The sequence below is a fragment of the Staurois parvus genome, unplaced genomic scaffold, assembly GCF_062004578.1.
Source record: "Staurois parvus isolate SC_StPar_1 unplaced genomic scaffold, SC_StPar_1.0 ptg000191l, whole genome shotgun sequence".
Taxonomy (NCBI): Eukaryota; Metazoa; Chordata; class Amphibia; order Anura; family Ranidae; genus Staurois; species Staurois parvus.
In genome coordinates, this window is record NW_028317987.1 from 4449879 (window position 1) to 4738236 (window position 288358).

At 45.2% G+C, this 288358-nt stretch overlaps 3 protein-coding genes and 3 pseudogenes across 3 annotated transcripts; 1 reads left to right on the forward strand and 5 right to left on the reverse strand.

Annotated features, from left to right (window-relative positions):
- The window catches only part of LOC149461897 (uncharacterized), an 18217-nt pseudogene extending 7780 nt beyond the window's left edge, over window positions 1–10437 (reverse strand).
- A 17998-nt stretch (window positions 10438–28435) lies between these two features.
- On the reverse strand, window positions 28436–29877 carry LOC149461898 (uncharacterized). The gene has a single exon (XM_089677668.1). It carries the CDS (start codon window positions 29714–29716, stop codon window positions 28568–28570), a length of 1149 nt encoding a protein of 382 aa, XP_089533794.1. The 5' UTR covers window positions 29717–29877; the 3' UTR covers window positions 28436–28567.
- Window positions 29878–55105: 25228 nt separating this feature from the next.
- On the forward strand, window positions 55106–159582 carry LOC149461899 (uncharacterized). The gene is made up of 3 exons (XM_089677739.1): window positions 55106–56314; window positions 105466–106434; window positions 157999–159582. Exons 1-3 carry the CDS (start codon window positions 55106–55108, stop codon window positions 159139–159141), a joined length of 3321 nt encoding a protein of 1106 aa, XP_089533865.1. The 3' UTR covers window positions 159142–159582.
- LOC149461900 (uncharacterized) lies at window positions 115708–119170 on the reverse strand (annotated as a pseudogene).
- Window positions 159583–170703: 11121 nt separating the features above from the next.
- LOC149461901 (uncharacterized) lies at window positions 170704–208789 on the reverse strand (annotated as a pseudogene).
- Window positions 208790–221175: 12386 nt separating this feature from the next.
- Window positions 221176–258708, reverse strand: LOC149461902 (uncharacterized). The gene is made up of 2 exons (XM_089677740.1): window positions 258083–258708; window positions 221176–222323 (listed from the first exon to the last, which is right to left on the reverse strand). The coding sequence occupies exons 1-2, from the start codon at window positions 258706–258708 to the stop codon at window positions 221381–221383; spliced, it is 1569 nt and encodes a 522-aa protein (XP_089533866.1). The 3' UTR covers window positions 221176–221380.
- Window positions 258709–288358: the final 29650 nt, after the last annotated feature.

A 288358-nucleotide genomic window follows, 5' to 3' on the forward strand; every position in this document is an offset into this window, starting at 1 on the left:
GGTATGTAATGCACAACAGAGTATATAATGTAGGAGTCAGGAGTATGTAATGTACAACATAAAGTATATAGTGCAGGGGTCAGGAGTATGTAATGCACAACAGAGTATATAGTGCAGGGGTCAGGAGTATGTAATGTACAACATAGAGTATATAGTGCAGGGGTCAGGAGTATGTAATGTACAACATAGAGTACATAGTGCAGGGGTCAGGAGTATGTATTATAAAAAACTAGACTATATATTGCATCAGTCAGGAGTATGTAATTTACAACAGAGTATATAGTGCAGGGGTCAGGAGTATGTAATGTACAACACAGAGTATATAGTGCAGGGGTCAGGAGTATGTAATGTACACACAACATAGAGTATATAGTGCAGGGGTCAGGAGTATGTAATGTACAACATAGAGTATATAGTGCAGGGGTCAGGAGTATGTAATGTACAACATAGAGTATATAGTGCAGGGGTCAGGAGTATGGAATGTACAACATAGAGTATATAGTGCAGGGGTCAGGAGTATGGAATGTACAACATAGAGTATATAGTGCAGGGGTCAGGAGTATGGAATGTACAACATAGAGTATATAGTGCAGGGGTCAGGAGTATGTAATGTACAATATAAATGATAGAGTGTAAGGGTCAGGACTCATAATATTGGTATCCAGTAATCAGTGGAAGATTAAATGTTTACTGTAGACAAGTTGCAGAGATCCCACACCGCTGCCTCCCATCTCCTGAGACTGCACTCAGTGACTTGGGTCTGAGACACTACAGACATATCCCTCCACCCGGCACAGCTAGCAGACCACAGAGCAAGGAACCCTGGGAGAATTGTTCTGTCAGAGATCTTACTAGACCCGGTGATGGGGCAGAAGACCCAAAGCACACACCCCAGGGGCCTAGGTCTAGTAACATCTATGGTGAAAATGAACATTTTGCTGCCAGCTGAACCCCAGAACCTCCATAAATCCAGTCTAGAGACATAAATTGTGTCTGCAGCACAGAGAAGGAAGATTATCCGAGAGAAATCCAGGAATACAGGACGGGGAACACAGCTCAGGAAAGTGACCAGGGGATTACAGGCTGATATCACCCAGTCCCCGCCCTACTCTGGACCAATCAGTGAGCAGTATGGGTGGAGGAATGGATTTAGTGTTCATGACCCACCTGTGCTGATCTCTGTAGGAGTGTCCTCCTCTATAAATGTCCCCGTTATTCCATCCTCCTCCATAGACTGCTGATCATCCCTCACATACGCCTCTTCTTCTTCTGCTTTCACCTCAAATTCTATATCGATTGGATCTCCACTCTAAATCAAGGAAATGAGAGAAAATATCATCTGTAAAATGTAAGGTCACATAAAAACTCCACACATTGTCTTTACAAGTCCATGTTCTAGATGCTCCATCCCACCAACCTTGTAATAGTGAGGGATGGTGTGACCTTCCTGTGTGGAATCCCGGGAATACAGAGGACGGGGACATCTCTCTGGTGGGTTCCCATGACTGGATCCATCTGTAGGAAACACACACACTGACTGAATCCATTGTTTCTATGTGTTTATCAGATGATGGGGGATCTAGGTGGATCCTCCGTACTGCTCTCTCCTTTACAATAAAGTCTCCTCTTACCCGGTGATGTGAGGGGCGGCTGATTGTCCATCATGACGTCCTTGTAGAGATCCTTGTGTCCTTCTAAATACTCCCACTCCTCCATGGAGAAATAGACAGTGACACCCTGACACCTTATAGGAACCTGACACACACAATGATACAGTCACCATCCAGACACATCCCTTGTCTGTTACTGGAGAATGTCCCAGAATTCCCGGCACCGCTCACCTCTCCTGTCAGCAGCTCAGTGATCTCTCTGGTGACTTCTAGAATCTTCTTCTTCTTTCTCTCTTCTATCAGGGAGGGAGGTGGAGGCAATGTGATGTCATATGATCTCCAGACTTCACAGGAGGAAAACTCTACATCTGAACACAAATAGTCACATCAAATGATATTCCCAGAATCCTCCTCACCTCTCCATTCAGGTCTCCATTTTATTAAAGCCCCACTTCAGACTGAGATATATAGCGTATCCAAGAGACCAAGCCGGGGTCACTACACAGAAAATCAATCCAAGGAAACAACAGGCAGGACGAGGAATAGCAAGAAGGAGCTGAGAGACAAATGAGAATATTGCTCAGCCAATGGGAGATGATCTCAGCATGACTTCCATCATGAAGGAGATGAGGGGGAGGGGAAGAAGTCACTGAAGGTGACCATAGATCCATGGAAATTCAGCTGGTTCAGCAGGGATCGCTCACATTTCCATCCATGTGTGGCCACTGCCGGATAAAAGCCACTCCCCCAGCAGCCAATAGCTTCAGTGCTGATCTGTGTATTCTGAGAGCGGAGGAGTCCCCCCATTGTCAGAATACAAGGGTGCAGCGGGGAGGATTCCCCCATCCACCTCCAATGTGTGGATCGGGGAATCACTTCAGTTTTTATGATCATCCCGCTGGCTGAACGATAAAACTGAACCATGTAGGCCAGCTTTGGGAGCAAATATATTATCATCAACTCCTCCCCCTGAAGGGGTTCATCTACATATTACCTCCTCTGCTGCCACATCCAGGAATGTCAACTCTCCGCTTCCTCATTCATGGATCTCCCTGCCTGTACCTGACATCACTTCCTGCCTTTACCTGACATCACTTCCTGTCTGTACCTGACATCACCTCCTGTCTTCCATAGAGGCTTGATTTTGCAGTAACATTGATTGCAGATTTAGTCCTGTAGAACATCTGCTATATGGATACAAAGCCCCCCAGCGGAGAGTAAAGAGTGGAGAGTGATTGAAGTAGATGCAAAGTGGAAGCAGAGGAGGTAATCTGTATATGAATCCCTTCAGGGGGATCAGTTGATCTTTGCCCTAACACAATGGACACCGTCCTCCACTCACTCTGACGGACGCCGTCCTCCACTCACTCTGATGGGAATACATTAGACCTTGTTTTCTCCCATCTTTGCACTCCCTACAACCTCACAAACACCCCCTTTCCTCTCTCTGATCACAATCTCATCACCTTCACAGTCTCCTCGTCTTCAAACACCTATCCCTCCAAGCAGCCAACAATTACCCGCAGAAACCTTCACAACTTGAACCCGGCTCCTTTCCACTCTGCAACTGACCAACTCTATGACAGAATCTCTCCCCTGTCCTGCCCTGACCTGGCCACTGCTGTCTACAACAGTTCACTGTCATCTGCATTAGACTCACTTGGTCCTCTAACCACACGAAGCATCAGGCCCCGACCATTACAACCTTGGCAAACTGACCACACTGGACATCTTAAGTGACATAGTCGTGCGCTGGAGCGATTGTGGTGTAAAACCAAATCCCAGCAAGCATTCACCCGATATAAATCTGCTTTCTTCACATACAATTCCTCCCTCCATGCTGCCAAACAAGACGACTTTGTCACTCTCATCAATACCTTGTCATCCAGTCCTTGTCGTCTCTTCTCTACTTATAACTCTCTACTTTCTCCACCTCCACCCAGTACCTCACTCACTGCTTATGAGATTGCAAATAATTTCAAAAACAAAATTGCGCAATTCGTAGGGGCATCACCACTGCACAGACATCCATCCCACTTAGCATACCTTATACTAAACCTCCCTCAACACTTTCCTCTTCTGACCTCGCTACTACCGAAGAGGTCACTAAGGTTTCTCAGAAGCCCGTCTCACCACCTGCCCCCTGGATCCTGTCCCCTCACAACTACTACGGTCACCCTCTTCTTCCATCCTATGCTCCCTCACTCACATCTTCAATCTCTCCCTCTCTACTGGTGCCTTCCCCTCCCCTATAAAGCATGCGCACATCACTCCCATACTTAACAAGCCCTCCCTGGACCCCACCAACCTGAACAACTTAAGACCCATCTCCCTGCTGCCATTTACCTCTAAACTCCTAGAACACTTAGTCTACAATCGCCTGAGCTCCCACCTCACCGACAACAACCTTCTTCACCCTTTACAGTCTGGCTTTCACTCACTACACTCCACTGAAACTGTCCTACTAAAACTCACTAATGATCTACTAACTGCTAAAACCAATGGCCACTATGTACTCATCCCAACCAATGGCCACTACTCCATACTAATCCCAACCAATGACCACTACTCCGTACTCTTACTACTTGACCTCTCCATGGCCTTTGATACTGTTGACCATCCTCTCCTCCTCAAAAAACTCCTCTTTTGGCCTCCAAGACTCTGCTTTCTCCTTGTTCTCCTCCTACCTATTGCAGCGCTCCTCCAGCATTACCTATAACTCCTCATATATATATATACAGTCATGGCCGAAATTGTTGGCACCCTTGATATTTTTCCTGAAAATCAAGTATTTCACACAAAAAAGGTATTGCATTAACACATGTTTTGCTATACACATGTTTATTCCCTTTGTATGTATTGGAACAAATATAAAACAGAGGCAGAAAAGCAAATATGACATAATGTCACACAAAACCCCAAAAATGGGCTGGACAAAAGTATTGGCACCCTTAACTTAATATTTGGTTGCACACCCTTTGGAAAACATAACTGAAATCAGTCGCTTCCTATAACCATCAATAAGCTTCTGACACCTCTCACCCGGAATTTTGGACCACTCTTCCTTTGCAAACAGCTCCAGGTCTCTCTTATTGGAAGGACACCTTTTCCCAACAGCAATTTTAAGATCTCTCCACAGGTGTTCAATGGGATTTAGATCTGGGCTCATTGCTGGCCACTTCAGAACTCTCCAGCGCTTCTTTGCCATCCATTTCTGAGTGCTTTTTGACGTATGTTTGGGGTCATTGTCCTGCTGGAAGACCCAGGATCTTGGACGCAAACCCAGCTTTCTGACACTGGGCCCTACAGTGCGACCCAAAATCCTTTGGTAATCCTCAGATTTCATGATGCCTTGCACACAGTCAAGGCACCCAGTGCCAGAGGCAGCAAAACAACCCCAAAACATCATTGAACCTCCACCATATTTTACCGTAGGTACTGTGTTTTGTTCTTTGTAGGCCTCATTCCGTTTTCGGTAAACAGTAGAATGATGTGCTTTACCGAAAAGCTCTATCTTGGTCTCATCTGTCCACAAGACGTTTTCCCAGAAGGCTTTTGGCTTACTCAAGTACATTTTGGCAAACTGTAGTCTTGCTTTTTTATGTCTCTGTGTCAGCAGTGGGGTCCTCCTGGGTCTCCTGCCATAGCGTTTCATTTCATTTAAATGTCGACGGATAGTTCGCGCTGACACTGATGCTCCCTGAGCCTGCAGGACAGCTTGAATGTCTTTGGAACATGTTTGGGGCTGCTTATCCACCATCCGGACTATTCTGCGTTGCAATCTTTCATCAATTTTCCTCATCCGTCCACGACCAGGGAGATTAGCTACAGTGCCATGGGTTGCAAACTTCTTGATAATGTTGCGCACTGTGGACAAAGGCAAATCTAGTTCTCTGGAGATGGACTTGTAACCTTGAGATTGTTGATATTTTGCCACAATTTTGGTTCTCAGGTCCTCAGACAGTTCTCGTCTCCTCTTTCTGTTGTCCATGCTTAGTGTGGCACAGACAGACACACAATGCAAAGGTTAAGTGAACGTCTCTCCTTTTTATCTGCTTTCAGGTGTGATTTCTATATTGCCCACACCTGTTACTTGCCCCAGGTGAGTTTACAGGAGCATCACATGCTTGTAACATTCTTATTTATCCGCAGTTGTGAAAGGGTGCCAATACTTTTGTCCAGCCCATTTTTGGAGGTTTGTGTGACATTATGTCGAATTTGCTTTCTTTCCTCCCTTTTTTTGTTTTGTCCCAATACACACAAAGGGAATAAACATGTGTATAGCAAAACATGTGTTAATGCAATACGTTTCGTGAGAAATACATGATTTCCTGGAGAAATATCAAGGGTGCCAACAATTTCGGCCATGACTGTATATATATATATATATATATATATCCTCCTTTCTACTCCCTCTCTCTGTAGGGGTCCCTCAAGGTTCTGTCCTTGGACCCCTTCTCTTCTCCATCTACACCTCCTCCCTTGGTCACTTGAAAAACTCCATGACTTTAAGTACCATCTCTATGCTGATGACACACAAATTTATCTTTCTACCCCTCACCCCACCCCTTCAGTCTCCTCCTCACCTCACCCCTTCAGTCTCCTCTCCACCTCACCCCTTCAGTCTCCTCCTCACCTCACCCCTTCAGTCTCCTCTCCACCTCACCCCTTCAGTCTCCTCCTCACCTCACCCCTTCAGTCTCCTCCTCACCTCACCCCTTCAGTCTCCTCCTCACCTCACCCCTTCAGTCTCCTCCTCACCTCTCCCCTTCAGTCTCCTCTCGCATTACTAACCTACTAAGTGACATATTGGCATGAAAATTATAATACAATTGGTGCTGCGCTCCCACACTTGTACTTATATAAATAATTACATCAAAATGAGGTTTCAGTGACACCCCTAGTGAATCCTCCTGAGTGTAATTATCACAAACCCAATTCTTCATATTATTATACAATCTTATACAGTGATGTTTGATAAACCATATGAAATAAAATATAAATGTGCAAAACACATAAAAACTCAATACATAAACCCACTTGTGTCCCTAAACAGGATGAAATCACAAACCGGTACTAAACCACACGTGATAAAACACTTGGCATAAGTGAATGCCCAAAGGTGCAGTGGAAATAGACTGACAAATGGCACTATTGTGCCTATAGAAACAACCAATAGGACGGTCAGGATAAATTTTCCCTGACTATGGGACAATCTACAAGGACTATAATGAATCCTTCAACATAAATGTTTGACCACCACTCAACAAGTGCCCACACTTACCAAAGTGTAAATTGCCGTGCTCCAGTCCCCAAACTTGGGACTATACTGCTATATAAATAGATAGAGATGTGGTGACATCACTTCTGCCAGAAGGGCCATCTTGATACACCCATAGGAGTACACCCAGGAGTTCATATGAGGATCTGTGAGCATTGTTTTCTCATAACACATGTGAGTGAGCATTTATAGAATTCTTTTACATCAATAAATGAAACAATATCACATGATGGAAGGATTCTTCTTGTTTTATAAACACCGATGAGGAAGCTGAGGTACAATTAGATCATATGAAAACCATCCGGATATCAGGAGAGGTGATACCTGTAAGTTCTGAGGGGGACACCATCACTGTTTGTGATACCGAATCTGACGTGGAGGATTGAGCGGTTGGCTGTGCTTAATAGCAGAAAAGCATTTTGACCCTGTGGGGTCGCTTCATGAAGGTGAGGGGGGCAATCTTACCGGTGAAGGATTACACTTTTTGTTCACCTGCCAGATTTCTATTGATGGCTGGAGGTTTCTATATATCCAGCCTTATTGAAGATCACACACGTGGACAATTTTGTTTTTGTTTATTAATAATTGGTGGCACGTGTTTTGTGGACTTTTTTATAAATTTATTTAAGTTATGTGTTTTCTTTTTTGCTATTTATATAGCAGTATAGTCCCAAGTTTGGGGACTGGAGCACGGCAATTTACACTTTGGTACATGTGGGCACTTGTTGAGTGGTGGTCACACATTAATGTTGAAGGATTCATTATAATCCTTGTAGATTGTCCTATAGTCAGTCCATTTATCCTGACCGTCCTATTGGTTGTTTCTATAGGCACAATAGTGCCATTTGTCATTCCACTGAACCTTTGGGCATTCACTTCTGCCAAGTGTTTTATCACGTGTGGTTTAGTACATGTTTGTGATTTCACCCTGTTTAGGGACACAAGTGGGTTTATGTATTGAGTTTTTATGTGTTTTGCACATTTATATTTTATTTCATATGGTTTATCAAACATCACTGTATAAGATTGTATAATAATATGAAGAATTGGGTTTGTGATAATTACACTCAGGAGGAGTCACTAGGGGTGTCACTGAAACCTCATTTTGATGTAATTATTTATATAAGTACAAGTGTGGGAGAGCAGCACCAATTGTATTATAATTTTGATCCCATTCTATCCAGGTGTATAGCCAGGTAGCAGCAACCCATTCCTAGAACAATAGTTTATTCCGGGTAGCGCAGATGGTTCACCATTGTTTTTCATCAGACATTTCGGCATGGATGTCACTCCACTTCCTCAAACTCAATCTTTCCAAAACTGAGCTCTTAGTATTCCCTCCAGCCTGTGCCCCCCCCGACTTCTCCATCAAGATCAATAATACAACCATCAGTCCCTCCCCTCATGCCAGGGTACTAGGTGTAATCCTAGACTCCAATCTGTCCTTTCACCCCCAAATCCAATCACTGTCCAAATCTTGTAGACTTCACCTCCACAACATCTCCAAGATATGCCCGTAAACCACTCGGAAACCACTAAGCAACTTATTCACTCCCTGGTTATATCTCGCCTTGACTATTGTAGCTCCCTCCTCATTGGCTGACCTCATCGCAGGCTATCCCCTCTTCAGTCTATCATGAATGCTGCTGCCAGACTCATCCACCTTACTAACCGTTCTGTATCTGACACCCCTCTCTACCAATCCCTCCACTGGCCTCCACTCAGTGTCCTCCACTCCTCTCTACCAATCCCTCCACTGGCCTCCATTCAGTGTCCTCCACCCCTCTCTTCCAATCCCTCCACTGGTCTCCATTCAGTGTCCTCCACCCCTCTCTGCCAATCCCTCCACTGGCCTCCATTCAGTGTCTTCCACCCCTCTCTACCAATCCCTCCACTGGCCTCCACTCAGTGTCCTCCACCCCTCTCTGCCAATCCCTCCACTGGCCTCCACTCACTGTCCTCCACCCCTCTCTGCCAATCCCTCCACTGGCTTCCCATTGGCCAACAAATAAAATTCAAAACATTAACAATAACATATAAAGCCATTTATAACTCTGCCCCAAATTACATCACCGATCTTGTCTCCAAATATCACCCAAACTGTCCTCTTGACCTCCTGCTGTCTAGATCCCTTGTCTCCTCCTCCCATGCTTGTCCCCAGGACTTCTCCAGAGCCTTCCCAATCCTCTGGAATTCTCTACCCCAATCTATCTGACTATCGCCTACTCTGTTCACTTTTAGGCGATCCCTGAAAACCAATCTCTTCAGGGAAGCCTATCCTGCCCTCAGCTAATAATGGAATCTTCTATTCCTCCTACCAGTCCACCCCCCACAGTTATTACCTTTTGTATCACTAGCCCCTCCCTCCTAGATTGTAAGCTCCTGGAAGCAGGGCCCTCCTAACCCTCTTGTATTGAACTGTATTGTTGCTGTATTGTCTCCCGTTATATTGTAAAGTGCTGAGCAAACTGTTGGTGCCATAAATCCTGTATAATAATATAAAATAATCATTTCTAATACAGTGAGGAACAGAAGTATTTGAACAGCCTGCGGTTTTGCAAGTTCTCCCACTTCTCCATCATGGAGGGGTCTGAAATTCACATTGTAGGTGCATTCCCACTCTGAGAGACAGAATAAAAAAAAATTCAGGAAATCACATTGTATGATTTGTAAAGAATGTATTTGTCTCGCACGGCTGAACAGAAGTATTTGAACCCCTGAGAAGATCAGTGTTAATATTTGGTGCAGAAGCCTTTGTCTGCAATTACAGAGGTCAGACGTTTCCTGTAGTCCTTGACCAGGTTTGCACTACAACAGGGATTTTGACCCACTCCTCCACACCGATCTCCTCTAGATCTGTCAGGTTTTGGGGCTGTTGCTGAGCAACACAGAGTTTCAGCTCCCTCCAAAGATGTTCTATTGGATTTAGGTGTGGAGACTGACTAGGCCACTCCAGAACCTCGATACGCTTCTTACGGAGCCACTCCTTGGTTCTCCTGGCTGTGTGCTTCAGGTCGTTGTCATGTTGGAAGACCCAGCCACGACCCATCTTCAATGCTCTGACTGAGGGAAGGAGGTTGTTGCTCAAAATCTCACAATAAATGGTCCCATTCATCCTCTCCTTAATACAGTGCAGTCGTCCTGTCCCCTTCGCAGAAAAGCACCCCCAAAGCATGATGTTACCACCCCCATGCTTCACAGTAGGGATGGTGTTCTTGGGATGCAACTCATCCTTCTTTTTCCTCCAAACACGACGAGTGAAGTTTAGACCAAAAAGTTCTACTTTGGTCTCATCTGACCACATGACTTTCTCCCATGCCTCCTCTGGATCATTCAGATGGTCATTGGCAACCTTCAGACAGGCCTGGACATGTGATGACTTGAGCAGGGGAACCTTCTGTGCAATGCATGATTGGAAACCATGACGGCGTAGTGTTCTACCGACAGTGACCTGTGAAACTGTGCTCCCACCTTTCTTATCATCAGTGATACCTCACGAGGGGACATCTTGGATGGAGCCCCAGTCCGAAGGAGACTGACAGTCATCTTTAGACTCTTCCACTTTCTAACAATTGCTCCAACAGTTGATCTATTTTCACCAAGCTGCTTGGCAATTGCCCCGTAGCCCTTTCCAGCCTTGTAGAGGTCCACAATTTTGTTTCTGGTGTCTTTTGATAGCTCTTTGGTCTTGCCCATGGTAGTAGTTGGCGTCTGACTGACTGTGGGGTGGACAGGTGTCTTTAAAGAGCTCAGACAGGTGCTACTAAGTTAGATGAATGAGTAGAGTAGAGGTGGACTTTATAAAGGCACAGTAACAGGTCTTTGAGAGCCAGAATTCTTGCTGTTTCTTAGGTGTTCAAATACTTCTGTTCAGCAGTGCAAGACAAATACATTCTTTACAAATCATACAATGGGATCTCCTGAATTTTTTTTTTCAGTTCTGTCTCTCAGAGTGGGAATGTACCTACAATGTGAATTTCAGACCCCTCCATGATGGAGAAGTGGGAGAACTTGTAAAATGGCAGGGGGTTCAAATACTTCTGTTCCTCACTGTATATCTTGCTCCCAAAGCTGGCCTACATGGTTCAGTTTTATCATTCAGCCAGCAGGATGAGTGAACATACTGAAGTGATTCCTCCATCCACACATTGTAGGTAGTTGGGGGAATCCTCCCCGCTGCACTCTTGTATTCTGACAATGGGGGGACTCCTCCGCTCTCAGAATACACAGATCAGCACTGACGCTATTGGCTGCAGCCGCTGGGGGAGTGGCTTTTATCCGGCAGTGGCCACACATGGATGGATATGTGAGCGATCCCTGCTGAACCAGCTGAATTTCCATGGATCTATGGTCACCTTCAGTGACTTCCTCCCCTCCCCCTCATCTCCTTCATGATGGAAGTCATGCTGAGATCATCTCCCATTGGCTGGGCAATATTCTCATTTGTCTCTCAGCTCCTTCTTGCTATTCCTCGTCCTGCCTGTTGTTTCCTTGGATTGATTTTCTGTGTAGTGACCCCGGCTTGGTCTCTTGGATGCGCTATATATCTCAGCCTGAAGTGGGGCTTCAATAAAATGGAGACCTGAATGGAGAGGTGAGGAGGATTCTGGGAATATCATTTGATGTGACTATTTGTGTTCAGATGTAGAGTTTTCCTCCTGTGAAGTCTGGAGATCATATGACATCACATTGCCTCCACCTCCCTCCCTGATAGAAGAGAGAAAGAAGAAGAAGATTCTAGAAGTCACCAGAGAGATCACTGAGCTGCTGACAGGAGAGGTGAGCGGTGCCGGGAATTCTGGGACATTCTCCAGTAACAGACAAGGGATGTGTCTGGATGGTGACTGTATCATTGTGTGTGTCAGGTTCCTATAAGGTGTCAGGGTGTCACTGTCTATTTCTCCATGGAGGAGTGGGAGTATTTAGAAGGACACAAGGATCTCTACAAGGACGTCATGATGGACAATCAGCCGCCCCTCACATCACCGGGTAAGAGGAGACTTTATTGTAAAGGAGAGAGCAGTACGGAGGATCCACCTAGATCCCCCATCATCTGATAAACACATAGAAACAATGGATTCAGTCAGTGTGTGTGTTTCCTACAGATGGATCCAGTCATGGGAACCCACCAGAGAGATGTCCCCGTCCTCTGTATTCCCGGGATTCCACACAGGAAGGTCACACCATCCCTCACCATCATCAGGTAGATGATGACAATTATTGGTAGTTGTGATTTATACACAGCATGTTTGTTACAATGAATGTTTTATTATATCTTTCAGAGTGGAATCCTCGGGGATGATAATATTGATGTTAAAGAAGAGTATAAAGAGGAGGATGAGGAGTATGGAGTGATGGAGGAGTTTTCAGAAGGACACAAGGATATGATGGAGCCACCTAATACCAGGAACCCACCAGAGAGATGTCCCCGTCCTCTGTATTCCCGGGATTCCACACAGGAAGGTCACACCATCCCTCACTGTTACAAGGTTGGTGGGATGGAGAATCTAGAACATGGACTCATAGAGACAATGTGTGGAGTTTTTATGTGATGTAACAATATTAACGCTTATGTCTTACAGATGATATTTTCTTTCCTTCTCTTGGTTTAGGTTGAAGATCTGATAGATATAAAAGTTGAGGTGAAAGCAGAAGAAGAAGAGGCGTATGTGAGGGATGATCAGCAGTCTATGGAGGAGGATGGAATAACGGGGACATTTATAGAGGAGGACACTCCTACAGAGATCAGCACAGGTGGGTCATGAACACTAAATCCATTCCTCCACCCATACTGCTCACTGATTGGTCCAGAGTAGGGCGGGGACTGGGTGATATCAGCCTGTAATCCCCTGGTCACTTTCCTGAGCTGTGTTCCCCGTCCTGTATTCCTGGATTTCTCTCGGATAATCTTCCTTCTCTGTGCTGCAGACACAATTTATGTCTCTAGACTGGATTTATGGAGGTTCTGGGGTTCAGCTGGCAGTAAAATGTTGATTTTTCCTATAAGCATTGCATAATGTAGGCACCCAGAACATGTGACTGGGGTCTCCTGCCTTGTGCCTGACTCTTCCAGGGGACCTTCTATGTTATTTCCTGGCTGTGCCGGGTGGAGGGATATGTCTGTAGTGTCTCAGACCCAAGTCACTGAGTGCAGTCTCAGGAGATGGGAGACAAGCAACCGTTTAAGGACCTTTCATTACTGAATAACAATATTATAATTCCTGACCATTATACTATACAGGTGAAACTCGAACAATGAGAATATGGTGCAAAAGTTCATTTATTTCAGTGCAGCAACTTAAAAGGTGAAACTAATATATGAGACTCATTCCATGCAAAGCAAGATAGTTCAAGCCGTGATTTGTCATCATTGTGATGATTATGGCTTACAGCTCATGAAAACCCCAAATCCACAATCTCAGAAAATGAGAATATTCCATGTAATCAATAAAACACGGATTGTACATAGAACAATATCGCACCTCTGAAAAGTAGAAGCATGCATATGTACTCAGGACTTGGTTTGGGCCCCTTTTGCAGCAATTACTGCCTCAATGCGGCGTGGCATGGAAGCTATCAGCCTGTGGCACTGCTGAGGTGTTATGGAAGACCAGGATGCTTCAATAGCGGCCTTCAGCTCTTCTGCATTGTTCAGTCTCATGTCTCTCATCTTTCTCTTGGCAATGCCCCATAGATTCTCTATGGGGTTCAGGTCAGGCGAGTTTGCTAGCCAATCAAGCACAGTAACCCCACGGTCATTGAACCAGTTTTTGGTGCTTTTGGCAGTGTGGGCGGAGCCAAGTCCTGCTGGAAAATGAAGTCAGCATCCCCATAAAGCTTGTCTGCGGAAGGAAGCATGAAGTGCTCCAAAATCTCCTGGTAGACGGCTGCGGTGACCTTGGACCTAATGAAGCACAGTGGACCAACACCAGCAGATGACATGGCTCCCCAAATCAACACAGACTGTGGAAACTTCACACTGGACTTCAAGCATCTTGCAGTGTGTGCCTCTCCATTCTTCCTCCATACTCGGGGTCCTTGGGCCTCTCCATTCTTCCTCCATACTCGGGGTCCTTGGGCCTCTCCATTCTTCCTCCATACTCTGGGTCCTTGGGCCTCTCCATTCCTCCTCCATACTCGGGGTCCTTGGGCCTCTCCATTCTTCTTCCATACTTTGGGTCCTTGGGCCTCTCCATTCTTCCTCCATACTCGGGGGTCCTTGGGCCTCTCCATTCTTCCTCCATACTCGGGGTCCTTGGGCCTCTCTATTCTTCCTCCATACTTGGGGTCCTTGGGCCTCTCCATTCTTCCTCCATACTCGGGATCATTGGGCCTCCATTCTTCCTCCATACTCGGGGTCCTTGGGCCTCTTCCTCCATACTCGGGGTCCTTGGTTTCCAAATGAGATGCAAAAGTTGCTCTCATCAGAAAAGAGGACTTTGGACCACTGAGCAACAGACCAATATATACTCTGTTGTACATTACATACTCCTGACCCCTGCACTATATACTCCATTTTGTACATTACATACTCCTGACCCCTTGCACTATATACTCCATGTTGCACATTACATACTCCTGACCCCTGCACTATATACTCCATGTTGTACATTACATACTCCTGACCCCTGCAGTATATACTCTACAGTGGATATAAAAAAGTCTACACACGCCTGTGTCAGGTTTCTGTGATGTAAAAAAATTAGACAAAGAAAAATGATTTCAGAACTTTTCCACCTTTAATGCGACCTATAAACTGTACAACTCAAATGAAATATAAATTGAAATCTTTTAGGGGGGAAGTAAACAAAAAAATACTAAAATAATGTGGTTGCATAAGTGTGCACACCCTCTTTATAACTGGGGATGTAGCTGTGTTTAGAATTAAGCAATCACAATCATGGTAAATAGGAGTCAGTACACACCCGCCATCATTTAAAGTGCCTCTGAATAACCCCAAATAAAGTTCAGCTTTTCTAGTCTGTCTTTCCTGACATTTTCTTAGTCGCATCCTACAGCAAAAGCCATGGTCTGCAGAGAGCTTCCAAAGCATCATAGGGATCTCATTGTTAAAAGGTATCAGTCAGGAGAAGGTTACAAAAGAATTCCCAAGGCATTAGATGTACAATGGAACACAGTGAAGACAGTCATCATCATGTGGAGAGAATATGGCAAAACAGTGACATCACCAACAGTGACATCACCAAGAACTGGACGTCCCTCCAAAATGGATGAAAAGACGAGAAGAAAACTGGTGTGGGAGGCGGCCAAGAGGCCTACAGCAACATGAAATGAGCTGCAGGAATATGTGGCAAGTCCTGGCTGTGTGGTCCATGTAACAACAATCTCCGTGTTCTTCATATGTCTGGTCTATGGGGTAGAGTGGAAGACAGAAGCCTTTTCTTAGGAAGAAAACCATCCAAGCTCGGCTACATTCTACAAAAACACATCTGAAGTCTCCCAGAAGCAAGTGGGGAGATGTGTTCTGGTCTGATAAAACCAAGGTTGAACTTTTTGGCCATAATTCCAAAAGATATGTTTGGCACAAAAACACTGCACATCACCAAAGGAACACCATACCCACTGTGAAGCATGGTGGTGGCAGCATCATGCTTTGGGGCTGTTTTTCTTCAGCTGGAACTGGGGCCTTAGTCAAGGTAGAGGGAATTATGAACAGTTCCAAATACCAGTCAATATCGGCACAAAATCTTCCAGCTTCTGCTAGAAAGCTGAACAAAGAGGAGCTTCACCTTTCAGCATTGCGACCACCCAAAGCATCCATCCAAATCCACAAAGGAATGGCTTCACCAGAAGAAGATGGAAGATTTGGAATGTCCCAGCCAGAGCCCAGACCTGAATCCGATGGACAATCTGTGGGGTGATCTGAAGAGGGCTGTGCGCAGGAGATGACACGCAATCTGACAGATTTGGAGTGTTTTTTTCAAGGAAAAGCGGGCAAATATTGCCAAGTCAGGATGTGCCGTGCTGATAGACTCCTCCCCAAAAAGACTGAGTGCTGGAATCACATCAAAAGGGGCTTCAACAAAGGATTAGTGTAAGGGTGTGTACACTTATGCAACAAGATTATTTTAGTTTTTTATTTTTACTTCCCCCAACTAAGCGATTTCAGTTTGTTGTTTAACCGAGTTGTACAGTTTATAGGTCACATAAAAGGTGGAAAAAGTTCTTAAATTATTTATCTTTGTCTCATTTTTTTTTACATCACAGAAACCTGACATTTTAACAGGGGTGTGTAGACTTTTTAAATCCACTGTATGTTGTACATTCCATACTCCTGACCCCTGCACTATATACTCTATGTTGTACATTACATATTCCTGACCCCTGCACTATATACTCTATGTTGTACATTACATACTCCTGACCCCTGCACTATATACTCTATGTTGTACATTACATACTCCTGACCCCTGCACTATATACTCTATGTTGTACATTACATACTCCTGACCCCTGCACTATATACTCTATGTTGTACATTACATACTCCTGACCCCTGCACTATATACTCTATGTTGTACATTACATACTCCTGACCCCTGCACTATATACTCTATGTTGTACATTACATACTCCTGACCATTACACTATATACTCTATGTTGTACATTACATCCTCCTGACCCCTGCACTATATACTCTATGTTGTACATTACATCCTCCTGACCCCTGCACTATATACTCCATGTTGTACATTACATACTCCTGACCCCTGCACTATATACTCTATGTTGTACATTACATACTCCTGACCCCTGCACTATATACTCTATGTTGTACATTACATACTCCTGACCCCTGCACTATATACTCTATGTTGTACATTACATACTCCTGACATCTGCTCTCCCCCCACTGCTATATATACACATAATATGGATTCTCTTTTGTTACACCCATCTCCTACCAGCTGGACATTTTATATCGAATGATGTGATTGGAGCACAGACTTTTACATGGTGATAATAATGTGATAACATCCTCCAACTTTGGACCCTTAAACAGAAAGTGATAATGAGGGCGGAGTCAATACCCCAATGATGGTGGTCTTCAGGATCAGTCCAGTCTTCATCTTGGCTGTTCTCCCCCATCCTCACTCTCTGACCTCTGGTGGGGCTCAGCCCCGCTGTTCTTCATGACTAAATCATGGACTAAATAAGGAAGTGCAGTACTTCTTGTGTTGGGAAGATGGTGATGAGTGATAGAGGGGGTGGGGACCCTCGTCCTATAATCCCCTCATCACTGTCCCTCCTATAAAAGACAGTTCTGGTTGTTTCTTCACTCTCTGACTAAGGTCCATGAATAAAGAAATGACCTGGTAGGAGATCAGAGGAGCCATTTCCTAGTTCCCTTGAGGGTGGAATTGTAAGCTCCTCAGAGACCAAGTTGCCTGATGTGGGCGGAGTCCTGGTTTGGGGGAACCAATCAGCTCCTGTCTAGTAATCCTCTTTGTATTTTAGTCCATGGCCGGGAGATGGGGAAAACCTCCGAGGATTGTCTCACTTTGTCTCCAGACTGGAAAGTAGAAGATGAGGACATCACACAGTATAGTCCAGGAGAAAACCCGGCTCCCTCCAATGTCCATCCGGCACCACCCAGTGTAGATGGTCCATCGGATTCCTTGTATCCTGAGGAACCTCAGACTGTGCGGGACTGGGCCGGACTTCCAACAGGGAAGAAGTTCTCCTGTACTAAGTGTGGGAAGGGTTTCCATTATAGATCCCGTCTTAATGAGCATAATAGATCTCACACGGGGGAGAAGCCGTATTCCTGTCCAGAGTGTGGGAAATGTTTTTCAGTGAAGTTTCATCTTTACAGACATGAAAGATCTCACACAGGGGAGAAGCCATATTCCTGTCCTGAGTGTGGGAAATGTTTCCCCTATAAATCAAATCTTAATGTGCATAAAAGTACTCACACAGGGGAGAAGCCGTATTCCTGTCCTGAGTGTGGGAAATGTTTTGCACAAAAATCAGACCTTGTCAAACATGAAAGGTCTCACACAGGTGAGAAGCCGCATTCCTGTCCTGAGTGCGGGAAATGTTTTTCACAGAAGTCCAATCTTTACAAACATCAGAGATCTCACACAGGGGAGAAGCCATATTCCTGTTCTGAGTGTGGAAAGTGTTTTTCAGTGAAGTCCAGTCTTTACACACATCAAAGATCTCACGCGGGAGAAGCCGTATTCCTGTTTTGAGTGCAGGATATTATTTCAATGAAGTCCAGTCTTTACCAGCATCTGAGATCTCATAGAGGTGAGAAGCCTTATTCCTGTCCTTAGTGTGGGAAAAGTTTTTCACAGAAGTCCAGTCCTTACACACATCAGAGATCTCACACGGTGGAAAAGCCGTATTCCTATCCTGAGTGTGGGAAATGTTTTTCACTGAAGTCCGATTATTATATACATCAGAGAACTCACACGGGGGAGAAGCCATATTCCTGTCCTGAGTGCCGGAAACGTTTTTCAGATACGTCCAGTCTTCATAGACACAAGAGATCTCACATGAGGGAGAAGCCGTATTCCTGTCCTCAGTGCGGGAAATGTTTTTCACAGAAGACTAATCTTCGCAGACATCAGAAATTTCACACAGCGGAGAAGCTGTATTCCTGTCCAGAGTGCGAGAAATGTTTTTTATACAAGGTCAGGCTTCACACACATCAGAGATCTCACACTGGGGAGAAGCCGTATTCCTGTCCTGAATGCGGGAAATGTTTTTCACAGAAGTCCAATCTTTACAAACATCAGAGATCTCACACAGGGGAGAAGCCGTATTCTTGTCCTAAGTGAGGGAAATGTTCCTCACTGAAGTCCTGTCTTCCTGTACATCAGGGGTCCCACACAACCCTGGAGGTGTATTAGTGCCTTGAGTGCGGGAAATGTCTTCTAGATGAATGTTGCTGGACATCCCAGCTCTCATGTGGGGAAGAAGCACACCCTGATATACACCTCAGATATACTCCATGGCTGATCTTCATCATGGAAGGAACAGTTGATAAGGAGATGAGAGGCCCCCAAAGACATGGATGAAGTGCAGTAAATGTCAGGGTGCAGAGTGGTCAGTAGATCCTGGAAATGAAGGACACAGCTTCAGCCCTTCTTGGGTGTCGGAGTTGCGTTTCCTGATAATGATATAGCGGGTTACAGAGCTAGAAGCCGGGAGAGCCCAGATCTCGTTATCGGGGAACTTTACACAGACAACAAGAACTTCTGAAGTTGATGTCCTTCATTTCAAGGCTCTACAGAACAGTGGTGACCCCGAAGCGTCTCTCTGTCTTCAGTCCATCCTTCTCCCATCCCCCAACAGGAGGGAAGGAGAACTCCGCCCCAAACTAGGGGGGAACTTTCCTCTCATTATTTCCCTTGGCTTCTGTGTGAGTTTGGGTGGTTGGAGGAGTGCGGCACGAGAGGGAACACAGCTTGTTGTTCTATGTCTACATATGGGGTCTGGGTAGAGGGGATCCACCAGAAAATATTTCTACTCTTTGATTTTGTGCAAATCGTTTCTGTTTTCACTTTGAAGGGCGATATTATGTGGTTTGTAAAAAGGATTGGCCCAATAGATACCACCCCACTTAGAGAATAGATGAACTAATATGACCAGCATTCATTCAGCCATGTCACATGTTGGGATCTTTTCTACAATACTTTGTTATAATAATGGAACACGTTATGTATTGTATTGTACACCAATAATAATGACTCCGCCCCCACATTCCAGACAAGGGATCTTCCTGACCAATCTGATTCCTTCCTTTGTTATTTCCTGATTCTATGATTACAATCTTGTTAGAAGTAAAACTATAATAAAGAATTTATTGAGTGAAAAGAATTGTGTGTGTCGGGGCCACGATGGGGATCTTTGGGGCCCAAACATTTCTCACAGAAGACACTTTACAAGCCTTTACAGGTCATCCAGTTTCTGGTTCACCATGAATAATGGCCCAGAGTGCAGGAGTCAGGAGACTACTTCATACAGCCCTTCAAACAACGTGCAGTGGTCAGGTGTTACATCCCAGAGTACAGAGTGTAGTGGTCAGGAGTATGTGATTTCCATCCCAGAGTACAGAGTGCAGTGGTCAGGAGTATGTGATTTCCATCCCAGAGTACAGAGTGTAGTGGTCAGGAGTATGTGATTTACATCCCAGAGTACAGAGTGTAGTGGTCAGGAGTATGTGATTTCCATCCCAGAGTACAGAGTGCAGTGGTCAGGAGTATGTGATTTCCATCCCAGAGTACAGAGTGTAGTGGTCAGGAGTATGTGATTTACATCCCATATTACAGAGTGTAGTGGTTAGGAGTATGTGATTTCCATCCCAGAGTACAGAGTGTTGTGGTCAGGATTATATGATTTACATCCCAGAGTACAGAGTGTAGTGGTCAGGAGTATGTGATTTCCATCCCAGAGTATAGAGTGTAGTGGTCAGGAGTATGTGATTTCCATCCCAGAGTACAGAGTGTAGTGGTCAGGAGTATGTGATTTCCATCCCAGAGTATAGAGTGTAGTGGTCAGGAGTATGTGATTTACATCCCAGAGTACAGAATGTAGTGGTCAGGAGTATGTGATTTCCATCCCAGAGTATAGAGTGTAGTGGTCAGGAGTATGTGATTTCCATCCCAGAGTGCAGGGGTCAGGAGTATGTGATTTCCATCCCAGAGTACAGAGTGTAGTGGTCAGAAGTATGTGATTTCCATCCCAGAATACAGAATGTAGTGGTCAGGAGTATATGATATACAGAGTGAAGTAGTCAGATGTAGTATGTGATGTACAGCGCACAGTGGGTAAGATCATGTCTTATACAGCCTCAGCAAAAAGAGTGCATTGGTCAGGAACATGTCGCATACAGCCCATCATACAGAGTGCAGTGGGCAGGAGCATATAATATACAGCTCTGTGTACAGAGTGCAGTGGTCATGAGTATATCTTAGGTCTTTGTACAGAGTACACTGGTCAGGAACAGGTCATATACAGCTCTGTGTAGAGTGCAGTGGTAAGGAGTATATCATATACAGCTCTGTGTACAGAGTGTAGTGGTCAGGTTTATATCTTAGGCCTGTGTACAGAGTGCAGTATTCAGGAGTATATCATATACAGTCCTATGTACAGAGTGCAGTGGTCAGGATTATATCTTAGGCCTGTGTACAGAGCGAAGTGGTCAGGAGTATGTCATATACTGCCCAGCATGCATAGTACATTGGTCAGGATTTTGTGATATACAGTCCTCTGTGCAGCAACCCCCCCCGATACTCCCTTGAGCCCCACCCTGATCCAGCGATGTGCACAAGATCCTTGGCAGTCTGGGGATTCTCCCTCCTCATTGGCTGAGACAGAAGCAGGGGCCATTGTTTGTTTTAAAAGAAACACAATGTTGTCTTTACAATAGCTTTAAGTCTCATTTACTAATGGACACGACACCCTCTGACACCCACAGACCGTAGACAAAGCAAAAGTGACAAATAAATGTGACAGCAAATAACCAACCCAACAACCTGACTATAATACACTGTGTACAAATGGAGGGAAGCTGACATACACCGGGCAGACCCAGGACTGGGACTGGGAATCAGGGGAGCAGAGATGGGGGAACAGGATGCAGGAAACCAGAATCAGGGAAAAGTATACAAGATACAGGATCCAGCAGGGAAGAGGCTCACAGGCAGACCACTGAGGCACTGATGAAAACTACGGGGGGATTATATACCTTCCCAGCAGCCAGCATCAGGTGGCAATGTCTCCTCTCTACTTCCTCCCAACTCACCTCTCACCCAGAGCTTCCTGTCTGTACCTGACATCCCTTCCCATCTGTACCTGACATCACTTCCCGTCTGTACCTGACATCACTTCCCGTCTGTACCTGACATCACTTCCTGTCTGGATAGAAGGGAGATCACCACCTGGTGGAACTCAGAGGAACTGCAGCTCTAAGAAATGTCTCATAGTTTGAACCTTGTTGTTGTTTCCAAGTGTTCTCCAATGTTCATGTCCATGTCTGGCAGGTTCCAGGACTCTTCAGAGTGGCAGTGAGGTGATGACTCCGGAACACTCTCTGGGTTCCATCACCAGGCACTGCAATTATACCCGACTGCTGGGAGCCGGCATCTCCTTTCCTACAGTGAAAGTATAATTCTGACATCAGCAGAGAGGCAGCGGGAGGGTGGTACCACCACTGACCACCAATGCTGGGCTGGGGGTACACTTTGTTCTCACGGACACCAACAATGGGGCTTATTTTATCTCACTGACACCAACAATGGGGCTTATTTTATCTCACTGACACCAACAATGGGGCTTATTTTATCTCACTGACACCAACAATGGGGCTTATTTTATCTCACTGACACCAACAATGGGGCTTATTTTTATCTCACTGACACCAATGATGGATGTCAAGGAAATCATGCCCATGGTGACTGGCTAACTGGAGTGAGATCCTTGATTGGTGGAGAAGGAATGAGGGTGGAGCTTTCTCTGAATTCTCATCTGTTGACAATTGATGGACTGATCTGAATTCTGTGTGAAATATATCTGGTTGTTAATGATTGGCTGGAAATCAGGCGGTCACACCCCTAACCGATGACTCCTCATCTGTCGACAGGTTTCCCCCCTGACAGCTGAATGTCCACAAAAGAATTGTCAGCAATTACAAATTGTGGAAAACCCCTCAGAATGTCTCTGAGAAGAAATGATATTTTATCTTCTCTCCAACTCAGACTATATTTGTCTTAGACATAAGAGGCCCAAAATCCCGAGTCCCTGTCAGGTCTGAGCTCCAGCCGGATACAATCACCTTCTCCACTCACAAAGTTTGCTTTTGTAAATGAAGTGAGTACAGAATTGAGGAAAGCGAGGACACCCGGCAACAATGGGATTCTGTCCTATCTCCTGCACCCGGAGCAAATGAACAACATGTACCAGCCTTCCCAGCCCCATCAATGTACACTGTGGAGGCATCTTGTATGTAGACTCTGGATTCAACAAACCAGCAGCCTGGCCATTCAGGAACATACCATTGTTCAGCTCTGGGGGGGAAACAAACATCTCTCATGGAAAGGAGCTCTGGGGAGTCAACAGACCAATCTTTCATCTATACGTATGTTTCCATCTCTCCACATCACTCCATTCTTTTTCTGGACAAAACCATTATAAATATCAGCGACAGATTTACAAATCTAGGATTTTACAATGAGAACACAATGTCACAAGGGATCTATAAAAGATTTTATCCGGACACAAGATCCCATTGTAAGAAAGGAATTCTGAATATGAACAGCGACTGTTATGTGGGATCCCATTATATTCAGTGCGGGGAAATGTATCTTTTATATTTTACTGAAACCTTAGATAATAAATGACATTTATATCCCAGAAATTAACTTTACTGTATTTTTAACTGAAATTGTACCTTTCATAAATCATTGCACTAATATTGTGTAAAATAATAAAACTCATAAAACATCAGAACTGCTAACAATTTATCCTCTAGTGTGTCTAGAGAAGTCCTGGAGGCTGGCATGGGAGGAGGAGACCAGGGAACTAGAGAGAAGGAGGTCTTGTGAGGAGCGGAGTGTGCGTGTTGGGCGGTACTTGGATATTAGGTCAGTGATGTAGTTCGGGGCAGTATGGTGGACAGCTTTGTATGTCAGTGTAAGAATTTTGAATTTCATCCGTTGTGCAATCAGAAGCCAGTGGAGGGATTGGCAGAGGGGGGTGGCGTAAATGGAGCCGTTGGAAAGGTGAATGAGTCTGGCTGCCGTATTCAGGATGGACTGAAGCAGGGATAGCCAGTGGCAAGGCAGGCCAGTGAGGAGGGAGTTGCAGTAGTCGAGTCGTGATATGATGAGGGAGTGGATGAGCTGTTTAGTGGTTTCTGGGGTTAGGAACGTGCGGATTTTGGCGATGTTGCGGAGGTGGAGTCTGCACGAGTTTGTTAAAGATTGGACTTGGGGCTGGAAGGATAGGTTGGAGTCCAGAATGACACCAAGTACTCTGGCCTGCGGGGTGGGTTTGATGGTGGAGTTGTTAGATGTGATAGAGAAGTCAATGGGGGGTGGTGTCCGGGCTGGGAAACACGGTTTTGGAGAGGTTCAGTTTAAGGAAGTGGAGCGACATCCAGTCTGATATGTCGCTCAGTAGGTGTGTGATTCGGGCGGAGACCGAGGGGGTGAGTTGGGGGGTTGAGAGATAGATTTGTGTGTCGTCGGCATAGAGGTGGTAGTTGGAGCCGTGAGAGTGTATGAGTTGGACCCCTTCTCTTCTCCATCTACACCTCCTCCCTTGGCCGAGGATGGAGCCTTAAGGGACCCCCAACAGAGAGGGGGAGTGAGGGGGAGGTGGTAGCATTATTCTTTATGCTTCGTCTGATCAGGATGGCGGTCATTTCTCCCTGAACACGGAGCGCCCTAAACACGAGGTAAACGTGGTGCAGCATTGAGCCCCGTCCAGCTGTAGTGTAGACTTTGACAGGCTGCAGGCAGCGGGGCTGGACGCTGTACCTGTGCCTACCAGGTGTATTATAATGCCATCATTGAACCCACAGGGGCTGGACCCCCCCATGTACAAGGGGCCTAAGAGACACAATCAGCTGGTGTCCCATTCCACCAGACCCCTATAACTGGAAGAGGACATTTTTGGGGGGAAGTGTTGTAGAAGAAACCATACCACGGTATTGTGTGATGAAATTATAATTCAACTTAAAGTGTCAATATATGTGACACTTTAACAACAGAAGAAAAGAGATAGATTGTTTACATTTCAAGGATCTCAGCTATGCTAATAAACTGATTAACATATGACATGCCCTTCATTAATATCAGCCCCGCCCACTTATGTGACCCTCTAAACATCCAAATCCCTGGAAATTCCCAGAAGACACTTTCATCTTTTATCCATAACAAGCTGATTGGGTACAAGAGAACCCCGAGCCCCTCCTACTCATTCCCACACAACAAGTCCATGTCACCATCTACAAGGTAAGAGGACCTGAAGGAGAACAAGACCATGACCACCAGGACCATCGCCTGACTGAAGCCATGCTCACATTTCTTTCTAATGCTGCTTCTATGGTCTCCTCAGATACAGATTTGGCAGATGTACATTAGTGGAACCCTTTCACTCCGGCCAACGTAAGGTTTCCATCAGCAGCAGCACGGCCTTATAGCTACAGCACCCGGGGGTTGTCTACATTTGTTAGGCCAACTGTCAGATTTCTGGTAGAAGTGGTTCAGCCGCACTGAAGGTCCTCCCCCCACCAGGTATACTGGGCTCAGCTGTCCCTCCTGCAAGCCCAAGACAGACATGGTGGGTGTCAGCGATGAGAGCAGAAGGAGATCAGCAAACATCTGATCTCTCCTTCAGTGAATGAATGTGGGAGGTGGGAGATTATGTCATTTCTGGGTTCATCGCTGTCATTCTCCAGTCACTATGGTTTGGGAAGAAGCTGATTAGGCATGATCTGTTCTTGACCATCTTTTTTGGGGTACAGAGGTGACATTAGGGTTCTAATAATGTTCAGACGTCTCTTTAAAGAGGACCTGTGACCAGAAATATGTATCAACCCCCTATCTGACAGAAGCCATGTTAAGTGAAAAAAGAGTTGAAAAAAATTTAAGTAACACTATAAAAATAAAAAAAAACACAAAACAAATCACACGACACATTTTATATATCATTGCACAAGTGAGAGTGAGAACAATCATTCTGAGGCCATCGTTCACGGGTAACTATCTGAACTGATAACCTATAAAGGCTCTTAAAGCGTCAACTTTGAACAATTTTTGGTTCTGAAGTTTGTCACCATTTCACAAGTACGCAGTTTGTAAAGTTTGACATGTTTGGGATCTATATACTTGATGACAACCCCATATTTTATATTTCACCAAACAAATTGGGTCATATATTGTGTTCTTTGTGCACTAACATTATCTTTTTTTTACAGAAAATATGTAGTTGATAAACAGCTGTACTAATATTCTGTGACATGAAAAATGGCAACTACCACCATTATATTCTCCAGTCTCTGCTTTCAGATAATAAAAAGAAATGTTTGGGCTTTAACTAATCATATGGCCTAAAATATGAATTTAACTAAAAACAAAAGCAAAATAAACTCTGGCAGTGAAAGAAAATACATCAATATATAACATTTCAAAATCAAAACTATGGTAGCAACTAATGGCTTAAGAAGCAAACCCACCATATTACTCAACCAGGTTCCAACTAAACCCACCCAAAACATTGGATCCCACCTCCTCCCACCCAGGTTCCTGTTGGAACTCCTTTATCTTGTGTAGATATCCCCTTCTGAGATCCTCATGATCTAATATAAACGTACAACACTCTCCATCTGACACCATTTGTAGACTCCACCTTGGTCTTCCAAAAGATAGTAAGCTGTTAAGCAGTTCTGTGACACCATCTTAGGTGGTGGAGCCACTTCTGCTGTCAGCTCTGATATAACATCAATGGTGTCATTGGTTATCTGATCCATGACTCCAGTTCATCTTACTTATCTTAGATTCCCCATCCCGTCTATGAAGGGCTCACTGCATAAAGCATCTCCAATCCATAGAAAATGTTTCTTCTCAATGGAAGGCCAGTAGAGTATTGGGAGAAATTGAGGCTTTCCCTTACAGATACGGGGGGGGGGGGGGGCAAAATAACCTAATGTACATCTATGGGTGCAATTGAAGGGAAGCCATTTTAGGGTGCTCCTTCCACACAGGAAGCAAATGTTATCTGGAAGGACTAGGAATCCATTGGACCAATGGGGATTAAACATTCTGCAATTACATTGAGAAACCATGAAATGTTACTGGCCTGTGATTGGCTCTCCTATTGTTAGTGAAGTAAGTGAGACTCCCCTTGTTGGTGTCATTAATGGAATTTCAGAAACCATGTGAAATGTTTCTTCCAAATCCAAAAAGGTGATCCCCTTGGGTAAGTACCCATCCTACTATTCCTGATATGAGTTTGTAGTCCCTGCTACTACAGGAAACATGTGGGCAATCATTTACACCTTTTACAGCAGGACAGCAAATATCAGAACTCAATTCAAACAGAAGACCAACAGCAGGAAGTCTGCTAACTGAATGTGTAATGCAATCTGTCATTAGCATTCCCAGAGTTCCCTCTGCAACATAGTTGTATCAGCTGTTGGTCCTGTCTGTAGATCTGTTATTTCCCACCTTCTGTAACAGGGTGACAACCCTGCTCATTCTGTAGAAACATTAAACAGCAGCGTTGTCACCCTGTACAGGGAAGTCTTAGATAGATTATAAGTAAAGTCCAACTTCAGCTAACACTTCTACAGCAGTTACTACAACAGGTATTCTATAAGGATCAACCCACCATATGAATGGAAGTTGACAGTTGTAATCACCCCCAGCAGTCTTATATGGTGTTTCCCAACCACCCAAATTTAATTTTTGCCAAAAAGCTTGGCCTTCTACAGGAAGCAGAAAAAACAGATCTACTGGGAGGGTCAACAGGTAATAAAAATGTTACAAGGGGAGACTTGGAAAAACATAAAACGTTTATGCTAATGACAGATTGCACCATTTATGTAATTATTGATTTTGCCCATTGTTACACTTTAGTGTCGATGTCTTAGCATTTCCAGGACTAATTAGTGCTCTTTGCACACTTTGCCCCAAAAAGGGACCCGTTCATTCAGAGTCAGTCATTAAGGTGAACCCCAATAAGAGGAATTTCAGTCTCCCAGAAGAAGTGGTAGGAATATGACCGCACACTTAGCACTTTGTAAGTTCAGATCTCTTGCAGTTGTACCGTGTGAATAGTTTATGGAGATGAGCAATAGCTGGACAGAAAAAAAAGATAACAAGGACATCCAATCTTCACCTGATAGGATCACTTTTGAAAACCAGATGAAACATAAGTGGCCAGCTGGGATTAGGTGATACTGTTGAATATGTCCCCTAAAACAGCATTAACTCCGTGTTGGAAGGCCTACACCAAGCTTGAGAAGTTACACTCTAACCAAACAGAGACCTCTATCTGGCTGGTATCTCAGCTACAGATCTGCCTGGAAAGATGTCATCCATGAGAGGAGATGGAACATGGAAAGGAGGCATTGATCATGGGAGAGGAGGTGAAACATGTAATGGGAGGTGTGGACAAGGTGGGCTTAGCTGGAGCCCTCAAGCCTAGCTTATGGTGTATCAATTCTCAAAAGAACCTGGAATGGACTCTCCTAATGAGTTTTCAGAGGCTTGGCAAGAAGCCATTGGACCCCATCCTAGACTCTGGTACTGAGGCATTGTTGGTCAGATTCTGGCAATGAAGAAAACACATGGGAACATAGCTCAGTTAGTGAATGATGAAAATGCATTACATGTTCAGTCAATGCTCCATAAAAAAGGATAAAGATGAGAATGATGAGGAATACAGTTCAGTCATTGCTGCTTGTCTGAAAAAAATGTCCAAAGGTAAAATATCCACAGGCCTTCTAGATGTGTTCCTGATGGACATAAGCACTAAACCCAATGAATCCGAACATTAAATTCCTGATTGTTCACAGATTTTTTTTTCTAAGCAGCATTTTGTCTTTTTATGTCTTCCGTCATTTGTGGGAAGACATTGGGCCTGTGAACCTAATGAGACAGCTTCAACTTCTTTAATATTGCCCCTTCTTCTGGATTTTCATTTATGCAGCTCAAGCTTGTGAATCCTTTGGTGACAGATAAGCTTGGCATTACATGTAAAAGCTTTGTCACATTCTGAACATTGATATGGCTTCTCTCGAGTGTGGGTCCTCTGGTGTGTGATAAGATGTGCCATCCGTGTAAAAGCTTTTTCACATTCTGAACATTGATATGGCTTCTCTCCAGTGTGGATCCTTTGGTGTGTGATAAGATGTGACTTCCATGTAAAATCTTTTTCACATTCTGAACATTGATATGGCTTCTCTCCAGTGTGGATCCTTTGGTGTATGATAAGATGTGACATCCGTGTAAAAGCTGTCTCACATTCTGAACATTGATATGGCTTCTCTCCAGTGTGGACCCTCTTGTGTATGATAAGCTCTGCCTTGGTTGTAAAACATTTGTCACATTCAGAACACTGGTATGGTTTCTCTCCAGTGTGAATCCTCTGGTGTCTGATAACATTTGACTTCTGCATAAAACCTTTGTGACATTCAGAGCACTGATATGACTTCTCTCCAGTGTGAATCCTCTGGTGTCTGATAAGATGTGACTTCTGTGTAAAAGCATTGTCACATTCTGTACACTGATATGGCTTCTCTCCAGTGTGAGCCCTCTGGTGTGCTTTAAGGCTTGACTTGTGTGTAAAAGCTTTGTCACATTCTGAACATTGATATGGCTTCTCTCCAGTATGAACCCTCTCATGTAAGACAAGGTAATCCCTCCGTTTAAAAGTTTGATCACATTTAGAACATTGATATAGCTTCTCTCCAGTGTGGACCCTCTGGTGTGCTATGAGATCTGACTTCTGTGTAAAAGCTTTGTCACATTCAGAACACTGATGTGGCTTCTCTCCAGTGTGGATCCTCTGATGTCTGATAAGGCGTGACTTCCATATAAAAGCTTTGTTACATTCAGAACACTGATATGACTTCTCTCCAGTGTGAACCCCCTGGTGTGCTATAAGATGTGACTTCTGTGTAAAAGCTTTGTCACATTCAGAACACTGATATGACTTCTCTCCAGTGTGAATCCTCTGGTGTGTGATAAGCTGTGATTTCCATGTAAAAGCTTTGTCACATTCAGAACACTGATATGGCTTCCCTCCAGTGTAAACCTTCTGGTGTGTGATATGTGTTGCCTCCATTGTAAAATCTTTGTCACGTTCCAAACAAGAAATAGCTTGAAATGACTCCTCTTATGTATACATGGGTTGGACTTTACTGTAAAGCAATTGTCACTTCCAGAACACTGAAATGACTTTTCTCATGTTGTCCTCTGAGGTTGGATCAGTGTTGAAGAGGACCCAAAGCCCTTATGACATTTAGAACACTGATATGACTTGCGTCCTGTGACTCCTCCAATGAACTGCAATAAAACCTTTCAGTCAATTAAGACACCTAGATGTTTGGTTTGTATTCACGAAGACCAGCATGACCGAAAACGTGGTTCATCAATCCACCTGTACAGACAAAAAATAAAAATCAGAATTCTATATAAAGGGCTAAAGTTGTTTTTAATTTTTAATGATTATTATTATATATATCTTATATATCATCGCAGGCTGTGTCAGCATTATGGTTGTCATCAAAGGGCCAGTTGTAATTGTAAGAGTAGATGTCCAGAGCACCTCACCCCCCCCATTACATCAGTCAAGAACCCCACACCCTCAGGTGAGAAAAATGTAAATGAGCAGCTGAGAGAAGAGCTAAAAACACTAATACCACCACAGATCTATCCTAGACATTTGATCTAAAATGTAACAATTGCAACAAGAAAACACTCAACTGAGGGAAGAGATAATGACACCAAAGATACAAATGGAGCTCAACAATCAGGAAAGAGAATCAAAGAGGATGATTTATACAAAGTACCCATCAAGGAACAACAGACCGGTGAGACCAATCAGCTTCCGAAATGTAACAAGACAAAGACCAGCAATAGCCAAGACAACTCTACTAATCCTGAGACCACAAATAGTGATGGCCGAACACCCCCCTGTTCAGGTCGCGGTCAAACATCCGAACCTACAGAATGTTCTACAGTGAATGTCGAACACGAAGGACTGAGAGATGTCTTACCGCATCTGAGTATGAAGATACCGCTCAGTTACTAATATCCGGCATGAGTTATGTGATGGAGTCACGCGGTATTTTAGTAGTGAGACATTCATTCATGTTCCTGGTGTCAGTGGGGTTTCCTGCCGACAGCTGAATGTCAAAAGAATTGTCAGCATAGCCCAACAATTAAAAAAAACATCTTGTTGTCCCCCCCTCTCATCCATACCAAGCCCTTCGGGTCTGGTATGGATTTTGAGAGGAACCCTCCATGCCATTGTCCCCACAAAATTCATATCAGACCCTTATCCAAGAAAGCAGCTGGGCAGGTCAGGAAAGGGGGGGCAACTGCCCCCCTTCCTGAACCATACCAGGCCACATGCTCTCAACATGGGGGGGTGCTTTTGGCCAGGAGCCCCCCAAAGCTCCTTGTCCACATATTGATGGGAACAAAGGCCTCTTTCCCACAACTTTAGCCTGTGGTTGTGGGGGTCTGCAGCCTGGGGGGCTTATTGGAATCCGGAAGCCCCCTTTAACAAGGGGACCCTAAGAACCTGGCCCCCCCACCTATGTGAATGAGTAGGCGGTATATGGTACTGCTACCCATTCACAAAAAAAAGTATAAAAAGTGATAGGAGTCAGTCTTTGAAAAGTCCTTTATTAAAAATAAACATTGTAAAAAATGTCCCCCAAAGTAGATCCAACGTCAATCACGATGCTGCCACCACCATCGCTACCCAAAAAAGGGGAAAAAAAGCTCTGCTTGCTATGTTGGCTCCTAACTGTCTGACAGCTGGTGCCGCGACAACAGTTTTTATATACCCCGCCCCCTTGTGACATCACCACACACTGTGATTGGTCAAAGTATTACACCTGACTTGTGGTTAGGTGCATTGCTTTGTCCAATCACAATGCATTGTCAGGGCGCAGTGCATTGTGGGGCATGGTGAGCAAACAGCCCACTGAACACCCGTACTATTTATGTTTGCTGAACACACGAACGGCCATGTTCAAATCAAACTTAGGATCAACTCGAACATGAAGCCCATCCCTACAAACAATCATCAAACCACAAGAACAGCCAACAATCTCCGGATTCTTTTTGTTAATAATAGACTCCAATGGGAAATATCTAAACACCAAACGGCTCTTCCCAGGAACAAGACAACAAAATTCAAGTCCAACAACTGAACAAGCGATAGGAGTCATCAATGATCCGTATTTCACCAACCCCAAACATATCATCATACACACCGACCCAAACATATCATCATACACACCGACCCAAACATATCATCATACCGACCCAAACATATCATCATACACACCGACCCAAACATATCATCATACACACCGACCCAAACATATCATCATACACACCGACCCAAACGTATCATCATACACACCGACCCAAACGTATCATCATACACACCGACCCAAACATATCATCATACACACCGACCCAAACATATCATCATACACACCGACCCAAACATATCATCATACACACCGACCCAAACGTATCATCATACACACCGACCCAAACGTATCATCATACACACCGACCCAAACGTATCATCATACACACCGACCCAAACTTATCATCATACACACAGACCCAAACATATCATCATACACACCGACCCAAACTTATCATCATACACACAGACCCAAACATATCATCATACACACCGACCCAAACATATCATCATACACACCGACCCAAACTTATCATCATACACACCGACCCCAAACGTATCATCATACACACCGACCCAAACGTATCATCATACACACAGACCCAAACGTATCATCATACACACCGACCCAAACATATCATCATACACACCGACCCAAACATATCATCATACACACAGACCCAAACATTCTCCAGGGACAAAAGGAAGCCTCTGAGAATAAACTATTACAACTAACAGAGACCACACAACAAAAATGTCCTCACTCCAACATCATACTGTCCTCCCTAATTCCAAGGATGGACATAACAAACAATAGAAAACTCAGCGAATCAACACAGAGCTGGCAGATAAAACCAGGTCAGAGCCTACCATTCACCTGACACAACATCATTCCATCATGACCCAACACCTCTATGACTACAAACACCTCAACTAACAAGGGGGCAGTCAACTAGCAAGAGAACCCAAAGACATTGTACTGAATGGAACTCACAACCCGGGATCTGCCACAAACCATCTCAGATGGACACAATGGGGCTGATTTACTAAAACTGGAGTGTGCAAAATCTGGGGCAGCTGTGCATGGGAGCCAATCAGGTTCTGACTTCAGCTTGTTCAATTAAGCTTTGACCATAAACCTGGAAGCTGATTGGTTCCTATGCAGAGCTGCACCGGACTTTGCACTCTCCAGTGTCTCATTGTCATCACATGCTGTGTCAATAATGACCACCCATCCCCCCTTATCAGCTGGATTCAGTGTTATATCTCCCCTTGCTGCTAATGATGGCAATGCACCTTTCTCCTCAATGGTCCCATTATTAGGATATGACCCCAGAGTTCCTGATTATAGACTGTCATACTTTACCATCTATATCATCCAAATGAAGGAACATTTCTGCTGCTGCATATGTAGTGGGTGGTGGAAACTTCCATTTTGTCTGTAAACCTCAGACAGACCTACTCAGTGGTGTGACTACAGATGATCCCTCAATATCGCCTCTCCAAGAATAATGTCCCTTCAATCTAATATTCCTGAGACATCTATACAAGTCCTGTGCCAACAACAACTTCTTCATGATACCTTTAGGGCTAAAGCCCAACCTTTCCCCAGAAGGTCCATCTTACCCGATGTCAGTCCAGCTGAGGAGAAGGTGACAAATCCGTCTATTTCTGTTGATGAATCATCTGTTGGGATGGTTGGATGAGTGGGAGATCCCTTGTTGCAGTATTGATGTTTCCTAGCTCCCCTGTGGCCGGATCTCTGCTGTTTCCTTGATTCTGATGGACAATACGAGGCCAGTGTTGTCCCTCTATAGATCCTAATAAAGTGCCTCCAGCAGAGGAGGGAAGTGATGGGTCAGAGGCTGTAGAAGAAGCTCTAGTGAGCAGTCTAGATGGACGAGGTGAGTCTTGTGTAGGTGGTGCTCCAAGAGTACGCCTGATTAGTAGACATTTAGATGTTGGACTCCTTCAGCTGCTCGGCTGACAATGCAGACTGCAGTGTAGACTCCACCTGTGTGATCTGTACAGCCAGACCAGGTTCTTCCTTCTGGAGAAATGAAACTGGAGAACAATGGAGCTTTTGTTTAGGACTTGTGTAAACAGACCACTGGACTCCTCCCTGTCCACAAACAGACCACTGGACTCCTCCCTGTCCACAAACAGACCACTGGACTCCTCCCTGTCCACAAACAGACCATTAGACTCCTCCCTGTCCACAAACAGACCACTGGACTCCTCCCTGTCCACAAACAGACCACTGGACTCCTCCCTGTCCACAAACAGACCACTGGACTCCTCCCTGTCCACAAACAGACCACTGGACTCCTCCCTGTCCACAAACAAAGCTGGGGTCAGTTTACCTCCTAGCCCCCTCAGAATACGCCGTGCTTTCTAATGTTCAGCTAAAGCTATCTTTTTACAAAGACAAGACAGTTGTTTTTTTAGGAACTTCTCAGGAGGATTTTGAGCTGGTGTCATTTGCCCAAAAAACCTTCCCCTCCTCCACTAAGAATACCCCCTTTCTCCTCCCATAGAGGACACCCCTCCCCCACTAAAGACACCCTCTCCACTGAGGATACTCCATTACCCTCTTTTCCTCCTCTGAAGACACCCCTCCCCCTCCTTTCCTGCACTGGGGACACCCTTCCCCCTCCCCTTCTGAGGACACCCCTCTCCCTTAGTGTTGATGCCCCTCCCCCACTCAAGATACTCTTTCCACTGAGGTCACCCCTCCTTTCCTGAACTGAGGTCCCCCCTCCCCCTCTTGCATGGAGCTGCAGCCAGAGACAAACAAGAAGCTGAAGGAGAAATGTCTGGGGAGGTCAGGATGTGAGGAGCCATAGAGGGAGACTACTGGGGTGACAGCAGCTATTGAAGGGAGAGAGGGGAACCATGGGGGGCAATGTGGTGTCACTCAGAGGTGAGGAGACAGGAATCATGGGGACAATGTGGAGTCACTCAGAGGTGAGGAGACAGGAACCACGGGGGGCAATGTGGAGTCACTCAGAGGTGAGGAGACAGGAAACATGGGGGGCAATGTGGTGTCACTCAGAGGGGAGGAAACAGGAACTATGGGGGGCAATGTGGTGTCACTAAAAAGGGAGGAGAGAGGAACCATGGGGGGCAATGTGGATTCACTCAGAGGGGAGGAGAGAGGAACCATGGGGGGCAATGTGGTGTCACTAAGAAGGGAGGAGAGAGGAACCATGTGGGGCAATGTGGTGTCACTAAGAGGGGAGGAGAGAGAAACCATGGGGGAAATGTGGAGTCACTAAGAGGGGAGGAGAGAGGAACCATGGGGGGAAATGTGGTGTCACTAAGAGGGGAGGAGAGAGGAACCATGGGGGGAAATGTGGTGTCACTAAGAAGGGAGGAGAGAGGAACCATGGGGGGCAATGTGGTGTCACTAAGAAGGGAGGAGAGAGGAACCATGTGGGGCAATGTGGTGTCACTAAGAGGGGAGGAGAGAGGAACCATGGGGGGCAATGTGGTGTCACTAAGAGGGGAGGAGAGAGAAACCATGGGGGAAATGTGGTGTCACTAAGAGGGGAGGAGAGATGAACCATGGAGGGCACTGTGGTGTCACTAAGAAGGGAGGAGAGAGGAACCATGGGGGAAAGGTGGTGTCACTAAGAGGGGAGGAGAGAGGAACCATGGGGGGCAATGTGGTGTCACTAAGAGGGGAGGAGAGAGGAACCATGGGGGGCAATGTGGTGTCACTAAGAGAGGAGGAGAGAGGAACCATGGGGGAAATGTGGTGTCACTAAGAGGGGAGGAGAGAGGAACCATGGGGGGTGTTGTGCTTTGAAAAATTATTAATAATTAATCTAGCAATACCACCAAAAATAGTATGTTCTGCCAGGTAATGCCTGGGCAAATATTTCAGTCAGCTAAAGGTGCTAGCACATCTAATAATAATTTATAAAATAATTTATCTGACTTAATTGATAATTCTGAGTAATTTAGAGCCAACCAAAATCCTTTAAAAACACAGATTAGATCAGTGGACATATGGCCTACGGGTTATGAAAGATTATTTATCGATTGTGATGCACATAGACACCAAGATCATTTGCATAAATGTTGCAAAATGTTTCCATAGCAATAGTTTTTACGTATAGATATATATATATATATAGGATGGATAAAGTCAATTAATTAACCCCTCGCCCTCCTGAGGATTTCCCCCTCCTTCCTAACCAGGCTATGTTTTGTGTTACAGCGCTGTGTTACATTAACTGACAATTGCGCGGTCATGCAACGCTGCACCCAAATGAAATTTATGTCATTTTTCCCCACAAATATAGCTTTCTTTCTGTGGTATTTGTGCATTTTATTTCGCTATAAAAAAAACCTGACAATTTTGAGAAAAAACAATATTTTGGACTTTTTGCTATTAACCACTTGCCGACCGCAGATAGCCGAATGATGGCTACACTGCAGCCGGCCAGTTCTGGGAGAGTGTCATATGACATCCTCAAAGAACACGCTCTCCTGCGTGCCCCCGGGGGCGCGCACCCGGTGGTCTCCGTGATCACTGTGTCCTACGGACACAGCTGATCATGTGCTGAGGTAAAAGGCCAATCACAGCGGCCTTTTACCATGTGATCAGCCATGTCCAATGACACGCTGATCACAGGGAAATGCAATTGCCGTTCTTGGCTGCACTTTCCTCACACTGTCAGAGCAATAGGAAAGTACTGCCGAGAACCGGCAGTTGTCAGAGCGGGGATCGGCACCGATCATCAGGGCACTGATTGGAGCCCAGCAGTGCCACCCACTATATCTGCCCACCTGTGCCCAGCAGTGCACCCACCTGTGTCCAGCAGTGCTCCCACCTGTGCCACCCAGCAGTGCCACACACCTGTGCCCTGAAGTGCCACCTACCTGTGCCCAGCAGTGCACCCACCTGTGCCCATCAGTGCAGCCCAGCAGTGCTGCCAGTCAGTGCCACCAGTAAGTGCCCATTGGTTGTGCCAGTCAGTGCCCATTGGTTGTGCCAGTCAGTGCCTAGCAGTGCCTCCAGTCAGTGCCCAGCAGTGATGCCAGTCAGTGCCACCTATCAGTGCCACCTCACTGGTGCCGCCTATCAGTGCCCATCAGTGCTGCTTCATCAACGCACATCAGTGAAGGAGAAAAATTACCTGTTTTAAAAATTTTATAATAGAAACAAAAACTTTTTTTTTCAAATTTTTTGCACTTTTTTTGTTTATAGCGCAAAAAGTAAAGTGCCCAGCGGTGATTAAATACCACCAAAAGAAAGCTCTATTTGTGAGAAACAAATTATAAAAAATTCATATGGGTACAATCTTGCATAACCGCGCAATTGTCAAAGTGCAACAGCACTGAAAGCTGAAAATTGGCCTGGTAAGGAAGGGGGTAGAAGTGCCCGGTAGGCAGGAAGGGGGTAGAAGTGCCCTGTAGGCAGGAAGGGGGTAGAAGTGTCCTGTAGGCAGGAAGGGGGTAGAAGTGCCCTGTAGGCAGGAAGGGGGTAGAAGTGCCCTGTAGGCAGGAAGGGGGTAGAAGTGCCCTGTAGGCAGGAAGGGGGTAGAAGTGTCCTGTAGGCAGGAAGGGGGTAGAAGTGCCCGGTAGGCAGGAAGGGGGTAGAAGTGCCCGGTAGGCAGGAAGGGGGTAGAAGTGTCCTGTAGGCAGGAAGGGGGTAGAAGTGTCCTGTAGGCAGGAAGGGGGTAGAAGTGTCCTGTAGGCAGGAAGGGGGTAGAAGTGTCCTGTAGGCAGGGAGGGGGTAGAAGTGTCCTGTAGGCAGGGAGGGGGTAGAAGTGTCCTGTAGGCAGGGAGGGGGTAGAAGTGTCCTGTAGGCAGGGAGGGGGTAGAAGTGCCCGGTAGGCAGGAAGGGGGTAGAAGTGCCCTGTAGGCAAGAAGGGGGTAGAAGTGTTCTGTAGGCAGGAAGGGGGTAGAAGTGCCCGGTAGGCAGGGAGGGGGTAGAAGTGTCCTGTAGGCAGGGAGGGGGTAGAAGTGCCGGTAGGCAGGAAGGGGGTAGAAGTGCCCGGTAGGCAGGAAGGGGGTAGAAGTGCCCTGTAGGCAAGAAGGGGGTAGAAGTGTCCTGTAGGCAGGAAGGGGGTAGAAGTGTCCTGTAGGCAGGAAGGGGGTAGAAGTGCCCTGTAGGCAGGAAGGGGGTAGAAGTGCCCTGTAGGCAGGAAGGGGGTAGAAGTGCCCTGTAGGCAGGAAGGGGGTAGAAGTGTCCTGTAGGCAGGAAGGGGGTAGAAGTGCCCTGTAGGCAGGAAGGGGGTAGAAGTGCCCTGTAGGCAGGAAGGGGGTAGAAGTGCCCTGTAGGCAGGAAGGGGGTAGAAGTGCCCTGTAGGCAGGAAGGGGGTAGAAGTGTCCTGTAGGCAGGAAGGGGGTAGAAGTGCCCTGTAGGCAGGAAGGGGGTAGAAGTGCCCTGTAGGCAGGAAGGGGGTAGAAGTGTCCTGTAGGCAGGAAGGGGGTAGAAGTGTCCTGTAGGCAGGAAGGGGGTAGAAGTGCCCGGTAGGCAGGAAGGGGGTAGAAGTGCCCGGTAGGCAGGAAGGGGGTAGAAGTGCCCGGTAGGCAGGAAGGGGGTAGAAGTGCCCTGTAGGCAGGAAGGGGGTAGAAGTGCCCTGTAGGCAGGAAGGGGGTAGAAGTGCTCTGTAGGCAGGAAGGGGGTAGAAGTGTCCTGTAGGCAGGAAGGGGGTAGAAGTGTTCTGTAGGCAGGAAGGGGGTAGAAGTGTTCTGTAGGCAGGAAGGGGGTAGAAGTGTCCTGTAGGCAGGAAGGGGGTAGAAGTGCCCTGTAGGCAGGAAGGGGGTAGAAGTGCCCTGTAGGCAGGAAGGGGGTAGAAGTGCCCGGTAGGCAGGAAGGGGGTAGAAGTGTCCTGTAGGCAGGAAGGAGGTAGAAGTGTCCGGTAGGCAGGAAGGGGGTAGAAGTGCCCGTTAGGCAGGAAGGGGGTAGAAGTGCCCGTTAGGCAGGAAGGGGGTAGAAGTGCCCGGTAGGCAGGAAGGGGGTAGAAGTGTCCTGTAGGCAGGAAGGGGGTAGAAGTGCCCTGTAGGCAGGAAGGGGGTAGAAGTGTCCTGTAGGCAGGAAGGGGGTAGAAGTGCCTGGTAGGCGAGGGGTTAAACGTGCAGTAAAAACAAAAATTTTGAAAATCAAATTTCGTCGTCAAATTTCATCATAAATGTACAAAAAAAGTATTCTGGGACAGGTCTTTGCTACAAAATTCTAATATGTGTAAATTAATTGCTTTACGTGAAAGTTATGTTTACAAATGGCGGTATAGATAATGGGGTTTTTTCTACTAGTATTGGCAGCGATCAGCAACTTATTGCAGGACTGCAAGACTGAGGCAGACATTCTGACACTGGGGGGGGGGGGGCTGACTTGGTGTCACTGACATCCCCAGTGACACCAATACAGTTATCAGTACTAAAAAAAAGCACTGACACTGTACTAATGGCACTGGGCAGGAAGGGGTTAACATGAAGGGCGATCAAAGGGTTAACTGTGTGCTAGGAGTGTTTTACTAGGGGGTAGGGGGGTGCATCATAGTAAGTGCACTGTTCTGGATGGCTGTGCTGTGCAGTGTGCCCGAGCTGACAGGGAGGAGGATTGTTAGTAAACAAAACAGTCCTCCTCCCCATCGGAGATACTCGGTAATCACTGGGCACCGGCGGGTAATTACTGGCCAGGATCCGGTGATTGACATCACACACACGCTATTTCTATCATTTCTGATTGGTGGGAGATATGACATCACACACACACTATTTCTATCGCTCCTGATTGGTGGAGATATGACATCACACGCACACTATTTCTATCCCTCCTGATTGGTGAGAGATATGACATCACACGCACACTATTTCTATCACTCCTGATTGGTGGGAGATATGACATCACACACACACTATTTCTATCACTCCTGATTGGTGGAGATATGACATCACACACACACTATTTCTTTCACTCCTGATTGGTGGAGATATGACATCACACACACACACTATTTCTATCACTCCTGATTGGTGGAGATATGACATCACACGCACACTATTTCTATCACTCCTGATTGGTGGGAGATATGACATCACACGCACACTATTTCTATCACTCCTGATTGGTGGGAGATATGACATCACACGCACACTATTTCTATCACTCCTGATTGGTGGGAGATATGACATCACACGCACAGACTATTTCTATCACTCCTGATTGGTGGAGATATGACATCACACACACACTATTTCTATCACTCCTGATTGGTGGGAGATATGACATCACACGCACACTATTTCTATCACTCCTGATTGGTGGGAGATATGACATCACACGCACACTATTTCTATCACTCCTGATTGGTGGGAGATATGACATCACACGCACACTATTTCTATCACTCCTGATTGGTGGGAGATATGACATCACACGCACACACTATTTCTATCACTCCTGATTGGTGGGAGATATGACATCACACACACTATTTCTACAATCAGATACATTTCCCCGCACTGAATATAATGGGATCCCACATAGCAGTCGCTGTTCATATTCAGAATTCCTTTCTTACAATGGGATCTTGTGTCCGGATAAAATCTTTTATAGATCCCTTGTGACATTGTGTTCTCATTGTAAAATCCTAGATTTGTAAATCTGTCGCTGATATTTATAATGGTTTTGTCCAGAAAAAGAATGGAGTGATGTGGATAGATGGAAACATATATATAGATGAAAGATTGGTCTGTTGACTCCCCAGAGCTCCTTTCCATGAGAGATGTTTGTTCCCCCCCAGAGCTGAACAATGGTACGTTCCTGAATGGCCAGGCTGCTGGTTTGTTGAATCCAGAGTCTACATACAAGATGCCTCCACAGTGTACATTGATGGGGCTGGGAAGGCTGGTACATGTTGTTCATTTGCTCCGGGTGCAGGAGATAGGACAGAATCCCATTGTTCCTGCACTGAGGTGTCCTCGCTTTCCTCAATTCTGTACTTGTGAAATAGATACTATATACATGACAATCAGAGGACAATCTCCTAGACTTCATGTGGGGAGAGATCCATTGTTCTAGATGAGCTCCATAAAATAGCTTTGTTTGCAAAAAAACAAAAACAAACAATGTAACTCTGACTTATGGGAAGGAGATTGTATCCGGCTGGAACTGACACCTGGAAGTCACTTTGGATTTTTGGGCCTTTTCAGTGTAACCACTAGGGGACGGCCCACTGTGGTAAATTTACTGTGGCAAAGCGGCCCCTGTAGGCAGGTTCATGTTTCTAAATCTCATCCTGTTTACATGGTAGGGGGCGTGCGCTAGGCAAACGACTGCCCTGCCTGGGGCACCGATCACGGCCGTGGGTGTCAATCATCAGGTCCCGGCCGGTGATTACCCACCAGGTCCCACTGATTGCTGGCAAACAGTGACACAGAGCACAGCTGCATTGTTTTCAATTCAGCTCTCCTCCCTGTCAGTTTCCAGCACACTGTCCCAGAGAGCAGAGCTTAGCTTTCTGGCACAGCATGCAACAGTGAAGCACACACCCCCGCCCTCTAGTAAAACACTCCCCTCACACAGTTAACCCTTTGATTTCCTAAAAATGTTAACCCCCTCCCTCCCCAGTGCCATTAGTACAGTGTCAGTGCTTTTTTTTGCACCGATCACTATATTGGTGTCACTGGGGATGTCAGTGACCCTAAGTCAGTTCCCTCCAGTGTCAGAATGTCCACCGCAGTCCCGCCATAAGTCGCTGATTGCTGCCATTACTAGTAGAAATAAAATACAAATCCCAGTATCTATGCCGCCATTTGCAAACACTATAACTTTCACGTAAACCAATTAATTTACACGTATTGGGATTTTTTTTTAGCAAAGAAATGTCACAGAATACATTTTGGCCTAAATTTATGACAAAATTTTATTTTTAATTTTTTTTACTGGACATGTTTTATAGCAAAAATCCATAATATTGTTTTTTTTCTCAAAATTGTAGATTTTTTTTTATAGCGCAAAAAATAAGAACTGCACAGGTGATCAAATACCACTGAAAGAAAGCTAATTTGTGGGAAAAAAAGGATGTAAATTTCATTTTGGTGCAGCGTTGCATGACCGCGCAATTATCAGTGAAAGTAACGCAGCACCGTATCACAAACCGCTTCCTGACCGCCCTATAGCAGAAATACTGCTACAGGGCGGCATGGGTGCACAAAATCACATATATATACGCAATTCCCACTCCGGTGGTATTCACGCCCCTCCCAGGTGGTGGCAGATTGCCTGTCAGTGCACCAGTCATCACATTTAACCCCTTGATTGCCAGGAACACGCTTATGCATAATAAACCTCCATTGCTAGTATAGTGTCTGAACGGGTCAATATCTTTGATCAGATCAGCACTATACCAGCGTTCACATTAGTATAGTGTCCCCAAAAACGCAGCATTAGCGGGATCAGCCCCAGCACCTGCCAACACCTGTGTTTAGCCCCTACGCTTACCCCCCCTTCTCCCCCAGCAAGTGCAGTGTCAGTAGGTCACTGTCACAGGATACATTGCACACAAAACCGCAGTGTTGGCAGAATCAGCACCCGTACTTCCCCCATTCACTACCCAACCCGGAACTAAGGTGAAAACACCAAATTTAACTCCTCCCCTTGATTTTTTTGGAGCTGTTTTTCATGGAATATCTGTATGCATTTATTGTGGATCAAAGCAGTTTATATGCAGAACAATTTATCACCACCAACCCAAATTCAATCCTTGCCAGACCATTCGCATGGAAACTCATTACAGTTTCCAAATTTAAATTTTTTTGGGGCCTAACCCTCAACATGGACATTACTAAAAGAAATGATTTGTGGTTGTATTGGTCCACAGACCCGATTCATCATATGCCGTGTTCTCTGCTGCCATGGCCAGGCATAGATATGAGAGTATAATGTGTTTTATGCATTTCAATGACAATACACTCTGTCATCCTCGGGGTGACCCTGAATTTGACCGGCTCCACAAAATTCAGCCCCTCGCAAATCACCTTAACCAAAAATTTGCAGATGTCTATACTCCCCAGCAAAACATCTGCATTGATGAGTCCCTCATTCATTTTTCTGGCCACCTTGCATTCAAACAATTTCTTCCCAGCAAGCGTGCCAGATATGGGGTCAAGATGTAGAAGACCTGTGAGAGGGCAACAGGCTATACTTATAAGTTTCAGATTTATGAGGGAAAAGATAGTCACGTGGAGCCCCTGGATGCCCAGACTACATGGGGAGCAGTGACAAGATAGTTTGGGACTTGGTGTCATCATTTCTCCATATGGGGTACCACTTATACGTGGACAATTTTTATTCAAGCGTGCCACTATTTAGACATTTGTACAATCTTGGAATTGGCACATGTGGCACCATGTGACCTAATGTGTGCCCACCATTAGAAGTGGGTGGATGCAGGGTGGTATATTCTAATGGTGGGCATACCACACACTTTTTCTGCCAGAGATTTCTTCTCATTTTTTCATTCAGTCCACAGGCTGCATAACTAAAAAAAGAACATAGTATATATACCCAACAAGGACCAGCAACGTACTGGTACATCCCTGGACTTTGAATGGTTATACCAGGATGATGCCTACAGCTGCAGGATTGCTTTTACAAGCAGCAGAAGATGATGTCCCCCCTCCCCCGCTGCCTTCCATGGCCTTCTTGGGCAGTACCGTGCCATCCATTTAAAATCGCTGCATGAGTACTATATGACATAAAAATTGTAGTACCCACCATTTTATTCACTAGGGTGTCTGCTTTAAAAAAAAATATAATGTTTGTGGCTTTAAATTAATTTCCTAGCAAAAAATACTGATTAGTTTCATGTGAGCAAAAAGTGTCAGAAAAGGCTTGGTCTTCAGGTGGTTAGAACAGTGAATGATGTGTGGCATAAACTTCTACTGCTGGGAATAAAACGCCCCCAACCCCCAAAATGACCCCTTTTTGGAAAGTAGACACCCCAAACTATTTGCTGAGGGGCATCTTGAGTCAATAGACAAAATTATTTTTTGTCTCCTTAATGATTTACTGCTCACACATGCCATGGGTATATGTGGAATTACTCCCCAAAATACATTCTGCTACTTCTCCCGAGTATGGGGGTACCACATGTGAGAGACGTTTTGGCAGTCTAGCCAAGTACAGGACCCCAAAATCCAATAAGCACCTTCATGCTTTTAAAGGGCTTTATTTCCTCATTACACTTCCTCACTACCTATCACAGTTTTGGAGGCCATGAAATGCCAGGATAGAACCTAACCCCCCAAATGACCCCTTTTTGGAAAGTAGACACCCCAAGGAATTTGATAAGAAGCATGGTGAGTATTTTGCAGATCTCATTTGTTGCCACAAGTTTTTGGAAAATGAAGAAAGAAAACAAAAACATATTTTTCCTTTTATTTTTTTATATTGCTAAACCTTGTGAGAAAAAATGAGATCTGCAAAATACTCACCATCAGTGGCATCCCGAGGCAGGTGTGGGGAGTGCGGCCCGCACCAGGTGACACTGACCGCATGGGGTGACACTGGACCCGCTCCACAAAAAGGTAAGTTGTAAAGCAAGCCAGTGATCCCCGCAGGATGGATCGGATCTGCGAATTGAGCATAATGGATCAGAGTCCGATCCATTATGCTCAATCCGCAGATCCGATCCATTCTGCGGGGATCGTTGGAGGGGTGTCATCAAGTGTTACCGCACTGGGTGACACCAACCCAAGGGATGCCTCTGCTCACCATGCCTCTTTTTAAATTCCTTGGAGTGTCTGCTTTCCAAAAAGGGGTCATTTGGGTGGGGGGTTGGTTCTATCCTGGTATTTCAGGGCCTCTGAAACTGTGATAGGTAGTGAGGAAGTGAAATGAGGAAGTTACGCACCTTCAGGCTTTCAAAGTGGTCATTGGATTTCAGGATCCTGTATGTGGCTAGGCTCCCAAAAAGTCTCTCACATGTGGTACCCCCATACTCGGTAGAAGTAGCAGAATGTATTTTGGGGTGTATTTCCACATATACCCATGGCTTGTGTGAGCAATAAATCATTTAAATTACAACTTTGTGTAAAAAAAAAAAAGTTATTTTCCAAAAACTTGGGGGGGGGGGGGGGGATCTCAATATGCCTCTCAGCAGATAGCTTAGGGTGTCTACTTTCCGAAAAAAGGGGTCATTTGGAGGTGTTTGTACTGTTCTGGTATTTTAGCACCTCAAGAAATGTGATGGGCAGTCAGAAAGTAAGAGCTGTAAATTGCATTATCTCTCCCATAGTTTGTAGACTCTATAACTATCACACAAAGCAATCAATATACAATTATTGGGATTATTAACCAAAAACATGGAGCAGAATACATTTTGGCTTAAATGTATGATAAAAGTTTAGTTTTTTGGATATTTTTTGACAGAAATGAGAAAATATAATTTTTTTTTTTTTCGTTTATGGCGCCAAAAATAAAAAGCGCAGAGGTGATCAAATACCACTAAAATAAAGCTCTATTTGTGTGAAAAAAGGACATCAATTTCATTTATATATTACATGACCGCACAATTGTCAGGTAAACTAGCGCAGCGCTGTATAGCAAAAAAATGGCGTAAATTCCATGATCTCTCCCATAGTTTGTAGACGCTATAACTGTCACACAAAGCAATCAATATACACTTATTGGGATTTTTTTTTACCAAAAACATGGAGCAGAATACATTTTGGCCTAACTTTGAGTTTACAATATATATTTTTTATAGCCGAAAGTAAAAAATATACATTTTTATTCAATATTTTGGGTCTTTTTTTGTTTATAGCGCAAAATATAAAAAGCAGAAAGAAAGCTCTATTTGTGTGGCAAAAAAGGATGTAAATTTATTTTGCGTACAGTATTGCATGATCGTGCAACTGATAACAGCTGAAATAGTGCAGCACTGAATAGCAAAAAGAGACCTGGTCATTAAGGGGGGTAAATCCTCTGGAGGGCAAGGGGTTCATCTGGGTTCCCATACTATATATGTCACAGTGACTATGGAGGAAGAGGACGGACGTGACTATGGAGGAAGGGGACGGACGTGACTATGGAGGAAGGGGACGGACGTGACTATGGAGGAAGAGGACGGACGTGACTATGGAGGAAGAGGACGGACGTGACTATAAAGGAAGAGGACGGACGTGACTATGGAGGAAGAGGACGGACGTGACTATGGAGGAAGAGGACGGACGTGACTATGGAGGAAGAGGACGGACGTGACTATGGAGGAAGGGGACGGACGTGACTATGGAGGAAGGGGACGGACGTGACTATGGAGGAAGGGGACGGACGTGACTATGGAGGAAGGGGACGGACGTGACTATGGAGGAAGGGGACGGACGTGACTATGGAGGAAGGGGACGGACGAGACTATGGAGGAAGGGGACGGACGTGACTATGGAGGAAGGGGACAGACATGATGGGGGATTACTGGATGTAAATAGAACATAACATCTTATTACCTCCTCTGCTGCCACTTCCACCAATGTCTCTTCTTTGTGCCACATGGAACTTTCTGTCTTTATTCCAGGTCACTTCCTGTCTGTCCCTGACATCACTTCCTGTCTGTCCCTGACATCATTTCCTGTCTGTCCCTGACATCATTTCCTGTCTGTCCCTGACATCACTTCTTGTCTTCCATAGATACTTCCTGTCTGGGTAGAAGTGAGATCACCACCTTGTGGAGCTCAGAGGAACTGCAGCCCCGAGATCCATCTCATAGTGTGACCCCGGCCCTGTGCTGTGTATGGACTATACATTGATCAGCCATAACATTATGATCACTGACAGGTGAAGTGAATAACACTGACTATCTCATTACAATGACATCTGAGAGTGGGTGGGATATATTAGGCAGTAAGTGAACATGTTGTCCCTGAAGTTGATGTGTTGAAAACAAAAAAAAGGTCAGTTTGTTGTATATGGGGCCGTGTAGCAGCACACCAATCAGGGTGCCCATACTGACCCGTGTCTACAGCCAAAAGAACCTGCATTGGGTATGTGAGCATCAGAAGTGGTCCAAGGAGCCATGGAAGGAGGTGGCCTGATCTGATGAATGACGTTTTCTGTTCCATCATGTGGATGGTGGGGGGGGGTGTCACTTACCTGGGGAAGAGATGACACCGGGATGCAGTATGGGATGAAGACAAGCCAGGGGAGGCCATGTTATGGTTTGTCTAGTGGAGTCCAGGCCTTGATGGCAGCAGAAGAGGGACCTACCCAATATTAGAGGGGTGATCAGAGTGCTCTGGTGGGCGGTCCTAATATTCCGGGGGGCTGTTCTCATGGTCTGGTGGTTAGTACATGAACACACAACTTAGTAAGAAAAATAAAATGAAATAAAGGGAGAAAAAATCCATCACCATTTTATTCTCAGCAGAGGAAATAGATGCTAATAGGATGCAGGAGATCTTCTGAAAAAAGGAGCGGCAGGTGCAAATGAGCTGGAGGAGGTCTGCATCTATTCATCCCCCCTCCTTTTTTCTTCTCAGATCTCTTGCATCCTATTAGCATTTGTTCCCTTTCTTTGTCTCAGCAGATCTATGTTGTCAGCTATCACCCATTTTTTTTTTGACCCAGCAGATTTATTGCATCCTATTAGCACCCATTTCCCATTTTCCCTTCAGCCAATCTCCTGTAACCTATTAGTATCCATTTCTACTTTCTTTCAGTCGGCAGATCTCCTGCATTCTATTAGCATCCATTTCCCTTTATCATGTCAGGAAGTGTAGATGATGAATGAAAACATGAATGGGGACTATTTCTTTCATGGATATCAGATCCTCCAGCCCCCCGAGGCACCCCACCCCCTTCCTGATCAACTTGACTCATTTGTGGAGTTCCTTGAAGTTCCTGGAGAGATTGTTGACACAATAACATTTCCCAGGAAGGTCTGGACTACAGAAGAAAAAAACATGTCAGCTGATTTCCTATCATGTCCCCACCAATCAGATCTGTCTGATTTCTGGAGATCACCCAATCCCAGGAGATCAATAGCATGTTGCTTTAGCTGGAAGAAGTGGGACTATATATTGGGGGAGGATCTTCAGAGACATGACATTCCCTATTCCTCATTCAGGAGGTCCAGTCCCCACCATCTGGGAATGCAAGTCATTCGGACTCTACTGGTAGACAACAAGGTCCCCCCAATCAGTCCCTCCTCACCAGAAAGTGAAATAAAAGTCAATCCAACGTGTCCTTTATACTTCAATACATGAGATCACCATCAAGAAATGTCTCCAAACCCTCAGGAGCTTCTTCCTCCAAATCTCAGTATATGCTCCAGCCAACCGTGCGTAGTGGACTACAAAACACCTCCTTCCCCAAACCCAGATCCCATGCTCTCACTCACATTGTGAGCTCACCACACCTCCATCACCCTACTAATAAGTGGCTTCACAATAGCTCAGATTGGCCCTGTCCTTCCAGGCAGCCTTCCAAGTCACCTCCTTCCAGCTTCTGATCCTCCAAATGCATTGTGTCCATCATGAAGAAACAAGAACATAGAAGTCACAGTGCAGTCATTGTTATTGGAATCGTGACAATAAATCCCTTCCAAGTGCGCACTCACATCAATAATACAAATGGCGGCATTCAGCTCTACTACATGGATCCAAGATGGCCACCGCTGACCCAGATGTAGGTGGAAATGGTGGGGCGGGGCTACTCATTGTGATGTCATCTCCGCCTACATCACTTCTGATCTATGGAACACACGCAGGAAGTAAACAGGAAGACCCCCAAATACATCGCAGACCCCTCATGTATGGTGGGGGAACTCTGGAGGGTCTATGTGATGTTTTCTGCTTTCATAAAAGAATCCGGAGGGAAATGTCATTTGCTGGAAATGTAAAAATGTTTTTAGATTTCGAAATGTCAGAGCTAAAATAATCACTGCTCCCGGCTGCATGGAATGTTTACAGATATTTAGCATTGGTCCATGTTCTCCAGGGCGCCCTCCCCTTCCCCATGATATGTTTGACACTCCCTTGCCTATTAGCCCAGAAAAAAGGAATTTATCATTTGACAGATTTGGCTTCTGTAGCTTTCAATGGGGTTAGGGTTCAACATCAAACCAAACCCAGGACAGTTCAGTCATCACTAGTTCCCATGGATTAGAGTTTGTCCTGCAGACAGATATCCATTTCCCGATGCCCTATGTTGTACACATTCCTCGTGTTCCCCGATACGAGCTCATACATTGGACTTGTTCAACTTTCCAACCACTTGGGAATGGGCTTGGCAAGATACTCTCTCCATGTTGAGGGTATGTAGGCTGGTATGGTTCAGGAGGGGAATGCTAACTCCCCATCCCCCACCCTATCCTGGGCAGCCAGGGTGCATTCTTGGATGGGCCTTGTATGAACTATTAAGGGTCCCTTGCATTTTTTTTACATTCACCTGTCAGTTGGGATTCCCCAGTTGACAACTAAATAGGAGGGGGGTGGAGAGTGTTGTATATCACCCGGTCTTAGGGCACCTACAGCTCCTGACTCCCTATCAACCAGCCTGAGGGGGAAGCTGCCACATTTAGCAGTGATAGTAATACTGCAACTGGAGGTTCAACTTGGCTGAATATCCTTTAGTTCAGCAATTCTCCGACCCCCAAAAAAACAAATTCTGTACAAACATGGGTTCAGTCCAAATCCAGAGCTCATTCCAAGTGGTCTGTTTATTAATCCCTTACTGGTCACCAATGGGAGAAGGACCCCTTATATCAGTGGGAGAAGGACCCCTTATATCAGTGGTCAGTAGGGGAAGGACCCCCTTATATCAGTGATCAGTAGGAGAAGGACCCCTTATATCAGTGATCAGTAGGAGAAGGACCCCTTATATCAGTGATCAGTAGTAGAAGGACCCCCTTATATCAGTGATCAGTAGGAGAAGGACCCCTTATATCAGTGATCAGTAGTAGAAGGACTCCCTTATATCAGTGGTCAGTAGTAGAAGGACCCCTTTATATCAGTGATCAGTAGGAGAAGGACCCCTTATATCAGTGATCAGTAGTAGAAGGACCCCCTTATATCAGTGATCAGTAGTAGAAGGATCCCCTTATATCAGTGATCAGTAGTAGAAGGACCCCCTTATATCAGTGATCAGTAGGAGAAGGACCCCCTTATATCAGTGATCAGTAGGAGAAGGACCCCCCTTATATCAGGGGTCAGTAGGAGAAGTATTTCCTTATATCAGTTGTCAGTAGAAGGACCCCTTATATCAGTGATCAGTAGGAGAAGGACCCCTTATATCAGTGATCAGTAGGAGAAGGACCCCCTTATATCAGTGGTCAGTAGGAGAAGGATCCCCTTATATCAGTGATCAGTAGGACATTCTTAATGTTCATCAGTGGGAAGACTGCCCCTCTTACAGATCATTGATGTCAGTTGTTACTGAGAGACATAAATTGTTGACTTTCCAGGAGCCCCTAGAAACCACTAGAACATCTTTCCACTAGAACATCTAGTCCATCCATATTTAACAGATTGAGACAGGAATTGTTCATTGTTGAAGAAGCCCCTAGAAACTTTTGGAGGACCCATGGCTGAGAAAGGAAGGATTAGGCAGTTATATATTTCTGTCCCCCTTGGTGGGAGTGGAGGTGACCCCTCTATAAGGATCTACAGTCCATACACACCCAGCACAAGGCCGGGGTCACACTACCAGACGCTTATCAGGGCTGCAGTTCCTCTGAGCTCCACAAGGTGGGGATCTCACTTCTACCCAGACAGGAAGTCTCTATGGAAGACAGGAAGTGATGTCAGGTGCAGACAGGAAGTGATGTCAGATGCAGACAGGTAATTCTATGAATGAGGAAGTAAGGAGACATTCCTGGATGTGGCAGCAGAGGAGGTAATACGTAGATGAACCCCTTCAGGGGGAGGAGTTGATGATAATATATTTGCTCCCAAAACTGGCCTACATGGTTCAGTTTCATCGTTCAGCCAGCGGGATGACCATAAAAACTGAAGTGATTCCCCCATCCACACATTGGAGGTGGATGGGGGAATCCTCCCCGCTGCACTCTTGTATTCTGACAATGGGGGGACTCCTCCGCTCTCAGAATACACGGATCAGCACTGAAGCTATTGGCTGCAGCCACTGGGGGAGTGGCTTTTATCTGGCAGTGACCACAAATGGATGGAAATGTGAGCGATCCCTGCTGAACCAGCTGAATTTCCATGGATCTATGGTCACCTTCAGTGACTTCCTCCCCTCCCCCTCATCTCCTTCATGATGGAAGTCATGCTGAGATCATCTCCCATTGGCTGAGCAATATTCTCATTTGTCTCTCAGCTCCTTCTTGCTATTCCTCGTCCTGCCTGTTGTTTCCTTGGATTGATTTTCTGTGTAGTGACCCCGGCTTGGTCTCTTGGATGCGCTCGTCTGTTGCTTGCCCTGACCTTTCTCCTGATTCCTGGATCTCCTCCTCATCTCTCCTCCATATCCTCTTACACAGCTTTTCTCCACACCTGCAGTGACCCTGGGGGGAGGAAACTTGGCACCAGCACGCCGCCAAATCCATCCCCACCATTAGGGGCTCTGGAGACAATTGTCTGCTATTTACACTCCGTTCCTCCGCACGTCACCTGATCACATGACAGCTTGCTTCCACAGATTCCGGACAGATTTCTGGATGGTAAAGGTCAAAGGTCACTTCAGTTTAGGAGTGGTAGGACGCACCCAGGAACAAGGATTCGGTTTATACGGGAGCCTCATATAGAGGACCCCTCAAATCTCCCCATCCAAATGTCCCTCTATCAAGAGTCTATATGTCCTATGACATCACACTGACCACAGCTCCTCCCCCCAATGTCCCTCCATCCGGAGTCAGAGAATCCTATGACATCACACTGACCTCACAGCTCCTCCTCCCAATGTCCCTCCATCCAGAGTCAGAATCCTATGACATCACACTGACCTCACAGCTCCTCCTCCCAATGTCCCTCCATCCAGAGTCAGAGAATCCTATGACATCACACTGACCTCACAGCTCCTCCTCCCAATGTCCCTCCATCCGGAGTCAGAGAATCCTATGACATCACACTGACCTCACAGCCCCTCCCCCCAATGTCCCTCCATCTGTCTCTTTTATCTTTTTTTTCTATGCTCTTAGAATGTAGGCCCTTGGCATTGTTATGTGCAAAGCAGGGCCATTGATTCTGCAATGTATGCTATGATGCCAGAATGGCTGCAAAAAAAATTTAACCTTCAGAATGAGGGAGGGGGGGCTGTGTGCATAATTATACCTCAGCCTGAAGTGGGGCTTTAGTAAAACACAGACCTGACTGGAGAGGTGAGGAGGATTCTGGGAATATCATTTGATGTGACTATTTGTGTTCAGATGTAGAGTTTTCCTCCTGTGAAGTCTGGAGATCATATGACATCACATTGCCTCCACCTCCCTCCCTGATAGAAGAGAGAAAGAAGAAGAAGATTCTAGAAGTCACCAGAGAGATCACTGAGCTGCTGACAGGAGAGGTGAGCGGTGCCGGGAATTCTGGGACATTCTCCAGTAACAGACAAGGGATGTGTCTGGATGGTGACTGTATCATTGTGTGTGTCAGGTTCCTATAAGGTGTCAGGGTGTCACTGTCTATTTCTCCATGGAGGAGTGGGAGTATTTAGAAGGACACAAGGATCTCTACAAGGACGTCATGATGGACAATCAGCCGCCCCTCACATCACCGGGTAAGAGGAGACTTTATTGTAAAGGAGAGAGCAGTACGGAGGATCCACCTAGATCCCCCATCATCTGATAAACACATAGAAACAATGGATTCAGTCAGTGTGTGTGTTTCCTACAGATGGATCCAGTCATGGGAACCCACCAGAGAGATGTCCCCGTCCTCTGTATTCCCGGGATTCCACACAGGAAGGTCACACCATCCCTCACCATCATCAGGTAGATGATGACAATTATTGGTAGTTGTGATTTATACACAGCATGTTTGTTACAATGAATGTTTTATTATATCTTTCAGAGTGGAATCCTCGGGGATGATAATATTGATGTTAAAGAAGAGTATAAAGAGGAGTATGGAGTGATGGAGGAGTTTTCAGAAGGACACAAGGATATGATGGAGCCACCTAATACCAGGAACCCACCAGAGAGATGTCCCCGTCCTCTGTATTCAAGGAATTCCACACAGGAAGGTCACACCATCCCTCACCATTACCAGGTTGGTGGGATGGAGCATCTAGAACATGGATTCATAGAAGTGATTTTTTTTATGTGATGCAACAATATTGGAGTTTATGTTTTACAGATGAACTCTTCTATTATTATTTCATTTTAGGGTGAAGATCTGATAGATATAAAAGTTGAGATTAAATCAGAAGAAGAAGAGGCGTATGTGAGGGATGATCAGCAGTCTATGGAGGAGGATGGAATAACGGGGACATTTATAGAGGAGGACACTCCTACAGAGATCAGCACAGGTGGGTCATGAACACTAAATCCATTCCTCCACCCATACTGCTCACTGATTGGTCCAGAGTAGGGCGGGGACTGGGTGATATCAGCCTGTAATCCCCTGGTCACTTTCCTGAGCTGTGTTCCCCGTCCTGTATTCCTGGATTTCTCTCGGATAATCTTCCTTCTCTGTGCTGCAGACACAATTTATGTATCTAGACTGGATTTATGGAGGTTCTGGGGATCAGCTGGCAGCAAATACTCTATGTTCTAATATACTCTATGTTGTACATTACATACTCCTGACCCCTGCACTATATACTCTATGTTGTACATTACATACTCCTGACCCCTGCACTATATACTCTATGTTGTACATTACATACTCCTGACCCCTGCACTATATACTCTATGTTGTACATTACATAGTCCTGACCCCTGCACTATATACTCTATGTTGTACATTACATACTCCTCCTGACCCCTGCACTATATACTCTATGTTGTACATTACATACTCCTGACCCCTGCACTATATACTCTATGTTGTACATTACATACTCCTGACCCCTGCACTATATACTCTATGTTGTACATTACATACTCCTGACCCCTGCACTATATACTCTATGTTGTACATTACATACTCCTGACCCCTGCACTATATACTCTATGTTGTACATTACATACTCCTGACCCCTGCACTATATACTCTATGTTGTACATTACATACTCCTGACCCCTGCACTATATACTCTATGTTGTACATTACATAGTCCTGACCCCTGCACTATATACTCTATGTTGTACATTACATACTCCTCCTGACCCCTGCACTATATACTCTATGTTGTACATTACATACTCCTGACCCCTGCACTATATACTCTATGTTGTACATTACATACTCCTGACCCCTGCACTATATACTCTATGTTGTACATTACATACTCCTGACCCCTGCACTATATACTCTATGTTGTACATTACATACTCCTGACCCCGGCACTATATACTCTATGTTGTACATTACATACTCCTGACCCCTGCACTATATACTCTATGTTGTACATTACATACTCCTGACCCCTGCACTATATACTCTATGTTGTACATTACATACTCCTGACCCCTGCACTATATACTCTATGTTGTACATTACATACTCCTGACCCCTGCACTATATACTCTATGTTGTACATTCCATAGACCTGACTTCTGCTCCCCCCCTCCCCCCACTGCTATATATACACATAATATGGATTCTCTTTTGTTCCCCCCATTTCCTCCCAGCTGGACATTTTATATCGGATGATGTGATTGGAGCACAGACTTTTACATGGTGATAATAATGTGATAACATCCTCCAACTTTGGACCCTTAAACAGAAAGTGATAATGAGGGAGGAGTCAATACCCCAATGATGGTGGTCTTCAGGATCAGTCCAGTCTTCATCTTGGTTGTTCTCCCCCCATCCTCACTCTCTGACCTCTGGTGGGGCTCAGCCCCGCTGTTCTTCATGACTAAATCATGGACTAAATAAGGAAGTGCAGTACTTCTTGTGTTGGGAAGATGGTGATGAGTGATAGAGGGGGTGGGGACCCTTGTCCTATAATCCCCTCATCACTGTCCCTCCTATAAAAGACAGTTCTGGTTGTTTCCTCACTCTCTGACTAAGGTCCATGAATAAAGAAATGACCTGGTAGGAGATCAGAGGAGCCATTTCCTAGTTCCCTTGAGCGTGGAATTGTAAGCTCCTCAGAGACCAAGCTGCCTGATGTGGGCGGAGTCCTGGTTTGGGGGAACCAATCAGCTCCTGTCTAGTAATCCTCTTTGTCTTTGTATTTTAGTCCATGGCCGGGAGATGAGGAAAACCTCCGAGGATTGTCTCACTTTGTCTCCAGACTGGAAAGTAGAAGATGAGGACATCACACAGTATAGTCCAGGAGAAAACCCGGCTCCCTCCAATGTCCATCCGGCACCACCCAGTGTAGATGGACCATCGGATTCCTCGTATCCTGAGGAACCTCAGACTGTGCGGGACCGGGCCGGCCTTCTAACAGGGAAGAGGTTCTCCTGTACTGAGTGCGGGAAAGGTTTCCATTGTAAATCCAATCTTAATAGGCATAAAAGATCTCACATGGGGGAGAAGCCGTATTCCTGTCCTGAGTGCGGGAAATGTTTTTCACAAAAGTCCAATCTTTACATACATCAGAGATTGCACACAGGGGAGAAGCCATATTTCTGTCCTGAGTGCGGAAAATGTTTTTCAAAAACGTCCCATCTCTACAGACATCAGAGATCTCACACAGGGGAGAAGCCGTATTCCTGTCCTGAGTGCGGGAAATGTTTTTCAGACAAAACTAGTCTTCACACACATCAGAGATCTCACACAGGAGAGAAGCCTTATGCCTGTCCTGAGTGCGGGAAATGTTTTTCAGATAAGTCCAATCTTTACTCACATCAGAGATTGCACACAGGGGAGAAGCCGTATTCCTGTCCTGTGTGCGGAAAATGTTTTTCAGACAAGGCTAGTCTTCACACACATCATAGATCTCACACAGGGGAGAAGCCATATTCCTGTCCTGAGTGCGGGAAATGTTTTTCACAGAAGTCCAATCTTTACACACATCAGAGATCTCACACAGGGGAGAAGCCGTATTCCTGTCCTGAGTGCAGGAAATGTTTTTCAGACAAAACTAGTCTTCACAGACATCAGAGATCTCACACAGGAGAGAAGCCTTATGCCTGTCCTGCGTGTGGGAAATGTTTTTCAGATAAGTCCAATCTTTACTCACATCAGAGATCTCACACAGGGGAGAAGCCGTATTCCTGTTCTGTGTGTGGAAAATGTTTTTCAGACAAGGCTAGTCTTCACGCACATCATAGATCTCACACAGGGGAGAAGCCATATTCCTGTCCTGAGTGTGGGAAATGTTTTTCACGGAAGTCCAATCTTTACACACATCAGAGATCTCACACGGGGGAGAAACCGTATTCCTGTCCTGAGTGCGGGAAATGTTTTTCACAGAAGTCCAATCTTTACACACATCAGAGATCTCACACGGGGGAGAAGCCGTATTCCTGTCATGAGTGAGGGAAATGTTCCTCACTGAAGTCCTGTCTTCCTGTACATCAGGGGTCCCACACAACCCTGGAGGTGTATTAGCTCCTTGAGTGCGGGAAATGTCTTCTAGATGAATGTTGCTGGACATCCCAGCTCTCATGTGGGGAAGAAGCACACCCTGATATACACCTCAGATATACTCCATGGCTGATCTTCATCATGGAAGAAACAGTTCATAAGGAGATCAGAGGTCCTCAAAGACATGGATGAAGTGTGGGACCGGGTTGGCCATTGATGGCAGGAGAAGAATATAAATGGAGTCCTGTCCTGTTATTGGCTGAGTACATTTTGTGGTGGAAGATTTTGTAACCATTTAGGGGTCTAAAAAAAATAAATAAATCGAGGAACAAATGTGACCGACATTCTGCCCATATTTATTTTCTATGAACGTTGTCTCCATCTAGTGGCCATAGTGTAATTTCCTATAAATAGCCCCCTTATCTTCCTTGGTCAGACATGGCTTCATCCTCATCCCTGAGATCACACTCCGACACACATGAGTACTGTAGACTCTGCAGGACACAACAATAAAAATGGAGTCCTGCCCTGTGATTGGCTGAGTACATTTTGTGGTGGGAGATTTCACAAACACTTGGAGGTCTATGGAGAACAATGTTGAACGGATGTGACCCCCATTCTCCAGCTGGGAGGAGTTTTGGCCGTATTTTATTTCTTATGATCATTGGCTCCATCTAGTGGCCATAATATCATATTGGGCTAGTTTTACTGATGGAGAGATTTCAGAAAAATCACCTCATTGTGGCCACTAGATGGAGCCGGCGATCATAGGAAATCACTGTGTTACTTAACATATGGCCAGATGTTGTCACAGCTGGAGGAATGATTGTCTCATTGGTCCAATGAATGTTCTATAAATAGAGCCCTTGGTTTCCTTCATCAGACACGCCCCCATACTAATCCCTGAGGTCACACTCCCACACCCTGAGGTCACACTCCCGCACCCTGAGGTCACACTCCCGCACTCTGAGGTCACAATCCCGCACTCTGAGGTCACTCTCCCGCTCTCTGAGGTCACACTCCCGCTCTCTGAGGTCACACTCCCGCACTCTGAGGTCACACTCCCACACTCTGAGGTCACACTCCCGCACCCTGAGGTCACACTCCCGCACCCTGAGGTCACACTCCCGCACCCTGAGGTCACACTCCCGCACTCTGAGACCCATAAAACTTTATTTTGGTGGTATTTATTCACCGCTGGAATTTCTATTTTTTTTTGCTATATAAATGAAAATGTCCAAAAACTTTGAAAAAAAAGTGTTTGTCTTATAAAATGTTGCGAATAAATAATCTTTCTTCATAAATCTTGACTAAAATGTATTCAGATATCTTTTTAGTAAAAAAAAACCCAAATTATATATAACCAAAAATTATAATTTTTAAAAAAAAAATTTACATTTATATTTTTTTATATTATTATTTATGTTTTTTTACACCCATAAAGGCTGCAAAAGCAATAATTTCTCCTTCTCTCTGGCTCCATTCTTGCAGCCATTAAGAAATACTGTGAGAGCTGTGATTGGTCACAGCTTGTCACATGGTACAAGTCTGTTGGGAATAGCCCTGTACCATGTGACCTCGGTGATCATTCACAGATTTCACTAGTAGTAAGCAATGATATCAGGAAGTGACATCTTCCTTACTACTGCTCATGTGATCACTTGTCTTCAGTTCACTGGTCTTCCCAGTGAATGGCTGTGCTGGGAGGGGGTATGTCAGGACAAATCTGATGATTGGAGGAGAGCAGACCGAGCTCCCAACACAGCTACAGAACTGACCACGATGAGCTCTCATGCCTAGTGTGGTCAGTTTTTAATAGGAAATCAGAGGGACTGGCAGGATCACACAAAGGAAGCAATACAGAGAGGAGAGGAGACGTCTTCATACCAGGACATGGGACAGCCGGCACAGATCAGGAATAGGACATGTTGGAGGAACATATTCTTTGAAGGAGAAGTTCAGGCAAAGCTCTTTTGTCTGTACTTCTCCTGTGGATCAGAGGAGTTCAGTTCATTCTGATCTCCTGTGACCCATTTTCAGGTGAAGCCCGCTGTCAGCTGACGTCACTCAGCCGGCCCAGTCTGGGGAAAGATCCCGACATCAGAGTCTGGACCAGCTGCACCCTCCCCCTCCACAGCCCAGTGAGTGGGGGGGGGCAGGGCAGAGAGCGGTGACTGACATTCTCTGCTCAGAACGGCTGTGAGAACTCATGGTCAGCAATCACATGATCGCTGAGTTCTCACACTTGGAGCCAGCGGGGGATGGGTGCAGCATCCACCTAGGGGCAAGGATGATTTTACAAAGTCAATAAATAAATGCCATACTTTTCTGGCCTTTAGATGGCGCTAAGTATCATAGAAATTAGAACCATCTTATTGCCAAATGTGGTATTCTCCATTTTATATCCATGGAAACCATTCACCCCGCTCAGCACAGAGCCTACTCCCTCTACTCCCCCCATCCCATTCACACAGAGGGAATGACAGGCACATTCACCGGGTGTATTGCTGTGCAATTGTTTTATGAACAGACTCCTAGATGATTACAGCTACTTATATAGGGACATCAATTTACATATTACCCATCAGTCCCCGCCCCCGAGGAGCCGACAGTCTAAGGACCTAACTAACATTCATACATACACATACTAGGGGCCAATATAGACAGAAGCCAATTACCTTCCAGCATGTCTTTGGAGGGTGGAAGGAAACCGGAGTACCCAGAGGAAACCCTCGCAGGCACAGGGAGAACATGCATACTCCAGACAGTTAGGGAAGTGGTTTGAATTCAAATCAATGACATTAGAGCTGCTAGGAGGAAGTGCTAACCACTGAGCCACTGTGCTGCAGAATATGTTTCTATAAAGGTGGGAAGTATGTAGCAGTGAATAGACCTCCCAGCAATGTTATTACCAGGCTGCAGCTAGGGGGCGCTCTAATGTGTACAGTGTGACCCCAGCAGAGGGATCCCATCTAGCCCACATTAACCCTCTCACTGCCAGAGCTGTTTCTGCATTTTTCTTTTGCGTACATATTAAACCGCAGACTTTGGGCCTGAAGATTAGTTAAACCCCCAAACATATATATCATGACATCAGAGGCCCTGGAGAATAAAATGGTGATAGTTTTGAATTTTTGAGAATAGAAATACATTATTTTACCAATTTGTTAGTAAAATATAAAAGATGAGGTTGTGCCAAGTCAATAGATACCCAACATGTCCAGCCCTAAAATGGGGTGTGCCATGCAGCAGGTGAGTCCATTGTGCTGAAATTTAATTGCAGCAACTCAAAATGATACTCAATAGTTTGTATGGCCCCCACGTGCTTGTATGCATGCCTGACAACGTTGGGGGAGGCTCCTAATGAGACGATGGATGGTGTCCTGGGGGATATCCTCCCAGATCTGGACCAGGGAACCACTGAGCTCCTGGACAGTCTGAGGTGCAACCTGGCAGAGTTGGACGGACCAAAACATAACATCCCAGAGGTGTTCTATTGGATTTAGGTTTGGTGGCCATTCAATGGTATCAATTCCTTTATCCTCCAGGAACTGCCTGCATACTCTCCCCACATGAGGCCAGGCATTGTCTGCACCAGAAGGAACTCAGGACCCACTGCACCAGGAGGAAAACAAGGACCCACCGCACCAGCGTAGGGTCTGATAATGGCCTAATATCATTCAGGGTGCCATTGTCTAGCCTGTAGAGGTCTGTACGTCCCTCCATGGATATGCCCCCCCAGACCATCACTGACCCACCACCAAAACAGTTATGCTGAACCATGTTACAGGCAGCATAACATTCTCCACGGCTTCTCCAGACCATTGCATGTCTGTCACATGTGCTCAGGGTGAACCTGCCTCATCTGTGAAAAGCACAGGGTGCCCCGTGGTGGACCTGCCAATTCTGATGTTGAATGGCAAATGCCAATCCAGCTCTGTGGTGCAGAGCAGGGAGCATAGGACCCACTAGAGGACGTCAGGCCCTCAGTACACCCTCATGAAGTCTGTTTCTGATTGTTTGGTCAGAGACATTCACACCTGCTGGAGGTCATTTTGTAGGGCTCTGGCAGTGCTGTTCCTCCTTGCACTAAGGAGCAGATACCGGTCCTGCTGATGGGTTTAGGACCTTCTATGGCCCTGTCCAGCTCTCTTAGAGTAACTGTTCGTCTCCTGGAATCTCCTCCATGCTCTTGAGACTGTGCTGGGAGACACAGCAAACCTTCTGGCAATGGCACGTATTGATGTGCCATCCTGGAGGAGTTGGACTGCCTGTGCAACCTCTGTAGGGTCCAGGTATGGCCTCATGCTACCAGTGGTGATACCGACCCGAGCCAAATGCCAAACTAGTGAAAAACAGTCAGAAAAGATGATTAGGGAAAAAATGTCAGTGGCCTCTGTGACGATCGCGGCTTCAGACCCCAGCCCCTCTCACCAAATGACTAGCCAATCAAACCGTGCTGTCATGTGCGTAACAATGCCACACCCAGCACAACGATTTTCCAGCTAATGGACCGCAGATCGACATACCGGCAGCCTGAATGCGCTTGTTACTGGGTCAGGTTAATTATGCAATTAACCCTTCACACTGCCACCACCTCCTTTTTATACAGAGAAAGAGGAAACTCAGCAATACACTAGGATGATTGGTTAATTGACAGTATACCCCTATCTCTACAGACTGGTTATACAGAGGGTTAAACACTCATTTATTTATTTCAGGTACTTATATAGTGCTGTCAATTTACACAACGCTTTCAACATATATACCTATATTGAACATTCACATCAGTCCCTAACCCTCAACGGGGGTACAATCTAAGGTCCCTAACTTACATTCATACATACACATATTACGGTCAATTTAGACAGGATCCAATTCACCTACCAGCATGTCTTTGGAGTGTGGGAGGAAACCCACACAAGTAGAGGGAGAACATGCAAACTCCATGCAGGAGGCACCATGGTCAGGAATCGAACCCATGACCGGCGCTAACCACTAAGCCACTGTGCCACCCGCAGCAGGGACTCGTAAATTGCAATTAAGAGCTATAGAAACAATTCAACACTTTCAGAAAGTAAGATTTATTACTAAAAGGTCAAAAGGGTGCAGTAGAAATATTTACAGGAAGAAGATGTAACATATATATATATATATATATATAAATACACAGAGCAATACAGCACAGCAAACAGATAACAGAAAGAAGTTTAGGTAAGTACTTGCCAAATAAATTCCTGGGGTTAGCAGTTTCAAGTCTGATGAGCTAAAAAAGGGATTTCTGGTCTCTCATTGGGTTTCGTTGTTGCCGTGAGATTCTCCTTTGCTTTCTGTCCGATAGATGTTATATTGAACGGTCCTCACTTGTCTGACTCCTCACAAGAACTAACTGCGTCTTTTTCCTACACAAAACCTCTTCCCACGATGGACAAGCCAAGCCTTATTTGGCAAGAGGATTGTATAGACAGCCCCTTAGCAAGGTACGCTGAACGCATTCCTGAGGGAGGGGGGAAATCGGAGGAGAGAGACTGATTTGGGAGTTTAAGAGAAATACCAAAATGTAGTTGTTTGGAGCAGAATGGATGACCGCGCCCATCTCTGTGTGCATGATTGTGACAGCCTCCACCTGTAAAACCATGTCTGTTTTGGGGGTCGTCTCATTTTTGCCCATCTAGTGTACCTGTTGTTCATTTTATTAACACCAAAGCAGCTGAAACTGATGAACAACCCCCTCTGCTACTTACCTGAGCAGATCAATATCCCAGGAGGTTCATTGGCTTGGTGGTAGACTCTGATTAAAAAGTCTTCCTTTCATTTTTTTGAGCTATATATATATATCTATTCATATGTATGATTTGACTGTCTGAGTGTCAGCTCTTTATAATCCCATTTTTCTGACTGCTCTTCTTTAACAATGTCACACGTGAAGATCTCTTTGTATCATCTCAGCTTGAGTCTAGTAGGAACGTGTGGATTCTGTTCATTCCTTCCACCTTCCAGTGGCAGTTGCTGCATATTCTTCTCAGGAAATTGTTGGCCTCATGGATCTGTTGCTACTAGAAGGTTTGTTATGGAATGACTGAGGCTCTGTTTTCATCTAAAATATAAAATCTATAAAAGAGATAACATCAGCGCAGAGTTGGAGGAAACAGAACAGACCTCCCTGTTGGCCCCAAACTGATCCCCAAAAAACTGCCCATGAACCCCAATCCCTTCATCCTGGGGGGAGTAAAGATGATCAAACCTGATAAGGACACCCCGTCCTGGACTCATCTCCATCCCATCTCTTTCCTAAATGTCGATGTCTAAATCCTCATCCAATTTCTATCTAAATGGCTGAATTTATCCCCAAATCTCCTCATTTATAAAGTCTAAGTGGGCTTTGTTCCCTATAGACAAGCAGCCGGCAATGTCTGACACACAATCCTCCTGAACCATCGAGTCCATCAGAGATCAGAACAGATGCTGCTTTCTTTGGATATGTACAAAGCAGATGAGACACCATCATGGTCCTATCTACCCCCCACCCTAACTCACTGGGGTCTAGGTGATGTCTTCCTGAAATGGGTCATGGCTCTATACAGCCCCCATCTGTGATGAGTCAATGCCATGGAGTCCAGTCTTCCTGCTTTCTGATTTGTTATTGAACATGTCAGGGATGTCACCCCCCCTCCCCCATTCATTCTAGCACCAGAACCGCTGGCTGCGCAGATCAGATCCAACCTGTGCATTAACCCTTTCTCTGCCGGGCCCTGAGATCCCCTTTTAACCCCTTGCCTACCGTGCACTGTCACCCCCTTCCTGCCCAGGCCAGTTTTCAGCTTTCAGCGCTCTCACACTTTGAATGACACCAACTTTTCATCATTTTTGAGACAGATAGAGCTTTCTTTTCTTTTCTTTTGGTGGTATTTAATCACCACCGGGGGGCTTTTATTTTTTGCTAAACAAACTAAAAAATTACACAATTTTGAAAAAAGTTTCTGTTATAAAATGTAAATAAGTAATTTTTCTCCTTCACTGATGTGTGCTTATGAGGCTGCACTGATAGATGGTACTGATAGGTGACACTGATGGGTACTGACAGGCATCATTGATGGGCACTGAAAGGTAGCACTGATGGGCACTGAAAGGTAGCACTGATGGGCACTGATAGGTGACACTGACTGGCAGTGATAGGTGCCACTGACTGGCACTGATAGGCAGCACCAACTGGCACTGATAGGCAGCACTGATGGGTACTGATAGATTGCACATATGAGGAGGCATTGATGGGCATTGACAGGTATCAGTGATGGGCACTGAAAGGCAGCACTGATAGGCAGCAGTGATAGGCAGCACTGATCGGTACTGATAGACTGCACTGATGAGGAGGCACTGATGGACATTGACAGGCATCACTAGTGGACACTGAAAGGCTGCTCTGATGGGCACTGATATTTGGCATTGATGTACACTGATTGGAGGCAAAGGTGGGCACTGAAAGGCAGCACTGATGGAGCTGCACTGATGATCATTGCCCTAATTAAAAGTGTAGAGGAGAGGACTGCCGATAGCAGCATTTCCTGTTTACATGTGATCAGGTGTGATTGGACACAGCTGATCACATGGTAGAGCCTACATCATTGGCTCTTTACCATGATCAGTGATCCACTGTGTCCCCGGGGGTGTGCATGTGCAGATAGAGTGGGAGGATGTCATATGTCCTCCCAGAACAAGAGAGCTCCCCCCCATCCCTCATTTCTCTGTACGGTGGGCAGGAGGTGGTTAAACTCAGGTGGTCAGACCATTTTTGAAATGTTTCCATTTTTTTTTTTTTTTTTTACAAACAGCCTTGAAAATTGAGAAAATCAAATCTACACAAAACTGTCAAAGAGCAATTTTATTTAAAAATTATAATTTTTCACTTACAGTTTCCAAAACGTATAAAACCGTACATTTTATGAAAGCACAGGATGGGTAGAATGAAAAGAAGGTGACACCCCAAATCACACATTTTCTGAAAGCATAGGATTGGTAGAATGAAGAGAATTTGCCCCCCCCCACAAACTACATTTTATGAAAGCATAGTAGCGGCAGAATAAAAAGAAAGTGACCTCCCCCCAAACTGTACATTTTCTGAAAGCATAGAAGCGGGAGAATAAAAACGTGACCCCCCCTAAATCGTAAATTTTCTGAAAGCATAGAAGCGGGAGAATAAATAGGTGACCCCCCCTAAATCATACATTTTCTGAAAGCATAAGGCAGGTAGAATAAAAAGAAGGGGGGGTCCCTAACTGGGTACATTTTATGAAGGCTTAGGACAGTGATGACAAACCTTTTTGAGCCCGAATGCCCAAACTGCAACACAAAACCAACTTTTTTATTTCAAAGTGCCAACACTGGAATTAATCACTTGCCTACCGGGCACTTCTACCCCCTTCCTGCCCAGGACAATTTTCAGCTTTCAGTGCTGTTGCACTTAACAATGACAATTGTGCGGTCATGCAACACTGTAACCATATGCAATTTTTATCATTTTTTCACACAAATAGAGCTTTTTTTGGTGGTATTTAATCACCACTGGGTGTTTTATTTTTTGCACTATAAATGAAAAAAGAGCAAAAAATTAAAAACATAAAAGGTTTCCTTTGCTTCTATTCTAAAATTTTGCAAACAGGTAATATTTCTTCTTTGATGTGCGTTGGTGAGGCTGCACTGATAGGCAGCACTGATGGGCATTGATGAGGCGGCACAGATAGGTAGCACTGATGAGGCGGCACTGGTGAGCATTGATGAGGAGGCTCTGATGATGCACTGATATGCAGGAAATGATGGGCACTGATAAGAGGCACTGACAGCACCAACTGGAGGCACTGACAGACGGCACTGACCGGCGGCACTGCTGGGCATCATTGATGGGTGGCACTGATGGGCAGCACTAATGAGGTGTCACAGATAGGTGGCACTGATAGGCGACACTGATAATGGGTACTGATAGACAGCACTGATAGGTGGCATTGACTGACATCACTGCTGGGCACTGACTGGCACAACCGCTGGGCACTGACTGGTGGCACTGACTGGCAGCACTGCTGGGCTGCACTGATGGGCACTGGTGGGTGGCACTGGTGGGCACAGGTGGGCGGCACAGGTGGGCACTGGTGGGTGCATTGCTGGGCACAGGTGGGCGCACTGTTGCGCACAGGTGGGTGCATTGCTGGGCACAGGTGGGCGCACTGCTGGGCACACGTGGGTGCATTGCTGGGCACAGGTGGGCGCACTGCTGGGCACAGGTGGGCGCATTGCTGGGCACAAGTGGGCGGAACTTGTGTGTGGCACAGGTGGGCACCGATCATCAGGGCACTGATGATCAGTGACCCTGATGATCGGTGCCGATCCCTGTTCTGACAACTGCCGGTTTTCGGCAGTACTTTCCTCACGATCTGACAGCGTGAGAAAAGTGCAGCCGAGAACCGGCATTTGCATTTCCCGGTGATCAGCGTGTCATTGGACACGGCTGATCACGTGGTAAAAGGCCGCTGTGATTGGCCTTTTACCATGTCACGTGATCAGCTGTGTCCGCAGGACACAGCGATCACGGAGATCGCCCGGTGCGCGCCCCCGGAGGTGCGCAGGAGAGCGTGTTCTCTTCGTCTTCCTCTCTTCCTCCTGGCGTGCCCACTGAGATGGCTCTGCGTGCCATAGGTTCGCCATCACTGGCTTAGGACCAGTAGAATAAAAGAAGGTGCTAGTGATTTTTCAGGTCCCGTGATATTTGTGCAAATGTTAATAAAAATATATATATATTTTCACAAAAAAAATACATAAAAGTCATTGTTAGCCGAGACAAACAACAAAACTCACAAAATTCCCGCTAACTTCCCACTAAATCTAAAACTGGACTGCGGTAATCAATAAGAAATATTTGTACATTTTAGATTGCGCCTTTTTGGGAAATGGTGAAAATCAAATATTTGCAAAACTGTAAATGTGCAATTTAGTCTAAAAATCTGAAGGTTATAATTTTTCACTTAATATTTCCAGAATTTGTAAATGACCCCCAAACCAGACATTTTCTGGAAGCATAGAACCAGTGGAATAATAAAAAGTGCTACAGATATATTAGACCCGCAATAGTTGGGCAACGTTTATCCAATCTCTATTTTCACTAAAAATACACTAAAATCATTATTAGAGACATAAACACAACACAACGTACAACATTCCTGCTATAGTCCTACTAAGGCCTCGTTCACACAGGAAATCCTATAGTGTACGCCCTGCCAGGCCTCGGTTCCCCACACGGTGATGGACACGTGCTGTGCGGTCCCATTGGGGATTCAGAGACTGCATGGAGGACACAGCTGCTGCCCCCACCCTGACATCCATGAGGGTGCACAGCCCTGAATGCAGACAGTGTGACTTCTGGGACATGCATCCACATGGATGTCAGATTGAGATCAGCAGCTGTGTGTGTGCAGCCGCTGCGTGCCAATTGGCATCAATGGGACTGGTTGTACAGGGATACACAGAGCACCGCTGTATACACATGCGGGTGAACAAGGCCTGACATGGGCCTATGCTGTAATGTGCCCTGTAAGGATGAGGCCCCACTTTTTTATTATTTTAATTGTTTTTATAATTTTATTGTATTTATTTTTTTGTGGGGGAGGGGGGTGGTTAGATATCAGAGGACTAAAGAAACCCTCAGAGTCCTCAATGCAACCTCAGCTGCACTGTAGATGAATAAATAGGAGTCTACTGTACAGAAGCTTCTATTCATTCATGAAACTATAGCACAGAAAACACTCTTTACTATGCTTCAGTGATGAATGAACACAGGAGTGATCGATACTGATCACTCTTTGTGTTCATTCAGGAAGGGGCTGGTAAACATAACATGCCAACCCTCCACTCTCCATCCTGAACATGACACTGATCTCCCACTCCAGCAGCAGCTACAGCCATGGGCGGGGGTAGAGGGGAAGCCGGCAAAGCAGCACTGAAGGGAAGGTGCTTCAGGGGATCAGTAAGAGGTCTAAGGACAAGGGGGAGTCTGAGCGGCAGGGGGAAATATTTAGACATTTTGATTCCCCGTGGCTCCCCTGCAGCAGCTGAAGCTGGTGGGAGGGGAGAGGAGAAGAGGCCAGCAGCAGGGAAGCTAAAGGTAGATCTGTGCTGTGGGCGAGCAATGGGTGCTGCGTGGGGGGATCAATGCTGCGGGGGGGATGTTAGAGGTGCAGGGAACCATCCTAGAGGACAGGCAGAGGGTCTGTGGAGTGGAGGGAAGCTCAGGAGACCATGAGGTTATAGCAGAAGGGGAAAGCCATGGACATATGACGTACTGACCTGGCCAGCTGGAAGCAGTTCTATAGGTCAGTACAACACCCATCCATGGCAGCACAAGGGTTAATGATCACCTCGGGGGGGGTTTTAGGCGACCAACATTTTCCATCATTTCATCAGCACACACCATTCCAAGGATGGACATGTTGGGTGTCTATTTACTCGGCACAACCTCATATTTTACCCCAAAAAAAAAGTAAAATCTTACATTTGTGTTCTCTAATATAACATTTAGTGTATTTATTTACTGAAATTTAATCTTGATAAATCATTGAGCTTAATCATGTGAAATACAAAACTGGAACTACCACCATTGTATTCTCCAGGGCCTCTGATGTCACAGAATAGATGTTTGGGGGTTTATCTCATCTTCAGGACCAAAATCTGCATTTTCCCATGTGTGCAAAATCATGCAGAAACAGCTCTGGCAGTGAGAGGGTTAATGTGGGCTAGATGGGATCCCTCTGCTGGGGTGACATTAGAGCTCCCCCTAGCTGCAGCCTGGTAATAACATTGCTGGGAGGTCTATTCATTTCTCTGCTCCATACTTCCCGTCTTTATAGAAACGTCTCCTGACATTTGGGGGTCTATTCATAGAATGTTTGTATAGCAATTCCCTCAGTGAGAGTTCATGTCCATTCCTCCTGTGTGAATGGGGGAACCAATGTTATTAGGATCACATCTGAGCTGCTGGAATGTCTTCCATTGATGGAAAATACATTGAAAACTTCTTCTCCTGATATCAATGGCCGACCCGGTCCCACACTTCATCCATGTCTTTGGGGGCCTCTCATCTCCTTATGGACTGTTCCTTCCATGATGAAGATCAGCCATGGAGTATATCTGAGGTGTATATCAGGGTGTGCTTCTTCCCCACATGAGAGCTGGGATGTCCAGCAACATTCATCTAGAAGACATTTCCCACACTTAAAGCACTAATACACCTCCAGGGTTGTGTGGGATCCCTGATGTACAGGAAGACAGGACTTCTGTGCGGAACATTTCCCTCACTCAGGACAGGAATATGGCTTCTCCCCTGTGTGACATCTCTGATGTTTGTGCAGACTGGACTTCACTGAAAAACATTTCCCGCACTCAGGACAGGAAAGTGGCTTCTCCCCCCGTGTGAGATCTTTTATGTTTACAAAGACTGGACCTGTCTGAAAAACATTTCCCACACTCAGGACAGGCATACGGTTTCTCCCCCGTATGAGTTCTCTGATGTATGTAAAGATTAGACTTCAGTGTAAAACATTTCCCACACACAGTACAGGAATACGGCTTTTCACCAGTGTGAGATCTCTGATGTCTGGAAAGATCGGACTTCTGTGAAAAACGTTTCCAGCACTGAGAACAGGAATATGGCTTTTCCCCTGTGTGAGATCTCTGATGTTTATAAAGACTGTAATTTTGTGAAAAACATTTCCCACATTCAGAACAGAAATATGGCTTCTCCCCCGTGTGAGATCTCAGATGTTTGTACAGAGTGGACTTAGCTGAAAAACCTTTCCCGCACTCAGGACAGGAATACGGCTTTTCTCCCGTGTGAGATCTTTGATGCCTATTAAGATAGGATTTATAACGGAAACATTTCCCACACTCAGTACAGGAGAAGCTCTTCCCTGTTGGAAGGCCGGCCCGGTCCCGCACAGTCTGAGGTTCCTCAGGATAGAAGGAATCCGATGGTCCATCTACACTGGGTGGTGCCGGATGGACATTGGAGGGAGCCGGGTTTTCTCCTGGACTATACTGTGTGATGTTCTCATCTTCTACTTTCCAGTCTGGAGACAAAGTGAGACAATCCTCGGAGGTTTTCCTCATCTCCCGGCCATGGACTAAAATACAAAGACAAAGAGGATTACTAGACAGGAGCTGATTGGTTCCCCCAAACCAGGACTCCGCCCACATCAGGCAGCTTGGTCTCTGAGGAGCTTACAATTCCACCCTCAAAGGAACTAGAAAATGGCTCCTTTGATCTCCTACCAGGTCATTTCTTTATTCATGGACCTTAGTCAGAGAGTGAGGAAACAACCAAAACTGTCTTTTATAGGAGGGACAGTGATGAGGGGATTATAGGACGAGGGTCCCCACCCCCTCTATCACTCATCGCCATCTTCCCAACACAAGAAGTACTGCACTTCCTTATTTAGTCCATGATTTAGTCATGAAGAACAGCGGGGCTGAGCCCCACCAGAGGTCAGAGAGTGAGGATGGGGGGGAGAACAACCAAGATGAAGACTGGACTGATCCTGAAGACCACCATCATTGGGGTATTGACTCCTCCCTCATTATCACTTTCTGTTTAAGGGTCCAAAGTTGGAGGATGTTATCACATTATTATCACCATGTAAAAGTCTGTGCTCCAATCACATCATTCGATATAAAATGTCCAGCTGGGAGGAAATGGGTGTAACCAAAGAGAATCCATATTATGTGTATATATAGCAGTGGGGGGAGGGGGGAGAGCAGAAGTCAGGACTATGGAATGTACAACATAGAGTATATAGTGCAGGGGTCAGGAGGATGTAATGTACAACATAGAGTATATAGTGCAGGGGTCAGGAGTATGTAATGTACAATATAGAGTATATAGTGCAGGGGTCAGGAGTATGTAATGTACAACATAGAGTATATAGTGCAGGGGTCAGGAGTATGTAATGTACAACATAGAGTATATAGTGCAGGGGTCAGGAGTATGTAATGTACAACAGAGTATATAGTGCAGGGGTCAGGAGTATGTAATGTACAACATAGAGTATATAGTGCAGGGGTCAGGAGTATGTAATGTACAACATAGAGTATATAGTGCAGGGGTCAGGAGGATGTAATGTACAACATAGAGTATATAGTGCAGGGGTCAGGACTCATAATATTGTTATTCAGTAATCAGTGGAAGCTTAAATGTTTCCTGTAGACAAGTTGCAGAGATCCCACACCGCTGCCTCCCATCTCCTGAGACTGCACTCAGTGACTTGGGTCTGAGACACTACAGACATATCCCTCCACCCGGCACAGGTGACAAATACTGGGAGAATTGCTATGTCACCACCATGAGGAATAAGATCAAAATCACACACCCCAGGTGCCTAGGTCTAGTAACGTCTATAGTAAAAATGAACATTTTGCTGCCAGCTGAACCCCAGAACCTCCATAAATCCAGTCTAGAGACATAAATTGTGTCTCCAGCACAGAGAAGGAAGATTATCCGAGAGAAATCCAGGAATACAGGACGGGGAACACAGCTCAGGAAAGTGACCAGGGGATTACAGGCTGATATCACCCAGTCCCCGCCCTACTCTGGACCAATCAGTGAGCAGTATGGGTGGAGGAATGGATTTAGTGTTCATGACCCACCTGTGCTGATCTCTGTAGGAGTGTCCTCCTCTATAAATGTCCCCGTTATTCCATCCTCCTCCATAGACTGCTGATCATCCCTCACATACACCTCTTCTTCTTCTGCTTTCACCTCAAATTCTATATCGATTGGATCTCCACTCTAAATCAAGGAAATGAGAGAAAATATCATCTGTAAAATATAAGGTCACATAAAAAAACACCCACACATTGTCTCCACAAGTCCATGTTCTAGATGCTCCATCCCACCAACCTTGTAATAGTGAGGGATGGTGTGACCTTCCTGTGTGGAATCCCGGGAATACAGAGGACGGGGACATCTCTCTGGTGGGTTCCTGGTATTAGGTGGCTCCATCATATCCTTGTGTCCTTCTGAAAACTCCTCCATCACTCCATACTCCTCATCCTCCTCTTTATACTCTTCTTTAACATCAATATTCTCATCCCCGAGGATTCCACTCTGAAAGATATAATAAAACATTCATTGTAACAAACATGCTGTGTATAAATCACAACTACCAATAATTGTCATCATCTACCTGATGATGGTGAGGGATGATGTGACCTTCCTGTGTGGAATCCCGGGAATACAGAGGACGGGGACATCTCTCTGGTGGGTTCCTGTAGCTGGATGACTCCACCATGGTGTCCTTGTACAGATCTTTGTGTCCCTGTAGAAGCTCTGACTTCTCCATCCCCCCATCCTCATCCTCCTCCTCTTTTATCTCTTCTTTAACCTCAACTTTAGGACCTCTCAGGTTTCCACTCTGAATATATAATAAAAATGACATCAATGGTAACAATGCAGATAATGTACAGATCCTAATGATACTATCAGTGATTGTTCCTCATCTACCTGATGATGGTGAGGGATGGTGTGACCTTCCTGTGTGGAATCCCGGGAATACAGAGGACGGGGACATCTCTCTGGTGGGTTCCCATGACTGGATCCATCTGTAGGAAACACACACACTGACTGAATCCATTGTTTCTATGTGTTTATCAGATGATGGGGGATCTAGGTGGATCCTCCGTACTGCTCTCTCCTTTACAATAAAGTCTCCTCTTACCCGGTGATGTGAGGGGCGGCTGATTGTCCATCATGACGTCCTTGTAGAGATCCTTGTGTCCTTCTAAATACTCCCACTCCTCCATGGAGAAATAGACAGTGACACCCTGACACCTTATAGGAACCTGACACACACAATGATACAGTCACCATCCAGACACATCCCTTGTCTGTTACTGGAGAATGTCCCAGAATTCCCGGCACCGCTCACCTCTCCTGTCAGCAGCTCCATCATCTTCTTGGTGACTTCTAGAATCTTCTGCATGTTGTGTCTCTCAGGGTTTAGGGAGTCACATGGAGGCACTGTGATGGTCATATGATCACCTGACTTCAGAAGAGGAAATCTCTGTATTGAGGAACCAATAGGAATATCATGTTAGACTCCCAGAATCCTCCTCACCTCTCCGGTCAGGTCTGTGTTTTATTAATAGAAAGAAGAGTGATGTCATGTGACCTCCCAGAATCCTCCTCACCTCTCCGGTCAGGTCTGTGTTTTATTAATAGAGATAAGAGTGATGTCATGTGACCTCCCAGAATCCTCTTCACCTCTCAGGTCAGGTCTGTGTTTTATTAATAGAGATGAGAGTGATGTCATGTGACCTCCCAGAATCCTCCTCACCTCTCCGGTCAGCAGGTAGATGATCTCCAGGGTGAGGTTTAGTATCTTCTCAGTCATGTGACTCCGGTCCCCCTCCATCCTCATTGGTGCCATCATGTGATCTATACAGGTCTCCTTGTAGACGGATAACTTTGGGAAATGAAAGTAAGAATGATTTGGATGGTATTGGTCACACAATAATAGGATGTGGATGTGAGGGGGGAATAGAAGGGTTGCTGGACATTGAAGAACTACTCCCCCCATGGGAAGATATTCAGTCTGGACTGTTTAGGGTTTACAAAATTTTAATCTCTTGACCTGCTGCATCAGAAATCCCCTTTTTCTCTGTTGGGTTTGTTTGGTCCCTGAACTGGTTTTGATGAGTATTAGATCTGCAGACAAGGAATGATAAATACGATCCTTCCTATGACTTGTTTGCTCTGAGGCAGTGCTGTGAGGTCAATGTCGGGTCATCATGAGGTCCAGGAAGGGGAACTTGCTGGCCGGAATTGCTGGATAATCAGGATAATTGGCAGAACTCCGGCTGCAAGGCTCCAATCTCCAGCAGCCTGCTGACTGACAGGAGTGATGTCACTGTCACTCTCTGCAGTAAGAGAAGGGATTGGATTGGGTAGCAGGAGGATGGTGCTAGTGGAGTAGAGAGCTGTGTGGGAGGAGTCTGTTCTCATCTCTTCTATGTGTGGGTAGGAAGAGGACAGCAGGGGGAAGGGTTTAATCTCTTAGTTGCCAAGTATTCTGACATTTCCAGGACATTGTACAGAGTGGCAGTGGATTTTTCTGGCTCTGATTTCCAACACCGGGAACTGCCAGATTCTGTGGTATGGGAAGGTATTGGACTGTCTGCCCATTAAGCATTAATGCTATGCAAACAGACCTCCCCAAGGACCAAGTGTCCTTCTTTGTTCTATTTTGTGTCTTGCAATATAATTCTTGACCAGTGAGATGGTGAGGTGAAGACTTCCTACACGTGCCGGCAGGAGATCTTTAAGGAGGTCAGAAAAGTAAGTGAAGGTGGTCATTGTCCTTCAAAGGCAGGAAACCCTCAGAGGATCCAGTTCTTTAGTCCCACTACCTCCTCACAGCCCCTCAGCTCCTCTACTTCCCTCAGACCCCTCAGTATTTCCCTCCCTCTGACACCAATGATGGAACATATTCTTCATGGCCGGCTGGGGAATGTTTCCTTCCTCCTGAGCAGCAATGTAAGGGGCTCTATGCTCCATACTCCTGACCCCGGCACTCCATCATTGTGTTGGCTGCATAGTGTAATGATTGCCCATTGGCTGCCTGTGTAGTGTCATCATTGTCCTTTGTAGGCCATGTATGGTCAGGATGGTCCTTGTCTTGTCTATTTATTGTCAGTGCTGTTTGTTTAGAGGACCATATTACTAGAATTTATCTCCACAATGAGGAGAATGTTCCGGCCCCGGAAGTGGGGGAATGTTCTGCCCCTGAAGGGGTTCATCTGGGTTCCCACACTATATATGTGTGTATCATCATCTGCTGGAGATAAAAGACGCCACAGTGACTATGGAGGAAGAGGACAGACATGACTATGGAGGAAGAGGACGGACATGACTATGGAGGAAGAGGACGGACGTGACTATGGAGGAAGAGGACAGACGTGACTATGGAGGAAGAGGATGGATGTGACTATGGAGGAAGAGGATGGATGTGACTATGGAGGAAGAGGACGGACGTGACTATGGAGGAAGAGGATGGACATGACTATGGAGGAAGAGGATGGATGTGACTATGGAGGAAGAGGACGGACGTGACTATGGAGGAAGAGGACGGACGTGACTATGGAGGAAGAGGACGGACGTGACTATGGAGGAAGAGGACGGACGTGACTATGGAGGAAGAGGACGGACGTGACTAAGGAGGAAGAGGACGGACGTGACTATGGAGGAAGAGGACGGACGTGACTATGGAGGATGAGGACGGACGTGACTATGGAGGAAGAGGACGGACGTGACTATGGAGGAAGAGGACGGACATGACTATGGAGGAAGAGGACTGACGTGATTATGGAGGAAGAGGACGGACGTGACTAAGGAGGAAGAGGATGGGCATGATGGGGGTTACTGGGTGTAAATAGGAAATAACATCTTATTACCTCCTCTGCTGCCACTTCTGGTAACGTCTCTTTTCGACTTCAAAACCACTTCGAACTTTTTGTCTGACATCACTTCCTGTCTGTACCTGACATCACTTCCTGTCTGTACCTGACATCACTTCCTGTCTGTCTTCCATAGAGGCTTTTTGTCTGGACAGAAGTGAGATCACCACCTTGTGGAGCTCAGAGGAACTGCAGCCCAAGAAACATCTGTAAGGCTCCGTTCACACCTTGGCAGTTTGCTTTTTGTTTGTTTTGCAGTGCTTTTTAGCAGTTCATTTTGAGTTTTTGATATGTTTGTAAGGGAGAATGTCACCAGATAGCATATGAAGAACCTCTGCCCACCAGACCTCCTGTTCCCTGCCATGCTGCCTGGACTTCTGTTGACTGGTGAGTCCCTGAACATATGTTGTGTCTATTGCTGCTCATCCCTCATAGTGCCTGGACTCTGGACTAAGTGGCTGCTGGATCTGATTGCTGCAGTTTGCCAGTCTGTACCCTTGATGTGCCATACCATGCTGCCCTGGTCTCTGCCCTGTGCTTGAATCACCCCACTTGTCTGTCCAGTTCCCTATACTGTGCTGACTTAGTCCCTTGTCTGCCCAGATCCCTGCCCTGTGCTGGACTCAACCACTTGTCTGCCCAGATCCCTGCCCTGTGCTGGACTCAACCACTTGTCTGCTCAGATCCCTGCCCTGTGCTGGACTCAACCACTTGTCTGCCCAGATCCCTGCCCTGTGCTGGACTCAACCACTTGTCTGCCCAGATCCCTGCCCTGTGCTGGACTCAACCACTTGTCTGCCCAGATCCCTGCCCTGTGCTGGACTCAACCACTTGTCTGCCCAGATCCCTGCCCTGTGCTGGACTCAACCACTTGTCTGCCCAGATCCCTGCCCTGTGCTGGACTCAACCACTTGTCTGCCCAGATCCCTGCCCTGTGCTGGACTCAACCACTTGTCTGCCCAGATCCCTGCCCTCTGCTGGACTCAACCACTTGTCTGTCCAGATCGCTGCCCTGTGCTGGACTAAGCCACCTGTCTGCTCAGATCCCTGCCCTGTGCTGGACTCAACCACCTGTCTGCTCAGATCCCTGCCCTGTGCTGGACTCAACCACATGTCTGCCCAGATCCCTGCCTTGTTCTGGACTCAACCACTTGTCTGCCCGGTTCCCTGCCCTGTGCTGGACTAAACCACTTGTCTGCCCAGATCCCTGCCCTGTGCTGGACTCAACTACATGTCTGCCCGGATCCCTGCCCTGTGCTGGACTCAACTACATGTCTGCCCGGATCCCTGCCCTGTGCTGGACTCAACCACTTGTCTGCCCGGATCCCTGCCCTGTGCTGGACTCAACCACTTGTCTGCCCAGATCCCTGCCCTGTGCTGGACTCAACCACCTGTCTGCTCGGATCCCTGCCCTGTGCTGGACTCAACCACATGTCTGCCCAGATCCCTGCCTTGTTCTGGACTCAACCACTTGTCTGCCCGGATCCCTGCCCTGTGCTGGACTAAACCACTTGTCTGCCCGGATCCCTGCCCTGTGCTGGACTCAACCACATGTCTGCCCGGATCCCTGCCCTGTGCTGGACTCAACCACTTGTCTGCCCGGATCCCTGCCCTGTGCTGGACTCAACCACTTGTCTGCCCGGATCCCTGCTGTATCAGCTGGATTTGACCCTTGCTATATCCTACCCTGTTCCGCGTAGATCCCTGCCTAGTGTGCTGGACTTAACCACTGCTATGCTGTATTCACCCTGTGGGCTGGGTACATTCCCCTTGCCATACCGTCTGGTGGCCTGGTGTACTGGTTCTCCATTTTGCTTGGCCATCCTACATGGACTATCTATGTGGTATTACATTGCTACCTGGTGGACTATTTTGTTGTGCTTTGTCTTGTTATCCATACTGTGCCTCACATTCCCCAATATACCCCCATATGTTGGGTTTTGTGTGATCTGCTCTGTGTGCTCTCTCTCTGCACTTCTAGTGTATCACTAGTGATGGGCTGAACACCCCCCGGTTCAGTTCATGGTAGAACATTCGAACAGATCAAAGGTTTGCCGCCAACATCGAACCTATGGGACTCGAACTTGCAAATTCAAAAGTGCCCATTTAGAAGGATTATATGCTAGGTGTCAGCAATAAAAGTGGTATGGGGACTCGGGTGCTGCCCTGATGGACATGAATCAGTGGAAAATAAATTCTAATAGTACAGTTTTTAAAGGGGCAGTTATTTTTCATTGCTTAAAGCAGTGCTTCTCAATTATTTTCTGTCATGCCCCCCCTAGGAAGAAGAAAACATTTTGCGCCCCCCCGCGCGACTGTAAATAGTATCATTTGTCTATAAAATTGTTATAAGTAGGAATAGTGCCCCATCATTGGTGTCAGTGGGAGGAATAGTGCCCCAACATTAGTGTCAGTGGGAGGAATAGTGCCCCATCATTGGTGTCAGTGGGAGGAATAGTGCCCCATCATTAGTATCAGTGGGAGGAATAGTGCCCCATCATTGGTGTCAGTGGGAGGAATAATGCCCCATCATTGGTGTCAGTGGGAGGAATAGTGCCCCATCATTGGTGTCAGTGGGAGGAATAGTGCCCCATCATTGGTATCAGTGGGAGGAATAGTGCCCCATCATTGGTGTCAGTGGGAGGAATAGTGCCCCATCATTGGTGTCAGTGGGAGGAATAGTGCCCCATCATTGGTGTCAGTGGAATAGTGCCCCATCATTGGTGTCAGTGGGAGGAATAGTGCCCCATCATTGGTGTCAGTGGGAGGAATAGTGCCCCATCATTGGTGTCAGTGGGAGGAATAATGCCCCATCATTAGTATCAGTGGGAGGAATAGTGCCCCATCATTGGTGTCAGTGGGAGGAATAGTGTCCCATCATTGGTGTCAGTGGGAGGAATAGTGCCCCATCATTGGTGTCAGTGGAATAGTGCCCCATCATTGGTGTCAGTGGGAGGAATAGTGCCCCATCATTGGTGTAAGTGGGAGGAATAGTGCCCATCGTTGGTGTCAGTGGGAGGAATAATGCCCCATCATTAGTATCAGTGACACCAATGATGCGGCACTATTCCTCCCACTGACACCAATGACACTTGCTGACCCCTGTTGCAGTATGGTGCTGCTGCAGCCAGCATATGTGGTTGCAGCAGCACCTCTGCACTGCACACTTACCGGCTTTTCCCTCACTCGATTTTCGCGGGTCCGCTCGGCTCCGCCTCCTCGCCCGTGATTGGCCGCCTGTGTACCTTTCCTGAGCTACAGTTCTGGCGGCCAATCACCGGTGAGGAGGCGGAGCCAAGCGGCAGGAGTGAGGGAGTGGCCAGAGTGACGGAAGGAGCAGCGCTTCCTGGATGGATCATCGTGGGTGCCAGGTAAGAGACAGCAGCCCTCTGCCCACCCCTGTACGCGCCCCCCTTGATGGAGGGGGGGCGCGCCCCACTATTTGAGAAGCACTGGCTTAAAGTAAAAAAAAAAAAAAATTCATTTAAATATCATGCCTGGGGGTCCCTTAAACTACCTGCAAAGTTGCACATCTGTACAATGTATAGAACCTGCTGCAGCAGAACTGACACCGTAACCCTTCAGAGTTATTCTTGACAAGTGCAGGATTGGACCCGGCTCTAAAAATTCTAATTATATGTAATGCACCTCTCATACAGGTATAGAAAAATTTGGCCTTCAGTGTTGATGGTGCCTGAACACTGTGTCCCCTCACAGTTACTATTGCTGGGTGCAGTCATGGGCCCTGTAGTTAAGAACTGTTAAAAATTATAGAAAAATTATCCAGGATTGATTCATGTTGATAAATGTCAGTTGGTCAGCGGAGTCTGTGGACAGACGCACTCTTATCCATCACAAAACCTCCAGCAGCACTGAATGTCCGTTCGGAAAGCACGCTGGGTGCAGGACAGGCCAGTACCTTGATGGCATATTGAACAAGTTCTGGCCAGTGATCCATCCTCAAGACCCAGTAACCCAGTGGATGCTCAGTTGGAAAGGTCTCCAAGTCTACTCTTGCCCCTAGATAATCCTGCACCATATGATGCAGACCCTGCCGATGGGTGCTTAAACCTAACAGCCCTGGGTGCTGAGGACTAAAGAACTGTTTAATCGGTCAGCTGGCCGCCTTCTCCACCGCTCTTCCTTTGACAGAATGAAGCCTCAGAAACACGTTGTCCAGGAAATGGTGACCTCCCAGTATCTGGAAAGGTGTTACACAATTTCAAGGCATCCTCAGGATGTTTCATCCTCTGCTCCCTCTGGGAAGACTGGATGAGCTCTGCACCTTGACCCTTGTAACGTGGATCAAGAAGGGTTGCCAACCAGTAAAGATCTCGCAGACACTTTGAGGAAATCTTGAAAATGGAAGATGTACACACAGTGCGCTGGTTATGCAGCAAAGTCGAGGCCTTGCGTGCTTTTCTGCAACACTGGAAGACAGTAGGGAGCCATTCTGAGCAGATATCATCTGAGGGATCATGTGAATCTGCTAAAGTTAAAGGCATCCTGAAAGACCTGAAACAGATGAAGTTTGTGAAACTTTTGCATTTCCTATTCGATTTTTCTAGCAAGCTGAACCCTTTGTCAGAGGGTCTTCAGAACAAGGAACTTATGATCTGTCAGGTAAAAAACAAACTAGAACAAGCAGCTAAAACTCTTCAGGATCTTTCTGATGGGAAAGGAAAAAATGAACTTGAATTTCTTAGTAAGTTTACAGAAGATGGAAAACGACATGGGCTGCAGCTGACCAACCTTCAAGCTGGTGACAGAATTTCAGTCTATACACCAATCTGTATTGGCCAAAGCAGAAAGAGATTTCATTTTGAGGCTTTCCTCGTTCTCCTCAGATATTGTACAATCTGTCCATATATTGAACAGCGTGTCTTGGCCAGACAAAGCTCACATCCCCAACTTTGGATGGACTGAGCTGCACAGAATTGCAAAACATGTTTTTGATAATCAGTTTGAAGACAAAATTGAGCTGTTAGAAGCAGAGTGGGCTGACCTCAAACTCTCCATTCAAAATGGACTCTTTTAATGAGACTCTGAAAAGACTGAATCAGCAGAAAGATTCAGCAACATACTCCCTCTGATCAGTTTCTGTGCCGTACTTCCCCCAACAACCGCCTCATGTGAACGTGGCTATAGCTACCAAATCAGAATAAAGACGGTCTATCGTTCATCACTGACACGGGAGACTTTGGATGATCTTCTGATGATTGCTGTTAATGGACCACCACTAAAAGATTACAATCCACACACAGCCATTGGAGTGGTATTTTGTATCAGAAAGGGGACGTTACACAAGTCTTGGTCCTGCTGTACAATGAAAACCATAGCAAATCTTGATGTGAAACTGGCTTCCTACTGCTTTTTGGCATCCAAATAATTATTTTTTGGTGTTTTATTTTCTTAATTGAATAGAATACAATCCACACACAGCCACTGAAGTGGTATTTTGCATCAGAAAAAGGGTATTACACAAGTCTTGGTCCTGCTGTACAACACAAACCATGGCTGCTCTATGTTACAATGGTTACTATTGTTATGCCATGTTTTTTGGCATCTAAATAAGCACTTCTTTGTTTTTTCTTAATGCACTACTTCTCTAAGCTCTCTTTTAATAAGATGCTGAAGATAAAAAATGCAAAATGTTTACTATTGTTATTTATGTTTTTTGGCCATCAATAGAGGCACTTTTTTCTTTTTTCTTAATGCCGCACTTCTCTAAGGTCTCTGCTGGAGATAAAAAATACAACATGTTTACAGTAATTATTATTCCATGTTTTTTGGCATCAAAATAAGCACTTTTTCTTATGCTATACTTCTGTAAACTAAACTTACATCTTTTAAAAGAGACTTTACTGCAGTTACTAAAGATGCCGGAGATAAACAAAACAAATACAAAATGTTCACTGCAGGTTTAAAGCTGTAAAACTTGATATTTTGATTGCACCCGATTGCTATTAAGCTATTGCTGTGATGTTTAAATTGACATAATAAAGTTGTAATTGCAGTTTTTTATATTTTGGACTCTTTATTCTAAAGAAAAATGTAATTTCATAAGCTTTAAGGGGGTGTGGTTGGGGGCAGGGCTAGGGACAGGGTTGGGGGATGGGCTGGGGGTGGGGTTGGAGGTGGACCTGGGCAAGGTTGGGTGGGGCAACTGGTGGAGAGTAAGGTTTGTGCCTGGCTAGTAGGTCTAGACTCAAAATGGTTTATCCGGATGTATACAGTATATATATGACAAGGCAGACTACTTCATGTAACATTACATCTTCATCTCAGATTGTAAGCGGATTGGATTGGCCTGTGTATGGGATTCCAGATCAAGTCATGGCAAGGTACACGTTGAGCGTTGAATATCTGGTGTAGAGAGATCACGGGGGGGATTTGTATATCTGTTGTCACATGTTGCTGAGTTACTGATTTCTTACACGACATTTCCAGACAGTTGGATGTAATTCATTAATATTTGGAAGTAATTGCTGGCTTGTATTTCTCCCCATTATTGTGGATTAGATCATTGTACTGTTATCTTGTATTGTTTATTATTTATCATCACCTATTATATTTCATCCCCATTTTGTACTGATTTATATTATTAATAAATATATATTTTTGCACATTATTGCTTTTTATTTTGTCTTCCAATTATCACAAATACAGAACTGGGATGTCGGTTACTTTGTGAGAATTAGTAGGGAATCTCCTTCATTCCAGATCCCGCCTGTTTCCATGAATTGTATACGGATTATTTCCTCACAGATAAAGTTCTGACAATTTGTACCGTTCTGGTGTTTTTGGTCCTCAGAAATGAGATCTGCCGTCATCAGACATGATGGATTTTCAGACATCTATCCCATAGTTTGTAGACTCTATAACTCTCCTACACACTGAATCATAGACACTGATTGGGGTTATTGTACCCAAGAAATGGCGCAGAATACACCTTTGTCTACATTTATAAGGAAAGACGATTTATTTGTAAAAACAAGAAACAAGAAAAATGGTAAAAAGTGGTGTTTAATTACCACCAAAATAAATATTCGTGTGAAAAAATTACAAAAATATAATTTGGGTACAATGTTGCATGACTGTGTAATTGTCATTCAAAGTGTGAGAGCTGATAGTTACCAGTCAGCCTGGGCAGGAAGGGGGTGGAAGTGTCCGTTATACAGGAGGTAGAAATATTTATTTTTTAAAACAGACCTCCAAGTGTTTGTGAAATCTCCCACCACAAAATGTACTCAGCCAATCACAGGTCAGGACTCCATTTTTATTCTTCTCCTGCTATCAATGGCCAACCCGGTCCCACACTTCATCCATGTCTTTGGGGACCTCTGACCTCCTTATGGACTGTTTCTTCCATGATGAAGATCAGCCATGGAGTATATCTGAGGTGTATATCAGGGTGTGCTTCTTCCCCACATGAGAGCTGGGATGTCCAGCAACATTCATCTAGAAGACATTTCCTGCACTCAGGGCACTAATACACCTCCAGGGTTGTGTGGGATCCCTGATGTACAGGAAGACAGGACATCAGTGAGGAACATTTCCCTCACTCAGGACAGGAAAGTGGCTTCTCTCCCGTGTGAGATCTTTGATGTTTATGAAGACTGGACTTCTGTGAAAAACATTTCCCACACTAAGGACAGCAGTACAGCTTCTCCCCTGTGTGAGATCGCTGATGTGTGTAAAGATTGGAAGACTTTGAAAAACATTTCCCGCACTCAGGACAAGAATAAGGCTTCTCCCCTGTGTGAGATCTCTGATGTGTGTAAAGATGGGACTTCACTGAAAAACATTTCCCACACTCAGGACAAGAATACGGCTTCTCTCCTGCGTGAGATCTCTGATGTCTGTAAAGATTGGACTTATGTGAAAAAGATTTTCCACACTCAGGACAGAAATATGGCCTCTCCCCTGTGTGAGATCTCTGATGTCTGTAAAGATTGGACTTATCTGAAAAACACTTTCCACACTCAGGACAGGAATATGGCTTCTCCCCCGTGTGAGATCTTTGATGTGTGTAAAGACTGGACTTCTCTGAAAAACATTTGCCACACTCAGGACAGGAATGTGGCTTCTCCCCCGTGTGAGATCTCTGATGTGTGCAAAGACTGGACTTCTGTGAAAAACTTTTCCCACACTCAGGACAGGAATACGGCTTATCTCCCGTGTGAGATCTCTGATGTGTGTAAAGATTGGAATTCTGTGAAAAACTTTTCCCACACTCAGGACAGGAATGCAGCTTCTCTCCCGTGTGAGATCTCTGATGTGTGTAAAGATGGGTCTTCCTTGAAAAACATTTCCCACACTCAGGACAGGAATACGGCTTATCTCCCGTGTGAGATCTCTGATGTGTGTAAAGACTGGACTTCTGTGAAAAACTTTTCCCGCACTCAGGACAGGAATACAGCTTCTCCCCCGTGTGAGATCTTTTATGCACATTAAGTTTGGATTTAGAACAGAAACCCTTCCCACACTCAGTACAGGAGAAGCTTTTCCCTGTTGGAAGGCCGGCCCGGTCCCGCACAGTATGAGGTTCCTCAGGATACGAGGAATCCGATGGTCCATCTACACAGGGTGGTGCCGGATGGACATTGGAGGGAGCCGGGTTTTCTCCTGGACTATACTGTGTGATGTCCTCATCTTCTACTTTCCAGTCTGGAGCCAAAGTGAGACAATCCTCAGAGGTTTTCCTCATCTCCCGGCCATGGACTAAAATACAAAGACAAAGAGGATTACTAGACAGGAGCTGATTGGTTCCCCCAATCCAGGACTCCACCCACATCAGTCAGCTTGGTCTCTGAGGAGCTTACAATTCCACCCTCAAGGGAACTAGGAAATGGCTCCTCTGATCTCCTACCAGGTCATTTCTTTATTCATGGACCTTAGTCAGAGAGTGAGGAAACAACCAGAACTGTCTTTTATAGGAGGGACAGTGATGAGGGGATTATAGGACGAGGGTCCCCACCCCCTCTATCACTCATCATGACAGAGGCATGCCTGTGTTAGCAACATCACGGGAACATATGCCCAGCAATCATCTTTGCAGTCATGGATTTTCTCCTGTTGCCCCTTTACTACACTTTCCAGTTCGGAACATTTTTCTTGGTAGGCTATAGCGGCCTCCATGTTTGGGTCAGGCTCAGAGACCAGTAGTTATAGCAGAAGACCAACCAACAGGATAGATATACAGGCAGGTCACCATGACAGATGACATGGGCTCATCTGAGGTGCGGGGTCTAAGCACTAACCAGTATCACCGGAGCTCCAGATGGTGGGTATGGGTTTTGCTGCGTGTTAGTACCAGGTCACAGTAGTAGTAGTCAATAAACAAGCCAAGGGTCAGTAACAAGTAGTTCCAGGTCAGTAGTGAAGGTACAGAAGGTAGCAGGAGAGACAAGGGCAAGATATTGGATGGAGAAGACACAATAATCTGCCAAACAGGAAGTGCAAAGACATGGCTTAAATCAGGAAGTTCATGGGAGGAGCAAAGAGTTCAAGGCTCAGCAGAAAACAAAGCAATGGATTGAGCAAAGTGCCGTCTATTATATCAGGTAACTCAGTGAGAAGAGTTACTGCCAGACACAGTAGAGGTTCTGGGTTCAAGTCTAGGCTCTGACAGGTGTCTACGTTGAGCAGAGGCAATGAATTAATATTTAGCTTCCAGCTGAACCCCAGAACCTCCATAAATCCAGTCTAGATACATAAATTGTGTCTGCAGCACAGAGAAGGAAGATTATCCGAGAGAAATCCAGGAATACAGGACGGGGAACACAGCTCAGGAAAGTGACCAGGGGATTACAGGCTGATATCACCCAGTCCCCGCCCTACTCTGGACCAATCAGTGAGCAGTATGGGTGGAGGAATGGATTTAGTGTTCATGACCCACCTGTGCTGATCTCTGTAGGAGTGTCCTCCTCTATAAATGTCCCCGTTATTCCATCCTCCTCCATAGACTGCTGATCATCCCTCACATACGCCTCTTCTTCTTCTGCTTTCACCTCAAATTCTATATCGATTGGATCTCCACTCTAAATCAAGGAAATGGGAGAAAATATCATCTGTAAAATGTAAGATTTATGATTGTGACATCACACACAACATCCACACATTGTCTCCCTTCACAGAAGCAGATCACATGTGATATGTGGGTACATTTCCCCTAAATACCGCATGCCATCCTGAAACTGTCCATTTCCTATCCCGTGTTGCGGTATTGACCACAAACACTGAACACGCTCAGTAAATACCGCATGAACAGGCGTTACATTCACAGAAGGAAATAAAGAATGAAATGCATGCGGTCATTAATTAGTGGTGGAGACATGCGGCATTCAGGAAATGTGTACTGCTTGGTAAAGAGTGGGCGGCCGCTGGCATCCTTAACAACCAGTAAACAACATGGTTGTTAGGGAGCGAGCGGCCGCTGCGTCCTAACCAACCGATAAATCTGAAAAAAAGAATTACTGGCAATGAAATATTAAGAAAATGGTATGGGGTCCCCCCCTTTGGGGATCTAATATGGATTTTGAGGGGGACCCCTTGACAAAATGAAAGAAATACATACCAGACCCCTATCTGAGCATGCAGCTCAGGAAAGGGGGGACAAGCAAGTGACCCCCCCTCCTGAAACATACCAGGCCATGTGCCCTTATCAAGTATCATGATTGGATCATCGATGGATCTACATCAGGGGGATATTTTTCTTTATTTTTGTTTTGTCAATAATTACTTCCAGTGTTTGTTTACACGATATGTTTTTTGGTGAATGAATAGGGGTACTATGTACTCTAAACTCATTCACATTGTGGGGGGCTGGGATCTGGGGGCCTCCATGTTAAAGGTGGCTTCCAGATTCCAATAAGCCCCCCACCCAAAGACCCCACAACCACTGCCCAGGGTTGTGAAGAAGGGACCCTTGTCCCCATCGCCATGGGAACAAGGTGCTTTTGGGGGCGCAGAGTGCCCCTGTCCTGAAACACCCACCCAATGTTGAGGGTATGTGGCCTGGTATGGTTCAGGAGGAAGGTGGGCACTCACTAAGGGTCTGCTATTGATTTTGGAGGGGAACCCACGCCTTTAATTTTATTTATTTGGCATCGGGGTTCCCCTCAACATCCATACCAGACCTGTCACAGCTGTCAGCGGGGAACTTGGCGGCCGTCCGCTCCTTGTTTACTGGTTGTTGGGGACACTGACGGCTGCCCTCTCCTTAACAACAAGCTATTTACAAGTGTTGCTATGGACACCAGTGGTAAATTCCCCGCAGGATTCACTACTAAAAAAGAGAATGCAGCATCTTACTACATACTGGGATACGGGAAGATACCGCTTTGTGATTGGAGCCCATAGTCTCTACAAGTCCATGTTCTAGATTCTCCATCCCACCAACCTTGTAATAGTGAGGGATGGTGTGACCTTCCTGTGTGGAATCCCGGGAATACAGAGGACGGGGACATCTCTCTGGTGGGTTCCTGGTATTAGGTGGCTCCATCATATCCTTGTGTCCTTCTGAAAACTCCTCCATCACTCCATACTCCTCATCCTCCTCTTTATACTCTTCTTTAACATCAATATTATCATCCCCGAGGATTCCACTCTGAAAGATATAATAAAACATTCATTGTAACAAACATGCTGTGTATAAATCACAACTACCAATAATTGTCATCATCTACCTGATGATGGTGAGGGATGGTGTGACCTTCCTGTGTGGAATCCCGGGAATACAGAGGACGGGGACATCTCTCTGGTGGGTTCCCATGAGTGGATCCATCTGTAGGAAACACACACACTGACTGAATCCATTGTTTCTATGTGTTTATCAGATGATGGGGGATCTAGGTGGATCCTCCGTACTGCTCTCTCCTTTACAATAAAGTCTCCTCTTACCCGGTGATGTGAGGGGCGGCTGATTGTCCATCATGACGTCCTTGTAGAGATCCTTGTGTCCTTCTAAATACTCCCACTCCTCCATGGAGAAATAGACAGTGACACCCTGACACCTTATAGGAACCTGACACACACAATGATACAGTCACCATCCAGACACATCCCTTGTCTGTTACTGGAGAATGTCCCAGAATTCCCGGCACCGCTCACCTCTCCTGTCAGCAGCTCAGTGATCTCTCTGGTGACTTCTAGAATCTTCTTCTTTTTTCTCTCTTCTATCAGGGAGGGAGGTGGAGGCAATGTGATGTCATATGATCTCCAGACTTCACAGGAGGAAAACTCTACATCTGAACACAAATAGTAAAATCAAATGATATTCCCAGAATCCTCCTCACCTCTCCATTCAGGTCTCCATTTTATTAAAGCCCCACTTCAGGCTGAGGTATAATTCCCCCCACAGGACCCCCACACTACGCAGGGTATAGGCTTGTTGCAGCATTCTGATGTCATCACATACAACGCAGGACCAATAGAACAAAAGCCAGATGGAGGGACATTGGGAGGAGGAGCTGTGTGGTCAGTGTGATGTCATAGGATTCTCTGACTCTGAATGGAGGAACATTGGGAGGAGGAGCTGTGAGGTCAGTGTGATGTCATAGGATTCTCTGACTCTGGATGGAGGAACATTGGGAGGAGGAGCTGTGAGGTCAGTGTGATGTCATAGGATTCTCTGACTGTGGATGGAGGGACATTGGGAGGAGGAGCTGTGAGGTCAGTGTGATGTCATAGGATTCTCTGAGTCTGGATGGAGGGACATTGGGAGGAGGGGCTGTGAGGTCAGTGTGATGTCATAGGACATATAGACTCTGGATGGAGGGACATTTGGATGGGGAGATTTGAGGGTTCCTCTATATGGGGCTCCCATGCAAACCAAATCCTTGTTCCTGGGTGCGTCCTACCTCTCCTAAACTGAAGAGTGACCTTTGACCTTTACCATCCAGAAATCTGTCTGGAATCTGTGGAAGTAAGCTGTCATGTGATCAGGTGACGTGCGGAGGAACGGAGTGTAAATAGCAGACAATTGTCTCCAGAGCCCCTAATGGTGGGGATGGATTTGGCGGCGTGCTGGTGCCAAGTTTCCTCCCCCCAGGGTCACTGCAGGTGTGGAGAAAAGCTGTGTAAGAGGATATGGAGGAGAGATGAGGAGGAGATCCAGGAATCAGGAGAAAGGTCAGGGCAAGCAACAGACGAGCGCATCCAAGAGACCAAGCCGGGGTCACTACACAGAAAATCAATCCAAGGAAACAACAGGCAGGACGAGGAATAGCAAGAAGGAGCTGAGAGACAAATGAGAATATTGCTCAGCCAATGGGAGATGATCTCAGCATGACTTCCATCATGAAGGAGATGAGGGGGAGGGGAGGAAGTCACTGAAGGTGACCATAGATCCATGGAAATTCAGCTGGTTCAGCAGGGATCGCTCACATTTCCATCCATGTGTGGCCACTGCCGGATAAAAGCCACTCCCCCAGCGGCTGCAGCCAATAGCTTCAGTGCTGATCCGTGTATTCTGAGAGCGGAGGAGTCCCCCCATTGTCAGAATACAAGAGTGCAGTGGGGAGGATTCCCCCATCCACCTCCAATGTGTGGATGGGGGAATCACTTTAGTTTTTATGGTCATCCCGCTGGCTGAACGATAAAACTGAACCATGTAGGCCAGCTTTGGGAGCAAATATATTATCATCAACTCCTCCCCCTGAAGGGGTTCATCTACATATTACCTCCTCTGCTGCCAGATCCAGGAATGACTTCTCTTTACTTCCTCATTCATGGAACTTCCTGTCTGTTCCTGACATCACTTCCTGTCTGTTCCTGAGATCACTTCCTGTCTGTCTTCCATAGAGACTTCCTGTCTGGGTAGTAGTGAGATCCCCACCTTGTGGAGCTCAGAGGAACTGCAGCCCCGAGAAGCGTCTGGTAGTGTGACACCGGCCTTGTGCTGGGTGTGTATGGACTGTAGATCCTTATAGAGGGGTCACCTCCACTCCCACCAAGGGGGACAGAAATATATGACTCCTCGGGGGAGGGATTTTGGCCCCTTTGATTTTGCAGTAACATTGATTGCAGATTTAGTCCTGTAGAACATCTGGTATATGGATACAAAGCCCCCCAGCTGGGAGTAAAGGGTGGAAATGGCTGGTGACCCCCAGATTTGGGCAATGATGTCATCACTATAAATGGATAAAACCCGCGCTATGTGTAACAACTCCAAACCTACAAAAACCTTCTAGCGGACTGCTGCTGTAACAAAGGGAAGGATTCCCTGTCATCTAGAAGAGCATTATGTGTCACAGCGCTGTCCTATTGTGTGTGCACAGAAATCATCACAAATACACTACAAATATGTGGAGACATTCAGAGATAAAGAGCTCGGGGCTCCAAATCCTATTCTCTGCACATCCACTGCTTCCACTTTACACCCACTTCATTGGTCTTATGGGGTTTATCAATAAATGAAGGAAACTGAACCGTGTGCAAATCCATCCACAACATAAAGTGCTTTGTGCTCAAGATGCTGCTCCCTGCAGATCCACTGCTTCCACTTTACACCCACTTCATTCATCTCATCAGATTTGCTGCTATAGGAAATCATCTCAAATCCTGTGCAAATCCATGGAGACGGACAATATTGTGTGCTCAGTATAGTGTTCTCTGCAAGTCCACCGCTTCCACTTTGCATCTACTTCAATCCACTTATTTTACTCCAAAAATCCAGCAATCAGTGAAAAGTTGATAAGGTGTGAAAGTGCTCCGCCCTCCAAACTGTGTCAGCTGTAGTGTAGCCCCGCCTACTTCCACCTCTTGTACACGGGATGGTGAGGGCGCCCCCTAGTAGTGCTTCCCCCTCACCACACCAATAGGACTCCCAGCTTTTCACCTCCCAGAGTCACAAACATCCTTCACACTCTCCTCATCTCCGATGGTAAAGGAACCGGATCCTCCTCGCTCACTCCTGCAAGTCTGCTGCGGGTTCTGTCAGTCTCCCTCCTAGACTCCGCCTCTGACCGCCATTCCAGCAGGAGCTCCGCCTCTAAATACACACTCAGGGAAGAGAGAAAGGGGAACCCGACATCATGTGACACCTTTTATTACATGGAAATACGAAAATCAACGGGACTAAAGGAATCACATTTACTGCAAAATCAGAGGGGCCAAAATGTGTCCCCCGAGCAGTCAGGCTGCAGGAGATCTGCTGAGACATAGAAAGGGAAATGGGAGCTAATAGGCTGCAGGAGATCCGCTGAGACATAGAAAGGGAAATGGGTGCTAATAGGCTGCAGGAGATCCGCTGAGACATAGAAAGGGAAATGGGAGCTAATAGGCTGCAGGAGATCCGCTGAGACATAGAGAGGGAAATGGGAGCTAATAGGCTGCAGGAGATCCGCTGAGACATAGAGAGGGAAATGGGAGCTAATAGGCTGCAGGAGATCCGCTGAGACATAGAGAGGGAAATGGGAGCTAATAGGCTGCAGGAGATCCGCTGAGACATAGAGAGGGAAATGGGAGCTAATAGGCTGCAGGAGATCTGCTGAGACATAGAGAGGGAAATGGATGCTAATAGGCTGCAGGAGATCCGCTGAGACATAGAGAGGGAAATGGGAGCTAATAGGCTGCAGGAGATCTGCTGAGACATAGAGAGGGAAATGGATGCTAATAGGCTGCAGGAGATCTGCTGAGACATAGAGAGGGAAATGGGAGCTAATAGGCTGCAGGAGATCTGCTGAGACATAGAGAGGGAAATGGGAGCTAATAGGCTGCAGGAGATCTGCTGAGACAGAGAGAGGGAAATGGGAGCTAATAGGCTGCAGGAGATCTGCTGAGACATGAAATGTGTGTGAAATGGATGGATGTGCAGACACTCCCAGAAGATGATGTCATTATGAGTGGATTGATATATATTTTTGCATTGTCCCCCCCAGAAGGATCAGGTTTGGCGGGATCGCTCTCATTAGCTATACATTTGTATTTTGTGTTCTGTGTTTGTAAGACTTTTCTATATGTAATAAGAGATGTTTGTTGAACAGTTGGTTACATAAGAGTTACATTTATTTCTTCTTCCTTTATTCAGTAATGTTTCATCTCCCGTAGTATCCCTGTAAGGTACATATTATACAGGAAGGGGGATTATGGGATGGATCTCGGGGCTGCAGTTCCTCTGAACTCCACAAGGTGCTGATCTCACCTATACTCACACAGGAAGTCTCTATGGAATGCAGACAGGAAGGGATGTCAGGTGCAGACAGGAAGCAGAGAGGAGACATTGGTGGAAGTGGCAGCAGAGGAGGTAATAAGATGTTATGTTCTATTTACACACAGTAACCCCCCATCATGTCCATCCTCTTCCTCCTTAGTCAAGTCCGTCCTCTTCCTCCACAGTCACGTCCGTCCTCTCCCTCCACAGTCACGTCCGTTCTTTCCCTCCACAGTCACGTCCGTCCTCTTCCTCCATAGTCACGTCCGTCCTCTTCCTCCATAGTCACGTCCGTCCTCTTCCTCCATAGTCACGTCCGTCCTCTTCCTCCATAGTCACGTCCGGCCTCTTCCTCCATAGTCACGTCCGTCCTCTTCCTCCATAGTCACGTCCGTCCTCCTCCTCCATAGTCACGTCCGTCCTCTTTCTCCATAGTCACGTCCATCCTCTTCCTCCATAGTCACGTCCGTCCTCTTTCTCCATAGTCACGTCCGTCCTCTTCCTCCATAGTCACGTCCGTCCTCTTTCTCCATAGTCACGTCCATCCTCTTCCTCCATAGTCACGTCCATCCTCTTCCTCCATAGTCACGTCTGTCCTCTTCCTCCATAGTCACGTCCGTCCTCTTCCTCCATAGTCATGTCCGTCCTCTTCCTCCATAGTCATGTCCGTCCTCTTCCTCCATAGTCACTGTGACGTCTTTTATCTCCAGCAGATGATGATACACACATATATAATGTGGGAACCCAGATGAACCCCTTCAGGGGCAGAACATTCCCCCACTTCCGGGGCCGGAACATTCTCCTCATTGTGGAGATAAATTCTAGTAATATGGTCCTCTAAACAAACAGCACTGACAATAAATAGACAAGACAAGGACCATCCTGACCATACATGGCCTACAAAGGGCAATGATGACACTACACAGGCAGCCAATGGGCAATCATTACACTATGCAGCCAACACAATGATGGAGTGCCGGGGTCAGGAGTATGGAGCATAGAGCCCCTTACATTGCTGGGCAGGAGGAAGGAAACATTCCTTTGTAACAGAAAATGTATATAAATCTGAGGTGTTTATAGGAATGTCCGGGGGGGGTAAAGAATGAAAGGAGCTTTATAGGGACTAAAACATTTCATATGTGTAACTTTGTGCTGTTTATCTCCTCTTCCCCTCCCCCGCCGGTCTCCAGAACCGCACCCGGGGACTAGCAGGGAGGGGAGAGACCTTGCAGTGTAATGAGAACCGATTGGCTGCTCCTCAGGAAAGGGGAGTGTCCTGCTTATCCTTTCTGCCTTTCACTCCCAGAGCTGTTTTTGCATTTTTTGCACGTTTAAAAATCATTTTAGGCCTGAAGATGACACAAAACCCCCAAAATATTGATTTTCTGAAAGTAGAGACTTTAGAGAATAAAATAGCAGCAGTTCTAATTTTTTATGTCACAAAATATTATCACAAAGTCTAGGAAATGCCAAATTTCAGTAAAAAATACACTTAAGTTAATTTCAGGGCACAAAAAAGCAATAAATGACCCATTTACAGTCAGGTCCATAAATATTGGGACATCAACACAATTCTAACATTTTTGGCTCTATACACCACCACAATGGATTTGAAATGAAACAAACAAGATGTGCTTTAACTGCAGACTGTCAGCTTTAATTTGAGGGTATTTACATCCAAATCAGGTGAACGGTGTAGGAATTACAACAGTTTGCTTATGTGCCTCCCACTTATTAAGGGACCAAAAGTAATGGGACAATTGGCTTCTCAGCCGTTCCATGGCCAGGTGTGTGTTATTTCCTCATTATCCCAATTACAATGAGCAGATAAAAGGTCCAGAGTTCATTTCAAGTGTGCTATTTGCATTTGTAATCTGTTGCTGTCAACTCTCAAGATGAGATCCAAAGAGCTGTCACTATCAGTGAAGCCATCATTAGGCTGAAAAAACAAAACAAACCCATCAGAGAGATAGCAAAAACATTAGGCGTGGCCAAAACAACTGTTTGGAACATTCTTAAAAAGAAGGAACGCACCGGTGAGCTCAGCAACACCAAAAGACCCGGAAGACCACGGAAAACAACTGTGGTGGATGACCGAAGAATTCTTTCCCTGGTGAAGAAAACACCCTTCACAACAGTTGGCCAGATCAAGAACACTCTCCAGGAGGTAGGTGTATGTGTGTCAAAGTCACCAATCAAGAGAAGACTTCACCAGAGTGAATACAGAGGGTTCACCACAAGATGGAAACCATTGGTGAGCCTCAAAAACAGGAAGGCCAGATTAGAGTTTGCCAAACGACATCTAAAAAAGCCTTCACAGTTCTGGAACAACATCCTATGGACAGATGAGACCAAGATCAACTTGTACCAGAGTGATGGGAAGAGAAGAGTATGGAGAAGGAAAGGAACTGCTCATGATCCTAAGCATACCACCTCATCAGTGAAGCATGGTGGTGGTAGTGTCATGGCGTGGGCATGTATGGCTGCCAATGGAACTGGTTCTCTTGTATTTATTGATGATGTGACTGCTGACAAAAGCAGCAGGATGAATTCTGAAGTGTTTCGGGAATATTATCTGCTCATATTCAGCCAAATGCTTCAGAACTCATTGGACGCTTCACAGTGCAGATGGACAATGACCCAAAGCATACTGCAAAAGCAACCAAAAAGTTTTTTAAGGGAAAGAAGTGGAATGTTATGCAATGGCCAAGTCAATCACCTGACCTGAATCCGATTGAGCATTTCACTTGCTGAAGACAAAACTGAAGGGAAAATGCCCCAAGAACAAGCAGGAACTGAAGACAGTTGCAGTAGAGGCCTGGCAGAGCATCACCAGGGATGACACCCAGCGTCTGCTGATGTCTATGCGTTCCACACTTCAGGATGTCATTGACTGCAAAGGATTTGCAACCAAGTATTAAAAAGTGAAAGTTTGATTTATGATTATTATTCTGTCCCATTACTTTTGGTTCCTTAATAAGTGGGAGGCACACATGCAAACTGTTGTAATTCCTACACCGTTCACCTGATTTGGATGTAAATACCCTCAAAAAAAAGCTGACAGTCTGCAGTTAAAGCACATCTTATTTGTTTCATTTCAAATCCATTGTGGTGGTGTATAGAGCCAAAAATGTTAGAATTGTGTCGATGTCCCAATATTTATGGACCTGACTGTATATGTAAAAATATAAAAGCCGAGGTTGCAGCGAGTAAATAGATATCCAACATGTCAAACCTTAAGTTGTGTGTGCTGAAATGGTGACAACCTTTAGTCCCCGGTATTATCTATAGGGGACACATTTATAGCCCCTTCTAGGTCATCAGTATAGAGTACGGAGGAGGTCTGCTCCTAGAATTATCCTCTCATTCTGGTGTGACCGGCGATATGTAACGTGTATCACAATCAATGTTATCACGTGTAGGAGCTCCAGCGTGTGCTCTTATGTTTGGGTGTGCATATATGTGGGGGTGGGGGGGAAGAGTTATGTACTTGGGTGTAACTTTCATTCTTTACAATTAAAAAAAACATTTTTACTTAAGGGGACAAAGTCCTCTATGAGATGACTTTTGATGACAGGTTCTCTTTATTGGGACATCCAGGGTCTAAAAGACCCCCAATGTCTCCCCTGTACTCCATTGGATGTAATGTAGAGCACATCGCACCACATTACATTCTTTGCCGGCCTCGATGGTCTGGAAATCTGTCATAACGTCATTTCTGGGTCAGGACTAGAAGGGAGTGAATGTGTCTGTTCTCCTTTGTTGTCACGTACCTGGTGTGAGAGGCCAGTGGAGAGAGGGCTTCCCTTGCAGTTAAGTTCCAGACTCCCCTGAGAGTGGGACAGCAGGAGTCAGGCCCAAAGTGGCACAGGTCGCCTGTAGGAGTGCTTGTTGGTGGTCCACCCAGGAGCACAGCTGATGCACTGAGATGAGGTCTGCAGACAGGAGGTGCCTGTGCGAGGTATGCAAGCCCTTCCGGGGAACAGAGGATTACTGGATAGCCAGTTCAAAGCCAAGGTCCGGTACTGGGTGGAGATCAGAACAGACGTAGTCAGATGGGATAACCAAGGTCATACACAGAGGGGCGAGAGAGAATATCCGTTAGCCAAGCCGAAATCAGGTCAGGGTTTAAGCAGAGAAGACAGGTCCAGGAGCAAGCCAAGTCGGTAACAGGAAATCACAGATCACAGTAGTACAGGAACAGGAAATCACAGATCACAGTAGTACAGGAACAGGAAATCACAGATCACAGTAGCACAGGAACAGGAAATCACAGATCACAGTAGCACAGGAACAAGGTACCAGGGAGCCAGAGATCAACAGCACCTGAGAGTAGTGCAGGGCTTCCTTATAAAGGCCGTTTGCTGCCAAATTTGAGCCAATGTGAACTGTAGCCATGCAAGGTACTGGCAGGGGTGTCAGGTCTCCTAACACCTCTGCCAAGGACATAGCCCTGACAGTGCCCCCCCCAAAGGGCAGCCTCCAGATGCCTACTTGGGCCATCTTGTCTGGATATTTGGAGTAGAACTCCTGGAGAAGTCTTGGGGCATGTATGTTGTCTTTGGTTCCCAGGAGCCTTCTTCAGGAGTTACCCCTTCCATTTGATCAAGAACTGAATCTGCCTTCCTCGCTTCTTGCAGTCCAGGATTGATTCTATCTCGTATTCTGCATCCTCCCCAACTGTTATTGGCGGCGGAGGAGGTTCTACTCTTCCCAGAAATGGATCATGAACTGCTGGCTTGAGCAGAAAAACATGGAAGACTGGGTGAATCCCATATGATTCGGGAAGAGATAGCTCATATGCCACTGGATTGATTACTCGTTTGATCTGAAAGGGCCCAATGTATCTTGGTCCCAACTTCCGCGATGGGCAAGGAAGTTTTAGGTTGGCTGTTGATAACCAAGCCTGGTCTCCAACCTACAGAGAAGGATTTCTCCTCCGTTTCTTGTCATAGTATCTTTTGTAATCAGTTTGCAATCTTTGTACGGATTCCTGGAGAGCTCAATAGTTGTCCTGTATCCTGCTGATTCTGTCCTGAACTGCAGGTACCAATGTTTCGAGTATGGTATCTGGCAGGCATGAAGGGTGGAATCCGTAATTAGCCCAAAATTACTACTGATTCGTAGCGGAATGGACGGAATTATTGTATGCAAATTCTGCTAATGGAAGTAGAGATGTCCAGTCATCCTGGGAAAAGGCGGAGAGACATCGTAGATATTGTTCTAACATTTGGTTAATTTGTTCAGTTTGGCCATTTCTTTGAGGGTGGTAGGCCAATGATAGGCAGAGTTCCACTTTCAGGGTTTTACATAAGGCTCTCCAGAACCTGGAGGTAAATTGAACCCCTCGATCTGACACGATATTGCTGGGCAGTTCGTGTAGCCTAACGATTTCCTTAATAAAAATATGTGCCGTCTCAGGCGCCAACGGAGTTCCTATCATTGGCAGAAAGTGGGCCATCTTGGATAGCCGATCTATCACTACTAGGATGGTAGCAAACCCCTCAGAGGGCGGCAAGTCTACAATAAAGTCCATTGTGATAATTCCCCAGGGATGATTAGGAATGGATTGGGGCCTCAGAAACCCCCATGCCTTGGCTTTGTCTCCCTTGCTACGTAGACATACTGTGCAGGATTTTACTTAAGTTCTGCAGTCCTGACTTAAGTTGGGCCACCAAAACGATCGCTGGATCAGGTCCATTGTTTTTCAGCCAGTTGATGGTCGTGGAATGTCTTGAAAACTTGGGATCTTACCTCCTGAGGTACAAAGATCTTATCCTGGTGCCACAGAAAGCCATCCTGCCTTCTTAATGAGTTCTACTCAGGTTCAGCACACCGTGCAGATGCCTGTTCAATCAAAAGCTTCAGACTGGGCTGAATCAACAAAAAATTTTGGGCCGACAGGATGGTATCGGGGGCAAAGTTTCAACTGAATCTGGGAACATACGTGATAGAGCATCTGCTTTCCCATTCTTGGATCCTGAGCGGTAGGTCATGTGAAAATTGAAGATTGAGAAATATAGGACCCATCTAGCTTGCTGCGGTCTTAGGCGCTTGGCAGATCTTAAATATTCTCGATTCTTATGAACTGTGAAGATCATGATTGAGTGACTAGCTCCTTCCAAAAGGTACCTCTATTCTTTGAATGCCATTTTGATCTCCAAAAGTTCCCTGTTGCCTATGTCGTAGTGCCTTTCAGCTTGGCTTAGTTTCTTAGAGCAAAACGCTACCAGATGGAGCAGAGCTTTTGGGCCTTGGCTCCTGTAGCCACCTCTGATGCTTCCACCTCCAGGATGAAGGGAAGTGTTGGCTCTGGGTGTTGTAATACAGGAGCAGAAGTGAACTGCTTTTTTAACTGCTCAAAGGCTGTCTGTGCTTCTTGGCTCCAGAGAAAATGTGTATGCTGGCTAGTGAGTTAGGTAATGGGGGATATAATGGTTGAGAAGCCCTTGATGAACTTCTGATAAACGTTGGCAAATGTTGGCTGCCCCTGGAAGCTGCTCAATAGGACAATAATATGATTGATGAGATGGTAAAATGTCAGCTTTCTTTTTATCAAATACATCAAGGAAATGGTGGTAGGCAGGGGGAACGGATTGACTGGCATCTGATGTAGGCTGAACTGAGAGGCACACAGGGAAATTGGTGGGTGTGGGAGTGCCACAGTGCTGAATACAGTAATTTGATGTGGAGGTGACTTCTTTCTTGAGCCAGTTGATTTGTGGATTGTGAGCTTGCAACCAAGGTATTCCTAGGATGGCTGGAAACATGGGAGATCTCAGGATGTCAAAGCAGATGAATTCCTGATGGACAGAGTCAGTTGTGGCTAGGATGGGAATGGTTTCTTGGGTAACGGGTCCTGAGCTAGGAGCGGTGCCATCTGCTAGGAGTACATTAAACCTTTGTGTTTTAGGATGAAGAGGAATACCTAGGTTCTGGGCAAGGTTGATGTCCAAGAAAAAACTACAGGCTCCCGAATCAATGATTGCCCACAACTTGACTTCCTTTCCAGCCACCTGTAATGACATGGGTAGAACGACATGGGTGGTTAAGGTTCTGGATAACTGGAGATATGAAGGATGAGGCTGGCTGGACTTACTTGGTCGCACTGGGCAGTTGCCTAAGAAATGGCCCATGGCCCTGTGACATAAATGTAAGATTTGAGTAGTTGAGATGTGATCAGTAGAAATATGTCATTGTAAATTTTAGTTTCAGTCCATGTTATTAAAGATAAGTGTTCAGTATTCAGTAAGAGACATATGTTCACCAATTAGCATCTGAAAGGACAGAGCATGTCAATAAAACATTGTCACCTATGTAGCCAGAGATTGCCACCTTCTTGAAATCTAAAAGAAGAGCTCCAACCATTTCAGCTTCGGAAAGCAGCAGGAGACCAGGAGAGGGCTCCGCTTTGTCTGCTAGCTGTGATTTATATCCACAGATCAGAGGAATATATTTCATCTCTCATAAAAGATACAATATTAGTTGCAGAGAGATGAAAATACTTCCTTCTGATTGGACACACTGTAAGCTACATCTGCATGTAAAACTGTATTTATAGCCTCTGTAGAATCCCAGAGAAATGCATAAAACAGGTATATGGCACCTGATTGCAACAGCTGAACAGTGATTGGTACTGTCGCGATCAGATTGATGTGCTGGTGTCGGAAATTCTATCCCTGACTTGGTGATTCAAACCGTTCCTGGTCCAATCGACTTTGGGTACTTTAGTACCCAGAACGTCCTGTGGGCTGGTACAGGGTTGATTGGCCAAGGGCTAATGTCCAGCCTATGTCCATATTTCAATAAATTGAGGGCCATTTCTATTTTACTGGCGAATCGCAGACTTTCTCTAACTTGCTCCAGTCACAGGATAACTCTTAGCAAAAGTTTTATTTCTGTTTTTATTCCCTTTTATTTTATAGTCAATAGCCAATTGTGTGTCTTTTTGTATTTTCTGTATTATTTGTAACTTTTTATACTTTGTACATATTCTATGCACAGCCCACTTTCGGGATATTAAATCATAAAGTTAATAAGTGACTTCTGGATACTTAAGCTCGGGCTCATATCTCCGGAGAGATTATTGTATTACAGTGTCTATATATGCTCGGTCTAAGTTCATTGCCAATCTGTATGCAATTGCACTGTGTGTTGGCAGATTGCATGCAGATTGTAAAGTAGCAGATCTGCCAGATGGAGATCTGTGTGTGTGGTGGCCCAGCAGACCAGTCTGCGGACAAACTGTTGGATGGTGGCAAGCTACCGTTTGTTGTGTGACTGGTGTGGGGGTGTGTGGACAGTGGAATCGTCATTCACACCGGGGTTCTAGCTTGCAGGATAGCTGGAGGAATTCTAGAAGTGTGTGCCAATTGCTAGACTGCTCCCCAACCCTTAGATTGCACCAGATTGTATATAAGATTTGTATCTGCCTGTGTGTGGTCAGCCAGCTGGATTGGAGTGGAGTCTACCTCTAGTAGTGGCCAGATGCAGTGCGAGCTGTGAATGCGTATCATGGCCAGTCTTATATGCTCAAAGTAAGACCCCCTCATCCCTCTTTACCCCAAGTCACGGCCGGACGTGCATGCCTCAGTTAGCTAGGCGCCGTGGGCATGTGTGTGCGGTGTGGATCCATGACAGCCCCGCAGTAAAGGCATAGGTTGCCTTGCCGTCTGCGTAATCTTTCCTCTGGAGATAAGGCAGGTCAGAGAAGGCCAATTTGCATGGGTTCTACTTCAGGAGTGCCGATAGGCGGAGAAATAGGGACAGAATCCACTGGTCTTGGAACCCTTGGCAAAACCCTTGGCAAAGGGTCTGGGTATGTTCAGAATGTCTCTCCTGTAGCCGTCAATCCAATTAGGTAGCGAGTTGAATTAGATTCTCCAAGGAGGAGGGAGCCTCCACCCTAGCTAATTCGTCCTTAAGGGACTCAGACAGACCTAGATGGAACTGGTATTTTAGGGCTGCATCATTCAACCCGGTATTGGCGGACCATTTGCAGAATTCCACAATGTAGTCCTCCACAGCCTGTTGGCTGTGGAGGACCTCTGGGGGTCCTCTGGGGGTCATCATAAAGAGCTGCCATGGCTTCAAAGAATGTGATCACTGAGTTTAGCGCTGGTTCTTTTTGTTCCAGTAAGCTGTGTGCCCATGATTGAGGTTCATCAGATATGAGAGAAATGATGAACCCCACTTTAACTGCCTCAAGTGAGAAGGTCCTGGGTTGCAGTGCAAAATACAACTCACAAGCATTCTTGAAGGCTCGGAATTTACGTCGGTCCCCAGGAAGCGTTCCGGAATGGTAACCCTGAATAGTACCACAGCGGGTGTAACAGTGGAAAGCGAACTGACTGGTGCCACTGTAGAGATAGGACTAGGCAATGGATTCTGGTCTGCAGAAGTCGCAGCAGTAGTGAGCGAATGAAGATGTCCCTCCAGCTGAAAATATTCCTCCTGCAGATTCTTAACCACTTGTGTAAGTGCCGTCATCTGTTGGCACAGGGCCTCTAATGCGGAAGCACCTCTCTCGGCCTCAGACATAATGGCTGATTGATACTGTCACGTACCTGGTGAGAGATGCCAATGGAGAGAGGGCTTCCCTTGCGGCTAAGTTCCAGACTCCCCTGAGAGTGGGACAGCAGGAGTCAGGACCAAAGTGGCACAGGTCATCTGTAGGAGTGCTTATTGGTGGTCCACCCAGGAGCACAGCTGATGTACTGAGATGAGGTCTGCAGACAGGTGGTGCCTGTGTGAGGTATGAAAGCCCTTCCGGGGAACAGGATTACTGGATAGCCGGTTGAAAGCCAAGGTCTGGTACTGGGTGGAGATCAGAACAGACGTAGTCAGATGGGATAGCCGAGTTCATGCACAGAGGAGCAAGAGAGAATATCTGTTAGCCAAGCCGAGGTCATGCACAGAGGAGCAAGAGAGAATATCTATTAGCCAGCCGAGGTCAAGTCAGGGTTTAAGCAGAGAAGACAGGTCCAGGAGCAAGCCGAGTCGGTAACAGGAAATCACAGTAGCACAGGAACAGGAAATAACAGTAGAACAGGAACAAGGTACTGGGGAGCCAAAGATCAACCAGCACTTGAGAGTAGTGCAGGGCTTCCTTATAAAGGCCGTTTGCCACCAAATTTGAGCCAATGTGAACTTCTGCGGCCATGCAAGGTACTGGCAGGGTTGCCAGGTCTCCTAACACCTCTGCCAAGGACAGAGCCCTGACATCTGTCCCCTCTACCCTCCGGCACCCGTTGAACTGTGCCCACAGATGGGCAAGCAGAGCCAGAGATGCATAGTAGGTACAGGAGAGGTTCACACACACGGGGTGGCAGAGGCTGGCACCTGAAAGGAGAGCCCTGCGGCTTGCCCTCAGCAGGGATAAAGATTAAAAACAATACTTGCCTGGCACCCAGAACTACATGTCCCGGGCGTCGGGTGATGTAAAGTGAACATCCCTGCATGATGAGCCGACATTGACCTCACCCCTGCAGATCTAAAGCTCATCAAAACCAGTTCAGAGACCAAACAAACCCAACAGAGAAAAGGGCCCCGGACCTCAAAATTGTAGTAAAAACTAAACAGCCCAAACAAAATTTCTTCCCATGGGGGGAGTAGTTCTTCAATGTCCAGCAACCCTCCTATTCCCCCCTCACATCCACATCCTATTATTGTGTGACCAATACCATCCAAATCATTCTTACTTTCATTTCCCAAAGTTATCCGTCTACAAGGAGACCTGTATAGATCACATGATGGCACCAATGAGGATGGAGGAGGACCGGAGTCACATGACTGAGAAGATACTAAACCTCACCCTGGAGATCATCTACCTGCTGACCGGAGAGGTGAGGAGGATTCTGGGAGGTCACATGACATCACTCTCATCTCTATTAATAAAACACAGACCTGACCGAAGAGGTGAGGAGGATTCTGGGAATCTAACATGATATTCCTATTGGTTCCTCAATACAGAGATTTCCTCTTCTGAAGTCAGGTGATCATATGACCATCACAGTGCCTCCATGTGACTCCCTAAACCCTGAGAGACACAACATGCAGAAGATTCTAGAAGTCACCAAGAAGATGATGGAGCTGTTGACAGGAGTGGTGAGCAATGCTGGGAATTCTGGGACATTCTCCAATCACTGATCATTATCAGTATCATTAGGATCTGTACATTCTCTGCATTGTTACCATTGATGGCATTTTTATTATATATTCAGAGTGGAAACCTGAGAGATCCTAAAGTTGAGGTTAAAGAAGAGATAAAAGAGGAGGAGGATGAGGATGGGGGGATGGAGGAGTCAGAGCTTCTAAGAGAACACAAAGATCTGTACCAGGACACCATGGTGGAGTCATCCAGCTACAGGAACCCATCAGAGAGATGTCCCTGTCCTCTGTATTCCCAGGATTCCACACAGGAAGGTCACACCATCCCTCACCATCAGGTAGATGATGACAATTATTGGTAGTTGTGATTTATACACAGCATGTTTGTTACAATGAATGTTTTATTATATCTTTCAGAGTGGAATCCTCGGGGATGATAATATTGATGTTAAAGAAGAGTATAAAGAGGAGGATGAGGAGTATGGAGTGATGGAGGAGTTTTCAGGACACAAGGATATGATGGAGCCACCTAATACCAGGAACCCACCAGAGAGATGTCCCCATCCTCTGTATTCCCGGGATTCCACACAGGAAGATCACACCATCCCTCACCATTAAAAGGTTGGTGGGATGGAGCATCTAGAACATGGACTTGTGGAGATAATATTTGGATTTTTCATGTTAGCTTATATTTATATATTATGTGAAATTTCTAATTTTCTTGGTTTAGGGTGAAGATCTGATAGATATAAAAGTTGAGATTAAAGCAGAAGAAGAAGAGGCGTATGTGAGGGATGATCAGCAGTCTATGGAGGAGGATGGAATAACGGGGACATTTATAGAGGAGGACACTCCTACAGAGATCAGCACAGGTGGGTCATGAACACTGAATACACTATATACTCCATGTTGTACATTACATACTCCTGACCCCTGCACTATATACTCTGTTGTACATTACATACTCCTGATCCCTGCACTATATACTCTATGTTGTACATTACATACTCCTGATCCCTGCACTATATACTATGTTGTACATTACATACTCCTGACCCCTGCACTATATACTCTATGTTGTACATTACATACTCCTGACCCCTGCACTATATACTCTATGTTGTACATTACATAGTCCTGACTCCTGCACTATATACTCTATGTTGTACATTACATACTCCTGACCCCTGCACTATATACTCTATGTTGTACATTACATACTCCTGACCCCTGCACTATATACTCCATGTTGTACATTACATAGTCCTGACTCCTGCACTATATACTCTATGTTGTACATTACATACTCCTGACCCCTGCACTATATACTCTGTTGTACATTACATACTCCTGACCCCTGCACTATATACTATATGTTGTACATTACATACTCCTGACCCCTGCACTATATACTCTATGTTGTACATTACATACTCCTGACCCCTGCACTATATACTCTATGTTGTACATTACATACTCCTGACCCCTGCACTATATACTCTATGTTGTACATTACATACTCCTGACCCCTGCACTATATACTCTATGTTGTACATTACATCCTCCTGACCCCTGCACTATATACTCTATGTTGTACATTACATACTCCTGACCCCTGCACTATATACTCTATGTTGTACATTACATACTCCTGATCCCTGCACTATATACTATGTTGTACATTACATACTCCTGACCCCTGCACTATATACTATATGTTGTACATTACATACTCCTGACCCCTGCACTATATACTATATGTTGTACATTACATACTCCTGACCCCTGCACTATATACTCCATGTTGTACATTACATAGTCCTGACTCCTGCCCTATATACTCTATGTTGTACATTACATACTCCTGACCCCTGCACTATATACTCTATGTTGTACATTACATACTCCTGACCCCTGCACTATATACTATATGTTGTACATTACATACTCCTGACCCCTGCACTATATACTCTATGTTGTACATTACATACTCCTGACCCCTGCACTATATACTCTATGTTGTACATTACATACTCCTGACCCCTGCACTATATACTCTATGTTGTACATTACATACTCCTGACCCCTGCACTATATACTCTATGTTGTACATTACATACTCCTGACCCCTGCACTATATACTCTATGTTGTACATTACATACTCCTGACCCCTGCACTATATACTCTTGTTGTACATTACATAGTCCTGACTCCTGCACTATATACTCTATGTTGTACATTACATACTCCTGACCCCTGCACTATATACTCTATGTTGTACATTACATACTCCTGACCCCTGCACTATATACTCTGTTGTACATTACATACTCCTGACCCCTGCACTATATACTCTATGTTGTACATTACATACTCCTGACCCCTGCACTATATACTCTATGTTGTACATTACATACTCCTGACCCCTGCACTATATACTCTATGTTGTACATTACATACTCCTGACCCCTGCACTATATACTCTGTTGTACATTCCATAGTCCTGACTTCTGCTCTCCCCCTCCCCCCACTGCTATATATACACATAACATGGATTCTCTTTTGTTACCCCCATTTCCTCCCAGCTGGACATTTTATATCGGATGATGTGATTGGAGCACAGACTTTTACATGGTGATAATAATGTGATAACATCCTCCAACTTTGGACCCTTAAACAGAAAGTGATAATGAGGGAGGAGTCAATACCCCAATGATGGTGGTCTTCAGGATCAGTCCAGTCTTCATCTTGGTTGTTCTCCCCCCATCCTCACTCTCTGACCTCTGGTGGGGCTCAGCCCCGCTGTTCTTCATGACTAAATCATGGACTAAATAAGGAAGTGCAGTACTTCTTGTGTTGGGAAGATGGCGATGAGTGATAGAGGGGGTGGGGACCCTCGTCCTATAATCCCCTCATCACTGTCCCTCCTATAAAAGACAGTTCTGGTTGTTTCCTCACTCTCTGACTAAGGTCCATGAATAAAGAAATGACCTGGTAGGAGATCAGAGGAGCCATTTCCTAGTTCCCTTGAGGGTGGTATTGTAAGCTCCTGAGAGACCAAGCTGCCTGATGTGGGCGGAGTCCTGGTTTGGGGGAACCAATCAGCTCCTGTCTAGTAATCCTCTTTGTCTTTGTATTTTAGTCCATGGCCGGGAGATGAGGAAAACCTCCGAGGATTGTCTCACTTTGTCTCCAGACTGGAAAGTAGAAGATGAGGACATCACACAGTATAGTCCAGGAGAAAACCCGGCTCCCTCCAATGTCCATCCGGCACCACCCAGTGTAGATGGACCATCGGATTCCTCGTATCCTGAGGAACCTCAGACTGTGCGGGACCAGGCTGGCCTTCCAACAGGGAAGAGCTTCTCCTGTACTGAGTGCGGGAAATGTTTCCAATCTAAATCTGATCTTAATGTGCATAAAAGATCTCACACGGGGGAAAAGCCGTATTCCTGTCCTGAGTGCGGGAAATGTTTTTCACGGAAGTCCAATCTTCACACACATCAGAGATCTCACACGGGGGAAAAGTCATATTCCTGTCTGGAGTGTTGGAAATGTTTTTCAGTGAAGTCCAATCTTTACACACATCAACGATCTCACACGGGCGAGAAGCCGTATTCCTGTCCTGAGTGCGGGAAATGTTTTTCAGAGAAGTCTGGTCTTCATAAACATCAGAGATCTCACTCGGGGGAGAAGCCATATTCCTGTCTTGAGTGCGGACAATGTTTTTCAGAGAAGTCCAGTCTTCATAAACATCAGAGATCTCACACGGGGGAGAAGCCGTATTCTTGTCCTGAGTGCGGGAAATGTTTTTCACAGAAGTCCAGTTTTCCTAAACATCAGAGATCTCACACGGGGGAGAAGCCGTATTCCTGTCCTGAGTGTGGAAAATGTTTCCCAAAGAAGTCCAATCTTTACAGACATCAGAGATCTCACACGGGCAAGAAGCCATATTCCTGTCCTGAGTGTGGGAAATGTTTTTCAGTCAAGTTCGGTCTTCACACACATCAGAGATGTCACACAGGAGAGAAGCTGTATTCCTGTTCTGAGTGCGGGAAATGTTTTTCAGCTAAGTCCAATCTTTACATACATCAGAAATCTCACATTGGGGAGAAGGCATATTCCTGTCCTGAGTGCGGGAAATGTTTTTCAGTGAAGTTCAATCTTTCCAGACATCAGAGATCTCACACGGGGGAGAAGCCGTATTCTTGTCCTGAGTGTGGGAAATGTTTTTCAGTGAAGTCCCATCTTTCCAGACATCAGAGATGTCACACGGGGGTAAAGCCACTTTCCTGTCCTGAGTGAGGGAAATGTTCCTCACTGAAGTCTTCATCATGGAAGAAACAGTTCATAAGAAGATGAGAGGCCCCCAAAGACATGGATGAAGTGCAGTAAATGTCGGGGTGCAGAGTGGTCAGTAGATCCTGGAAATGAAGGACACAACTTCAGCCCTTCTTGGGTGTCGGAGTTGCGTTTCCTGATAATGATATAGCGGGTTACAGAGCTAGAAGCCGGGAGAGCCCAGATCTCGTTATCGGGGAACTTTACACAGACAACAAGAACTTCTGAAGTTGATGTCCTTCATTTCAAGGCTCTACAGAACAGTGGTGACCCCGAAGCGTCTCTCTGTCTTCAGTCCATCCTTCTCCCATCCCCCAACAGGAGGGGAGGAGAACTCCGCCCCAAACTAGGGGGTAACTTTCCTCTCATTATTTCCCTTTGCTTCTGTGTGGGTTTGGGTGGTTGGAGGAGTGCGGCACGAGAGGGAACACAGCTTGTTGTTCTATGTCTACATATGGGGTCTGGGTAGAGGGGATCCACCGGAAAATATTTCTACTCTTTGATTTTGTGCAAATCGTTTCTGTTTTCACTTTGAAGAGCGATATTATGTGTGGTTTGTAAAAGGGATTGGCCCAATAGATACCGCCCCACTTAGAGAATAGATGAACTACTATGACCAGCATTCATTCAGCCATGTCACATGTTGGGATCTTTTCTACAATACTTTGTTATAATAATGGAACACGTTGTGTATTGTATTGTACACCAATAATAATGACTCCGCCCCCACATTCCAGACAAGGGATCTTCCTGACCAATCGGATTCCTTCCTTTGTTATTTCCTGATTCTATGATTACAATCTTGTTAGAAATAAAACTATAATAAAGAATTTATTGAGTGAAAAGAATTGTGTGTGTCGGGGCCATGATGGGGATCTTTGGGGCCCAAACATTTCTCACAGGAGACACTTTACAAGCCTTTACAGGTCATCCAGTTTCTGGTTCACCATGAATAATGGCCCAGAGTGCAGGGGTCAGGAGACTACTTCATACAGCCCTGCAAACAACGTGCAGTGGTCAGGAGTTACATCCCAGAGTACAGAGTGTAGTGGTCAGGAGTATGTGATTTACATCCCAGAGTATAGAGTGTAGTGGTCAGGAGTATGTGATTTACATCCCAGAGTACAGAGTGCAGTGGTCAGGAGTATGTGATTCCATCCCAGAGTACAGAGTGTAGTGGTCAGGAGTATGTGATTTACATCCCAGAGTACAGAGTGCAGTGGTCAGGAGTATGTGATTTCCATCCCAGAGTACAGAGTGTAGTGGTCAGGAATATGTGATTTACATCCCAGAGTACAGAGTGTAGTGGTCAGGAGTATGTGATTTACATCCCAGAGTACAGAGTGTAGTGGTCAGGAGTATGTGATTTACATCTCCGAGTACAGAGTGTAGTGGTCAGGAGTATGTGATTTCCATCCCAGAGTACAGAACGTAGTGGTCAGGAGTATGTGATTTCCATCCCAGAGTACAGAGTGTAGTGGTCAGGGGTATGTGATTTACATCCCAGATTACAGAGTGCAGTGGTCAGGAGTATGTGATTTCCATCCCAGAGTACAGAGTGTAGTGGTCAGGAGTATGTGATTTACATCCCAGAGTACAGAGTGCAGTGGTCAGGAGTATGTGATTTACATCCCAGAGTACAGAGTGTAGTGGTCAGGAGTATGTGATTTACATCCCAGAGTACAGAGTGCAGTGGTCAGGAGTATGTGATTTCCATCCCAGAGTACAGAGTGTAGTGGTCAGGAGTATGTGATTTACATCCCAGAGTACAGAGTGCAGTGGTCAGGAGTATGTGATTTCCATCCCAGAGAACAGAGTGTAGTGGTCAGGGGTATGTGATTTCCATCCCAGAGTACAGAGTGTAGTGGTCAGGGGTATGTGATTTACATCCCAGAGTACAGAATGTAGTGGTCAGGAGTATGTGATTTACATCCCAGAGTACAGAGTGTAGTGGTCAGGAGTATGTGATTTCCATCCCAGAGTACAGAGTGCAGTGGTCAGGAGTTTGTGATTTACATCCCAGAGTATAGAATGTAGTGGTCAGGAATATACGATATACAGCCCTGTGTACAGAGTGCAGTGGTCAGGAGTATATCTTAGCCCTGTGTACAGAGTGCAGTGGTCAGGAGTATATCTTAGCCCTGTGTACAGAGTGCAGTAGTCAGGATTATATCTTAGGCCTGTGTACAGAGCGCAGTGGTCAGGATTATATCTTAGGCCTGTGTACAGAGTGCAGTGGTCAGGAGTATATCTTAGGCCTGTGTACAGAGTGCAGTGGTCAGGAGTATATCATATACAGCCCTGTGTACAGAGCGCAGTGGTCAGGAGTATATCTTAGGCCTGTGTACAGAGTGCAGTGGTCAGGAGTATGTCATATACTGCCCAGCATGCATAGTACAATGGTCAGGATGTTGTGGTATACAGCCCGGTATACAGAGTACACTGGTGAAGAATATAAACCCTTGTAAGGAATGCAGGTATCCAGCGACAGCAGGGATGACCAGATCGGTGGGCTATGCCTAAGAAATGTGGAATAAGACGGAGTAGGAGGAGTGTGATTACAGGGGGTGTAAAGTCAGGAGGTTTGTTACCTCCATACATTCTATATATGAAGGTAAATACCCTTCTCTGTGCAGCAGCCCCCCCAATACTCACCTAAGCCCCAGCAACATGCAGAAGATCCTCAGCAGTCCGTGCATGCTCTCTCCTCATTGGTTGAGACAGGAGCAGGGGCCATTAGCTCCTGCTGCTGTCAATCACATCCAGTGAGCCAAGGAGGAGGGAGAGGGGACTCTGTGGACACAGAGCAGTGGCTCGCTCTCAAACCTGCTTGGATGCCCCTGTGATGGATATGGTAAAATGCCTATTTGATTTCCTGTTGAATATTTACATTTTTCTATACATATCTACTTTTATACTTTTTATTTTTCTAAATGCTTTGTATGAATATATATATATATATGTTGTGTGTATATCTTTTCCCTGCTGGGCTTTGTGGTACTTTAAGAAATCCTTGCTCAAAAAATGGCTGCTTGGCAATCCCTCCCATCGAGTGAACTTGAAGAACAAAAATATTTTCTTTCCAAGATAACACCTAAGAGGAGATCACCACAGACTACACGTGTGTCAGTGTGGCTTTCTTCATATGTGCACTAAAGAGCTAGCATGAATAATTAGGACAGGAACAGATAATCATCGGACACTTAGTCTGGACTAAATCACTCCCATAACAAGCTGCTTGATGTGGGGGCACTCAACAGGAGGAAGGGGCCAGGAGCACCTGTGGGGGACCCGAGAAGAGGAGGATCCAGGCTGCTCTGTGCAAACCCATCACACACAGCAGTAAGTATGACATGTCTGTTTTAAAAGAAAAAAAATGTTGCCTTTACAATCACTTTAAGTCTCATTTACTAATGGACACGACACCCTCCGACACCCACAGACCATAAACAAAGCAAAAGTGACAAATGTGACAGCCAACAACCTGACTATAATACACTGTGTACAATGGAGGGAAGCTGACATACAGAGGGCAGGACTGGGAATCAGGGGAGCAGAGATGGGGGAACAGGATGCAAGAAAACCAGAATCAGGGGAAAGTATACAAGATACAGGACACAGGATCCAGCAGGGAAGTGGCTCACAGGCAGAACACTGAGGCACTGATGAAAACTACGGGGGGATTATATACCTTCCCAGCAGCCAGCATCAGGTGGAGCCTCATTACTGACATCTTCTGTCTGCTGGGAGACACAGCAATGTCTCCTCTCTACTTCCTCCTGACTCACCTCTCACCCAGAGCTTCCTATCTGTACCTGACATCACTTCCTGTCTATACCTGACATCACTTCCCCCCTGTACCTGACATCACTTCCCCCCTGTACCTGACATCACTTCCCATGTGTACCTGACATCACTTCCCATCTGTACCTGGCATCACTTTCTGTCTGTACCTGACATCACTTCCCATTTGTACCTGACATCACTTCCCATCTGTACCTGACTTCCTGTATGTACCTGACATCACTTCCCATGTGTACCTGACACCACTTCCTGCCTCTACCAGACATCATTTCCTGTCTGTACCCGACACCACTTCCCATCTGTACCCGACATTATTTCCCATCTGTACCTGACATCACTTTCCATCTGTACCTGACATTACTTTCCATCTGTACCTGACATCACTTCCTGTCTGGGTAGAAGGGTGCTCACCACCTGGTGGAGCTCAGAGGAACTGCAGCTCTAAGAAATGTCTCATAGTTTGAACCTTCTTGTTGTTTCAAAGTGTTCTCCAATGATCTTGTCTGGCAGATTCCAGGACACATCAGAGTGGCAGTGAGGTGACGACTCCGGAACACTCTCTGGGTTCCATCACCAGGCACTGCAATTATACCCGACTGCTTGGAGCCGGCATCTGCTTTCCTACAGTGAAAGTATAATAGTGACATCAGCAGAGAGGTAGTGGGAGGGTGGGATCAGGTAAGTACCACCACTGACCACCAATGCTGGGCTGGGGGTACACTTTATTCTCACTGACACCAACAATGGGGCTTTTTTTATCTCACTGACACCAACAATGGAGCTTTTTTTTTATCTCACTGACACCAACAGTGAGCTTATTTTATCTCACTGACACCAACAATGAGCTTTTTTTTATCTTACTGACACCAACATTGAGCTTATTTTTATCTCACTGACACCAACAATGGGGCTTATTTTATCTCACTGACAGCAACAATGTTTTTTTTTATCTTACTGACACCAATGATGGATGTCAAGGAAATCATGCCTATGGTGACTGGCTAACTGGAGTGAGATCCTTGATTGGTGGAGAAGGAATGAGGGTGGAGCTTTCTCTGGAATTCCTATCTGCTGACAATTGATGGACTGATCTGAATTCTGTGTGAAATATATCTGGTTGTTAATGATTGGCTGGAAATCAGGCGGTCACACCCCTAACCGATGACTCCTCATCTGTCGGCAGGTTTCCCCCCTGACAGCTGAATGTCCACAAAAGAATTGTCAGCAATTACAAATTGTGGAAAACCCCTCAGAATGTCTCTGAGAAGAAATGATATTTTATCTTCTCTCCAACTCAGACTATATTTGTCTTAGACGTAAGAGGCCCAAAATCCCGAGTCCCTGTCAGGTCTGAGCTCCAGCCGGATACAATCACCTTCTCCACTCACATAGTTTGCTTTTGTAAATGAAGTGAGTACAGAATTGAGGAAAGCGAGGACACCCGGCAACAATGGGATTCTGTCCTATCTCCTGCACCCGGAGCAAATGAACAACATGTACCAGCCTTCCCAGCCCCATCAATGTACACTGTGGAGGCATGTTGTATGTAGACTCTGGATTCAACAAACCAGCAGCCTGGCCATTCAGGAACGTACCATTGTTCAGCTCTGGGGGGGGGAAACAAACATCTCTCATGGGAAGGAGCTCTGGGGAGTCAACAGAGCAATCTTTCATCTATACATATGTTTCCATCTCTCCACATCACTCCATTCTTTTTCTGGACAAAACCATTATAAATATCAGCGACAGATTTACAAATCTAGGATTTTACAATGAGAACACAATGTCACAAGGGATCTATAAAAGATTTTATCCGGACACAAGATCCCATTGTAAGAAAGGAATTCTGAATATGAACAGCGACTGTTATGTGGGATCCCATTATATTCAGTGCGGGGAAATGTATCTTTTATATTTTACTGAAACCTTAGATAATAAATGACATTTATGTCCCAGAAATTAACTTTACTGTATTTGTAACTGAAATTGTACCTTTCATAAATCATTGCACTAATATTGTGTAAAATAATAAAACTCATAAAACATCAGAACTACTAACAATTTATCCTCTAGTGTGTCTGCTGTTGTGAAGAAATATATATAATATTTGGGGGTTTTAAGTAATTTTAAGGTATAAATTATTTTTAAAACATGTAAACAAAAGAATTAAAAATGTCTCCAGGTCTCCATTGACCCCTTCATTCCACACAGTCTCCAGGAATCGGGAAAACACAGAGAAACCAAGTGTCCCCCGACTTCCTCTCCAGGCTGGGATGTCCCCCTGGTTGGGTGCCCCCTACAGTAGAAGAAGCAGACTGCACCTGCCTACATCTTCTTTATGCTTTGTCTGATCAGGATGGCGGTCATTTCTCCCTGAACACGGAGCGCCCTAAACACGAGGTAAACGTGGTGCAGCATTGAGCCCCGTCCAGCTGTAGTGTAGACTTTGACAGGCTGCAGGCAGCGGGGCTGGACGCTGTACCTGTGCCTACCAGGTGTATTATAATGCCAGCATTGCACCCACAGGGGCTGGACCCCCCATGTACAAGGGGCCTAAGAGATACCATCAGCTGGTGTCCCATTCCACCAGACCCCTATAACTGGAAGAGGACATGTTTGGGTGGATGTGTTGTAGAAGAACCCAGACCACGGTATTGTGTGATGAAATTATAATTCAACTTTATTAAATGTGACACTTTAACAACAGAAGAAAAGAGATAAATTGTTGATTTATTTATACCATTTATATAATCTATTCTAAAAAACTGATTAACATATGACACACCCCTCATTAACACAAGCCACGCCCATTTATGTATCCCTCTAAACATCCAAATCCCTGTAAATTCCCAGAAGACACTTTCATCTTTTATCCATAACAAGCTGATTGGGTACAAGAGAACCCCGAGCCCCTCCTGCTCATTCCCACACAAGTCCATGTCACCATCTACAAGGTGAGAGGACCTGAAGGAGAACAAGACCATGACCACCAGGACCATCGCCTGACTGAAGCCAAGCTCACATTTCTTTCTAATGCTGCTTCTATGGTCTCCTCAGATACAGATTTGGCAGATGTACATTAGTGGAACCCTTTCACTCCGGCCAATGTAAGGTTTCCATCAGCAGCAGCACGGCCTTATAGCTACAGCACCCGGGGGTTGTCTACATTTGTTAGGCCAACTGTCAGATTTCTGGTGGAAGTGATTCAGCCACACTGAAGGTCCTCCCCCCACCATGTATACCGGGCTCAGCTGTCCCTCCTGCAAGCCCAAGACAGGCATGGTGGGTGTCAGCGGTGAGAGCAGAAGGAGATCAGCAAACATCTGATCTCTGATCTCCCCTTCAGTGAATGGATGTTGGATGTGGGAGATTATGTCATTTCTGGGTTCAGCTCTGTCATTCTCCAGTCACTATGGTTTGGGAAGGAGCTGATTAGGCATGATCTGTGCTTGACCATCTTTCTTGGGGTACAGAGGTGACATTGGGGGTCTAATAATGTTCTGATGTCTCTTTAAAGAGGACCTGTCACCAGAAATATGTATCATGGGGGGGCTATCAACCCCCTATATGATAGAAGCCATGTTAAGTGTAAAAAGAGTTGAAAAAAATTAAAGTAACACTATAAAAATTTTAAAACCCACAAAACAAATCACACAACACATTTTACATATCATTGCACAAGCGAGAGTGAGAACAATCATTCTGAGGCCATCGTTCACGGATAACTATCTGAACTGATAACCTATAAAGGCTCTTAAAGAGTCCCCTTTGAACAATTTTTGGTACTGATGTTTGTCACCATTTCACAAATACGCACAATGTGTAAAGTTTGACATGTTTGGTATCTATATACTTGATGCCAACCCCATATTTTATATTTCACCAAACAAATTGGGTCATATATTGTGTTCTTTGTGCACTAACATTATCTTTAGTGATTTTTACAGAAAAAAAATTTGATAAACAGCTGTACTAATATTCTGTGACATGAAAAATGGCAGCTACCACCATTATATTCTCCAGTCTCTGATTTCAGAAAATAAAAGAAATGTTTGGGGGTTTAACTAATCATATGGCCTAAAATGTGAATTTAACTAAAAACAAAAGCAAAATAAACTCTGGCAGTGAAAGAAAATACAACAATATATAACATTTCAAAACCAAAACTATGGTAGCAACTAATGGCTTAAGAAGCAAACCCACCATATTACTCAACCAGGTTCCAACTAAACCCACCCAAAACATTGGATCCCACCTCCTCCCACCCAGGTTCCTGTTGGAACTCCTTTACCTTGTGTAGATATCCCCTTCTGAGATCCTCATGTTCTAATATAAATGTACAACACTCTCCATCTGACACCATTTGTAGACTCCACCTTGGTCTGCCAAGAGATAGTCAGCTGCCAAGCAGTTCTGTGACACCATCTTAGGTGGTGGAGCCACTTCTGCTGTCAGCTCTGCTATAACATCAATGGTGTCATTGGTTATCTGATCCATGACTCCAGTACACCGGTTCATCTTACTTATCTTAGATTCCCCATCCCGTCTATGAAGGGCTCAATGCATAAAGCATCTCCAATCCAGAGAAAATGTTTCTTCTCACTGGAAGGCATGGGGAGTATTGGGAGAAATTGAGGCTTTCCCTTACAGATATGGGGGAGGGGCAACATAACCTCAAGTACAGCTATGGGTGGAATTGAAGGGAAGACATTTTAGGGTGCTCCTTCTACAAAAGAAGCAAAATGTTATCTGGAAGGACTAGGAATCCATTGGACCAATGGGGATTAAACATTCTGCAATTACATTGAGAAACCATTTTGTTTGAGGTGATTGTAGCCGTATTAGTGCATTTGTGACAGAAACAACTGTCCGGGATACTTTTTTTATTTGCACTAACATACAATTTTGAGGACAAGCTTTCGGGGAATGTCCCCTTCTTCAAGGTCTAAGCAGTGCTACTCACAAAGTTAGCAGAATGTTAAAAGAGATGAAAGGGAAAAAAAAGGAGGCTAGAGACATAAAGAACATAAAGAAGATGACCTCTGCACACCTGTAGGACACCATTTCACCCAACCAGACCACACAATGGGAGACCTCAATGTTTTAGTACTTAAAGGAAATTTCAAATCCATTCAGGAAAGAAAAACTTTTGAACTAAGAATGATAATTCTATTTGACACAAGAGATAAGGGCCTTAACTTGGACATGGGATTCCTCAATCATTATCCAACAGTTTTATGACTATTAGCTGTAGCTTGACCCCCTCTGTGTGAGTGTAGTATCCCCCCCTCCCCCCTCGCTTTGACTGCATCTTATCTCTAGCCTCCTTTTTTTTTTCTTTCATCTCTTCTAACATTCTGCTAACTTTGTGAGTAGTACTGCTTAGACCTTGAAGAAGGGGACATTCCCCGAAAGCTTGTCCTCAAAATTGTATGTTAGTGCAAATAAATAAACAAAGGATCACGGACAGTACTCAATTGTTTCTATTGAGAAACCATGAAATGTTACTGGCCTGTGATTGGCTCTCCTTTGTTAGTGAAGTAAGTGAGACTCCCCTTGTTGGTGTCATTACTGGAATTTCAGAAACCATGTGAAATGTTTCTTCCAAATCCAAAAAGGTGACCCCCTTGGGTAAGTACCCATCCTAATATTCCTGATATGAGTTTGTAGTCCCTGCTACTACAGGAAACATGTGGGCAATCATTTACACCTTTTACAGCAGGACAGTAAATATCAGAACACAATTCAAACAGAAGACCAACAGCAGGAAGTCTGCTAACTGAATATGTAATGCAATCTGTCATTAGCATTCCCAGAGTTCCCTCTGCAACATAGTTGTATCAGCTGTTGGTCCTGTCTGTAGATCTGTTATTTCCCCACCTTCTGTAACAGGGTGACAACCCTGATCATTCTGCAGGAACATTACACAGCAGCGTTGTCACCCTGTACAGGGAAGTCTTAGATAGATTATAAGTAAGACACACAACAAGTAAAGTCCAACTTCAGCTAACTCTTCTACAGCAGTTACAGCACCAGGATTTCTATAAGGTTCAACCCACCATATGAATGGAAGATGACAGTTGTAAGCACCCCCAGCAGTCTTATATGGTGTTTCTCAACCCCCCCAACTTTAATTTTTGCCAAATAGCTTGGCCTTCTACAGGAAGCAGAAAAAACAGATCTACTAGGAGGGTCAAAGGGTAATAAAAAATGTTACAAGGGGAGACTTGGAAAAACATAAAACGTTTATGCTAATGACAGATTCCACCATTTATATAAATATTGATTTTGCCCATTGTTACACTTTAGTGCCAATGTCTTAGCATTTCCAGGAATAATTAGTGCTCTTTGCACACTTTGCCCCAAAAAGGGACCCGTTCATTCAGAGTCATTGAGGTGAACCCCAATAAGAGGAATTTCAGTCCCCCAGAAGAAGTGGTAGGAATATGACCGCACACTTAGCACTTTGTAAGTTCAGATCTCTTGCAGTTGTACCGTGTGAATAGTTTATGGAGATGAGCAATAGCTGGACAGAAAAAAAAAGATAACAAAGACATCCAATCTTCACCCGATAGAATCCCTTTTGAGAAAACCAGATGAAGTATAAGTGGCCAGCTGGGATTAGGTGATACTGTTGAATATGTCCCCTAAAACAGCATTAACTCCGTGTTGGAAGGCCTACACCAGCTTAAGAAGTTACTCTCTAACCAAACATAGACCTCTATCTGGCTGGTATCTCAGCTACAGACCTGCCTGCAAAGATGTCATCCATGAGAGGAGATGGAACATGGAAAGGAGGCATTGATCATGGGAGAGGAGGTGGTACATGTAATGGGAGGTGTGGACAAGGTGGGCTTAGCTGGAACCCTCAAGCCTAGCTCATGGTGTATCAATTCTCAAAAGAACATGGATTGGACTCTCCTAATGAGGTTTCAGAGGCTTGGCAAGAAGCCATTGGACCCCATCCTAGACTCTGGTACTGAGGCATTGTTGGTCATGTATTGGTTGGTCAGATTCTGGCAATGAAGAAAACACATGGGAACATAGCTCAGTTAGTGAATGATGAAAATGCATTACATGTTCAGTCAATGCTCCATAAAAAAGGATAAAGATGAGAATGATGAGGAATACAGTTCAGTCATTGCTGCTTGTCTGAAGAAATGTCCAAAGGTAAAATATTCACAGGCCTTCTAGGTGTGTTTCTGAAGGACATAAGAACTAAACCCAATGAATCCGATCATTAGAGTCCTGTTTGCTCAAATTTTTTTTTTTTAAGTAACATCATGTCTTCCTTAGTTTGTGGGAAGACATTGGGCCTGTGAATCTAATGGGACATTCTGAACATTGATATGGCTTCTCTCCAGTATGAACCCTCTCATGTATGACAAGGTTTCCTCTCCGTTTAAAAGTTTTATCACATTCAGAACACTAATATGGCTGCTCTACAGTGTGGACCTTCTGGTGTACTATGAGAACTGACTTCTGTGTAAATGTTTTATCACATTCAGAACACTAATGTGGTTTCTCTCCAGTGTGGATCATCTGGTGTATGATAAGATATGACTTCCATGTAAAAGCTTTGTCACATTCAGAACACTGATATGACTTCTCTCCAGTGTGAACCCTCTGGTGTATGATAAGCTCTTTCTTGGTTAAAAAAGCTTTGTCACATTCAGAACAGATATGGCTTCTCTCCAGTGTGCATCCTCTGGTGCCTGATAAAATATGACTTATGTGCAAAAGCTTTGTCACATTCAGAACACTGATATGACTTCTCTCCAGTGTGAATCCTCTGGTGTGTGTTTAGACTTGACTTCTGTGTAAAAGCTTTATCACATTCAGAACACTGATATGACTTCTCTCCAGTGTGAATCCTCTTGTGTCTGATAAGATGTGACCTCCTTGTAAAAGCTTTGTCACATTCAGAACACTGATATGACTTCTCTCCAGTGTGAATCCTCTGGTGTATGATAAGATTTGACTTCTGTGTAAAAGCTTTGCCACACTCAGAACACTGATATGGCTTCTCTCCAGTGTGGATCATCTGGTGTGATATAAGATACGCCTTCCGTGTAAAAGCTTTGTCACATTCAGAACACTGATATGACTTCTCTCCAGTGTGAATCCTCTGGTGTCTGATAAGATGTAACTTCCATGTAAAAGCTTTGTCACATTCAGAACACTGATATAGCTTCTCTCCAGTGTGAATCCTCTGGTGTCTGATAAGATCTGACTTCAGTGTAAAAGTTTTGTCACATTCAGAACACTGATATGGCTTCTCTCCAGTGTGGATCATCTGGTGTGATATAAGATACAACTTCTGTGTAAAAGCTTTGTCACATTCAGAACACTGATATGGCTTCTCTCCAGTGTGACTCCTCTGGTGTATGATAAGACATGACTTCCATGTAAAAGCTTTGCCACATTCAGAACACTGATATGACTTCTCTCCAGTGTGAATCCTCTGGTGTCTGATAAGATGTGACTTCCATGTAAAAGCTTTGTCACATTAAGAACACTGATATGGCTTCTCTCCAGTGTGAACCTTCTGGTGTGTGATATGTTTTGCCTCCATTGTAAAATCTTTGTCACGTTCCAAAAAGAAATAGCTTGAAATGACTCCTCTTATGTATACATGGGTTGGACTTTACTGTAAAGCAATTGTCACTTCCAGAACACTGAAATGACTTTTCTCATGTTGTCCTCTGAGGTTGGATCAGTGTTGAAGAGGACCCAAAGCACTTATGACATTTAGAACACTGATATGACTTGTGTCCTGTGTGACTCCTCCAGTGAACTGCAATAAAAACTTTCAGTCAATTAAGACACCCAGATGTTTGGTTTCCCATGTGACTGAGTTGTATTCACGAGGACCAGCATGACCAAAAACGTGGCTCATCAATCCACCTGTACAGAAAGAAAAATACAAATCAGAATTCTATATAAAGGGCTAAAGTTGGTTTTTATTTTTAATGATCATTAATAAATATATCTTATATATCATCGCAGGCTGTGTCAGCATTATGGTTGTCCTCAAAGGGCCAGTTGTAACTGTAAGACTAGATGTCCAGAGCACCTCACCCCCCCCCCCCCCATTACATCAGATGCCAAGAACCCCACACCCTCCCTAACATCACCGTGCACATCCTTTGGGAGCAGAGCGGGAAAGCAGAAAGTGCAGGGTCTGGAGGAGGACCAGAGGAGAAGTTGACTCAATTACTAGAGTCTGCTGAATGCTGAGACCAAAGGAGGTGGAGATGAGGGGATGCTGCAGCTGCACTGAGAGGTGCAGGATTTGGCAGAGGAGTTCTTTTCTCCTCTCTGCTGCTGACTGCTGAGACAAGGTGGGGGAGGAGACAAGGGGGTACCTGCAGGAGAGGTGTAAGGGCTACATGAAATAACTTAGAGGGCAGGATCTGGATACAGGTGTTTGACACCTGTGTTATATATATAGAAAGCATATGTACATCATCATTTGTATATATACTGTATATATATATAAAATATTTTTTTTGAATTAAACTAAATTGTATTATTTAAGTTTTTAAGTGCACACAGTATATCCAACATTCAGCCCAGACAATGGAGTCATACATTCTCATGTACAAGCAGTTGTGGCAATGTTACAGATCATACAGAACAATAACTTGCTTTGTCTCTGGTGTCACTTTTACTTTCTATAAACAAATGAAAAGAGAAAAAAGAAGCAACGTAGAACAATTCACCTGTACATGGCAAGTAACTCTCCCCAGTACATACATAGATAGCTGACTCCGTTCAAGTAGGCCTGTGTCTACAGGATCATACACAAAGTATCGGCCTCCAATGTAGTTACCATTTAGTAGGGTACAGTTGGCCGGGTCCATTTTTAGGGGCCTAAAAAAGTTAAACCTATAAAAACCTATGACAAATGAAGTATGGGGAGTGAGTACCGGAGTATCCAGCCAGTTCTGCCAGAGAGCCATAAGTCTCCTAGGAGAAGTTAGGTTTTCATGTATTATTATGGGGTTCACCTGCTCAATCCATGCCTGGTGGGAGTATGAGTTGATAACCAGAATGCTTGGATTCTATTTGCAGGTTCGTTCAGAAAGTACATCTAAGGATCCAAAAATTACAAGCTTAATCTCAGCTAGGGAGAGACTTTGTTCAATTAAAAGAAAAACTTCAAAGACAAGTGAGAAAAATGTAAATGAGAAGCTGAGAGAGGAGCTAAAAACACTAAAAATACCCCCAAAGATCTATCCTAGAAATTCAGTCTAAAATGTAACAATTACACCAAGAAAACCCTCAACTGAGGGAAGAGATAATGACACCAAAGATACAAATGGAGCTCAACAATCAGGAAAGAGAATCAAAGAGGATGATTTATACAAAGTACCCATCAAGGAACAACAGACCGGTGAGACCAATCAGCTTCTGAAATGTAACAAGACAAAGACCAGCAATAGCCAAGACAACTCTACTAATCCTGAGACCACAAATAGTGATGGCCGAACACCCCCCTGTTCAGGTCGCGGTCAAACATCCGAACCTACAGAATGTTCTACAGTGAATGTCGAACACGAAGGACTGAGAGATGTCTTACCGCATCTGAGTATGAAGATCCCGCTCAGTTACTAATATCCGGCATGAGTTATATGATGAAGTCACGCGGTATTTTAGTAGTGAGACATTCATTCATGCTCCTGGTGTCAGTGGGGCTCCCCGCTGACAGCTGAATGTCAAAAGAATTGTCAGCATTGTCCAACAATTAAAAAAAAGCAAGCCCATCGAGACTGGTATGGATTTTGAGAGGAACCTTCCATGACAATTTTTTTTTAACCCCTTCCATACCGGGCACTTTTACCCCCTTCCTGCCCAGGCCAATTTTCAGGTTTCAGCGCTCTCACACTTTGAATGACAATTGCGCTGTCATACAACATTGTACCCAAACTAAAATGTTATCATTTTCTTCACACAACTAGAGCTTTCTTTTGGTGGTATTTAATCACTGCTGCAGTTTTTATTTTTTTGCTAAATTAACGAAAAACAACCGAAAATTTTGAAAAAACACATTTTTCTTTGTTTCTGTTATAAAAGTTTGCAAATAAATAATTGTTCTTCATAAATTTAGGACGAGATGTATTCTGCTACATGTCTTTGGTGAAAATAACCCAAATTAGGATGTATTTTTTAGTCTGTAGGGAAGTTATAGAGTTTACAAACTATGGGAGATATCTGAATATTGATCAATCCTGAAGTACTGACAGCCAATCTAATTTCTTGAGGACCAAGAATGTCAGAACAGTACAGATATCCCCCAAATGTCAGGACAGTACAAATATCCCCCAATTGTCAGAACAGTACAGATATCCCCCAAATGTCAGGACAGTACAGATATCCCCCAAATGTCAGAACGGTACAGATATCCCCCAAATGTCAGGACAGTACAGATATCCCCTAAATGTCAGAACAGTACAGATATCCTCCAAATGTCAGGACAGTACAGATATCCTCCAAATGTCAGGAGAGTACAGATATCCCCCAAATGTCAGGACGGTACAGATATCCTCCAAATGTCAGGACGGTACAGATATCCCCCAAATGTCAGGACAGTACAGATATCCCCCAAATGTCAGGATGGTACAGATATCCCCCAAATGTCAGGACAGTACAGATATCCCCCAAATGTCAGAATGGTAAAGATATCCCCCAAATGTCAGGACGGTACAGATATCCCCCCAAATGTCAGGACAGTACAGATATCCCCCAAATGTCAGGACGGTACAGATATCCCCCAAATGTCAGGACGGTACAGATATCCCCAAATGTCAGAATGGTACAGATATCCCCCAAATGTCAGAACAGTACAGATATCCCCCAAATGTCAGGACAGGACAGATATCCCCCAAATGACCCCTTTTTGCAAATTACACAGTCCAACGTACTTCATAAGAGGCATGGCGAGTTTTTTGAAGTTGTATTTTTTTTGTCAGAATTTTTCGGAAAACGAAAAAATAAAAAAAATTATTTTCACTATGTTTTTACATACTGTCACCAGTGCAGTACAGCGTCATCATATAACTGGCATGGCGGTGATCAGGGACACTGACTGGCGACAGTATGAAAAAAAAAAAAAATATATATATATATATATTTTTTTTTTTAATTATTATTTTTAATTTTTTATTAATTTTTTTTCTTTTTTAATATTTTTTTTATATTTTACTATGTCCAAAGTAGTACAATGTTACCATAGTAACATTGTACTACTTTGGGGAAGTGATCAGTATTTTTTTTTTTTTTTACACAATGTGCTTATAGCAAAGAATTACTTTGCTATAAGCAAGCATTTACCTGAATGACATCAATTCATTCAGGGTTTTTTTTTTTTTTGTGCTTAGCTGTGATTTGGACACAGATAGTCACATGACATGTGCATGTGATCGCTGTGACCATTCACAGCTAGACACACTAGTATACAATGGATGGCATGAATGAAGCCATCCATTGTATACAACTGTCATGTGACCTGCTGTGATTGGTCACAGCAGGTCACATGGTACCAGCAACGGGGCTGGTACACAGATCTGTCATCGGCCATGTTCGAGGTACACGGCCGGTGACAGATTGCGCTGCTGCGCGCTCTGCAAGTGCGAAAACTGTGCATGTGTGGGAGGACGCCATATGGCTTCCACCCGAAAATCTACAGCCTTTTTCTGGCCACCAAATAGCTATTGGCCGGATGGCTATTGGTTAAAAATGGCATGGGGGTCCCCCCAAAATCCATACCAGACCCTTATCTAAGTATGCAGCCTGGCAGGTCAGGAAAAGGGTGGAGAGTGCCCCCCTTCCGGAACCATACCAGGACACATGCCCTCAACATGGGGGGGTGCTTTGGGTCGGGAGCCCCCCAAAGCACCTTGTCCACATATTGATGGGGACAAGGGCCTCTTTCCCACAACCGTGTCCTGTGGTTGTGGGGGTCTGCAGCCTGGGGGCTTATTAGAATCTGAAAGCCCCCTTTAACAAGGGGACCCCAAGATCCCAGCCCCCCGCCTATGTGAATGAGTTGGCGGTATATGATACTGCTACCCATTCACAAAAAAAAGTGTAGTGTAAAAAGTGATAGGAGTCAGTCTTTGACCAGTCCTTTATTAAAAATAAACATTTTAAAAAAAATGTCCCCCAAAGTAGATCCAACATCAATCACGATCCTGCCACCACCGCTACCCAAAAAAGGGGGAAAAAAAAGCTCTGCTTGCGACACTGGCTGTCTGACAGCTGGGGCCATGACAACAGTTTTTATATACCCCACCCCCTTGTGACATCACCACACGCTGTGATTGGTCAAAGTATTACACCTGACTTGTGGTTAGGTGCATTGCTTTGTCCAATCACAATGCACTGTCAGGGTGCAGTGCATTGTGGGGCGCGGTGGGCAAACAGCCCACTGAACACCCGTACTTTTTGTGTTTGCCGAACACACGAACGGCCCATGTTCAAATCAAACTTAGGTTCAACTGGAACATGAAGCCCATCCCTACAAACAAACAATCATCAAACCACAAGAACAGCCAACAAACTCCGGATTCTTTTTGTTAATAATAGACTCCAATGGGAAATATCTAAACACCAAACGGCTCTTCCCAGGAACAAGAGACAACAAAATTCAAGTCCAACAACTGAACAAGCGATAGGAGTCATCAATGATCCGTATTTCACCAACCCCAAACATATCATCATACACACCGACCCAAACATATCATCATACACACCGACCCAAACATATCATCATACACACCGACCCAAACATATCATCATACACACCGACCCAAACATATCATCATACACACCGACCCAAACATATCATCATACACACCGACCCAAACGTATCATCATACACACCGACCCAAACATATCATCATACACACCGACCCAAACATATCATCATACACACCGACCCAAACATATCATCATACACACCGACCCAAACATATCATCATACACACCGACCCCAACATATCATCATACACACCGACCCAAACATATCATCATACACACCGACCCAAACGTATCATCATACACACCGACCCAAACATATCATCATACACACCGACCCAAACATATCATCATACACACCGACCCAAACATATCATCATACACACCGACCCAAACATATCATCATACACACCGACCCAAACATATCATCATACACACCGACCCAAACATATCATCATACACACCGACCCAAACATCCTCCAGGGACAAAAGGAAGCCTCTGAGAATAAACTATTACAACTAACAGAGACCGCACAACAAAAATGTCCTCACTCCAACATCATACTGTCCTCCCTAATTCCAAGGATGGACATAACAAACAATAGAAAACTCAGCGAATCAACACAGAGCTGGCAGATAAAACCAGGTCAGAGCCTACCATTCACCTGACACAACATCATTCCATCATGACCCAACACCTCTATGACTACAAACACCTCAACTAACAATGGGGCAGTCAACTAGCAAGAGAACCCAAAGACATTGTACTGAATGGAACTCACAACCCGGGATCTGCCACAAACCATCTCAGATGGACACAATGGGGCTGATTTACTAAAACTGGAGTGTGCAAAATCTGGGGCAGCTGTGCATGGGGGCCAATCAGGGTCTGACTTCAGCTTGTTCAATTAAGCTTTGACATAGCTGATTGGTTCCCATGCAGAGCTGCACCAGACTTTGCTCTCTCCAGTGTCTCATTGTCATCACATGCTGTGTCCATAATGACCACCCATCCCCCCTTATCAGCTGGCTTCAGTGTTATATCTCACCTTGCTGCTAATGATGGCAATGCACCTTTCTCCTCAATGGTCCCATTATTAGGATATGACCCCAGAGTTCCTGATTATATACTGTCATACGTCACCATCTTTATCCTCCAAATGAAGAAACATTTCTGCTGCTGCATATGTAGTGGGTGGTGGAAACTTCCATTTTGTCTGTAAACCTCAGACAGACCTACTCAGTGGTGTGACTACAGATGATCCCTCAATATCACCTCTCCAAGAATAATGTCCCTTCAATCTAATATTCCTAAAACATCTATACAAGTCCTGAGCCAACAACAACTTCTTCATGATACCTTTAGGGCTAAAGCCCAAACCTTTCCCCAGAAGGTCCATCTTACCCGATGTCAGTCCAGCTGAGGAGAAGGTGACAATTCCATCTATTTCTGTTGATGATGAATCATCTGTTGGGATGGTTGGATGAGTGGGAAATCCCTTGTTGCAGCGTTGATGTTTTTTACCTCCCCTGTGGCCGGATCTCTGCTGTTTCCTTGATTCTGATGTACAAAATGAGGCCGATGTCGTCCCTCTATAGATCCTAATAAAGTGCCTCCAGCAGAGGAGGGAAGTGATGGGTCAGAGGCTGTAGAAGAAGCTCTAGTGAGCAGTCTAGATGGACGAGGTGAGTCTTGTGTAGGTGGTGCTCCAAGAGTACGCCTGATTAGTAGATGGTTAGATGTTGGACTCCTTCAGCTGCTCGGCTGACAATGCAGACTGCAGTGTAGACTCCACCTGTGTGATCTGTACAGCCAGAACAGGTTCTTCCTTCTGGAGAAATGAAACTCCGAGAACAATGGAGCTTTTGTTTAGGAGTTGTGTAAACAGACCATTGGACTCCTCCCTGTCCACAAACAAAGCTGGGGCCAGTTTACCTCCTAGCCCCCTCAGAATACGCTGTGCTTTCTAAGATTCAGCTAAAGCTATCTTTTTACATAGACAAGACAGCTGTCTTTTTAGGAACTTCTCAGGAGGACTTTGATCTGGTGTCATTTACCCAAAAAACCCTTCCCGTCCTCCACTAAGAACACCCCCTTTCTCCCCCCATAGAGGACACCCCTCCCCCACTAAAGACACCCTCTCCACTGAAGATACTCCATTCCTCTTTTTTCCTCCTCTGAAGACACCCCTTCCCCTCCTTTCCTGCACTGGGGACAACCTTTCCCTTCTGAGGACACTCTCTCCCTTAGTGTTGTCACCCCTCCCCCACTCAAGACACTCTTTCCACTGAGATCACCCCCTCCAGTTTAAGAAGCTCCGAGTAGTTTTGGTTATTAAGGATACGTGTGAATGTGGTAAAACTTTGAGATTGGAAATAATATTTGGCCTTGCTGCAAATTCTGTCAATCAGTGCTAGAGTGGGGAACTGTGCTAGGGCTTTGAACTCACCTGCTTCCAGGCATTCCACTAAATGATCTGTGGACACAATCCCTAGAAGAAGTGACCTGACCGGGTCTGGGTGTGGATTGTCCTGCCAGGCTGGAAAGTGTTGTAACTGGGCCACAATATAATAAAGAGAAGGATTGGGAACCTCAGGGCCTCCCATATCTTTAGCCTCCTGTAGAGTTTCTAGTTCAATCCGAGGCGTGGCATCCACCAGATTAAGGAGCCAAACACCATATCAAATCTTCTAAAGATCCGTATAGGAATCCAAACAGGGATGTTGTGCAGAATATAAAGTTATTGAGGGGCCCAGATCATTCTGATGAAGTTACACCTCCCTACCACGGATCGAGGGAGTTTAGTCCAGCTAGTTGTTTTCTGTTGAAAACGTTTAATTAATGGAAGTCAGTTTATATCTGTATATATCGATAGAGTGGGGTGAATGATAATAACCAGATATATAAAGGAGGCCACTATTTCAATCTGCGCAGCTTCAGGTGGTATGGGATGTGTAAGGGTGTCCAGTGGGAGAAGGGTGGACTTATCCCAATTTATTGAGAAGCCGGAGAAGGAGACTGTCACGGAGCTGGTCCTTCCTTCCCCATCCTCCAGGTTTGCTGGCTGCCAAACTTCTGTCCCATCCATGCTGGGACTTCTAGTCCTCTTTGTCCCTGACACAGGCAGACCTCAGCAGCCCCTCACCCCCCCCCCCCCCCCCCCGCTTGCAGCCTGGCCTCCTGCTGGAGGAATCCACAAACAGGCCATTCCCTCCCTTCCCCTTCATGCATGAATTCCTGGGCAGGTCTGGAGACCTGAGAGACAGGGCCCGTCACCATGGTAACCCGATAGGAAGTATCCGGTTACCAGCTCTATACTTAAGGGTGAGCAGGAAAACCCCCATTGTGTTCTTCTGGCTGCGAATCCCCCGTCCTCCTCCTCATCTCCTGGACTGTCTGTGCTGCCTGGAATCCCTGCACTGTGGAGTGATCTTCTGCTGTCCGTGAACCTGCCTGGATCTATCCCCTGCCTGGACTTAACCCCTTGTTCTCCGTGAAACTGCCTGGACTTAACCCTTCCCTGTCTGGAGCCTCCTGTGTGGACTAACCCTGTGGATTACAATACCCCTGTTGTTCCATATTGCCTTCCAGAGAACTGTACTGTGTTGCTGTGTCTGGTGTGGATCTGTGGACTAAAGGAACTGTTGTCTGTGCCCCAAAAACCTCCCCAATAAAAGCACGTTGGGTTCCGTGCAATCTGTCTCTGTGTGCTCTCTGGTTCTCTTGACAGAGACAAATTCACTGATTAATGTCATTAGGTGTGTCAATGACACGCAAATGTATCACCCAAAAACAGAAGGGTGTCATCGTCATAGAACGCTACTTTCTCCATCTGCTCTCCTCTACAAAAACCATATACCTGGATCCTCTCCAATGGCAGCCACCAGAGGTTCTATTACTATAGCGAATAACAGCGGGGAGAGAGGACAGCCCTGCCGTGTCCCTCTGCCTAGTGTGAATGAGATGGACAGGGCATTGTTAACCCGAATGGGCACAATAGAATAATTGAATCCACAAAATGAAAGTGTCCCCCCAGGGTTAAATTTCACAAGGACTTGCCAAAGGTATCTCCATTCTACACTGCCAAACACCTTAGCAGTAGAGATGAGCGAATCGAACCAGGCGAAGTGGAATTCGATTCGAATTTCAGGAAAAATTCGATTTGCGTCGAATCCGAATATTAGCCTACTTCGAGTGCGCGAATCGGATTTTTCCCGATCAGCCGGCAAAAGTGTCCCTGCAGAGAGCTCCGCTATTTCTGACAGTTCTCTGACAGTTCCTTCACATGTACAGCGGTTGAAACATTGTATCTATTTGTTTCCATTTAGGATACAGATGTTTTTATTCGGAAACAGATACAATGTTTCAACCGCTGTACATGTGAAAGTCAGAGAACTGTCAGAAATAGAGGAGCTCTGCAGATACACTTTTTGCCGGTTTGGAATTCTTCTTATTTTCATCCTACTTCTTCTTCTTCATCCTCATCCTCAGAAGAAGAAGAAGAGGATGAGGATGAAGAAGAAGTAGGATGAAAATAAGAAGAATTCCAAGCCGGCAAAAAGTGTATCTGCAGAGCTCCTCTAAGTGTATCTGCAGAATAGAGGAGCTCTGCAGATACACTTTTTGCCGGCTTGGAATTCTTCTTATTTTCATCCTACTTCTTCTTCTTCTTCCTCTTCATCCTCATCCTCTTCTTCTTCTTCTGAGGATGAGGATGAAGAAGAAGAAGAAGTAGGATGAAAATAAGAAGAATTCCAAGCCGGCAAAAAGTGTATCTGCAGAGCTCCTCTAAGTGTATCTGCAGAATAGAGGAGCTCTGCAGATACACTTTTTGCCGGCTTGGAATTCTTATTTTCATCCTACTTCTTCTTCTTCTTCATCCTCATCCTCAGAAGAAGAGGATGAGGATGAAGAAGAAGAAGTAGGATGAAAATAAGAAGAATTCCAAGCCGGCAAAAAGTGTATCTGCAGAGCTCCGCTAAGTGTATCTGCAGAGCTCCGCTATTTCTGACAGTTCTGTGACATTCACTCCATACAGCGGTTGAAACATTGTATCTATTTGTTTCCTTCTCCTTCTTCTCATCCTTCTCCTTCTTCTCATCCTTCTCCTTCTTCTCATCCTTCTTCTCATCCTTCTCCTTCTCCTTCTTCTCATCCTTCTCCTTCTCCTTCTTCTCATCCTTCTTCATCTTCTCATCCTTCTCCTTCTTCTCATCCTTCTCCTTCTTCTCATCCTTCTCCTTCTTCTCATCCTTCTCCTTCTTCTCATCCTTCTCCTTCTTCTCATCCTTCTCCTTCTTCTCATCCTTCTCCTTCTCCATCTTCTCATCCTTCTCCTTCTCCATCTTCTCATCCTTCTCCTTCTTCTCATCCTTCTCCTTCTCCTTCTTCTCATCCTTCTTCATCTTCTCATCCTTCTCCTTCTTCTCATCCTTCTCCTTCTTCTCATCCTTCTCCTTCTTCTCATCCTTCTCCTTCTCATCCTTCTCCTTCTTCTCATCCTTCTCCTTCTTCTCATCCTTCTCCTTCTCCTTCTTCTCATCCTTCTCCTTCTTCTCATCCTTCTCCTTCTTCTCATCCTTCTCCTTCTCCTTCTTCTCATCCTTCTCCTTCTCCATCTTCTCCTTCTTCTCATCCTTCTCCTTCTTCTTCTCATCCTTCTCCTTCTCATCCTTCTCCTTCTTCTCATCCTTCTCCTTCTTCTCATCCTTCTCCTTCCTCTTCTCCTTCTTCTCATCCTTCTCCTTCTTCTCATCCTTCTCCTTCTCCTTCCTCATCTCCAAGGGCATTTAAATTAAAGGTACAGTGTTCTGCACTAATTTAAAGGCTCTCTGAAGCCTAGAAACCCTTTTAATAAGTTAAATTCGTAGTGAATTAATTCGCATCGAATCAAATTTCTTCCTCAAATTCGGCGAATCAGCCGAATCGAATTTTTGAATAATTCGCTCATCTCTACTTAGCAGCATCGGGAGACAAAATCGCCATCACCCATATTATCAGAAGGGATTTGAAGGTTAAGATAAAGCCTATGACTATTGATTGCTGTAGATCTGAATGAAACCCGACTGATCCGGGTGAATAAGTGTAGAGATAACCCTAGTCAGTCTGGTCACCAGTACATCAGTAATAATTATGAGGTCTGAGGTCAATAGCGATATGGGCCGGTAGGATTCTGCTAAGGTTGGGTCCCTCCCCGGCTTCAAAAGTATGACTATTATTGCCTCATACATGGGGAGGGAGTTCTGTTCCAATGCCACCTGGAGTATTTTAAGTAGTTCAGGTAAAAGTATTCCCCCAATTATTTGTAAATTTCCATGGGCAGCCCATCTCCGCCGGGAGCCTTGGAATTGGGGTATGAAGCTCCAGCCATCTGCAAGTCTTCAGGAGTGAGTGGTGCATTAAGCTTTTGCCTTTGATGAATAGTAAGTTGAGGAAGTGTTAAAAACTCCCACATGGTAGAGTCATCAGAAGACACTTTGGGAGAGTAGAGCGTTTCATGAAAAGATCTAAAGCCTTGTAAGATGGAGGGGGTATCTGTGACCAATTGAGTCGGACAGTTTTAAAGAAGAGATATGAGAAGATGGTCACTGAGTTTTGCAATGATTGTGAGAATATGACCCGTCTTTTCCCCCTCCTCAAGGCTTGAGAAGTAAAAAATGTTTATTTTCAGCATGCTGAAGTTGGACAGTGCGCAAAAACTGTTGTGCCGCAAGCACCTCCTCTCTGTATCAGGGTTGGTATTGCTAAGATAGGCTCGTTCTGCCTTAGTTACAGATTGGCCGGCCTCAACCCCCCACTGTCTGGAGTTAGTCTTCATTCTGGAAATGTCTTTGATACACGTGCCTCTAATATATGCTTTCAAAGCATCCCAAACAATTATAGGAATCGTTGAGTGTCTGTATCCAAGTAGAAAGCCCTGTTATTGTTTATGCATTAAGTCAGTGAAGAGAGTTATCCAGAATGGGTTGAGCTTCCACAATGTAAATGTAGAGGACCTTTTCAGGGACAAGGATACATGCATTGGGGAATGATCAGATAGGCTCCTGGCTAAAGAGGTCACCTGAGGTGTATATGGTAGAATCAGATCGGAACCCAATGCCAAATCTATGCAGGATAGCAAGGAGTGGGAGCTTGAGTGACAAGAAAATTGAGCATCTAGTGGGTGGAAGGATCGCCATAAGTCCCGGAGTCCAATTTCCTTCATGTGGTGGACAAAAGGAGTAATTTGTCTAGGGCCAAGTGGGAAGAATTTTTTTTAAGAGATCTAAGGAAGTATCCAAAACTGTGTTAATGTCCCCCATTACCAATAATGGTGTTTGATGGGTGGCTATAAATTGAAACAGACATCTCACCGTCTCCATATGAAATGGTGGAGGTACATACATATTTGCAAGAACACATAAATGAGAGTCCCAACTGTATAACAGAAATATATAACGACCCAACGGATCTATTTTGGATGAGATAACCATGAAAGGTACTCCTCTGACAACCATTATACTCATGCCCCTAGAGTACTGAGAGTGTGCAGCATGGAACTGAAGGGGGAACTCAGAGCGTTTCAAAAGATGAAGAGTATCCAAAGTCATGTGAGTCTCCTGAAGGCATACAATGGAAGGGTCTTGATGGCTGAGGAATGTGAAGACAGACGTTCTCTTCTTTGGGTCATGCAGGCCACGGACATTCCAAGAAAGGACAATATCCTTTTGATTACTCATAGTTATGAAGGAGGTTATGAAGACTAGGAGTGTGATTCCTCCGGGGTAGTGTTCCGTCTCCCAAGGAAGTGTTTGGTGGGATATCGTCAGCATAATATATACAATTATAGGGAACACCCAGAGACGATGGATCTCCTCTCACACTCCAGTAGGTGATAATTGGTGTAGGATGTTTTCCGGTCCAGAGACAGCATAGCAAGTGAAAAAAATATAAAAAATACCAGCTTAGGCCCAAACATGGGCAAACCTGAGTCAACTCAAAAACGCCCCGCAGGGTAGCAGAAGGGGAAAGCAAAGGGACTATATGTGACATTCCAAAGGGTGTAGCCATGAGAGTCATCTGTTACTAAAGCAAAACAGGCAATCTACTCATCCCTGAACTCCGCTTTCATACTAAGGGAGAGACAAGGATAAATTTGAGTTGGGAACGCCGGGCAATGGATAAGTCATACTGGAGCTGGACATAAGCGCCTTTCATTCCTATCCAGCCAGGTAGCTGCTGCTGCAGGGGAGTCATAGAATTGTACGGAGCCATCTGTTATGACTCGTAGCTTCTCAGGATAAAGCATGGAGTAAGACACTTGGATCACACGTAGGCGGCATTTAACATCAGTAGATCTGGCTCGCTAACGCTGGATTTCAGCTGAGAAATCTGGAAATATAGACATTTTTGCACCTTGTATTTCCATGGCAGGTGGTTGTCTAGCAAGATGGAGGATGACATCTCTATCCTTGTAATGTAAATGTTTCAGTAGACAAGGTCTGTCAGGGGCCCCCGATGGAGGAGGACGGGGTGGGACCCGATAGGCTCTTTCCACTGAGAAAAAAGGTGTTAGGTCATCTTTGCCGAATGTATTCAGTAACCAAGTCTCAATAAATCCCACAGGATTCTTTCCCTCAGCTTTCTCAGGCAAGCCTACCAGGTGAAGGTTGCTCCTACGTAGGTGATTCTCCATGTCCTCTGATCTGGCCAGGTGCTCAGATGTTTTCATGGTGTTAGAATGTACATCTTGTTACAATGGAGGGAGTTCATCCTCCAATGTGCTCACCCTGCCTTCAATGGTGGTCGCTCTCTCTCTCATCTTGTGCATATCATGGCGGATAAATAAAATGTCCTCTTTCATGCGTTTATATTCCACAGTAAGCTGTGTGAGCGATGTGCCATGAGTGTGGACTGCTGTTAATATTTCTTTCAGCGATGGTTCTGGGGGTTCAGGAACCTCTGCATGGCTGTCAGAGTGGGGAATAGGAGAGCAGGTACTCACTGTGCCGGAGGCCGGAGAAGGCTTTGCAGAGGCCTCAGGGAGCTGCCACCCCCTTTATCACTCATCACCATCTGCCAAACACAAGAAGTACTGCACTTCCTTATTTAGTCCATGATTTAGTAATGAAGAACAGCGGGGCTGAGCCCCACCAGAGGTCAGAGAGGAAGGAAACAACCAGAACTGTCTTTTATAGGAGGGACAGTGATGAGGGGATTATAGGACGAGGGTCCCCACCCCCTCTATCACTCATCGCCATCTTCCCAACACAAGAAGTACTGCACTTCCTTATTTAGTCCATGATTTAGTAATGAAGAACAGCGGGGCTGAGCCCCACCAGAGGTCAGAGAGTGAGGAAACAACCAGAACTGTCTTTTATAGGAAGGACAGTGATGAGGGGATTATAGGACGAGGGTCCCCACCCCCTCTATCACTCATCGTCATCTTCCCAACACAAGAAGTACTGCACTTCCTTATTTAGTCCATGATTTAGTCATGAAGAACAGCGGGGCTGAGCCCCACCAGAGGTATTGTAGCCCCACCTGGCAAGTATTGTTTTTAATCTTTATCCCTGCTGTGGGCAAGCTGCAGGGCTCTCCTTTCAGGTGCCAGCCTCTGCCACCCCGTGTGTGTGAACCTCCCCTGTACCTACTATGCTTCCCTGACTCTGCTTGTCCATTTGTGGACCCGGTTCAGTGGGTCCCAGAGGGTAGAGGGGACGGAGTAGATGTTCACTCCCTTCTTGTGCCGACCCAGAAGTGACGTTATGACAGATTTCCCAACCATCGAGGACGACAAAGAATGTAATGTGGTGCGATGTGCTCTACATTACATCCAATGGAGTACAGGGGAGACATTGGGGGTCTTTTAGACCCTGGATGTCTCAATAAAGAGAACCTGTCATCAAAAGTCATCACATAGATGACTTTGTCCCCTTAAGTAAAATGTTTTTCTTTAATTGAAAGAATTAACGTTACACCTAAGTACATAACTCCTCCCCTTGAAAAATTTTAAGGCTCCCCCACATATATGCATGGCAAAAGGTATCCAACATGTCAACTTAAGGTTTGACATGTTGGATATCTATTTACTCGCTGCAACCTCGGCTTTTATATTTTTACAAATAAATGGGTCATTTATTGCTTTTTTGTGCCCTGAAATTAACTTAAGTGTATCCTCCTTCGCACTCACACAATACACTCAATCCTCCACCCACATCGATGGGAACACCCTGGTCCTCGTCTTCTCCCACCTCTGTACCCTCAACCAGTTCACTAACACCCCCTTCCCTCTCTCCGACCACCACCTCCTCATGTTCTCCGTCTCCCCTTCCCCCAACTCCACCCCCCAAAAGCGCCAAACCATCACCAGCCGCAACCTCCGCAACCTGAACCCGGCCCCCCTCCACTTTGCTGCCGACCGCCTACGCGGCAGCATCCTTCCACTGTCATGTCCTGACCTAGCCACCACCACATACAATGACTCACTGTCAGCTGCCCTAGACTCTCTGGCACCCCTAACCACACGCAACATCAAACCCAGACCGCTTCAACCATGGCAGAACGACAGCACTAAATGCCTCAAACGTCGCAGTCGTGCGCTGGAGAGACTATGGCGCAAAACCAGGTCCCCTCATGCATTCTCCCTCTACAAAGCTGCCTTCCTCACTTTCACCTCCTCCCTCCACGCCGCCAAGCAGGCCTACTTTGTAAATCTGATCAACACCCTCTCCTCCTGCCCTCGCTGACTCTTCTCCACCTTCAACTCCTTGCCCCCCCCCCCCCACCTCCTCCACTCAGTACCTCCCTCACCTCCCACGAGATTGCCACTCATTTCCACAACGAGATTGACGCAATTCGTAAGGACATAGTCAACTCGCAATCTACCTCCCCACCTAGCCTCCCCTCCATCACCCCCTCTTCTCTCCCCTTCCCTGACCTTGCAACCACACTGCCCCCCACCACACCCAAGGCCCCGCTTACCGTAACCCCCCCAGCACTGTAATCCTTCAGCCCTGCTACCACTGAGGAAGTCACCAGGGTTTTCTCAGAAGCCCGCCTCACTACCTGCCCCTTGGACCCTATCCCCTCTCAACTCCTTCGGTCACCCCCCTCTTCCCTCATCCGCTCCCTCACCCATATCTTCAATCTCTCCCTCTCTGCTGGCACATTACCCTCCCCCCTAAAGCATGCGCACATCACCCCCATACTCAAAAAGCCCTCCCTGGACCCCACTGACCCAAACAACCTCAGACCCATCTCCCTGCTGCCACTCACTTCCAAACTCCTCGAGCGCTTAGTCTACGACCGCTTAAGCGCCCACCTAACTGACAACAACCTCCTTGATCCACTACAGTCTGGCTTCCATCCCCTACACTCCACCAAAACCGCCCTCCTCAAAATCACTAACGACCTGCTAACCGCCAAAGCCAAAGGCGACTACTCTGTCCTCCTTCTCCTGGACCTCTCTGCGGCCTTCGACACAGTTGACCACCCCCTCCTCCTTAATAAACTACTCTCCCTTGGCATCAGAGACACCGCTCTCTCCTGGTTCTCCTCTTACCTATCCCGACGCTCCTTCAGCGTTTCCTACAACGGTGCCACCTCCCCCTCCCTCCCCCTCTCTGTTGGGGTCCCCCAAGACTCTGTCCTTGGACCCCTTCTCTTCTCCATCTACACCTCCTCCTGCGGCAAATTCATACACTCCCACGGCTTCAACTACCACCTCTACGCTGATGACACTCAAATTTACCTCTCCACCCCTCACCTCACCTCCACATTCTCCGCCAGCATCACTCACCTCCTAAATGACATCTCAGACTGGATGTCGCTCCATTTCCTCAAGCTTAACCTCTCCAAAACCGAGCTTCTCGTCTTCCCCCCTGCCCACGCCCCCCCCCCATCCTATCCATCACTACCAACAACAGCACCATCAATCCCGCCCCGCAAGCCAAAGTCCTTGGCGTCATTCTGGACTCAAACCTTTCCTTCCAACCTCATGTCAAATCACTTACAAACACATGCAGGCTCCACCTCCGCAACATCGCCAAGATACGTACCTTCCTTACCCCAGACACCACTAAACTACTCATACACTCCCTCATCATCTCACGCCTTGACTACTGCAACTCCCTCCTCACTGGCCTACCCCAGTGCAGGGTCTCCCCGCTTCAGACCATCCTGAACTCAGCGGCCAGACTCATCCACCTCACCAGCCGCTCCACCTCTGCCACACCCCTCTGCCTCTCCCTCCACTGGCTCCACCCCCCTCTGCCTATCCCTCCACTGGCTCCACCCCCCTCTGCCTATCCCTCCACTGGCTTCCGATTGCCAACGCATCAAATTCAAACTCACTCTGACCTACAAAGCCATTCACAACACTGCCTCTAACTACCTCACTGACCTGATCCCCAAGTACCACCCTACCCGTACCCTTCGCTCCTCACAGGACCTCCTTCTGTCTTTCTCCCTGGTCTCCTCCCACGCACGACTGCAAGACTTCTCCAGGTCCTCCCCATCCTCTGGAACTCACTACCCGAATCCATCCGACTGTCACCTTAACTCCTCTCCTTCAGGCGCTCTCTGAAAACCTATCTGTAATGTTGCTGTAATGTTTCATGTATTGTCCCCCTCTATTGTACAGCGCTGAGCAAACCCTTTGGCGCTATATAAACTCAATGTAATAATAATAATTTTTTACTGAAATTTGGCATTTCCTAGATCTTTGTGATATTTTGTGACATAAAAATTAGAACTGACATTATTTTATTCTCTAAAGTCTCTACTTTCAGAAAATTGATATTTTGGGGGTTTTGTGTCATCTTCAGGATAAAATGATTTTTTAAACGTGCAAAAAATGCCAAAACGGCTCTGAGAGTGAAAGGGAGAAAGGATAAGCCGGACACTCCCCTTTCCTGAGGAGCAGCCAATCGGTTCTCATTACACTGCAAGGTCTCTCCCCTCCCTGCCAGTCCCCGGGTGCGGTGCTGGAGACAGGCGGGGGAGGGGAGGAGGAGATAAACAGAACAATGTTACACATATTACACATTTAAGTTGCTATAAAGCCCCTTTCATTTTTTTAAAGCCCCCAACATTCCTAAAAGAGCCTCAGATTTATATACATTTGTTGTAAATATGAAATAACATCTTATTACCTCCTCTGCTGCCACTTCCACCAACGTCTCCTCTATACTTCTTCCCGCCTCACCTCTCATCTGGAACCTCCTGTCTGTACCTGACATCATTTCCTGTCTGCACCTGACATCACTTCCTGTCTGCACCTGACATCACTTCCTGTCTGTGCCTGACATCACTTCCTGTCTGCATTCCATAGAGACTTCCTGTGTGAGTATAGGTGAGATCCCCACCTTGTGGAGTTCAGAGGAACTGCAGCCCCGAGATCCATCCCATAATCCCCCTTCCTGTATAATATGTACCTTACAGGGATACTACGGGAGATGAAACATTACTGAATAAAGGAAGAAGAAATAAATGTAACTCTTATGTAACCAACTGTTCAACAAACATCTCTTATTACATATAGAAAAGTCTTACAAACACAGAACACAAAATACAAATGTATAGCTAATGAGAGCGATCCCGCCAAACCTGATCCTTCTGGGGGGGACAATGCAAAAATATATATCAATCCACTCATAATGACATCATCTTCTGGGAGTGTCTGCACATCCATCCATTTCATACACATTTCATTGTCTCAGCAGATCTCCTGCAGCCTATTAGCACCCATTTCCCTCTCTATGTCTCAGCGGATCTCCTGCAGCCTATTAGCTCCCATTTCCCTCTCTATGTCTCAGCAGATCTCCTGCAGCCTATTAGCACCCATTTCCCTTCCTATGTCTCGGCAGATCTCCTGCAGCCTATTAGCGCCCATTTCCCTCTCTATGTCTCAGCGGATCCCCTGCAGCCTGTTAGCACCCATTTCTCTCTCTACGTCTCAGCGGATCTCCTGCAGCCTATTAGCGCCCATTTCCCTTTTTATGTCTCGGCAGATCTCCTGCAGCCTATTAGCGCCCATTTCCCTTTCTATGTCTCAGCGGATCTCCTGCAGCCTATTAGCGCCCATTTCCCTCTCTACGTCTCAGCGGATCTCCTGCAGCCTATTAGCACCCATTTCCCTCTCTATGTCTCGGCAGATCTCCTGCAGCCTATTAGCGCCCATTTCCCTCTCTATGTCTCAGCGGATCTCCTGCAGCCTATTAGCGCCCATTTCCCTTTCTATGTCTCGGCAGATCTCCTGCAGCCTATTAGCACCCATTTCCCTCTCTATGTCTCAGCGGATCTCCTGCAGCCTATTAGCGCCCATTTCCCTTTCTATGTCTCAGCGGATCTCCTGCAGCCTATTAGCACCCATTTCTCTCTCTATGTCTCAGCAGATCTCCTGCAGCCTATTAGCTCCCATTTCCCTCTCTACGTCTCAGCGGATCTCCTGCAGCCTATTAGCACCCATTTCCCTCTCTATGTCTCGGCAGATCTCCTGCAGCCTATTAGCGCCCATTTCCCTCTCTATGTCTCAGCGGATCTCCTGCAGCCTATTAGCGCCCATTTCCCTTTCTATGTCTCGGCAGATCTCCTGCAGCCTATTAGCGCCCATTTCCCTCTCTATGTCTCAGCAGATCTCCTGCAGCCTATTAGCACCCATTTCCCTTCCTATGTCTCGGCAGATCTCCTGCAGCCTATTAGCTCCCATTTCCCTCTCTATGTCGCAGCAGATCTCCTGCAGCCTATTAGCTCCCATTTCCCTCTCTATGTCGCAGCAGATCTCCTGCAGCCTATTAGCTCCCATTTCCCTCTCTATGTCTCGGCAGATCTCCTGCAGCCTATTAGCACCCATTTCTCTCTCTATGTCTCAGCGGATCTCCCGCAGCCTATTAGCACCCATTTCCCTCTCTATGTCTCAGCGGATCTACCGCAGCCTGTTAGCTCCCATTTCCCTCTCTACGTCTCAGCGGATCTCCTGCAGCCTATTAGCTCCCATTTCCCTCTCTATGTCTCAGCAGATCTCCTGCAGCCTATTAGCACCCATTTCTCTCTCTATGTCTCAGCGGATCTACCGCAGCCTGTTAGCTCCCATTTCCCTCTCTACGTCTCAGCGGATCTCCTGCAGCCTATTAGCGCCCATTTCCCTCTCTATGTCTCAGCGGATCTCCTGCAGCCTATTAGCTCCCATTTCCCTCTCTATGTCTCAGCGGATCTCCTGCAGCCTATTAGCGCCCATTTCCCTCTCTATGTCTCAGCGGATCTCCTGCAGCCTATTAGCTCCCATTTCCCTCTCTATGTCTCAGCAGATCTCCTGCAGCCTATTAGCTCCCATTTCCCTCTCTATGTCTCAGCAGATCTCCTGCAGCCTGACTGCTCGGGGGACACATTTTGGCCCCTCTGATTTTGCAGTAAATGTGATTGCATTAGTCCCGTTGATTTTCGTATTTCCATGTAATAAAAGGTGTCACATGATGTCGGGTTCCCCTTTCTCTCCTCCATGAGTGTGTATTTAGAGGCGGAGCTCCTGCTGGAATGGCAGTCGGAGGCGGAGTCTAGGAGGGAGACTGACAGAACCCGCAGCAGACTTGCAGGAGTGAGCGAGGAGGATCCGGTTCCTTTACCATCGGAGATGAGGAGAGTGTGAAGGATGTTTGTGACTCTGGGAGCTGAAAAGCTGGGAGTCCTATTGGTGTGGTGAGGGGGAAGCACTACTAGGGGGCGCCCTCATCATCCCGTGTACAAGAGGTGGAAGAAGGCGGGGCTACACTACAGCCGCCATGTTTGGAGGGTGGAGCACTTTCACACCTTATCAACTTTTCACTGATTGGTGGACTTTTGGAGTAAAATAAGTGGATTGAAGTAGATGCAAAGTGGAAGCGGTGGACTTGCAGAGAACACTATACTGAGCACACAATATTGTCTGTCTCCATGGATTTGCACAGGATTTGAGATGATTTCCTATAGCAGCAAATCTGATGAGATGAATGAAGTGGGTGTAAAGTGGAAGCAGTGGATGTGCAGGGAGCAGCATCTTGAGCACAAAGCACTTTATGTTGTGGATGGATTTGCACACGGTTCAGTTTCCTTCATTTATTGATAAACCCCATAAGACCAATGAAGTGGGTGTAAAGTGGAAGCAGTGGATGTGCAGAGAATAGGATTTGGAGCCCCGAGCTCTTTATCTCTGAATGTCTCCACATATTTGTAGTGTATTTGTGATGATTTCTGTGCACACACAATAGGACAGCGCTGTGACACATAATGCTCTTCTAGATGACAGGGAATCCTTCCCTTTGTTACAGCAGCAGTCCGCTAGAAGGTTTTTGTAGGTTTGGAGTTGTTACACATAGCGCGGGTTTTATCCATTTATAGTGATGACATCATTGCCCAAATCTGGGGGTCACCAGCCATTTCCACCCTTTACTCCCAGCTGGGGGGCTTTGTATCCATATACCAGATGTTCTACAGGACTAAATCTGCAATCAATGTTACTGCAAAATCAAAGGGGCCAAAACCCCTCCCCCGAGCAGTCATATATTTCTGTCCCCCTTGGTGGGAGTGGAGGTGACCCCTCTATTAGGATCTACAGTCCATACACACCCAGCACAAGGCCGGGGTCACACTACCAGACGCTTCTCGGGACTGCAGTTCCTCTGAGCTCCACAAGGTGGTGATCTCACTTCTACCCAGACAGGAAGTCTCTATGGAAAACAGGAAGTGATGTCAGGTACAGACAGGAAGTGATGTCAGGTACAGACAGGAAGTGATGTCAAGTACAGACAGGAAGTGATGTCAGGTACAGACAGGAAGTGATGTCAGATACAGACAGGACATTTTAGGGGAGAGGTAAATCAGGAGGAAGCAGAGAGTTGACATTCCTGCATGTGGCGGCAGAGGAGGTAATATATAGATGAACCCCTTCAGGGGGAGGAGTTGACAATATATCTTACTCACAAAGCTGGCCTACATTATTATTATTATTATTATTATACAGTATTTATAAAGCGCCAATAGTTCGCTCAGCGCTGTACATTACAAAGGGGGACAGAACATGTGACAGAACAATACCAATACAATGCAATACATGAGGGGATCGAGGGCCCTGCTCTTTGGAGCTTACAATCTAGGAGGGAGGGGGTGGTGGCACAGGAGGAGATAGCTGTGGAGGATGGAGTGGTAGGGAGAGTGGAGGAGGTCGGCAAGTTAGCAGGGGGTGGGGTAGGCTTCCCTGAAGAGATGGGTTTTCAGGGTGCGCCTAAAGGAGAGGAGAGTAGGTGATAATCTGATGGGTTGGGGCAGGGAGTTCCAGAGGATGGGTGACACCCTGGAGAAGTCCTGGAGGCGGGCATGGGAGGAGGAGACCAGGGAACTAGAGAGAAGGAGGTCTTGTGAGGAGCGGAGTGTGCGTGTTGGGCGGTACTTGGATATTAGGTCAGTGATGTAGTTCGGGGCAGTATGGTGGACGGCTTTGTACGTCAGCGTTAGGATTTTGAATTTGATCCGTTGCGCAATCAGAAGCCAGTGGAGGGATTGGCAGAGGGGGGTGGAGGATACTGAGTGGAGGCCAGTGGAGGGATTGGCAGAGGGGGGTGGAGGACACTGAATGGAGGCCAGTGGAGGGATTGGCAGAGGGGGGTGGAGGACACTGAGCGTAGGCTAGTGGAGGGATTGGCAGAGGGGGGTGGAGGACACTGAGTGGAGGCCAGTGGAGGGATTGGCAGAGGGGGGGTGGCAGAAATGGAGCGGTTGGAAAGGTGAATGAGTCTGGCAGCCGTATTCAGGATGGACTGAAGCGGGGATAGCCAGCGGCGAGGCAGGCCAGTGAGGAGGGAGTTGCAGTAGTCGAGTCGTGATATGATGAGGGAGTGGATGAGCTGTTTAGTGGTTTCTGGGGTTAGGAACGTGCGGATTTTGGCGATGTTGCGGAGGTGGAGTCTGCATGTTGCGGAGGTGGAGTCTGCATGTTGCGGAGGTGGAGTCTGCACGAGTTTGTTAAAGATTGGACTTGGGGCTGGAAGGATAGGTTGGAGTCCAGAATGACACCAAGTACTCTGGCCTGTGGGGCGGGTTTGATGGTGGCGTTGTTGGATGTGATGGAGAAGTCGATGGGGGTGGGGTCCAGGCTGGGGGGGAAGACAAGAAACTCGGTTTTGGAGAGGTTCAGTTTAAGGAAGTGGAGCGACATCCAGTCTGATATGTCGCTCAGTAGATGTGTGATTCGGGCGGAGACCGAGGGGGTGAGGTGGGGGGGTTGAGAGATAGATTTGTGTGTCGTCGGCATAGAGGTGGTAGTTGAAGCCATGAGAGTGTATCAGTTGGCCAAGGGAGGAGGTATAGATGGAGAAGAGAAGGGGCCCGAGGACAGAGCCTTGAGGGACCCCAACAGAGAGGGGGAGTGAGGGGGAGGTGGTAGCATTATAGGTAACGCTGAAAGAGCGTTGTGACATGTAGGATGAGAGCCAGGAGAGAGCAGAATCTCTGAGGCCGAGGGAGTGTAGTATTTTGAGGAGGAGGGGGTGGTCGACTGTGTCGAAGGCCGCAGAGAGGTCAAGGAGTAGGAGCACTGAATAGTGGCCATTAGCTTTGGCGGTTAGCAGGTCGTTGGTGAGGTGAGTAAGGCGGTTTCGGTGGAGTGTAGGGGACGGAAGCCAGACTGTAGGGGATCGAGGAGGTTGTTGTCGTTGAGGTGAGAGCATAGGCGGGTGTAGACGAGGCGCTCGAGGAGTTTAGATGTAAGTGGGAGCAGGGAGATGGGTCTGAGGTTGTTCAGGTCATTGGGGTCCAGGGAGGGCTTTTTAAGTATGGGGGTGATGTGTGCATGCTTCAGTGGGGAGGGGAAAGTGCCGGAGGAGAGGGAGAGATTAAAGATGTGGGTGAGGGAGCGTAGGATGGAGGGGGAGGGAGGTCGTAGGAGTTGTGAGGGGATAGGGTCGAGGGGGCAGGTGGTGAGGCGGGCATCAGAGAGGATCTTGGAGACTTCCTCGATGGTAGTAAGGTCAAAGGTGCAGAGTGTTGGGGGAGCTTCAGTATGAGGAATGTAGGGTGGGGTGGGAGTGGAGGTCAGAGCAGTGGTGGGGCCGTGGGAGAGGGGTGATGAGGGGGTAGCTGAGTGAGGGGGAACGGGGTTGGAGGGAGTTTGAGCAGTGACGAAGTCCCTGCGGGTTATGTCGAGGGGGAGGGGGGATGAGGGGGTAGCTGTGTGAGAGGGGACGGGTTGAGAGGGTGTGTGAGTTGCGGCAATGTCCTTGCGAATTGTGTCAATCTTGTTTTTGAAGTGATTGGCAATCTCAAGGGCGGTGAGTGAGGTGCTGGGTGGAGGTGGGGGTGGCGAGAGTAGAGAGTTGAAGGTGGAGAAGAGTCAGCAAGGATTGGAGGAGAGGGTCTTGATGAGGGTCAGGAAGTAGGCTTGTTTGGCTGCGTGGAGGGAGGAGGTGTAGGTGTGGAAGGCAGATTTGTAGCAGGTGAAGGCTTGTTGGGATTTGGTTTTGCACCATAGTCGCTCCAGGGCACGACTGCGTCGTTTGAGGGTTTTGGTGTGATCAGTCTGCCAGGGCTGGAGCGGTCGGGGTCTGATGTTGCGTGTGGTTAAAGGCGCTAGTGAATCAAGGGCTGCTGACAGCGCGTTGTTGTAGGCAGTCATAGCCAAGTTGGGGCAGGACAGGGGGAGGATGCGGTCGTGGAGTTGATCAGCTGCGCAGTGGAGGGGGGCAGGGTTAAGGTTGCGGAGGTTACGGCTGGTAGTAGTGTGACATTTGGAGGGGTAGGCGTTGGAGGACGAGGAGATAGAGAAGGTGATCAGGTTGCATCATAGAGCTGAGTTTATGTAAAGGGGTTTAGACCCACTTTGAGGGCGCCATGTAAGTGTTTCCTCTGCTCTTGGGGTTATTCACGGTTGGAATCCCCTGAAAGCAGCCTGAGTGTAAAAGTGAGTTATATTGCTTCCGGTCTCAGGATTTGCTGTTCTCTGGATTCACCGAACGTATACCTGTTGTTCATGTTTATTACTTCCCATAGAGGTCTACAGTAAAGCTGATCTCTGTGTTTATTATACCGTGTGTGCTTTTCATTGGTCCTTGTACTTCACTATTGTCAGGGGTGTCAGTTGGGGCTGAGACAGTTCTTGGGGTTGGGAGGCAGAGTGGTGGAGTGAACAAACTTACCCCCTTTGGGGGGATCACTACACTTATAGAGGGGTCACCTCCACTCCCACCAAGGGGGACAGAAATATATGACTGCCTAGTCCAGCCTTCTCAGTCAGGGTTCCTCCAAAGGTTTCTCGGGGTTCCTTCAGCAATGAACAATCCCTGTGTGAATCTGTCAGATTACAAGTCCCCATTATCTGGGTAAGGGGGTGTCAATCATCGCACGTCGCTGACATTTACAAATCTAGAGAAGAGTTTTAAATTGCCAACAAATTACATTTCCCTCCCAGATTCACACTCAGCCGATGCGGGGCCGCTGCATTTTTCAAAGCCCTGCTTGTCACATTTTTAGTGCAGGTTTGGTGTGGTAAAAAAAAAGCCACACAAAAAATGCACCTCCCCATTGAAATCAATGGAAAACATGGCAAACCACATCAAAAATGCACCTTCCCATTGAAATCAATGGAAAACATGGCAAACCACATCAAAAATGCACCTGCCTTGTGTTTTTGGTGCAGTTTGTGAGTCACATGCATTGAGTGCACTTGTTGGGGTCAAAGAACAGCCTCATTCACTTCAATGGGTCACATTCAGCAGGAGCTACACCCATCAAAAGTGACATCTTGGGGATAATTCCTGCTGTGACTGCGAAGACAACCATCACTACTGGGATATGTGTAGACACTGCCCACTGCCTCTGCAGATATAGGGGGCAGTAAAAGTTCAGCTCAACTGTGAGGGCTAACAATATAAAGGAAAACTCTGCTTCAAAACTAAACAAGTGTGGGGTTCCCCTTTAATATCCATACCAGACCCTCATCCAGCATTAGGAGAAGTATGAAGATGAAGGGGAACTCCACTTTAAAAATGAACTAATGATAACACGGTGTTATCTTATTGACAAATGGTGGGTCCCCCATATACCCCAGTAATGGTTGGCTCCCCCGAACTCCATTGTAATGGTGGGTTCCCCCACACACCCCAGCAATGGTGCCCCCCCGCGCGCACACCCTGGTAATGGTGAGCCCTCCCGCACACACCCAGGTTATGGTGGATTCCTCAATACATATAAGTAATAGTAGATCCCCCTACATAGCCCAGCAATGGGGTTTTTCCCCACACACCCTGGTAAAGGTAGGTCCCCCCACACACCCCTGCCATGGGCCCATTAGCACACCTAGGATTGACACAGGGGGTGATGCCAGTTAGAGGGGTGGGATTTCCACTTCCCATGGTGAACATTCACTCCTGGATTTCTCCCTCCTGGAGTGAGCATTCATTCATGGATCTCCCCTTCCTTTAGTGAATGTTCGCTCCTGGATCCCCCTTTCTTCAGTGAACATTGACTGGTGGATATCAGAGGATGGGGAGATGTCAGAGGTCCATCAGCTTCATCAGATGACAGGAGAGACATCAGAAGTCCATCAGCTTTATCTGAGAATGGGGAGACATCAAAATGTCCATCAGCTTCATTGTAGAACAAGGGAGTCATCAGAGGTCCATCAGCTTCATCAGAGGATAGGCACACATCAGAGGTCCATCAGCCTCATTGGAGATGGGAGACATCAGAGGTCCATTAGCTTCATCAGAGGACAGAGGAGAAATCAAAGGTCTATCAGCTTCATCAGAGGACAGGGGAGACATCAGAGTTCCATCAGCTTCATCAGAGTAGAGGAGAAATCAGAGGTCTATCAGCTTCATCAGAGGACAGGGGAGACATCAGAGGTCCATCAGCTTCATCAGAGGACAGGGGAGACATCAGAGGTCCATCAGCTTCATCGTAGCACAAGGGAGACATCAGAGTTCCATTAGCTTTATCAGAGGACAGAGGAGAAATCAGAGGTCTATCAGCTTCATCAGAGAACAGGGGAGACATCAGAGGTCCATCAGCTTCATCGTAGGACAAGGGAGACATCAGAGTTCCATCAGCTTTACTGGAGGACAGGGGAGTCATCAGAGGTCCATCAACTTCATCAGAGGATAGGGGAGACATCAGAGGTCCATCAACTTCATCAGAAGACAGGGGAGACATCAGAGGTCCATCAGCTTCATCGTAGGACAAGGAAGACATCTGAGGTCCATCAGCTTTATTGGATGACAGAGGAGTCATCAGAGGTTGTCACAGATCCCACCCACATGCACACAGCCACTAGCTAACAGAGGCGTGCATGTCTGGCCATGACTTGGTGTAAAGAGGGAATGAGGGGGACTTATTTTGTCACAGCCCGCACTACCTCTCCTCTCATATTAGGACCCATGCAGTCTAAGACCCTGATGTTTTGGTATCGGACCCATGAGGTTCTCCATGATCATAACCTGAATGTTTCTTCTGTTTGCTGGTGTTGTGGGACGGAAACTGACACTCTTTTCCACATTTTTTGGGATTGCCGGTCCATTGCGCCCTTTTGGAGGAGGTCCTTACCCCATTGTGGTTACTTCTGCGGGCTCCTGTCCCTTTTGAGCCCATTTACTTTCTGTTGGGTCTACTTTTTTCAGGTCTCTCTAAATGTGCGAGGAAACTTTCCACCTACATGAGGGCAGCCAGGAGAACCATTCCCATGCATTGGCTGTCTTCTATGTCCCCCATGTTACCGGCACTGATGAAGGTCAGAGCAGAAATGAGAAAGTTGGAGTACCTACCTGCTTTACACCCTGCTACTGTGCCTGCGCTGGAGGCAGTTCAGGACCCACGGGACACCTATGACACCGATCTGTCTGCTCCGATCGTTTGTGATTGATGGCCATGTCACTGTTTTGTATTGACATTGTATGTTCTTATGTACCTCTCATCGATGAGCTGCTTTATCAGCCTTCTCTCCCTCTCTGCTTTTATTTTACATTTACCTTTGTGACTGCTTGTTGTAATATGTGACATAGAGATGGAAATGGGTGCTAATAGGCTGCAGGAGATCTGCTGAGACATAGAGAGGGAAATGGGAGCTAATAGGCTGCAGGAGATCTGCTGAGACATAGAGAGGGAAATGGGAGCTAATAGGCTGCAGGAGATCTGCTGAGACATAGAGATGGAAATGGGTGCTAATAGGCTGCAGGAGATCCGCTGAGACATAGAAAGGGAAATGGGAGCTAATAGGCTGCAGGAGATCTGCCGAGACATAGAGAGGGAAATGGGTGCTAATAGGCTGCCGGAAATCTGCCGAGACATAGAGAGGGAAATGGGAGCTAATAGGCTGCAGGAGATCCGCTGAGACATAGAGAGGGAAATGGGTGCTAACAGGCTGCAGGAGATCTGCTGAGACATAGAAAGGGAAATGGGAGCTAATAGGCTGCAGGAGATCTGCTGAGACATAGAGAGGGAAATGGGTGCTAATAGGCTGCAGGAGATCCGCTGAGACAATGAAATGTGTATGAAATGGATGGATGTGCAGACACTCCCAGAAGATGATGTCATTATGAGTGGATATATATTTTTGCATTGTCCCCCCCAGAATGATCAGGTTTGGCGGGATCGCTCTCATTAGCTATATATTTGTATTTTGTGTTCTGTGTTTGTAAGACTTTTCTATATGTAATAAGAGATGTTTGTTGAACAGTTGGTTACATAAGAGTTACATTTATTTCTTCTTCCTTTATTCAGTAATGTTTCATCTCCCGTAGTATCCCTGTAAGGTACATATTATACAGGAAGGGGGATTATGGGATGGATCTCGGGGCTGCAGTTCCTCTGAACTCCACAAGGTGGGGATCTCACCTATACTCACACAGGAAGTCTCTATGGAATACAGACAGGAAGTGATGTCAGGTACAGACAGGAAGTGATGTCAGGCACAGACAGGAAGTTCCAGATGAGAGGTGAGGCGGGAAGAAGTATATCAGAGACGTTGGTGGAAGTGGCAGCAGAGGAGGTAATAAGATGTTATTTCCTATTTACAACAAATGTATATAAATCTGAGGCTCTTTTAGGAATGTTTGTGGCTTTAAAAAAATTAAAGGGGTTTTATAGCAACTTAAATGTGTAATATGTGTAACATTGCGCTGTTTATCTCCTCCTCCCCTCCCCCGCCTGTCTCCAGCACTGCACCCGGGGACTAGCAGGGAGGGGAGAGACCTTGCAGTGTACTGAGAACTGATTGGCTGCTCCTCAGGAAAGGGGAGTGTCTGGCTTATCCTTCTGTTCACTCCCAGAGCCTTTTTTGCACACGTTTAAAAAATCATTTTAGGCCTGAAGATGACATAAAACCCCCAAAATATCGATTTTCTGAAAGTAGAGACTTTAGAGAATAAAATAGTGGCAGTTCTAATTTTTTATGTCACAAAATATTATCACAAAGTCTAGGAAATGCCAAATTTAATTAAAAAATACACTTAAGCTGATTTCAGGGCACAAAAAAGCAATAAATGACCCATTTATGTGTAAAAATATAAAAGCCGAGGTTGCAGCGAGTAAATAGATATCCAACATGTCAAACCTTAAGTTGTGTGTGCTGAAATGGTGACAACCTTTAGTCCCCGGTATTATCTATAGGGGACACATTTATAGCCCCTTCTAGGTCATCAGTATAGAGTACGGAGGAGGTCTGCTCCTAGAATTATCCTCTCATTCTGGTGTGACCGGCGATATGTAACGTGTATCACAATCAATGTTATCACGTGTAGGCGCTCCAGCGTGTGCTCTTATGTTTGGGTGCACATATATGTGGGGGTGGGGAGCCTCAAAATGTTTTAAGGGGAGGAGTTATGTACTTGGGTGTAACTTTAATTGTTTACAATTAAAAAAAACATTTTTACTTAAGGGGACAAAGTCCTCTATGAGATGACGTTTGATGACAGGTTCTCTTTATTGAGACATCCAGGGTGTAAAAGACCCCCAATGTCTCCCCTGTACTCCATTGGATGTAATGTAGTGCACATCGCACCGCATTACATTCTTTGCCGGCCTCGATGGTCGGGAAATCTGTCATAACGTCACTTCTGGGTCAGGACAAGAAGGGAGTGAACATGTCCGCTCTCCTGCATCCCCTCTACCCTCCGACACCCGCTGACCCGGGCCCACAGATGGGCAAGCAGAGCCGGGGAAGCATAGTAGGTACAGGAGAGGATCACACACACGGGGTGGCAGAGGCTGGCACCTGAAAGGAGAGCCCTGTGGCTTGCCCTCAGCAGGGATAAAGATTAAAAACAATACTTGCCCGGCCCCCAGAACTACATATCCCGGGTGTCGGGTGATGTAAAGTGACCATCCCTGCATGATGAGCCGACATTGACCTCACAGCACTGCCTCAGAGCAAACTAGTCATAGGAAGGATCAGATTTATCATTCCTTGTCTGCAGATCTAATACTCATCAAAACCAGTTCAGAGACCAAACAAACCCAACAGAGAAAAGGGGCCCCGGACCTCAAAATTGTAGTAAACACTAAACAGTCCAAACAAAATGTGTTCCCATGGGGGGAGTAGTTCTTCAATGTCCATCAACCCTCCTATTCCCCCCTCACATCCACATCCTATTATTGTGTGACCAATACCATCCAAATCATTCTTACTTTCATTTCCCAAAGTTATCCGTCTACAAGGAGACCTGTATAGATCACATGATGGCACCAATGAGGATGGAGGAGGACCGGAGTCACATGACTGAGAAGATACTAAACCTCACCCTGGAGATCATCTACCTGCTGACCGGAGAGGTGAGGAGGATTCTGGGAGGTCACATGACAACACTTTTATCTCTATTAATAAAACACAGACCTGATCGGAGAGGTGAGGAGGATTCTGGGAGGTCACATGACATCACTCTCATCTCTATTAATAAAACACAGACCTGACCGGAGAGGTGAGGAGGATTCTGGGAGGTCACATGACATCACTCTCATCTCTATTAATAAAACACAGACCTGACTGGAGAGGTGAGGAGGATTCTGGGAGGTTACATGACATCACTCTCATCTCTATTAATAAAACACAGACCTGACCGGAGAGGTGAGGAGGATTCTGGGAGTCTAACATGATATTCCTATTGGTTCCTCAATACAGAGATTTCCTCTTCTGAAGTCAGGTGATCATATGACCATCACAGTGCCTCCATGTGACTCCCTAAACCCTGAGAGACACAACATGCAGAAGATTCTAGAAGTCACCAAGAAGATGATGGAGCTGCTGACAGGAGAGGTGAGCGGTGCCGGGAATTCTGGGACATTCTCCAGTAACAGACAAGGGATGTGTCTGGATGGTGACTGTATCATTGTGTGTGTCAGGTTCCTATAAGGTGTCAGGGTGTCACTGTCTATTTCTCCATGGAGGAGTGGGAGTATTTAGAAGGACACAAGGATCTCTACAAGGACGTCATGATGGACAATCAGCCGCCCCTCACATCACCGGGTAAGAGGAGACTTCATTGTAAAGGAGAGAGCAGTACGGAGGATCCACCTAGATCCCCCATCATCTGATAAACACATAGAAACAATGGATTCAGTCAGTGTGTGTGTTTCCTACAGATGGATCCAGTCATGGGAACCCACCAGAGAGATGTCCCCGTCCTCTGTATTCCCGGGATTCCACACAGGAAGGTCACACCATCCCTCACCATCATCAGGTAGATGATGACAATTATTGGTAGTTGTGATTTATACACAGCATGTTTGTTACAATGAATGTTTTATTATATCTTTCAGAGTGGAATCCTCGGGGATGATAATATTGATGTTAAAGAAGAGTATAAAGAGGAGGATGAGGAGTATGGAGTGATGGAGGAGTTTTCAGAAGGACACAAGGATATGATGGAGCCACCTAATACCAGGAACCCACCAGAGAGATGTCCTCATCCTCTGTATTTCCCACAGGAAGGTCACACCATCCCTCACCATTACAAGGTTGGTGGGATGGAGAATCTAGAACATGGACTTGTAGGGGTGATAAGTGGATATTTTTATGTGATATTTTCTCTCATTTCCTTGATTTAGAGTGGAGATCCAATCGATATAGAATTTGAGGTGAAAACAGAAGAAGAAGAGGCGTATGTGAGGGATGATCAGCAGTCTATGGAGGAGGATGGAATAACGGGGACATTTATAGAGGAGGACACTCCTACAGAGATCAGCACAGGTGGGTCATGAACACTAAATCCATTCCTCCACCCATACTGCTCACTGATTGGTCCAGAGTAGGGCGGGGACTGGGTGATCTCAGCCTGTAATCCCCTGGTCACTTTCCTGAGCTGTGTTCCCCGTCCTGTATTCCTGGATTTCTCTCGGATAATCTTCCTTCTCTGTGCTGCAGACACAATTTATGTATCTAGACTGGATTTATGGAGGTTCTGGGGTTCAGCTGGCAGCAAAATGTTCATTTTTACTCTAAGCATTGCATAATGTAGGCACCCAGGACATGTGACTGGGGTCTCCTGCCTTGTGCCTGACTCTTCCAGGGGACCTTCTCTGTTATCTGCTGGCTGTGCCGGGTAGAGGGATATGTCTGTAGTGTCTCAGACCCACTGAGTCACTGTCACTGAGTGCAGTCTCAGGAGATAAGAGACAAGCAACCCTTTAAGGACCTTTAATTAATGAATAACAATATTATGAGTCCTGACCCCTGCACTATATACTCTATGGTGTACATTACATACTCCTGACCCCTGCACTATATACTCTATTGTGTATAATACATACCCCTGACCCCTGCACTATATACTCTATGTTGTACATTACATACTCCTGACCCCTGCACTATATACTGTATGTTGTACATTACATACTCCTGACCCCTGCACTATATACTCTATTGTGTACAATACATACTCCTGACCCCTGCACTATATACTCTATGTTGTACATTACATACTCCTGACCCCTGCACTATATACTCTATTGTGTACAATACATACTCCTGACCCCTGCACTATATACTCTATGTTGTACATTACATACTCCTGACCCCTGCACTATATACTCTATGTTGTACATTACATACTCCTGACCCCTGCACTATATACTCTATGTTGTACATTACATACTCCTGACCCCTGCACTATATACTCTATGGTGTACAATACATACTCCTGACCCCTGCACTATATACTCTATTGTGTACAATACATACTCCTGACCCCTGCACTATATACTCTATGTTGTACATTACATACTCCTGACCCCTGCACTATATACTCTATGTTGTACATTACATACTCCTGACCCCTGCACTATATACTCTATTGTGTACAATACATACTCCTGACCCCTGCACTATATACTCTATGTTGTACATTACATACTCCTGACCCCTGCACTATATACTCTATGTTGTACATTACATACTCCTGACCCCTGCACTATATACTCTATGTTGTACATTACATACTCCTGACCCCTGCACTATATACTCTATGTTGTACATTACATACTCCTGACCCCTGCACTATATGCTCTATGTTGTACATTACATACTCCTGACCCCTGCACTATATACTCTATGTTGTACATTACATACTCCTGACCCCTGCACTATATACTCTATGGTGTACAATACATACTCCTGACCCCTGCACTATATACTCTATGTTGTACATTACATACTCCTGACCCCTGCACTATATACTCTATGTTGTACATTACATACTCCTGACCCCTGCACTATATACTCTATGTTGTACATTACATACTCCTGACCCCTGCACTATATACTCTATGGTGTACAATACATACTCCTGACCCCTGCACTATATACTCTATTGTGTACAATACATACTCCTGACCCCTGCACTATATACTCTATGTTGTACATTACATACTCCTGACCCCTGCACTATATACTCTATGTTGTACATTACATACTCCTGACCCCTGCACTATATACTCTATTGTGTACAATACATACTCCTGACCCCTGCACTATATACTCTATGTTGTACATTACATACTCCTGACCCCTGCACTATATACTCTATGTTGTACATTACATACTCCTGACCCCTGCACTATATACTCTGTTGTACATTACATACTCCTGACCCCTGCACTATATACTCTATGTTGTACATTACATACTCCTGACCCCTGCACTATATACTCTATGTTGTACATTACATACTCCTGACCCCTGCACTATATACTCTATGTTGTACATTACATACTCCTGACCTCTGCACTATATACTCTATGTTGTACATTACATACTCCTGACCCCTGCACTATATACTTTATGTTGTACATTACATACTCCTGACCCCTGCACTATATACTTTATGTTGTACATTACATACTCCTGACCCCTGCACTATATACTCTATGTTGTACATTACATACTCTTGACCCCTGCACTATATACTCTGTGTTGTACATTACATACTCCTGACCCCTGCACTATATACTCTGTGTTGTACATTACATACTCCTGACCTCTGCACTATATACTCTATGTTGTACATTACATACTCCTGACCTCTGCACTATATACTCTATGTTGTACATTACATACTCCTGACCTCTGCACTATATACTCTATGTTGTACATTACATACTCCTGACCCCTGCACTATATACTCTATGTTGTACATTACATACTCCTGACCTCTGCACTATATACTCTATGTTGTACATTACATACTCCTGACCTCTGCACTATATACTCTATGTTGTACATTACATACTCCTGACCTCTGCACTATATACTCTATGTTGTACATTACATACTCCTGACCCCTGCACTATATACTCTATGTTGTACAGTACATACTCCTGACCTCTGCACTATATACTCTATGTTGTACAGTACATACTCCTGACCCCTGCATTATATACTCTATGTTGTACATTACATACTCCTGACCCCTGCACTATATACTCTATGTTGTACATTACATACTCCTGACCCCTGCACTATATACTCTATGTTGTACATTACATACTCCTGACCCCTGCACTATATACTCTATGTTGTACATTACATACTCCTGACCCCTGCACTATATATTTGATGTAAATAACATCATTCTGATACTATATAGTCCCGGGGTGTTAAAATTTTTGAAATAATGACTTGTCCACGGAATAAATTGGTCTCCAATCTACTTGTCCCTCATGACAATCTACTTGTCCAGATAAAAATAAAATGTAACCCAAACCGTATTAGGAATGTCGGTTATACAATCAGAAGGGGCTTTATGGTGACTTAAACATGTAATATTTTTACCATTGCGCTGTATATCTCCTCCTCCCCCCTACCTGTCTCCAGCCCCGCCCCAGAGGACTAGCAGGGAGGAGAGAGACATTGCAGTATAATGAGCACTGATTGGCTGCTCCTCATGAAAGGGGAGTGTCCGGCTTATCCTTTATCCCTTTCACTCCCAGAGCCGTTTTTGTGTTTTTTTCTTCACAAGTTTAAAAAATCATTTTAGACCTGAAGATGACACAAACCCCCCAAATATGAGATAATATATATTAACACAACAGTTCAGTAAAAAATACAAGTAAGTTTTTTTTAGGGCATAAAAATGCAATAAATGACCTATATTTTGTAAAATATAAAGGATGAGATTGCAGCGAGTAAATAGATATCCAGCGTATCAGACCTGAAATTTGTGCGCACTCGTGAAATGGCGAACTTCAGTGCCCTATATTATCTATAGGTGACCCTTTCAAAGCCCCTCACAGGTCATCAGTATAGAGTACGGAGGAGGTCTGGTGCTAGAATTATCGCTCTCATTCTGGCGTGTGCGTGATATGTAACGTGTATGGCAATCAACATTTTCATGTGTAGGCGCTCCAGCATGTGCTTTAACATTTGTACGTGCGTATATGTGGGGGGGCTCAGTTTTTTCTTTTGAGGAGATGTTATGTGTTTGGCGGTAACTTTTAATATTTTACCAATAAAAAAAATTACTTTGATGACAGGTTCTCTTTTCTGAGACATCCAAGGTCTAAAAGACCTCCAGTGTCTCCCCTGTACTCCCCTGGATGTAATGCACTGCACACCGCACTGCATTGCATTCTTTGCCGGCCTCTATGGCTGGGAAATCTCTCAACCGGCACCCAGAATTGACATAATGGGGTTGATTTACTAAAGCTGGAGAGTGCAAAATCAGACTCACTTCTGCATAGAAACCAATCGGCTTCTAACCTCAGCTTGTTCAATTAAGTTTTGGCAATACAACCTGGAAGCTGATTGGCTTCTGTGCAGAACTGAGTCTGATTTTTGCACTCTCCAGCTTTATTAAATAAACCCCAATGTGACTTCTGGGTCAGGACAAGGAGGGGAAAAGACGTGTCTGATTTCCCCCCCCAGCCGATGGCAGTGAACTGGCCCTGGGCCAGCAGATGGGTAAGTTGAGCCTGGGAGACAGTAGATGGGGGAGGTTCATGCGGGGGGGGTGGGAGGCTAGTACTATAGGCTGTGTGGAAGGAATCAGTGGCAACGCTGCCGCCAAAATACTTTCACCTGATAGGTGAGCCCTGCTGCTTGCCCACAGCAGGGCTAAGGGTTCAACAAAACTACCTGCCCGGCGCCTGGAACTACATATACCAGAATTGGGCGATACAATTTCAACATCCCTGTAGTCTTATCAATTGTATCTTATACAATATGTTGTACGTTACCTCCTCCTGACCCCTGCACTATATACTCTGCTGTACATTACATACTCCTGACCCCTGCACTATATACTCTATGTTGTACATTACATACTCCTGACCCCTGCACTATATACTCTATGTTGTACATTACATACTCCTGACCCCTGCACTATATACTCTATGTTGTACGTTACCTCCTCCTGACCCCTGCACTATATACTCTGTTGTACATTACATACTCCTGACCCCTGCACTATATACTCTATGTTGTACATTACATACTCCTGACCCCTGCACTGTATACACTATGTTGTACATTACATCCTCCTGACCCCTGCACTATATACTCTGTTGTACATTACATACTCCTGACCCCTGCACTGTATACTCTGTTATACATTACATACTCCTGACCCCTGCACTGTATACACTATGTTGTACATTACATCCTCCTGACCCCTGCACTATATACTCTATATTGTACATTACATCCTCCTGGCCCCTGCATTATATACTCTATATTGTACATTACACTCTCCTGACCCCTGCACTATATACTCTATATTGTACATTACATATTCCTGACCCCTGCACTATATACTCTATGTAGTAATGTAGTACATTACATACTCCTGACCCCTGCACTACATACTCCTGACCCATGCACTATATACTCCTATGTAGTACGTTACATACTCCTGACCCCTGCACTACATACTCCTGACCCTGCACTATATACTCTATGTAGTAATGTAGTACATTACATACTCCTGACCCCTGAACGGCATACTTCTGACCCCTGCACTATATACTCTATGTAGTAATATAGTACATTACATACTCCTGACCCCTGCACTATATACTCTGTCGTACATTACATTCTCCTGACCCCTGCACTATATACTCTATGTTGTACATTACATACTCCTGACCCCTGCACTGTATACACTATGTTGTACATTACATCCTCCTGACCCCTGCACTATATACTCTGTTGTACATTACATACTCCTGACCCCTGCACTGTATACTCTGTTATACATTACATACTCCTGACCCCTGCACTGTATACACTATGTTGTACATTACATCCTCCTGACCCCTGCACTATATACTCTATATTGTACATTACATCCTCCTGACCCCTGCATTATATACTCTATATTGTACATTACACTCTCCTGACCCCTGCACTATATACTCTATATTGTACATTACATATTCCTGACCCCTGCACTATATACTCTATGTAGTAATGTAGTACATTACATACTCCTGACCCCTGCACTACATACTCCTGACCCATGCACTATATACTCCTATGTAGTACGTTACATACTCCTGACCCCTGCACTACATACTCCTGACCCTGCACTATATACTCTATGTAGTAATGTAGTACATTACATACTCCTGACCCCTGAACGGCATACTTCTGACCCCTGCACTATATACTCTATGTAGTAATATAGTACATTACATACTCCTGACCCCTGCACTATATACTCTGTCGTACATTACATTCTCCTGACCCCTGCACTATATACACTCTAAATTGTACATTACATACTCCTGACCCCTGCACTATATACTCTATGTTGTACATTACATACTCCTGACCCCTGCACAATATACTCTATGTTGTACATTCCATAGTCCTGACTTCTGCTTTCCCCCCTCCCCCCACTGCTATATATACACATAATATGGATCCTCTTTTGTTACACCCATTTCCTCCCAGCTGGACATTTTATATCGGATGATGTGATTGGAGCACAGACTTTTACATGGTGATAATAATGTGATGACATCCTCCAACTTTGGACCCTTAAACAGAAAGTGATAATGGGGGAGGAGTCAATACCCCAATGATGGTGGTCTTCAGGATCAGTCCAGTCTTCATCTTGGTTGTTCTCCCCCCATCCTCACTCTCTGACCTCTGGTGGGGCTCAGCCCCGCTGTTCTTCATGACTAAATCATGGACTAAATAAGGAAGTGCAGTACTTCTTGTGTTGGGAAGATGGCGATGAGTGATAGAGGGGGTGGGGACCCTCGTCCTATAATCCCCTCATCACTGTCCCTCCTATAAAAGACAGTTCTGGTTGTTTCCTCACTCTCTGACTAAGGTCCATGAATAAAGAAATGACCTGGTAGGAGATCAGAGGAGCCATATCCTAGTTCCCTTGAGGGTGGAATTGTAACCTCCTCAGAGACCAAGCTGCCTGATGTGGGCGGAGTCCTGGTTTGGGGGAACCAATCAGCTCCTGTCTAGTAATCCTCTTTGTCTTTGTATTTTAGTCCATGGCCGGGAGATGAGGAAAACCTCAGAGGATTGTCTCACTTTGTCTCCAGACTGGAAAGTAGATGAGGACATCACACAGTATAGTCCAGGAGAAAACCCGGCTCCCTCCAATGTCCATCCGGCACCACCCAGTGTAGATGGACCATCGGATTCCTCGTATCCTAAGGAACCTCAGACTGTGCGGGACCGGGCCGGCCTTCCAACAGAGAAGAGGTTCTCCTGTACTGAGTGTGGGAAGGGTTTCTGTTCTAAATCCAAACTTAATGTGCATAAAAGATCTCACACAGGGGAGAAGCCGTATTCCTGTCCTGAGTGCGGGAAATGTTTTTCACAGAATTCCTATCTTCACAAACATCAGAGATCTCACACAGGGGAAAAGCCATATTCCTGTCCTGAGTGCGGGAAATGTTTTTCACGACTGTCCTATCTTTACACACATCAGAGATTTCACACTGGGGAGAAGTCATATTCCTGTCCTGAGTGTGGGAAATGTTTTTCACAGCAGTTCAATCTTCATCGACATCAGAGATCTCACACGGGGGAGAAGCCATATTCTTGTCCTGAGTGTGGGAAATGTTTTTCCCTGAAGTCCAATCTTCATGATCATCAGAGATCTCACACGGGGGAGAAGCCGTATTCCTGTCCTGAGTGTGGGAAATGTTTTTCACAGAAGTCCCATCTTCACACACATCAAAGATCTCACACGGGGGAGAAGCCGTATTCTTGTCCTGAGTGTGGGAAATGTTTTTCACAGAAGTCCTATCTTTCCATACATCAGAGATCTCACACAGGAGAAAAGCCATATTCCTGTCCTGAGTGTGGGAAATGTTTTTCACGGAAATCCTATCTTCACACACATCAAAGATCTCACACGGGGGAGAAGCCGTATTCTTGTCCTGAGTGTGGGAAATGTTTTTCACAGAAGTCCTATCTTTTTATACATCAGAGATCTCACACAGGAGAAAAGCCATATTCCTGTCCTGAGTGTGGGAAATGTTTTTCACGGAAATCCTATCTTCACACACATCAAAGATCTCACACGGGGGAGAAGCCGTATTCTTGTTCTAAGTGTGGAAAAGGTTTTTTAGAGATGTCCTGTCTTCATACACATCAGAGATCTCATGCAAGGGAGAAATCACTTTCCTGTCCTGAGTGATGGAAATGTTCCTCACTGAAGTCCTGTGTTCCTGTACATCAGGGATCCCACACAACTCTGGAGGTGTATTAGTGCCTAGAGTGCGGGAAATGTCTTCTAGATGAATGTTGCTGGACATCCCAGCTCTCATGTGGGGAAGAAGCACACCCTGATATACACCTCAGATATACTCCATGGCTGATCTTCATCATGGAAGAAACAGTTCATAAGGAGATGAGAGGCCCCCAAAGACATGGATGAAGTGTGGGACCAGGTTTGGCCATTGATAGCAGGAGAAGAATAAAAATGTAGTCCTGACCTAGAGCACTGGGCTGACTTGTCATTGGGGTGCAGCCTACAGTAAAGGAAATGTGTATTTGCTCCCCTGCTGATGCTGAATGTTCGCCCCTCACACAGAAATGATCGGTCTAACAATGGAATGTTCGCCCCTCACACAGAAATGATCGGTCTAACAATGGAATGTTCGGTGTAACACTGAGAGACAGAATACAACAACAAATTCAGCAGAAATGCGTCTAACAAATGATGACTGATCTGCATGTTCATGAGGGAAAGAAGGATTTGATCCCCTATCATTTAGCAGGATTTCTGGCTACCAGGTGTCTTTCATACAGGTAACAAGCTGAGATTAGAAGCAGTCTCTTAAAGGGAGTGCTGCTAATCTCATTGTGTTACCTGTATAAAAGACACCTGTCCACAGGAGCAATCAAACCATCAAATTCCAAACTCTCCACCATGGCAAAGACCAAAGAGCTGTCCAAGGATGTCAGGGACAAGACTGTAGACCTACACAAGGCTGGACTGGGCTACCAAACTATGGCCAAGCAGCTTGGTGAGAAGGTGACAACAGTTGGTGCAATCATTCACAAATGGAAGAAACACAAAACAAGTGTCAGTCTCCCTAGGTCTGGTGCACCATGCAAGATCTCACCTCGTGGAGTGTCAATGATCATGAGAACAGTGAGGAATCATCCCAGAACTACACGTGAGGATCTTGTCAATGATCTCCAGGCAGCTGGGACCACAGTCACCAAGAAAACAATTGGTAACACACTACACCGACAAGGACTGAAATCCTGCAGTGCCGCAAGGTCCCTCTGCTCAAGAAAGCCCATGTCCAGCCCGTCTGAAGTCTGCCACTGAACATCTGAATGATGCAGAGGAGGACTGGTGGGAAGTGTTGTGGTCAGATGAGACCAAAATCCAGCTCTTTGGCATTAACACAACTCGCCGTGTTTGGAGGAGGAGGAATGCTGCCTATGACCCCAAGAACACCATCCCAACTGTGAAACATGGTGGTGGAAACATTCTGCTTTGGGGGTGTTTTTCTGCTAAGGGGACAGGGCAACTGCACCGCATCAAAGGGACGATGGACGGGGCAATGTACCGTCTAATCTTGGGTGAGAACCATCTTCCTTCAGCCAGGGTATTGAAAATGGGTCGTGGATGGGTGTTCCAGCATGACAATGACCCAAAACACGCGGCCAAGGCAACAAAGGAGCGGCTCAAGAAGAAGCACATTAAGGTCCTGGAGTGGCCTAGCCAGTCTCCAGACCTTAATCTGATTGAAAATCTGTGGAGGGAGCTGAAAGTTTGAGTTGCCAAATTTCAGCCACCAAACCTTAATGACTTGGAGAGGATCTGCCAAGAGGAGTGGGCCAAAATCCCTCCTGAGATGTGTGCGAACCTGGGGGCCAACTCCAGGAAACATATGACCTGATTGCCAACAAGGGATTGGCCACCAAGTACTAAGTCATGTTTTGTGAAGGGGATCAAATACTTATTTCCCTCATCACATGCAGATCCGTCATCATTTGTTAGACGCATTTCTGCTGAATTTGTTGTTGTATTCTGTCTCTCAGTGTTACACCAAACATTCGATTTGTAGACCGACCATTTCTGTGTGAGGGGCAAAAATTCAACATCAGCCGGGGAGCAAATACGCATTTCCTTCACTGTATATGCTAGAGATGGTCTGCATATAAATGGAAGGGGGTCTGCTGTGCTGGGGGAGGGGTTTATGGGAAGGCTGGAGGAGTATATATATAAACTATATGGAGGGGGGAGGGAGAATTCAGTTTTAACGGGGTAGACAGATCAGACAGGGGTTAGTACTTGTTGGTGTTACAAACAACCAGTGGAATTGGTACCATTTGTATGAAAATAAAAAATACTCAAAATTCGTGTGAACAAGGTGTTAGTGAATGGACAAGGTGTCGGTGAATGGACAAGGTTTCAGTGAATGGACAAGGTGTCAGTGAATGGACAAGGTGTCAGTGAATGAACAAGGTGTCAGTGAATGAACAAGGTGTCAGTGAATGAAAGTGTTTGCTCACCAATGCCAGAAGTGTGCCCAGCACAATAGGTGAGTTGGAAGGTTTGGTGCATGAAGAGAACAAGGATTGAATTGGTGTTGCTGAATCTTGGCTTCATTCCTCACATGACTGGGCCATTCATATTCCTGGCTCGGTTCTCTTTCGGAGAGACGGGGGAAATAGGAAAGGGGGTGGAGTCTGTCTCTATGTGAGAAGTGATCTCAGAGCGAGTGTGAAAGAGGACCTAGTTGATGGAGAGTATGATGAGGCTGAAGTATTAGGGGTGGAACTGCACATGGGGGGCGGTACTACAAAGGTCATCATTGGAGTTTGTTATAGGCCTCCCAGTGTTAATGAGGAGGTGGAGACTCAGCTCCTCCCACAGATGGAAAGGGCTGGGACAGTGATAATAATGGGGGATGGTAACGTCCCGGAAAGTGACTGGAGTAATGGTACTGCCGGTGTAAACACAAAACAACCCCTCCTGCCCTCTATGGCCCAGAACAAGGGTGGATAGATGGACCCGAAACTTGAAGAAATTCCCCACTAAGGCATCAAAGGTTGTGCGGCTCTAAACAAGGCTGGGGAAGCCCCACCAATACTGTAAAGTGAAACAAAAAGCGCACCAACCTTGTGCATTACCTCAGTAAAATGTGATTTTATTGGATGTGAAAATATCCTCACAGAGAAGTATAACAAGCGTGTAAAGTCCTTGGTGAGACCTGACCAATCAGAGACCAGCGCGAGTCTAAACACGAGGGAAGGTTCTCAGACTCAGGCTGACGCGTTTCGAAGGGAGTCCCTTCTTCATCAGAGCTGACTTGGCAATGACAGCCCTCTTCAATATATACCCTGGGACAGAGGTTGGACCCTCCCACTTGGGTTGGGCAGTCCCGGGAAAGGAGGCGGGACAAAGGTGACATCACAACATGCTCACACAAGTAACAATACATTACACATCAAGAGGTATAGTAAGAGACATTAGAAACATTCACCGGCATTAAAAGCTGTAAGAAACGCAGGGCAGTGTAATATATACATGAGGAGGTCATATAGTCTGTGTATATATATATATCCCCATATAATAAATAATGACATATTGGGAATGCTGCATTGGGGTTCATGGGGATAATATTGTTGGATCAGCACAATGTATAAAAAGTAAAAATGAATGAATTGAATACATAATTCCTTTGGATAAAAGCCTGCTGGTTCCTCAATTGTTGGCTTCTTTCCATGGAGATAAATGTGAACACAAAGTAGGTATACACATACATTTCAATGGCAGCCAGAATGTCCTTGCTTTGTGTGGGCTGTCAGTGGGGTCATTGGGCAGATCTTTGTCTTTAGATGTATGGAGTATCATGAGTAGTGTTACTATACTGGAAGCAGAGGGAGATCAAGTGCTGCCATTGCCAAATATGGCTTCTGGAGGTGAATTGGAATGCACGCCAATAGGTGCGTGGCTGTGGGGGCGCATGCGCAATGAGGCGGTGGCACGCTGGAGTAGTCATGGAGATGGGCCTCCAATGGGCTATCGCACATGTGCAGTGAGGCGGCGGCACGCTGGAGTAGTCATGGAGATGGGCCTCCGATGGGCTATCGCACATGTGCAGTGAGGCGGCGGCACGTTGGAGTAGTCATGGAGATGGGCCTCCGACGGGGTATCGCACATGCACAGTGAGGCAACGGCACGCTGGAGTAGTCATGGAGATGGGCCTCCGATGGGCTATCGCACATGCGCAGTGAGGCGACAGCAGGCTGGAGTAGCCATGGAGATGGGCCTCCGATGGGCTATTGCACATACAAGCCAAAGTCAGCTTATCATTTACCTAGTGGAGTGCACTCTGGACATCCCGGAAGGACGGCTGCGAGATGTGTTCCAGCCGTGGCTGTAAAGTTGGACATCTCCCTACAACTCTTGGGACAATTAGCCTGCATGTGACCTTGCTGTCTTCATCTACAGCATCAAGTCTGGGGTGCTCTTCCATAAATGTCTCCACCTGTTTTCCAAACCAAGAGATCCTCCCCTAAACCTTGGGGTGTTGGTGGGATTGACCTGAGCCTTTACATAGTTAACAGGGAAGATCCGTGATGAATTTGCGTCTTGCATCACGCCTGTCCCAGACTTGTGTTCTACTCCTAGAGCTCTAGGTCACACTCCTTAGAAACAGACAATTAAATTCTCACAGGTCATTCCCTTGGAGAATGTCAAAAGAAAGTCCTGCCATTACCCCAACAGAAGTAATTCCCTGTAGAATTCACCTCACAGGGATCAATGATGGTCAGGAAAGCACCTGTATCACAGAAACCAACGACTTTTTGTACATCTATGCAGAGCTCCTGTAACTGCTGCTGCCTTATCTTGGGGTAAGTGGCTGGACTCCATAAACTCCTAGAAGGGCACCAGTTGTTGTTGGAAGCATCAATTCACTTTAAGATGGTGACCAGAATTACACTGGGATCAGGACAGGTGTTTTGAGTCTGGGGAGGGTGAAGTTCCTTGGGCATCTAGCCTGGAGATGCCTGGGTTGTCCACATCCGTAGCATGGGTGGTCCAAGGGTGACCAGAGGGCTGGGGTTGGAGTGGCATTTCTTCAGAAGCTTGGTACATATCCACATAGTGCACCAGCTTGGGAGAGGTGGACCTCAGAGTCTTTTTCTAACAGGGTAGCTGGCCTGGCAGTGACTGGTTTGTCCGCAGCCAAAGCAGAGTCTCTCTGTAGAGATAATGTTAGTGGATCAAATTATCCTCCCAGCACTTCAAGTGTGTCCCTAAGCCAACCGCTTCCATACCCCAAAGTGATGTCCTGCTGGAAAGAGCATTAATAACCATGTTGCCCTCAGATGAAAAGCCATCCCATGGATACTGTTGTAGTTTTGCTGCTGAACTGGGACATGTACCTTGCAGAGGCATGTTGAGGCCTCTTGCTGGTACATGTTTGGAAGGGGCAGGGGTTGTAGCGGAGGGAAGAAATATATATTTTTTTGTGTGTTGTTTGTTGAAGCACAGATAGCATTGTGTCCTGTAGCTGGATAAAGCCAGATGGGCCAGCAGCAGGTTTGGATGCTTAAGGCTTGGCTGAACTCAAAGGACAATATAATAACCCTATGCTGGCAGAAAGGGTCAGACGTTTCTGAGTTTACTTCTGTGATGGACACACCGGACTGAGGGCTGCATGTCTTCCTAGAAAGAGGTTACCTGGTGCACAGAATTGCTGAGACAGATAGCTTCCTGGACACTGGGACTCTACTCTACTCTCTGATCTTCTGGCAGCGTCTGTCTGTGTGGCCCAGATGCTGGGGCAGGACACACAGCCTTCTGAGGACCCATGATGTGCATATGAAGAACCTCTGCCCACCAGACCTCCTGTTCCCTGCCAAGCTGCCTGGACTTCTGTTGACTGGTGAGTCCCTGAACCTATGTTGTGTCTATTGCTGCTCATCCCTCATAGTGCCTGGACTCTGGACTAAGTGGCTGCTGGATCCGATTGCTGCAGTTTGCCAGTCTATACCCTTGATGTGCCATACCATGCTGCCCTGGTCTCTGCCCTGTGCTTGAATCACCCCACTTTTCTGTCCAGTTCCCTATACTGTGCTGACTTAGCCCCTTGTCTGTCCAGATCCCTGTCCTGTGCTGGACTCAACCACATGTCTGCCCAGATCCCAGCCCTGTGCTGGACTAAACCACTTGTCTGCCCAGATCCCTGCCCTGTGCTGGACTAAACCACTTGTCTGCCCAGATCCCTGCCCTGTGCTGGACTCAACAACTTGCCTGCCCAGATCCCTGCCCTGTGCTGGACTCAACCACATGTCTGCCCAGATCCCTGCCCTGTGCTGGACTCAACCACTTGTCTGCCCAGATCCCTGCCCTGTGCTGGACTCAACCACATGTCTGCCCAGATCCCTGCCCTGTGCTGGACTCAACCACATGTCTGCCCGGATCCCTGCCCTGTGCTGGACTCAACCACTTGTCTGCCCGGATCCCTGCTGTATCAGCTGGATTTGACCCTTGCTACATCCTACCCTGGTCCGCCTAGATCCCTGCCTAGTGTGCTGGACTTAACCACTGCTACGCTGTATTCACCCTGTGGGCTGGGTACATTCCCCTTGCCATACCGTCTGGTGGCCTGGTGTACTGGTTCTCCATTTTGCTTGGCCATCCTACATGGACTATCTATGTGGTATTACATTGCTACCTGGTGGACTATTTTGTTGTGCTGTGTCTTGTTATCCATACTGTGCCCTCACATTCCCCAATATACCCCCATATGTTGGGTTTTGTGTGATCTGCTCTGTGTGCTCTCTCTCTGCACTTCTAGTTTATCACTAGTGATGGGCTGAACACCCCCCGGTTCAGTTCATGGTAGAACATTCGAACAGACCAAACGTTTGCCGCCAACATCGAACCTATGGGACTCAAACTTGAAAATTCAAAAGTGCCCATTTAGAAGGATTATATGCTAGGTGTCAGCAATAAAAGTGGTATGGGGACTCGGGTACTGCCCTGATGGACATGAATCAGTGGAAAATAAATTCTAATAGTACAGTTTTTAAAGGGGCAGTTATTTTTCATTGCTTAAAGCAGTGCTTCTCAATTATTTTCTGTCATGCCCCCCCTAGGAAGAAGAAAACATTTTGCGCCCCCCCGCGCGACTGTAAATAGTATCATTTGTCTATAAAATTGTTATAAGTAGGAATAGTGCCCCATCATTGGTGTCAGTGGGAGGAATAGTGCCCCATCATTAGTGTCAGTGGGAGGAATAGTGCCCCATCATTGGTGTCAGTGGGAGGAATAGTGCCCCATCATTAGTATCAGTGGGAGGAATAGTGCCCCATCATTGGTGTCAGTGGGAGGAATAATGCCCCATCATTGGTGTCAGTGGGAGGAATAGTGCCCCATCATTGGTGTCAGTGGGAGGAATAGTGCCCCATCATTGGTATCAGTGGGAGGAATAGTGCCCCATCATTGGTGTCAGTGGGAGGAATAGTGCCCCATCATTGGTGTCAGTGGGAGGAATAGTGCCCCATCATTGGTGTCAGTGGAATAGTGCCCCATCATTGGTGTCAGTGGGAGGAATAGTGCCCCATCATTGGTGTCAGTGGGAGGAATAATGCCCCATCATTAGTATCAGTGGGAGGAATAGTGCCCCATCATTGGTGTCAGTGGGAGGAATAGTGCCCCATCGTTGGTGTCAGTGGGAGGAATAGTGCCCCATCATTGGTGTCAGTGGGAGGAATAGTGCCCCATCGTTGGTGTCAGTGGGAGGAATAGTGCCCCATCGTTGGTGTCAGTGGGAGGAATAATGCCCCATCATTAGTATCAGTGACACCAATGATGCGGCACTATTCCTCCCACTGACACCAATGACACTTGCTGACCCCTGTTGCAGTATGGTGCTGCTGCAGCCAGCATATGTGGTTGCAGCAGCACCTCTGCACTGCACACTTACCGGCTTTTCCCTCACTCGATTTTCGCGGGTCCGCTCAGCTCCGCCTCCTCGCCCGTGATTGGCCGCCTGTGTACCTTTCCTGAGCTACAGTTCTGGCGGCCAATCACCGGTGAGGAGGCAGAGCCGAGCGGCAGGAGTGAGGGAGTGGCCGGAGTGACGGAAGGAGCAGCGCTTCCTGGATGGATCATCGTGGGAGCCAGGTAAGAGACAGCAGCCCTCTGCCCACCCCTGTACGCACCCCCCTTGATGGAGCCTCGGCGCGCCCCACTATTTGAGAAGCACTGGCTTAAAGTAAAAAAAAAAAAATATTCATTTAAATATCATGCCTGGGGGTCCCTTAGACTACCTGCAAAGTTGCACATCTGTACAATGTATAGAACCTGCTGCAGCAGGACTCACACTGTAACCCTTCAGAGTTATTCTTGACAAGTGCAGGATTGGACCCGGCTCTAAAAATTCTAATTATATGTAATGCACCTCTCATACAGGTGTAGAACAATGTGGCCTTCAGTGTTGATGGTGCCTGAACACTGTGTCCCCTCACAGTTACTATTGCTGGGTGCAGTCATGGGCCCTGCAGTTGAGAACTGTTAAAAATTATAGAAAAATTATCCAGGATTGATTCATGTTGATAAATGTCAGTTGGTCAGTGGAGTCTGTGGACAGACGCACTCTTTTATCCATCACAAAACCTCCAGCAGCACTGAATGTCCGTTCGGAAAGCATGCTGGGTGCAGGACAGGCCAGTAGCTTGATGGCATATTGAGCAAGTTCTGGCCAGTGATCCATCCTCAAGACCCAGTAACCCAGTGGATGCTCAGTTGGAAAGGTCTCCAAGTCTGTTCTTGCCCCTAGATAATCCTGCACCATATGATGCAGACCCTGCCGATGGGTGCTTAAACCTAACAGCCCTGGGTGCTGAGGACTAAAGAACTGTTTAATCGGTCAGCTGGCCGCCTTCTCCACCGCTCTTCCTTTAACAGAATGAAGCCTCAGAAACACGTTGTCCAGGAAATGGTGACCTCCCAGTATCTGGAAAGGTGTTACACAATTTCAAGGCATCCTCAGGATGTTTCATCCTCTGCTCCCTCTGGGAAGACTGGATGAGCTCTGCACCTTGACCCTTGTAACGTGGATCAAGAAGGGTTGCCAACCAGTAAAGATCTCGCAGACACTTTGAGGAAATCTTGAAAATGGAAGATGTACACACAGTGCGCTGGTTATGCAGCAAAGTCGAGGCCTTGCGTGCTTTTCTGCAACACTGGAAGACAGTAGGGAGCCATTCTGAGCAGATATCATCTGAGGGATCATGTGAATCTGCTAAAGTTAAAGGCATCCTGAAAGACCTGAAACAGATGAAGTTTGTGAAACTTTTGCATTTCCTATTCGATTTTTCTAGCAAGCTGAACCCTTTGTCAGAGGGTCTTCAGAACAAGGAACTTATGATCTGTCAGGTAAAAAACAAACTAGAACAAGCAGCTAAAACTCTTCAGGATCTTTCTGATGGGAAAGGAAAAAATGAACTTGAATTTCTTAGTAAGTTTACAGAAGATGGAAAACGACACGGGCTGCAGCTGACCAACCTTCAAGCTGGTGACAGAATTTCAGTCTATACACCAATCTGTATTGGCCAAAGCAGAAAGAGATTTCATTTTGAGGCTTTCCTCGTTCTCCTCAGATATTGTACAATCTGTCCATATATTGAACAGCGTGTCTTGGCCAGACAAAGCTCACATCCCCAACTTTGGATGGACTGAGCTGCACAGAATTGCAAAACATGTTTTTGATAATCAGTTTGAAGACAAAATTGAGCTGTTAGAAGCAGAGTGGGCTGACCTCAAACTCTCCATTCAAAATGGACTCTTTTAATGAGACTCTGAAAAGACTGAATCAGCAGAAAGATTCAGCAACATACTCCCTCTGATCAGTTTCTGTGCCGTACTTCCCCCAACAACCGCCTCATGTGAACGTGGCTATAGCTACCAAATCAGAATAAAGACGGTCTATCGTTCATCACTGACACGGGAGACTTTGGATGATCTTCTGATGATTGCTGTTAATGGACCACCACTAAAAGATTACAATCCACACACAGCCATTGGAGTGGTATTTTGTATCAGAAAGGGGACGTTACACAAGTCTTGGTCCTGCTGTACAATGAAAACCATAGCAAATCTTGATGTGAAACTGGCTTCCTACTGCTTTTTGGCATCCAAATAATTATTTTTTGGTGTTTTATTTTCTTAATTGAATAGAATACAATCCACACACAGCCACTGAAGTGGTATTTTGCATCAGAAAAAGGGTATTACACAAGTCTTGGTCCTGCTGTACAACACAAACCATGGCTGCTCTATGTTACAATGGTTACTATTGTTATGCCATGTTTTTTGGCATCTAAATAAGCACTTCTTTGTTTTTTCTTAATGCACTACTTCTCTAAGCTCTCTTTTAATAAGATGCTGAAGATAAAAAATGCAAAATGTTTACTATTGTTATTTATGTTTTTTGGCCATCAATAGAGGCACTTTTTTCTTTTTTCTTAATGCCGCACTTCTCTAAGGTCTCTGCTGGAGATAAAAAATACAACATGTTTACAGTAATTATTATTCCATGTTTTTTGGCATCAAAATAAGCACTTTTTCTTATGCTATACTTCTGTAAACTAAACTTACATCTTTTAAAAGAGACTTTACTGCAGTTACTAAAGATGCCGGAGATAAACAAAACAAATACAAAATGTTCACTGCAGGTTTAAAGCTGTAAAACTTGATATTTTGATTGCACCCGATTGCTATTAAGCTATTGCTGTGATGTTTAAATTGACATAATAAAGTTGTAATTGCAGTTTTTTATATTTTGGACTCTTTATTCTAAAGAAAAATGTAATTTCATAAGCTTTAAGGGGGTGTGGTTGGGGGCAGGGCTAGGGACAGGGTTGGGGGATGGGCTGGGGGTGGGGTTGGAGGTGGACCTGGGCAAGGTTGGGTGGGGCAACTGGTGGAGAGTAAGGTTTGTGCCTGGCTAGTAGGTCTAGACTCAAAATGGTTTATCCGGATGTATACAGTATATATATGACAAGGCAGACTACTTCATGTAACATTACATCTTCATCTCAGATTGTAAGCGGATTGGATTGGCCTGTGTATGGGATTCCAGATCAAGTCATGGCAAGGTACACGTTGAGCGTTGAATATCTGGTGTAGAGAGATCACGGGGGGGATTTGTATATCTGTTGTCACATGTTGCTGAGTTACTGATTTCTTACACGACATTTCCAGACAGTTGGATGTAATTCATTAATATTTGGAAGTAATTGCTGGCTTGTATTTCTCCCCATTATTGTGGATTAGATCATTGTACTGTTATCTTGTATTGTTTATTATTTATCATCACCTATTATATTTCATCCCCATTTTGTACTGATTTATATTATTAATAAATATATATTTTTGCACATTATTGCTTTTTATTTTGTCTTCCAATTATCACAAATACAGAACTGGGATGTCGGTTACTTTGTGAGAATTAGTAGGGAATCTCCTTCATTCCAGATCCCGCCTGTTTCCATGAATTGTATACGGATTATTTCCTCACAGATAAAGTTCTGACAATTTGTACCGTTCTGGTGTTTTTGGTCCTCAGAAATGAGATCTGCCGTCATCAGACATGATGGATTTTCAGACATCTATCCCATAGTTTGTAGACTCTATAACTCTCCTACACACTGAATCATAGACACTGATTGGGGTTATTGTACCCAAGAAATGGCGCAGAATACACCTTTGTCTACATTTATAAGGAAAGACGATTTATTTGTAAAAACAAGAAACAAGAAAAATGGTAAAAAGTGGTGTTTAATTACCACCAAAATAAATATTCGTGTGAAAAAATTACAAAAATATAATTTGGGTACAATGTTGCATGACTGTGTAATTGTCATTCAAAGTGTGAGAGCTGATAGTTACCAGTCAGCCTGGGCAGGAAGGGGGTGGAAGTGTCCGTTATACAGGAGGTAGAAATATTTATTTTTTAAAACAGACCTCCAAGTGTTTGTGAAATCTCCCACCACAAAATGTACTCAGCCAATCACAGGTCAGGACTCCATTTTTATTCTTCTCCTGCTATCAATGGCCAACCCGGTCCCACACTTCATCCATGTCTTTGGGGACCTCTGACCTCCTTATGGACTGTTTCTTCCATGATGAAGATCAGCCATGGAGTATATCTGAGGTGTATATCAGGGTGTGCTTCTTCCCCACATGAGAGCTGGGATGTCCAGCAACATTCATCTAGAAGACATTTCCTGCACTCAGGGCACTAATACACCTCCAGGGTTGTGTGGGATCCCTGATGTACAGGAAGACAGGACATCAGTGAGGAACATTTCCCTCACTCAGGACAGGAAAGTGGCTTCTCTCCCGTGTGAGATCTTTGATGTTTATGAAGACTGGACTTCTGTGAAAAACATTTCCCACACTAAGGACAGCAGTACAGCTTCTCCCCTGTGTGAGATCGCTGATGTGTGTAAAGATTGGAAGACTTTGAAAAACATTTCCCGCACTCAGGACAAGAATAAGGCTTCTCCCCTGTGTGAGATCTCTGATGTGTGTAAAGATGGGACTTCACTGAAAAACATTTCCCACACTCAGGACAAGAATACGGCTTCTCTCCTGCGTGAGATCTCTGATGTCTGTAAAGATTGGACTTATGTGAAAAAGATTTTCCACACTCAGGACAGAAATATGGCCTCTCCCCTGTGTGAGATCTCTGATGTCTGTAAAGATTGGACTTATCTGAAAAACACTTTCCACACTCAGGACAGGAATATGGCTTCTCCCCCGTGTGAGATCTTTGATGTGTGTAAAGACTGGACTTCTCTGAAAAACATTTGCCACACTCAGGACAGGAATGTGGCTTCTCCCCCGTGTGAGATCTCTGATGTGTGCAAAGACTGGACTTCTGTGAAAAACTTTTCCCACACTCAGGACAGGAATACGGCTTATCTCCCGTGTGAGATCTCTGATGTGTGTAAAGATTGGAATTCTGTGAAAAACTTTTCCCACACTCAGGACAGGAATGCAGCTTCTCTCCCGTGTGAGATCTCTGATGTGTGTAAAGATGGGTCTTCCTTGAAAAACATTTCCCACACTCAGGACAGGAATACGGCTTATCTCCCGTGTGAGATCTCTGATGTGTGTAAAGACTGGACTTCTGTGAAAAACTTTTCCCGCACTCAGGACAGGAATACAGCTTCTCCCCCGTGTGAGATCTTTTATGCACATTAAGTTTGGATTTAGAACAGAAACCCTTCCCACACTCAGTACAGGAGAAGCTTTTCCCTGTTGGAAGGCCGGCCCGGTCCCGCACAGTATGAGGTTCCTCAGGATACGAGGAATCCGATGGTCCATCTACACAGGGTGGTGCCGGATGGACATTGGAGGGAGCCGGGTTTTCTCCTGGACTATACTGTGTGATGTCCTCATCTTCTACTTTCCAGTCTGGAGCCAAAGTGAGACAATCCTCAGAGGTTTTCCTCATCTCCCGGCCATGGACTAAAATACAAAGACAAAGAGGATTACTAGACAGGAGCTGATTGGTTCCCCCAATCCAGGACTCCACCCACATCAGTCAGCTTGGTCTCTGAGGAGCTTACAATTCCACCCTCAAGGGAACTAGGAAATGGCTCCTCTGATCTCCTACCAGGTCATTTCTTTATTCATGGACCTTAGTCAGAGAGTGAGGAAACAACCAGAACTGTCTTTTATAGGAGGGACAGTGATGAGGGGATTATAGGACGAGGGTCCCCACCCCCTCTATCACTCATCATGACAGAGGCATGCCTGTGTTAGCAACATCACGGGAACATATGCCCAGCAATCATCTTTGCAGTCATGGATTTTCTCCTGTTGCCCCTTTACTACACTTTCCAGTTCGGAACATTTTTCTTGGTAGGCTATAGCGGCCTCCATGTTTGGGTCAGGCTCAGAGACCAGTAGTTATAGCAGAAGACCAACCAACAGGATAGATATACAGGCAGGTCACCATGACAGATGACATGGGCTCATCTGAGGTGCGGGGTCTAAGCACTAACCAGTATCACCGGAGCTCCAGATGGTGGGTATGGGTTTTGCTGCGTGTTAGTACCAGGTCACAGTAGTAGTAGTCAATAAACAAGCCAAGGGTCAGTAACAAGTAGTTCCAGGTCAGTAGTGAAGGTACAGAAGGTAGCAGGAGAGACAAGGGCAAGATATTGGATGGAGAAGACACAATAATCTGCCAAACAGGAAGTGCAAAGACATGGCTTAAATCAGGAAGTTCATGGGAGGAGCAAAGAGTTCAAGGCTCAGCAGAAAACAAAGCAATGGATTGAGCAAAGTGCCGTCTATTATATCAGGTAACTCAGTGAGAAGAGTTACTGCCAGACACAGTAGAGGTTCTGGGTTCAAGTCTAGGCTCTGACAGGTGTCTACGTTGAGCAGAGGCAATGAATTAATATTTAGCTTCCAGCTGAACCCCAGAACCTCCATAAATCCAGTCTAGATACATAAATTGTGTCTGCAGCACAGAGAAGGAAGATTATCCGAGAGAAATCCAGGAATACAGGACGGGGAACACAGCTCAGGAAAGTGACCAGGGGATTACAGGCTGATATCACCCAGTCCCCGCCCTACTCTGGACCAATCAGTGAGCAGTATGGGTGGAGGAATGGATTTAGTGTTCATGACCCACCTGTGCTGATCTCTGTAGGAGTGTCCTCCTCTATAAATGTCCCCGTTATTCCATCCTCCTCCATAGACTGCTGATCATCCCTCACATACGCCTCTTCTTCTTCTGCTTTCACCTCAAATTCTATATCGATTGGATCTCCACTCTAAATCAAGGAAATGGGAGAAAATATCATCTGTAAAATGTAAGATTTATGATTGTGACATCACACACAACATCCACACATTGTCTCCCTTCACAGAAGCAGATCACATGTGATATGTGGGTACATTTCCCCTAAATACCGCATGCCATCCTGAAACTGTCCATTTCCTATCCCGTGTTGCGGTATTGACCACAAACACTGAACACGCTCAGTAAATACCGCATGAACAGGCGTTACATTCACAGAAGGAAATAAAGAATGAAATGCATGCGGTCATTAATTAGTGGTGGAGACATGCGGCATTCAGGAAATGTGTACTGCTTGGTAAAGAGTGGGCGGCCGCTGGCATCCTTAACAACCAGTAAACAACATGGTTGTTAGGGAGCGAGCGGCCGCTGCGTCCTAACCAACCGATAAATCTGAAAAAAAGAATTACTGGCAATGAAATATTAAGAAAATGGTATGGGGTCCCCCCCTTTGGGGATCTAATATGGATTTTGAGGGGGACCCCTTGACAAAATGAAAGAAATACATACCAGACCCCTATCTGAGCATGCAGCTCAGGAAAGGGGGGACAAGCAAGTGACCCCCCCTCCTGAAACATACCAGGCCATGTGCCCTTATCAAGTATCATGATTGGATCATCGATGGATCTACATCAGGGGGATATTTTTCTTTATTTTTGTTTTGTCAATAATTACTTCCAGTGTTTGTTTACACGATATGTTTTTTGGTGAATGAATAGGGGTACTATGTACTCTAAACTCATTCACATTGTGGGGGGCTGGGATCTGGGGGCCTCCATGTTAAAGGTGGCTTCCAGATTCCAATAAGCCCCCCACCCAAAGACCCCACAACCACTGCCCAGGGTTGTGAAGAAGGGACCCTTGTCCCCATCGCCATGGGAACAAGGTGCTTTTGGGGGCGCAGAGTGCCCCTGTCCTGAAACACCCACCCAATGTTGAGGGTATGTGGCCTGGTATGGTTCAGGAGGAAGGTGGGCACTCACTAAGGGTCTGCTATTGATTTTGGAGGGGAACCCACGCCTTTAATTTTATTTATTTGGCATCGGGGTTCCCCTCAACATCCATACCAGACCTGTCACAGCTGTCAGCGGGGAACTTGGCGGCCGTCCGCTCCTTGTTTACTGGTTGTTGGGGACACTGACGGCTGCCCTCTCCTTAACAACAAGCTATTTACAAGTGTTGCTATGGACACCAGTGGTAAATTCCCCGCAGGATTCACTACTAAAAAAGAGAATGCAGCATCTTACTACATACTGGGATACGGGAAGATACCGCTTTGTGATTGGAGCCCATAGTCTCTACAAGTCCATGTTCTAGATTCTCCATCCCACCAACCTTGTAATAGTGAGGGATGGTGTGACCTTCCTGTGTGGAATCCCGGGAATACAGAGGACGGGGACATCTCTCTGGTGGGTTCCTGGTATTAGGTGGCTCCATCATATCCTTGTGTCCTTCTGAAAACTCCTCCATCACTCCATACTCCTCATCCTCCTCTTTATACTCTTCTTTAACATCAATATTATCATCCCCGAGGATTCCACTCTGAAAGATATAATAAAACATTCATTGTAACAAACATGCTGTGTATAAATCACAACTACCAATAATTGTCATCATCTACCTGATGATGGTGAGGGATGGTGTGACCTTCCTGTGTGGAATCCCGGGAATACAGAGGACGGGGACATCTCTCTGGTGGGTTCCCATGAGTGGATCCATCTGTAGGAAACACACACACTGACTGAATCCATTGTTTCTATGTGTTTATCAGATGATGGGGGATCTAGGTGGATCCTCCGTACTGCTCTCTCCTTTACAATAAAGTCTCCTCTTACCCGGTGATGTGAGGGGCGGCTGATTGTCCATCATGACGTCCTTGTAGAGATCCTTGTGTCCTTCTAAATACTCCCACTCCTCCATGGAGAAATAGACAGTGACACCCTGACACCTTATAGGAACCTGACACACACAATGATACAGTCACCATCCAGACACATCCCTTGTCTGTTACTGGAGAATGTCCCAGAATTCCCGGCACCGCTCACCTCTCCTGTCAGCAGCTCAGTGATCTCTCTGGTGACTTCTAGAATCTTCTTCTTTTTTCTCTCTTCTATCAGGGAGGGAGGTGGAGGCAATGTGATGTCATATGATCTCCAGACTTCACAGGAGGAAAACTCTACATCTGAACACAAATAGTAAAATCAAATGATATTCCCAGAATCCTCCTCACCTCTCCATTCAGGTCTCCATTTTATTAAAGCCCCACTTCAGGCTGAGGTATAATTCCCCCCACAGGACCCCCACACTACGCAGGGTATAGGCTTGTTGCAGCATTCTGATGTCATCACATACAACGCAGGACCAATAGAACAAAAGCCAGATGGAGGGACATTGGGAGGAGGAGCTGTGTGGTCAGTGTGATGTCATAGGATTCTCTGACTCTGAATGGAGGAACATTGGGAGGAGGAGCTGTGAGGTCAGTGTGATGTCATAGGATTCTCTGACTCTGGATGGAGGAACATTGGGAGGAGGAGCTGTGAGGTCAGTGTGATGTCATAGGATTCTCTGACTGTGGATGGAGGGACATTGGGAGGAGGAGCTGTGAGGTCAGTGTGATGTCATAGGATTCTCTGAGTCTGGATGGAGGGACATTGGGAGGAGGGGCTGTGAGGTCAGTGTGATGTCATAGGACATATAGACTCTGGATGGAGGGACATTTGGATGGGGAGATTTGAGGGTTCCTCTATATGGGGCTCCCATGCAAACCAAATCCTTGTTCCTGGGTGCGTCCTACCTCTCCTAAACTGAAGAGTGACCTTTGACCTTTACCATCCAGAAATCTGTCCGGAATCTGTGGAAGTAAGCTGTCATGTGATCAGGTGACGTGCGGAGGAACGGAGTGTAAATAGCAGACAATTGTCTCCAAAGCCCCTAATGGTGGGGATGGATTTGGTGGCGTGCTGGTGCCAAGTTTCCTCCCCCCAGGGTCACTGCAGGTGTGGAGAAAAGCTGTGTAAGAGGATATGGAGGAGAGATGAGGAGGAGATCCAGGAATCAGGAGAAAGGTCAGGGCAAGCAACAGACGAGCGCATCCAAGAGACCAAGCCGGGGTCACTACACAGAAAATCAATCCAAGGAAACAACAGGCAGGACGAGGAATAGCAAGAAGGAGCTGAGAGACAAATGAGAATATTGCTCAGCCAATGGGAGATGATCTCAGCATGACTTCCATCATGAAGGAGATGAGGGGGAGGGGAGGAAGTCACTGAAGGTGACCATAGATCCATGGAAATTCAGCTGGTTCAGCAGGGATCGCTCACATTTCCATCCATGTGTGGCCACTGCCGGATAAAAGCCACTCCCCCAGCGGCTGCAGCCAATAGCTTCAGTGCTGATCTGTGTATTCTGAGAGCGGAGGAGTCCCCCCATTGTCAGAATACAAGAGTGCAGCGGGGAGGATTCCCCCATCCACCTCCAATGTGTGGATGGGGGAATCACTTTAGTTTTTATGATCATCCTGCTGGCTGAACGATAAAACTGAACCATGTAGGCCAGCTTTGGGGGCAAATATATTATCATCAACTCCCCCCCTGAAGGGGTTCATCTACGTATTACCTCCTCTGCCGCCAGATCCAGGAATGTCGACTCTCTGCGTCCTCATTCATAGAACTTCCTGTCTGTACCTAACCTCACTTCCTGTCTTTACCTGACATCACTTCCTGTCTGTACCTGACATTACTTCCTGTCTGTCTTCCATAGAGACTTCCTGTCTGGGTAGAGATGAGATCACCACCTTGTGGAGCTCAGAGGAACTGCAGCCCCGAGAAGCATCTGGTAGTGTGACCCCGGAGTAGCGGCAAGATGAGTTCCCCCATGAAGATGTGTGTCTCTGATGCATCTGCGCATGTCACAGTTTTTGGCAGCAGCAGATGATCGCCGATCACCATCCATAGCACAGAACTGCCACATCTAAGAAAGTAATTATTATTAATTATTATGATTATTATAATTATGAATTAACTAGTTAACAAAAGTAAGAAATTTCAACAAAGTGGTTAATTCAAGAAGGTCGGATGAAGCAGTTTAGTAATCGATTGATCGTGACTGACACTGTGACATGTGCAGATGTGTCAGGGACATACATCTTCATGGGGGACTCATCTTGCCGCTACACCGGCCTTGTGCTGGGTGTGTGTGGACTGTAGATCCTTATAGAGGGGTCACCTCCACTCCCACCAAGGGGGACAGAAATATATGACTCCTCGGGGGAGGGGTTTTGGCCCCTTTGATTTTGCAGTAACATTGATTGTAGATTTAGTCCTGTAGAACATCTGGTATATGGATACAAAGCCCCCCAGCTGGGAGTAAAGGGTGGAAATGGCTGGTGACCCCCAGATTTGGGCAATGATGTCATCACTATAAATGGATAAAACCCGCGCTATGTGTAACAACTCCAAACCTACAAAAACCTTCTAGCGGACTGCTGCTGTAACAAAGGGAAGGATTCCCTGTCATCTAGAAGAGCATTATGTGTCACAGCGCTGTCCTATTGTGTGTGCACAGAAATCATCACAAATACACTACAAATATGTGGAGACATTCAGAGATAAAGAGCTCGGGGCTCCAAATCCTATTCTCTGCACATCCACTGCTTCCACTTTACACCCACTTCATTGGTCTTATGGGGTTTATCAATAAATGAAGGAAACTGAACCGTGTGCAAATCCATCCACAACATAAAGTGCTTTGTGCTCAAGATGCTGCTCCCTGCAGATCCACTGCTTCCACTTTACACCCACTTCATTCATCTCATCAGATTTGCTGCTATAGGAAATCATTTAAAATGATCATAAAAACAATTCTGCAGCTAATTGGCCACTAGGATTACTTTTACATGAAAGCCGACCACCAGCTAATAAACCAGCACTAGAATGATGCCTGTAGCTGCAAGCATCCTCCCGGTATAACCACTCCAAGTCCAGCGACGTTCCAGTACATTGCTGGTCCATGTTGGACATATATGTACCAGCAGAGAACACGGACATACGATGAATCGGGTCTGCGGACCAATATGACTGCAATTCATTCTTTTCTGTAATGTCCATGTTGAGGGTTCGGCCCAATAAGTTTTAATTTCATAAACGGTGATAGAGTTCCATGTGAATTGTGTGACAAGAGCAGAATTTGGGTGTCGCCATGTATTGTGGTGTATAAATTGCCTTGGCCCACAATTGGTACAAATCTTCTGTGAAGAACAGTGGAGGGGCTGAACACTAGTGCTGGCAGTGACCGGGCCGATCCGGCTAACACTGAGTATTGGGGACACTATACAAAGCCGGCACTAGTATAGTTCTGTTCATGATCAATATATTGATCCGTACAAACACTATACTAGTAATGGCGGTGATCAGCGACCTATAGCGTGAGTGCCACAGTGTGCGGCCAATCTAACGCCAGCTGACCCTGGCTGGGAGGGGCTTACTGACCCTGACACTATGTGATGTCACTAGTGGCAGGAATACAGAGATCAGTGAAACATTCTATATACTGACACTGTACTAATGGCACTGGCTGGGTGATGGGGCGATCAAAGGGTTAAATGTGCTAATCTAACATGTGTGTGTATAATGTAGTGGTGCTTTTACTCGGTGCCATGTTCTCTCTTCTCTCCCTGGACCGGGGGGGGGGCAGTGGGGGGCGCAGGCGCATTGACACCCCAAAACAGGAATCGATGGAGATTATGCCACTTTGCCAAGAGCTGCTGCTTGCCCACAAAATGCGGGTAAGTGGTTGGCAAGTAGTTAAAAAAAAAAACCTTAAAAAAATTTAAAACAAAATTCTCAATATGGTATTTAATTTTATTTTTTAATACTTGTATCAGAATAGTAGGATGTTACCATAGTAACCATTGTACTACTGTGGGGGGAGGGGGGTGATCAGGGATTTTTGTTTCCACACTTTTCTTTGCAGGAGTAATAATGGTCATTTCTCCTGCAATGCAAAGCTTGCTGTCAGAACCGAACTCATTCATCAACTGTCATCAGTGAGTTAGATTTTTGACAGCTCAAGATAGTAATCTGTGATTGGCTGGAGCTGGTCACATGGTACAGGGTGCTGTGATTGGCCTTGTGTATCATGTGACAGCTGTGGGCCAATCACAGCTCACTAGGAGGAGAAGCAGAGCTGTTATGAATGAGATTGATTCATAATAACTGCTTACTGTGGGGAAATATGAGCTAGGGCTATTGATTCAGGTGTACCATTTTTGTATTCATTATGCTTGCATTGTGATAAGAGTTAGAGTGATGCTTTAAGTAGATGAAATTATTATGTCTTAAGTAAATGTTATAAGAAATGTCAGCATTATTGTCACGCATATATATGGAAAATTTTAATATGTGTCTGTATGTAACAAGTACAACCACAGAGTGTAACAGGAAGAACGCTAGACTGCAGGTGTCTGCAAAATATCGTAGAAAACATAGATAGATGCTCAGATAAGAGATCTGGGGACACAGCCAAAAAAGGCAGAATGTACTGACTGAGGTTTAACAGTTTAGTGACAGGTGAACTTTGTCTGGTATCTGGGTAAAGGTAAAAGGTACGCTTTGCTATTGGATAATTTGGGTTTGTCTTACTATTGGATAATTTGGGTTTTGTCTTACTATTGGATAATTTGGGTTTGTCTTACTATTGGATAATTTGGGTTTGTCTTACTATTGGATAATTTGGGTTTGTCTTACTATTGGATAATTTGGGTTTGTCTTACTATTGGATAATTTGGGTTTGTCTTACTATTGGATAATTTGGGTTTTGTCTTACTATTGGATAATTTGGGTTTGTCTTACTATTGGATAATTTGGGTTTGTCTTACTATTGGATAATTTGGGTTTGTCTTACTATTGGATAATTTGGGTTTGTCTTACTATTGGATAATTTGGGTTTGTCTTACTATTGGATAATTTGGGTTTGTCTTACTATTGGATAATTTGGGTTTTGTCTTACTATTGGATAATTTGGGTTTGTGGTTTTTACCTTTATAAACTGTAATGTACGTAATAAACTTTGCAATCTTCCTGTATCCTACTTGAGTGTTGGTTATGTTGATTGCCCGATCGCGATCGAGCCCGTGCCACACCCAGACGCTGCGCAGCACAAAGAAAATATAGAAATAAGAATATAAGGATTCCAGGAAAGGGGGAATACCTTACAGCTGGTACCAGAAGTGGGGTCCCGATAATCCGGGTGAGTAATATCGTTTCAATATACCTTTGATATATTATGATATTGCCTTCTCTGGATACGGTGACGTCTCACGTGTAGTGAAACTGAAAGTAGTAGTTTAGTGTATTGTAAAGGAGGGGTTCCGTCTCGCTCCGTAAATAGAGGTTTTTGTTTTTGTTGTATGAGTTTAGAGTTACATAAAGGCGGGGTTCTGTTCTCGCGCCGAAAACAGAGGTTTTTATTTTTAACTGCGGGTAGGGTCAAACTCGTTCTCTGCAGGTTTATCAGATCTGTGACAGTTTAAACTGTACAGACTGTACAGGAAATATTTGAGGGGTTCCATTCTCGCTCAATAAAGGAAAATAAATAAAAGAGGCAGGGAAATTTAAAACAGAGCTAAGTTCCGTTTTTAGGGAAATGTCTGTGGTGTGCCTGTGCTAATTGTATATAAAAGCAACGTTGTATTGTGGATAATTATTCGTTAAACGTTGCAAGAGTAATGTTACTGGTGTCCATATTGTCTGTATCCTCATGATTTTTACTCATATATTGTATATAGGATCTATATAATTACCCCGTGTTATTGAATAATGCAAATGAATTGTGATACTTGTTGATTTCACTGTTTATGTGTATATTGATGATCTGATCTATTGTATTCATTGTCTATCGAATTGTTTTCTGATTGATAAGTAGACATGGGAAATAAGTTGGGCAAGGATGAGTCTGAAGGTGAGCAGACGAAACCATGTCCTTACATGTATATAGCGGGCACCTGTGGGGAATATTATGTAGACCCATTTTGGGAATTGGTGGGGAAAAGAGCAAGCCAACTTGAAATAAGTTGTTTGGCCCCGGCGGGTCCTGGCTCAGAGCAACAGTGGGAGGAGGTAAAGAAAATTTGTGGGGTACATCCAAAACATAATTACCCCTCCGGTGTCTGGGAAAATTATATGATAAAATGTTTTAAAAATAGGAGAAAGCACTGAAGGAATGTAGAAATAAATTTCCCCCGACTTCCCACATATATGTGAAAAAGACGGTACCTCCAGCCTATGACAATAGTGTCCTCATACCTGACCTGCCACCCCCACCTACTCCGACTGCACCCCCGCCCTACGTATTATACTCAGCGGAGAAGGAGACAGACCACGAGAAGCCTAAAACAAATGATCCGTTGACTATTTATCCGGATCTGGGTTCCCTGACAACTGCAGTGGTTATTGGGACAGCAGTAGAGAAAGACGGACAGAGAAAGGAGGATGAGGAAGAGTATCAAAGGTGGAGAGAGAGAGAAGGAGAGGGAACAAACAGAAGATAAAGAAAGGGAAGCCGAGCGCCAGAAAGCATTAGATGAATCTAGCAGAAAGGAGAAAAGTTTGACTGATCAAGGGAAGGCAGATGAAACAGTAGAACAGATAGCAGCAGAAGACAAACTTGTAGTGGTTGAACAGAAAACAAAAAAAAGACCAGAAATCAAACATAACACTTCCACTGATTACAGTAGGGGACACAAAGGTACAGGCACCCTTACCAGTGGGATTGATTAAGGATCTTAAATTCTTGTGTCCTAACCCCAGATGACATACTCATTGCAAAGTCCTGCCCATGTGCCCAGTTGCGTTGATGGGTAGAGAATTAATGTCTGAACTCATGATCAGCATAACATTTGACAATCAAGGAAGACTGACAGCTAAGTCTAAGATGTGTGAACTGACTAATCCAAAGAGAAGGGACCATATAGGACTTTACATGCTTCTACCAAATGACCTGACCTCCCACCCGATTTGGGCGGAGGACAAAACTGCAGTAGGCTTTGTAAATTGCACCCCTTACAAGCCAAACTTAAAACAAGACGCGGTCCCTTGTTTTCAAAAACAGTATCCCCTGTCTGAAGAAAAGATAGAGGGTATAAGACCAGCCATACAAATTTATCTGACATGGGTGTTCTCAGACCGACAATAAGTCCCTGGAACACACCTATTAATTAAGCAGATGGTTCATTGAGGCTAGTCCAGGATCTCAGAAAGGTAAACAAGACAATTATTCCCCTACCTCCATTGGTAGCAGATATTACGGCAATTTTTGGGGCTATTCCCAGTAGCTCGCGATTCTACACTGTAATAGATCTGTCCAATGCTTTCTTTAGCATTCCGGTTGAAGTAAATGCCCAGAACATGTTTGCTTTTCATTGGGACGGTGGTCAGTTGACCTGGTCTTGTCTTCCTCAAGGTTATGGGGATAGTCCTGCTGCTTTCTCAATGGTATTGAAAGCATCTTTAGACAGTTGGGAGCCAAAGAGGGGATCCACCTTACTCCAATACGCAGATGACCTAATGGTCAGCCATGAAGACTGTGAGGTAGACTCAAGACACTTGCTAGATTACCTAGCCGGAAAGGGCCATTTGGCCTCAAGAAAGAAGATACAATGGGTACAGGAACAGGTGGAATACCTGGGTTGCCTGATTTCAGGAGGAGAAAGGTCTGTCTCCCCAGCCAGGGTAAAAGCCCTAACGTCCCTCACACTACCAACAACCAAGGCTGCAATGATGTCCTTCCTTGGGTCAATAGTGTATTGCAGGCAGTGGATACCTGACTGTTCCCACTATGATTCGATCCTCAGGGATACAACAAAACAAGAGGCCCCACAACAGATAGAGTGGACCCCGGAGAGGAAGGAAGCTTTTGGTAGACTGATCAGATCACTGACTAATGCCCCAGCCTTAGCACTACCGGACTATGAGAAGGAGTTTCAGCTTTACAGTGTAGTGTCAGCGGACGCATTTGCAGCCGTACTCACACAGGAACACGGTGGGAAAAATAGACCAATGGCTTACCTTTCTAAGAAGTTGCCTTGTGTGGTTTTGGGCCTCATTGCCTTCAAGCGATGGCTGCTTGTGCAATGGCTGTAAAGGATGCAAGTAAACTGACACAGGGATCACCGACTGTGTTATACACCACACATTCAATAGCAGCGCTAGTGCACAATATGACGACACAGCACATGACAGCACAGAGACTGAGTGGATATGAAGTGATCTTACCCAGCACTGCCAACTTGCAGATTAAGACTTGTCCAGAAACGGCTCCAGTGCTTAGGTTGCTACACATGCTGCTAAATTTGGGGGAGACGGGAGGAGAAATGGTGACTGTACCCCCTCTACATGACTGTGAGGAAATGGTGTTAGAGAATACTTCACCCAGAGATGATCTAAAGGACATACCCCAATCGGGCAGTATAGATGTTTTTGTTGATGGCAACTGTGTCAGACCAGATGATCATACCTACCAAACGGGTTATGCTGTAGTGATGCTACCAGACATAGTCATTGAAGCCAAACCGCTACATGCTAAGTCAGCTCAGCAAGCTGAGTTAGTCACGCTAACGCGCGCCTGTCAACTTTTTGCTGACCAAAGAGTGAACATTTATACTGACAGCAGATATGCATTTGGGGTAGTACATGATTATGGCATGATCCGTTAGCCAGAGGTAACAATTTAGCAGACAGAGCAGCAAAGGAAGCAGCCGCGTCATCCACGCCCACACACAACATGACATTGTTTATGCAAGATTTCAAATCACCCGACTTTGAAACAGTGGTACGTGTGATGCAACAGCTCTCCACAGAGACAGACAGAAAACATTGTAATAATTGTAACAGTAGATAGGGGTTGAAGTTATACCTACTACAGGGGAAACAGCCGGAATCACTGCTAGGGCTCTAGTAAACCATTGGATTAGTCACTTTGGGATTCCAAACACTGTGTTTTCAGACCAGGGACCAGCTTTCCATTCCAAACTGATACAAGAATTGACCAAGATTTTGGGTTTCCAGTGGAAGTTACACATACCTTACCACCCACAAAGTGCAGGAGTGGTAGAATGCATGAACAGGACAATAAAAGACAGACTGAAGAAAGCCACAGGGGGAACTTTAATGAACTGGCTGCTATATCTCCACGCAGTTCTTTACCAAATTAGGACCACCCCTAATAAAAAGACTGGACTTTCCCCATATGAAATACTGATGGGTAGACCACCAAATGACTGCCAAACCCCAGGTGACAACACTAACTTTTCTGCTTTACAGGAGGAATACGTAAAACATCTGGTAAGTGTGTTATCTGAAAACCAAGAAAAGGTGTCTGTCACCTGTCCTCCTCTTTCCACAGATCCCACTCATCCATTCCTGCCTGGTGACAAAGTCCTGATCAAACAACTGGCTGCAAGGAAAAATACGGGACCCATTTTTCAAGGCCCATTTGAAGTCCTTAAAGTCGCCAAAACAGCAGTTCTAACTGACCAGACTCCACAATGGATCCATGCATCGAGGTTGAAGAAATACCTGGAGATGAAGGACTCCCCAAGAGGTTCGCCAGAACAAGAGAACACAGTTTCTATGCCCCCCCGACATCCCACCCCAGAACTCTTGCAACTGATACCCCCAACACAACAGCACACTTTTACCTGTTGGATGAATGGATACCCCACCCCATTGCATCCCACAGACCCACAGACATTGGAGGAGTTATACATAACCGAGACTGTTAACATACATATGATCAGTATGCTAGAAGATCTATTAAGACACTGAATGAACTTCATCCACTTAGTGCACATTTTCGGTTCAAAATGAGACTTACTGATGACAAATAGAAGAATCCTATAAGACATAGACAGCTCACATCCCAAAGGCCTCAAGAGAACCCGGAGAAGATGAATCTCAGGACAAAGGGGATTCCGAGATAACAGAGGACCCCCTTTCTTCTGACAACCAATCAAGTAATGGAAGGTGCCAAAATATTCGGAAGTGGTACCGGGGTATTCCAAAGATTTATAAAAAAATTAATTGCACTTTATACACTAGCACTTCTTTTTGCAATTTTTATTTATTTATTTATTTATTTATTTAAAATTTGCTATATGGGGAGTGGATAAGACTATGAAGCTAGCAGTTAAGCACAAGAGCCCAGACTCCACCTCTCCAACAGATGGCTCCAGGCTTGCTTTGTTTGGACAATCCAGAGAGGAGGTGTGGTAGTCTGAGTGATCATGTTGAACAAAGGTTCAATATGATCAAAGAGGGGGTTGTGGGGAAATATGAGCTAGGGCTATTGATTCAGGTACACAATTTTGTATTCATTATGCTTGCATTGTGATAAGAGTTAGAGTGATGCTTTAAGTAGATGAAATTATGATGTCTTAAGTAAATGATATAAGAAATGTCAGCATTATTTTCAAGCTTATATGGAAAATTTTAATATGTGTATGTAACAGGTACAACCACAAATGTAACAGGAAGAACGCTAGACTGCAGGTGTCTGCAAAATATCATAGAAAACAGAGATAGATACTCAGATAAGAGATCTGGGGACACAGCCAAAAAAGGCAGAATGTACTGACTGAGGTTTAACAGTTTAGTGACAGGTGAACCTTGTCTGGTATCTGGGTAAAGGTAAAAGGTACGCTTTGCTATTGGATAATTTGGGTTTGTCTTACTATTGGATAATTTGGGTTTTGTCTTACTATTGGATAATTTGGGTTTTGTCTTACTATTGGATAATTTGGGTTCTGTCTTACTATTGGATAATTTGGGTTTTGTCTTACTATTGGATAATTTGGGTTTTGTCTTACTATTGGATAATTTGGGTTCTGTCTTACTATTGGATAATTTGGGTTTTGTCTTACTATTGGATAATTTGGGTTTGTGGTTTTTACCTTTATAAACTGTAATGTATGTAATAAACTTTGCAATCTTCCTGTATCCTACTTGAGTGTTGGTTACTTTGATTGCCCGATCGCGATCGAGCCCGTGCCACACCCAGACGCCGCGCGGCACAAAGAGAATATAAGAAATAAGAATATAAGGATTCCAGGAAAGAGGGAATACCTTACAGCAGGAAACTTAATTATAGAGAGTAAACACCACTATCTGGAGGTCTGCAGGTGAGCATATACAAGGTCTAGAACTGACAATAGAGTAACCAAACCTGATTGTCTGAGAGCTCACACAAAACCTTGGAAAGTGTGATGAACAAATAAACTTCTTGAAATGTGACAATATGCTATGGAATACTGAATTTTAATTCCAGGCCAGTCTATTTACCCTAATTCCTACACAATAGGGCAGGTAAATAAAAAGGTTTTTCCCAGTCATGTGAACCTTGCGGTGAGAGCTGGGTCATTGAAAATATAACGTTTGATACATACCAACAGAGACATTATCAAAAGGCATATTACCAACACTTTTTATCAAGGGAAAATATCTTTAAGAATGTTAGGTATTGCATAACACTCAATTAAGTGTGAAATGATGAAGAATAAGATGATTTGTGAATTGGTGTCAATTATACATTTCCAAAAGAAATCAGCTATTTCAAAACAGTTTAAATATCTGGAGAATGAGAAACCGAATGTATTTATATCTTTCTATGGTCCTTATCCAAGAATTAGTAGTGAAATCAACTATACTTGAATAGGACATATATATTTGATACATAAAGACATTTTGTTTCTATCAAAGTATGAGTCATCATTAAGACACCAATTTTTTTTGTGATCCCTGGCTGTCCCCAGTGGACAGGTGAGATATGTCTCTAGGTACGCACACTTCTCGACCGGCCAATCAACAAGCCTGTTGGGAGGTCCTTTTAAACAAAGGATTGTATGGTATAAAAATGCCGTACACCTCAGAGAAAAAAACACTTAAACACTTAAAAACTTCTGAACCTCTGAACTTATACACTTCTATGACACTTCTAATCTAGACTTTTATCAGCACGTCTATGACTATACTGAACTACTTCTTCTGATCTACTTTACTCATAATAACTACACTCTACTCTAAACACTACAATCAAGACTTCTATAACTTCCAAAATATATCTCATCTATCCTATTGCTAACACCTACTGCACTATCCCTCACTTGCTACCTGCGTCCATCTTGCTGAAGGAGTTCCAGCTGCCATTTTGTCTTGAGGACCATTTGAAGGCCCAACTGCATCCCACTGGGGAAGCCTCAAACTCAAGATTTTGGGAGTGGTGAGACTGTGTTAGACTATTATAATTTTATTTGATATTTCTAATTTTCCAAAGACTTATAGCATTTGTATTGTGTGTTTAGGAATATATTAAGGTCACACATACATAATTATCACTAAAAATTGTTTGATTTTGGTATTGAAATTAGATATTGCATATTTAACTGATTTGTAGTTTTGTTGTAGTGCAATTTATCAGAGAATACTTTCTTCTATTCCTATGGCCACGGAATATGAGAAATAATTTCTGAGGCACTATAAGACAACTTATACCTAAATTTGTTTTTTCCTATATTTACCGTCATCTGTAAGCATCTATTGTTGGATCGTATAGAAATTAGCCTGTCATATATTTGATTGTATGTACAAGTATACATTTATCACCAGTATTTTGCGTTTGTATTAATATATATATAAATTTTGTACATAAATAAATTTATTTATTTATCAAAAAGGCAATTTTTGTGTATATGGTATGAAATCATACTGGCTAAAAGGACTCACGGTATATTATTAAGTGGTGATCAAACTATTAAGGTGTCCAAATTATTGGTTCATTAAATATTGGCCGTATTTCTACGGCTGGAGGCACTGCGATATTTTATTTAAGGGAGAGGACACCGCCCTACGTATTTAGAATACATTTTTTGCATAAACCACCACAAGGGGAAGGAGCCTAGAGAGGATGGGGAGGGGAAGGAACCTAGTAAAAATGGGGAGGGGAAGGAGCCTAGAGAGGATGGGGAGGGGAAGGAACCTAGTAAAAATGGGGAGAGGAAGGAGCCTAGAGAGGATGGGGAGAGGAAGGAGCCTAGAGAGGATGAGGTGGGGCAGAAACCTAAGGAGAATGGGAGAGAAGGAGACTAGGGTGGATAGGGAAGGGAAAAAGAGTATAGAGGATGGGGAAGGAGCATAGAAAGGACGGGGAGGGGAAGGAGCATAGAAAGGACGGGGAGGGGAAGGAGCCTAGAGAGGAGGGGGAGGGGAAGGAGCCTAGAGAGGATGGGGAGGGGAAGAAACCTAGAGAGGATGGGAAGGGCATACATTTGTGTAGGTTTCTGGTACTACAGACTCCATGCAGTCACCTCTGCCATTCAGCACTTGCCATTGTCCTCACTGTGTTCATTTTCTACAAACACCAACCCATAGGTGCCTCCCTCCCAGGAATACAGAACACATTTTCTCAGATGATCCCAGTATTGGACCCATTTAGTATGCTGGACATGAAAGTATTCTGCATCCAACCTTCTGGAAAAGACAAACATATTTCCTCCCCCATCCCTTCACTGGGTTGTTTTACAGAAGAACTAAAGGCATTGATTTTCTGGAGAGTGGAGAGGGATTAGACCTCCTGTTGGTTTCTATTGCTGCCTCGGCCTCCTTTAGGGAGATTCAGCCTCTCTATTTGTCCTGTTTACAATTATTACCGAAAGTGATATAAAATCCTGAGATTTGGGGTGTCACCAGAACAGGATCAGGAAGAGGACTCCCTATGACACCATTGTATGTAGGGGGCGCTCTGCAACTAGATTTTACACCATCGTATATAGGGGCAGCTTTCCAAATATATTATTACACACTGTACAGTATTCTCTCTCCACCCTCTACATTGTAACCCCCCCGGGACACCCCCCATGTGTACATCTGGAGGTCATCTTTCCAGAATCATTCCAATGATAAAACACACACCCCCAGATTAATACAACACATGTACTGGTGGTCCAATAAGAACCCTCCAGGCCCCAGCAGTGCACACCCCCAGATTAATATGACACGTGTACTGGTGGTCCAATCAGAACCCTCCAGGCCCCAGCAGTGCACACCCCCAGATTAATACAACACGTGTACTGGTGGTCCAATCAGAACCCTCCAGGCCCCAGCAGTGCACACCCCCAGATTAATGACACATGTACTGGTGGTCCAATCAGAACCCTCCAGGCCCCAGCAGTGCCCCAGCCCTGAATTCTCTCCAATGGAACTCTCCAGTGAAATCTCCTCTCATCAATTACTAGCCGGATTCTCTCTATTACCTCCTGTATGTACAAAACTCCCCCAAATCTCTCCCCTCCTCACCATCCACTAGAAATTGGAGGAATTGTTTCTTCTTCCTGAAATCCAGACCTAGAGAGGAATAGAAAAGATCCAACAAACCCCACAAAGTCTTTTTATAGAGATTTATTCCATCAAATCCAAACTATTCTACACATATTTATTCCATGGAATATGAAGAGATTTTTCTATCAATAATCCCATCAAATCTGCGTGTTTATTGGACTTTATTCCCAGCAATAATCAATCAGGAATCCATGCCAGCAATCATCAGATCAATAGGAATGTTTCCAATATCCAGTGATCACGGTTTGATCCTCCAACATAACCAGTGCACAGAATGATAAATCTATCCCATGAAATGGATCTTATTGATTGGTTGATGTCATTGATTGATCTATTGATTCCCTTCTATGATAGAATAGATTGATTTCTCCATGTATTGATCATCCTCTCCATATATCTCTTCACCTTGTCTAACATCATACAAATCCTGAATGCTATAAATCTCAGTCCTGTCCATGAATTGTATGTGACTCGGGTCTTTATAATACGATATACTGGACTGTTACTTCATTCCCTATTTTTATATCGTCTTCTTACACCTGTCCTGATGAAGTGACACTTTGAAGCCATGAAACGCGTTGATGGTGTATTTTACATTCACTTGTCCAGTAAACACCGACCTTCTGAAGAAAACATTTCAGAGTTTCCTCCTTTACTATGGGGCTCCTCTGCTGACCTCACCCTCATTTTTTCTTGGGGTGAAAGTTCTCCACCGGGATCCAAATCCTGCTTAGTATATGATGATCCGGAATTCCCTGATGACCATGGAGGGTGACCACCCATTGACTTCAGTGAGGAGACAGACATATTCTCCACAAGTCCTCAGATAGGTTGTCTGATCCCTGGATGGGTTCCCCACAACCTCCCAGATGTGAGTCCATGCACCGTACTTCTCCCCATCTTCTAGAACCATCTCCCACCTTCTGGTATCCATCACTATACTCAGTCCCATCTCTCCCATGGTCTTTTATCCTCTTCTCCTGTCTCCTGATGGTTTGGAGGATTTCTACATATTGCTCTCATGACAGGTCTACTTTAATTGTATGCAGAGGGGAGGGGGAGGAGTACACAGACTCCTCCCAGTGTTGGTTTATGAGGGGGACATATAGGGTATTCTGCCCTGTCCAATCACAATATCCCCTGAGGAACCCCCACTGTGTGCAGGTACCCCCCAGACATGAGACTGTCCTCCAATCTGGTCATTTCCTGATAGATCAGATGACAAAGTCATATCTATGAGGGTCTCTATCATGTCATGTCTATGGGCCCCTTATTGTACTATAACCCATCCCCCTCCTGACCTGTACTGGGAAATATCCGGGCTGTGATTGGTGAGGACAATACTGCTGTTATCTCCAATATTGTTCTATGGGTGGGATTTGTAGGAAGATTCTGTACAGAGGCTCCTATTCATTCACAACACTTTACTATGCTTCTGTGATGAATGAACACAAGAGTGATTGGTATCGATCATTCTCTGTATTCATTTAGAAAGGGGCTGGTAAACATAATATGCCACCCCCCACTCTCCATCCAGCAGCTGCAGGCAGTGTGGGGGGCAGGAGGGGAAGTCAGACAGCAGCACTGCACAGAGGGGGGCTGGGGAATCGGTAGGAGGTCCAAGCACAGGGAGGGAGTTTTAGTGATGTAGAAGTATTTGGACATTTTGATCTCCTTGTGGCTCCCCTGCAGCAGCTGAAGCCAATGGGAGGGGAAAGAAGAAACCAGATGCAGGGGAGCCACAGATGGATCGGTGCTGTGGGGGGAGGGAGGATCAATGCTGTTGGGGGATTAATGCTGTGGAGGGGATGAGTGCTGTGGGGGGATGGGTGCTGTGGGGGGGATCAGTGCTGCCGGGGGGTGTTACAGCTGCAGGGAGCCATCTTGGAGGACAGGCAGAGGGGCTGTGGAGTGGAGGGAAGCTCAACAGACCAGGCGCTCATAGCAGAAGGGGGAAAGCCATGACAGTATGTTGTAGTCACCTGACCAGCTGGAGGCAGTTCTGTAGGTCAGTAGGACATCAGTACATCCATGGCAGGGAAAGAGTTCAAGTGCCACCTAGGGGCCATTGTTCAGTAACAACGTTTTTCATCATCTCAATGGCACACCCCATTTTAGGGCTGGACATGTTGGGTATCTATTGACTTGGCACAACCTCATCTTTTATATTTTACAAATTGGTAAAATAATGTATTTGTGTTCTGAAATATTACTTTTAGTGTATTTTGCACTGATTGAGCGAATATCATGTGACATAAAAAATCAGAACCGTCACCATTGTATTCTCCAGGGCCTCTGCTTTCATGAAATATGTTTGGGGGTTTAACTAATCTTCAGGCCCAAAATATACATTTTAACATATGCACAAAAATAATGAAGGAACAGCTCTGGCAGTGAGAGGGTTAATGTGGGCTAGATGGGATCACTCTGCTGGGGTCACACTGTACACATTAGAGCGCCCCCTAGCTGCAGCCTGGTAATAACATTGCCATGCTAGGAGGTTATTTGGCTCCTGTCTATATTGGCCCCTAGTATGTTTATGTATGAATGTTAGGGACCTCACTCAAGGCACTAATACACCTCCAGGTTTGTGTGGGACCCCTGATGTACAGGAAGACAGGAATTCAGTGAGGAACATTTCCCTCACTCAGGACTGGAATGTGGCTTCTCTCCCTTATGAGATCTCTGATGTTTGGAAAGACCGTACTTCTGTGAAAAAACATTTCCCGCACTAAGAACAGGAATACAGCTTCTCACCCGTGTGAGATCTCTGATGTGCATGAAGACTGGTCTTATATGAAAAACATTTCCCGCACTCAGAACAGGAATACGGCTTCTCCCCCGTGTGAGATCTCTGATGTTTGTAAAGACTGGACTTCACTGAAAAACATTTCCCGCACTCAGGACAGGAATATGGCTTCTCCCCCGTGTGAGATCTTTGATGTGTGTAAAGATTAAACTTCACTGAAAAACATTTCCCACACTCAGGACAAGAATACAGCTTCTCCCCTGTGTGAGATCTCTGATGTTTGTAAAGACCGGACTTATCTGAAAAACATTTTCCACACGCAGGACAGGAATATGGCTTTTCCGCCATGTGACATCTCTGATGTATCTGAAGATTAGACTTATTTGAAAAACATTTTCCACACTCAGGGCAGGAATACGGTTTCTCACCAGTGTGAGATCTTTGATGTCTATAAAGATGGGACTTCACTGAAAAACATTTCCTGCACTCAGGACAGGAATACGGCTTCTCCCCTGTGTGAGATCTTTTATGCACATTAAGACCGGATTTATAATGGAAAACCTTCCCGCACTCAGTACAGGAGAACCTCTGTTCCCGCACAGTCTGAGGTTCCTCAGGATATAAGGAATCTGATGGTCCATCTACACTGGGTGGTGCCGGATGGACATTGGAGGGAGCCGGGTTTTCTCCTGGACTATACTGTGTGATGTCCTCATCTTCTACTTTCCAGTCTGGAGACAAAGTGAGACAATCCTCAGAGGTTTTCCTCATCTCCCGGCCATGGACTAAAATACAAAGACAAAGAGGATTACTAGACAGGAGCTGATTGGTTCCCCCAAACCAGGACTCCGTCCACATCAGGCAGCTTGGTCTCTGAGGAGCTTACAATTCCACCCTCAAGGGAACTAGGAAATGGCTCCTCTGATCTCCTACCAGGTCATTTCTTTATTCATGGACTTTAGTCAGAGAGTGAGGAAACAACCAGAACTGTCTTTTATAGGAGGAACAGTGATGAGGGGATTATAGGACGAGGGTCCCCACCCCCTCTATCACTCATCACCATCTTCCCAACACAAGAAGTACTGCACTTCCTTATTTAGTCATGAAGAACAGCGGGGCTGAGCCCCACCAGAGGTCAGAGAGTGAGGATAAGGGCAAAATAGGCTATACAGTGCAGGGGTCAGGAGTATGTAATGTACACCATAGAGTATATAGTGCAGGGGTCAGGAGTATGTAATGTACAACATAGAGTATATAGTGCAGGGGTCAGGAGTATGTAATGTACAATATAGAGTATATAGAGCAGGGGTCAGGAGTATGTAATGTACAACATAGAGTATATACTGCAGGGGTCAGGAGGATGTAATGTACAACATAGAGTATATAGTGCAGGGGTCAGGAGTATGTAATGTACAACATAGAGTATATAGTGCAGGGGTCAGGAGGATGTAATGTACAACATAGAGTATATAGTGCAGGGGTCAGGAGTATGTAATGTACAACAGAGTATATAGTGCAGGGGTCAGGCATATGTAATGTACAGTATAGAGTATATAGTGCAGGGGTCAGGAGGATGTCATGTACAACATAGAGTATATAGTGCAGAGGTCAGGAATATATTTGAAAAGAGGAGTGGCGGTGGATGTGTTATACTTGGACAGACGGGTGGCTGTGGACATGATATACTTGGATAAATGGGTGGCGGTGGACGTGGTATATATTAGCACAATGTATACAGTCCTGCACTCACTCTGATGGGAATACATTAGACCTTGTTTTCTCCCATCTTTGCACTCCCTACAACCTCACAAACACCCCCTTTCCTCTCTGATCACAATCTCATCACCTTCACAGTCTCCTCGTCTTCAAACACCTATCCCTCCAAGCAGCCAACAATTACCCGCAGAAACCTTCACAACTTGAACCCGGCTCCTTTCCACTCTGCAACTGACCAACTCTATGACAGAATCTCTCCCCTGTCCTGCCCTGACCTGGCCACTGCTGTCTACAACAGTTCACTGTCATCCACTCTGGACTCACTTGTTCCTCTAACCACACAAAGCATCAGGCCCCAACCGTTATAACCTTGGCAGACTGACCACACCAGACATCTTAAGAGATATAGTCATGAGCTGGAGCGATTGTGGTGTAAAACCAAATCCAAGGAATAATTCACCCGATATAATTCTGCTTTCTTCACATACAATTCCTCCCTCCATGCTGCCAAACAAGACGACTTTGTCACTCTTATTAATACCTTGTCATCCAGTCCTCTTCGTCTCTTCTCTACTTTTAACTCTCTACTTTCTCCACCTCCACCCAGCACCTCACTCACTGCTCACGAGATTGCAAATCATTTCAAAAACAAGATTGATACAATTCATAGCGGCATCTCCACTGCACAGACATCCATCCCACTTAGCATACCTTATACTAAACCTCCCTCAACACTTTCCTCTTCTGACCTCGCTACTCCCGAAGAGGTCACTAAGGTTTTCTCAGAAGCTCGTCTCACTACCTGCCCCCTGGATCCTGTCCCCTCACAACTACTATGGTCACCCTCCTCCTCCATCCTATGCTCCCTCACTCACATCTTCAATCTTTCCCTCTCTACTGGTGCCTTCCCCTCCCCTCTAAAGCATGCGCACATCACTCCCATACTTAACAAGCCCTCCCTGGACCCCACCAACCTGAACAACTTAAGACCCATCTCCCTGCTGCCATTTACCTCTAAACTCCTAGAACGCTTAGTCTACAATCCCCTGAGCTCCCACCTCACCGACAACAACCTTCTTGACCCTTTACAGTCTGGCTTTCACTCACTACACTCCACTGACACCGCCCTACTAAACCTCACTAATGATCTACTAACTGCTAAAGCCAATGGCCACTACTCCATACTAATCCCAACCAACGGCCGCTGCTCCGTACACATCCCAACCAACGGCCGCTGCTCCGTACACATCCCAACCAACGGCCGCTGCTCCGGACCAGACACTTTTACCCCCTTTCTGACCAGGGCAATTTTCAGCTTTCAGCGCTATCACGCTTTGAATGACAATTACGCAATCATGCAACGCTGTACCCAAATGAATTTTTTACCATTTTTTTTAAACAGATAACGCTTTATTTTGGTGGTATTTATTCACCACTGGGATTTTTTTTTTTTTTTTTGCTATGTAAATGAAAAAGTCCAAAAATTTTGAAAAAAAGTGTTTTTTTTATAAAATTTTGCAAATAAATAATATTTCATCATAAATCTTTGCCAAAATGTATTCCGTTATCTTTTTAGTAAAAAAAAAAAAAAATCCAAATTAGTTTATAACAAAAATTATAATTTTTAAACATTTTTTTTTACATTTTTATATATTATTATTTTTTTTTTACATACTGTCACCCTAGCAGTACAGTGTCACCATGGTGACACTGTACTACTTGTGGGGGGTGATGAAGATTTTTTTTTTTTTTTTTTTTTTTTTTTACTTTACACATTGCTTTTACACCCATATAGGATGTAAAAGCAATAATTTCTCTTTCTCTCTGTGTGCATTCTTGCAGTCATTGAGAAGTACTGACTGAGCTGTGATTGGTCACAGCTTGTCACATGGTACAAGCCTGTTGTGAATAGGCTTGTACCATGTGACCTCTGTGATCATTCACAGATTTCACACGTAGTAAGCAATGATGTCACAAGTGACATCTTGCTGACTACTTTGCATGTGATCACTGATTGGCCAATCAGTGATCACATGATCGGGACCTCGTACAGAGGTCCCGTCCGACGATCGGTGTTTCACTGTCCGGAGGACACAGCGGGCACCGGATCGCGGTGCTGCGCGCTCCCAGGGAGCGCGCACAAGCAGGGTGCGGGGAGGCCGTTTATGAACGGCCACCCGACCCTGCACTGCCAACGTCCGGCCGTTTATATACAACGGCCGGATGGGAGGTGGTTAACCTCTGTGGCTTTTGATACGGTTGACCATCCCCTCCTCAAAAAAAAAACTCCACTCTCTTGGCCTTTGAGACTCTGCTCTTCTCTGGGTCTCCTCCTACCTATCGCAGCGCTTCATCAGTGTTACCTATAACGCTGCCTCCTCCTCTTCACTTCCTCTCTCTGTAGGGGTCCCTCAAGGTTCTGTCCTTGGACCCCTTCTCTTCTCCATCTACACCTGCCCCTTAGTCACTTGATAAACTCCCATGGCTTTAAGTACCATCTCTATGCTGATGACACACAAATCTATCTTTCTACTCCTCACCCCTTCAGTCTCCTCCACACCTCACCCCTTCAGTCTCCTCCACACCTCACCCCTTCAGTCTCCTCCACACCTCACCCCTTCAGTCTCCTCCACACCTCACCCCTTCAGTCTCCTCACCTCACCCCTTCAGTCTCCTCCTCACCTCGCCCCTTCAGTCTCCTCCTCACCTCACCCCTTCAGTCTCCTCTCGCATTACTAACCTACTAAGTGACATATCGGCATGGATGTCACTCCACTTCCTCAAACTCAATCATTCCAAAACTGAGCTCTTAGTATTCCCTCCAGCCCGTGCCCCTCCACTAACTTCTCCATCAAGATCAATAATACAACCATCAGTCCCTCCCCTCATGCCAGGGTACTAGGTGTAATCCTAGACTCCCATCTGTCCTTTCACCCCCAAATCCAATCACTGTCCAAATCATGTAGACTTCACCTCTGCAACATCTCCAAGATACTCCCGTTCCTAACCTCGGAAACCACTAAGCAACTTATTCCCTCCCTTGTTATATCTCGCCTTGACTATTGTAACTCCCTCCTCATTGGCCAACCTCATCGCAGGCTATCCCCTCTTCAGCCTATCATGAATGCTGCTGCCAGACTCATCCACCTTACTAACCATTCTGTATCTGCCACCATTCTCTGCCAATCCCTCCACTGGCCTCCGCCAAGCCCTCCACTGACCTCCATTCAGTGTCCTCCACCCCTCTCTGCCAATCCCTCCACTGGTCTCCATTCAGTGTCCTCCATCCCTTTCTGCCAATCCCTCCGCTCAGTGTCCTCCACCCCTCTCTGCCAATCCCTTCACTGGCCTCCATTCAGTGTCCTCCACCCCTCTCTGCCAAGCCCTCCACTGACCTCCACTCAGTGTCCTCCACCGGCTTCCCATTGCCTAACGGATAAATTCAAAACATTAACAATAACATATAAAGCCATTTATAACTCCCAAATTATATCACCAATCTTGTCTCCAAATATCACCCAAACTGTACTCTCCGCTCCTCAAAAGACCTCCTGTTCTCTAGCTCCCTTGTCTCCTCCTTCCATGCTTATCTCCAGGACTTCTCCAGAGCTTCCCCCATCCTCTGGAACTCTCTACCTCATTTTATGAGACTATTGCCTACTCTGCTCACTTTTAGGCGATCTCTGAAAACCTCTCTCTTTCTTCAGGAAGCCTATCCTGCCCTAATACTGGAATCTTCTACTTTTCCAACCAGTCCATCCCCCACAGTTACTACCTTTTGTACCACAAGCTCCTCCCTCCTAGATTGTAAGATCCCAGGATCAGGCCCTCCTATCCCTCTTGTATTGAACTGTATCATTTCAGTATTGTCTCCCGTTATATTGTAAAGCGCTGAGCAAACTGTTGGCACCATAAATCCTGTATAATAATAATACTTGGACAGAGGGGTGGCGGTGGACGTGGTATACTTGGACAGAGGGGTGGCGGTGGACGTGGTATACTTGGACAGAGGGGTGGCGGTGGACGTGGTATACTTGGACAGAGGGGTGGCGGTGGACCTGGTATACTTGGACAGAGGGGTGGCGGTGGACCTGGTATACTTGGACAGAGGGGTGGCGGTGGACCTGGTATACTTGGACAGAGGGGTGGCGGTGGACCTGGTATACTTGGACAGAGGGGTGGCGGTGGACGCGGTATACTCGGACAGAGGGGTGGAGGTGGACGCGGTATACTCGGACAGAGGGGTGGAGGTGGACGCGGTATACTCGGACAGAGGGGTGGAGGTGGACCTGGTATACTCGGACAGAGGGGTGGCGGTGGACGTGGTATACTCGGACAGAGGGGTGGCGGTGGACGTGGTATACTCGGACAGAGGGGTGGCGGTGGACGCGGTATACTCGGACAGAGGGGTGGCGGTGGACGCGGTATACTCGGACAGAGGGGTGGAGGTGGACGTGGTATACTCGGACAGAGGGGTGGAGGTGGACCTGGTATACTCGGACAGAGGGGTGGAGGTGGACGTGGTATACTTGGACAGAGGGGTGGCGGTGGACGTGGTATACTCGGACAGAGGGGTGGCGGTGGACGTGGTATACTTGGACAGAGGGGTGGCGGTGGACATGGTATACTTGGACAGAGGGGTGGCGGTGGACGTGGTATACTGGGACAGAGGGGTGGCGGTGGACGTGGTATACTTGGACAGAGGGGTGGAGGTGGACGTGGTATACTTGGACAGAGGGGTGGCGGTGGACGTGGTATACTTGGACACAGTTCCCCACACACGGCTAATGTGTAAGGTAAAGTCTACAGGCTAAAAAAAATCTGAATGTAAAATGGATAGAAAACTGGCTAAAAGATCGTATTCAGAGAGTAGTGGTTAATGATTCATACTCTGAATGGTCTAGGGGTGCCAGTGGTGCACCCCAAGGTTCAGTGTAATTAGTGGAGAACCCCAAGGCTCAGTGTTATTAGTGGGGTACCCCAGGGTTCAGTGTTATTAGTGGGGTACCCCAAGGTTCAGTGTTATTAGCGGTGTGCCCCAAGTTTCAGTGTTATTAGTGGGGGACCCCAAGTTTCAGTGTTATTAGTGGGGGACCCCCCCAAGGTTCAGTGTAATCAGTGGAGTTCTCCAAGTTTTAGTGTTAGTGGGGTACCCCAAGGTTCAGTCTTATTAGTGGGGTACCCCAAAGTTCAGTGTTATTAGTGGGGTACCCCAAGGTTCAGTGTTATTAGTGGGGTACCCCAAGGTTCAGTGTTATTAGTGGGGTACCCCAGGGTTCAGTGTTATTAGTGGGGTACCCCAAGGTTCAGTGTTGGGACCCTTACTTATTATTATATATATAAACAATCTGGGGTGTGAGATTATAAATCCCATTCCAGTCTTTGCAGATGACACCAAGCTGTGCCGGGGAATAACGTCCTTACAGGATGTCTCCAACTTACAAGCCGACCTCAATGCTCTGTGTAATTGGGGGACTATGGGGCCAATGAGGGCTAATGGTGATAAATGTAGGGTTCTGCACTTGGGGGCTAAGAATATGCATGCATCATACATATTAGGGGGGGTACAACTGGGGGGGTCAATGGTGGAGAAGGATCTGGGGGGTCAATGGTGGAGAAGGATCTGGGGGTTCTAATAGATCACAAGCTTAATAATGACATGCAATGCAAAGCTGCGGGTTCTAAAGCAAGCAAAATCCTCTCTTATATTAGGGGAGGTATAGACTCCAGACAGAGCGATATCCCCCCCAGTAAAAATCATTAGTAAAACCTCATCTGGAATATGCAGCTCAGTTTTGAGCCCCAAGAACATTGGGGAACTGGAGAAAGTACAGAGAAGGGCAACCAAACTGATAGGAGGCATGGAGGAGATCAGCTATGAGGAAAGATTAGAGGAACTGAATGTATTCTCTACTGAGAAGAGGAGATTAAGGGGGATATGATCTCCATGTATAATACATAGGGGGGGGGGATATGATCTCCATGTATAATACATAAGGGGGGATATGATCTCCATGTATAATACATAAGGGGGGATATGATCTCCATGTATAATACATAAGGGGGATATGATCTCCATGTATAATACATAAGGGGGGGATATGATCTCCATGTATAATACATAAGGGGGGGATATGATCTCCATGTATAATACATAAGGGGGGGTATGATCTCCGTGTATAATACATAAGGGGGGATATGATCTCCATGTATAATACATAAGGGGGGGGGATATGATCTCCATGTATAATACATAAGGGGGATATGATCTCCATGTATAATACATAAGGGGGGGATATGATCTCCATGTATAATACATAAGGGGGATATGATCTCCATGTATAATACATAAGGGTGATATGATCTCCATGTATAATACATAAGGGGGGATTGCTGTAGGAAAGTCCTGGATTCTTTCTTGGATACACAGAATATAACTGGATATAACATTTATAGGGAAAGTTGATCCAGGGAATATCCAATTGCCTCTCGGGGGGTCAGGAAGGAATGTTTTCCCCTGCAGGAGGAGATCGGATCGTGCTTTGCTGGGTTTTTGCCTTCTGGTGGATCAGCTGTGGGTGTCGGATTATAACTTTTATTTTTAATGGTACAACTAGATGGACTGTCTGTTTTCAGCCAGACTAACTATGTAACTATGTAGGTCCCACACCGCTGCCTCCCATCTCCTGAGACTGCACTCAGTGACTTGGGTCTGAGACACTACAGACATATCCCTCCACCCGGCACAGCCAGCAGATAAAAGAGAAGGTCCCCTGGAGGAGTCAGGCACAAGGCAGGAGACCCCAGTCACATGTCCTGGGTGCCTACATTATGCAATGCTTAAAGTAAAAATCAACATTTTGCTGCCAGCTGATCCCCAGAACCCCCATAAATCCAGTCTAGAGACATAAATTGTGTCTGCAGCACAGAGAAGGAAGATTATCCGAGAGAAATCCAGGAATACAGGACGGGGAACACAGCTCAGGAAAGTGACCAGGGGATTACAGGCTGATATCACCCAGTCCCCGCCCTACTCTGGACCAATCAGTGAGCAGTATGGGTGGAGGAATGGATTTAGTGTTCATGACCCACCTGTGCTGATCTCTGTAGGAGTGTCCTCCTCTATAAATGTCCCCGTTATTCCATCCTCCTCCATAGACTGCTGATCATCCCTCACATACACCTCTTCTTCTTCTGCTTTCACCTCAAATTCTATATCGATTGGATCTCCACTCTAAATCAAGGAAATGAGAGAAAATGTTATCTGTAAAATGTAAGATTTATGATTGTGACATCACATATAAAATCCACACATTGTCTCCACAAGTCCATGTTCTAGATGCTCCATCGCACCAACCTTGTAATAGTGAGGGATGGTGTGACCTTCCTGTGTGGAATCCCGGGAATACAGAGGACGGGGACATCTCTCTGGTGGGTTCCTGGTATTAGGTGGCTCCATCATATCCTTGTGTCCTTCTGAAAACTCCTCCATCACTCCATACTCCTCATCCTCCTCTTTATACTCTTCTTTAACATCAATATTATCATCCCCGAGGATTCCACTCTGAAAGATATAATAAAACATTCATTGTAACAAACATGCTGTGTATAAATCACAACTACCAATAATTGTCATCATCTACCTGATGATGGTGAGGGATGGTGTGACCTTCCTGTGTGGAATCCCGGGAATACAGAGGACGGGGACATCTCTCTGGTGGGTTCCCATGACTGGATCCATCTGTAGGAAACACACACACTGACTGAATCCATTGTTTCTATGTGTTTATCAGATGATGGGGGATCTAGGTGGATCCTCCGTACTGCTCTCTCCTTTACAATAAAGTCTCCTCTTACCCGGTGATGTGAGGGGCGGCTGATTGTCCATCATGACGTCCTTGTAGAGGTCCTTGTGTCCTAAATATTGATGTGTATCATCTGCTGGAGATAAAAGACTTCACAGTGACTATGGAGGAAGAGGACGGACATGATGGTGGTTACTGGGTGTAAATAGAACATAACATCTTGTTACCTCTTCTGCTGCCACTTCCAGCAATGTCTCTGATCTGCTTCACACTGCATGGCACAGCCTGTCTTTATTCCAGATGACTTCCTGTCTGTACCTGACATCACTTCCTGTCTATTCCAGACATCACTTCCTGTCTGTACCTGACATAACTTCCTGTCTGTATTCCATAGAGAAGTCCTGTCTGGGTAGTAGAAATGAGATCTCCATCTTGTGGAATTCAGAGGAACTGCAACCCCGAGAAATGTCCCCTAATACCCATTCCTGCATTGTATCTACCTTACAGGCATACCAGGGAAGTGCCAAAATAACTAAAAAAAAGTAAGAAACAATAAACCTAACTCTCATGCAACCAACTGTTTAAAAAATATATTTTACTACAAATAGGAAAGTCCTAAAGACACAGAACACAAGATAAAATAAAACAGAGACCTCCAAAATCAGACAAACTACCCAGAATGTCCCGTCCTTCATATCAGAGACCAAGACAGACTACCCAGAATGTCCCATCCTTCATATCAAAGAGAGACAGACTACCCAGAATGTCCCGTCCTTCATATCAGAGAGAGACACAGACTACCCAGAATGTCCTGTCCTTCATATCAGAGAGAGAAAGAATACCCAGAATGTCCGTTCTTTCATGTCAGAGACCAAGACAGACTACCCAGAATGTCCCATCCTTCATATCAGAGAGAGACAGAATACCCAGAATGTCCCGTCCTTCATATCAGAGAGAGACAGAATACCCAGAATGTCCCGTCCTTCATATCAGAGAGAGACAGAATATCCAGAATGTCCCGTCCTTCATATCAGAAACCGAGACAGACTACCCAGAATGTCCCATCCTTCCTATCAGAGAGAGACAGATTACCCAGAATGTCCCATCCTTCCTATCAGAGAGAGACAGACTACCCAGAATGTCCCGTCCTTCCTATCAGAGAGAGACAGACTACCCAGAATGTCCCATCCTTCCTATCAGAGAGAGACAGATTACCCAGAATGTCCCGTCCTTCATATCAGAGAGAGACAGATTACCCAGAATGTCCTATCCTTCATATCAGAAACCGAGACAGACTACCCAGAATGTCCCATCCTTCATATCAGAAACCGAGACAGACTACCCAGAATGTCCCATCCTTCATATCAGAAACCGAGACAGACTACCCAGAATGTCCCATCCTTCATATCAGAGACCAAGACAGACTGCTCAGAATGTCCCATCCTTCCTATCAGAGAGAGACAGATTACCCAGAATGTCCTATCCTTCATATCAGAAACCGAGACAGACTACCCAGAATGTCCCGTCCTTCATATCAGAGAGAGACAGACTACCCAGAATGTCCCAACCTTCATATCAGAGAGACAGACTACTCAGAATGTCCCATCCTTCATATCAGAGAGACAGACTACTCAGAATGTCCCATCCTTCATATCAGAAACCGAGACAGACTACCCTGAATCTCCCATCCTTCTTATCAGAGAGAGACAGACTACCCAGAATGTTCCGTCCTTCATATCAGGGAGAGACAGACTACCCAGAATGTTACTACTCCTATTGGTATGCCCCTGAGGTACTGTTGGTACATGAAATGCATTGGATGGATCCCTATTGTTGATGCCACGCCACTGCCATTGAGGAGCATCCGCCATCTTGGTACTCACTTTGCTATTATTTTTATTACTCCACGTGAATATTTTAAATTGTTACTCGTGACCATTATAATAAAGTACTACACTATTAAGCACCTTTCTGGCTCCTGTGGCCGAGCCAATTCCTCCCCAGGACCATTTTGTCACCTGCCCCGATGGATGGATGGCTGGAGCTGGATGACTAATCTATAGCTGCCAGCATACCGCTGCACCCCCAGATGTGTGATGTGTATAACCCATGCACATTAATACTTTTGTTCTGGTGAGTGTAGACCTGTCCCAAGGGTGGATTACCTTTCACGAGTTCATGCACTACTGTCCATCATGGATAAACCACACGTGCCATTCATAGGCACTCTCTGAGTTGGTACTCTCACACCAAGGACATTCCATTATTCAGGAATGATTATAGGAACTTTTTTTAGCACCATTTACCAGTTTACATCATTATTGCACTTATTTGCACTTTGTTGACTTTACATGCGTTGATGATTGATAACATGCATTTATAGCACTGCACTATAACTAACATAGAATAGTTACATGATTAAAAAAAAAGAATATATATAATTATATTGGGAAATTAGAAATAGATGTAGCAAACTTGCTCATCAGAGTTGGATGCAGAGTTCTCCTTTTTTATTAGAAGTATTCCTCAATCCTTCATTCCCTACCCCCTCCCTTCCTGAGAGGCACAGTGACAGATGGTGTGTGCTGGTTATGGGTCAACAGCAGGGCAAGGCATCCCTAGTTCGGTGCCGAGCAGTCTCAGAAAGTATAGCCTTCCTCACCTAAGTCATGATAAGGCCAGTGTTCCTCAGAGAATTGGGAAACACTGACCCAAGAACCTGTGTAGGCTCACCCATCATAAAACAAATAAGGCAGCTTCTCCCAGGAATTGAAAGAGATTGTAACCTCATAAAACCTAACAGCTTAAGGTGACAGAATTAAATGAACATTCCTCAAGTCAGTTTGTCCCCTGCGTTTCATATCATGGATTATGAAGATATTGGTTTTAATTCAGAGTCCGCCCGAGATCCCTCCCTAAACAGGTATTGGCCAGTTACTCAGAGCCACCCCCCTTGTTGGGGGACTTTAAAAAAAAACACAGGCTGTAGGCCTGAGGCTAAGCTAAACACATCTCCCATTTTTAACATCAATATACCACCTGGGGGAGACCCTTTCGCTCTGCAACGTGGATCTGCTTACAAACCAAGGCGTACTGGAAAGTAACTTAACCCTTTAACTTCCTTCCTATTATCTCTTTGCTATATCTTTAACTTCAAATAGTTTTTATTGAAAGGTTTTTACACAAATGCAGTAATACAAAACGTAATACACTGTGGTTCACATTAGAATGAGGTGGTACATAAGGTATGTATAACCTGAGGATGTATTTCCCCACCAGTTGGCTGGGGAAGATGTGGACCTGTTTTCATATTATTGGTAGACAAGAATAAACTAATGTGAATCTAGTGGTTTCGGAATACATTATGAATGGGGTCGGATGGGGATGAAGGAAGGGAGGGGGCGGAAAGGGGGGAGTACCAGTCAAGTGTTATGTACTTAGTAGTAATGATATTATATGGATGTCAATTAATAGAGCAGTTAGGGTCATTGAGCCAACGAGACCATTGGAATTGGAATTTATGGTATGTGAGGTTTCGGGATGCTGTTCTCTTTTCCATTTCACATTGGTAATTTAGGTCATTGATAAGGGTTGAGAAAGCAGGGATTTTGGTGGACTTCCACAATCTGGTGACATTATTTTTTGCCGCTGCCAATATGTGGATTATGATAGTTCGTGTGTTTGGGGGAAATTTGTCTATTCCTATATTTAAAAGGGCTAGGGCTGGATTTGGGGGGATGCGGGATTCTGCTATTGAAGAAATTAGTTGAAACACTTTATTCCAAAATGATGTAAGAGATTTACATTGCCATAGTGTGTGAGTGATCGAGCCTAATTCTCCGCAGTGTCTCCAACATTTAGGTGAGTGTTGGGGGTAAAAAAGAGCGAGTTTAACTGGTGTTAGGTACCATTGGTGTAATGTTTTTAAGTATGAATCCCAGTGGGAGCTGCACTTGGAAGCTTTGTATGTAATGTTGAAGGTTTTTGCCCATATATGTGGGGAGATTGATTGGTGAAGATTGCTTTCCCAGGTAGTGAGCGAGGTGGTGTTTATGGCAAATTGAGCATTGGTTAGTAGTTTAAAGAATGTCGAGATTCCTTTTTTAGGATACTGTGTTTTGTGAAAAAAGATATAGGCCGTGGCGGAGATTGTTAGTTCTGAAGATACGGTCATTGTGAATAGGAAGCGGGATATTCTTAGAAAATTAAAATTTTCATTATCAGGTAAGTGAAATTTTGTTTGGAGAGTAGTGAAGGAATTTAGTTTGTGGTTGGTGTATATATCTCATATATGTGTTATCCCATTGGATTCCCATTTTGAAAGGTTTAAAAAAGGGATGAGTAGATGCAGAGTTGAGATAGGTGCATAGATACTCTTCAATTCAGAATCGGGGTGTTTTGATGATAAAAATTCAAACCAGGCTTGTAGGGTGGCCTTCATACAGGGGTGTTTGATTTGTAGGAGTGTTTGGGAATTTTGTGGTATGAACAATAATTTGTCAAATGTATATTTTAGGGGAGGAAGGTTTTCCATGTTGGACCATGTCTTGTCTTTAGTAGGGTGCCACCAAAAGAATAATTGATCTAGGAGTGTGGCATTGTAGTAGGATTTTAGATGAGGAAGTCCTGCACCTCCATTAGAGGGCGAACGTAGTAGTAAATTTGTCGAGTATCTAGGTTTTTTGGAGTCCCATGTGAATTTATTGAGGATCGTTTGGAGTTTGGAGAAGAAGGAATTGGGAACCGGGATCGGAAGAGTTCGGAAGATGTAGAGTGTTGAGAGGGTAGATGTACGTAAATGCTTGAGTTCTCGCGGAATAGAGTCGAGTAATGGTTTGTGATTAGCATTATATAGTTGGTTTGTTGTATTGGTAAGTTTAATTCCCAAATAAGGGATATTATATTGTTCCCACGTAAAAGGGAATTGGTTACGGATTAAGTTCTGGATTCTAGGTGGGGTGTATAAGTTCAAAATGGAAGATTTTGGCTCGTTACGTTTATAGTAAGAGATGTCTGAGTAATTGTGGAGATGAGTGCGTATCGTACGGAGTGATTTGTAAGGGTTAGTAATCATGAGAATAATGTCATCGGCAAATAGACTAATTTTATGTTCTGTTCCAAGATGGGAGATACCTGTAAAGGAGGGGTCGTCTCTGAGTTTGGATGCCAAGGGTTCAATCAGTAATGTAAATATTATGGGTGATAATGGACATCCCTGTCTAGTGCCATTGGAGATTTGAAAGGTTTGTGAGAGAGTGCCGTCGGTTAAAACTTTGGCGGAAGGATTGGAGTATAGGGAGAATATTGCTGATAACAACCAATCTATAATCCCAAATTTCTGTAGGGTGAGTTTCATGAATAGCCAATTGATTCAGTCAAATGCTTTTTTGGCATCTAGGGACAAAAGTAATGAGGGTTGTTTAGTAGATTCTAGGTTGTGTATCAGGGATATAATTCTCCTAGTTGTGTCAGGTGCTTGTCGGCCAGGGATAAAGCCCACTTGATCTGGGTGGATTAGTGTAGGGAGGTATGGAAGTAACCTTTGTGCAATACGTTTGGCATATAGTTTTATGTCCGTATTTAATAGTGAAATTGGTCTGTAGTTTTGAACTAATTGGGGGTCTTTATTTGGTTTGGGTATTGTGGTGATGATGGATTGTAACATTTCAGTGGGGAAAGTGCCTGTGGTGGCAGCATGGTTGAATAATGAAGATAGGTGTGGTATGAGGTTGGGTGCGAATGTTTTGTAGAATTCATTTGTAAAGCCGTCATTTCCTGGAGATTTGTTAAGAGGTAATGTTGATATGCAGCGTTGTATCTCTGTGGGAGAAATTGGTAGTGATAAGGATGTAAGCTGAGATGGTGTAAGACGCGGAAGATTGGTAGTGTCTAAAAAATTTTGAATGTTTTCAGTTGTGGGTTGGCATGTGTCAAGGTCATTATTGATATTGTACAATTGTCGGTAGTATGTCGCAAACGCATTCGATATATCTTGTGGGTTAGTGAGTAGCATTTGTGTGGTTGGGTGATGGACATTTACAATCTTTGATCTAAGTCATTTTTGTTTAACTGTTTTTGATAGGAGTGAGCTCGCTTTATTACCTAGGGCATAAAATAAGGATTTGGATCTCTGGAGGTTGAGATCGTATTTGTGTAGTAGAAGGATTCGCAATTTATTTCTATCTGAGGTCAAACTTGCAGCCGTGGAAGGATTTGGGTTGGTTTTATTGGACTCTTCATTAAGTTTGATGGTGGATAGTAGTTGGTCAATTTGGTGGGATCTTTGTTTTTTGATACGGGAGTTTAGTTTTATGAGAATACCTCTCATGTAAGCTTTATATGTGAGCCATAGTGTTGTAATGGATATGTCTGGAGAGGAATTGGTGTCAAAGAATAAGTTGTGAGCATCTAATAGATGTTTCTGGTGGTCTAAGTCCTTCAATAATATAAAATTGAATCTCCAAATGGGCGCTAGGGTTGCGCATTGATTGTCGTCTATCGAAACATTGATTGGAGCATGGTCTGACCAGGTGATCACGCCGATGCTGGACGAAGTTATGTGTTTCTAAATGGAAGAACTTCCTGCGCTAAGAATGGGGCCCTATTCACCAAGCTGCTGACACAAACCTCTTTACCAAAATGAGTGAATACATAAATATAAAGTGCAGCGCTATCCCTAAACTTACTAAATAAATATATATATATAAAAATATAAATATAAAGTGCAACCTAACTGTTCAAAGTGTAAGTGCTCTAAATATTATCACAAGGTACTAAACCTATGTGCAAAATGTGCATTTACAAAAATGTGCAACCCGTGTACTCCCAGATGGGAATAAAGTGCAATTAGTGACAATCAAAATCACTGCAAACATCTGTTGTAAAAAATAAGTCCATAAGGAAAAAATATAGTGTCCAAATACAACATAAGACACTCAATCTTCATGCATGTGATCACACGTGTCCACACTGTGTGAATCCAAACAATAGCTGTAGTGGCCCCTCACCTCCTTGCCAAGACCCTACAGGGTCAGCTCGCTTTAAACAGGACACCACTCTGATGACTCACCAGGTCCTCCCCCGCCTCTTACACTCTATCAGCAGTCTCATCTATTGATTTTTCCACCTTCTGGTTGAGTCAGCCAGTGGTGAAATAACTAGGGCCTCCCAGATGCATCCTGGGAAATTTTTTTCACATGTTCCAGGAGGCAGACCCAGAATTCCAGGCAGAGTTCTGTCTGCATCCCAGGCTGCAGAGCTATGTGTTGCAATGTCCATTTGTCCATTAGGAAAAAATCAATTCTAGAATAAGCAAGGTGTGTAGGAGAGTAATAGGTGAAGTCTCTTTCAGTTCCATGTTGGCATCTCCAGATGTCGTAAAGGTCGTGGTTGTGTAGAAATTGATTGAGGGATTGTTTAGGTGTTTTTCTGAGGAAGGATGAGTCCATTTGTGTATCGCCAATAATATTGAAGTCTCCCCCAATTAAAAGTCTGCCTCGTTTTAAGGATGTGACGGTTTTGTAGAGCTTATTGTAGAACTTGATCTGGTGTTTGTTGGGACCGTAAACGTTTACTAACATATAAAGAATGTCATTTAGTTGCTATATCTTTATTAAATATATATATATACCTTAGTGACATCTCTTTGTAAATATTTTATTGCACCTGTTTGACTCTTTTAGTAATAAATCTTTCTTTCTGAAAGTGTTAAACTGTTTTTAACCCTTTGAGGACCAAGGGACATATTTGTCTCATGTTTTTAATTGCATGTATCATCTGATTAAGAACTTAAAACTCTTTTTTTTTTTTGGTTTGAGTCAAAATATTAGTTCTCATCAACAAACAACAAATGGATCTAGCTTTTTGCCAATTATTTCATGAAATGGCTTAGTTACAGCAACTGAAGTGTACAAACTTTAAAAACAAAAAAATTAATTATTTTGGCATTCCAAAATCTTATGGTCCTCAAAGGGTTAAGCGCTTACTTGCAATTCACGAATTCCTGCCTTTGAAGAGATGCTACTATTTGTTTAATCTCTGTGTAACTGGCCTGTGGACCGTGTTACACAGACCATTATTTCAATCATTATAGTGTATTAAATGATAAGGAGAGTTTCCCTTTTCTCTGTACAAAAAGTGGTGGTGGCAGTAGAGGGTTAGTTGCGTAATTAACCCGACCCAGTAACAAGCGCATTCAGGCTGCAGGCACCGATTGTAGACAATTAGCTGGACAATCGTTGTGTAGGGTGCAGCTGGGTGTGGCCTTGTTACGCACGTCACATCGCGGTTTTAGATCGGCTGGTCCTTCGGTCACGAGTTTAGCGAGAAGGTCTGGGGTCTGACGCCGTGGGCGTGACGTATTATTGTTGGTCACGGTCGTGCGACTGTCACATGTTGGTGGAGGCGATCCGGCGACCGTGACACTAGACATTCCCAATTATTTGAGATATAAGTGTGAAAATGTTTAACATTTGTAAATAGAATGTATGACATTCATTAGGAAATGCATTAGTTGTCGGATCATTTTGGAGAAACAGCAAACAAAAAAAAAAAAAAATAATAATATAGGAGTACTTTTTATTTTAAATGATAAGTATTTTCATATGCAAACAGAAAAACGCCAACGGGACAAAGCCCGTGGTTGTGTGTCACCTAGCGAACATATCCGGTATTGCATCTAGAAATGTTCCAGACGTGATTCTGGATTTACTAACAGGAAAAGAGTCTACAAGTAGACTCTTTTCAATGAGTTTGCTAGACACCTTTCTGAAGACTGACAGTTTTAGATCGATTGAATTGAGTCTGCCTGAATGTTCAGCGTCTGCTGGTAGACTCAATTCTTAGTAAATCAGGGCCTCAACATCTCCTATGATTGTTTGAGATGCTTTGAAAGCATATATTAGGGGCACGCGTATCAAAGAAATTTCCAGAATGAAGACTAACTCCAGACAGTGGGGGGTTGAGGCCGGTCAATCTGTAACTAAGGCAGAACAAGCCTATCTTAGCAATACCAACCCTGATACAGAGAGGGGGTACTTGCGGCACAACAGTTTCTGCGCACTGTCCAACTTCAGCATGCTGAAAATAAACATTTTTGTTCTTCTCAAGCCTTGAGGAGGGGGAAAAGACGGGTCATATTCTCACAATCATTGCAATACTCAGTGACCATCTTCTCAAATCTCTTCTTTAAAACTGTCCTCGACTCAATTGGTCACATATACCCCCTCCATCTTACAAGGCTTTAGATCTTTTCAGGAAACGCTCTACTCTACCAAAGTGTCTTCGGATGACTCTAGTATTCGGGAGTTTTTAACACTTCCTCAACTTACTATTCATCAAAGGCAAAAGCTTAATGCAATACTCACTCCTGAAGACTTGCAGATGGCTGGAGCTTCATACCCCAATTCCAAGGCTCCCGGCGGAGATGGGCTGCCCATGGAAATTTACAAATCTTTTGGGGAATACTTCTACCTGAACTACTTAAAATACTCCAGGTGGCATTGGAACAGAACTCCCTCCCCATGTATGAGGCAATAATAGTCGTACTTGAAGCCGGGGAGGGACCCAACCTTAGCAGAATCCTACCTGCCCATATCGCTATTGACCTCAGACCTCATAATTATTACTGAAGTACTGGTGACCAGACTGACTAGGGTTATCTCTACACTTATTCACCCGGATCAGTCGGGTTTCATTCAGATCTACAGCAATCAATAGTCATAGGCTTTATCTTAACCTTCAAATCCCTTCTGATAATATGGGTGATGGCGATTTTGTCTCCCGATGCCCCTAAGGTGTTTGGCTGTGTAGAATGGAGATACCTTTGGCAAGTCCTTGTGAAATGTAACCCTGGGGGACACTTTCATTTCATGGATTCAATTATTCTGTTGTGCTCCTTTGGTCCGCATTTGGGTTAACAATGCCCTGTCCATCTCATTCACACTAGGCAGAGGGACACGGCAGGGCTGTCCTCTCTCCCCGCTGTTATTCGCTATAGTGATAGAACCTCTGGTGGCTGCCATTGGAGAGGATCCGGGTAAATGGTTTTTGTAGAGGAGAGCAGATGGAGAAAGTAGCGTTCTATGACGATGACACCCTTCTGTTTTTGGGTGATACATTTGGCTCCTTCTTCCGCTTCTCAATTAATTGGGATAATTCCACCCTTCTCCCACTAGACACCCTTACACATCCCATACCACCTGAAGCTGCGCAGATTGAAATAGTGGCCTCCTTTAAATATCTGGGTATTATCATTCACCCCACTCTATCGAAATATACAGATCTAAACTGACCTCCATTCATTAAAACATTTCAACAGAAAACAACTAGCTGGACTAAACTCCCTCGATCCATGGTAGGGAGGTGTAACTTCATCAGAATGATCTGGGCCCCTCACTGACTTTATATTCTGCACAACGCCCCTGTTTGGATTCCTATACGGATCTTTAGAAGATTTGATATGGTGTTTGGCTCCTTAATCTGGTGGATGCCACGCCTCGGATTAAACTAGAAACTCTACAGGAGGCTAAAGATATGGGAGGCCCTGAGGTTCCCAATCCTTCTCTTTATTATATTGTGGCCCAGTTACAACACTTTCCAGCCTGGCAGGACAATCCACACCCAGACCCGGTCAGTTCACTTCTTCTAGGGATTGTGTCCACAGATCATTTAGTGGAATGCCTGGAAGCAGGTGAGTTCAAAGCCCTAGCACAGTTCCCCACTCTAGCACTGATTGACAGAATTTGGAGCAAGGCCAAATATTATTTCCAATCTCAAGGTTTTACCACATTCACACGTATCCTTAATAACCAGAACTACCCAGAGCTTCTTAACCCCTTCCATACCGAGCACTTTACCCCCTTCCTGCCCAGGCCAATTTTCAGGTTTCAGCGCTCTCACACTTTGAATGACAATTGCGCGGTCATACAACACTGTACCCAAACTAACATTTTATCATTTTCTTCACACACCTAGAGCTTTCTTTTTGTGGTATTTAATCACCGCTGGGGTTTTTATTTTTTGCTAAAATAACAAAAAAAGACAGAAAATTTTGAAAAAAAAAACATGTTTTTCTTGTTCCTGTTATAAAAGTTTGCAAATAAATAATTATTCTTCATAAATTTGGGCCGAGATGTATTCTGCTCCATGTCTTTGGTGAAAATAACCCAAATTAGTATTTATGATTTAGTTTGTAGGAACGTTATAGAGTTCACAAACTATGGGAGATATCTGAAAATTGATCAATCCTGAAGCACTGACAGCCAATCTATTTTCTTGAGGTCCAAGAATGTCAGAACAGTACAGATATCCTCCAAATGTCAGGACGGTACAGATATCCCCCAAATGTCAGGACGGTACAGATATCCCCCAAATGTCAGGACAGTACAAATATACCCCAAATGTCAGGATGGTACAGATATCCCCCAAATGTCAGGACAGTACAGATATCCCCCAAATGTCAGGACAGTACAGATATCTCCCAAATGTCAGAACGGTACAGATATCAGCCAAATGTCAGGACAGTACAGATATCTCCCAAATGTCAGCACGGTACAGATATCCCCCCAAATGTCAGGACAGTACAGATATCTCCAAAATGTCAGGACGGTACAGATATCCCCCAAATGTCAGGACAGTACAGATATCCCCCAAATGTCAGGACGGTACAGATATCCCCCAAATGTCAGAACGGTACAGATATCCCCCAAATGTCAGGACGGTACAGATATCCCCCAAATGTCAGGACGGGACAGATATCCCCCAAATGTCAGGACGGGACAGATATCCCCCAAATGTCAGAACGGTACAGATATCCCCCAAATGTCAGGACAGGACAGATATCCCCAAAATGTCAGGACAGTACAAATATCCCCCAAATGTCAGGACAAGAGCCATGGCAAGTTTTTGAAGTTGTAATTTTTTTAGTCATAATTTTTCAGAAAATGAAGAAATTAAAAAAAGATTTTCACAATTTTTTTTACATACTGTCACCAGTGCAGTACAGGGTCATCATATAACTGGCGGTGATCAGGGAGAAGTTGCTGTAAATTATTTATTTCTCACACAAACCATGGGTATATGTGGAATTACACCCCAAAATACATTCTGCTACTTCTACCGAGTATGGGGGTACCACATGTGTGAGACTTTTTGGGAGCCTAGCCACATACAGGAGCCTGAAATCCAATGACTGCTTTGAAATCCCAAAGGTGTGGAACCTCCTCATTTCACTTCCTCACTACCTATCACAGTTTCGGAGGCTCTGAAATGCCAGGACAGCACCAAACCCCCCCCAAATGACCCCTTTCTGGAAAGTAGACACCCCAAGGAATTTACAAAGAGGCATGGTGAGTATTTTGCAGATCTCATCTTTTCTCACACGGTTTTGAAATCTAAAAAAATAGAAAAAATATGTTTTTGTTTTTTTTCTTCATTTTCCAAAAACTTGTGGCAACAAATGAGATCTGCAAAATACTTACCGTGCTTTTTATCAAATTCCTTGGGGTGTCTACTTTCCAGAAAGGGGTCATTTGGGGGGTTAGGTGCTATCCTGGCATTTCAGGGCCACCGAAACTGTGATAGGTAGTCAGGAAGTGTAATGAGGAAATAAAGCCCTTTAAAAGCCTAAAGCTGCTTATTGGATTTTGGGGTCCTGTACTTGGCTAGACTGCCAAAACGTCTCTCACATGTGGTACCCCCATACTCGGGAGAAGTAGCAGAATGTATTTTGGGGAGTAATTCCACATATACCCATGGCATGTGTGAGCAGTAAATCATTTAAGTGACAATTTTGTGTAAAAAAAATATATATTTATTTTTGTCATTTTTCAAAAACTTGTGGTAAAAAAAGGGGTTGTTTTGGGGGGTGGGGGCATTCTATGCCCAGCATTAGAAGTTTTTGCCACACATCATTCACTCTTCTAACCACCTGAAGACCAAGCCTTTTTGTTCACATGAAAAAAATCAGTATTTTTTGCTAGGAAATTAATTTAAACCCCCAAACATTATATATTTTTTTAAAGCAGACACCCTAGTGAATACAATGGTGGGTACTACAATTTTTTATGGCACACAGTACTCGCGCAGCGATTTTTCAAAAGCAATTTTTTAAAAAAAATACACTTTTTTTACTTTTAATGCACAAAATCACAATATATTGGCCTATTGTTTGGTAAAATATAAAAGATGATGGTGTGCCGAGTAAATAGATACCAAACATGACATGCTTTAAAACTGCGCATGCCCCGTTCAATGGCGACAAACTGCAAACATTTTTAATATCCATAGGCAGCACTTTAAAAGCCTTTAAAAGCCACCATTTTAGATTTACAGAGGAGATCTAGTGTTAGAATTACTGCCCCTGATCTGACGTTCACGGAAATACCTCACATGCATGGTGCAACCGCTGTTTACATACAGGCACAGGGTCAAGGCTTGTGCACACAGGTGTGCGCGCGTGGGAGGGGCAATTTTTTTTTTTTTGATTTTTTTTTTTATTATTTTTACATTTGTACCTTTCATTTTTTTTTTTTTATCACTTTTAATGCTATAACAGGGAATGCAAATATCCCCTATAACTTCAATGGGCATTGTCATATATTCTTTTTTGAGAAATCTGGGGTCTATCAGACTCTAGATATCTCCTCTGCCCTTACATTATCTAATCAAACCAACATCGGTGATCAGATGCTTTCCCAATTTACAAATGGCACTGTTTATATCCTGCAAAACTGAAGTGATGAAATGCTCATAGCTTCCGAATTCTTAGACTATAGAGATGATTGGCACCATTTTGGTCTCCAATCAGCTCTATGGTCAGCTGGCAGAAACACCGGCTGTATTCTCAGGTTCCCCTGATGGCACGGGACTGCCCGAGAAGGCCGTGGAAGGCAGCGGGGGGGGGGGGGGGACATCATATCCCGCTGCTTGCAAAAGCAATCCTGCAGCTAATTAGCCACTAGGATTGCTTTTACATAAAAGCCGATCGCCGGCTGAAAAAAACAACACCAGGATGATGCCTGCAGCTGTAGCATCATCCTGGTATAACCATTCAAAGTCCAGGGATGTACCAGTACATCGCTGGTCCTTGTTGGTTATATATACTATGTTCTTTTTTTTTTGTATGCAGCCTGTGGACTGAATGAAAAAAGAGAAGAAATCTCTACCAGAAAAAGTGTGTGGTATGCCCACCATTAGAATATACTGCCCTGCATCCACCCACTTCTAATGGTGGGCACACATTAGGTCACACTTTGCCACAAGTGCCAGTTCCAAGATTGTACAAATGTCTAAATAGTGGCACGCTTGAATAAAAATTGTCCACGTATAAGTGGTACCCCATATGGAAAAATGATGACACCAAGTCCCAAACTATCTTGCCACTGCTCCCCATGTAGTCTGGGCATCCAGGGGGCTCCACGTGACTATCTATTCCCTCGTAAATCCGAAACTTATAAGTATAGCCTGTTGTCCTCTCACAGGTCTTCTACATCGTGACCCCATATCTGGCACGCTTGCTGGGGAGAAATTGTTTGAATGCAAGGCGGCCAGAAAAATGAATGAGGGACTTATCAACGCAGATGTTTTGCTGGGGAGTATAGACATCTGCAAATTTTAGGTTAAGGTGATTTGCGAGGGGCTGAATTTTGTGGAGCCGGTCAAATTCAGGGTCACCCCGAGGATGACAGAGTGTATTGTCATTGAAATGCTTAAAACACATTATACTCTCATATCTATGCCTGGCCATGGCAGCAGAGAACACAGGATATGATGAATGGGGTCTGCGGACCAATACAACCGCAATTCATTTCTTTTAGTAATGCCCATGTTGAGGGTTAGGCCCAAAAAAAATGTAAATTTGAAAACCGTAATAAGTTTCCATGCGAATGGTCTGGCAAGGTTTGAATTTGGGTTGGCAGCAATAAATTGTTGTTCATATAAACTGCTTTGATCCACAATCAACACATACAGATATTCCGTGAAAAATAGCTCCAAAAATCAAGGAGGTATGTGAAAGACCAGGATGTACTAGACCGCTGGTACTCGCCAGTTCACCAAAAGGTAGCGCGGCACTAGTACTGGCACTCTGTTGCATATGAGAGTTATCAAAATTTACCAGCAAGTGCTAACAGAGATCAGGCCTGATTCTGTGAACACTGCGGTTTGGTGTGCAATGTATCAAGTGACAGTGACCTACTGACACTGCACTTGCTGGGGGAGAAGGGGGGGTAAGCGTAGGGGCTAAACGCAGGTGTTGACAGGTGCCGGGGCTGATCCCACTAACGCTGCGTTTTTGGGGACGCTATACTAATGTGAACGCTGGTATAGTGCTGACCTGATCAAAGATATTGACCCGTTCAGACACTATACTAACAATGGAGGTTTATTGTACATGAGCATGCTCCTGGCAATCAAGGGGTTAAATGTGATGACTGGTGTACTGACGGACAATTTGATGCTATCTGGGAGGGGTGTGAAAACCACGGGAGCGCGAATCACGTATATATATATATATATGTGATTTTGCGTACACATGCCGCCCTGTAGTAGTATTTCTGCTGTAGGGTGGTCAGGAAGTGGTTACAGAAGAGGTTTGTGTTACGGCACTGCGTTACTTTAACGGACAATTGCGCGGTCATGCAACACTGCACCCAAATTAAATTTACATCCTTTTTTTCACACAAATTGAGCTTTCTTTCGGTGGTATTTGATCGCCTGTGCGTTTTAACTTTTTTGCGCTTTAAAAAAAAAAGGCTGACAATTTTTAGAAAAAAAAACAATATTTTGGACTTTTTGCTATAAAACATGTCCAGTAAAAAAAATTAAAAAAATTAATTTTGTTACAAATTTTGTCCAAAATGCATTCTGCGACATGTCTCTGCTAAAAAAAAATCCCGATATGTGTAAATTAATTGGTTTACATGAAATTTTTATAGTGTTTACAAATGGCGGGAAAGATACTGGGATTTTTAATTTTTTTATACTAATAATGGCGGCGATCAGCAACATACGGCGGTGATCAGTGACTTATGGTGGCAATCAGCGACTTATGGCGGCGATCAGCGACTTAAGGCGGGGTGATCAGCAACTTATGGCAGGACTGCGGCGGACATTTTGACACTGGGGGGGAACTAACTTGGGGTCACTGACATCCCCAGTGACACCAATTGTCAGGAATGGACTTGCCAGTAATGGTGGGACTCACCTGCCTTGTGGGCTGCAGTACCAGGGCTGGCCAGCGGGTGCTCTCAGCAATCAGAGACTCAACCCTGCAGCCAGCCAAACACCTGAAGCTGATTATGCAGGTGTATTTAAGAGATGGCCAGACCTGCAGTCTGGGCCTTGGTGTGTGTGTTTTTCCTGGGTCCCTGTATCTTGTTACCTGCATCCCTGTTCCTGTCCCTGTCTGACTGATTTGTTGCTGACCCTGCTTGATCTGGACCTCTGCTGACTTCTCCTGTTTGATCCCTGGCTTGTGACCCCGACTATTCTCTGCCTGACCCCCTGTACCTACCTGCCCGTTAGTTGCTGTACCCGGCTCGTGACCTGACTACTCTCTGCCTGCTCCTCCTGTTCTACCTGCCCGATTGTTATTGACCCGGCCTGCCTGACTATGCTTGCATTGTATGTATTTTTATCTGTGGGTGGTTTGGTTTGGTTCGTTTGCACTGTGTTATGTTTTAGTATTGCACTGCGTTTATGTATTGTTAGTGTTAATAAATTATATTGTTATAACATATCTGAAGCCTGCGTTTCCCTGCGTCAGTTCACATACCTCTGGTCATACCCGGAGCCCTGACACCAATACAGTGATCAGTGAAAAAAAAACCCACTGACACTGTACTAATGGCACTGGGGAGGAAGGGGTTAACATTTTAGGGGTTTACTGTGTGAGGGGAGTGTTTTACTAGGGGGCGGGGGTGTGTGCTGGACAGGGCAGGCTGATCAAGAGAGAAAAACTCTTCTCTCCCTCTTCAGCTTGTCACGAGCTGTCAGGGAACTGACACAGAGCAGGGCTGTGTGTAAACAATGCAGCCCTGCTCTCTGTCAGCGATCACCGTGAATCGTGGGGAAACGGCCGGTAATGACCGGCCGTGACCCGGCGGCAGAGACCCGCTGCTGACACCCGCGGGACAGGTAGGGCGAGCACGTGCCTCACGCACGCCCCATACCTGTTTTGCAAAAACACGTTTTAAAACGTGGTTTTGTGCAGCCGTGCCGCCCTGCAAACATACATATGCAGTGGCTGCCGCTGAAGAGGTTAAAGAGTCCCTAAAAATGAGAAACAATGGCTGTGAGATGACAGAGCTGAATTCTTTAAGGCCCCGTGGGTGTATGCCATCCGGTCCAGGGGCTTTATTCACCTTTATTCTGTCTAAATATTTCTGGATCATATCAATTGTGAGCCAATGTGGATCATCTGGGGGGTGTCAGTACCACCCCCCATTATGGACAAGAGCCCCCCCATGTTCCTTTGTATACACAGAGCTGAAGAAGGGATTTCATACATTGTCCTTCTCTTTGTCCCCCCCCTTTAGATGGTTCTGTAAAGGGCCTACATGCTGGGACCGGACCTTTCTACTATTCATATATTGGAGGAATGTTTTGGGGTCGTCCTGATATCTTTCTGTCGTTTGTTTTCAATTTTTGCACCTGTATTTCCTTTTTGCATCTTCTGTTCTATTCTTTGTAATGTGTAAACGATGATCGCGTTCCTTCATTTTTATATGTAATAAAAGCTCTTTTCTTATTATCTATCGCTTTTGTAACTTTGGCCGTAAGCCACATAGGTTGGATTTGTAGCCTTTTATACTTGTTGCCCATGGGAGTATATTTTGCAGTGTGGTCACATACAGTCTTTTTGAAGAACTCCCATTTCTGTATTGTGTTCATCGATGCCAATATGCCCTCCCAGTCTAAGTCTTGGAGAGCAGCTCTCAGCCTTGGAAAATTAACTCTCTTAAAGTTGAGCATTTTTATTTTCCCCGTATGTGCTCGCTGCTTACAGCTAACAATAAATGAAATCATGTTATGGTCACTGCTACCCAGATGTTCTTTTATATGGACATTCGTAATAAGCTCTGCATGGTTGGAGATGACCAGATCCAGCAGAGCATTATACCTAGTTGGGGCCTCTATGAACTGCACCATAAAACTGTCCTGTAGTAGGTTTATACATTCTTTTTGCCCTTTAACTGTTCCTGCAGTACCATTACTCAAGTCACTTTCTGGGTAGTTACCATCCCCCATTATTATCACTGTCCCAGCCCTTTCCATCTGTGGGAGGAGCTGAGTCTCCACCTCCTCATTAACACTGGGAGGCCTATAACAAACTCCAATGATGACCTTTGTAGTACCGCCCCCCATGTGCAGTTCCACCCATAATACTTCAGCCTCATCACACTCTCCATCAACTAGGTCCTCTTTCACACTCGCTCTGAGATCACTTCTCACATAGAGACAGACACCACCACCTTTCTTATTTCCCCCGTCTCTCCGAAAGAGAACCTAGCCAGGAATATGAATGGCCCAGTCATGTGAGGAATGAAGCCAAGATTCAGCAATACCAATTCAATCCTAGTTCTCTTCATGCACCAAACCTTCCAACTCACCTATTGTGCTGGGCACACTTCTGGCATTAGTGAACACTTTCATTCACCGACACCTTGGCCATTCACCAACACCTTGTTCATTCACTGACACCTTGTTCACACGGTTTTTGTGTAATTTTTATTTTCATACAAATGGTACCAATTCCACTGGTTGTTTATAACATGGGAACCTTCTTACCATCTGCCATAGCCCTCCCCCCATCTTTCCCCATTCCAACCCCAATAAGTACTGACCCCGGCCTGATCTGTCTACCCCGTTATAATCCCAGATGTACAGGAAGACAGGACTTCAGTGAGGAACATTTCCCTCACTCAGGACAGGAAAGTGGCTTCTCCCCCGTGTGAGATCTTTGATGTGGGTAAACATGGGACTTCTGTGAAAAACATTTCCCACACTCAGGACAAAAATATGGCTTCTCCCCCGTGTGAGATCTTTCATGTGTGTAAAGATGGGACTTCTGTGAAAAACATTTTAAGCACTCAGAACAAGAATACGGCTTCTCCCCCGTGTGAGTTCTTTGATGTGTGTAAAGACTGGACTTCACTGAAAAACATTTCCCACACTCAGGACATGAATATGGCTTCTCCCCCGTGTGAGTTCTTTGATGTGTGTAAAGTCTGGCCTTCTCTGAAAAAGATTTCCCACACTCAGGACAGGAATATGGCTTCTCCCCCGTGTGAGATCTCTGATGTGTGTAAAGACTGCACTTCACTGAAAAACATTTCCCACACTCAGGACATGAATATGGCTTCTCCCCCGTGTGAGTTCTTTGATGTGTGTAAAGTCTGGCCTTCTCTGAAAAAGATTTCCCACACTCAGGACAGGAATATGGCTTCTCCCCCGTGTGAGATCTCTGATGTGTGTAAAGACTGCACTTCACTGAAAAAGATTTCCCACACTCAGGACAAGAATATGGCTTCACCCCTGTGTGAGTTCTTTGATGTGTGTAAAGTCTGGCCTTCTCTGAAAAAGATTTCCCACACTCAGGACAGGAATATGGCTTCTCCCCCGTGTGAGTTCTTTGATGTATGTGAAAACTGGACTTCACTGAAAAACTTTTCCCACACTCAGGACAGGAATACGGCTTCTCCCCCGTGTGAGTTCTTTGATGTGTGTGAAAACTAGACTTCACTGAAAAACATTTTCCGCACTCTGTACAGAAATACGGCTTCTCTCCTGTGTGAGATCTTTTATGCCTATTAAGAACAGCTTTAGAACAGAAACCCTTCCCGCACTCAGTACAGGAGAATCTCTTCCCTGTTGGAAGGCTTGCCCGGTCCCACACAGTCTGAGGTTCCTCAGGATCCGAGGAATCCGATGGTCCATCTACACTGGGTGGTGCCAGATGGACATTGGAGGGAGCCAGGTTTTCTCCTAGACTATACTGGGTGATGTCCTCATCTTCTACTTTCCAGTCTGGAGACAAAGTGAGACAATCCTCGGAGGTTTTCCTCATCTCCCGGCCATGGACTAAAATACAAAGACAAAGAGGATTACTAGACAGGAGCTGATTGGTTCCCCCAAACCAGGACTCTGCCCACATCAGGCAGCTTGGGCTCTGAGAAGCTTACAATTCCACCCTCAAGGGAACTAGGAAATGGCTCCTCTGATCTCCTACCAGGTCATTTCTTTATTCATGGACCTTAGTCAGAGAGTGAGGAAACAACCAGAACTGTCTTTTATAGGAGGGACAGTGATGAGGGGATTATAGGACGAGGGTCCCCACCCCCTCTATCACTCATCGCCATCTTCCCAACACAAGAAGTACTGCACTTCCTTATTTAGTCCATGATTTAGTCATGATGAACAGTGGGGCTGAGCCCCACTAGGGGTCAGAGAGTGAGGATGGGGGAGAACAACCAAGATGAAGAATGGACTGATCCTGAAGACCACCATCATTGGGGTATTGACTCCTCCCTCATTATCACTGTTTAAGGGTCAAAAGTTGGAGGATGTTATCACATTATTATCACCATGTAAAAGTCTGTGCTCCAATCACATCATCCGATATAAAATGTCCAGCGGGTAAGAAATGGGTGTAACAAAAGAGAATCCATATCATGTTGTCATGGAAATTTTCTATTTACAGGTTGAACTTTAAATGTGTCATATATTAGTGTTATACAAATCCACCACCAAAAACGATGGAATGAACTCACCAGAGCTATTTGCTGGTCAAATTATAAACCAGCAACAGCGCTTGTGCTCTGGGAGCGATGAATAATGATGTCCAATCAGTAGATGTAGTAATACTCAATCACTTTCCAAGTAATCAATAATAGTAAGCAGCCTGAGGAATACTATATCCCGATCATAGAAAATACTCTGCAGCCAAAGGATCTCATGGGAAATGTCTCCACTCCATTTCATACCTCCATATATACATGCAGCACACTCAGGAACAAAGAAGAGAACATAATGGTGCCGTACGTTTTTACCATTTATCTATTTAATAAAAAAAGCTCATAAAAAACTCACAAACAAGGTGTCCAGACAGACACCAGCTTAAACTGCAATGCTCAACAGAGGTGAGGTACAAATACCGCTCAACACGGATCACCTCCACCGAACAATGGACAAGGAGCGTTCTGACATCGAGTAGGCCACGCCCAACGCGTTTCGTCACCACGACGTCATCAAGGGGCGGTACAGATGGAAACGTCAGATGGCTCATACAAATACCGCCGTACATTTACATAATGCTAATGACCCGCCAATCACCGCGGCGCTGTCTCACTCCACCACCGCTCAATTAATCAGGTCATTAGAACTCTCCATTCAGTCCGCTCCACACGAATGTAGATAGGATGAATAAATGGCTGAATCCAAACCTTTGTGTGTCTGACCCTCCACAGTGAAACGCTATTGAAGGGCCACCCACACAAACATACAAAAATTCAATACATTTTATCGTGTGTATGGCTCTCCCCCGCTCATAACAACATTAAAGGGCCATACACACAACTTAAAGCATCACTCTTCTCATAAAGAAAAAATATATATCAAATACCAAATATATAAAAAAAACAGTCATTAATATACACACAAAAGGAAGGGAATAGACGACCTAATTCCTATTTCCCCTGCATGTAAATACTAATACAAGGAATGAATATAAAATAAAATAAAAATAAAAAATATATAAAAAAACACCATCTTCCTAAAATTATAATCTCCAAAACATATAAAATATATGTGTAGCCAGTTCCCATCCTCCAATCTCTATAGCTAGCCACTATATTTAAAAATTAGTCAAAAAACAATTCAAATCAATATCTATATTTAAACCTTTTGGTACTAAAGAATCCAGTTCATATATCCAAAACGTCTCTTTCTTGGATATTTCTTTAATCAAATCAGTACCCTCCAATGTCTTTCTGCTCTCCCAATACCATAAAATGTCGCTAAACTTGGATCACTATTGTGTTTGAAATGTCTTCAGACTCTGTGTTTCTCAAATCCTCTTTTTATATTATTCAAATGTTCATTTATCCTAGTTTTTAACTGTCTCCCTGTTCTTCCTATATACTGACATTCACACGGGCATTCCAAAACATATATTACATGAGAGGAATTACATGAAATAAGTTGTATCAATACTATATTCCTTTTTTGTTATATTTGAAACAAATGTCTTCCTTTTTATTTTCCCAGATCTATTAACCGTTCTTCATGCTTTACATTTGTTACAATAAACAAAGCCCTTAAGATCAGGGAAGAAGGTTACTTCTTTAGGTGGATCTAAAACATTATGTACCAATTTCCTCCTTACAGATCTAGTTTTCTTATAAATAAATTTAGGTCTTTCAGGAATAATCTTTTTCAGTGTCTCATCTTTTAACAAAATTGGCCAATATTTTTTAAAAATACCCTCAATCTTTTTATATTGATTATTAAAGTTGGTAATAAAGGCAAAATCAAATCTATCATTTTTAATCTTTCTCTTAGACAGGAAACTACTTCTATCTTTTCTATCAATAACTTCCCTTTCAGCCACCAAAAAGGGTTTTTTATATCCTTTATCAATAAACCTGTCTATCAATAGATCGGTTTGGTCAACGAAATCTTTCCTTAACCATTTCAATACCGGGCAATTTTCCCCCTTCCTGCCCAGGCCATTTTTCAGGTTTCAGCGCTCTCACACTTTGAATGACAATTGCGCGGTCATACAACATTGTACCCAAACTAAAATTTTTGTCATTTTCTTCACACAACTACAGCTTTCTTTTGGTGGTATATAATCACCGCTGGGTTTTTTATTTTTTGCTAAAATAACAAAAAAGACCAAAAATTTTGAAAAAAAACACATTTTTCTTTGTTTCTGTTATAAAAGTTTACAAATAAATAATTGTTCTTCATAAATTTAGGCCGAGATGTATTCTGCTACATGTCTTTGGTGAAAATAACCCAAATTAGGATGTATTATTTAGTTTGTAGGAAAGTTATAGAGTTCACAAACTATGGTATAGATCTGAATATTGATCAATCCTGAAGTACTGACAGCCAATCTAATTCCTTGAGGTCCAAGAATGTCAGAACAGTACAGATATCCCCAAATGACCCCTTTTTGCAGAGTAGACAGTCCAACGTACTTCATAAGAGGCATGGCGAGTTTTTTGAAGTTGTATTTTTTTGTCATAATTTTTCGGAAAATGAAAAAATTAAAAAAATTATTTTCACTATTTTTTTTTTACATACTGTCACCAGTGCAGTTCAGCGTCATCATATAACTGGCATGGCGGTGAACAGCGACACTGACTGGTGACAGTATGAAAAAAAAAAATATATATTTTTTAATTTTTTTATTATATTTAATTTTTTATTACATTTTTTTAATTTTTTTTAAGATTTGTTTTTCATATTTTACTATGACCAAAGTAGTACAATGTTACCAAAGTAACATTGTACTACTTTGGGGAAGTGATCAGTATTTTTTTTTTTTTACACAATTTGCTTATAGCAAAGAATTACTTTGCTATAAGCAAGCATTTACCTGAATGAAATCGATTCATTCAGATTTTTTTTTTTTTTTTTTTGTGCTTAGCTGTGATTTGGTCACAGCTAATCACATGACATGTGCATGTGATTAGCTGTGACCATTCACAGCTAGGCACTAGTATACAATGGATGGCATCATGAATGAAGCCATCCATTGTATACAACTGTCATGTGACCTGCTGTGATTGGTCACAGCAGGTCACATGGTACCAGCAACGGGAGGCGGTACTCGGATCTGTCATCAGCCGTGTCCGAGGTGCACGGCCGGTGACAGATCACACTGCTGCGCCGCTCTGCATTAGCGCAAACTGCGCATGTGCGGGAAGACGCCAAATGGCGTGCACCCGGAGTGGAGAGACACTTCTGAAGCAGCCAAACGGCCATTGGCAGGGCGGCTAATGGTTAAACTACAGTTTCTTTTAACCATTTAGGATGATGTCCACTAGAAACTGGAATGGAGCTGTTTTTATCAATATCTTTAACAAAAGATTTAGTATAAATCTGTCCCTCATATTTATAGAAGTTTAAATCCAGGAAATTAACCCGTTCAAAATCCTTCGTAACTGTAAACTTTAAACCATAACAATTCTCATTAATACAATGTGAAAATACATGAAGATCTATTTCAGAGCCCCTCCAAAGCCCCTCCAGATAAATGGTAGAAACGTACGGCACCATTATGTTCTCTTCTTTGTTCCTGAGTGTGCTGCATGTATATATGGAGGTATGAAATGGAGTGGAGACATTTCCCATGAGATCCTTTGGCTGCAGAGTATTTCCTATGATCGGGATATAGTATTCCTCAGGCTGCTTACTATTATTGATTACTTGGAAAGTGATTGAGTATTACTACATCTACTAATTGGACATCATTATTCATCGCTCCCAGAGCACAAGCGCTGTTGCTGGTTTATAATTTGACCAGCAAATAGCTCTGGTGAGTTCATTCCATCGTTTTTGGTGGTGGATTTCTCAGTGTTATGAAGTCACTGAAGATCTCCATGTATAATACATAAGGGGGGATATGATCTCCATGTATAATACATAAGGGGGGGATATGATCTCCATGTATAATACATAAGGGGGGATATGATCTCCATGTATAATACATAAGGGGGGATATGATCTCCATGTATAATACATAAGGGGGGGATATGATTACTATGTATAATACATAAGGGGGGATATGATATCCATGTATAATACATAAGGGGGGATATGATCTCCATGTATAATACATAAGGGGGGATATGATCTCCATGTATAATACATAAGGGGGGATATGATCACCATGTATAATACATAAGGGGGATATGATCACCATGTATAATACATAAGGGGGGATATGATCTCCATGTATAATACATAAGGGGGGATATGATCTCCATGTATAATACATAAGGGGGGATATGATCTCCATGTATAATACATAAGGGGGGGATATGATCTCCATGTATAATACATAAGGGGGGATATGATCTCCATGTATAATACATAAGGGGGGATATGATCTCCATGTATAATACATAAGGGGGATATGATCTCCATGTATAATACATAAGGGGGGATATGATCACCATGTATAATACATAAGGGGGGATATGATCTCCATGTATAATACATAAGGGGGGATATGATCTCCATGTATAATACATAAGGGGGGGATATGATCTCCATGTATAATACATAAGGGGGATATGATCACCATGTATAATACATAAGGGGGGGGGGGTATGATCTCCATGTATAATACATAAGGGGGGATATGATCTCCATGTATAATACATAAGGGGGATATGATCTCCATGTATAATACATAAGGGGGGATATGATCTCCATGTATAATACATAAGGGGGGATATGATCTCCATGTATTATACATAAGGGGGATATGATCTCCATGTATAATACATAAGGGGGGATATGATCTCCATGTATAATACATAAGGGGGGGATATGATCTCCATGTATAATACATAAGGGGGATATGATCACCATGTATAATACATAAGGGGGGGGGGGTATGATCTCCATGTATAATACATAAGGGGGGATATGATCTCCATGTATAATACATAAGGGGGGGATATGATCTCCATGTATAATACATAAGGGGGGATATGATCTCCATGTATAATACATGAGGGGGGGATATGATCTCCATGTATAATACATAAGGGGGGGATATGATCTCCATGTATAATACATAAGGGGGGATATGATCTCCATGTATAATACATAAGGGGGGATATGATCTCCATGTATAATACATAAGGGGGGGATATGATCTCCATGTATAATACATAAGGGGGGGATATGATCTCCATGTATAATACATAAGGGGGGATATGATCTCCATGTATAATACATAAGGGGGGATATGATCTCCATGTATAATACATAAGGGGGATATGATCTCCATGTATAATACATAAGGGGGTATATGATCTCCATGTATAATACATGAGGGGGGGATATGATCTCCATGTATAATACATAAGGGGGGGATATGATCTCCATGTATAATACATAAGGGGGGATATGATCTCCATGTATAATACATAAGGGGGGGTATGATCTCCATGTATAATACATAAGGGGGGGATATGATCTCCATGTATAATACATAAGGGGGGATATGATCTCCATGTATAATACATAAGGGGGGATATGATCTCCATGTATAATACATAAGGGGGGATTGCTGTAGGAAAGTCCTGGATTCTTTCTTGGATACACAGAATATAACTGGATATAACATTTATAGGGAAAGTTGATCCAGGGAATATCCGATTGCCTCTCGGGGGGTCAGGAAGGGATTTTTTCCCCTGCAGGAGCAGATTGGATCGTGCTTTGCTGGGTTTTTGCCTTCTGGTGGATCAGCTGTGGGTGTCGGATTATAACTTTTATTTTTAATGGTTTAACTAGATGGATGTCTTTTTTCAGCCAGACTAACTATGTGACTATGTAGGCCCCACACCGCTGCCTCCCATCTCCTGAGACTGCACTCAGTGACTTGGGTCTGAGACACTACAGACATATCCCTCCACCCGGCACAGGTGACAAATACTGGGAAAATTGCTATGTCACCACCATCAGGAATAAGATCAAAAGCACATGTCCAGGTGCCTAGGTCTAGTAACACTTATGGTGAAAATGAACATTTTTCTGCCAGCTGAACCCCAGAACCTCCATAAATCCAATCTAGATACATAAATTGTGTTTGCAGCACAGAGAAGGAAGATTATCCGAGAGAAATCCAGGAATACAGGACGGGGAACACAGCTCAGGAAAGTGACCAGGGGATTACAGGCTGATATCACCCAGTCCCCGCCCTACTCTGGACCAATCAGTGAGCAGTATGGGTGGAGGAATGGATTTAGTGTTCATGACCCACCTGTGCTGATCTCTGTAGGAGTGTCCTCCTCTATAAATGTCCCCGTTATTCCATCCTCCTCCATAGACTGCTGATCATCCCTCACATACGCCTCTTCTTCTTCTGCTTTACCCTCAACTTTTATATCAATCAGATCTTCAACCTAAAACAAAATAATTTTAGAAGAGTTCATCTGTAAAACATGAACTCCAATATTGTGGCATCACATAAAAAAATCACTTCTATGAGTCCATGTTCTGAATGCTCCATCCCACCAACCTTGTAATAGTGAGGGATGGTGTGACCTTCCTGTGTGGAATCCCGGGAATACAGAGGACGGGGACATCTCTCTGGTGGGTTCCTGGTATTAGGTGGCTCCATCATATCCTTGTGTCCTTCTGAAAACTCCTCCATCACTCCATACTCCTCATCCTCCTCTTTATACTCTTCTTTAACATCAATATTATCATCCCCGAGGATTCCACTCTGAAAGATATAATAAAACATTCATTGTAACAAACATGCTGTGTATAAATCACAACTACCAATAATTGTCATCATCTACCTGATGATGGTGAGGGATGGTGTGACCTTCCTGTGTGGAATCCCGGGAATACAGAGGACGGGGACATCTCTCTGGTGGGTTCCTGTAGCTGGATGACTCCACCATGGTGTCCTGGTACAGATCTTTGTGTTCTTCTGGAATCTCTGACTCCTCCATCCCCCCATCCTCATCTTCCTCCTCTTTTATCTCTTCTTTAACCTCAACTTTAGTGTCTCTCAGATTTCCACTCTGAATATATAATAAAATGCCATCAATGGTAACAATGCAGATAATGTACAGATCCTAATGATACTATCAGTGATTGTTCCTCATCTACCTGATGATGGTGAGGGATGGTGTGACCTTCCTGTGTGGAATCCCGGGAATACAGAGGACGGGGACATCTCTCTGGTGGGTTCCCATGACTGGATCCATCTGTAGGAAACACACACACTGACTGAATCCATTGTTTCTATGTGTTTATCAGATGATGGGGGATCTAGGTGGATCCTCCGTACTGCTCTCTCCTTTACAATAAAGTCTCCTCTTACCCGGTGATGTGAGGGGCGGCTGATTGTCCATCATGACGTCCTTGTAGAGATCCTTGTGTCCTTCTAAATACTCCCACTCCTCCATGGAGAAATAGACAGTGACACCCTGACACCTTATAGGAACCTGACACACACAATGATACAGTCACCATCCAGACACATCCCTTGTCTGTTACTGGAGAATGTCCCAGAATTCCCGGCACCGCTCACCTCTCCTGTCAGCAGCTCAGTGATCTCTCTGGTGACTTCTAGAATCTTCTTCTTCTTTCTCTCTTCTATCAGGGAGGGAGGTGGAGGCAATGTGATGTCATATGATCTCCAGACTTCACAGGAGGAAAACTCTACATCTGAACACAAAGAGTCACATCAAATGATATTCCCAGAATCCTCCTCACCTCTCCATTCAGGTCTCCATTTTATTAAAGCCCCACTTCAGGCTGAGGTATCATTTCCCCCACAGGACCCCCACACTACGCAGGGTATAAGGAATTCTGACGTCATTACATACAACACAGGATCTACAGTTTTGTTTTGCTTATGAGGATGCCAAGGGTCTCCCACATCCTAAGACCATAGAATAAAAAGAAAGGAGCCAAATGGAGGGACATTGGGAGGAGGAGCTGTGAGGTCGGTGTGATGTCATAGGATTCTCTGACTCTGGATGGAGGGACATTGGGAGGAGGAGCTGTGAGGTCAGTGTGATGTCATAGGATTCTCTGACTCTGGATGGAGGGACATTGGGAGGAGGAGCTGTGAGGTCAGTGTGATGTCATAGGATTCTCCATTCCCCGGCACTTATAAAAGTGGTATAATCCATTAGTATAGACTGATGAGGTGAGAAGGTGACACCTCTCCACAATGAGGAGAATGTTCCGGCCCCAGAAGTGGGGGAATGTTGTGCCCCTGAAGGGGTTAATCTGGGTTCCCACACTATATACGTGTGTATCATCATCTGCTGGAGATAAAAGACGTCACAGTGACTATGGAGGATGGACATGACTATGGAGGAAGAGGACGGACATGACTATGGAGAAAGAGGACGGACATGATGGGGGGTTACTGGGTGTAAATAGGAAATAACATCTTATTACCTCCTCTGCTGCCACTTTCAGCAAAGTCTCCTCTCTGCTTCCTCCCAATTCAGCTCTCGCCCGGAACTTCCTGCCTGTACCTGACATCACTTCCTGTCTGTACCTGACATCACTTCCTGTCTGTCTTCCATAGACACTTCCTGTGTGGGTAGAAGTGAGATCCCCACCTTGTGGAGCTCAGAGGAACTGCAGCCCTGAGAAGCGTCTGGTAGTGTGACCCCGGCCTTGTGCTGGGTGTGTATGGACTGTAGATCCTTGTGTAGGGGAGGAAATGACTCCTATCTGTGACTGCTGTAACCTGCTGACTGGCATCTCCTGTGAAATCTGACACTTGCACTGGATACACACAAGGCAGTGAGGGATTTCAGCCCCTCCCTTCTCCTCTCAGACTGTAATACAGAGAGAGCCAATCAGAAGAGGTATTAAAGGAGCCAATGACAGGGACTTTCTCAAGCAGGAGGTGCAGCTGCAAAGCATTGTGGAATATGCAGTCCTGAACAGAAATGGCCTGATAGGCTGATATGAGGGATGGAACTACAGAGACCAGCATGCTTAGTGAGAGCAGAGTGAAGGACTCCATCTTGTTTTTCCTGAGGGGAGGCAGTCTGCATGTGGCAGGAGACAGTCTGGACCTGGCAGAGAAGTGCTCAGGGTCAGTTCACTCCATGTTTAGGTATCTGCATCAGTCAGGGAACATCCAACCTGAGAGATGTGGCCTACAGTACAGTGCCTACACCGACAGTGTGAAGGGCTCATCGTGAGGTGACCACAGGAGCCGGTCATTTCCAGGACCATGGTTTGGGCCTTAGTCCCAGGATCTGGTGAGAGGGATTTTGCCCCCTGGCAGATGACAGGAACACGGCACACAGAGACATGACACTTCTCCCATACTCACCAGGCACTGGGTTGTGTAGATGGTCCTGCTATACAGACACAGTGTTTGCTTTGCTATACAAATCCTGCCACGGGATTACAATGATACTTTACCATAGGAGTGTAAGTGCACCAATGAAAGTGTCTCGCTGAAGACCCCAACATTCATCCTGTTACCAAGAGACTGAAGTTACTGGTGCCATACGGGCACGCGCATGCGTATTCAGGCCTCTATATTGCATGGTGTGGGAGGGAATAGCTCTACCTTGGAAAGTAGCTATGAAGCATCAGTTGGGCGCAGTGTTTGCCTATTGGGCTTGTGGTGTCGGGGGTTAGAAGGGAGAAGTCTGACACCACAGAGAGTCATCCTTCTGCTCTCCTCCTGCTTGGACATCATAGAGCTGAGTTTATGTAAAGGGGTTTATACCCACTTTGAGGGCGCCATGTAAGTGTTTCCTCTGCTCTTGGGGTTATTCACGGTTGGAATCCCCTGAAAGCAGCCTGAGTTGAAAAGTGAGTTATATTGCTTCCGGTCTCAGGATTTGCTGTTCTCTGGATTCACCGAACGTATACCTGTTGTTCATGTTTATTACTTCCCATAGAGGTCTTACAGTAAAGCTGATCTCTGTGTTTATTATACCGTGTGTGCTTTTCATTGGTCCTTGTACTTCACTATTGTCAGGGGTGTCAGTTGGGGCTGAGACAGTTCTTGGGGTTGGGAGGCAGAGTGCTGGAGTGAACAAACTTACCCCCTTTGGGGGGATCGCTACACTTATAGAGGGGTCACCTCCACTCCCACCAAGGGGGGCAGAGATATATGACTGCCTAGTCCAGCCTTTCTCAGCCAGGGGTCCTCCAAAGGTTTCTCGGGGCTCCTTCAGCAATGAACAATCCCTGTGTGAATCTGTCAGATTACAAGTCCCCATTATCTGGGTAAGGGGGTGTCAATCATCGCACGTCCCTGACATTTACAAATCTAGAGAAGAGTTTTAAATTGCCAACAAATTACATTTCCCTCCCAGATTCACACTCAGCCGATGCGGGGCCGCTGCATTTTTCAAAGTCCTGCTTGTCACATTTTTAGTGCAGGTTTGGTGTGGTAAAAAAAAAGCCACACAAAAAATGCACCTCCCCATTGAAATCAATGGAAAACATGGCAAACCACATCAAAAATGCACCTTCCCATTGAAATCAATGGAAAACATGGCAAACCACATCAAAAATGCACTTGCCTTGTGTTTTTGGTGCAGTTTGTGAGTCACATGCATTGCCTGCACTTGTTGGGGTCAAAGAACAGCCTCATTCACTTCAATGGGTCACATTCAGCAGGAGCTACACCCATCAAAAGTGACATCTTGGGGATAATTCCTGCTGTGACTGCGAAGACAACCATCACTACTGGGATATGTGTAGACACTGCCCACTGCCTCTGCAGATATAGGGGGCAGTAAAAGTTCAGCTCAACTGTGAGGTCTAACAATATAAAGGAAAACTCTGCTTCAAAACTAAATAAGTGTGGGGTTCCCCTTTAATATCCATACCAGTTCCTCATCCAACATTAGGAGAAGTATGAAGATGAAGGGGAACTCCACTTTAAAAATGAACTAATGATAACACAGAGTTATCTTATTGACAAATGGTGGGTCCCCATATACCCCAGTAATGGTTGGCTCCCCCAAACTCCATTGTAATGGTGGGTTCCCCCACACACCCCAGCAATGGTGCCCCCCCGCGCACACACCCTGGTAATGGTGAGCCCTCCCGCACACACCCAGTTTATGGTGGATTCCTCCATACATATAAGTAATGGTAGGTCCCCCTGCATAGCCCAGCAATGGGGGTTTTCCCCACACACCCTGGTAAAGGTAGGTCCCCTCACACACCCCTGCCATGGGCCTATTAACACACCTAGGATTGACACAGGGGGTGATCCCAGTTAGAGGGGTGGGAGATTAGTGAACATTCTCTCCTGGATCTCCCCTTCCTTCATTGAACATTTACTCCTGGATTTCCACTTCCCATGGTGAACATTCACTCCTGGATTTCTCCCTCCTGGAGTGAGCATTCGTTCATGGATCTCCCCTTCCTTCAGTGAATGTTCACTCCTGGATCCCCCTTCCTTCAGTGAACATTGACTGGTGGATATCAGAGGATAGGGAGACGTCAGAGGTCCATCAGATTCATCAGATGACAGGAGAGACATCAGAAGTCCATCAGCTTCATCTGAGAATTGGGAGACATCAAAATGTCCATCAGCTTCATTGTAGAACAAAGGAGACATCAGAGGTCCATCAGCTTCATCAGATGACAGGAGAGACAATAGAAGTCTATCAGCTTCATCTGAGAACAGGGGAGACATCAAAATGTCCATCAGCTTCATTGTAGAACAAGGGAGACATCAGAGGTCCATCAGCTTTATCAGAGGACAGGGGAGTCATCAGAGGTCCATCAGCTTCATCAGAGGATAGGCACACATCAGAGGTCCATCAGCCTCATTGGAGACGGGAGACATCAGAGGTCCATTAGCTTCATCAGAGGACAGAGGAGAAATCAAAGGTCTATCAGCTTCATCAGAGGACAGAGGAGAAATCAGAGGTCCATCAGCCTCATTGGAGACAGGGGAGACATCAGAGGTCCATTAGCTTTATCAGAGGACAGAGGAGAAATCAGTGGTCTATCAGCCTAATCAGAGGACAGGAGAGACATCAGAGGTCTATCAGCCTAATCAGAGGACAGGGGAGACATTAAAGGTCCATCAGCTTCATCGTAGGACAAGGGAGACATCAGAGTTCCATCAGCTTTATTGGAGGACAAGGGAGACATCAGAGTTCCATCAGCTTTATTGGAGGACAGGGGAGTCATCAGAGGTCCATCAACTTCATCAGAGTACAGGGGAGACATCAGAGGTCCATCAGCTTCATCATAGGACAAGGAAGACATCTGAGGTCCATCAGCTTTATTGGATGACAGAGGAGTCATCAGAGGCTGTCACAGATCCCACCCACATGCACACGCCCACAGTGACTTGCTAACAGAGGCGTGCATGTCTGGCCGTGACTTGGTATAAAGAGGGAATGAAGAGGACTTATTTTGTCACAGCCCACACTACCTCTCCTCTCATATTAGGACCCATGCAGTTTATGTTGTCTATATGGAGGAGGTGTAGGGTTAGATTCATCCTAGGCTCTAAGTGTTCCCCCTTGACCAACATCATTTTTAATCCAAGTCTCCCAGATACTCTATCCATTGGTCGAGTCCATCCTTGGGCTGAGGTTAATCTATTCCAATTGTGACATTTGGTCAATCCCGTAATTCACAACCTTAAATCCTTCCGACATTCAAAAAGCTGCTCGTATTCCACCCCATCAGTATTTTATCTACAGATACAACACTTTTTTGCCTCCAAAGCCTCTTCTCTGACTCTTGAACAACCTACCCCTTTAGAGCATATCTGCATCCAAGGCCCACACCACCGGGACATCATTTCCGCTACGTATACATTGCTTGTAGATGCCCTTTTTCTATTGGTTCTCCCCTTTATATGTGTAAATGGTCCCGTTTCCTTCAATGTGATGTTGGGTTGGATCAATGGAGTAGGATTTGGGAGGCCACTTCTAAATCTTCTGTGTGTGTAATGTATACAGAAAATTCTAAGACCCCCATGTTTTGGTATCGGACCCCTGAGGTTCTCCATGATAGTAACCCGAATGTTTCTTCTGTTTGCTGGTGTTGTGGGACAGAAACTGACACTCTTTTCCACATTTTTTGGGATTGCCGGTCCATTGCTCCCTTTTGGAGGAGGTCCTTACCCCATTGTGGTTACTTCTGTGGGCTCCTGTCCCTTTTGAGCCCATTTACTTTCTGTTGGGTCTACCTTTTCGGGTCTCTCTAAATGTGCGAGGAAACTTTCCACCTACATTCTGAGGGCAGCCAGGAGAACCATTCCCATGCATTGGCTGTCTTCTATGTCCCCCATGTTACCGGCACTGATGAAGGTCAGAGCAGAAATGAGAAAGTTGGAGTACCTACCTGCTTTACACCCTGCTACTGTCCCTGTGCTGGAGGCAGTTCAGGACCCACGGGACACCTATGACACCGATCTGTCTGCTCCGATCGTTTGTGATTGATGGCCATGTCACTGTTTTGTATTGACATTGTATGTTCTTATGTACCTCTCATCGATGAGCTGCTTTGTCAGCCTTCTCTCCCTCTCTGCTTTTATTTTACATTTACCTTTGTGACTGCTTGTTGTAATATGTGACATAGAGATGGAAATGGGTGCTAATAGGCTGCAGGAGATCTGCTGAGACATAGAGAGGGAAATGGGAGCTAATAGGCTGCAGGAGATCTGCTGAGACATAGAGAGGGAAATGGGAGCTAATAGGCTGCAGGAGATCCGCTGAGACATAGAAAGGGAAATGGGTGCTAATAGACTGCAGGAGATCTGCTGAGACAGTGAAATGTGTATGGAATGGATGGCTGTGCAGACACTCCCAGAAGATGATGTCATTATGAGTGGATTGATATATATTTTTGCATTGTCCCCCCCAGAAGGATCAGGTTTGGCGGGATCGCTCTCATTAGCTATACATTTGTATTTTGTGTTCTGTGTTTGTAAGACTTTTCTATATGTAATAAGAGATGTTTGTTGAACAGTTGGTTACATAAGAGTTACATTTATTTCTTCTTCCTTTATTCAGTAATGTTTCATCTCCCGTAGTATCCCTGTAAGGTACATATTATACAGGAAGGGGGATTATGGGATGGATCTCGGGGCTGCAGTTCCTCTGAACTCCACAAGGTGCTGATCTCACATCTATGCAGATAGGAAGTCTCTATGGAACGCAGACAGGAAGTGATGTCAGGCACAGACAGGAAGTGATGTCAGGTACAGACAGGAAGTGATGTCAGACACAGACAGGAAGTGATGTCAGGTACAGACAGGAAGTTCCAGATGAGGCAGGAAGAAGTATAGAGGAGACGTTGGTGGAAGTGGCAGCAGAGGAGGTAATAAGATGTTATTTCCTATTTACAACAAATGTATATAAATCTGAGGCTCTTTTAGGAATGTTGGGGGCTTTAAAAAATGAAAGGGGCTTTACAGCAACTTAAATGTGTAATATGTGTAACATTGTTCTGTTTATCTCCTCCTCCCCTCCCCCGCCTGTCTCCAGCACCGCACCCGGGGACTAGCAGGGAGAGGAGAGACCTGGCAGTGTAATGAGAACTGATTGGCTGCTCCTCAGGAAAGGGGAGTGTCCTGCTTATCTTTTCTCCCTTTCACTCCCAGAGCCGTTTTTGCATTTTTTGCACATTTAAAAAATCATTTTATCCTGAAAATACAAAACCCCCAAAATATTGATTTTCTGAAAGTAGAGACTTTAGAGAATAAAATAGCGGCAGTTCTAACTTTTATGTCACAAAATATTATCACAAAGTCTAGGAAATGCCAAATTTCATTAAAAAATACACTTAAGCTGATTTCAGGGAACAAAAAGCAATAAATAACCCATTTATGTGTAAAAATATAAAAGCCGAGGTTGCAGCGAGTAAATAGATATCCAACATGTCAGACCTTAAGTTGTGTGTGCTGAAATGGTGACAACCTTTAGTCCCGGTATTATCTATAGGGGACACATTTATAGCCCCTTCTAGGTCATCAGTATAGAGTACGGAGGAGGTCTGCTCCTAGAATTATCCTCTCATTCTGGTGTGACCGGCGATATGTAACGTGTATCACAATCAATGTTATCATGTGTAGGAGCTCCAGCGTGTGCTCTTATGTTTGGGTTTGCATATATGTGGGGGTGGGGAGCCTCAACATTTTTTAAAGGGAGGAGTTATGTACTTGGGTGTAACTTTAATTCTTTACAATGAAAAAAAAACATTTTTACTTAAGGGGACAAAGTCCTCTATGAGATGACTTTTGATGACAGGTTCTCTTTATTGAGACATCCAGGGTCTAAAAGACCCCCAATGTCTCCCCTGTACTCCATTGGATGTAATGTAGAGCACATCGCACCGCATTACATTCTTTGCCGGCCTCGATGGTCTGGAAATCTGTCATAACATCACTTCTGGGTCAGGACAAGAAGGGAGTGAACATGTCCGCTCTCCTCCATCCCCTCTACCCTCCGACACCCGCTGACCCGGGCCCACAGATGGGCAAGCAGAGCCGGGGAAGCATAGTAGGTACAGGAGAGGTTCACACACACGGGGTGGCAGAGGCTGGCACCTGAAAGGAGAGCCCTGCGGCTTGCCCTCAGCAGGGATAAAGATTAAAAACAATACTTGCCCGGCCCCCAGAACTACATATCCCGGGCGTCGGGTGATGTAAAGTGACCATCCCTGCATGATGAGCCGACATTGACCTCACAGCACTGCCTCAGAGCAAACTAGTCATAGGAAGGATCAGATTTATCATTCCTTGTCTGCAGATCTAAAACTCATCAAAACCAGTTCAGAGACCAAACAAACCCAACAGAGAAAAGGGGCCCCGGACCCCAAAATTGTAGTAAACACTAAACAGTCCAGACTAAATGTCTTCCCATGGGGGGAGTAGTTCTTCAATGTCCATCAACCCTCCTATTCCCCCCTCACATCCACATCCTATTATTGTGTGACCAATACCATCCAAATCATTCTTACTTTCATTTCCCAAAGTTATCCGTCTACAAGGAGACCTGTATAGATCACATGATGGCACCAATGAGGATGGAGGAGGACCGGAGTCACATGACTGAGAAGATACTAAACCTCACCCTGGAGATCATCTACCTGCTGACCGGAGAGGTGAGGAGGATTCTGGGAGGTCACATGACATCACTCATCTCTGTTAATAAAACACAGACCTGACCGGAGAGGTGAGGAGGATTCTGGGAGGTCACATGACATCACTCTTATCTCTGTTAATAAAACACAGACCTGACTGGAGAGGTGAGGAGGATTCTGGGAGGTCACATGACATCACTCTCATCTCTATTAATAATACACTGACCTGACCGGAGAGGTGAGGAGGATTCTGGGAGGTCACATGACATCACTCTCATCTCTATTAATAAAACACAGACCTGACCGGAGAGGTGAGGAGGATTCTGGGAATCTAACATGATATTCCTATTGGTTCCTCAATACAGAGATTTCCTCTTCTGAAGTCAGGTGATCATATGACCATCACAGTGCCTCCATGTGACTCCCTAAACCCTGAGAGACACAACATGCAGAAGATTCTAGAAGTCACCAAGAAGATGATGGAGCTGCTGACAGGAGAGGTGAGCGGTGCCGGGAATTCTGGGACATTCTCCAGTAACAGACAAGGGATGTGTCTGGATGGTGACTGTATCATTGTGTGTGTCAGGTTCCTATAAGGTGTCAGGGTGTCACTGTCTATTTCTCCATGGAGGAGTGGGAGTATTTAGAAGGACACAAGGACCTCTACAAGGACGTCATGATGGACAATCAGCCGCCCCTCACATCACCGGGTAAGAGGAGACTTTATTGTAAAGGAGAGAGCAGTACGGAGGATCCACCTAGATCCCCCATCATCTGATAAACACATAGAAACAATGGATTCAGTCAGTGTGTGTGTTTCCTACAGATGGATCCAGTCATGGGAACCCCCCAGAGAGATGTCCCCGTCCTCTGTATTCCCGGGATTCCACACAGGAAGGTCACACCATCCCTCACTATTACAAGGTTGGTGGGATGGAGCATCTAGAACATGAACTTTTAAAGATGATGTGTGGATATTTTATGTGACCTTACATTTTACAGATGATATTTTCTCTCATTTCCTTGATTTAGAGTGGAGATCCAATCGATATAGAATTTGAGGTGAAAGCAGAAGAAGAAGAGGCGTATGTGAGGGATGATCAGCAGTCTATGGAGGAGGATGGAATAACGGGGACATTTATAGAGGAGGACACTCCTACAGAGATCAGCACAGGTGGGTCATGAACACTAAATCCATTCCTCCACCCATACTGCTCACTGATTGGTCCAGAGTAGGGCGGGGACTGGGTGATATCAGCCTGTAATCCCCTGGTCACTTTCCTGAGCTGTGTTCCCCGTCCTGTATTCCTGGATTTCTCTCGGATAATCTTCCTTCTCTGTGCTGCAGACACAATTTATGTCTCTAGACTGGATTTATGGAGGTTCTGGGGTTCAGCTGGCAGCAAAATGTGGATTTTTACTCTAAGCATTGCATAATGTAGGCACCCAGGACATGTGACTGGGGTCTCCTGCCTTGTGCCTGACTCCTCCAGGGGACCTTCTCTGTTATCTGCTGGCTGTGCCGGGTGGAGGGATATGTCTGTAGTGTCTCAGACCCAAGTCACTGAGTGCAGTCTCAGGAGATGGGAGGCAAGCAACCCTTTAAGGACCTTTGATTAATGAATAACAATATTATGAGTCCTGACCCCTGCACTATATACTCTATGGTGTACAATACATACTCCTGACCCCTGCACTATATACTCTGTTGCACATTACATACTCCTGACCCCTGCACTATATACTCTGTTGCACATTACATACTCCTGACCCCTGCACTATATACTCTATGTTGTACATTACATACTCCTGACCCCTGCACTATATACTCTATGGTGTACAATACATACTCCTGACCCCTGCACTATATACTCTGTTGTACATTACATACTCCTGACCCCTGCACTATATACTCTATGTTGTACATTACATACTCCTGACCCCTGCACTATATACTCTGTTGTACATTACATACTCCTGACCCCTGCACTATATACTCTGTTGCACATTACATACTCCTGACCCCTGCACTATATACTCTATGTTGTACATTACATACTCCTGACCCCTGCACTATATACTCTATGTTGTACATTACATACTCCTGACCCCTGCACTATATACTCTATGTTGTACATTACATAGTCCTGACCCCTGCACTATATACTCTGTTGCACATTACATACTCCTGACCCCTGCACTATATACTCTATGTTGTACATTACATACTCAGGACCCCTGCACTATATACTTTATGTTGTACATTACATACTCCTGACCCTTGCACTATATACTCTATGTTGTACATTACATACTCCTGACCCCTGCACTATATACTCTATATTGTACATTACATACTCCTGACCCCCTGCACTATATACTCCATGTTGTACATTACATACTCCTGATCCCTGCACTATATACTCTATATTGTACATTACATACTCCTGACCCCTGCACTATATACTCCATGTTGTACATTACATACTCCTGACCCCTGCACTATATACTCTATGTTGTACATTACATACTCCTGACCCCTGCACTATATACTCTATGTTGTACATTCCATACTCCTGACACCTGCACTATACACTCGATGTTGTAAATAACATCATTCTGATACTATATAGTCCGGGGGTGTTAACATTTTTGAAATAATGACTTGTCCACCTCCCCCCTACCTGTCTCCAGCCCCGCCCCCGAGAACTAGCAGGGAGGAGAGAGACATTTTAGTGTAATGAGCACTGATTGGCTGCTCCTCAGGAAAGGGGAGTGTCCGGCTTATCCTTTATCCCTTTCACTCCCGGAGCCATTTTTGTGTTTTTTCTTCACAAGTTTAAAAATAATTTTAGACCTGAAGATGACACAAACCCCCAAATATGAGATAATATATATTACCGCAACAGTTCAGTAAAAAATACAAGTTTTTTTTTAGGGCACAAAAAAGCCATAAATTACCCTATATTTAGTAAAATATAAAGGATGAGATTGCAGCGAGTAATTAGATACCCAGCGTGTCAGACCTGAAATTTGTGCGCACTCGTGAAATGGCGAACTTCAGTGCCCTATATTATCTATAGGTGACCCTTTCAAAGCCCCTCACAGGTCATCAGTATAGAGTACGGAGGAGGTCTGGTGCTAGAATTATCGCTCTCATTCTGGTGTGTGCAACGATATGTAACGTGTATGGCAATCAACGTATTTATGTGTAGGCGCTCCAGCATGTACTTTTACATTTGTACATGCGTATATGTGGGGGGGGGCTCAGTTTTTCTTTTGAGGAGATGTTATGTGCTTGGCGGTAACTTTTAATATTTTACCATTAAAAAAAATTACTTTGATGACAGGTTCTCTTTTTTGAGACATCCAAGGTCTAAAAGACCTCCAGTGTCTCCCCTGTACTCCCCTGGATGTAATGCACTGCACACCGCACTGCATTGCATTCTTTGCCGGCCTCTATGGCTGGGAAATCTCAACCGGCACCCAAAATTGACATAATGGGGTTGATATACTAAAGCTTCTGTGCAGAACTGAGTCTGATTTTTGCACTCTCCAGCTTTAGTAAATAAACCCCAATGTGACTTCTGGGTCAGGACAAGGAGGGGAAAAGACGTGTCTGATTTTCCCCCCCAGCCGATGGCAGTGAACTGGCCCTGGGCTAGCAGATGGGCAAGTGGAGCCTGGGAGACAGTAGATGGGGAAGGTTCATGCGGGGGGGGGTGGGAGGCTAGTACTATAGGCTGTGTGGAAGCAATCAGTGGCAACGCTGCCGCCAAAATACTTTCACCTGACAGGTGAGCCCTGCTGCTTGCCCACAGAAGGGCTAAAGGTTCAACAAAACTACCTGCCCGGCGCCTGGAACTACATATCCCAGCATTGGGCAATACAATTACAACATCCCTGTAGTCTTATCTGTTTTATCTTATACAATATGTTGTACGTTACCGCCTCCTGACCCCTGCACTATATACTCTGTTGTATATTACATACTCCTGACCCCTGCACTATATACTCTATGTTGTACATTACATACTCCTGACGTCTGCACTATATACTCTATATTGTACATTACATACTCCTGACCCCTGCACTATATACTCTATGTAGTAATGTAGTACATTACATACTCCTGACCCCTGCACGGCATACTTCTGACCCCTGCACTATATACTATATGTAGTAATATAGTACATTACATACTCCTGACCCCTGCACTATATTCTCTGTCGTACATTACATACTCCTGACCCCTGCACTATATACTCTATGTTGTACATTCCATACTCCTGACCCCTGCACTATATACTCTATGATGTACATTCCATACTCCTGACCCCTGCACTATATACTCTATGATGTACATTACATACTCCTGACCCCTGCACTATATACTCTATGTCGTACATTACATACTCCTGACCCCTGCACTATATACTCTATGTTGTACATTCCATACTCCTGACCCCTGCACTATATACTCTATGATGTACATTACATACTCCTGACCCCTGCACTGTATACTCTATGTTGTACATTCCATAGTCCTGACCCCTGCACTATATACTCTATGTTGTACATTACATACTCCTGACCCCTGCACTGTATACTCTATGTTGTACATTCCATAGTCCTGACCCCTGCACTATATACTCTATGTTGTACATTACATACTCCTGACCCCTGCACTGTATACTCTATGTTGTACATTCCATAGTCCTGACCCCTGCACTATATACTCTATGTTGTACATTACATACTCCTGACCCCTGCACTGTATACTCTATGTTGTACATTCCATAGTCCTGACCCCTGCACTATATACTCTATGTTGTACATTACATACTCCTGACCCCTGCACTGTATACTCTATGTTGTACATTCCATACTCCTGACCCCTGCACTATATACTCTATGTTGTACATTACATACTCCTGACCCCTGCACTGTATACTCTATGTTGTACATTCCATAGTCCTGACCCCTGCACTATATACTCTATGTTGTACATTACATACTCCTGACCCCTGCACTATATACTCTATGTTGTACATTACATCCTCCTGACCCCTGCACTATATACTCTATGTTGTACATTACATACTCCTGACCCCTGCACTATATACTCCATGTTGTGCATTACACACTCCTGACCCCTGCACTATATACTCTGTGTTGTACATTACATACTCCTGACCCCTGCACTATATACTCTATGTTGTACATTATATACTCCTGACCCCTGCACTATATACTGTGTGTTGTACATTACATACTCCTGACCCCTGCTCTATATACTCTGTGTTGTACATTACATACTCCTGACCCCTGCACTATATACTCTATGTTGTACATTACATACTCCTGACTTCTGCTCTCCCCCTCCCCCCACTGCTATATATACACATAATATGGATTCTCTTTTGTTCCCCCCATTTCCTACCAGCTGGACATTTTATATCGGATGATGTGATTGGAGCACAGACTTTTATATGGTGATAATAATGTGATAACATCCTCCAACTTTGGACCCTTAAACAGAAAGTGATAATGAGGGAGGAGTCAATACCCCAATGATGGTGGTCTTCAGGATCAGTCCAGTCTTCATCTTGGTTGTTCTCCCCCCATCCTCACTCTCTGACCTCTGGTGGGGCTCAGCCCCGCTGTTCTTCATGACTAAATCATGGACTAAATAAGGAAGTGCAGTACTTCTTGTGTTGGGAAGATGGTGATGAGTGATAGAGGGGGTGGGGCCCCTCGTCCTATAATCCCCTCATCACTGTCCCTCCTATAAAAGACAGTTCTGGTTGTTTCCTCACTCTCTGACTAAGGTCCATGAATAAAGAAATGACCTGGTAGGAGATCAGAGGAGCCATTTCCTAGTTCCCTTGAGGGTGGAATTGTAAGCTCCTCAGAGACCAAGCTGCCTGATGTGGGCGGAGTCCTGGTTTGGGGGAACCAATCAGCTCCTGTCTAGTAATCTTTGTGTTTGTATTTTAGTCCATGGCCGGGAGATGAGGAAAACCTCCGAGGATTGTCTCACTTTGTCTCCAGACTGGAAAGTAGAAGATGAGGACATCACACAGTATAGTCCAGGAGAAAACCCGGCTCCCTCCAATGTCCATCCGGCACCACCCAGTGTAGATGGACCATCGGATTCCTCGTATCCTGAGGAACCTCAGACTGTGCGGGACCAGGCCGGCCTTCCAACAGAGGAGAGCTTCTCCTGTGCTGAGTGTGGGAAATGTTTCTGTTCTAAATCCAAACTTAATAGTCATAAAAGATCTCACACAGGGGAAAAGCCATATTCCTGTCCTGAGTGCTGGAAATGTTTTTCAGTGAAGTCCAATCTTCATAAACATCAGAGATCTCACACGGGGGAGAAGCCATATTCTTGTCCTGAGTGTGGGAAATGTTTTTCCCTGAAGTCCAATCTTCATAAACATCAGAGATCTCACACGGGGGAGAAGCCATATTCCTGTCCTGAGTGTGGGAAATGTTTTTCACAGCAGTTCAGTCTTCATCGACATCAGAGATCTCACACGGGGGAGAAGCCATATTCTTGTCCTGAGTGTGGGAAATGTTTTTCCCTGAAGTCCAATCTTCATGATCATCAGAGATCTCACACGGGGGAAAAGCCGTATTCCTGTCCTGAGTGTGGGAAATGTTTTTCACAGAAGTCCAATCTTCACACACATCAGAGATCTCACACAGGAGAAACGCTATATTCCTGTCCTGAGTGTGGGAAATGTTTTTCCCTGAAGTCCAATCTTCATGATCATCAGAGATCTCACACGGGGGAAAAGCCGTATTCCTGTCCTGAGTGTGGGAAATGTTTTTCACAGAAGTCCAATCTTCACACACATCAGAGATCTCACACAGGAGAAAAGCCGTATTCCTGTCCTGAGTGTGGGAAATGTTTTTCACGGAAATCCTATCTTCACACACATCAAAGATCTTACACGGGGGAGAAGCCGTATTCTTGTTCTGAGTGTGGAAAAGGTTTTTTAGAGATGTCCTGTCTTCATACACATCAGAGATCTCATGCAGGGGAGAAATCACTTTCCAGTCCTGAGTGAGGGAAATGTTCCTCACTGAAGTCCTGTCTTCCTGTACATCAGGGGTCCCACACAACCCTGGAGGTGTATTAGAGCCTTGAGTGCGGGAAATGTCTTCTAGATGAATGTTGCTGGACATCCCAGCTCTCATGTGGGGAAGAAGCACACCCTGATATACACCTCAGATATACTCCATGGCTAATCTTCATCATGGAAGAAACAGTTCATAAGGAGATCAGAGGTCCCCAAAGACATGGATGAAGTGTGGGACCGGGTTGGTCATTGATAGCAGGAGAAGAATAAAAATGGAGTCCTGACCTAGAGCACTGGGCTGACTTTTCATTGGGGTGCAGCCTACAGTGAAGGAAATGTGTATTTGCTCCCCGGCTGATGCTGAATGTTCGCCCCTCACAAAGAAATGATCGGTCTAACAATGGAATGTTCGCCCCTCACACAGAAATGATCGGTCTAACAATGGAATGTTCGCCCCTCACACAGAAATGATCGGTCTAACAATGGAATGTTCGGTGTAACACTGAGAGAATACAACAACAAATTCAGCAGAAATGCGTCTAACAAATGATGACTGATCTGCATGTTCATGAGGGAAAGAAGTATTTGATCCCCTATCATTCAGCAGGATTTCTGGCTCCCAGGTGTCTCTCATACAGGTAACAAGCTGAGATTAGAAGCAGTCTCTTAAAGGGAGTGCTTCTAATCTCATTGTGTTACCTGTATAAAAGACACTTGTCCACAGGAGCCATCAAACCATCAGATTCCAAACTCTCCACCATGGCAAAGACCAAAGAGCTGTCCAAGGATGTCAGGGACAAGATGGTAGACCTACACAAGGCTGGACTGGGCTACCAAACTATGGCCAAGCAGCTTGGTGAGAAGGTGACAACAGTTGGTGCAATCATTCACAAATGGAAGAAACACAAAACAAGTGTCAGTCTCCCTAGGTCTGGTGCACCATGCAAGATCTCACCTCGTGGCGTGTCAATGATCATGAGAACAGTGAGGAATCATCCCAGAACTACACGTGAGGATCTTGTCAATGATCTCCAGGCAGCTGGGACCACAGTCACCAAGAAAACAATAGGTAACACACTACACCGACAAGGACTGAAATCCTGCAGTGCCCGCAAGGTCCCTCTGCTCAAGAAAGCCCATGTCCAGGCCCGGCTGAAGTCTGCCACTGAACATCTGAATGATGCAGAGGAGGACTGGTGGAAAGTGTTGTGGTCAGAGGAGACCAAAATCCAGCTCTTTGGCATCAACTCAACTCGCCGTGTTTGGAGGAGGAGGAATGCTGCCTATGACCCCAAGAACACCATCCCAATTGTGAAACATGGTGGTGGAAACATTCTGCTTTGGGGGTATTTTTCTGCTAAGGGGACAGGACAACTGCACCGTATCAAAGGGATGATGGACGGGGCAATGTACCATCAAATCTTGGGTGAGAACCATCTTCCTTCAGCCAGGGTATTGAAACAGGGTGGTGGATGGGTGTTCCAGCATGGCAATGACCCAAAACACACGGCCAAGGCAACAAAGGAGCGGCTCAAGAAGAAGCACATTAAGGTCCTGGAGTGGCCTAGCCAGTCTCCAGACCTTCATTCGATTTAAAATCTGTGGAGGGAGCTGAAAGTTTGAGTTGCCAAACGTCAGCCACCAAACCTTAATGACTTGGAGAGGATCTGTCAAGAGGAGTGGCCAAAATCCCTCCTGAGATGTGTGTGAACCTGGGGGCCAACTCCAGGAAATGTCTTACCTCTGTGATTGCCAACAAGGGATTTGACACAAAGTACTAAGTCATGTTTTGTGAAGGGGATCAAATCCTTTTTTCCCTCATGAACATGCAGATCAATCATCATTTGTTAGACGCATTTCTGCTGAATTTGTTGTTGTATTCTGTCTCTCAGTGTTACACCGAACATTCCATTGTTAGACCGATCATTTCTGTGTGAGGGGCGAACATTCAGCATCAGCAGGGGAGCAAATACACATTTCTTTCACTGTATGTCTACATATGGGGTCTGGGTAGAGGGGAATCACCGGGAAATATTTCTACTCTTTGATTTTCTGCAAATCGTTTCTGTTTTCACTTTGAAGGGTGATATTATGTGTGGTTTGTAAAAGGGATTGACCCAATAGTTACCACCCCACTTAGATAATAGATGAACTAATATATCCAGCATTCATTCAGCCATGTCACATGTTGGTCTTTTCATACAGTGATTTCCTATGATCATTGGCTCCATCTAGTGGCCATAATGTATTGGAATTGTTTTTGCTGATTGAGGCATTTTGGAACCAATACCTCACTATGGCCACTAGATGGAGCTGACGATTATCGGAAATCAGTGTTTATTAAAATATGGCCAGAATTTGTCATGGCTGGACACATGGTTGTCTCTCTCCCCCAACGTATTTTTAGTTTACTATGTTAGGGGTGGTGTCATACAAATGCTGGAGATCACACTCATACTTTTATGAGCACAGTAGTTATTAACCACTTGCCTACCAGGCACTTATACCCCCTTATTTACCAGGCCAATTTTCAGCTTTTAGCGCTGCCGCAATTTGACAATTGCGCGGTCATGCAACATTGTACCCATATGAAATTTTGATCATTTTTTTCTCACAAATAGAGTTTTCTTTTGGTGGTATTTAATCGCCACTGGGCACTTTACTTTTTGCGCTATAAATAAAAAAAGTGCAAAAAATTTGAAAAAAAAAAAAGTTTCTGTTTCTTTTATAACATTTTTCAAACAGGTATTTTTTCTCCTTCACTGATGTGCGTTGATGAGGCAGCACTGATGGGCACTGATAGGCAGCACTGATGGGCACTGATAGGCAGCACTGATGGGCACTGATAGGCAGTACTAATGAGGTGGCACGGATAGGCGGCACTGATAGACAGCACTAATGAGGTGTCACGGATAGGCGGCACTAATATGCAGCACTGATAGGCGGCACTGATAGTTGACACTGATTATGGGTACTGATAGATGGCACTGACTGGCATCACTGATGGGCACTGACTGGCACAACCCCTGGGCACTGACTGGTGGCACTGACTAGCAGCACTGCTGGGCTGCACTGGTGGGTGGGCACAGGTGGGTGGCACAGGTAGGTGGCACTTCTGGGCACAGGTAGGTGGCACTGCAGAGTGGCACAGATGGGTGCACTGCTGGGCACAGGTGGGGGCACGGGTGGGCGGAGCTAGTGGGCGCACTGATGGGCACAGGTGGGCAGAACTTGTGGGTGTCACTGCTGGGCACCGATCATCAGGGCACTGATCATCAGTGCCCTGATGATCGGTGCCGATCCCCGCTCTGACAACTGCCGGTTCTCGGCAGTACTTTCCTCACGATCCGACAGCGTGAGGAAAGTGCAGCCGAGAACCGGCACTTGCATTTCCCTGTGATCAGCGTGTCATTGGACACCGCTGATCACGTGGTAAAAGGCTGCTGTGATTGGCCTTTTACCACATCACGTGATCAGCTGTGTCCGTAGGACACAGCGATCACGGAGATCGCCGGGTGCGCGCCCCCTGGGGCGTGCAGGAGAGCGCGTTCTGGGAGGACGTCATATGAACTGGCCGGCCACAGTGCAGCCGTCATTCGGCTATCTGCGGTCGGCAGGTAGTTAATGAACATACATTGAATTAAACCTCAGGATTAAACCAACCATTGATTTTAAACAAAAAAACCCCATTTGTCCTTTAGATGGCGCTAAGAATCAGTAATTAGCTCCACCTACTATATGAAAGGGTTAATAGTTCACTCACTTTTGCTCTGTGCCTACTAACTGGTTTGTTGTACATACAAGATGTTCCCGTGGGATGTGAATGCTGGTATCTTTGCACACATTTCTTGTTTATAGAAATCACAGAAGTCACTATCCTGTTGTATTTTTGTTATGACGCGCCATGGAGTAGTTTACTGAAATATCTATTCTGTATTCTGATTGGTGCTTTATGGAAACTGCCTGAAATATGCCGCATTCTCATTTATTATTAAAGCTTGATGAATAATAAAGAAGTCACATTTTGCATCACACATCTAGATGTCTGACTTGCATTATTCCCAAAGTACTTTGAACTGGATGTTTGTATGGAGGAGGAGGCCGGCATAAATTGATGTTCCTGACAGAAGTGGTGTCAGAAGTGGGATAGGAACGGCCATCGGAGGTAAGTGAGCATTTGTTGTCTTCTTTTGCCCTGATTGCCCCCTATCTCCACCAAGCCTCTGTACTGCGGTAGCACGAGCAATTGTTCTCTGGAGCTTTGGGAGCTCGCGGGGTTAAACAGAACCTAGGTTGATGTATAAGAAATGTGTGTATGTCTTCCATACAATCATACAGAGCAGTGTGTTCAGTGATTATGTACGCTTGTAACTAGAGAAACTGTTCAGTAGATGTACAGTTGCAAGAAAAAGTATGTGAACCCCTTGGGATCACGTGGAGTTTTGCATGAATTGGGCATAAAATGTGCTCTGAACGTCATCTAAGTCACAACAATAGAAGAACACAGTCTGCTGAACATAATACTACACAAACATTAGATGTTGCCATGGTTTAATTGCACATAACATGTAAACATTCACAGTGCAGGGAGGAAAAAGTATGTGAACCTTTGGACTTAATAACTGGTTGACCCTTTTTTGGCAGCAATAACCTCAACCAAACGTTTCCTGTAGTTGCAGATCAGACCTGCACAACGATCTGGAGTCATTTTGGACCACTCCTCTTCACAAAACTATTTCAGTGTAGAAATATTCTTGGGATGTCTGGTGTGAATCACTCTCTTAAGGTCATGCCACAGCATTTCAATCGGATTGAGGTCAGGACTCTGACTGGGCCACTCCAGAAGGCGTATTCTGTGCTGTTGCAGCCATTGTTTTGTTGAATGACTTGTATGCTTTGGGTCATTGTCCTGTTGCATCACCCATCCTCTGCGGAGCTTCAGTTGGCGGACAGATGGTCGTACGTTTTCCTGCAAAATGTCTTGATAAACTCTGGAATTCATTTTCCCATCAATGACAACAATCCGTCCAGGCCCTGAGGCAGCAAAGCAGCCCCAAACCATGATGCTCCCTCCGCCGTGTTTCACAGTGGGGATGAGGTTTTGATGTTGGTGTGCTGGGCCTTTTTTTCTCCACACATAGTGTTGTGTGTTCTTCCCAAACAACTCAATCTTGGTTTCATCTGTCCACAGTATATTTTGCCAGTAGTGCTGTGGAACATCCAGGTGCTCTTTTGCAAACTTCAAACGTGCTGCAATATTCTTTTTGGACAGCAATGGCTTCCTCCGTGGTGTCCTCCCATGTACTCCATTCTTGTTTAATGTTTTCCTTATTGTAGATGTGGCAACAAAAATGTTAGCATGTGCCAGAGATTTCTGTAGGTCTTTAGCTGACACTCTGGGATTCCTCTTTACCTCATGCAGCATTCTGCGCTGTGCTCTTACAGTCATTTTTACAGGACGACCACACCTAGGGAGAGTAGCAGCAGTGCTAAACTTTCTCCATTTGTAGACAGTCTGTCTTACCGTGGACACATGAACATCAAGGCTTTTGGAGATACTTTTGTAACCCTTTCCAGCTTCATGCAAGTCAACAATTCTTGATCGTAGGTCTTATGAGAGCTCTTTTCTGCGAGGCATGGTTCACATCAGACAGTGTTTCTTAAAACCAGTAAAACCAAAACAGATGTGTGTTTTTTAAGGGCAGGACAGCTGTCAGCAACACATCCAATATCATCACACTGATTGGAGTCAAGGTTGGCTCACTCCTGGCTCCAATTAGCTCTGGGAGAAGTCATTAAGCCAGGGCCTCACATACTTTTTCCTCCCTGCACTGTGAATGTTTACATGTTATTGCAATTAAACCATGGCAACATCTAATGTTTGTGTAGTATTATGTTCAGCAGACTGTGTTCTTCTATTGTTGTGACTTAGATGATGTTCAGAGCACATTTTATGCCCAATTCATGCAAAACTCCACATAATCCTAAGGGGTTCACATACTTTTTCTTGCAACTGTATTCTAAGTCTCTGTAGGACTGTGAGACGCCCCATCTACTCAGTGAGGAGATTTCTCCATTGGCCTGGGATAGGTGAAAGCATGGTGACAGTCTGAAGGAGTCACAATAGGGGTGTACCTGTCCAGGAGATTTTCAGCCTTGAAGCACTTGTGCAGTTGAGAAGAATTTTGTCAGAGCTCTATGTGAGTTCAGTACAGCCTCACCCGGCACAAAGAGTCATCACTGGTAGAGAAACACATAGGCCAGCTCACATAATATTGCTTCTTTGCTTTGCAGTGATGATGGGAAACTCCCAAGGTAAGGGGAAGTACCCAGACCCTCCGGAGCCATCGTGTAAAGTATTCATAGGAAGAAAACTGTTAAAGAAATTTACTAAGGAAGACGGATCAGCTCTAGAAAAATCCCAACTACCAGCTGAGACATGTAAAGAATATGTTGCCTGAGTGTCACCTTGGGATTGTTGTCTTGTCCCATGAGTGGAGAGGCCTGGCGGGGTGGAGTTCAACCATGGGGAGTGCCAGTCCTTTTCCCAGAGATGGGGACAATGATGATTTTCACATGGATATGATAAAGGGGATATGTTTAGGGGATAAAACTGACTTTTCCTATTTTGGTTCAGATCCTGAGTGGGATATGAAATATATGAGAGGGGGGCATTGAATTGGTTGAAGTATACCCCAGGATATAAGCACCTGACACCAATCCCTTCTGCCCCAGTAGCTAAACACAGTAATGGTCCTTTTTATGGCACTTTGATGCCTGACACTGCACTTCCTGATTATATTCAGCTGTATCCTCAGCTCCCTAAGGATGAGGATTATTTGTTGTCTCATAATCAGAGGAGACATGCTTTACACTCTGCCCCAGCCCAAGAGTCTCCCACTGATGAAGGAGGCTGTTTGGCAGTGATCAGTGGTGATGGGGAAGATTCTTCAGAAGAAGAGTCAGGTTGAAGTTTATCAATGCGTGAAATGAATAAAGAGTGGAAAGAAACAAAAGTTACATTGGGAAGGACATTAGACCAGATGCAGCAAACTGTGACTGCTCCGTTGCCCAGGACTAAGATGGAGAAAAGTAAAAAAGGCAAGGTAGTAAGCAAGGCAATGAAATCAGACAGACAGACATCAATATTACAAGAGCAGACAGTACAGGAGAGGGATGCAGCAAGTGAGATGTCAGAAGATTCAAAAGGAGAGGTGAGTTGGCCGGAACAGGATAATTCAGAAGAATTCGGTAAGTATTATATGAGGTCCAGAAAAGACGCTGAAGACGAGGGAGCCACCCAAGCTTACCCTTCCATCATTGTGGGATGTGATGTGGTGATAAAGCCAATGGAAATAAATGACGTTAATGGCATTATAAAGGGTTGTCCTGATCCTCAGAAAACCCCACTGCTGACATTAACTACTTGAAAAGAACAATGCAGGGGCAACAATATTCACAGGACATGAGGATAATCATCGATGGAATTTTGGGATATGATATGGAATCAGGTTGGGATTGGACCACCGTGCTTCATGAGCCATTTGGACTGACTGTGGACTATGAGTGGAGAACTGCCGTAGGACAGAAACAGATGTGGAAGGAGTTAATTGCAGAAATTAACAGTCACTAGATACAGTAGTTGCTTGTAAGCAGAGCAGTATGGAATCAATTATGGAGTTCCTAAAAAGATTTAAGAAGGTCTGGAAAGAAGAGGCAGGATGAAATCTGACAACACAAGAGTTAGGAATTATATATATATATACAGGCAGTTATACAGGGATAGAAAATGGGAGTGGAGGCATCTATGGCTATGACATTGGGACATAACACCGTGTTACATACCACACATCACGTATTACAAATTCTGAAGAATCTTCCCACACAACACATGACAGCCCAAAGAGCCAGTTTGTATGAGGTCATTCTCACTTTCACTGTTCATGTATCTATTAAATACTCCTCTCCAAGTTCAGGACCAATTGCTGTTTTAAATGGCATGCTTGGTTTGAAGTCAGAATCTGACATTCCTCCCAAGGAACATGATTGTGCTTCAATTATACATGAAGACATTACTCCCAGACATGACATGTTACAAGAGCCAGTAGAAGGGAATATTGATATCTTTGTAGATGGTTCATGTACAAGACCTAATGACAATGTCTACTTGGCAGGTTGTTCAACTCCCAGATAAGGTATGGGAAGCAAAGCCCTGCCCCTATCCCTCAGCACAGGCTGCAGAACTCATAGCCCTGACCTGTGTCTGTGAATTATTTGAAGGGAAGATGTTAACATTTACACAGATTCCAAGTACACATTTGATGTAGTGCAGGATTTTGGCAGGGGATCTCATGCATCTTTAGTGAATGATCTTTTAGAAGCCATACACAAGCCCCGTACTATTGCTGGTATCACATGTAAAGCCCACACATCTTCACATGACCCCATAGCTCTGGGTAATGCATTGGCTGACCGTACGGCCAAGGAAGCTACTTTGCAGTCTTCACAGGAGTCTGCCAGCCTTGTTTTGACTATGTTAGAGCCGCCCATGCTCCCGGAACAACAGTTACTCAAAGTGCACAGCCACAAAAGAGGTTATTCAATACTGGAAAGACAAAGGTTTGACATTGGACCAGAACGGTCTGATGTCCAAAGAGGGGATCATAGGGATACCTCAGCACAGTGCACCGGTGCTTATAGCAGTTTCATGGCATAGGGCACAGAGGATGGCAGAGGACTTTGCAGGAAATGAAAAAGCATTTTGTATACAGAATATGTCACAACGGGTGCAAGATCAGTTAGGTGTGTTATTTGAGGAACAATAATACAGGACAACAGTATGGCCAACATGACCATCTTCCTCCACCACAGGGTACCACAGGGTCCTTTTGGGGAATTACAGATTGATTTCACACACATGCCTAACAAGAGAGGTAAGTATCTGCTGGTTATAGTGGACACATTTTCAAAATGGCCGGAGGTTTTTATCACTAACAAAGAGGATGCGTCCACTGTGGCCAAAATGTTGTGCAAGGAAATTATCTCAAGATGGAGATGCCCTCTGGTGATTGATTCAGACAAGGGCCCATCATTCACATCCAAAGTGACTCAACAGGTAGCCAAATAAATGGTTATTCAATGGAAATTTCACATCCCTTATCACCCACAGAGTTCAGGAATGGTAGAGAGGATGAACAGGACAATCAAGGAGTTGAGGAAAGCTACTGGAGGTACATTTGTTAAGTGGGAGACTTATCTGCCGCAGTGTTGGCTGAAATCAGGATGACACCAAACAAAACAACTAAATTGTCACCTTCTGAAATTTTAATAGACAGACCATTTCCTACCCCATAGACCAAAGGTCTGCTGGTGATTATGCCTGGAGAATTAGAGCTGATCCAAGAAACATATGTGATGAATCGTATAAGGCTTTTGAATGGCATCTACGGTGATGTTTCTCTTTATTTTCCGCTTTCCTCACAGGAACCAACACATCCTTTCATGCCTGGAGACCATGTGGTTGTTAAAGCCCTACATAAGCACAAGGTCCTGGACCCACCTTATGGGGAGCCCACAGTGATAACAGCCGTGACCCGTACAGCAGTTCTGACTGTGGATTCTCAGGCCTGGATCCATGCGTCAAGGGTAAAGAAAGTCCTGGACTCTCTTCCACCTGAGGTGTTGAAAGAGGGTGAAGAAGGAGTCGAACACCCTGAAGCAGATGTGTTAGAGAGAGAAGTAGATGATATAGTTCCACTAGAAGACAGACGGACTGAGACTAATCAGGATGTCCATACTTTTGCATCCATAAACCTCTTGGAAAATCTTCCTTTTAATAGGTTGTCTTACAGTGATTGTGTTTCTCTGATTTGGGTGATTAGTACGTTATTATCACCCGCAGGACTTGATGTACATTTGCCCGCAGCCTCAAAAGACTGACCCTTGTCCCACGCAGACATCCACGTGAACTGTTAAATCAACCAGAACATTTCTGGGTTTATATGGCAAGGAGAGTGATGAATGTTCCCAATTTCCATCTGTCAGATATGCTGCCGATCATTTAACTACATGTTTGATGGCCATTCCCACCCCAACCTCGGTTTTGTTGGACATTTTCAGAGTAATGACTAATGATACTGATGTAAGAATGGATGATGGACCATCTATGTCATTGTATGAGGACTGTCAGAACTGTCCAGGTCCATATAAAGGCTGGGAATATATGACTGGTATGAAAACGTTGAATGTTCCCCCAGGAGATGTGTTACAATATGACATGTGATTCTGAAGAGATTCCCCGGTGTTGGGATCTCAGATTTCCATATGGCCCACATCACACAACCCGATCTCCTCAGGACAGGATTTTCTGTACGTCTAATAGAACATGTAGTTCAGTACATAACCCAATGAGCTGTCATCATGTTCTATCACAGCCCAGCCACACTCAGCAGGTCACACTACCTTTAGGATGGTTGTTTTCTTGTGGAAATCCCACATATTCATATATTCCAGGAATATTACTGGAGGGCCTTGTACTTGGAGCCGTCTGAGTATGATATTGCCTGAGCATCCTAAAGCTATGGAGAAGGATCTAAGATCAAGAAGGAGGACCGAGATTGGATCAGAAGATTGTATATCAGACATTACACTGCTTTCCAAAGCTGAATACACTAGTTTAGTTGGATCTATTGTATGTAGTCTGGATAAAAGTCTGAATTATACTTCTATGGCTTTGCAGGAACTGTTACTCCACCTCCAAGGAACCCGTAAAGCTGTTCTTCAGAATCCAGTGACTATAGATGATTTACTGCTTAACAATGATCATGGTTGGGAACATTGTGACGGAATGTAAGTGATCATGCCACCTCTATACAATCACACATAAAGGATTTACATGACTTGTCCTCAGGAATTAAACAGGATGTTCCTGGTAATGGGTGGGACGGGGTATTTGGATGGATACCCGGCCTAGGAAGATTGAGACAAATAATAGGTGGTCTGATAATAGCATGTTGTGGCCTAATTGGCGTGTGCTGTTAGTATGAATCCATGCCTGAAGAAGGAAATGAAGGGGTCTGCTCAAAGAAAATACATTGGATGAATATGATAAAAATTAATATTTAACACATTGATTTCCTATGACCGTCAGCTCCATCTAGTGACCATAATGAGGTATTATTCATGAAATACCTCAATCAGTAAAAGTATCTCAATACTGCATTATGGCCACTAGATGGAGCCAAGAAAATCAGAGTATGAAAAAAAATACGGCCAATATTCATCCCAGCTGGGCGAACGCCGGTCACATTCGTTCAACTAAATTTTTTTTTTTTTTTTTAAATAGACCTCTAAATGTTTGTGAAATCTCCCACCACAAAATGTACTCAGCCAATGAAAGGTCATGACACCATTTTTATTCTTTTTCTGCTATCAATGGCCAACCCCATCCCACACTTCATCCATGTCTTTGGGGACCTCTGATCTCCTTATCAACTGTTTCTTCCATGATGAAGATCAGCCATAGAGTATATCTGAGGTGTATATCAGGGTGTGCTTCTTCCCCACATGAGAGCTGGGATGTCCAGCAACATTCATCTAGAAGACATTTCCCGCACTCAAGGCACTAATACACCTCCAGGGTTGTGTGGGACCCCTGATGTACAGGAAGACAGGACTTCAATGAGGAACATTTCCCTCACTAAGGACAGGAAAGCGGCTTCTCCGTCGCATGAGATCGCTGATGGCTGGAAAGATTGGACTTCTGTAAAAAACATTTCCCGCACTCGGGACAGGAATACGGCTTCTCTCCCGTGTGAGATCTCTGATGTCTGTAAAGACTGGATTTATCTGAAAAACTTTTCCCACACTCAGGACAAGAATATGGCTTCTCCCCCGTGTGAGATCTTTGATGTATGTAAATATGGGACTTCTGTGAAAATTTTTTCCCGCACTCAAGACAGGAATACGGCTTCTCTCCTGTGTGAGATCTCTGATGTGTGTAAAGATGGGACTTCTGTGAAAAACACTTCCCGCAGTCAGGACAGGAATACGGCTTCTCCCCTGTGTGAGATCTTTTATGCACATTAAGATGGTATGTAGAACAGAACCTCTTCCCGCACTCTGTACAGGAGAACCTCTTCCCTGTTGGAAGGCCGGCCCGGTCCCGCACAGTCTGAGGTTCCTCAGGATACGAGGAATCTGATGGTCCATCTACACTGGGTGGTGCCGGATGGACATTGGAGGGAGCCGGGTTTTCTCCTGGACTATACTGTGTGATGTCCTCATCTTCTACTTTCCAGTCTGGAGACAAAGTGAGACAATCCTCGGAGGTTTTCCTCATCTCCCGGCCATGGACTAAAATACAAAGACAAAGAGGATTACTAGACAGGAGCTGATTGGTTCCCCCAAACCAGGACTCCACCCACATCAGGCAGCTTGGTTTCTGAGGAGCTTACAATTCCACCCTCAAGGGAACTAGGAAATGGCTCCTCTGATCTCCAACCAGGTCATTTCTTTATTCATGGACCTTAGTCAGAGAGTGAGGAAACAACCAGAACTGTCTTTTATAGGAGGGACAGTGATGAGGGGATTATAGGACGAGGGTCCCCACCCCCTCTATCACTCATCGCCATCTTCCCAACACAAGAAGTACTGCACTTCCTTATTTAGTCCATGATTTAGTCATGAAGAACAGCGGGGCTGAGCCCCACCAGAGGTCAGAGAGTGAGGATGGGGGGAGAACAACCAAGATGAAGACTGGACTGATCCTGAAGACCACCATCATTGGGGTATTGACTCCTCCCTCATTATCACTTTCTGTTTAAGGGTCCAAAGTTCGAGGATGTTATCACATTATTATCACCATGTAAAAGTCTGTGCTCCAATCACATCATCCGATATAAAATGTCCAGCTGGGAGGAAATGGGGGGAACAAAAGAGAATCCATATTATGTGTATATATAGCAGTGGGGGGAGGGGGAGAGCAGAAGTCAGGACTATGTAATGTACAACATAGGGTATATAGTGCACGGGTCAGGAGTATGTAATGTACAACATAGAGTATATAGTGCAGGGGTCAGGAGTATGTAATGTACAATATAGAGTATATAGTGCAGGGGTCAGGAGTATGTAATGTACAACATAGAGTATATAGTGCAGGGGTCAGGAGTATGTAATGTACAACATAGAGTATATAGTGCAGGGGTCAGGAGGATGTAATGTACAACATAGAGTATATAGTGCAGGGGTCAGGAGGATGTAATGTACAACATAGAGTATATAGTGCAGGGGTCAGGAGGATGTAATGTACAACATAGAGTATATAGTGCACGGGTCAGGAGTATGTAATGTACAACATAGAGTATATAGTGCAGGGGTCAGGAGTATGTAATGTACAATATAGAGTATATAGTGCAGGGGTCAGGAGGATGTAATGTACAATATAGAGTATATAGTGCAGGGGTCAGGAATATGTAATGTACAACATAGAGTATATAGTGCACGGGTCAGGAGTATGTAATGTACAACATAGAGTATATAGTGCAGGGGTCAGGCGTGTGAAATGTACAACAAAGAGTATACAGTGCAGGGGTCAGGAGTATGTAATGTACAACATAGAGTATCTAGTGCAGGGGTCAGGAGTATGTAATGTACAACATAGAGTATATAGTGCAGGGGTCAGGAGGATGTAATGTACAACATAGAGTATATAGTGCAGGGGTCAGGAGTATGTAATGTACAACATAGAGTATATAGTGCAGGGGTCAGGAGTATGTCATGTACAATATAGAGTATATAGTGCAGGGGTCAGGAGTATGTAATGTACAACATAGAGTATATAGTGCAGGGGTCAGGAGTATGTCATGTACAATATAGAGTATATAGTGCCGGGGTCAGGAGTATGTAATGTACAACATAGAGTATATAGTGCACGGGTCAGGAGTATGTAATGTACAACATGGAGTATATAGTGCAGGGGTCAGGAGTATGTAATGCACAACAGAGTATATAGTGCAGGGGTCAGGAGTACGTAATGTACAACATAGAGTATATAGTGCAAGGGTCAGGAGGATGTAATGTACAACATAGAGTACATAGTGCAGGGGTCAGGAGTATGTAATGTACAACATAGAGTATATAGTGCACGGGTCAGGAATATGTAATGTACAACATAGAGTATATAGTTCAGGGGTCAGGCGTGTGTAATGTGCAACAAAGAGTATATAGTGCAGGGGTCAGGAGTATGTAATGTACAACAGAGTATATAGTGCAGGGGTCAGGAGTATGTAATGTACAACATAGAGTATATAGTGCAGGGGTCAGGAGGATGTAATGTACAACGTAGAGTATATAGTGCAGGGGTCAGGAGTATGTCATGTACAATATAGAGTATATAGTGCAGGGGTCAGGAGTATGTCATGTACAACATACAGTATATAGCGCAGCAAGCAGGAGTATGTAATGTACAACATAGAGTATATAGTGCAGGGGTCAGGAGTATGTAATGTACAACATGGAGTATATAGTGCAGGGGTCAGGAGTATGTAATGTACAACATAGAGTATATAGTGCAGGGGTCAGGAGTGTGTAATGTACAACACAGAGTATATAGTGCAGGGGTCAGGAGTATGTAATGTACAATATAGAGTATATAGTGCAGGGGTCAGGAGTATGTAATGTACAACACAGAGTATATAGTGCCGGGGTCAGGAGTATGTAATTTAAAATATAAATGATACAGTGTAAGGGTCAGGACTCATAATATTGGTATTCAGTAATCAGTGGAACATTAAATGTTTACTGTAGACAAGTTGCAGAGATCCCACACCGCTGCCTCCCATCTCCTGAGACTGCACTCAGTGACTTGGGTCTGAGACACTACAGACATATCCCTCCACCCGGCACAGCCAGCAGACCACAGAGCAAGGAACCCTGGGAGAATTGTTTTGTCAGAGATCTTACTAGACCCGGGCATGGGGAAGGAGACCCAAAGCACATGTCCCAGGTGTCTATGTCAAGTAACGCCCATGAATCAGAATTTTCCTGCCAGCTGAACCCCAGAACCTCCATAAATCCAGTCTAGATACATAAATTGTGTCTGCAGCACAGAGAAGGAAGATTATCCGAGAGAAATCCAGGAATACAGGACGGGGAACACAGCTCAGGAAAGTGACCAGGGGATTACAGGCTGATATCACCCAGTCCCCGCCCTACTCTGGACCAATCAGTGAGCAGTATGGGTGGAGGAATGGATTTAGTGTTCATGACCCACCTGTGCTGATCTCTGTAGGAGTGTCCTCCTCTATAAATGTCCCCGTTATTCCATCCTCCTCCATAGACTGCTGATCATCCCTCACATACGCCTCTTCTTCTTCTGCTTTCACCTCAAATTCTATATCGATTGGATCTCCACTCTAAATCAAGGAAATGAGAGAAAATATCATCTGTAAAATGTAAGATCACATAAAAAAACTCCACACATCATCTCTACAAGTCCATGTTCTAGATTCTCCATCCCACCAACCTTGTAATAGTGAGGGATGGTGTGATCTTCCTGTGTGGAATCCCGGGAATACAGAGGACGGGGACATCTCTCTGGTGGGTTCCTGTAGCTGGATGACTCCACCATGGTGTCCTGGTACAGATCTTTGTGTTATTTTAGAAGCTCTGACTCCTCCATCCCCCCATCCTCATCCTCCTCCTCTTTTATCTCTTCTTTAACCTCAACTTTAGGATCTCTCAGGTTTCCACTCTGAATATATAATAAAAATGCCATCAATGGTAACAATGCCGATAATGTACAGATCCTAATGATACTATCAGTGATTGTTCCTCATCTACCTGATGATGGTGAGGGATGGTGTGACCTTCCTGTGTGGAATCCCGGGAATACAGAGGACGGGGACATCTCTCTGGTGGGTTCCTATGACTGGATCCATCTGTAGGAAACACACACACTGACTGAATCCATTGTTTCTATGTGTTTATCAGATGATGGGGGATCTAGGTGGATCCTCCGTACTGCTCTCTCCTTTACAATAAAGTCTCCTCTTACCCGGTGATGTGAGGGGCGGCTGATTGTCCATCATGACGTCCTTGTAGAGATCCTTGTGTCCTTCTAAATACTCCCACTCCTCCATGGAGAAATAGACAGTGACACCCTGACACCTTATAGGAACCTGACACACACAATGATACAGTCACCATCCAGACACATCCCTTGTCTGTTACTGGAGAATGTCCCAGAATTCCCGGCACCGCTCACCTCTCCTGTCAGCAGCTCCATCATCTTCTTGGTGACTTCTAGAATCTTCTGCATGTTGTGTCTCTCAGGGTTTAGGGAGTCACATGGAGGCACTGTGATGGTCATATGATCACCTGACTTCAGAAGAGGAAATCTCTGTATTGAGGAACCAATAGGAATATCATGTTAGACTCCCAGAATCCTCCTCACCTCTCCGGTCAGGTCTGTGTTTTATTAATAGAGATGAGAGTGATGTCATGTGACCTCCCAGAATCCTCCTCACCTCTCCGGTCAGGTCTGTGTTTTATTAATAGAGATGAGTGTAATGTCATGTGACCTCCCAGAATCCTCCTCACCTCTCCGGTCGAGTCTGTGTTTTATTAATAGAGATAAGAGTGATGTCATGTGACCTCCCAGAATCCTCCTCACCTCTCCGGTCAGCAGGTAGATGATCTCCAGGGTGAGGTTTAGTATCTTCTCAGTCATGTGACTCCGGTCCTCCTCCATCCTCATTGGTGCCATCATGTGATCTATACAGGTCTCCTTGTAGACGGATAACTTTGGGAAATGAAAGTAAGAATGATTTGGATGGTATTGGTCACACAATAATAGGATGTGGATGTGAGGGGGGAATAGGAGGGTTGATGGACATTGAAGAACTACTCCCCCCATGGGAAGACATTTTGTTTGGACTGTTTAGTGTTTACTACAATTTTGGGGTCCGGGGCCCCTTTTCTCTGTTGGGTTTGTTTGGTCTCTGAACTGGTTTTGATGAGTTTTAGATCTGCAGACAAGGAATGATAAATCTGATCCTTCCTATGACTAGTTTGCTCTGAGGCAGTGCTGTGAGGTCAATGTCGGCTCATCATGCCGGGATGGTCACTTTACATCACCCGACGCCCGGGATATGTAGTTCTGGGGGCCGGGCAAGTGTTGTGTTTAATCTTTATCCCTGCTGAGGGCAAGCCGCAGGGCTCTCCTTTCAGGTGCCAGCCTCTGCCACCCCGTGTGTGTGAACCTTTGCCATACCTACTATGCTTCCCTGGCTCTGCTTGCCCATCTGTGGGCCCGGGTCAGTGGGTCCCGGAGGGTAGAGGGGATGGAGGAGAGCGGACATGTTCACTCCCTTCTTGTCCTGACCCAGAACCGACGTTATGACAGATTTCCCGACCATCGAGGACGGCAAAGAATGTAATGCGGTGCGAAGTGCTCTACATTACATCCAATGGAGTACAGGGGAGACACTGGGGGTCTTTTAGACCCTGGATGTCTCAATGAAGGGAACCTGTCATCAAAAGTCATCTCATAGAGGACTTTGTCCCCTTAAGTAAAAATGTTTTTTTAATTGTAAACAATTAAAGTTAAACCCAAGTTCATAACTCCTCCCCTTAAAACATGTTGAGGCTCCCCACCCCCACATATATGCACGCCCAAACGTAAGAGCACACGCTGGAGCGCCTACACGTGATAACATTGATTGTGATACACGTTACATATCGCCGGTCACACCAGAATGAGAGGATAATTCTAGGAGCAGACCTCCTCCGTACTCTATACTGATGACCTAGAAGGGGCTATAAATGTGTCCCCTATAGATAATACCGGGGACTAAAGGTTGTCACCATTTCAGCACACACAACTTAAGGTTTGACATGTTGGATATCTATTTACTCGCTGCAACCTCGGCTTTTATATTTTTACACATAAATGGGTCATTTATTGCTTTTTTGTGCCCTTTGGCATTTCCTAGACTTTGTGATAATATTGTGTGACATAAAACATTAGAACTGCCGCTATTTTATTCTCTAAAGTCTCTACTTTCAGAAAATCGATATTTTGGGGGTTTTGTGTTATCTTTAGGGCTAAAATTATTTTTTAAATGTGCAAAAAATGCAAAAACAGCTCTGGGAGTGAAAGGGAGAAAGGATAAGCCGGACACTCCCTTTTCCTGAGGAGCAGCCAATCGGTTCTCATTACACTGCAAGGTCTCTCCCCTCCCTGCTAGTCCCGGTGCGGTGCTGGAGACAGGCGGGGGAGGGGAGGAGGAGATAAACAGCGCAATGTTACACATATTACACATTTAAGTTGCTATAAAGCCCCTTTCATTTTTTTTTGTTTACAAACGATTTATTTTTCAAAGAGTAGACTGAAAATAACAGTACAGCGTCAAACAATGTGTACAGTATTAACAAGGCACACTTGAATCGTACAATTCAGAAAGGCACATCATATAGAAAGGGTAAAAAAGAAGAGAAAGGAAAGGAGAATAGATCCTAAGTACATGAGAAATATAAAGGAAAAGTAGACTGAATGATATATGTGTGAACAGGACACGTCAATCAACCTTCACATGGAATGCCACTATTCATGTAGTAAATGTCTCTGAACCTTCCATGATTCCCATTTTCTATCAGACAAGTGCATCTTGTCCAGTAAGTTATAATGAATTCTCCCCATGAGCATCACAGCATCTACTCTATGTAATACAGAGGCCAATGGTACAGTGATAGATTCCCAATGTAGGGCGATAGCCCACAAAGTAGAAATACAAATAGTATGTATCAATGTCATAACATTATCAGGAACCCCCGGGATACGAGCTCCCAATAGGAAGACTGTATAGTCAGACATACCGGAACACCCACCAGTGAAGTCACCAACTCAGATATCCTGCGCCACACCAAGGATAAAGTTGGACAAGCCCACAACGTATGTCCCAAAGTACCGGTGAGGCTGCAGCCCCGGAAACATAACGGGGACGTTTGTGGGTACAAAACGTGTAGCCTTGACGGGGTATAATACCATCTGGTTAATACCTTGAGGGCCGTCTCACGGACAGAAAGAGATGGAGAGCTCTTACATATGTTATCCACCATGGAATCCCAATCCTCATCCGAAAAGGTGATACCACTATCCTCCTCCCATTTTTGTCTCTATAAAGGAGGTGTGGGAGAGAGACTGACCAGGAATTGGTGATACAGATCAGAGATAAGATCTTTGCCCCTGGGAGAGTCACGGCTGATACGTTCAGAAATCGGAGATGAAGGTGTAAGGCCAAAATGCGAGTTAAAAAATGTCTAATCTGCCGATAACGATGATATTCACGAAGCGGAACATCACAAAGTCCGCACATCATATCAAAGGGAATATAAGATCCTCCACTTTGACAGTCAGACAACCTAATAAAGGATCTATTGTACCACCAACGAAACGCCTGAGGAGAAGAAAATGCTGTACTAAAGTTAGGGTCACCAAAAAACGATACACCCGGGGAAACAGAAGAGACCAGATTTCATTGAAGTTTCCATCGAGACCAAAGTGTCAATGAATGGTCACAACAGAGTCAGAAAAAGTTAACGATCGAGGGAGGATTTTGGACCATAAAATACCCGGTAAATAAAATGGGCGTATAGATTGAGATTCAAATCTAACCCCCGGGATCTGGGAGTTAACAGTCGCCCATTGTGATAATTGTGCAAAACACGCTGAAAGGTAATAGAGCCAAAAATTGGGAAGACCGAGGCCCCCCGTCCGTTGTGACCGGTACAAAACCGATGAGGTAAAACGTGGACGTTTATTACACCAAATAAATTGTTAATCAGCCGCTGAAAGCGATCCAGAAACATTTTGGAGACGGAGACTGGAAGTGATGTAAATAGATAAAGTACCGTATTTTTCGCCGTATAAGACGCACTTTTTCTTCCCCAAAACTGGGGGGGAAAAGTTGGTGCGTCTTATACGACGAATAGAGAGAGAATCCGTGAGGCGCGGCCACGGCTGTAGGAAAGGCCGTGGCTTTGGCCTATCTCTGGAGCGGTCAGCCATCTTAGTACACCCGGCGGTGCGCGCTGACGTCATCACCCCCTCTGCTCGTGGATCCTACCATAGCGCGGATCTACAACAACAGGTGAGGAGCGGGGCAATGCTATGTTACTGGCTATTATTACTAATGTGGGGGCAATGTTACTGGCTATTATTACTAATGTGGGGGCAATGTTACTGGCTATTATTACTAATGTGGGGGCAATGTTACTGGCTATTATTACTAATGTGGGGGCAATGTTACTGGCTATTATTACTAATGTGGGGGCAATGTTACTGGCTATTATTACTATGTTGGGGGCAATGTTACTGGCTATTATTACTAATGTGGGGGCAATGTTACTGGCTATTATTACTAATTTGGGGGCAATGTTACTGGCTATTATTACTAATGTGGGGGCAATGTTACTGGCTATTATTACTAATGTGGGGGCAATGTTACTGGCTATTATTAGTAATGTGGGGGCAATGTTACTGGCTATTATTACTAATGTGGGGGCAATGTTACTGGCTATTATTACTAATGTGGGGGCAATGTTACTGGCTATTATTACTAATGTGGGGGCAATGTTACTGGCTATTATTACTAATGTGGGGGCAATGTTACTGGCTATTATTACTAATGTGGGGGCAATGTTACTGGCTATTATTACTAATGTGGGGGCAATGTTACTGGCTATTATTACTATGTTGGGGGCAATGTTACTGGCTATTATTACTAATGTGGGGGCAATGTTACTGGCTATTATTACTATGTTGGGGGCAATGTTACTGGCTATTATTACTAATGTGGGGGCAATGTTACTGGCTATTATTACTAATGTGGGGGCAATGTTACTGGCTATTATTACTATGTTGGGGGCAATGTTACTGGCTATTATTACTAATGTGGGGGCAATGTTACTGGCTATTATTACTATGTTGGGGGCAATGTTACTGGCTATTATTACTATGTTGGGGGCAATGTTACTGGCTATTATTACTAATGTGGGGGCAATGTTACTGGCTATTATTACTAATTTGGGGGCAATGTTACTGGCTATTATTACGAATGTGGGGGCAATGTTACTGGCTATTATTAGTAATGTGGGGGCAATGTTACTGGCTATTATTACTAATGTGGGGGCAATGTTACTGGCTATTATTACTAATGTGGGGGCAATGTTACTGGCTATTATTACTAATGTGGGGGCAATGTTACTGGCTATTATTACTAATGTGGGGGCAATGTTACTGGCTATTATTACTAATGTGGGGGCAATGTTACTGGCTATTATTACTAATGTGGGGGCAATGTTACTGGCTATTATTACTAATGTGGGGGCAATGTTACTGGCTATTATTACTAATGTGGGGGCAATGTTACTGGCTATTATTACTATGTTGGGGGCAATGTTACTGGCTATTATTACTAATGTGGGGGCAATGTTACTGGCTATTATTACTATGTTGGGGGCAATGTTACTGGCTATTATTAGTAATGTGGGGGCAATGTTACTGGCTATTATTACTATGTTGGGGGCAATGTTACTGGCTATTATTAGTAATGTGGGGGCAATGTTACTGGCTATTATTACTAATGTGGGGGCAATGTTACTGGCTATTATTACTAATGTGGGGGCAATGTTACTGGCTATTATTACTAATGTGGGGGCAATGTTACTGGCTATTATTACTAATGTGGGGGCAATGTTACTGGCTATTATTACTAATGTGGGGGCAATGTTACTGGCTATTATTACTAATGTGGGGGCAATGTTACTGGCTATTATTACTAATGTGGGGGCAATGTTACTGGCTATTATTACTAATGTGGGGGCAATGTTACTGGCTATTATTACTAATGTGGGGGCAATGTTACTGGCTATTATTACTATGTTGGGGGCAATGTTACTGGCTATTATTACTAATGTGGGGGCAATGTTACTGGCTATTATTACTAATGTGGGGGCAATGTTACTGGCTATTATTACTATGTTGGGGGCAATGTTACTGGCTATTATTACTATGTTGGGGGCAATGTTACTGGCTATTATTACTAATGTGGGGGCAATGTTACTGGCTATTATTACTAATGTGGGGGCAATGTTACTGGCTATTATTACTAATTTGGGGGCAATGTTACTGGCTATTATTACGAATGTGGGGGCAATGTTACTGGCTATTATTACTAATGTGGGGGCAATGTTACTGGCTATTATTACTAATGTGGGGGCAATGTTACTGGCTATTATTACTATGTTGGGGGCAATGTTACTGGCTATTATTACTAATGTGGGGGCAATGTTACTGGCTATTATTACTAATGTGGGGGCAATGTTACTGGCTATTATTACTAATGTGGGGGCAATGTTACTGGCTATTATTACTAATGTGGGGGCAATGTTACTGGCTATTATTACTATGTTGGGGGCAATGTTACTGGCTATTATTACTATGTTGGGGGCAATGTTACTGGCTATTATTACTAATGTGGGGGCAATGTTACTGGCTATTATTACTAATGTGGGGGCAATGTTACTGGCTATTATTACTAATGTGGGGGCAATGTTACTGGCTATTATTACTAATGTGGGGGCAATGTTACTGGCTATTATTACTAATGTGGGGGCAATGTTACTGGCTATTATTACTATGTTGGGGGCAATGTTACTGGCTATTATTACTAATGTGGGGGCAATGTTACTGGCTATTATTACTAATGTGGGGGCAATGTTACTGGCTATTATTACTAATGTGGGGGCAATGTTACTGGCTATTATTACTAATGTGGGGGCAATGTTATTGGCTATTATTACTAATGTGGGGGCAATGTTACTGGCTATTATTACTAATGTGGGGGCAATGTTACTGGCTATTATTACTATGTTGGGGGCAATGTTACTGGCTATTATTACTAATGTGGGGGCAATGTTACTGGCTATTATTACTAATGTGGGGGCAATGTTACTGGCTATTATTACTAATGTGGGGGCAATGTTGCACTGGAACAGTGATGGTGATGACGAGTGGGGGGCAATGGTGGACTTTACAGTGATGAGTGGGGGCAATGGTGGACATTACGTGATGAGTGGGGGCAATGGTGGACATTACGTGATGAGTGGGGGCAATGGTGGATGATAAGAATAAGTATAAATCAGCACACATATATATATAAAATCCTCAGAAATCCCTTAAAGTCATATCAATATCCTTTCCCTGAAGTACTAATAAAACATATATTCATTGACTTAAACCCAAAAACCCACAATTATATTGAAAAAATCAAGACCCAAAGAGATTACCCAGATTATTTTTTATTTTTGGGTAATCTCTTTGGGTCTTGATTTTTTCACTATAATTGTGGGTTTTTGGGTTTAAGTCAATGAATATATGTTTCAATGGTGGATGATGTATTAAACAAAAAGACAAAACGTACCGGTATGTTTGTCTTGTTGTTTTTTTTTACTAATCCGAAAAAGATCCGATCCGTGACTCCTGATCCGTGGAACGATCCGAACCGTAAGTTCTTTCATTTCTGGATTTGTTACATGGTTGGCATAAAATTGTTCATAAACTGCTGTTAACTTTATACAGTTGATATAAAATATTTTACTACAGTATTGGGTTCAGAATCTTTTTTTTCTAGATTTTCCTCCTTTAAAATTGGGTGCGTCTTATATGCCAGAGCGTCTTATATGGCGAAAAATACGGTAGTTTAGGCAGAATATTCATTGTGACTGCCGTGACTCTACCCAGGAAGGAGATGGGGTACCCATGGCAAACCTTCAGTAGAGTAGAGAGGGGCCACACACATGGGGGGTAATTAGCAGCAAACATATCCGAGTATCTGGGAGTGAGGTTGATACCTAAATAGAAAATCCGATCTGTGGCCCAACGAAATGGAAAAGAGCTACGGAGAGAGGCACTCAGGGAATCAGGAACATCGATGGCATAACCACTGATTTAGTGACATGAACAGACCTGACACTACAGCAAAGTCGTTCAATACCGCCATAGATTAGGCAATGATACTAACGGGATGGTGAGGAAAAGCATGACATCATCAGCATACATACAGATTCTGAAAGGTGAAACCAATAAAGGGTAACCAGAGATGTCCGAATGTGATGTGATTGCAATCACCAAAGGTCCCAACACCAGTGCAAACAATAGGGATGACAGAGGACAACCATGACGGGTACCTCTACCCAATGTAACAAAGTCAGAGTTACAGCCGGGAAGTCTGATCCTTGTTATGGGAGAGTCATAGAGGGCGAGTATACCAGATAAACACTCATCACTGACACCCATTCTCTGCACCCAGGAAAACAAGGCCAAAGGACACCATCGAAGGCCTTATTAGTGTCCAAACTCAGTAACTAAACTTCTCTGGAGTGCAAATTGGCTCCTGACTAATGTGTAATGTAAGGAGAATGTTGTCACTGATAAATCTGTCCGGGATAAAACCTGATTGGTCTGGAGACACCAAAGCCCCTTTCATTCTTTAACCCCCCCGGACATTCCTAAAAGCGCCTCAGATTTATATACATTTTCTGTTACAAAGGAATGTTTCCTTCCTCCTGAGCAGCAATGTAAGGGGCTCTATGCTCCATACTCCTGACCCCGGCACTCCATCATTGTGTTGGCTGCATAGTGTAATGATTGCCCATTGGCTGCCTGTGTAGTGTCATCATTGTCCTTTGTAGGCCATGTATGGTCAGGATGGTCCTTGTCTTGTCTATTTATTGTCAGTGCTGTTTGTTTAGAGGACCATATTACTAGAATTTATCTCCACAATGAGGAGAATGTTCCGGCCCCGGAAGTGGGGGAATGTTCTGCCCCTGAAGGGGTTCATCTGGGTTCCCACACTATATATGTGTGTATCATCATCTGCTGGAGATGGAAGAGGACGGACATGACTATGGAGGAAGAGGACGGACATGACTGTGGAGGAAGAGGACAGATGTGACTGTGGAGGAAGAGGACCGACATGACGGGGGTTAAATAGGAAAAAACATCTTATTACCTCCTCTGCTGTCACGTCCAGCAACGTCTCTGATATGATTCCCCTCCGTCCCTGACATCACTTCCTGTCTGTGCCTGACATCACTTCCTGTCTGTGCCTGACATCACTTCCTGTCTGTGCCTGACATCACTTCCTGTCTGTACCTGACATCACTTCCTGTCTGTACCTGACATCACTTCCTGACTGTGCCTGACATCACTTACTGTCTGTGTCTGACATCACTTCCTGTCTGTGCCTGACATCACTTACTGTCTGTGTCTGACATCACTTCCTGTCTGTCTTCCATATAGACTTCCTGTGTGAGTATAGGTGAGATCCCCACCTTGTGGAGTTCAGAGGAACTGCAGCCCCGAGATCCATCCCATAATCCCCCTTCCTGTATAATATGTACCTTACAGGGATACTACGGGAGATGAAACATTACTGAATAAAGGAAGAAGAAATAAATGTAACTCTTATGTAACCAACTGTTCAACAAACATCTCTTATTACATATAGAAAAGTCTTACAAACACAGAACACAAAATACAAATGTATAGCTAATGAGAGCGATCCCGCCAAACCTGATCCTTCTGGGGGGGACAATGCAAAATATATATCAATCCACTCATAATGACATCATCTTCTGGGAGTGTCTGCACATCCATCCATTTCATACACATTTCATTGTCTCAGCAGATCTCCTGCAGCCTATTAGCACCCATTTCCCTCTCTATGTCTCAGCAGATCTCCTGCAGCCTATTAGCTCCCATTTCCCTCTCTGTGTCTCAGCGGGTCTCCTGCAGCCTATTAGCTCCCATTTTCCTCTCTATGTCTCAGCGGATCTCCTGCAGCCTATTAGCACCCATTTCCCTTTCTATGTCTTAGCGGATCTCATGCAGCCTATTAGCACCCATTTCCCTCTCTATGTCTAAGCAGATCTCCTGCAGCCTATTAGCGCCCATTTCCCTCTCTATGTCTCAGCAGATCTCCTGCAGCCTATTAGCTCCCATTTCCCTTTCTATGTCTCGGCAGATCTCCTGCAGCCTATTAGCACCCATTTCCCTTTCTATGTCTCGGCAGATCTCCTGCAGCCTATTAGCACCCATTTCCCTTTCTATGTGTTGGATTTTAGACATATACAATACTTCTTTAGTGTCTTGAGACGATTATGAATGAAGAGCCGTTGAAATAAAAAATGAAGTGTGATTTTATTCTATCACACAATGGTGTAAGATAACAATGTAAAGTGTATCATGAACAGTTCCATGGAGATACAACTACTGTAGAAATAACAATGTAAAGCGTATCATGAACAGTTCCATGGAGATACAACTACTGTAGAGATAACAATGTAAAGTGTATCATGAACAGTTCCATGGAGATACAACTACTGTAGAGATAACAATGTAAGCGTATCATGAACAGTTCCATGTAGATACAACTACTGTAGAAATAACAATGTAAAGCGTATCATGAACAGTTCCATGTAGATACAACTACTGTAGAAATAACAATGTAAAGTGTATCATGAACAGTTCCATGGAGATACAACTACTGTAGAGATAACAATGTAAAGCGTATCATGAACAGTTCCATGGAGATACAACTACTGTAGAGATAACAATGTAAGTGTATCATGAACAGTTCCATGGAGATACAACTACTGTAGAAATAACAATGTAAGCGTATCATGAACAGTTCCATGGAGATACAACTACTGTAGAAATAACAATGTAAAGCGTATCATGAACAGTTCCATGGAGATACAACTACTGTAGAGATAACAATGTAAGTGTATCATGAACAGTTCCATGGAGATACAACTACTGTAGAAATAACAATGTAAGCGTATCATGAACAGTTCCATGGAGATACAACTACTGTAGAAATATCAAGCAGAAGTGTAAAGATAAGTCACCATTTTTGTTATAGAAGTCCGGCCGTGTGCTGTCCTGTCCTTCATGGACGTCTGTCCTTCTCATGCTCTACTTGTCCTTCTCGAGACTTCGTGAAGAAGCCAGAAATAGAGGGAAGTGATGATCTTGCAGCACGCACCTGTTGCAGCTTCTCAGAATGTCCTAGACATGTATGTGTGTCAGAGTGTCGTGTAGCGTGTGAGAGTACCACCTCTGTCCCTCCAGACCCCTTTATGTAGCATGAGTGTCATAACGAGAGATTCTTCATACCTTGTATGGCATAGAAGGGGGGGGGGGGGACACTCACATGATGTCTTTGATGGACAGGAACATATGTATGCTGATGTACATAATACTGTAACCTGATGATGTAACCTCAGCTTGTTATATATAAATGATAATATAACTTCAATGTATAATCACTAATCTATATATACATCAATATTAGAAACGTAACTAAATACACAGATACTATACAGACACATAATGTAATAGTAAGTCTATAATGAGTCCTCCTAATACCTTTCACATGTTACTACCAGAGACGTCTAACCAGCGATGTCTAAATATGGTCTTCAGCTGGTCTAGGTGGTCTCAGCCAACTCATTCCTATTCACTGTCTCAGCCAACTCATTCCTATTCACTGTCTCAGCCAACTCATTCCTATTCACTGTCTCAGCCAACTCATTCCTATTCACTGTCTCAGCCAACTCATTCCTATTCACTGTCTCAGCCAACTCATTCCTATTCACTGTCTCAGCCAACTCATTCCTATTCACTGTCTCGGCCAACTCATTCCTATTCACTGTCTCGGCCAACTCATTCCTATTCACTGTCTCAGCCAACTCATTCCTATTTACTGTCTCGGCTTAACTTCTATATCTTTTGGTCTCAGCTATTTTACTGAAGAATTAAATATCATCGGTTTAAGGCGACAATTCACACATATTAATATTAATTATGATTAATCATAAAAAACAAATATTTTGCAAGCTTGCCATTAATATAAGTGCCGAATCATAATTTTGATTTCTAACACTATGTCTCAGCGGATCTCCTGCAGCCTATTAGCGCCCATTTCCCTCTCTATGTCTCAGATCTCCTGCAGCCTATTAGCTCCTATTTCCCTCTCTATGTCTCAGCGGATCTCCCGCAGCCTATTAGCACGCATTTCCCTCTCTATGTCTCAGCGGATCTCCTGCAGCCTATTAGCGCCCATTTCCCTTTCCATGTCTCAGCGGATCTCTTGTAGCCTATTAGCGCCCATTTCCCTCTCTATGTCTCAGCGGATCTCCTGCAGCCTATTAGCGCCCATTTCCCTCTCTATGTCTCAGCGGATCTCCCGCAGCCTATTAGCACCCATTTCCCTCTCTATGTCTCAGCGGATTTCCCGCAGCCTATTAGCACCCATTTCCCTCTCTATGTCTCAGCGGATCTCCCGCAGCCTATTAGCGCCCATTTCCCTTTCCATGTCTCAGCGGATCTCCTGTAGCCTATTAGCGCCCATTTCCCTCTCTATGTCTCAGCGGATCTCCCGCAGCCTATTAGCTCCCATTTCCCTCTCTACGTCTCAGCGGATCTCCTGCATCCTATTAGCACCCATTTCCCTCTCTACGTCTCAGCGGATCTCCCGCAGCCTATTAGCACCCATTTCCCTCTCTATGTCTCAGCGGATCTCCCGCAGCCTATTAGCACCCATTTCCCTCTCTATGTCTCAGCAGATCTCCCGCAGCCTATTAGCACCCATTTCCCTCTCTATGTCTCAGCGGATCTCCCGCAGCTCCTATTTCCCTCTCTATGTCTCAGCGGATCTCCCGCAGCCTATTAACGCCCATTTCCCTCTCTATGTCTCAGCGGATCTCCTGCAGCCTATTAGCACCCATTTCCCTCTCTATGTCTCAGATCTCCTGCAGCCTATTAGCTTCTATTTCCCTCTCTATGTCTCAGCGGATCTCCTGCAGCCTATTAGCGCCCATTTCCCTCTCTATGTCTCAGCAGATCTCCCGCAGCCTATTAGCTCCCATTTCCCTCTCTATGTCTCAGCAGACCTCCCGCAGCCTATTAGCGCCCATTTCCCTCTCTATGTCTCAGCGGATCTCCCGCAGCCTATTAGCGCCCATTTCCCTCTCTATGTCTCAGCAGATCTCCCGCAGCCTATTAGCACGCATTTCCCTCTCTATGTCTCAGCGGATCTCCTGCAGCCTATTAGCACCCATTCCCTCTCCATGTCTCAGCGGATCTCCTGTAGCCTATTAGCGCCCATTTCCCTCTCTATGTCTCAGCGGATCTCCTGCAGCCTATTAGCGCCCATTTCCCTCTCTATGTCTCAGATCTCCTGCAGCCTATTAGCTCCCATTTCCCTCTCTATGTCTCAGATCTCCTGCAGCCTATTAGCGCCCATTTCCCTCTCTATGTCTCAGCATCTGGCACAAACCATCTCAGATGGACACAATGGGGATGATTTACTAAAACTAGAGTGTGCAAAATCTGGGGCAGCTGCGCATGGGAGCCAATCAGGTTCTGACTTCAGCTTGTTCAATTAAGCTTTGCCAAAAAACCTGGAAGCTGATTGGTTCCTATGCAGAGCTGCATCAGATTTTGTACTCTCCAGTGTCTCATTGTCATCGCAGGCTGTGTCCATAATGACCACCCATCCCCCCTTATCAGCTGGCTTCTGTTGGGATGGTTGGATGAGTGGGAGATCCCTTGTTGCAGCGTTGATGTTTCCTACCTCCCCTGTGGCCGGATCTCTGCTGTTTCCTTGATTCCGATGGACAATACGAGGCCGGTGTTGTCCCTCTATAGATCCTAATAAAGTGCCTCCAGCTGAGGAGGGAAGTGATGGGTCAGAGGCTGTAGAAGAAGCTCTAGTGAGCAGTCTAGATGGACGAGGTGAGTCTTGTGTAGGTGGTGCTCCAAGAGTACGCCTGATTAGTAGACGGTTAGATGTTGGACTCCTTCAGCTGCTCGGCTGACAATGCAGACTGCAGTGTAGACTCCACAGTGTAGACTGCTTAAACCTAACAGTCCTGGGTGCTGAGGACTAAAGAACTGTTTAATCGGTCAGCTGGCCGCCTTCTCCACCGCTCTTCCTTTGACAGAATGAAGCCTCAGAAACACGTTGTCCAGGAAATGGTGACCTCCCAGTATCTGGAAAGGTGTTACACAATTTCAAGGCATCCTCAGGATGTTTCATCCTCTGCTCCCTCTGGGAAGACTGGATGAGCTCTGCACCTTGACCCTTGTAACGTGGATCAAGAAGGGTTGCCAACCAGTATTGATCCCTCTTCTTGATAACACAAATCCTCAGGTCCTTACACAGACTTTGCAGAATCAGGGAGCCCATGCAGTGTAAGTTTGAGGAGGCAGGAGATTCTGAGTCCTCTGGGTCACTGAGGATGACATTGTCAGGAACTACCTCCTCCCAGCCATGTACTACTCCTGGATGGGTTCTGGGGACTGAAAAGTGTCCCTTGAATACTGCTCTATGTGATCCTCTACTTCCATGTTGCTGCAATCCTCCTCCTCCTCCTCCACTTCCTCCTCCTTCTGTGTGTTCTGCGGCCCCACAGGAATGGTTTCTGCATAAAGGGGGCCTTGAGAGGACAGGAAATCCTCCTCTTCCTCCCGCTGTTCTGCCTCCAGTGCCCTGTCCATGATTCCATGCAGCGTGTGCTCCAGCAGGAAGACTACAGGGATAGTGTCACTGATGCATGCAGTGTCACAGCTCACCATCCTTGTGGCCTCCTCAGATGGTGACAGGACAGAGCATGCATCCATTGTCAGCAGCCACTGGCGAGGTGAGAAGAAGCCAAGCTCCCCTGAGCCTGTCCTTGTGCCATTCTCACACAGGTACTCATTGATGGTCCTCTGTTGTGTGTGCAGCCAATGCAGTGTTACCAAAGTGGAGTTCCACCGAGTGGACATGTCACAAATGAGTCAGTTGGTGGGCAGGTTGAATTTCAGCCAACTGAACACAGGCCATGTATGACCACCAGAAATGGCCACAGACTTTTCTGGCCTGCCTCAGAAGATCTTGAAAGCCTGGGTACCTGTTCAAGAAGCACTGCACCACCAAATTCAGGACGTGTGCCAAGCATGGAACATGTGTCAAGTGTCCCTGTTGGAGGGCAGAGAGACCTTTCAGAGCTGACAGAATCTGTGTCCTGGTGTGGCTCCTGTCCCTTAGACAGACCAGCTGAAGCACCACGTGGCATCTTTTATCCTGACTGCTTGCAGAGCTCCTTGAACGCTTATGGAGCACTGCTGGTTCAGAGGACAATTCAGCAGAAGAGGCCATAGAGGAAGAGGAAGGGGAGGGGGTGGAGCAGACAGATGTGGCAGAATCACCACCAGGTTTTTGGAGGCATGGTGGTGGAACAAGCTCCAGAACTGAACCCTGTCCTGCATCCTTCCCAGCTGCTAGCAGAGTCACCCAGTGTGCCGTGACGGATATGTACCATCCCTGACTGTGCCTGCTGGACCACGTGTCAGTAATGTGGACCTTGCTGCTGACCGCCTTGTCCAACAAGGCCAAAACATGACCTTCCACATGATGGTACAGAGCTGGAATGGCCTTGCATGAAACAAATTGTCTTTTCGGAACCTGTCACTGTGATACAGCACATTCTGCAAATTCCCGGAAGGGGGAAGAGTCCACCAGATGGAAAGGCACCAGTTGTAACGCAGCAATTTGGCCAGGATAGAATGTGGATGGGTGGGACAGTCTTTGTTTCACGGTTCAGCAAATGGGGTAGTGAAATGTTCCTGCTGAAATGAACAGGTGGTGTCCTGCTGTCAGATGGGCCACCCACTGCTGTACCATCACTCCTCTCAGTGGAGGCTGTTGAGAAGACCTGACGTTTTACAGTAGAGATCCCAGATGAGGAGCAAGGAGAAGTCTGCACTTTTTCTGGGTCTTTCAGGTGCTGTTACCAGCGGGCTGCATGGCAGCTCATCATACGTCTTGTCAATCATGTGGTGCCCAAGTGGCTGGTGTTTTGGCCACGCTTGGTCTGCTTCAGTCAAAGACTGCAAACAGCAATGCTGCACATGTGTTGAAGAAAGCCCACACCAGAGAACTTGTGGAAGTCTGCCTGGAGTCAGCAGCGCCCCCCACCTGTGGAGCTCTGTCGTGTGATGCCATTGGTTGGCTGCCCTTATGCCTGTCCCTGGAGGACATCCTGCCTTGTTGGAGTTCTGCCTCCTCCTCACTGTCCTCCTCTGTTCTCTCAGGCACCCAAGTATGGTCAGTGACCTCATCATCCCCATCCTCCTCATCAATGGAGCCAACTTGGCAGTGTGCTGCGGCTGGGGGAACAGGACTGACAATTTCTTTTCCCTCACTGGCGCCCCCTCTCTCTAGGCTCACGTCACTCCTTTCCTCATCCTGGGAACCAACATCACAGCATTCAGATTGCTGCACATCCTCCAGCAGCATGGGACTGACACTATGATCCAATCATTCTGGTGACTCCTCCATGCATGATGGTGGGGCTACGGAAGGAGCAGCTGTGGTGGACAAGGAGCCGGAGGAACAGGACACTTTGGCAGCTGTGGTGGAAGGCAAAATAGTATGAGCCTGGATGACAGAGGATGAGGATGACTGACTTATCCACTCCACCACCTCTTCTGCATGTTGTGGTTCAATAATACGGCCAGCACTTTGGCCAATCATGGCTCTTCCTGAGAACTCAGCTGTTATTGGCCAAAGCATTGCATCTGACCTGTGGCACTCGGGTGAACTTCCTGGTTAATGTTGAACACGGAAATGGATAATGTTTGAGTCGAACTGTCAGGCCATCCCTACTCAAAATATTAATCTCTGCGGATCTACTGCTTCCACTTTACACCTACTTCATTGATCTTGAGGTGTTTGCCAGTAAATTAAGAATACTGAACCATGTGCAAATCCATATACAACACAGTGTTTGTGCTCGGGATGCAGTTCCCTGCAGATCTACTGCTTCCACTTTACACTGACTTCATGTAGCACTACCTCCGAAGGATCTGAATGTTGCCCCTGGTTTCCCTTTGCTTTGCCCCACAGCAAGGCAAACACACACACTTCTGCTCGTTGTCTCCAATGACCAGTCTAGGGGATGTTTTGTGTTTGGAGTTTATTGTAGAACTGGGGATAGGGATGGGGAATGTAGTCGGATCCTCCAGAATCAGAACTCTTCACACTGAGGACATCTAGCTGATCTCTTAGTAGAACACTTGTGAAGTCTCGGCTGACAGTAGATAGCAGACTTCTCAGTAACAAATAGCAGCAAGTAGTTGTAGGAGAGCGAAGTCCCATTAGCAGTAGCAATACTTGGACAAGCTCTGCAGAACACTAGGCAGGGCTCCCTTTCTCAGACCCAGGCTGACTATCAAGCACCAGAGGGGTAACAAGCACACAGCCCCCCAGATCTCTCAGAGTTTGCACTCACAGGTCCAAGGACAGAATGGTTGCCTCCTTCCAATCTTCCAAGCCACTCTCTCCAGTGATACCAGACAGAGCTTTGGCAGACAGCTCCCCTCAGTCAGCTTACTGTAGAATCAGGGTCACTCTCTCTAACTTCAGGCCCTCAGGTCACCCACAAGGGGCCACATAACAGCAAGTGCCAGGCGAGGCAGCCTGCCTCCAGCCTGGCTGGTGCAATCCTCTCCGAGGAAAGACACTGAACCCATGTGCTCTCAGAGTATAAATACCACTCCCAGCATGCAATGGGGTCACCCTCCCCTGCAATTGGCCAGGACTGTATCCATATTCATGCTGGTCATTTGTCTAGCCAATTCCCATGTTCTGGAAGACTCTCATAGCTTCCTGAAGGCAGGCAGAACTCAGACAAACTCCAACAGAACCAGAGCAGCATGAGCAGACCTGACTAATCAATCACAGCTCTCTGTAAATCAGAATACCCGACTGAATTTACCTGACAGCCTCTCTGGTGAGCAGAGAAACACAGCTATGCTTTACCTGACCACACATCCTAGACCTGACCAGGAGGGGGCGCTACATTCATTCATCTCATCAGATTTGCTGCTATAGGAAATCATCTCAAATCCTGTGCAAATCCATGGAGACAGACAATATTGTGTGCTCAGTATAGTGTTCTCTGCAAGTCCACCGCTTCCACTTTGCATCTACTTCAATCCACTTATATTACTCCAAAAATCCACCAATCAGTGAAAAGTTGATAAGGTATGAAAGTGCTCCGCCCTCCAAACTGTGCCGGCTGTAGTGTAGCCACGCCTTCTTCCACCTCTTGTACACGGGATGGTAAGGGCGCCCCCTAGTAGTGCTTCCCCCTCACCACACCAATAGGACTCCCAGCTTTTCAGCTCCCAGAGTCACAAACATCCTTCACACTCTCCTCATCTCCGATGGTAAAGGAACCGGATCCTCCTCGCTCACTCCTGCAAGTCTGCTGCGGGTTCTGTCAGTCTCCCTCCTAGACTCCGCCTCCAACCGCCATTCCAGCAGGAGCTCCGCCTCTAAATACACACTCAGGGAGGAGAGAAAGGGGAACCCGACATCATGTGACACCTTTTATTACATGGAAATACGAAAATCAATGGGACTAATGCAATCACATTTACTGCAAAATCAATGGAGCCAAGATGTGTCCCCCGAGGAGTCATATATTTCTGTCCCCCTTGGTGGGAGTGGAGGTGACCCCTCTATAAGGATCTACAGTCCATACACACCCAGCACAAGGCCGGGGTCACACTACCAGATGCTTCTCGGGGCTGCAGTTCCTCTGAGCTCCACAAGGTGGGGATCTCACTTCAACCCAGACAGGAAGTCTCTATGGAAGACAGACAGGAAATGATGTCAGGTACAGATAGGAGGTGATGTCAGGTACAGACAGGAAGTGATGTCAGGTACAGACAGGAAGTGATGTTAGGTACAGACGGGAAGTGATGTTAGGTACAGGCAGGACGTATAGAGGAGACCTTGGTGGAAGTAGCAGCAGAGGAGGTAATAAGATGTTATTTTCTATTTACACCCAGTAACCCCCCCGTCATGTCTGTCCTCTGACTTCTACCCAGACAGGAAGTTCCATGAATAAGGAAGTAGAGAGGAGACATTCCTGGATGTGGCAGCAGAGGAGGTAATACGTAGATGAACCCCTTCAGGGGGAGGAGTTGATGATAATATATTTGCTCCCAAAGCTGGCCTACATGGTTCAGTTTTATCGTTCAGCCAGCGGGATGAGCATAAATCCTGAAGTGATTCCCCCATCCACACATTGGAGGTGGATGGGGGAATCCTCCCCGCTGCACTCTTGTATTCTGACAATGGGGGGACTCCTCCGCTCTCAGAATACACGGATCAGCACTGAAGCTATTGGCTGCAGCCGCTGGGGGAGTGGCTTTTATCCAGCAGTGACCACACATGGATGGAAATGTGAGCGATCCCTGCTGAACCCCCTGAATTTCCATGGATCTATGGTCACCTTCAGTGACTTCCTCCCCTCCCCCTCATCTCCTTCATGATGGAGACAATTGTCTGCTATTTACACTCCGTTCCTCCGCACGTCACCTGATCACATGACAGCTTACTTCCACAGATTCCGGACAAGTTTCTGGATGGTAAAGGTCAAAGTTCACTCTTCAGTTTAGGAGAGGTAGGACGCACCCAGGAACAAGGATTTGGTTTATACAGGAGCCTCATATAGAGGACCCCTCAAATCTCCCCATCCAAATGTCCCTCCATCCAGAGTCTATATGTCCTATGACATCACACTGACCTCACAGCTCCTCCTCCAAATGTCCCTCCATCCAGAATCAGAGGATCCTATGACATCACACTGACCTCACAGCTCCTCCTCCCAATGTCCCTCCATCCAGAGTCAGAAAATCCTATGACATCACACTGACCTCACAGCTCCTCCTCCTAATGTACCTCCATCTGATTTTTTCTGATGCTCTTAGGATGTGGGGCCTCTTGGTATCCTCACATGTAAAGTGGGACTGTTGGTCCTGCGTTGTATGTAATGACATCAGAATGCTGCAACAAGCCTATACCCTGCGTAGTGTGGGGGTCCTGTGGGGGGAAATTATACCTCAGCCTGAAGTGGGGCTTTAATAAAATGGAGACCTGAATGGAGAGGTGAGGAGGATTCTGGGAATATCATTTGATGTGACTATTTGTGTTCAGATGTAGAGTTTTCCTCCTGTGAAGTCTGGAGATCATATGACATCACATTGCCTCCACCTCCCTCCCTGATAGAAGAGAGAAAGAAGAAGAAGATTCTAGAAGTCACCAGAGAGATCACTGAGCTGCTGACAGGAGAGGTGAGCGGTGCCGGGAATTCTGGGACATTCTCCAGTAACAGACAAGGGATGTGTCTGGATGGTGACTGTATCATTGTGTGTGTCAGGTTCCTATAAGGTGTCAGGGTGTCACTGTCTATTTCTCCATGGAGGAGTGGGAGTATTTAGAAGGACACAAGGATCTCTACAAGGACGTCATGATGGACAATCAGCCGCCCCTCACATCACCGGGTAAGAGGAGACTTTATTGTAAAGGAGAGAGCAGTACGGAGGATCCACCTAGATCCCCCATCATCTGATAAACACATAGAAACAATGGATTCAGTCAGTGTGTGTGTTTCCTACAGATGGATCCAGTCATGGGAACCCACCAGAGAGATGTCCCCGTCCTCTGTATTCCCGGGATTCCACACAGGAAGGTCACACCATCCCTCACCATCATCAGGTAGATGAGGAACAATCACTGATAGTATCATTAGGATCTGTACATTATCTGCATTGTTACCATTGATGGCATTTTTATTATATATTCAGAGTGGAAACCTGAGAGATCCTAAAGTTGAGGTTAAAGAAGAGATAAAAGAGGAGGATGAGGATGGGGGGATGGAGGAGTCAGAGCTTCTAAAAGAACACAAAGATCTGTACCAGGACACCATGGTGGAGTCATCCAGCTACAGGAACCCACCAGAGAGATGTCCCCGTCCTCTGTATTCCCGGGATTCCACACAGGAAGGTCACACCATCCCTCACCATCATCAGGTAGATGATGACAATTATTGGTAGTTGTGATTTATACACAGCATGTTTGTTACAATGAATGTTTTATTATATCTTTCAGAGTGGAATCCTCGGGGATGATAATATTGATGTTAAAGAAGAGTATAAAGAGGAGGATGAGGAGTATGGAGTGATGGAGGAGTTTTCAGAAGGACACAAGGATACGATGGAGCCACTTAATACCAGGAACCCACCAGAGAGATGTCCCCGTCCTCTGTATTCCCGGGATTCCACACAGGAAGGTCACACCATCCCTCACTATTACAAGGTTGGTGGGATGGAGAATCTAGAACATGGACTTGTAGAGACTATGGGCTCCAATCACAAAGCGGTATCTTCCCGTATCCCAGTATGTAGTAAGATGCTGCATGCTGTTTTTTAGTAGTGAAGCCTGCGGGTAATTTACCACTGGTGTCCATAGCAACACTTGTAAATAGGTTGTTGTTAAGGAGAGGGCAGCCGCCAGTGTACCCAACAACCAGTAAACAAGGAGCGGATGGCCGACAGGTTCTCCGCTGATGGCTGTGACAGGTCTGGTATGAATTTTGAGGGGAACCCGATGCCAAAATTATAAAAATAATGGCGTGGGGTCCCCTCCAAAATCAATACCAGACCCTTAGTGAGTGCCCACCTTCCTCCTGAACCATACCAGGCCACATACCCTCAACATGGGGTGGGTGCTTCAGGGCAGGTGCTCTCTGCTTCCCCAAAAACACCTTGTCCCCATGTCGATGGGGACAAGGGTTCCTTCCCCACAACCCTGGGCAGTGGGTGTGGGTGGGGGGCTTATTGGAATCTAGAAGCCACCTTTAACAAGGAGGCCCCCAGATCCAGGCCCCCCCACTATGTGAATGAGTATAGAGTACATAGTACCCCTATTCATTCACCAAAAAAAAAATGTAGTTTAAGAAAACATTGGAAGTAATTTTTCACAAAACAAAAATAAAGAAAAATGTCCCCCTGATGTAGATCCATCGATGATCCAATCACAATACTCGCTGTCATCGCTGACTGGAAGAAAAAACAAAGCTCCCCTCCTGCCATCTGACAGCTCCGCCGCCTCCCATTTCTAAATAAACTAAGGACCTGTGACATCACTGGGTGGCCTTGCCCTCTTGTGACATCACCAATACAACATGCCCTGGTCAGTGATGTCACCAATACAACATGCCCCGGTCAGTGACATCACCAATACAACATGCCCCGGTCAGTGACGTCACCAATACAACATTCCCCGGTCAGTGACGTCACCAATACAACATGCCCCGGTCAGTGACATCACCAATACAACATGGCTCGGTTAGTGACGTCACCAATACAACATGCCCCGGTCAGTGACATCACCAATACAACATGCCCCGGTCAGTGACATCACCAATACAACATGCCCTGGTCAGTGACGTCACCAATACAACATGCCCCGGTCAGTGACGTCACCAATACAACATGCCCCGGTCAGTGACGTCACCGAGTGGCACCGTCCCTTAGTATATTTAGTGGCAGGAGGCAGCAGAGCTGTCAGACAGAGGGGAGTCTTCACTGGGAGCGGAGCTTTTCTTTCCGAGTCAGCGGTGACAGCGAGCATCGTGATTGATGATGGATCTACACCGGGGGGACATTTTGCTTTAGTTTTGCTTTTTTAATAAAGGACTTGTCAAAAACTGCCTGCTGTATTTTTAACAGAATACTTTTTGGGGGTGAATAATTAGGGGTACCATGTACCCCATACTCTTTCACATGGGGTGAGGGATCTGAGGGCCCCCTTGTTATATTTTGTAAGTCCTCTTCCTGCAAACCCCCACAGCCACTAGCCTGGGTTGTGGGGAAGAGTCCCTTGTCCCCATCAACATGGACAAGGTGCTTTGGAGGAGCAAAGCCCTCCCTGCCCCAGAGCATCCACTGCATGTTAAGGGCACGTGGCCTGGTATGTTTCAGGAGGGGGGGTCGCTTGCTCATCCCCCCCATTCCTGACCTGCTGGGCTGCATGCTCAGATAGGGGTCTGGTATGTATTTCTTTCATTTTGGCAAGGGGTCCCCCTCAAAATCCATACTAGACCCCCCAAAGGGGGGGACCCCACGCCATTTTCTTAATATTTCATTGCCGGTAATTCTTTTTTTTAGATTTATCGGTTGGTTAGGACGAGGCGGCCGCTCGCTCCCTAACAACCATGTAGTTTACTGGTTGTTAAGGATGCCAGCGGCCGCCCACTCTTTACCAAGCAGTACACATTTCCTGAATGCCGCATGTCTCCACCACTAATTAATGACCGCATGCATTTCATTCTTTATTTCCTTCTGTGAATGTAACGCCTGTTCATGCGGTATTTACTGAGCGTGTTCAGTGTTTGTGGTCAATACCGCAACACGGGATAGGAAATGGACAGTTTCAGGATGGCATGCGGTATTTAGGGGAAATGTACCCACATATCACATGTGATCTGCTTCTGTGAAGGGAGACAATGTGTGGATTTTGTGTGTGATGTCACAATCATAAATCTTACATTTTACAGATGATATTTTCTCTCATTTCCTTGATTTAGAGTGGAGATCCAATCGATATAGAATTTGAGGTGAAAGCAGAAGAAGAAGAGGCGTATGTGAGGGATGATCAGCAGTCTATGGAGGAGGATGGAATAACGGGGACATTTATAGAGGAGGACACTCCTACAGAGATCAGCACAGGTGGGTCATGAACACTAAATCCATTCCTCCACCCATACTGCTCACTGATTGGTCCAGAGTAGGGCGGGGACTGGGTGATATCAGCCTGTAATCCCCTGGTCACTTTCCTGAGCTGTGTTCCCCGTCCTGTATTCCTGGATTTCTCTCGGATAATCTTCCTTCTCTGTGCTGCAGACACAATTTATGTCTCTAGACTGGATTTATGGAGGTTCTGGGGTTCAGCTGGCAGCATTACTAGACCTAGGCTCCTGGGACATTGGATTTGGTTCTCCTCCCCATGTCCGGGTCTAGTAAGATTCCGATCGATTTCTCCCAGGATTACTTGCTCTGTGGTCTGCTGGCTGTGCCGGGTGGAGGGATATGTCTGTATAGTCTCAGACCCAAGTCACTGAGTGCAGTCTCAGGAGATGGGAGGCAGCGGTGTGGGATCTCTGCAACTTGTCTACAGTAAACATTTAATCTTCCACTGATTACTGAATACCAATATTATGAGTCCTGACCCTTACACTGTAGAATTTATATTGTACATTACATACTCCTGACCCCTGCACTATATACTCTATGTTGTACATTACATCCTCCTGACCCCTGCACTATATACTCTATGTTGTACATTACATACTCCTGACCCCTGCACTATATACTCCATGTTGTACATTACATACTCCTGACCCCTGCACTATATACTCTATGTTGTACATTACATACTCCTGACCCCTGCACTATATACTCTATGTTGTACATTACATACTCCTGACCCCTGCACTATATACTCTGTTGTACATTCCATACTCCTGACTTCTGCTCTCCCCCCTCCCCCCACTGCTATATATACACATAACATGGATTCTCTTTTGTTACACCCATTTCCTCCCAGCTGGACATAGTTGTTCTCCCCCATCCTCACTCTCTGACCTCTGGTGATGCTCAGCCAGTCCTGGTTTGGGGAAACCAATCAGCTCCTGTCTAGTAATCCTCTTTGTCTTTGTATTTTAGTCCATGGCCGGGAGATGAGGAAAACCTCCGAGGATTGTCTCACTTTGTCTCCAGACTGGAAAGTAGAAGATGAGGACATCACACAGTATAGTCCAGGAGAAAACCCGGCTCCCTTCAATGTCCATCCGGCACCACCCAGCGTAGATGGACCATCGGATTCCTCGTATCCTGAGGAACCTCAGACTGTGCGAGACCGGGCCGGCCTTCCAACAAAGAAGAGGTTCTCCTGTCCTGAGTGCGGGAAAGGTTTCCAGTCTAAATCTGGTCTGAATGGGCATAAAAGATTTCACACAGGGGAGAAGCCACATTCCTGTTCTGTGTGCGGGAAATGTTTTTCAGTGAGGTCCCATCTTTACAAACATCAGAGATCTCATACGGGGGAGAAGCCGTATTGCTGTTCTCAGTGTGGGAAATGTTTTTCAGTGACGTCCCATCTTTATACACATCAAAGATCTCACACTGGGGAGAAGCCATATTCCTGTCCTGAGTGCGGGAAATGTTTTTCACAGAAGTCCTATTTTTACATACATCAGCTATCTCACACGGGGGAGAAGCCATTTTCTTGTACTGAGTGCGGGAAATGTTTTTTATCGAAGTTCCATCTTTACAAACATCAGAGATCTCACACAGGGGAGAAGCCATATTCCTGTCCTGAGTGTGGGAAATGTTTTTCAGTGAAGTCCCATCTTTACACACATCAGAGATCTCACACAGGGGAGAAGCCATATTCCTGTCCTGAGTGTGGGAAATGTTTTTCAGTGAAGTCCAGTCTTTACACACATCAGAGATCTCACACGGGGGAGAAGCCACATTCCTGTCCTGATTGTGGGAAATGTTTTTCAGTGAAGTCTCATCTTTACACACATCAAAGATCTCACACAGGGGAGAAGCCGTATTCTTGTCCTGAGTGTGGGAAATGTTTTTCAGTGAAGTCCAGTCTTTCCACACATCAGAGATCTCACATGGGAGAGAAGCCGTATTCCTGTCCTGAGTGTGGGAAATGTTTTTCAGTTAAGTCCCATTTTAACAGACATCAGAGATCTCACACGGGGGAGAAGCCGTATTCTTGTCCTGAGTGCGGGAAATGTTTTTCACAGAAGTCCAAACTTGATAATCATCAGAGATCTCACACGGGGGAGAAGCCACATTCCTGTCCTGAGTGTGGGAAATGTTTTTCAGTGAAGGCCAGTCTTTACACACATCAAAGATCTCACACAGGAGAGAAGCCGTATTCCTGTCCTGAGTGTGGGAAATGTTTTTCAGTGAAGTCCAGTCTTTCCACACATCAGAGATCTCA

What these genes read in the sequence shown, in the direction of transcription:
- LOC149461899 (XM_089677739.1), top strand. Translation starts at nt 55,106, where the DNA reads ATGAGGAAAACCTCCGAGGATTGTCTCACTTTGTCTCCAGACTGGAAA. An exon ending in AGAGATCTCACACGGGGGAG is followed by an intron (nt 56,315 to 105,465) that starts AAGCCGTATTCC and finishes GAACCTCAGACT; the next exon opens with GTGCGGGACCAGGCTGGCCT. An exon ending in GGGTAAAGCCACTTTCCTGT is followed by an intron (nt 106,435 to 157,998) that starts CCTGAGTGAGGG and finishes GGCCGGGAGATG; the next exon opens with AGGAAAACCTCAGAGGATTG.
- LOC149461898 (XM_089677668.1), bottom strand. Translation starts at nt 29,716, where the DNA reads ATGGAGGCAACACATATCACACACCAGAAGGTTTACACTGGAGGGAAG.
- LOC149461902 (XM_089677740.1), bottom strand. Translation starts at nt 258,708, where the DNA reads ATGAGGAAAACCTCCGAGGATTGTCTCACTTTGTCTCCAGACTGGAAA. An exon ending in TCTCATGCGACGGAGAAGCC is followed by an intron (nt 222,324 to 258,082) that starts GCTTTCCTGTCC and finishes AACAGGGAAGAG; the next exon opens with ATTCTCCTGTACTGAGTGCG.